The sequence below is a fragment of the Candoia aspera genome, chromosome 6 (assembly GCF_035149785.1).
Source record: "Candoia aspera isolate rCanAsp1 chromosome 6, rCanAsp1.hap2, whole genome shotgun sequence".
NCBI classification, from domain to species: Eukaryota; Metazoa; Chordata; class Lepidosauria; order Squamata; family Boidae; genus Candoia; species Candoia aspera.
Window position 1 is genome coordinate 41,818,120 of NC_086158.1, and position 261,398 is coordinate 42,079,517.

The following is a 261,398-nucleotide window of genomic DNA, read 5'->3' on the forward strand; positions in this document are numbered from 1 at the left end:
CACAATTACAATGGCAGTGTAATCTGGAAAATTCTGGAAAGTTTCCTGCTTTTTCTCTTTGAAGTCTAGTTACCTATGTTACAAAAACAATCTTAACATACAACACATTTCTATTCTTTTTGTTCTATCATGCATATTAAGTTACATAGATATGTAACCCTGAAACCAAAAAGAGGGAAGATGAGATTTTAAATCTATTTTTATTTTTATTTCCTCTATTTTAGCAGGTGAGAATTATTCAATTTCCTATTTCCTGTGAAATCTTTATCAACAAATGTCTCATCTTCAACCAAATGTCTAGCTCCCTAACAATTTTCTAGAAAAACAAAAAACTAAAGTAGAAAGGCAGGTGAAAAGGAGAATGAGAGATACCAGCCAAGGTGAAAAGAGGAACTATTGCTCTCTCTAGTGGAAAAGATGCAACATGAATATCAAAGGACCTTTTAACAAATTAAGACTTTTTTTCTTAAACTGAGGTAATCATGGCCCTCTATATATATGGACTGATGGTTGACTGATAGAATACATGACTGACATTCACGAAGTCCTGATACTTATAGTTAATCACATCTCAAGGCAAGACTGAACAAGGTTATTATATACAGAGTTCACTGTACTAATCAGTTTCATTTCTACCATTTACCACAGAGACAGGTAATGTAGAGTTCTCCAGATGTTATTTTTGGACTACGCTTCCCATTATCCCTCACAAGTGTTCATGCTGCCAAAAGATACTCGGAGTTAAACATCTGGAGACCATCTCTAGTTTATTTGGCTACCCCTAGTTTATTTAATATACATCTTATCAAGACACTGAAAAAATAAAATAATGTTTCCTATTACAGTTATTGCTTTTGTACAGCGTTTGTGAGTATAAACGAAAGAACTAGTTGTGCACACTCAGAACTCATGGCGACTGACACAAACCCTCCAAGGATTCAGACTTATGAGAAGATGGAGAGCACTGACTTTAGGCTAGGCTGTCCTGTAATAAAGACATAAGCTTCACCACTGTGCTTCAATGCAGAATCAGGAAACATTGCTGGTTCAGTCACCATACCTGACATTCTGAGGGTTAGTTAATATGGAAATAATGTCTCTGCTTGATTTATATGAAATGCCACTTCCTTTTTCACATCTCGTTTAGATGTGAAAAAGCTGTCCTACACAGAGGCAATTCAACAACAGCCACAACCCAGCAGTTTGGACCTTGAATAGGTTCAACCAGCTTACCCACGCAATGAAAAAACGTTGCAAAGTGCTTCATGAACTATACTAATCTGGACCATTCCATGTTTGTTCCCTTATGAAAAAGAAAACAGCCATTTTCAGATGAGGTTGTATGCGAAAAGAGTTATTACCTTTCAGGACGGTTACACACATTAAACTCCTGGTGAGCTCCCTTTCCACATGTAAGAATTCCTGATGTTTAAAAGCATCACACAAAAGCAACCATCCCCACTACCTTGCAGGTTCAAGCGCTGCGATCCAAGCTTGCTAAAAGGTCCAAGTGACTCTGACCTACAGACATTACTCAGTTATTCCACCATAGACCAGAAGCAGATTATCATGCTCTGGTGTTAAATCACCTCAGAAATGAGAAGATCAGGATGTGGTCCTGAAAGCAAATTTCTAAGCTGAGAACAGCAAAAAAAGTCTTTTTCTGGCTCAATTCTCCATCTGCCTTCTATTTTGCCTTTCTGTCTTCTAGTTCAGTTTTTCAAACTTGGCAACATACTGGCTGGGGAATTCTGGGAGTTGAAGTCCACCCATCTTAAAGTTGCCAAGTTTGAAAAACACTGTTCTAGCTCAACCCCACCACGAACATTTAAAATTTGACTTGGCAATTTAAACCACGGGGGGAATGGGGGGGGGATCTGAAAGAGAAGGCACAGGCCCAAGCCAGTCAAGCCTGCCTCCTCACCAATAGGAAGACACGCAACGCCCCCCCCCCCACTACCACCTTCGCCGGCGCGCCAGACAAAGCTGTCGTGGGGACAGTTCTGCGGGCCCAGAAGGAGTCAACGCGTGACTGGGCTAGAAAAACAGCCGGCGTCTGAGAGGAAGGCGGTCAATCCACTCGTTCTTTCCGCTCTCGCACACAGCAACACAATGCCCGGCCACCTTCGCTGCCCGACTACTCACGCTTATATTCCGCCATTAACCGCTTGAGCGCTGTGCCCGCCATGGCTCAAGTAGCCTCGAGGAAGCCCAGCCGCCGTTTTAAACTCCGCCGTTTTGGTTGTTTTCTCCCCAACTTGTCCGAAGAGCTACTTCCGGGCGGCCTTCACCGTAAAGAAAATGAGACCAACCACAACCGAAGCCTACTCCTTCTCGCTTCGCAACCAACATACAGAGCTAGAAAACGTGTAGAGTGACCCATAGCCTCTGATCGTCATAGACTTTAATTTTTGCTACGGCCCAGGGCCGGAATTGCGACCACCTGAGAAATATAAATGTTCTGAGTTTCACTGCAGCATTGTAGTAAATCATCTGCTCCCTTCTGTCTTGATATTTAATATAATCCGAAACCTGAAAATGTCCATCTACACAATATATTTATCTCTATAAGGCAGCAGTATGCCAGCTATTTACATAACTTTCTCTAATAGGGTGTCTAGAAAGGGTAGGAGCTTCCTATTTTTGAACGAAGTCCTCCCCGTCTCGGAATGAAACTGATTTTAGTCCTGCCCACAGAATTTAGGTGCGATGTTAGTTGTTAGTAGGTTGTTAGTTCAACCATTTCATGTATTCATTAAGGCTGTTACCCTAGACCCCAATAGTTGTGAAATATAATGATGACCCTACACCCACTGGCACTGATGAAGTTACTTAGTTGGGTAATGAAACATCTGCAAGCAAACAACCAAGCTCAGAGACCACCAAGGATTCAATAATTCAACCCTGAGCTACACATATTATTGTCTATTGGACTCTGTGTGTGTAGTTGAGGACCTCTAAAGTTTTGCTGGTGGCAATTACATTTTCTTAACTGCATTATGTCAGTTACAGGGAAAATACCTTCACTTTTCATGTGTAGTATCAAAAAAATCCCCTCTCATATATTACCTCAAACTATTACATGCATCTAGCGGTTTGAGGATTTTTATTTTAAGTGGAAACAAGAATTTCAATGCTACCTATTTCTTAGTGTTTAATGACTGAGCATTATAGGGGAGGGGGGCAGACATTCATCTAGCTCTTTAAAGGGTTGGTGAATATGTTATTTTTCTAAAGGTTCCTGTTTTACCAAACTTTTCCATCCTTCTCAAAGCTGTTATGGTGCTGCTGCTGCAAGGACCCATCTTAAATATGGGCACAAGCCACTAGATTAAAGAGAAATGCTTCAATATAAATTGTTTTCTCTTTTAGCTTTTCAAATTAAAAAAAAAAGTTTATATGCTCCTCCAACAGTGCAGTGTGTGTGTGTGTGTGTATCTACTACAACAGTAGACCTAATGAGAGGGGGTATATGAAACATATGATGGAACTATGGATGGACAGAAGACTGGCATCCACACTAACTGAGAAACAGCTAGTTACCCAACAGCTCAACATGCTGAAGAGGAAGCTGCTCTCACAACTTGAGATAGACCAACTACACATTACATCCCAGACTCAAGAAGAACTGGAAGAACAACTGGAGGTGCAGCTAACACCTGAAGCTGGAACATCACTGCCACCCCCTCCATTACAGAGTACAGCAGCTGATATGAGGCAAAAGATCATGGATAAACTAGCAACAGTCAAATCTCAAGACGGATTACCAAGGCTCAGTGGAGAAGTACCATCAGATAGTATGCTAGAAGATGCCAACAGAGCCCTCACGACAATCCCTACTACCACCATAACTCAAACCAATAGACTGGTATACCCTATAGCCTCTGTAATCCTGGAAATGCTTGGGTACATGATCAAGAAGAACAGCAGTACACACCTCCCTTGGAAAATGAGGTTGGAGGCTCAGATCAAGGCAACTCGGAGAGAGGTTAGTCAGCTGGTGGAACTACAGAAGGGTGTGGAGATTAAGGATAAGACTCGGCTACTGAAAAAATACAAAGGCCTGACTCCATCTGAAGCCCTAGAGACTGCTAAACAAAGGCTCACAGCACTGGCTACCAGGCTAAGGAGATACACTGGAGAAGCAGAGGCCAAGAAGATAAATGCCCTGTTTGCCAAAGAATCATCCAAGGTGTACTCCCAACTGCAGTGCAACAACACAGTAACAGCAGAGCCACCAACAGCAGAAACTGAACAGTTATGGAAGAATATATGGGAGAAAGAGAAGGCACATAATACCAGTGCAAAGTGGCTGCAGGACCTGAGAGCAGACCACAGAGATCTCCCAGAGCAGGGACCAGTCACCATCACAGTAGCAGACATCCAACAGCAGGTCAAGAACATGAAGAGCCCGACACACCTGGCCCAGACACGATCCACACCTACTGGCTAAAGAAACTAACAGCAGTGCATGAATGCCTAGCAGCACAGATGAACCAGCTGCTAGCAGCAGGCTCCTACCCAGACTGTCTAACACAAGGTAATACAGTGCTGATCATGAGAGATCCCAACAAGAGAACAACACCATCCAACTACCTGTTTCCCCATAACATGGAAAGTCCTATCAGGCATCATAGCTGCCAAGCAGCATGACCATATGGGCCAGTACATGAGCACAGCTCTGAAGGGCATTGGGAACAACACCAGAGGCTCAAAACACCAGTTGCTCATAGATAGAGCAGTCGCCTGAGACTCAAGGTCTAGACAGATCAATCTGAGCACAGCCTGGATTGACTACAGGAAAGCCTACAACTCAACGCCACACACATGAATCTGTGAATGCCTGGCACTATACAAAGTCAACAGGACACTCAGGACCTCCTCAAGAACTCAATGAGACTGTGGAAGACAACACTGGAAGTCAACTCAAGACAGCTCGCACAAGTGGCCATCAGGTGAGGCATATACCAAGGTGATGCACTCTCCCCACTGCTGTTCTGCATGGGCTTGAACCCCCTCAGCCAGATTATCACAAGAACTGGATATGAATACAAGTTTAAGAGTGGAACTACCATCAGCCACCTCCTCTACATGGATGATATCAAGCTGAATACAAAGAGTAAACGAGACATCAACTCACTGATCCACCTCACATGGATTTACATTAAGGACATTGGGATGTCATTCGGACTAGAGAAGTGTGGCTGGATGGTAATAAAGGGAAACTAGTTAAGAGTGAAGGGGTGGAACTACCAGCAGGCCACACAGCAGACATACAGACCAGCTACAAGTACCTTGGTACCCCACAGTCACATGCAAACCATGATGAGGGGGCAAGGAAAACAGCAACATCCAGGTACCCTGCCAGTATAGTGAGCTGGCCAAAGGAGGACATGGAGGCTGCTGATGTGAAGACCCAGAACATCCTCACAATGTGCGGAGGCTTTCACCCCAAGTCCAACACCCAGAGACTGAACGCCAGCCAGAAAGAGGGTGGGCGGGGTATGGTGAGTGTCAAAGCCACTGTCCTGGATGAGACCCAGAGCATCCAGGAGTACATCAGTAAGATGGCACCTAAAGATGAGCTGCTGAGAGAATGCCTGAAGCAGCAGCAGACATGGAAAAAAGATCAAGCAGAGGAAGTGCCATGGCAAGACAAGACCCTGCATGAGATGTACCATCGATAGATAGCTGAGGTGGCTGACCTTGGGAAATCCTACCAGTGGCTGGAAAGGGCTGGACTAAAAGACAGCACTGAGGCACTGATCATAGGAGCACAAGAACAGGCACTAAGCACCAGATCCATAGAAGCAGGGGTCTACCACACTAGACAGGACTCAAGGTGCAGACTGTGCAGAGAGGCCTCAGAGACAGTCCAACACATAGTGGCAGTGTGTAAGATGCGGGCAGGAACAGCATACACTGAATGGCACAACCAAGTAGCTGGCATTGTGTACAGGAACATCTGCACAATGTATGGGGTAGACCCTCCCAAGTCCAGATGGGAGATTCCAGAGAAGGTCATGGAGAATGACAGGGCTAAGATCCTGTGGGACTTCCAGATCCAGACAGACAGGCAGGTACTGGCCAATCAACCAGACATTGTGGTAGTAGACAAGGAATAGAAGACAGCGGTGTGATAGATGTAGCAGTGCCAAGTGACAGCAACATCAGGAAGAGGGAGTATGAGAAGCTGGAGAAATACCAGGGCCTGAAGGAGTAACTTGTCATGAGTAAGGATGGCGAGCAGGGGGCTCCCATCCAGACTGTCAAGCGCATGTGTAGCACTGAGGAATTGTTCAGCCATTCAAAGAGACACAGATCGGGACCGCCTTAACCCTTGGGGGTTATATGTCTGGGTTTTTCCCATGCTTCTTCAGTTTGTTAGGATTCCTGTTAAGTACTAGCAATAAATATTAGAGACCAGTTCATTGTCTCAGTGTGTTTCCTGGTTGTTAGGACATAACTAGAGAGAATGTGGAAAGTGAAGGCCAAAGTGGTCCCAGTGGTGGTAGGGGCACTTGGGGCTGTGACTCCTATGCTGGGAGTGTGGCTCCAACAGATCCCAGGAGCAACATCAGAGCTCTCTGTCCAGAAGAGTACAGTGCTAGGAACAGCTAAGATACTGCACAGAACCCTCTAACTCCCAGGCCTCTGGTAGAGGACCCGAGGTTGAGGAAGACACATACCACCCATAGGGGTGAGAAGGGAATTTTTTTTTTTATCATCACTATCCTCATTACTTCTGATTCTGCACCACAAGAAATGAAAATAGGAAAAGAATCTTGACCATTCTGACAAAGCATTCCTATTTCTAGTCTTGGCAAGTGGCAACACCTCCTCTTCATCTTAGCCTATGGAGATAAGATATGGTAAAATTTGGTCTAAAACTAAAGCAGGATCAGATTATAGATTTGATCATAGAAATGTAACGAAAGCAAATAAGGGTTATATACTGCCTACTAATTCATTTGTTAGGCATTTATTTATCCATAGCACATTTTACTTACACATATTTCTTTTGGAATTATTCCCCATTCTTTGTAAAATGTTACTGCCATCAGATGGGCACTGATCAATAATTCACTCAATCTTTAAGACTCACTAATGTTTTACAGAAAAGAAATGAATCTAAATTAGCTATTAACAAATTGGCACCAGTACACTAAATCCATCACAATCTGAAAACGTAATTTTTAAAATCTACAACAAATTTTTAGTTTGATGGGACACGTATCCAAGTTTCTGAGAAATATTAAAGACAGCAAGACTCCGATCTGTACTAATATTTAAAATTATTGCTTATCATATTCTACCATATTTCTAAAAACTGATGGCTTATCTCTCAGTCTCAATGGTTCCAAAATGTTATTAAAGGGGAAAACAATAGTAGGTTGGGTTCCATAAACATAAAGAGAGTCAATCCACCCCCATACAAGATAATCCAAAATCAAGACCTGAAGATAATGGCCAAATACTTCTGTATTGTTTCCAGGAAAACTGCTATGGACAGGCTTAAAACATTTAGACAAATTTATATGCTAGGTAAGGAGATTTCCCCCAGTTGAAAGGCACTCCTTTATTTGAGAAAAGCATCACATTTTCATGAGTAGAAATGATTGTGTGGCCCAACTGAAACAGTCTGACCACTGATCATGCCAGTACAGTATTGAATTAATTTTACAAGGGATACCTACAACTATAATACAATGCATCTTTGCAGAAGGGGGTGCTTCCACCTGTCTTGAAAGAGGCAGTTATACCCCCTGCTTAAGAAGCCATCAGTGGATCCAACAGATCTGGACAATTTTTGTCCAGAGTCCCAACTACCCTTTTTAGGGAAAGTTGTTGAGAAGGTGGTCAGCCTGCAGCTCCAGAGGGCCCTGGAGTAAGCAAATCACCTGGACCCCTTTCAGTCCAGATGATTTAGGCCTGGCCTTTGTACTGAGACAGCATTGATCACACTGCCAGGCTCAGGATGGGGTTAGTGCATCTGTCCTGGCCCTTATCTCTCAGGATCATGGCATCCTTCTGGGCCGGTTTAGGGGATTGGGAGGCATGGTGCTACAGTGATTCTCCTTTCTCCTGGAGATGGTTCCAGTCAGTGTTGGGGGCTGGTGGGAGGCTATTGAGCACAGGGCCCATGCTTTGTAGAGTGCCAAGGCTTTACCCTCTCCATACTCTTATTTAGCATCTACATGAAGGCACTGGGTAGTCATCAGTTAGAATGGGGTATGGTATCATCAATGATACTCAGTTATACATCTCTGTCCTTAGCTGACCAGGTGATGCTATTAAGGTTCTTTTTTCCAGTGCCTGGATGCTGGGGGGGAGGGGGGGTTGTATGGAGAACAGACTTCAGCTCAACCTTGGCAAGACTGAGCGGGTGTGGGATTTAGGACCGCTGGATCCAGAGATTTTCCATCTCTGCTGGGGGGGCACTTTTCCAGTCAGAGCTGGTGCACAAATTGAAGAGCATCCGGCAGCCATGGCTAGGAGGGCCTTTGCACAGGTTTATCTTGTACACCAATCACACCCCTAGCTGGACCACCAGTTTGGATTACTGTAATGCACTCTGCATGGGGCTACCTTGGAAGAACATTTGGAAGTTAAGTTAGTTGATTCAAAATGCAGCACCACGGGCAGTTTTTGTCATTTCTTGTTACACTCATATACTACCACAGCTCTGCAAATAGCACTGGCTTCCAAGTATGATTCAAGGTGCTGACAGTCACCTATAAAGCCCTGCACAGCGTATACCCAGACTTTTGTGGCACTGCCTATCTCCCATTGTCTCTGCTTGCTCCACCAGATCTAGCATGGCAATCACACTCCTGGTCCCTTCCATCAAACACTGTAATCTTGTTGGATCCCAGAGTTGTACCATTTTTGTAGCAGTGCCTGCCCTATTAACAGTACCCCTCCAGAGATTAGGATGGCCTCAATTCTTAGTCTTTCTTAAGACATTAGACACCTCACTGTTCCCCAGGTGTTTGAGCCATAGACAGACCTCTGCAGGCTAACGTTGGATTGCATTTGTTGCCTTGGGCATTTGGTTTTCATTGAACTGTTATTTTCAACCTTTGTATACCATCCAGTCACTTCTGGAGATGGCCACTTTATCAATAAAAATGTGAGTAGCATGAACACAAGAAATAGGTCCAGGGTTTGTTTTGCAAAGATAATTCTTTAATTGCTAATATCTATTTCAAGTAACATAAATTAAGAACTAGTGTAGTGGTTAATGGGGAAACCCAAATTTGAATCTACCCTCAACCATGGAAACCTATGGAATAACTTTGATCCAGTCACTTTCTCTGTTGGGTTAAATGAATTAGCTCCAGTGAAGGCACTTTGAGCTCCTGGAGAAAAGCGGGGTATTAATAAAATCAATCTATTTGGACATCACCAGATGGAATCAAATAGATTACTTAATACAAAACACAACATGGATATATGCAATCTAGTCACCCAAGGACACTTCCAAGTGCAAATTTTGGAACAGATAAATTATTGGCATCAAATATGAATTATATTTAGAAAACATGCCAGCAAGACTGACATGGACATATAAAACTTAAGAACGTAAGGAACAGGTTCAGTGTAATAGGCAACTGTTTCTGGAAAACTGAATATAAAATATGGCCTTGCTCTTTTAATTCACTATCAAGAGTTTCTCTGTTTTTACAGCACACATTTCTTTCTAAAATACCTAAGATTATACCAAGGTTTTAGGACAAGTAAGGAAATAACAGATGAGCATCTGCTACAAAGTAACAAATATAGAACCTTCAAGATGGACCATTATTAAAATTGTGTTTCAATGCTAAAGATACATTTATACCCTAAACATTAGGTCCACTCTCAATAAAAGATTTTTAATAAAGATGTACATATGAATAAATTGTCAGCATTTCAGTGATAACAGCTTTGAATACAGTCACATGAAATTCAGCAGCATTAAACATAAGCCGAGACAGAGTACCAAATTATGTTTACTGTATACAATAATAAAGGACAAGTATTGTACAACTGAATGAACAATGAACAGTTTTAAAGGAAAAACCCTTCCTGGACCATTTACAATTGTAAGGAGTAGATAAAGATAGGCAGTTTTCTCAACGGGGTTTCTTGCAAACCAATACTCTATGTTAAATATAGATATAAAAGGCAGAAATTTACTTTCCCAAGTAGCAATGAAAAAGCTTACAAAAAGTCAACAAAATAGTTTTAATTTAGATGCATTCAAATCACATGTGGCTAAAATTCCTTTAAACGTAAAGTATTTGGGAAACAGGACCTTTGCATTCAGTATTTTCCCAATGGTACGCTTGCGCATTTAACTTGACCACAAATACTGAAATTCCTTATTTTTAAATATAAGATTTAATTTACTCACCAGAAGACAATAAAAGAATTAAGAACTGATGGCTGAAATTTAAAGAGCCCTATGCATAAGCAGAAGACTTCACAAATATTCAGGAATGAGATACTGAATTCAGCCGCTGTGTGACTACATTGCTCTTGTACTGCATTCTGCTCCCCTGGGTTTCCCAGGCAGTGGTTGCAACGAAAGGGAAGCATAAAATCCTAATGCGTAGGCAGGATACAATACACAGCTATTTGAATCTCAGACTAGACTATGAAGCAACATGCCTATAAGGTCAGCTTTTAAGATGGTAAGAAAAAAGGTACATAGCATTTATTTTCCAATAAATCATTGGAGAAATGTTTTTTGAGAGAATTATCTGCTGAGAATTCCTCCTGCACAAGTCCCACTGAATTAACAAGAGTTGCACAGCAGAGCTTCTTAAAATATCCTGGTCAATTATTTTTAAAAAACTATCAAATACTCTGGTACTCCACCCTGGATATGTGAACTTTATAGTAAATGTGGAATATAATGTACGCAAATAGTGTAGTTGCTGACAAACTCAATGACTTCCCATTACTTTAAAAATTGATTCTATACTATTTTATTATGAAAAAGCATTGTACATTTGCATTACCTTTAACTGCCACTATAATCAGCATTCTGCAAGTATTGCTCTTTCCATATATCCTGTTAACAGTTTGAGTAATAATTGTGTTTGATAAAATTCTTCTCTTCTTTCCCATACATCTTTTGAGAAAAAATACTACTGCAAAGAAAAACTATTTCAATATTTACATTATCATAATTAAGCAGTAAAACAAAAACAACTAAAGGCAGACCTAAGTATCTTCATTTTACAGTAGGTTGGTATTTAGGTCACCATTTGAGAAGAACAGGATGACAGTAGACAACAGCCAGTATTTACTTATTTGAAAATTTAATTTTTTACTGGGCCCATTTTTATGAAGTTATTTTCCACAGATACAGCTTCAACTTGCACACGCAGTATATTCAGGGACAGGAAAAGGATTTGGGTAAGTGTCCTCAGAACATGAAAAGATTCCTGTATGATTGGCATGTTCATTTGTTTACTATTTAATAGCAAATCCAAGGACAGACGATGAAGTGGGTGACATTTTGCATTCCTCTTCTGAAATGAAAAGGACATTTAGCACATGCCACCAGTTTGCTGTTGAAACACATCAATAGTATCTTCATCTTCCATTTCCAACTGTTAAAACACAAATGACATGTTAAAAATGTTATGGTAATTTGATTTTATAACTTCTTAGAAATTAGTTGCAACAGCATATTGCATGAAATTTTAAACGCTATAGAAATTTCCCAGATATTATGGTTTCACACTCAAATATGTTTTCACAATTACAAGACAAATCCATAGCCTTCACATTTTGAGGCCATACTTATTTAAACTGTTATCTACAAGTCTGAATGCTGCATAATAATCTTTGCTTATAAGCCCACTGGATGTAAGGTAGAAGCAGATCTTCAAAATTAGAAAAAAGCTCCTTACTGTTCTTTCCTAAAAATCAATCAGCACTACATATTTGGGCAGGGGGTTCCCCAAGTATACTTATCCATTCAAGCAGGTATCTCTCAGAAAGGCAAAACAACTAACTGGTCTCTTATTTCAACATCCAACCTCTTCTGCCAGCTTATGGAATAACATAATTAGAGATGGAAAATGTCAATGACCTCTGGAGAAAAGAAAGTTGTACTGTATAGCTTTTCCTCATGTACAGGAATTATAACAAATATATATTAATACTTTTCTTATCCATTTTGTATATTGTTCAAAATAAAAATACAGTATTAGGAAATATTTCATATTTCTTTCCACATAGTTTTTCAGTGCTTGTTTTCCCATACTCCCATGCCTAAAACATGGAGTCTTGGAGAATACATTAGGCAAACTCAAAATACAGATACTCCATATAGATTTACAGGAACTTGGGGAACAATGGTTTCTGCTCATTCCCATTTGCCATTAAGTTCTCCAAAGAGGTGCAGCTGGTACTTTCAGCAACAACTCAACCCATGAGATAGAAGCTATCCCTCTTTTTTCACAAATAAATTGTGGAAGAAGGGAAGGAGTTTCTTTCTCACTGCTTTGGCTGAAAGCAACAGCAATTCACTGATGCATATTCTGCAAAACCTAGTAGATGTCCTTACAATCCTCTTTCTTCCCCAAATACTTTGTGTATGCCATTAGACTTTGGTAAAAGATTGGTTAAATCTGACCACAGGCAATTACTAGCTAATGATCTAAATCAAAATTTAAATCTATACCTATAAACACACAGAATATTAATATTATAATTATTTCTGATGCAGGACTAAATCAATATATTTCAGCCACTCTGAGACCAGCTCCTGAAATTTAATTTCTCTTAGCTTGTTTAAATCTTGTAAAATAATCTGAAATTAAAAAAAACAACAACTTAAAATAGATTAAAAGGTATTCAGCATTGGAAAGACAAACATGTGGCTCCAACTATTCAACCGTCTACAGAATTGACCAATATAGATTAGCTATGGATGACTGTAACAAGTTATGGTTTCCATTCATAGAAATGTTTACTGTACAATTTTATATATGCTTGTATATAAATATAGGTCTGTATGTTTTTGTTTCTTCTTTTTTGCTTTCTTTTTTTCTTCTTTTACAATTTTGTGTATTCTTTTTGTTTTTATATTTACTTAACACAAAAAAGTAAAAAAAGAATCATTTGTTAAAAAATAAAATAAAATTCTGGAACACACAGATATTGAAAACCAGGATTTTCCCTCAAGTTCAGATGTACCTACTTTGTTAACATACCTCACTATATCCAATTCATATATTTCTTATAGAGTAATAGTTTAAAGTCTCTTAGATGCGTTTAATTTATGCTTCCCTCCCAGCTACATATGCAGAGTTGGAAATAGTTATTACAGATTTTAATAGAATGTATTATCAAATTTCAACAATATAGAGTTGCAGCCTTACTAAGCAGCATGTTCATGTGGCATTTTCTCAACTCTCCTGAAAGTATATACACAGTGAAATACAATGGTAGTTAATACTGATTTTACATAGGTGAGAAAATCATTTTCCATGGTGGAAATTATTTCCTACAAACAAGAACATAAATATACAAATATAACAAGCACTGGATTGCATTACATCTGGGATTAACAGCTGTAAAATATGTTTATTATTTCTAATTATTATTAGGTGTATGCTATGTAAGACCCAGTTAAACCATTCATATCTATACACCAACCAGTTTTATTATACGAGTAGCCCTCGACCTACATCCATTTGTTTAGCGATGCTTCAAAGTTACGATGGTGCTGAAAAGGTGACTTGCGACCAGTCCTTGCATTTACAACCATCAGTGTTCCCACAGTCACGTGATCAAATTTCGGGCACTCAGCAACCAGCATACATTTACGATGGTTGCCACATCCTGGGGTCATGTGATCACCATTTGTGCCCTTCCTAGCCAGCTTCTGACAAGCAAAATCAATAGGGGAAGCCAGATTCGCTTAAAAAACACACGATTCACTTAACAAACACATGATTCGCTTAACGACTGCAGCAAAAAGTTATGCAATTGGGTGCAGTCATGTGATACCTCACTTAATGACTGCATCTCTTAGCAACCAAAGTTCCGGTCCCAATTGAGGTAAGTCCAGAACTACCTGTAATCAATGAAGGAGGATTATGTACCACTGCCATTTCATTACTAATATTATATGCCTGCACACAGAAACCTAAGAGGCTGCTATTTAATGCAACCTCTTAATTCCTCCTGTTCTTCTTTCCTTTCCCCACCTTATCAGAGTGGCAGAAAAACCCTAATTGTTTTAGTAATGATTGAGCCATGAACTTTACAATCTAGAAATGAAGAGAATGTCTACATCTCAGCATTTGCAGAATTCCCAAAATAAATAGCCACTAGCTCAAAGTCATCTCTATATGAAATAAGACTCTTACCTGTGCAGGTGTATCTGTTTCATTAATTGGTTGCCCATCAAATCTGAATCTAATCTGTCTCATTGACAAACCCTGAAAAATATGCAAATATAAATATTATGATGCTTTCAAAACTAAATCTGCATAAAAAATCTTAGGTCATGTCAAGGTGGATATTGCATGAAGATAGCAACTCCCAAAATTTTAAGACTAACAACTGATTGATCACCTATATGCATTTGATAAATTAAGTCAGGAACAATGTTGCTTTCATGCATGTATGTTTAATACACGTCTGTTTTACCAACCTAAGCCAGCCCATTACAAATACCAAATAATTTGCCCAGCATAAAGACAGCTCTGTGTGAGACCCCCTAAACAGTCACTACATTAACACCCACAAACCAGTAAGCTAATAAAGGATTGGATAAGGAAACGATAAGTTGGGCTCATCTAAACAGCAGCCAGTTATCCTTTTCACAGAGACAATGTGATGTAAAGTGGAAAAAAAAAAGTGACAAAACCCTGATAACAGGTCCTACAACACAGATATCCTTGGCTCCTGTTTCCCCTCTAATGTGAGAAAGGGAAGAATATGTTAATTAATTAGTTAAATGAATACAGCGTACAGCCAATATATAAATAGGTGCAATTTAAAGCTGAAAAAAGTATAACCTATTGCTGGAAATACAAGCACATCTAATTTTATATAGTGTATTTGCTATATTATAATCATTATAACCATTAGTATAATGTTTTACACCACCACTGCATTAGCACTTGGGAAATATTTGAGCATCAGATCTCTTTGGGAAAACAAAAACTTGGGAAGGTAATATATTCAGCATAAATAAGTGTTAATCTTAAAAACAATAATGTTAATTTAATTACCTGTCTCTCACAATAAGCTTTCATTAGTTTACTTAGTGGCGTGTGGCGTTTTATTTTAAACTGGACCACCGATCCATCTTGACCAGCAACTTTTAAATTGATATGATCATTTTCTGTTTTTACTCCTTCCTGCAAAACAGAGTATTAAAGTATGTATCAGTGTTTGTGAAGATAAATGTCACACAGATAATATGTATTTTCCAGTTGTTAAGATGTTTCCAGATGCTAAGAAAAGTCATACAATACACCTGACATTCTACAAATCATACCACAGCAACAATATCTTCCATGCTAACTCTTAATCCAAAAAACAAAAGAATTACCAGTGAAATCAGAGTTTAGCTCAAGAGACAGTTAATCTACAAAACTACTCTGCCTATTCCTGCTAACTTTCAGAACAATAATTTTTCCCAGTTTTGTGTTTAAAAGCATTTCTAGTTTGGTAATTAGAGAAAGCTATTGCCAGGATGTGCCCCCATACAGTGCCCAAAGTTCATGATGCACTAGTACCACTTTATCAATCATGTTACTTCAAAATGATTAAGATAAAGATAGGAAACATATGTCTAAAGCTATACTATGCTTTGGATCACTTAAGATGGCAACTATGAATAGATACTTCCCAGAGAGTTCTTAAAAATCCCATAACAAAAAATGTTGCTAATTTAAGAAACAGCAGCAAGGTATCCTGTCCAAAGATAACATAAAAGATGGTATGGCTAATTGGAATACTCAGGGTCCTGTTGCTACTCTTCCTCCAACCTCATGTCTTCAGTGTGTATACTCCAGTGCTAGAGGGGTGTGTATGTGCCCATGTGTGTACAAATTCCCTATCTTCCTGCCAGATCTCTGTGCTATCCCTTGTTTTCTTCTAACACCCCTCAAAGTGCAAACTTTAAGATGTTTTTATGTTCCATGTCTTCCTGCAGTTAATAACTATTTTATTAAATACTGCTGTATTTCAGAAAGTCCCATGAGACTTTGAAGAAACAGAATAGAAAGAATATTGAGCTTTTGAATGTTGATACTGGAGACTATTACTACTACCATGGATAGCCAAGAAAACAAACAAATGGATTATCGAACGAATCAACTCACAGTTCTCACTGGGGGCACAAATGACCAGGCTCCAGTTATTATACACTGAACACATGTAAAGACCTAGCTTTCTGGAGAAGCCTATAATGTTGAGAAAGGTGGAAGGAAAGAGAAGAAAATAATCAGCAGGAAGGTGGATGGACTCAATTATGATGGCAATGGGTGCACCATTGGAAGACCTAAAGGACCAGATATGGGACAGATGGAGAAGTTTTATCTATGTGGTTGCTAAGAGTCAACACTGACTTGATGACAAATAATCAATCAATGCATACTATGGTGGAAATATGCCCCAATGAACTAAATAAAACCTATTACCAATTAAATATATATTTGTAGCCAGCCCTTTTAAGTTTCAATGAGTTTCATGAGTTTGACTTCCTAATCAGGATTCAGAAGACTGCAACCAAGAGCTCTCTATATAATGGATTATACTCATCCCCTTCTTCAGTTAACGTGGCCTACCATATTATCTGAGGGTTGTGGTTTACAATCCAAAACATCTATGGAACAAGGTTGGAAGAGATTATCCTAATGCAACCAATTCCTTCTGAAGCAACTGAAGAGTAAAATCTCTTTGACACCTTGGTAAGGACACTGATCTACCACCACCAACTGCTCACAGAAAGACAAAAGGAGGAGGGGGAAAAGGAAATCGGGGTCGGCCCTTTAGTTAAGCGGAGAGCCCCAAGCACGTGGTGATCCCGCGCCATCTACCACACGGTCGCGAGGGGAGACCGGGAAACGTGTTGCTGTTGTCTAACCAAACGAACTCCTACCGCTACCCCGTCAGATGTCCTTTGAGCAGCTCGCAGAACACGCACGCTCTTGAAGGCATAACATAAAGCAGCATGGACCATCGAGAACAAACCACCTATTACTGGATTGCCCACAAACCGAAAGCGTCAGAGATATTAACAAAAACACGCTGCTGCGGCCTAAACACCCCTTCGATTCCTGCGAAGCTCCGCGAAGAAAGAGCGCAGGCGAGCCGCCCCTTCGCCAGTGCCCTCCTTCCGGGTGAGGCGGGTCCGGTTTCTCGCTCACAACCGGGGCGGGGAACGCCAATCCACAGGCCCAAGACGGGGAGTGAACGGAGTTTTCCTTTCCGGGGGGAGCCCACTCTCCACTCTCAAAGGCGCCGAGGGTGGCCGCGGGAGCACAGAAGCGCTAGAGCCGCTCTGAGGGGGATAGTCTGTCCGCAGAATCCGAGAGGCCTGGCCTCAATCGGGAGGCAGGACAGCCATCTAACTAAGAGCGCAACTGTGCAAAGCGAGAACGCCCTCGCTTACCTTAGGTTTCTCCTCGGACATGGCGACGCGTCAGGCAGAGACCTCTCGGGGAGCGAGTCTGCACGCGCTCTGAGCCCGTTCCTTCCTCGCTCGCCTCTCCCGCCTGCAGCAACTGCTTGCGAGAACGCGCTTCGCGCCCAGAGATCTTCTGCTCCCTGTTGGCCCTAAGCGGGTCACGTGGGGCATGCACGTTCTCGACGCGCGCTCCCGAACGATGCTTTGCTCGTCGGGAGCGCGCTTTATTGGGGTGGAGGAGGTGATGGCGCCGAAGGTGCGTCATCGTCGGCTAAAGCGGGAGTTCTCTGGCTGCTAGAGAATGTACGAGGTGGGGGCGTGGTCACTCATAGCGCGGGAGGAGGAAGAGGCGGAGCCAGTTCCCCGTTTTTTAAAAATGATACAGAACTGGGTGGGACCATAGCATAACCTTAAGGGGATCTGTATTGTTCAGTTGTAGCAAAAAGAGAAGTTAGAAAACTATATTCAGCCCATGTATCTTTTATACAACTTACTTGCATGAACAGGGTCACATTCATAAATCTACATTCAAACTGGTTTAGAATTTTAAGCTCCTGAGTTTAATGGCAATAGGCTATTTAAATTTCACCCCCCCCCTTATAAAATGGGACGTTAGTGATAAGAAAATGAACATGAATTATATTATCATGAAGTAAAAAATGAACATGAACACCACCACCACATCCATCCTTCACTATGTGCTTTTGGTGCCTGCAGGGATAGTAGCTTGGCAAAGTGTTCAAGAATATTTCTGTCTGAAAAAGTATGTCAGAATTGAAGGTCTGATGCACTGTTCTTAAAAAAAAAAAATCTATGCGCAGCACACATACATACACATTACTAAACAGACAAGTATGAGTATTTCCATTATGAAATACAATTGCTTCACAATTTTAGCTTACGCTGTGTTCATGCATGACTCTAAATCATAGATTGTGGTCTCATGATGCACTCATTATGAACCCAGCTTCAATGTGCAGAATTTTGTGTTTTGTTTTTAGTTTAGTGTTACATGAAGGGTGGCATTACAGTTAATAAATCATGGTTCATGGTTTACCATAAGGTGCAAGTCCAGTCACCGGTGGCACATGTGTGAATCTCTTAAGTCTAGTAAGTTTCAGTAGGCCTCTTGTTCTTTGAAGAGCTTTTCCTGCATATCTTAAAAAGTAGAAAATAAGATGCAGCAATAGGACTATCCTTTTATTTGTTCAGTCGCTTCCCACTCTTCATGACTTCATGGACCAGCCCACGACAGAGCTTCCTGTTGGTCATCAACACCCCCAGCTCCCCCAGGGACGAACTTGGAGCAATAAGGCTATTCCCATACGGTTCTATTCCCATGGAACTGGAACTTGCAGATTTATCCCCAAAGACTGAAAATGGAATGAGGTACAATTTAATAGGATTCTCTGGATAAATTGGCAGAGAGCATGAGCTAGGGGAATTAGTCAATCTACTAAATTACCCCTCAAAAAATTCAGAAATTATCCTTTGCTGAAAATGGGAGAAATAATGAGCCTGTGTAAGCACACATGCATTCACAGAAAATGTACTAGAGAAATAAAGACTTTGGCCATTTTCTTATTTTTATTAAATTTAATGTATTTAATTTAGTTAAATTTATGTTATAGTTAACTAAATTTAACTAAATATAAATTTAAATTTAGTTAAATTTATGTATTTAAATTTAATTTAATTTGTTAAATATATTTTTTTAAAAAAATATGTATTTAAGTTTTACAATTACCCCTTCTACTTTCTATTGTTAATTGCCAGTTTAACACTGTTCTTAGCATTCTTTGTAAATATGGTACTAAAATTGATTTTAAGAAAGCTATTTCCTAATTTAAGCACAATAGCAAGCATATTCACAGGTGAAAAAATGTTTTTGTGTTACTTGAGAAGGCATCCAAGATTCATTGAGTCAGGGTCATTGGGATCTTTGTTTTATAGTATCTGGGAAATATTTATTTTATTTATTTATTAAATTTATCCCTGCCCATCTCCCATCAGGGAACTCTGGGCAGTTAACAATAAAATAATCAATTAAAACAACAAACATACAATATAAATACAATATATAAATATATAATTACCCTTAAAATAAGTATAAAAATAAGAATAAAAATAAAAAAGCAAGAAATCAGAATTCTGAGTCACTGATTTAATACTTCTTTTAGTGGCTCACCATTATTTTCAAGTACTTGCACATTTATATCATGTTATTATTTTTATACCCTATCTCATCAGTCCAGAATTCTGATGCAGAAATACCTTTATGAAAGATAGATGTTCCTACAGTGTTATTCATATCTCAAGTATTTTAATGCATATTTGCTGTAGCTGGGGTGGTCTGGAATACCATTAAAAATAATGAACAAAAAATGCTGTGGAATTCCAATAGTAGCCACCCCACTCCAGCAGAGTGTCTCCTATAGAAAAGCCTTTTTGAGGTTTCTGGTACAAATGGAAGCATGATCAGGGTACAATTCAGGGAAGAACACAGTTTCATAGAAGGATATGGCTTGCATCTCAAAAGGCAGTGCAACCTACAATAACACAAGAGGGCACTGATGACCTCAGCAGTGAAGACAGACTCAAGGCTGATCTTTATGATCTCCAAACAACCTGATAATATTCTCAAGGATCCCTTGAAATCCATAACAGTATGAAGAACTAATTAATAATTCCAGTATTTAATATTTTGTGTCACAAGTGAGTTGTTAATGACCAGTCTCAGTAACAAACATTTATTTAGGTCAAGAAAGAAAAGGTGGGAAAAGTATGTTTCGGTTAGATAATAATGCCTTTATGAGAGTTGATCTTTTAATGCTCAACAATAAGCCAAATATGTTCCAAATGCCTTCAGGCAAAATTTCTGAATTCTTCCCTCTCTCCCCCTTTTAACTGAGAACATATGGTTAGTTGCTGTTCAGAAGTATCTGCTATATACTATGGCAACAGCTGAGGCAAAACCATCTTCTCAAAAGTTATTACATGTGTACAGCATTAACGCTGGACCCGTGTTTGAATGCCACATCCAGTCAGATTGATCAAAGAAATGATTTAGGACTTCAGCTGAATGATTTTTTCCTCCTTGATGGAAATTGAAATTTCTTCCATTTTTCTTTCAAAATATTTGGGTGTGTTATTTATTTATTTGGTAAATTTATAACTGCCTGAGTCTGTCATGACTCTGGAAGGCTTACAGTATAAAACAATTTAAAACAATGCCATATCAAACAATACAAAAACCCCAAACATTTATCTGGGCAGCTCACACCAAGAGATAAAAACATAAAAGAAACAATAAAAAACAGCATCCAAAAAATAACTGTAAAAAAGTAACACAAACTCTAATAGATTAAGATTCAGCAAGGAGAATGCCACCTACTCCAGCCCAAGGCCTGGAGGAAGAGCCTTTTCTCTGTACTGTTGTCACTACACAGAGAAGTAGCTCAGGCTTTACATTAATCCAAATTCCTGTTGCTTAAATGTAGGTATTTTCTCTACTTAGCAAAGGAATGCCTGTTTCCTTAGACTTGATTTTGAGATAGTTAAAAAACAAAACTTCTCAAAAGCCATTGTGCTTTCTACTGTGGTTTTCTTTGAGATGAAATGCTAAATGTTTGGGGAAAAGACTTCTTGACTATTAAGCAATCTAGCCTAAAGATGTCTGATCTTCTTGATCCCTGATGATATTATGGCTATTCTGGATAATTATGCAATATCATTATTAAAGCTTAGTGAAGTTGCACAGCAATATGGTTTATACTCTGGTTATACCATTAACTGGAAAAGTGTAATTTGCTTCATTTGGGATCCACCGAATCTGTAGTCTTCTGCAAGAGATGGGGATTTATAATTTGTACTGATTGTAGAATATTTAGGTTTTATCTTTCCCCAAACATGTCACAATATGTTATAAATACGTCTAAATGTATAGATGCAATTTCAACAGACATGGCTCAATGGTTAAAACTTCAATTAAATTTCTGGGGCAAGATTAATCTTATTAAGATGAATATTGCATCAAGATTAATGTATATCTTAAAAAAAGTTTTACGAGAAATTATTCATCAGGATCAATGTGGATTTTTACCAAAAAGACACCTGAAGGACAATGTAAGAGTGGTCTTGGATGTTATAGAATATCTACAATATCATAATGAATGCCAAGCAACTCTTATTTTTCTAGATGCATAAAAAGCCTTTGATAAACTCAACTGGAGTTTTATGTTTAAAGTTTTGGAAATAATGGACTTTGGAGAATATCTTATTCAAGGAATCAAGGCTATTTATACACCACAAAAGGCAAATATCATTGTAAATGATGAACTAACTGAACCATGTCAGATACAAAAAGAAACAAGACAAGGATGTCCTCTATCACTTTTGTTATTTATCTTTGTACTGGAAGTTTTAAAGAGACATTAGAAGTGACGAACGAATAAAGGGACTAAAAATTAAACAAGAAAAATTTAAATTAAGAGTGATTGCTGATGATTTAGTTTTGATATTACAGGATCCCTTGGAAATTGCAGAACATCTGATGAAGAAATTGAAAGAATTTGGATCAATGATAGGTCTTAAAGTAAATAAACAAAAAACTATAATGTTAATTAAAAATATGACCCTGTCCAATCAAGACTCATTGATGGGTAAGATGGGATTTCAGATTCAAATAAAGGTCAGATATCTGGGGGTAATTTTGTCAATTAAAAATAGTATGTTATTTCAAAATAACTATGTTAAAATTTGGAATGATGTGAAAAACGATTTGATGAGATGGGGGGAATTGCAATTGTCTTTCTTGGGAAGACTATCTGTGAATGTTTTGCCTAGGATGTTGTTTCTTTTCCAGACTCTACCAATTTTGTCAACAGATTTACCATTTAAGAATGGCAGAAAGATATTTCTAAATTTATTTGGCAAGGCAAGAAACCAAGAATTAAATATAAACTGTTACAAGATGCCAAAGAACAAGGAGGTTTGGGTCTGCCTAATTTGAAATTTTATTTTGATGCCTGTTGTTTGCTCTGGATGAAGGAATTACCTTGCAGAACAAGAAACTACTACAGCTTGAAGGACATGAATTAAGATTTGGGTGGCATGCTTATTTATGGTATGACAAAGTTAAAGTTAACAAGGATTTTAAAAATAATTTCATCAGGAATGCCATACTGAGAATTTGGAGCAAATATAAGGTAAGGTTATATCCAAATTACCTTTATGGTTGTCACCTCAGGAAGCATTTGTTAGAAAAGGTGGGAGCTATAAGTTGGTTAAAATATAAAGATCTATTAAAGTTTGAGGAGGGTGAACCAAAAATTAAAACAAGGGAAATGTTAAGATTTGGATGGATTTACATGTTATTGGTTCACCTGTATACAACTGGTAGAACATTTTAAATTGGACAAAAAGAATTATAAATTTGTTAATGAAATAATTCAGTTTGAAATGGACTTTTGTATAAATGATCACATTATTACTAAGATGTATAGGATTCTGTTACAGATGAATATGGAAGATGAACGAGTTAAAGATTGTATGACTAAGTGGGCTAAGAATTTTGGATATAATATGTTGGATCAATGGGAGAATATGCAGATGAAAGGTTTGAAATTTACACTGAATTATAATTTGAAAGAAAACTTCTATAAGATGATGTATTGTTGATATTTAACTCCTGATATGTCGTCAGAAATGTATAATGGTGTAACTAACGTCTGTTGGAAATGTTTACAGGGTGAAGGAACCTTTTACCATCTTTGGTGGACTTGTGAGAAGGCTAAAAAGTTCTGGGATCAAATATGTATTACTATTCAAAAGATTCTTAAAGTAAATATACAGAGAAAAACAACTTTTTCTTTTGAGATTGATGGAAAAGGAATTAGAGAAACAACATGGAGTGTTGCCATTATACATGATCCCGGCTGCAAGATTGTTATATGCACAACAATGGAAAGATCCACAAATACCTACGGTTGAAGATTGGATCATTAAACTAATGGACTTGGCTCAAATGGCTGAACTAACAGCTTTAATAAGAGATCATTCTGTTTCTGCATTTATATTAACTTGGTAACCACTTTTGGACTACTTGCTTGTAATAGAAAAAAATGTTTTTTTTGATTTTGGGTTTTAGAGATTAAATGGTTTGCTCTAATAGAAATAATGTTAAGATAGGTTAATTAATTGTAAGAGACTAGATTTGAAAACTTATCTATATCTGTATTGGAGAAAGTTTGAAGTCACTTTCCCTTTTTATTTATTTATTTATTTAACTATCTATCTAATTTGTCCACGCCCATCTCCTCCCATCAGGGGACTCTGGATGGTTTACAACAATCGATTAAAAACAACCATAAAATACACAGTATAAAAATACAATAATAAATAATATAAATAAAGGTAAAAATAATTTTTTGTTTTCTCTCTGACACTTTTATAGTTTGTTCTTTTTTTTTTAGTTCTGTTTTCTATCTGTTCTATATTTTCTTTTGTTTGTATCTTACCTATATCTTGAAAAATAATAAAGTTCTAAAAAAAAAGATTGTATATCTTAGAGATTCCAATGTTAACCTCTATTAGATAGGTAAGTTCATGAGAATTTTTTTATGGCAGGCTAAGGACCCTCAAATATCTTGGCCAAACTGAGGTTATCTTATGATGATGGCAGCTTTAACCTACCATGTTTTTGTCTATCTCATTGAACTTTTAATATCTACTATACATTTTTTGGAACATGACTTTTTATGAATCCCTCTAGTTCTACTTGGATAATAAGTATGTTTTATACCTTTGATATCTTTGCAGGTTTTATGGTTGCAGTATATTAAACAGGGGTCTTAGTTTCTAACCTTGAAAGCTGTCAGACACATTGGTCATTAATAGGTAAGTGGTTTTGATCCCAAGCCCCATTAGGAATTGACATTGTGGAATAACCCAAATTTGAAAATAGTGTGGAAAATGTTTTATTGAAATGCTTGGGCCAAACAAAGGATCAATACTTTAAATCAATAGTTAATAGTTCTTTTAAAGACTTGGAGACTGCATTTTGAAAACGACTTACCCACAACATTTACTTGGCAATATATACAACTGAAACAAGTATCAACTAAACAGTATGGCCCAAATGCTTTAGCAGCCTCCTAGAGCAATTTCACGGTCCTTAAGAGATCCAACATTTGAATGGAAACCCACCATCCAATGTTATAAGCAATTCAAATGTAAAATGAAAATTAGTGTTAGTTATATATCTGAATTGTGGAATGAAAAATTGGAATAACAATTTTGGAAAGTCTATGGATCCTGGCATTAAGAAACATAAATGTAATTATCAAGGTCTAAAAATGAAATTAATTCATCTGATATTATTCATGTTTATTGGTTTACTCCTCAAAGGCTGTTTAAAAAATGATGGACATTAGATTTTGTGTGCTGTCCGTGTAAGAGATCTGAAGACCGTAACTCACAAGATCTAGTCTTGTACAACTATAGCCTTGTATGGGTTTTAAAACACTGCACGTCAGCACAATAGAAATAATGTAGTTGAAGATCGTAATGTCATGTTGAATTACATTGCTAAAACATGAAAATTAGGAAGAGTTGGGGGTCTGCTGAGTCTGGGGCATGGCAAAGAGGATACTTTTACATAAATGGAATGAAACCTTATTTATAGCTGGGAGAGAATCTTATTCTGTACCTCTACCTGTTTGGATGTTTAGATAACTGGCTCCCACTTTCAAAAGCCAAACTACTTGCAGTATAGACAGATCAGGACTATAAATTCCAACCAATATGTCCAGGCCAAGAACAATACAGTTAGTGTATCTTGTTCACTAAGAACAAGAACCAATCTGCAAAGCTATCATTAACTTAAAATGTCCATTTTGTCTCCTTTACCAAGCAATAATGCTGAATCCAAATGCAAGTTCCCATTTTAAGGTGAAGAGAGTTCCAGAAAGTCAATAGGAAGAGACTTTAATGTTAAATTTATTTATTTAGTTAGCCAAATAATTTACACTTTTCACTATTTTAATGTTAATATGGCAAAAGAGCTGCATAAATATTTTTGTAATACAATGTTCTATCTTTTTGAAATTTATATATTTAAGTATGGAAAGCTCTCGAGAGAGTTCACTGTGACTTTTATAAAACAATCAACTGAAGATTAAATATATGAATGCATTTCAAAGGAATTGCAGTTAGTGTGCTATGGACAACAAAATACTCATAGGATTACAGAAGAATATTAAATATTTCAGGGCATGAGCATTTTACTTAACCCTCTTTAGATTAAGAAGTAATGCTAATGTTGTTCCATATTCTTCATGAAGTTTTGTGTTGATGTTTTGTTTTCTTTCATTCATTTCTCATGTAGGTGAAGAGTTTAAAATGTTCAGGAAAAAAATCTGTATGACTACCTTTTCTTTTCTTTTTTAAGAAGTCATCCTTCAAATGTTTTTTTTTCCCAAAATAGTTATTTCACTCTTCCAGTTAACATTAAATATTACAAAATCTGTTTTTCTTACTCTTGATATGCCGTGTCAGGGAAAAAAAAAACACATTTCACCCTCCAGTGCATAAGGCTCAGGATGTGGAATTGCCTGAAAACAGGCTATTGCATCAAACCAAAGGATTTTATCAATAAGACTTAAGGTAGATAAACTTCTATTGTAGTTATGAGGGGCATTCTTTCTGGCATTATACAATAAGTTACCATTTGGATACATAAGGGTACAATGTGATATACATCTACTAAAGGATTTGGCAAATTTATATTACAAGAATGTTAAAGTAATTCAAGGAGACTGAATATAGCTTTACAGTTTAAATGCTGGCATATGTCTGATGAGTGCCAGTATAAAAGCTATAGCTATATCATCCAGTTTAATGTCTTCTACGGTAGAAATTTTTTAAAGGCACAAAATCAGGAGGACTATACCTATTTTGCAAAGAAACATAGAATCAATTTATAAAAGTGCAAACCCTTAGAATTCCATGATTAAAAAAATTATATTGGAAGTAAGTTCTTTCTGGAATAATTTAGTCACTTTTGCCAGAGAATCTATTAAAGCTCATGATCTTTTTATACAGGAAATTCCTAGGTATATACGAGGATCTTAAACACCATGCCTTATATCTATTATTAGAATGGTTACAAACTGTTGGTCACAGAAGAAAAGGATACAGTATGTGCACCATCCTGCCCCAATTCATGAATAAATTTGTTTTAAGACTTTGCTGGCAAATGTAGAATGCACAGGAAAAGCAAATTATAGCAGCACAAGCATCTGCTTAACAGCTAGAAAAAAAATAACATGAATATATTGCAGCCTCCAGAGTTTTAGAGGTATGTTGGTTTGTTCATTAAACTCAGTCTTTGTTAACAGCTCACTGTAATTATGGTTGGCTCCATCTTGCATTAAGACCATTTTTCTATTTGCAATTAAGGCATCTAAAGTACAGATCTTTTCACAGCTGTACATTATACAGACAGAACTGCCAGATAATATTTGGACATTTCAAAAGAAATCTTAGTTATTTTCAAATTTGGCATATGGATTCTCTTCTTTAAACAAACCTGAAAGAGAAGAAATACATAGTTAGAACATTAAAAATATTAGCAGTATATGGGGAAAGACCAGAAGGAAGTGGAACAGAGGTTGGCCTTATCATGAAGTCCTTTCTGATCACCAGAGGATGAATCCCTCCCTTCCCACCCAAAGAGTGTTCACACCTCACTTCTTTTAGCTAGAAGGCAAGACTTAAGACTTCTCACTCACCTGGGCTAGGAGGTACTTTTGTATAGCTGTTATCTATGCCTTTCCTCTTCTCTTCCTTAGCTTCCAAAATGAAGTCAGGAAAATCATGGCATAAAATGAAGAGCATTAAGACTGAAGAGAGGGGTTACCTCCACGGGACAGGAAGAATTCTTAAGCTCTGCCTTCTAGCTAGAGGAAGAAGAAGAAACCTTTCCTATTTGTTCCATCCTAGGGAGGCAGCACGGAGGACTGGGGGAGCTCATGGAATAAGGGGAGTTGTGGCATACCCCACCAACTAGCTAGCAGCAGATTTTTGCCAGATGCTAGCACATGGGGCCAGCAGAGAAGACAGCAATGCATTGGTTGGAATCAACATGCAAGTGACTTTGCAGGGAAAGGAGTAAAGTATTAAGAATTTACAGCAGAAATGACCATAGAGATTAAAATACATTCAGTAGGATAGAGAAGACAGATTGAAAATTATTTGCTAAAGCATTAAATATAAATAGAAAGACAAAGAGGTAAGAAAATAAAACAAGGTTCAGAAATACAGGACTGTGAAACAGGAAACAGATTGTAACATGCAAAACAAAGTTATAACTATAGATTACAATTAAGGATGTAAAGGATAAAATAAGACCATAGCAATCAGTAGGTAGTGCATACAATAGAGCAAGAATAGAGCAATACAGCAAGAATAAGGTTGACAGAAGATAAGACAATTAAGCTGTACCTAAGCTGTAAAGTATAAGCTTGTGGTATATCATTTTATTATTGTAATAAAGAAACGTTTTTCAACTAAAATGGGACCTTGTCTTGCTTGAGTCTGAACCATCACTGAGCCTATAATAGTCAATATTTGACATTCAGGTTGCACATACATACTCGTGTAATGAAACGGTACAGTAAGAAAAAGGAAATTATTCAACACTTTCAAATAAGTTCAGTTATTTCAACAATTGTTCAACATTTATTAGTAAAGCTATCTATTTCTACTATATAAAATTGCTTTTCACAAGTATATGCATTTTTAATTGCACAGATACTACCATGTATTTTATAATTCTGAATATCAGCAAGCATGGATATGAAACAACATGATCCACATTCTATGGATAAGACACTACACAACACTTCAAAGTCCACAATATCACCATTACTGAACACAATTGCTGGAGTGATCCCTGCCAAATCTACAGTTCTCAGAGTAAAAACCACTGTGGATTCACCATTCTCGCTACGTCAAATAACAGTGCAGTTGTTTTCCTCCACCCCTTTCAAATTGAACCTTGGTGTCAGGAGTCGAGAACTATCAGTCACAAAAAGAGGAATACAGTCCTGTATTTTGGGGCTTTATAACCAGAGCCAACCACCACAGTAAGCAACATTCTTTGTAACAAAAAGACCATAACATAAGATAGTCTACCTCAATGTGTCACCCCTATACTTTGTTACAAAGAATGGCTTTACTTTACAAACAAATAAAATAGTAGCACAAATTACCGTATTTTTTCCGGATTTCATCATGTCTAGATTTCATCTCTGCTCTCCTGTATGAAATATCAAGCATGTTACTTTATGGTGAGGAGGAGGAGCAGGATCAAATAAGTTACCCTTTGTCCTGCTAAACAACAAACTATTCTATTCTATTAAAATTAAAAATATGAATTAGAACTATAAGATATTCTAGACAGTTGCCAGAAAACTTCCCCCACATGCTGATTACAGAGGGAAAAATGTCCTAATCAAGCATCAGAATAATGTAATGAAAACTACTGGGTGAATGCACATCACACAGAAATTTAGTAAAAGTCTAATTTCATCTGGTCAGCACAACTGCCCACAACTACTTTCACACAAGTCACACAAGTTTCAGTCCAGGCATGAACCATCCCACATTGCCTGTTCCATGCATGGACCATTCCATGCATTGAACATTCTGTGTATCCCTAATGCTAAATTAAATAAATAATATATCTGTATCCAAGTCACTAAAAAAAATGGAACTGAGACTGAGCTATATTTCACAAAATAGGATTAAGGTAATTTCCCTCATAAAATATGTGCTTAGAAAATGAGGTATACACAGCTTACAGCAGGTCTCATTTTAAAATTCAGGAACACTTTGAATAATACAGAGTGCCTCTGTAAAAAGAACACATTTTCAAAATTTGCATCATTCATTATTATCTAGGTGTAAATAGATCTAGGAATGGCACTGATAATTGTGGCAGATTTACAGATATGTTACCATGCACATATGCAATTAGTCAAATATGGAATGTTCCAGAAAAATCATACGTATGGGCATATGGATTTTATATTGGACTCTTACAATGAGATCTTACTTATTATACCATATTAACACATCTTTTTGGACCTATTATGGAAGACAAAGTATCAACTTCAGACCATGTATCCTACCTGTTCTCTTTTTATACTATTTCTAGTAGTCCAGGGCACAAGTCAGTGGCATGAGTTCACTATCTACTAGGTGATTTGATCAACAAAAGTTCTCTGCACATGACAAGAGTTGACTACATTGAATTAGAGTTGCTGAGCAAGTATATTTCTATTTCGCCCATGTATGGCTGGACTGAAACATTTGTGCTTGGTGTTCTAGGCAGACATATTCCAGAATGGTAAACAGTAGGATAAAGGCAAGGCAGGGCCATCAGCAGTGATGGGAAGGAAGGAGCTGTAGAGATCAGGGAAAGGGTGGTAGGTACGCTATACTTGGATTCAAGTGAGACTTGAAAGCCAGATTCAATATTCTCCATTCTGCACTACTCCAAGGCAGATACAACAAAGTCCCCATAGCTGAGCGTATCTGCCCATGAGGTGAAGAGGGAGTAGAAACCATTTTACATGTACTGCTACATGTAAATTTTATAGGGATATCAGGTCAATTTACATTTTGCCCCTAATAGAAAAACTCCCTGGGTATCCAGATAATTTTTATGTGAACTATCTACTTCAGGATTTAAAACCTTACATTATGTGCACAGTTGCTAAATTCTGTGTTGCTGCAATGAAAATAAGACACATCCAGCCAAAGAAATAACTCCCTATTTTAAAACGTACTTTTAAATTTGAAGTATTTAATTGATAAATTGTCAGGGGATATATATTTTTACTTTTATTTTATAATTTCTTACCATATAATTTCTAATGTTTTAGGCTCACCCCATAAGGTAACAAATGCAGAGTGAATGCTGTATTATTATGTGATATATTTTGTTAGTTTGTAGTTTATTATTGTATTTCTTGATTGTACTTTGTTTTTTTCTTTTAAATTTTGCTGGTCATTGACCGCAACTAATAAAAAAAAAAACCAAGTGAAACTGCAGCTAAAGGGAAGGAAGGTGCTGGGAAAATTGGCAGGCAGGCTGGTGCACAGGAGGAGTGGAGTGATGCAGTGGCAGAGAAGGGGAGCAGCCTTGCCTTTCTCAAGCCATAAGACCAGTCTGGATTCTGTTTTATCTGAAACTGTTACATGTTTTGCTTTGGTCAAATGGAACAGTTTGGACAAACATTCAGTAACAATAAGTTTGCTTCATTCACAAAGCAAAACACATTTTCTGTTTTGTGCACACCCCTATTTATCACGTCTGTGCAAAGTTTCAAGAAAACATCTAATTGTGAAGCAAGCCTTATTTCTTGATTGGCATGGAAAGACCCAAAGACTAGAAAGAACAAGCCTGACTGGCATCCATAAACTGGAAGGAACGCACCTTTCTTCTTGCCGAACTCTCCTTTGCTCTTGCTCCCTGGCAGCCTTTTCATCCTCTTTATTGGCCCTGCTGAGAATTAGATTATTGCAAACAGTTTGCAATATGTCATGATCCCCTATTATGGATTCATAAAAACCATAAAAAAATAATCAAAAATATTAGGGCTTCTGGGTGACATTCTATGGCTGACCAGACATCTCCAAAGGAGGGGGGATGGTGGCCAGTGGTGATTTCTGGCAGGCAAAGTCCTCCCAGATACAGGAGAGACTGAGATCACCCACCTGCACCCTGGACTGCTGTTCCTCATGAGGAGACTGCAGGATTGAAGTCCTGCAGCTTTTAAAGGAGACTAAGTTTGACCAAACCCTCATTTTCTTAATCACTTTTGGATACAATCAATTTACAGTTGAAAACAGGTATTTGAAAACAGCGGGACAAAGAAAACAACCTTTTAGTGAACCAGCCTTCCTTCCAAATTACAGAAAATAAAGCAAAGAGGAAAATAATAATATTTTTAAAAGACTTTAACACACAAGCAAGAGCTTAACAAGATTTTGACTAAGGAAGTTATAAATGGAGAAAGGGGACTGTACAAATTTGAAAGATTCATATTTTGGCGAAAGTGCTTCTGTTGCTATTTGGAATTAATTAAATAAATAGACCAGACCTTCGTGGGAATGTTGATTGTTTGATTTCAAAGGGCAAAGACAATTTGTGGAATTCACAAAACAAGGAGACAAGTGTAACACGAGATCGACTGTGTTAGTAAAACTACAGAAAGATAGATTGGACTAAAGCCTTATAGGAAAGGCGAAAGAGGGCAAGCTTGCCTTTTACTTTATTCTTCGTAATTGATTTACTTTTACTTCTGGATTATAAATAAAAGAATGACAGTCACCAGAAAAGCTGCAAGGCTTGGTGAGAGGAGAGGATTGTTGAAGCAACTGGCAGAAAAGTGGATTACTCCAGAAATATTACATAAGATGTTTGAAGAGATGGATAAGCAGGTATCTGAATCTGTCAAATTTGTTAAAAGTGAGCTGGTTGCTTTTGAAGTGAGAATGGAAGAAAGGTTTTTAAAGATGAAAGAAGAGATGAAAGAAGATGCTACCAAAAAAACCTGAATAATCTATAGGACAATTTATGGGAGAAGCTGACTTCCGGTTGAGAGCCATGGTAAGCTAGATGTCCCCTTTCACAGCAGGACAGTGTTACAATGGAGACTGGTGCGGGATGCAGGATCCTGGCCACCAAAATGCTCTCTGGATTAAGGAGAGATCTTTGAGACAGCACATGTGACTCCACACAGCTGCTCCTCCTGAGTAAACCACAGGAATCGTTTCATGGTTTGCCTATGAGTTAAGTGGCTGGGAGTCGAGGGAGGAACCATCTTTGCTCACAGTCATTAATGCAGCCTTTTTAAAGGACATTAAGCTCAACTGAGCCTCACTTCTTAATCACTTTGGATTTGTTTTTTTTTTCTGCTGCTTTAAAAGGATTAAGACCCTTTGGAACAGCAAGTTATACTGTATTCGCTAGGTGAGTTGCCTTCTTCTTCAAGAACGAACTTTTAAATACAATTTTTAAAAGCTTTTGAAAAATATTACTTTTTGGATTAAACAGCAAAAGAGTGCTTAGAATATGGATTTTAGAATGTTCAACAACGGATTAAGGGCTCAGATGGATTTGGAATTATAATTTTAAATTTGTGGTAGAATTCCTCCCATGGGAAATTGTCTGTTTTGAATTCATTAGAAGACATTTTCCCTTGGGAAAATGGCAATTGTTTGGGGTCTTTTTACAATGAGGGGACCTTGAAGATTGGACACTAGAGGGAGCTAGAGGATAAAGAAAATGGAACAGAAATCTATAACACAAGATTTTGAATATTTGTCTGCCAAGCTTTTTGATAAGATAAATAAATTTCTTGGTAAGATGGACAGAGCATGCTGTTATAAAGCTACAGAACAAGAATAAGTTGCAATGGACAATTTGGAAATTATTTTGAAGGGGGACTTAAATGTAATAAGCAATGAGAAGGATGTGGAGGAATATATGGGCATACAAATGGAACTGGATGACTGATGGATGACTTATTTCCTAAAGGAGATGTACAAATATTGAACCAGGAAACTGACTTGAATATTTTTTTTTACTGGATATACAAAAGAACTCTGTTAAGGCTTTGAAGGACTTTATTAGAAGTGACAAACAAAAGGACAAACTTTACTTATTCAATATACAAAAGAAATCTATTAAAGTTTAGAAGATTTTTGGCTTGAAACACAGATGAACAGAAAAATAGCTTTTGGACTCTTCCTGAAGAGGTTAAAAATGTTTTTAAAAACTCAGGGAAGGAATACAAGGTTGGCTTATTCAATCAGGGATAAAAAAGAAAAATAATTATATCTGGTTGCCCTTACTGGACTTTTGCTGACAAAGAATGACTGACAAAGCATTTGGATTTTTTTTTTTTACTTAAGTGATGAGCAATAGGGTGAAGAGAGATTATGTTTTATTTAGAGACTATAATAAGCTATTAAAAGTATCTTGCTGGGATGAAGGGGGAAATTACTCCCTTTTATTCCCTTTTCCCTTCTTTTTCTCTTTTTTTCCCATACTTTTTTCTTTTCTTTTGTATTTTTCTGTAGTTTGTATTGGCTTTTATTTTTTTCATTTATAATTCTTAATAAAATTATTTGAAAAAAACTTATGGGAGAAATTAAATTAATGACAAAGTGGAAATTTTAGAGAGTAAAACAGAAATAATAAATAGAGATGTAAAAGGGCTTAGACAATTTGGCATTACTGGGATTGAGGGACAAAGAATTTTGCTTGTCATTTAAAGCAGTTCCAGAGGATCCTGAAGAAGACACCAGAGAAAAGGTTGTTCAATCTTTAGGAAACTTTTTGGAATGGGATGAAGATGATATGGAGGCAGAAGTGGACAAAGTATAAAGAATCAACATGCGCTTTGCAAAATTAAGAAATGTTCCAAGGGATATTGTGCACTTTGTCAGGAAGAAGAGTATAGGCCATGTTTTGCAGCAGCATTTTACTTCCAGATTGAAGATTAATAATGCAGATGTGATTGTACTTAAAGAAATCCTGATCAGAATACTGAGCAATTGAAAAGAGTATTTTTTTTCCCTGACAAGCTCAAACAGAAAAAGATACCATTTCAACGGGATAAATTGGAAGGAGTGATCTTCACTTTTGAACAACAAATGTTTACGCTAAATTTGGTCTAAAAAGCAAGAGAATTCCTAGAAAAATTTAAAGGAGAATTGTAAGAAGCGCAAATGGAAATGACAGAGGGCCCCAAACAACAGCCACAACCAGAAACTAAGGAGTTGACCAGCACGTTAGGCGATACAAGTATTGACGTTTTTGGCATAAATATGGATTTTAAATGTCTAACATGGAATATAAATGGAGCAAATGCTCCTCAAAAAGGAAGAAAATTATTTCACTACTTTAAAAAATTGAAACAAGATGTAATTTGTTTACAAGAAATGCCTCTTAGAAAAAAGAATATAAAATATTTGATTTGTAAAAATTTGGGGGAAGAATTTATTTCAGTGGCACCAAAAGCAGAAATGGAGTTGTTTCGTATATAAACTGCCAATTAAAACCAGAACTAATATTATGGTAGATATATGGGGATTGAAGCTACTTTGCATGAGACCAAGACTCTGATAATGGGAATTTATGCTCCAAATGAGGACAAAGTAACATTTTACAAAGGATATATGGTAAACTAATGGACTTGCCATTCATACACTGGTGTTTAATGTAAGATTGGGATGGAGTAATTTGTCCACAAAAAGATAGAATTTCTGAGAAAAATATTAAAATGACACAAGGTAAACTACCAAAAGATTTTTTTTAAGATGGACAACTTAGAACTTGTAGGTGCATGGAGATACAAAAATGGTGATGTAACAGAATATACTTATTTTCCTGAAAGACACAGATCTTTTTCAAGGTCTGATATGTTTTGGATATCTAAGAATTTGGTTAATGGTGTTCACAGAGTGGAGATACTGCCAAAGACCTTTCAGACCACAACCCAGTGCCTTTAGCATATAAAAGGAAAATCAGTTCCTTCAGATGGAGGTTAAAAGAAACACTCTTGCGGAAAGAAACAGCAATGGAAGATTGCAAAAAGAAGCTGAAAGAAATTTTTGACAATAATCTTAATAAAGGTACAGACACAAGGATAGTTTGGGACGCAAGAAAAGCTTTTATGAGGGGACATTTTATACAACATAATAGCAGGCTCAAAAAAAAAAAACAGAGAGAGAGAGAAAACACAATCGATTTTAGATGGTAACCTTAGAGAGAGAGAGGGTAAAATATAAATGTGCTTGTAACTGCACTGCAACAGACTGGAAGCTGCTTCTTTATAACTTTTTCTCTTCTTTCTTTCTTCGCACTTTTTTTTTACTTAATTATTACTTTTTTTTGCTTACCTTACATTTCTCTTTCAAAATTGGCATTGTTTTTATTATTTTAAATATTTAATAAAAATTATATATATTAAAAATAGATTGCTATTAGAACATAAAATGTTAAAAAATAACATTCTATACTTGCTTTCTGATCTTTTTTTTCCTGCAGCAGAAACAGCAACAGGCGAAAAGTGCGATAAGGATTGTTCCTCCCACCACAGACATAGTAATGATCAGTGCCTCAAAATTCACTGAAATATTTAAACACAAAAAGTTAGCATGGAAACTAACTGCCAAAGAGTATTCATTTAGTATGGGCCCCAATTGTTTATTTAAAAAGACAAGTTCTTTCAAGCAAAGACTGAAAGCTTATATCACAGAGAACCTATACTCATTAGAGTAGTTTCATACAAATGAGTTATGAGAGGCAGATTAAATCACCTGCAGTAAAAAGGATTGAATATATTTAGTCTCAGTGGCAACTGATCCCTCCAAAAATTTTAACTGGAACTCTCATACCTATCAGCTGCATATTTTCTAGTTACCAAATGCTGCAGTCAAGCAGGGAATGATACAAAGCAATCATATCATATTTGCAACTCCTTGTGCAATCTCCACCATCTTAATATTTATACTGATTTGCAATTGATCAATTTTATGACAACTAAAAGAATATTTCTAGAACACCCTTACCCCAACATACACCCCAGCGTGCAGAGCTCAACTCGCAAAGAGAACTTGGAGGGAGGATATTCCGAACAGGATACTCCATGCATTTTTTGCTGCTGCTGCACCATAAACACTGGAAGAGAAAATTGTGGTTAAACAACACAAGCTAGAGATTGCAAAAGTCAATTAAGAAATGAATCAATACTTCATTACGCATTGCAAACTTCTTGGGGGTGCTGCTTCAGTCATGTGCCTTGAAGCAGCATACAAGCCAAGGAGTAATAAAATCAACAGTACAATAATATTATCAATACAATAATAACAAATCACAATTGTCTTAACCATAATATTGCATTCACCTCAGATACATTCTCTCTTAAAAACCAAGTTTTTACCAGCTTCCCAAGTATCAAGAGTAAGGGTCCAAATCTCATACCTGGTGGCAAGACATTCTATAATAGGGGAGCTCCAGCAGAAAATGATCATTTCTAAGTCCTCTCATGTGGGAGCGGGAACCCTCAGCAGATGCTCTCTGCTGACATGCCTTGGGTGGGAAGATTTTATTTCAAGTAAGCAGTCATAGAAATATTCAGGCCCCAAACCATGTAGAATTTTACAGATTATCACCAGCACCTTGAATTATGCTCAGAAATCAACAGGTAACCAGTGCAGCTCCCATGGAACCAATTTTATACGACAGTAACAAGTTATTCCTGCAAGTAGGTAGACTGCTATATTTGCAATAGCTGGAGCTTCCAGATGATGTTCAAGGGAAGGTCCCTGTAGCACAATTAATGATAATCTATCCATGATGTGACAAAGGATGAGTGATCTTTGTTAGTTAACAACAGTCACCCGTGGTACACTAGCTGGGCAAAGGCTCAATGTAGATGTTAAATAAAATAGGAGAGAGAATCAAGCCTTGTGGCACCTCATACTGGAATGCCCAATGGCTCAACCTCTCCTCCTCACCATCAATCCTGACTGGGAACGTCTATTCAGGAAAGAGCAGAGCCACCACTAAACAGTGCCCCCAATTCCCATCCCTTGCAGGTCCAGAAGGATGCTATTTTTGATGGTATTACAGATTGCCAAGGGATCCAGCAGGGTACGGTCATGCCCCTCATCTAGGTCCTGCCACAAGTCATCAGCAAGAGTGACCAATGCAGTTTCATTCCCATACTTTTAGAAGCATCTGTTTCCCCATGAAGAAAACAGGAAGCTATACTATATATCCGGCTGGGTGACCTCAGGCCAGTCACTCTCTCTCAACCCAACTCACCTCACAAGGTTGTTGTTGTTGTGGGGAAAAGAGGAGAAGGAGGGAGTATTTGGTATGTTCCCCACCTTGAGTTATTTATAAAAACAATAAAGGTGGGATAAAAATAAAATAAATAAATAAAATAATGCATTAAACTGATTCAACAATGCCTCTTATCAAAATACTAAATTTAGAAGGTATTATTTCAAGAGATACCAATAGGTAAAGAAACAAAAATCTAATTCAGAATGTTAAGGAAAAAACAAGCAAATAAATGGTCATTTTGAAAAAGATCGTACCTTTACTAGTATTATGAAAAAGATACAGGAATTTATAAACAAGAATATTTGTGAAGTAAAGAACTGAGAAACAAATAGGTAAAAACTTGCAAACAGCATTTAAACAGTTAGTTTGATATAATCCTTTGGATAAGCAGGATTTCTGTTAATCAGTACAAGTATTTTGTGCCCATGGGGTAGGGCAAGTCCAATTAAGTTCCAGAAATGAATAATACTTTTGTCCTAATCTGGCATCAAAGACTTTAGAAATGATTGATTTAAGAACTCTAACTTGCACACAAATAGGCAGGCTTAACTGTCAGATTAATTAATTAAAAAGTGAGCTCTGTCAGTGGCTGTTAGCTAAAATTTAAAGCAGAGCATTTCTCAACTTCTAGCAAGACTTTTCTTCAATCCTTGCCCCTTGCCTTACAAAGGTTCAGCCATGCTAGATGCCGCCCACCCTGTTTTTCAATATTCATAAAGAAAGCTTTTTCCATCTTTCATTTTCAGGTAGTTGTAAAAACTGGCCCGTTTTTTAAGGAATAATCTGTTAGCAAGCTAAACTCTCACTGTTCAAAATACACTGACTCAGAGTTACATTGTCATGAGCACTGACGGTGAGCAGGAGGGGGCCCCTAGTAATAAAGAGAATTTGAGCTGTCATTCAAAGAGACACAGAACAGACGTGCCTTGACTTTTGGGGTTTATCTGTATGGGTTTTTTCACGCTTCTTCAGTTTGGATTTTCTGTCTCCTGTAGCAGTAATAAAACACTAGAGCCTTCTTCCTCGTCTCGGCGTGGTTCCTGCTTGTCAGGACATACATATTGTTTTGTATCATGCATAGATTGCATTACCTTCCTAATAGAGCCTTAAGTATTGCCCTAATGTGTACATTAGTACATCATTTGACAATTTTCGTATTCTCATGTAAGTTTAGAGATTGTTCAGCTTTACATGTTCCTTTGCCCAAAACAGTCTATTAGTGTTGTGCTCAGTCTATAAAGCAATATAGACTATAAAATTACCATCCTTTGTAGTGACCATTACTTATCCACTTTGTCCCCATCATACATTTCAGCATCTTGATCAAATGTTTATATTTCAAATAAGTATTTAAAATGTATCAATACTGCAATGCTTAAAATAAGCAAAGCAGCTGATACATACACCAGATAAGACAACAGCAAACTCTCACTTTAATAGATCAATGAGGGGAAGGGTGTCTGTTATACTCAAATATCCTTCAGAAGGTTATTGGAATTTTTTGCATGCATAGCACCATTTTACACATGTGTAAAATAGCCAGTTGGATTCTATGCATGTGTAACATGGCAACATATTTGCTCATTGCATCTGCTAAACTTAGATCCAGTAAAGGGCTTGTTACAATGACTGCAGGAAACAACAATATTGCTGCTGAAGGTATTTTTTTTTACAGTTCTTATCCTGAGTAATACCTTGCTAGATGTTAATTTTGTACAGGAAGCTTCCCTGCTCCTAACAAATTACAAAACTATAATATTGATTCTTGGCTAGTGTGAAACTTAGTTTAAACTATTGTTAATTTTACAAATAATTTATCCATTTCAATTTCAAAAGTGTGAAAAGGCAGCTTAGCCCATAAGTTTTCCAAACAAGTAAAAACAATCCACATTTTTTCTTCTTTCCCCTAATATTTGTTTCACATAATTCTTTTTAACAAGTTGACCATCTTCATTTTGCATGTTTTTTCTTCAACCTTCCCATAAGCTAGCTTGGTACGCAGCCATCTTTTATGCCGTTTTCTTCTTCAACTAGCTTCTCTTCAAATAAAGTACTTTCTGTTCTCCTTTATAATCAGGTCTCCCTTTTACACTACTAAGATGCCACATGTCATGCATCTGACTCTTTCCCATGCTGATGTCTTGCATTTAATACATCTTTTTTTCCCACCCTTCTAACCTATCTAGGACAAAATGGTGTTTAAGATTATTCATTCTCTCAATTCTCTATTTTTACTTTGTCCTTCACACTGATGGGTAGGAATGGGTTGCCAGAGCACCAGCCACAAACAATTATGAGATTTAAACAGCAGGCTCAGAAGAGTAAGACCTTCCCAAAACACTAATCTGGCCAAATCATGCAACAAGATACCAGAAGACAATTAAAATTCAGACTACAACTTCTGTAAATCCCAACCAGATGGGAACCAAAATTCAGACCTGATGTATCCTGAGCCACAAATATTTATACCTCCTTGAATGTATACAACAGGGTTGTGAAGAATTGATGCTGTAATTCATTCTCCCTTTCAGATGGTTATCACAGAGCAGCAGCAAGAACAAGGCATGCTTCTCAAATAAGTCACAATATGCACTGGCTCTTACTCTGTTCATTTGAAAAGAAGGTAGCTTCATTAGTGCACCTGCATATCTCTGCAGATCAGAGCAGGCAGACTCTTGGGGCCCACTAGTAACTAAGAGTTCAAGTATTGAAACATTTACTGCCCAATTCTCAGAATAAAGCCTAATGGGACTGACTTCCAAGTTAGAATACACAGACCTACAATGTATATTTTTGGGCTTATTATTCAATAAGATTACTTTTGCACCATTCTGGTTTGCCTTTTAGAAAACCTTTTTAAGAAGAAAGGTAACATAAACATAAATCAAACAAATAAAACAGATGTTATTAGCTTTCTTTTGCATGACAAGCTTGTCTTTTTGACACTAGCCAATCCATTGTGCAAACAGATAAACAGAGTAGACATTTTATGGCTGAGCACATTTCACCATCTTATGCCTCACGCTACTTAAGTATCTGGAACCTCAAGGCATTCTTGGAAATGATGATGATAATGGAGGCTGGTGCTTTACAGCATGACGTTATTGTTGTTATAATAAGTATAGCAATTGTAAAAAGTCAGATGGAATAGGGAACTTGGCTGGCACCAAGGAAGGTATCTGCAAGTGCATTGGTATCCCTAGGCACCATACTGGGGATCCCACATACAAAACTGAATTATATTCATTAGTAATAGACCATTTCAGTATAAGGTAACACCTAACTTTCAAAAACAAAGAAAATGGTTGCTCCCCTCCTCACTCTTCAGCATCAGTGATTAGATTAAAAGCCTATAATTATATAATTCTGTTTCTGAACACTGACAGGAAGCTCTGGCGTGGGCTGGTCTATGAAGTCACGAAGAGTTGGAAGCGACTGAATGAATAAACAACAACAAAACAACAAACTGTTTCTAAATAGGTTCTGAATATATTTCTCTACTTAGAGCACTATAGCAGTACAAGACACTATTACCAAATGATAGGAAAGGAAAATGCAGTATTCCCTTGAAATATGCATTTAACTTTATCACATAAACAATTCTGCTTGAAAATTATTAAGACTTTTGTCTACTACGTCATCACTCCGAGTCTTAAATCAAATATATCGATATAGCCACCTGGTTCTATTTCAACAGCCTGCTACCTACACAGTCATATGATTTGTACATTAGATATCTTAATCAGGAAGCTGGGTAAATATGTACATGTATTCTATTACACAAGCAGAAATAATTTTTATGACACTAGGTGTGGTAGTTTATAACACAGGAACTTGATATGCAAATCAAAATATCTGAAAGGATCTGGATTAGGCTGCCCTTAAAAATCACAGCATGAAGTAAGCATGGATCAGGATTTCATCACAGAATAAATGTTTAGTAATTGTATTACTTACTGTGACATTTTTCAGGCATTCCTCACAAGTTTTATTTGTGTACTTCTGACACCCCACTGTGAAAATAAGAGTTAATTAATTATTAAGTTAATCTTTTCATTTTCCCAGCTTCCCTCTAGATTTTGTTTTGCAATCAGACATAAAGCTGGACTCTTTGTGATTGAGTGTCCAGAATCAAAGCTATTTGCCTGCAATAGTATGCTTCCTTCTTGTTTGGAGAGGTAACAAGATAGTCAACACCCAACATACCCAACAGGCAGCTGTTAAACTTCTTTTATACAAAAGAAGTACCTAAACCTATCACCTACAGCTTCTATCAATGATAAAGACCTATCAGTGTTCTATTTTTATATATGCATTTGCTATACTGAGCACCAACCATGATCTACTGGATCCACAAAGCCAGTAATATCATAAGACACATTAAGACTTCTTATTCTACCATGCAGCCTCCCAGCTGATTTACATATTCACATTTAGCATCAACTTTAGGGTCAAAGTCTTACACAATTCTAAACACATTATGTGTACTTCCTTCAAGTATGAGAAAGTTGTTTCAGAACTGAGGCTTTCACATAATGCTTTAGCTTTCTGGCAGTTACAGTAACCTATCAGGTCAGACATTTCATTTACAAATAGGACTGATAGGGATACATCACCATCCTACTTTGGACACATTCTGCAAAGACTTAGCCCTCTGGAAAAGGCTGTAATGCTGGGAAAGGTAGAAGAAAGGAAAGAGAAGAAGAGGATAACCAGCAGCAAGGCGGATGGACTCAGCAATGAGTGCACCGTTGGGAGACATGAAAGACCAGGTTAGGGATAGATCATCATGAAGAAAATCTATGTGGTTCCTAGGAACTGAAAACAACTTGATTCACATAATCAGTCAATCAAAGGAAGAGGAGCATGTTCACTACATGGTTCAAATGAACTGGCCAATGCAGATAGCTGAACTAACAGATGACAACAATTCAGATAAAAGAGAGCCAGTGTATTGTAGTGGTTAAGGTATGAGGTTGGCACTGCAGACACCCAGGTTCAAGTCTACCCTCAACCACATCAGGCCAGTCATTCTCTCTAAGTCCCACCTATCTCACAGGGTCGTTGTGGGGAAAAAACAGGAGGAGCAAGTACTACATTTGCCACCTTGAACTCCTGATGGAAAGGCAGGATATAAATCACACAAATAATTACGCCAATTACCCTGAAGTTCTAAGGTAAGAATACTATTGTTGGTGATTCTCCTAGAAACAATTTTTGTAGCACTAGCAATTCTAACAATGAACTCTGATTCAGGAACTAGAACCGCTCTCATCACAAGACTATAGTGAATATAAATTGGTAGTATTTACTTATATAAATTTTATTTTACCTAAGTGAAAGCTGATGTTAGAAATGCAGGAAGTTGCCTTATACCAAGTCAGACTATTTGGCCATCTAACCTGGGCAAAGGAGTGAGTATGGCCTATAGAAAAATGATTAAAACTTCAAGAAAATGCTTAGAACTCTGAAGCCACTAAAATAAAATTAAAATTAAAAAAATCCCTTAAATTGCACTGCTAAATTTCACCAATGTGATTAGGAAGTCATTTGGGGACCCAGTGTGGGAATTATTTACCCATCTGTGGTCTAACTGGTAGTAGCTCTCTGATTCTCACAATTACCTCTTTCTTCTCAAGACATCCTAAGGATTGGATGTGGTACTTTCTTGATGCAAGACATGTGCACAACTCACAGAGCTATGGTTCTTCCCTTGCCAGTCCATCCTGTTTGAACCAGATAGTTGTAGCACTATTCTATACATGCTGGCAGAATTAAATCCCATGATGGCCAACGACACTTTCTCCCTAGTGAATTTTTAGAATTGCAGTCTTAGTTGCCACATCACAAAACTTAGTAACAGCATATATGTGTTCATACGTTGCCAAATGCTATAATGAGAATAGTTTAGTTTTGGGTTAGCAAGTTATACAAACTGAAACATTGCTATCTATAAGCCAGAGTTTACTTATTAGTATGTTGCATAAATATGGCCAGTCATACTTTATTTATGATTAAACCATAACATAGCACAGTCTGTGAATCAGAATATTAAATTACTCCAGTCATGAAACAAATTCAATCCTGAAATTTCTCTATGCAATAATTCACACTTCAATCATTAGATCTCTTTAAACTAGGAATTACATAATGAAATAATTAAAAAATATTTAATTAAAAACAGCTAATCTGTATCACATGGGCTTATATCAGGTGTTCTTCTATAGCTGGTCTTCCACAATTTTTAATTCAGATAATATAATGCATTCAGCAGCTAGTTTAGAAATTAAATGTATTCAAGTCAAATGCTACAATTTGTGCCCAAGGAATGCAGACCAACAGGATTAGATGTAAATTATTATACCAGTGCTATATCCCATTTTGAGAGCCAGTTTGTTATAGTGGTTAAGGCACCAGACTAGAAACCAGGAGACCATGAGTTCTAGTCCCACCTTAGGCCTGAACCCAGCTGGGTGACTTTGGGCCAGTCACTCCCTCTCAGCCCTAGGAAGCAGGCAGCAGCAACCCACTTCTGAAAAAAAACATTCCAAGAAAACTGCAGGGACTTGTCCAGGCAGTCACCAGGAGTCAACACTGACTTGAAGGCACAATTTTTTTTAAAAAAAAATAATCCCATTTTGGATTGTCTAGAGCATAAAGCCATCTCAGACTGCAGTCCTATTCATGCTTTACTCAGAAGAAAGATCCACTGAGTTCAGGGAAGTATATAGCTTTGCAGTTTTAATTATTCAGTTAAATAGTCATGGGTGCAAAAGTTTTGAAGCAACCACATACTTTGCATCTCTTACACAATGGGGAAAGGAGGTACTGTTATTTTTGTTTAGAATGCTGCTTGTTATGGGTCACTTTCATAGGTATTTGAATTTTAAAAAATGGGGTGGGGGAAGACAATGTCAAATACAATAGAAAAATCATGAAACACCTTTTAAACTAATTCAGTAGTTATGTAACAGATTCAACATCATAGCTCTGGACTATAAATATGCAGCTTTGCGGATGCTGATAAACTGCAACTCCCATTGATTCCAAACGGTGAGGGATGCCCGGAGCTTTAGTTCAACATCTGCAGAGCCACAGTTGTCCACTCTTGAATTAGGTGGTTTCTCTTTCACCTCCTCTCTCACCCAAACACCCACATCGCAGCAAACCCAGCAGATCCGCACACCAGACGACAAGGGTGGCGCCCTATCCCCCCTTCCCCGAAGTAAGCCCAGCGCTCTCTTCCACAGCGGCGGCGCCTGTTCTGCCCTTCCATGCTAAATCGCCTTTGGGCCACTGTTCCAAGCCAGCAGCAGGGAAGAAAGAGGAGCATCAGAAGAGCTTCTCCAGTTGCTTTTTAACTCAGATTCACGGCTGGAGAGAGGAAAAGCAGAAGCGGCGGCAAATTGTACAAGGGCCTCGCAACTATTCCGACGTGTTCCCAAACAGTCCCCCGGCCCCCACGGTCGCCTCAACCGCCCACGTCCCACAGCAGATCCGGAGTCTCCTCTTACTTCCTTGCCCCGCGGTCGCCAGAGCGCCCGGGACCATGCTATTCAGAGTCGAGAGGAGCAGCGGGAGGCACAGCAGAAACAGGCGCCGAGAGAGACCCATGGCGACTAGAACAAGCAAGGAGGGCGTCCCCACTCGCTCCGCGCCTCTTCAGCGCCCTCACTCTTACTTTCCAAGACCGGAAAACAATCCCGACAGATACACGTCCGGTCCGCCCATTACCGTGCCCGCGCACTGTGTTTGACGGGAGCACGCGTTGAGTGGGACTAAAGAGCACCCGAAGAGGCGGTCCGAGAGGATGCGCGCTCCTTAAAAAGGTGGGCGTCGTCGTACTTATATTTATACTGACTAGCAGTTGGCACAACTTGATACTTCAGTTTCTCTGCTTTCAGCGGCTAGATTCTCATTCATTATTCTATTATTATTTAAAGAATGTTGAAAAACAAAGGGCGCAGGGGCTTAGCACCGTGCGCCAGCGAATATGTTCTCAGGGATAGTGTTACCAAGAGTTGAAAGCTCCAAACAGTATATGAGGGGGCTGGCATAAGGAAGCGCCTCGCCGAAGTTTCCAGACTGTAATTAAGGAGAAAACAAAACAAAAAACAGACGTTTGCCGGCAAGTTCTCTCGGGTCTCTTTCTGACTCCATCTGAGCTCAACTATCGCGCACAGCTAGGCTGGATTTGCAGACGTATTAACTGGTGTATGTTTTTGTATTTTTTTAACTGTGGTGTATTAAATTAAACCAAGTACGTGGAATTGCATAGCCTTACTGAACTATTAAAAACCATAGTCGTTTTATTTTTACTTAGCATGGTTTGTGAATTCAGCCATTATGGTTTGTAAGCCATGGTTTATAATAGTATATATTAACCAGGTTCCTATTGCTCGCTCAACAAACCTAGAATAAAATAAATTATGACATTATGATGAATGATGAATGATTCCAGGTAACTCTCTCCTACTGTTCATAATGTACAACTGGCTGCAGTGTGTTGAAGAAACAGACAACAGGTAGAGCAGGACTTCTCAACCTTGGCAACTTTCAGATGTGGGGACTTTAACTCTCAGAATTCTGGGAGGTGGTCCACACATCTGAAAGTTATCAAGGTTGAGAAACACAGATGTAGAGACTCTGGCTCTCCAGCTCAACTGCTTTTTGCTCTCAGTAGAGCAGTTCAGGTGTGGCCATTGTGTATTCACAAACCAGATTGCCTTTTTGGAAAAACATGAAAGACAGTGGGATGGAATAATTAAAGTAATTCAGGTTCAAGCCCACTCTCACTTGGAAAGTTCATTAGATGATCTGAACCTGTTCCCCAGCCTAGTTTACTTCACAGGATTGTTATGAGAAGAAATGGAGAGTGCTACAGTATGCATGTTGCCTTGATCTCTTGGAGGAAAGGTGGAATATAAAATTAACAAGTAACAAAATTAATGGGTCAGCAATGATGCTTTGCTTTTCAGTGGAGTTTCTTAAGCAAACTGGCTCCTGAATTATGTTCCTCACTTCCAGCTATCAAAATGGTATCAGCATATTAAAATTGTTGGAAAGTAACATCAACAGTGTTGATGTTTCTTCCCAATAATTATAACTGAAATTACTATTTCTTCCAGTTTAGCATTTTTTTCATTATATTGTTTGTTTATTTATAGCTCACATTTATAGGCAGTGACTCTGGATTGTATTACCATTAAAAATACACCTAATACAATATAAAAACAAGAGAATCAGGGACTAAAATAAGACATACCTAAGTAAAAATTCCCAAAGGTACATGCTCCTAATCAAATACCTAGAGAAACAGCCAAGTTTTTAAGGCCTGCTTGAAGGTTGTAGGGTGCAGGCAGCTTGAATCTCAGGAGAGATACTATTCTAGAGAGCAAGTGCCATGATAGAGAAGGCATAACACCTAGGTGCACCAAGTGGCATTGTTTTAAGAATGTGTCATGTTCACTGTTTCAATGTGCACTGTACATCATAATGTTTCACATGCCATGGCACTGACGCGCGTTTCTGTTGGGAGGGAGCTGCTGTGAAACCTTGTGCCAAGCTCTGTATCTATGTTCATTTCAATGGAATGTGTTTGGGTTATGTGCTCTGCTCAAGGACTTTTCCCGCAGACCATCAGAAGCTGTTAGGAGCACCTCGGATTGTGAGCCTGGGAAGATTCTATGGGGGGAGGGATCTCGTTTGTACCGAGGGTTTTTTAGTTTGCATTTGGCATGCTTTTTCCATTCTCAGCTTTCTTTGTGAACCTGTATCCTATTCTTTAATAAATCAGATATCTTTGTGATCCTGCTTATGAGTCTGATGGTGTTTAGAATAGGCAATCATTACATAAAGCTGAGAATCACCAAAGTTGTACTGTTAGCTCCTACCAAGATTAGTTTCTTGTGAGGGAAAACAGTTAACGATGGCCGAATCCAAACCCATGACTGGGAGACTTGAGGAGCCAACTGGCTTGATGCCCGAGTCAACGGTCAGGAGCGGAGAACTGAGCCTCACCCCAGAACCTTCAGGTTTACGGCAGGATTCAAGTTCCAGCCCTGAGGGAGAGGAATCCGAAGATGGGAGAACACCAGAGCAACCGGCACCCAGCGAATCGCCTGCAGAGTTGATCACCTGGGATGAAATGGGAGAACCCCAGCCAGGGACATCTCAGGCGTCCTGGAAGTATCGGTTCCCGCTGACCCCAAACGTAGAATCTACCACGGTATCAGAAGGGAGACAGCCTAACGCGCGAGGGAGGGAGGAATCTCAAACCCCTGAAAGGCTAAGAGTGATAGAGGCCAAATTAGAATCGATGGAGTACATGCTAAAAGCCCTGTCTCTGTAATGGGGGGGGGGGGCAGCCGAGGCGCAAAGGAGATTCCAGCTCCACACAATCATCCTCCATCCCCTCACCCGGACCACGGGCGGAGCGGGGCCGGAGACGGCGCCGGGATGAATCTCCACCCCGCAGAGTTCGTCCATCAGTGTCCCCACCCGAAGAGGGAGAACTACTGTAACCTGGGGCCCAACCACTCAAGCAGCCGCTAATTCAGCTCCAACAGGAGCGGGGGTGAAAGACTTTTCTGTCAAGTTTGATGGGGATCCAACTAAGTTGTCTTTCTTTCTCACTAATGCTAAACGTTATATGAAGCAGTTTGGACCATACTTCCCTTCTGAAGAGGCTAAAATAACTGCCATTGCCACCAAGCTGAAGGGACGAGTGGCTGACTGGTATGTTCAATTAAGTGAGGCTGACTCCCCTGAGCTTGAGGATTTTGAGGAATTCATGTGGGCGTTAAAGCTGCATTGTAATGATTGCCCAGTCCAAATACTCAGACTCACAAGAGGTTGCTAAATGAAATCTGATTTATTAGGAAACTTGTGACAAGTACAGAGAAAGCTGAGAATGACAGAAAGCGCGCCAAATACAAACTAAAAACCCTCGCTGCAAACGTAACCCCTCCTCCCGACTGGCAGCATCAACACCACCCATCCCAGGTGCTGTTAACCGTCATCCCTTCTAGCCTGGGAAAGCAACCTTGAACACATGAGATAACCCAAATACATTCCGAGCTTGCAGCCAAGAGATAAGCATTCTATTAGGAAGAACTGTCCTCCCTTCAAAGATGAAACACGCATCAGCTTAATGACATGCGAACCGTTACGATGTACTAAGCACATTGAAACTGCGAACATGACATACCGCCCCCCCAAAAAAAATTTAGGGACCCGGTTTTGCTGGGTATGAGGAATGGAAGCGTGTAACAAGGATAGGAGAAGCCACGTCATGGGCAGCTACCCACTCAGGATGAGAGAAATGTTTCCAGCGAACTAATATTGTAATGTATTGCGAATGCATCTAGAGTCTAAAATTTCTTTAACTTCAAAGTGTTGTTGTCCGTCAATCATGATGGGGGGTGGAGTTGGAGGTTGATCATGCCATCTGTCAGAACGGGTAACTGGTTTGAGCAAACTGCAATGAAAAACAGGGTGTAAGCATTTCAGGTTATGTGGCAAATCAAGTTTAAAAGTCACAGGGTTGATCTGAGCGATAATGGGGAAAGGACCCACGAACTTAGGTGCCAATTTCTTGGAAGGTTGGGAAGATTTGATAAACTTAGTAGAGAGATAGACCATGTCTCCCACTTGAAAGGCAGGGTGGGGGGCACGCTTCAGATCAGCATAGTGTTTGTAATCCGATTGTGCATCAGCCAATGCCTTCTGGATGACCGGCCAGGAGTCTGCTAGTTGCGTTGACCAATCGGTCGGCGAGGCCGGCCCGACGTAGGGCTGCGGCAAATCAGGGATGGGGACAAAGTCCCTGCCATGGACCACACGAAAAGGGGTTTGGCCAGTGCTTTGGTGAACTGCATTGTTGTAGGCCACCTCAGCAAAAGGGAGGAGGTCAACCCAGTTGTTTTGTTGATAATTCACAAAAGCCCGCAGGTATTGCTCCAACGTGGAGTTGAGCGCCTCCGTGGCTCCGTCCATCTGCGGATGCCACGCCGTGGATAGGGCTTGCTTAGTCCCTAACAGTTTGTGGAACGCCCGCCAGAATTGAGAGGTGAACTGTGTGCCCCTGTCCGAAATCAAGCGAGAGGGACATCCGTGTAGCCTGTACACGTGTACAAGGAAAAGGCGGGCTAACTGGCGGGCGGAAGGAATTGATATGCACGGAATAAAATGGGCTTGTTTAGAAAAATAGTCTTTCACAACCCAAATCACTGTTTTTCGCTGGCTAGGAGGTAACTCCACAATAAAATCCATAGACACCTCATCCCAGGGACAAGTTGGGCTGGCCACTGGTTGCAAGAGTCCCTGAGGTTTACCGACTTTACGCTTTGGCATAGCACACACAGGACAAGAGGTGACATACTTCTTTACATCTTTGCGCAAAGTGGGCCACCAAAATTGCCGCCGGACAAGGTGCAAGATTTTGACAAAACCGAAATGTCCCGCAACCTTGTCATCATGTGAACGGAGCAACACGTCTTTTCGCAAACTCTCAGGGACGTAGAGACGGTTAGATTTCCAAGCGAAACCCCGGTCAAAGGTAACATTGTCTCTATTGGCCAGCAACCAAGTATCAGTCTTTAGTTCTTTTAGAAACTTTTGTTGCAACTGAGAGGGAATTGACAAAGTGCTGAGCGGCCCCGAACTCCCGGCGGTTGGCTGCTGCGCACGGGTTTGGCTGCGTGTCACAGCTTGCATTCCCAGTTGTGGCGTTGTCCACAGCGTGCTGACCACTTCTGGAGCTGCGCAAGAGTCCTGAGGTTGCCGGGACAAGGCGTCCGCCAAGAAATTCTTTTTCCCCGGGATAAACTTCAATTGGAAATTAAAGCGATTGAAGAACTGAGCCCAACGTACTTGTTTGGGGCACAGCTTGCGGGGGGTGCTAAGGGCTTCCAGATTCTTATGGTCAGTCCACACCTCGAACGGGTGATTTGCCCCCTCCAGCAAGTGTCGCCAAGACTCTAAAGCCGCCTTCACTGTGAAAGCCTCCTTCTCCCATACATGCCAACGTCTTTCAGTCTCAGAGAATTTGCGGGACAGGTAGGCACATGGTTTTAAGCACCCTGCCCCATCAGCTTGCATCAACAATGCCCCAATGGAATAATCAGACGCATCTGCCTGAACCACAAAAGGTTTGGAGGGGTCAGGGTGTTGCAAGATTGGCTCCTGGGTAAAAGACGCTTTTAATTGATCGAACGCCGCCTGGCAAGCCGGCGTCCACCGTAGCAGGGCACCTGGATTTTTTACTCTCCGAGTATCTCCCAGTCCTTTAGTTCGAAGTAATTCAGTTAGTGGCAAGGCAATTTCAGCGAACCCCCTTATGAACAATCTGTAATAATTGCTGAACCCCAGGAAACTTTGAAGTTGCCTGCGGGTGCGGGGTCTTTCCCAGTCTACAATAGCCTGGATCTTGGCAGGATCCATTTCAATGCCCTTATCTGAAATTCTATACCCCAAATAATCAATTTGAGTTTGGTGGAAGGCACATTTAGACAGTTTGGCATACAATTCAACTTTTCTGAGTTTGTAAAGCACCTGTTTCACCAAAGATACATGTTCCTCCATAGTTTCAGTATAAATCAATACATCATCCAAATACACCAAAACCCCTTTAAACAGATGTTCATGGAGTACCTCATGGATCAATTGCATAAACACCCCAGGGGCCCCAGCCAAACCAAAAGGCAAAACCTTATACTGAAACGCCCCTAATGGGCAATTGAAAGCCATTTTTCACTCATCCCCCTCTTTGATCCTTACACGGTAATAGGCTTCTCTCAAATCAAGTTTGGAGAAGATTTTCCCCTTGGCCAGATGTGACAACATATCTTTTATCAAAGGTAAGGGATATTTATTGGATATTGAGACTGCGTTTAGCCCCCGGAATTTGGTACAGAGTCTTAATGTCCCATCCTTCTTTGGGCGGAAGAGGACCGGTGCCCCCACCGGGGAGTTGGCTGGTTCGATGAACCCACGAGCCAAGTTTTTGTCCACAAATTCCTGAAGCAAAGTTAATTCCTTTTGCGTCATTGAGTAGATTTGGGGCTTAGGTAATTGGGTGTTAGGCACCAGTTCAATGGCACAGTCTGTTTTCCGATGAGGGGGCAGTTGATCAGCTTCTTTTTCTCCAAACACATCAGCAAACATCTGGTAATCCTCCGGCAGGCCCTCCAGAGGAGGGGCCGGGTAATGCGGAGTCGCAGCTGCCGCTACCCCCACCACCTCCTCTGAGGATTCCCCTCCCTCCGGTGCTTGATAGAATCCATCCTTAAAGGTGACAGTTCGATAAACCCAGTTTATTTGAGGATTTTGCTGGACCAACCAGGGTACTCCCAAAACCACTAAGGGACCCCCCACCGGAGCCACCACAAACGACAACCCTTCCCGATGGCTACCCATTTGTAAGGCCACTAGCCCAGTGAAATGCGTGACCGGTTTGCCACCAGCCATGGACCCATCCAATTGCGTAAATGCAATGGGTCGTTGCAATGGAAAGGTGGGTAACTCCAGGGCGGCTACCACATCGGGGTGCATCAAACACCGTGAACACCCCGAGTCAATCATGGCCCACACTTCTATTGTCTTAGATCGGGAGCCCAACTTTAACTTCACTGTGAGAATGCGATAACTGCCACTCACCGACGTAGGTTCGCGCCCTTCTTCCACCACCTGCCCTGCGGCGCCCTTTAAAGCAGGTGGCTGGCATTTCCCGCCGGCTGCAAGTATTCCGGTTCTCCCTCGTCTTCGTAGAACGGTACGCTGTCCACCGCACTCTCGGCCACCGCTGCTTTCATCTTCCTCAGTAGGGAAGGAGACTTCGCTGTCAACTTCCCCTGTCGTTCCTCACCCTTCGCCCTCGGGCACGCCGCTGCATGATGGCCCTCTTTACCGCATCGCAGGCACTGTCCCTTCGCATACCGCCTCTCTTTCTCCTCTTCCCAGGATCTTTGACCGGTTCTTCCCCCGGTGCCCAGCAGGTGACTAGGTTTCCCATCTCGCCCCAATTTCGTGGTCCTCCTCTGGGCGAACACCTCATGTGCATGTTCAGCCCTCCCAGCGAGTTGGATCCACTCATATAAACTATACGGGTCATCCCTTCCCAATGACCAGTGCAGCACTTCTGTGTTCAGGCCATCCTGAAACAGCTCGATGATGGTTGCTTGAGACCAGTCATCCACTTTCCCCGCTAGCGCCTTAAACTCCAGCACATAATCAGCCACCGATCTCGATCCCTGCTTGAGTTCCCGCAAGGCACGCTTCGCCCACTCTTTCGCTAAGGGATCCTCGAAGTGCTGCCGTAGAGCCCAGAGGAACTCGGTGAATTTTTCCAATTCGGGCGCTTCCGACTGGCACATCTGTACATACCAGTCTGCCGCCCTCCCTTTTAGTTTGGTAGCAATGGTGATAATTTTCGCCTTTTCTGAGCGAAAAAGCGACCCCCACTCCTCCATGTATGCCTTGGCATTGGTTAGGAAGAACGAGAGTTTTGTCGGGTCCCCATCAAACTTGACAGGGAAGTCCCGCATTCCGCCCGCTGACGGGCTGCGCCCCCCCACCGAGCTTTCGGTGGGTCCAACCTCTCTTGCCGGCCGCCGCTCAAGGATGGGCGGCGACGCTACGGGCGGCGATGCTACTTCCACTCGGAGAGCCTGGTCCCCTTCTCTGGGTCGTGCTGCCCTTCTCCTCTCAGGGGACTGCCCATGGGACGAAGGGGTCGAATGCCGCTGGCTTGACCCCTCCCGCGTTTCCTTCAGCAAACTCAGGTCCAAACTCATCTGTTTCAGGATCAGTTCTAACGAGTCCATTTTTGACTCCAACACTCGGATACGGTCCGGAGTGGGGGAGTCCCCTTTTGGAGGCACTTGGATTACTGTTGGGGATAGCGGGTACCTCTGCCTCCAGGATGGGCCCCCCACCACCGAAACGTCCCCCCGGGTTTCATCCCAGGTGACCAGTTCGCCTGGGGTGGTTACGGTGGTCTCCGGCGCGGTTTTCATGCCTGCTGCTTCGCCCTCCGACCCAGAACTCGCCTCCTCTCGAATTGCTGAGAGTTCACCCAGTTGGGGAGGCCGGTCGGGGCGCATCACAGTCGAGTCCGGTTCCCCTTCACTCGACTCCTCACTTTCCAGTAGCAGGATGTCAGGTTCGGTCATCGCTAGCACTCTCCCTCACAGGGTCAGACAAACTTGTCTTCTCCTGGAAAGGGGCCAGCGGAATTTCGAGTTTTATGATTCTCAGCTTTATGTAATGATTGCCCAGTCCAAATACTCAGACTCACAAGAGGTTGCTAAATGAAATCTGATTTATTAGGAAACTTGTGACAAGTACAGAGAAAGCTGAGAATGACAGAAAGCGCGCCAAATACAAACTAAAAACCCTCGCTGCAAACGTAACCCCTCCTCCCGACTGGCAGCATCAACACCACCCATCCCAGGTGCTGTTAACCGTCATCCCTTCTAGCCTGGGAAAGCAACCTTGAACACATGAGATAACCCAAATACATTCCGAGCTTGCAGCCAAGAGATAAGCATTCTATTAGGAAGAACTGTCCTCCCTTCAAAGATGAAACACGCATCAGCTTAATGACATGCGAACCATTACGATGTACTAAGCACATTGAAACGGCGAACATGACATGCATTTTGAGGATCCTCTAGCCAAGGCAAGGGCTAAAAAGGCACTGAAGGATCTTACCCAGGGCCAACTGTCTGTAGCTGATTATGCCCTGGAGTTTAAGGCTTTAGCTGGGAAAATCACCGACTGGTCTCAGTCAACCTTAATAGAACGGTTTAAAGAGGGACTCAACAGGGACGTCCTGCGGTGGGCGTTGTGTAGAGACGACCCAGAGACATTGTATGAATGGATCTGTCTGGCCGGCAAAGCTGAGCATGCCCAACATACCTACATGGAAACCAAACGACCTGAAAAACAACCAGCCACCATGAGGGGACCCCGAAGTGCCACAACTGCTACCCGGCCAGGCTATAGAGCCTGGGAAGAGGAGAGAGATCGGCGCTATGCAAGGGGTCAGTGTCTCCGATGCAGAAAGGAAGGGCACTGAGCAGTTGATTGCCCAAAAGCCAAGGCTGGAGACTGAGCAGGCAAACTGCTGGCCAAATCGCCGCCCCCATCGCGGCGGATGACAGCAGCCAAGGGGGCGGCCGACGCTGAAGTAGTACCCTACTTCTTGGGAGAGGCTGAAGACGACTCTTAAGGAGCCGGCGGGAAACGCCAGCCACCTGCCATGAAAAGCGCCTGCGGGCAGGTGGAGGAGGATGGGTGCGAGGATGCTATGGTGAGTGCTGACTGTCCCACTCTAGCAGTGAAAGTAAAATTGGGCTCCTGCACAAAGACTACAGAGGTCTGGGCTTTAGTTGACTCTGGGTGTTCCCGGTGTATGATTCACCCTGATCTGGTTGCTGCTTTGGACCTGCCTAGCTTCCCCCTCCAGCAGCCTTTGATTTTCACACAGTTGGATGGTTCAACGGCGGGGGGGGGGGGGGGGGGCGGCGGCGACCCATTTCACTGGAACTGTCGCAGTGCAAATGGGCAGCCACCGTGAGACTTTAAAATTTATAGTAGCGCCTGTTGGCAACCCTTTGGTAATTCTGGGGATTCCCTGGTTGACCTATCGAAGCCCCCATATAAATTGGGAACACAGAACTCTGACTTTTAAGGATGGGTTTTACCAAGCCCCTACCGTGGAGAGGGCTTCAAACGCGGGGTTTGGAAGGGCTGCAATTGCCACGCTGCGCCCTAGTTTGGCACGTTTAGAAGGCTTGCCCGATTGATACTAAGATTTTGCAGACGTTTTTGGAGAAATGGAAGCAGATCAGCTACCCCCCCCCCCCATCGGAAAACTGATTGTGCCATAGAGTTGGTTCCTAACGCTCAATTGCCCAAGCCAAAAATTTATCCAATGACTCAGAAGGAGCTTGGGGCATTATGGGACTTTATTGACAAAAATCTGTCCAGGGGGTTTATTGAACCTGCAAATTCCCCAGTTGGGGCCCCTGTACTATTCCGGGAAAAGAAAGATGGCACGCTTAGACTCTGTACAGACTATCAGGGGTTAAATTCCATCTCAATCTGCAACAAATACCCTCTACCGCTAATGAAAGACATGTTAGCCCATTTGTCAAAGGGCAAGATTTTCTCCAAGCTCGACCTTTGTGAAGCCTATTTTCGCATCCGCATACGAGCTGGAGACGAGTGGAAAACTGCTTTTAATTGCCCATTGGGTTCATTTCAGTACAAAGTCCTCCCTTTTGGGCTAGCAGGGGCACCCGGAGTCTTCATGCAATTGGTTAATGAAGTATTACATGATCATTTGTTTAAAGGGGTCCTGGTTTATTTGGACGATGTGCTCATTTACGCTGAATCCAAGGAGGAACACGAACGCCTTCTCAAACAAGTGTTAAGTAAGCTTAGAGATGCCAAGCTTTATGCCAAGCTTTCCAAATGTGAATTTCACAAAACCCAACTTGACTATCTAGGCTATAGGGTATCTGGCAAAGGCATTGAGATGGACCCTGAAAAAATTCAGGCGATTTTAAGTTGGGTACGTCCCCGCACCCGGAGGCAATTACAAAGTTTCCTAGGGTTCAGTAATTATTATCAGCAGTTTATCCAGGGATTTGCTGAGATTGCTTTGCCCCTTACTGACTTGCTACGTACCAAGGGTTTGGGAGAGACACGCAAGGTAAAAAACCCTGGGGCAGTGCTGAATTGGACACCTGAATGCCAGGCAGCATTTGAGAAGTTAAAAACCCTCTTCACTGCCGAGCCTATTTTACAGCACCCCGATCCTGGCCTGTGGGCCAAGTTGATGCTTCTGACTCCTCAATTGGGACCATATTGTTACAGAGGGATTCTGAAAATTACTTGAAACCCTGCGCTTATTTGTCCAGAAAATTTTCTGAAACTGAGCACTGGTGGCATGTTTTGTCCTAACAGCCAGGAAACACGCTGAGACAAGGAACTGGTCTCTAATGTTTATTGCTAGTACATAACAGGAATCCTAACAAACTGAAGAAGCGTGGGAAAAACCCAGACATATAAACCCCAAAGGGTTAAGGCGGTCCCGATCTGTGTCTCTTTGAATGGCTGCCCAATTCCTCAGTGCTACGCATGCGCTTAACAGTCTGGATGGGAGCCCCCTGCTTGCCATCCTTACTCATGACATGTTTGGGAAAAAGAGGCTTTTGCTGTAAAAGCCGCTTTGGAAGCCTGGCGTCACTTCCTGGAAGGCGCTAAATGCCCTTTTGAGGTTTGGACTGATCACAGGAATTTGGAAGCCCTCCACACCCCCTGGCGTCTCAGTCCTAAACAAATTCGCTGGGCTCAATTTTTCAGTCGCTTTAACTTCCAGTTAAAATTTATTCTGGGAAAGAAAAACGTTCTGGCCGATGCTTTGTCACATTTACCTCAGGACTCTGACCACGTGGCAGATATAGTTGGGACTGTTCTCACTGAACCACAACTGGGCTTGGTTGCCATCACCTGGAGTCAGACCCATGTGCAGGCAACCCCGCCCCCAGCCCCGTCTGGGAAGCGGAAAATGCAAGTTCCTTGTCAGCTACAGAAGGACTTTCTCCAGGCGCTGAAATCTGACACTTGGTTGCTAGCTAATAGAGACAATGTTTCTTTTGAAAACGGTCTGGCGTGGGTGGAACACCACCTTTATGTGCCTGAAACTTTAAGGGCTGATGTTTTGCAGCGTTCCCATGATGACAAACTTGCTGGACACTTTGGTTTTGTCAAAACCTTGCATTTGGTTCACCGTCAATTTTGGTAGCCAACCTTAAGGCATGATGTAAAAGACTATGTTGCTTCCTGTCCTGTTTGTGCCATGTCAAAGCGTAAAGGGGGTAAACCACAGCGGCTTCTGCAGCCATTGGCCAGCCCATCCCGTCCCTGGGATGAGATTTCTATGGATTTTATTGTGGACCTACCTCCCAGTCAGAAGAAAACTGTCATTTGGGTTGTAAAAGATTTTTTCTCCAAACAAGCCCATTTCATTCCATGTGCGTCCATCCCGTCGGCCCCACAATTAGCCCACCTATTTCTCATCCACATCTACCATCTCCATGGTAGCCCCTCCTGTTTGGTCAGCGACTGCGGGACACAGTTCACTTCCCAGTTTTGGAAATCATTTTTAAAATTGATTGGCACCAAACAGGCGCTGTCCACATCGTCGCATCCTGAGACTGACGGATTTACGGAGGTTTTGAACTCTGCCCTTGAACAATTCCTTAGAGCATACATAAATTACCATCAGGACAATTGGGTGGACTCGTTGCCCTTTGCTGAGGTGGCTTACAACAATGCTGTCCATCAGAGCACCAGGCAAACCCCTTTTCGTGTGGTTTCTGGTCACAACTTTGTTCCCATCCCTGAGCTGCCACAAACCCCTCCCCAGTCCTGTTCTGCCTCTGACTGGGCTGTTAAGCCGGCTGATTCCTGGCCAGTGATTCAACAGGCTTTGGCTGATGCCCAGGCTGCTTACAAGTTTCAAGCCAATAAACGTTGTTCTTTGCAACACGATTTCAAAATTGGGGATCAGGTTTATCTTTTTACCAAATTCATCAAGTCCCCACAGCCCTCGAAAAAGTTTGCTCCCAAGTTCATTGGTCCTTTCCCTATTGTTGGTCTTATCAATCCAGTTACTGTTAAGTTGGACCTGCCTCACAATTTGAAATGCTTGCACCCTGTTTTCCATTGCAGCCTGCTCAAGCCTGTCCACCACTCTTCCCGCTGGCATCCCCAACCTCCTCCTCCTGCTCCGATCATGATTGACAGGCAACAGCACTTTGAAGTCAAGGAGGTTGTTGATTCTCGCAAGCTTCGGGGCACCCTCCAGTACCTGATCCGCTGGAAACACTTTCCTCATCCTGAATGGGTGCCTGCTCGCCACGTTAATGCTCCTGATTTAGTTAACCATTTCCATTTGGCTTACCCGTTAAAACCTTCCGCTCAGTGCTTTCTTTCTTTTGGGGGGCAGTATGTCATGTTCACTGTTTCAATGTGCAGTGTACATCATAACATTTCACATGCCATGGTGCTGACGTGCGTTTCTGTTGGGAGGGAGCTGCTGTGAAACCTTGTGCCAAGCTCTGTATCTATGTTCATTTCAATGGAATGTGTTTGGGTTATGTGCTCTGCTCAAGGACTTTTCCCGCGGACCATCAGAAGCCATTAGGAGCACCTGGGATTGTGAGCCTGGGAAGATTCTATGGGGGGAGGGATCTCGTTTGTACCGAGGGTTTTTTAGTTTGCATTTGGCGTGCTTTTTCCATTCTCAGCTTTCTTTGTGAACCTGTATCCTATTCTTTAATAAATCAGATATCTTTGTGATCCTGCTTATGAGTCTGATGGTGTTTAGAATAGGCAATCATTACAGAATGGGACCTGTACCTTTTTTTTTTAAGTTCAATAAATAAAGAAACAGTATTCAAGTTTTGAATAAATAAACTTTTCCATTTATTTATTCAATTTCTATGGTTGCCCATCTCAAACAAGTGACTCTGGGCTACAAACAATCATAAAATCAATTAAAACCAAAACATTTTGACCCATTAGTTGTTACTTATTCCATTCTAACTTGCTTCCTGGTCATCAGACAAATTATTCAATTGGCAGATGAGGCAACCAGTGCATCAATGCTGTAAGGGCCACCCACAATTTGCTGTGATCTACACAGTCAAAAACCTTTGTATATCCAATGAACTAACAATATACATGTTTTTGGAACTCCCTGGTCTTTTCTATTATCCATCAAAAGTTAGCAGTATAATCTTGGGTGTCCTTCCTCTTCTGAATCCTGCTTGTACATCTGGCAGTACTTATTCCATGTATGGTTGAGGTCTGGACTGCAAAATCTTGAGCATTAACTTACTAGCATGTGAGATGTGGTATTGTTCAGTAGTCTGATCATTCTTCCCCCTCCCCCATTGGCACTGAAATATGTTGGCTTGAGTCCTTAATGAAAGGTGGGGTATAAATCTAACAAGCAAACAAGTAGGTAAATCTTTCCCATTCCTATTGCTATGTTTTCCATACCTGTTTATAAACAAGCACTTGAACCGCATCATCTTGCAATATTTTAAACAGCTCTGCTGGTATTTCATCAACTCCTGCAGCTTTACTGTTAGCTATATTATCTAGGGACCATTTAACTTCATTTTCCAGAATGTCTGGCTCTAGTTCACTGATCAAGCCTTTTATGTATCACTGATCTGGGGATCTTTCTGTATCATTCTTCCATATAGCATGCAATCTCTCCTTCATATATTCTTTCTCCAATAAATCTTTGCCTTCCTTATGTTTTATCAAGCCCATTTTTGCATAAAAGTTTCCCCTTGATTTCTACAATTATCTTAAATCTCTTGATCTTCCTATTTGACTTTTTTATTTTCAGTGTCTTTGCATTGCTTATGTAGGTATATTTTGTTGTCTTTCTTTATCCTCTTAGGAATTGAGCATCTAGTTAGACAGATTTTCCTTTGTATATATTGCCTTTTGCTTTCCTCCTTTCTTCAGCTGTTTTCATTCTATGCAGTCATTTTGCCCGATCTTTCTCCTGCGGTTTAGCAATTGGGTTAAAAAAAGAACAGTCTAGCAAAAAGTTTCTGGTTTCTAGCCTGATGCCTTAACCACTACACCAAACTGGCTCTTGTACTATATATCACTATAGGTAAAGGTAAAGGTTTCCCTTGACGTAAAGTCCAGTCGTGTCCGACTCTAGGGGGCGGTGCTCATCTCCGTTTCAAAGCCTTGGAGCCGGCGTTGTCATAGACACATCCGGGTCATGTGGCCAGCACGACTCACGGAACGCCGTTACCTTCCCGCCGAAGCGGTACCAATTAATCTACTCACATTTGCATGTTTTCGAACTGCTTGGTGTGCAGGAGCTGGGACGAGCAACGGGCGCTCACCCCGCCGCGCGGTTTCGAACCGCCGACCTTCCGATCGACAGCTCAGCGGTTTAACCCGCAGCGCCACCGCGTCCCTTTCCATATATCACTATATCTCATGCTAAATACTGTATATCACTGCCCTCTGTAGTACTATATATACCAGAGTTAATTATGGGAAAAGTTATCATGTCCATACAACAAATGTTTCTGGGATCCTGACATAGCATCATTTCTTTAACCTGTGTGGATGTCAGTGAGTGAGTAATTTTGGTATCTCCTAACATTTGGCTCAGTGGCAACTGCTCAGTAGTGTCAATCCATAGTGCCTTTTCTTCTTGACTGAGATGAAAAACTCCAGCTTGCAATTTGCAATTGATCAAATATAGAAAGTTGCAGATGTACAGTACAGCCTAATCAGAAAGAATAGTTCCATCAGGGTATGTGGATGCTGTTTCAAAGAGAATACCAGTCAGGAAAGGAAACTTCCACTTTTGTGCAGTTTTCCTACTGAAATCATTCTTCAATTTGCCTTTGTATCCAGTGATGCAACAGCTGCTCACTGCAAACGTGCATACTAGTTCAGTGAAATTATTTTCATTCTCATGTTAGATGTCAGGTTTAATTTAATCCAAGATTCACCAGGCATTTGCCGTTGAACAGCCCTAAAGTTATTACCCTGGAATTTGAAAAGGCTACTCCTTTAACATGCGCAGAACTATTTCCATGCCACTGAGTAAATAAAACCAGCCATCCCATTCTGAAAGCCTGCCCATCTCTATCATAAAATGCCTCCCTGAGGGCAAAGCACAAGAATTAAAGTATTATACTGACTTTAAATTCAAATGTTACATCACAGATGGTTGTTATACTGTGTTCCTTTCAGCAGCTACCATAGCTTCCCTTAACTGGATTTGTTTCAGTTTCAAAGGTTTCTCTTATTATACGGGGCGTACTTCTAGTTAAGTGAATATAGTATAGGGGTGCAGTTGCAATCATGTACTTATGGAAGGTACTGGCTGAATTTAAATGTCCATTTAACTTGGGGGTGGGGGAGATGAGACCTAACGGAACACAATTTTAGCATGTGCTGTGGTTGTTGGGGGGTTAGAGAAACTTTTACTGTTTTGTTTCATTTTATCTTGTGGAATTTTAACACATTATTGCTATATGTGAACTAGTGTACTATGTCAACTATGTTACTAGCTTTCTCTATGTGAATGTTTTATTATGTAAGAAAGTGGAAAGGGTTTCCTTAACTAAAGTATGGCAAACCAATACCTAGGTTGTAAAAAAAAAAGGAGCATTAGATACGTTCCTTGAACACTCTGTGCTCTTGGGTAATGTACACAGACTGCAGAGTGCAAAATGAACCTAAGCCCGTTTTCCAAAACTGAAATCTGCTTCGCACATTCAGGAGATGAGCCTCACTGACTACAGTGAAACTCACTTCTGGGGCAATCTGCACAGAGTTGTTTTAGTTGGATTCTGGTTCCTAGTTACTATATTCACCTCCCTCATTATTTCTTGTTCCTGGATGGAGAGAAGTTTAAATAATATAAATAACGTAAGTAATAAATGACCACATGATGGTACCATAATCTTGAGCTGTTCACTGAAGCATGAAAGTAACATGAACAAGTTACTGAAGTATTCCTATTTTTTTTTAGAAAGATGTAAGATTCAAGTCATTATTGTATTCACCAAGATTTTTAGAAGTTTATTTGTGCTAAATAGTAAATAAGAGACAAACGTCCAAAGCAGAAGTATGCAACTCTGTCCATGCCAAAGGATAAACACAGCTTCTGAATGGCATGTTGTGGACTGGGTGCAGCAGAGACAAAACCTAATTTTGGTTTGATATCATTTATATTTACATTTCACTGAAATTATATATAATTGATTTAATTACTCCAGCCATGTATTAATACACCTCCTCTCCTGATTAGATTAAATACTGCAATGTGTTAAGTCTCCCTTAAGCCGCTAAAGATCCTCATGCAGCTCAAAGCCTCTAGTTGTGCAAGATGGTAGGGTGCAAACTCACAGCCAATGGAGGAACTGGAGCTTCCTTGTCAGTTTGCCTTTCAATAGATCTGTGTTTTGTGATTGGCTTTGTCTGGCAAGTCAGCTCCTTTGTAAGAGTGCCCACAACATGCTTTAAATATTCCAGAGGTATCAGTTGGTCCCAAAGCAGTTCTCCTGGGAGTGAATGATGGAGGTCCACTTAAATCTGGTTCTAGCCTGTCCTTAGCAGCAGTTCCCATAGAAAGCAGCAGCTTTAGTTAGGGGTGACTGTTATATAGTGTAGTGTTTCCCCATTTAGAAATAAACTTGGTGAATATGAATATTTAGTTGCTCCAGTCAACTTTGGAAAAGAGAGATGGTATTCTGGGATCCTGCTGGGATCCTGATCCTTACATTTGTAATCTCAGCAACACGAATGTAATGGATCTTCCTATGTCCATATCTGCATGTGTGTGTGACTGGAGTACTAGAGGATATCTTAAGAAGCACAAATATTAATAACCCATTCTTGATAATTCTGCTTGATGGCATGTTTAAAACTATCTCTGTTTTGTGCAAAATACACATGTTTCATCACAGTTCTCCATCATCAAATTTGTGTACCCATTCTATAGGCATGACAGCAGAGAAATGCACCTTTTGCTGTGCAACTTGATACGTTTGAACTGTGTTCCTTCACTGGAAGTAGGTTACCACTAGCACCAATGGGAACATTTTTCTATTAAGCAAATACCAGCTTTAAAGGATCAGAGTAAAAGAGAAAAGAGAGGAAGATGTTCAAATCCCACAAGCCAACTAGTAGATGGATTTAAAAAAACAACTGCATGTGATGCAGAGATGAATTTTATGTTATATCTAGTTTGACCCTCTATCATTGGCTAAGAACTTGATGAGAAAATGTATGTTTTTTGCATGTATGTGCATGTGTCTATACAGTTATAATCACCTTCCTGTTAAAGATGCAATCCAGCAGGTTAAAATATTAACGCATGTGGTTTCAGCTTGTCCTATTATTGCCATATTTTGGATTGAAATTTAGTGGACTGTCAACATGACATTAGAGTGACCGTTGCTTGTTATGGATGCATACTTTCTTAGCTATATCACCAACATTTGGAATTAATTAAGGAATCAAAAATACATTTTTGTGTGCTGAGAGGAACGTTGCCAAAAATTATTATAAAATATGGAAAAATAAATTTAGATTTGTTACAATGGTGACATTGTATGTGTACTGTTTGTTAACTTTTTCAATTACATTTTTTTCAACAAAGGTGCAAGGAAGAGGAGTTTTTACTAATCCAGTCCAATTAAATGCAGTTTTGTTTTGTTTTTTTACAATATACATTTCCAGGTTTTTTCTCTTTTTTAATATTTATCTCATTGTGATTATTAGGAAATATGACTAGAACATATTTGATCTGAACAAAACAATTCCAGAATGTGCATGTGTGCGCATCTTGTTTAATAACGCACATTTTAAAAAAGAAGTTTATGCACATACATGCATGTACCCACCTATGATAATTTATAACTTTTAGCTTTTACAGGAAGAACTAAAAACAATGTAACCACCTGAGTGGGGGAGAGATTATGAAGATATGGTCCAATTTATGTTTGTGAAGTTATTCAACAGACAATTTCCCACATGAGGTTCTGAACACTTATGAATGGTAAGAAACTTCTCAACCATGAGGAATGGTTTAGCCAGAAAACAAAAGGAGTCAATAGCTGATGTTGGAAGAAGTAGGAAGAAAAGTCACATCAAAAGCAGCAGCCATTCTACCTTTCCAGCAACTAAATTTCCTGACATTTTAAACTGGTATCTCTGTTGGTAAAAACTTAGTGATCAAATGTGCATTCCCAGAAACTACTGGGGATTTTGATGTAACATTTGATTAACCCAGTAACATTTTTACTGCCCAATAGCAAAAATCATTTGTATTAGGTGACATAGAAGTACAATTAAGTAATTACAACATATTCTGGAAATTGATTGGGAATGGTCACATATATGCTAATTTCAGTTACAAGTTGAAATAGAAATGAACTTTCATTGAGTGGTTTTCCCTGTAATAGTATCTACTTAATGGAAGAAACTTCTAAAACACAGGACAAGGATACGTAAGCATGGATAATAATTTGTTGTCTAAGAGCTCCATCCTTCCTTATTGTCTTGACATGAAGCGAGCTGCTGTCATGTCATAGAATATTCATAAATATTCTCATTTTTAGGGCAATGTCAATAATAGAATGTTGAAAAATTATCCCTTTGCTTCTGGAGAAATGGTAGATTGGAGTCTGGAGGTGTGATAATCCTATATATTCTTATAGGGTCATCAATATTATTGAAAGGATCTGGTATTTGCATTAAGACTTCCATATGCATTGCATATATCCTAAATTCTATTTCTAGATAAACTTAGAGAAGTGAAGCTCTTTTTAAAGATTGTTGCCACTTGCTGCAATGTATTATTCTTTTGGCATATAATTACAGAGTTTCTATGGGCCACTAACAAATACAGCTTATATCAGCACTGAACAAAACAACAGTTGTTCTCCACAAAGGGAGTATTTCAGGTTTTTTTCCTCATTTTTATCTTTCTGAAAACATCTGCTCAGGAGTCCAAAGAGGAGACCTCTCAGACATGCTTCTCTTCAAAGAACTCTGCATGTGCTCCAGCAGATAAAATATATGAAACACATTACATTTACTTTATTCATGTTTATTTGAAGTTCCCATGTCTGATTGTTGCCTGCCCTCATTTTCTCCTGTTCCCTCATTCCTATGCTTAAATTCTTTTCTCCCCAAGTAAATTCCTTTCTGAAAATTACTAAAAACATTATATTATGGGATGGCATATAAATATCTTAATAATATGCTGAAATGCTGATCAGTTTTTCTTTGCATCTCTGCTACTCAACATGCTCTGCTTTACTGATGGTGGTTTTGCATTATTGGTTGCTTTTCCTGTCCAGATCATCAGCTGCTTCTGCTGAATGTAACTTGTGGGGTCTGAACCAGAGATGGGCAACTTGCAGTTCAAGCATCACTTAGGAACTCCCAAAATTCTTTTCTTGAAGGCCCTGCATCTCAAAATAATAAAAAAAAATAGATGATACACTTTCCTACCAGTTAGAGGAAGGAGTGCACATGGACTATAGTGTAACTAGAAAGGATGAAACAAAGTTTAAAAAACAATGAAACTCCTCAAGAATGGTTGAACTTCAACTCAGCAACCTCAGCCAACATGGCTAATGATGAGGAATGATGGGAGCTGTAATTAAGCAATATTTGGAGGGCTACAAGTTTCTCACCACCCTGGCTAGGGCTCCTATGTAGGGCTCATATTTTAAAAACAAATGATGTGCTCCAAGATTGTGGAGGGGGAGGGACTAGGTCTGAACCAGGAAGATTGTCTTCCAAATATTTTGCAAGCTTTGATGCTCATAGTTTCTGCCAAATGGGAAGAAGAATGTTCTGCTAGGCCTGAATGAGTAGTAATAATGCTCTTTGCACATTTAATAGAGGATAATAATAATAATTATTGGAGTAACTGTAAGGAAAAACACTGCTCATTCCCACTAATTGTCTAGCAGTTCAGTCAGGAAGAAGCTTTCCCCATCTGTCTTGTTTATAAATGTGTTTGTTTTTCATTTCCTCTTTATTCATGAATGGTCAGCTATACTGTCCAATCTCCCTTGGTGGGGGAAGGAAAGAGATCAGGCAGGGCAGAGGCATTTGGGGCATGTCGTTCATCTAAGGAAGAACAGAAGCTGGCATAGGAAAGAGATCATCTGAAAAGTCAACCAAGCAGATTGGGTCCTAATGTAATAAACTGAGTAGATTTTGGAGATCCTAAAACAACAGACAAATCTCTGGATTCTCTGGCATTTTTTACATGTCTCACCAATCCTTTTTTATGTATACCCTGATTATATTTAAAACAAACAAACATGTTAAGGATGAAGAATATTCTCATGTTCTTTAACTACAGATCCCTGACACCACTTCTGAAACAATCTGTGCTCTTTCTGTGGTCCTTCTATATGTGTTGGGCTTCACCTCCCGGTACTCACAACTTTTGCCCATATTGGCTAAAAATTATGGCTGAAGTTCAAAGAACATTTGATTGGGAACACAGTTTTAGGGGATAATTGTGAATAGAACATGATTAGTGCTTGGATTCTTCAGCAAAGGATCGTTACCTTGTCGTGGTGCTGGAGCTTGAGCACCTCAATGATGCCATGAGCTAAACCGTGAAGGGCCACCCAAGACGGGAAGGTCATGACAGAGAGGTCAGACTAAATGCGATCCCTGGGGAAGGTAATGGCAACCCACCTCAGTATTCTTGCCGTGAAAACTAAATGGATCAGTACAACCAGAGATATGTCGGTATACCATTGGAAGATGAGACCCCCAGGTCGGAAGATGGTCAAAATGCTACTGGGGAGGAACAGAGGATGAGCTCAACTAGCCCCAGACGTGATGACGCAGCTAGCTCAAAGCCGAAAGGACGGCTAGCGGCCGACGGTGCTGGTGGTGAACGGCGAATCCGATGTTCTAAGGATCAACACACCATTGGAACCTGGAATGTAAGATCTATGAGCCAGGGCAAATTGGATGTGGTTATTGGTGAGATGTCAAGATTAAAGATAGACATTCTGGGCGTCAGTGAACTGAAATGGACTGGAATGGGCCACTTCACATCAAATGACCACCAGATCTACTACTGCGGACAAGAGGACCACAGAAGAAATGGAGTAGCCTTCATAATTAATAGTAAAGTGGCTAAAGCAGTGCTTGGATACAACCCAAAAAACGACAGAATGATCTCAATTCGAATTCAGGGCAAGCCATCTAACATCACAGTGATCCAAATATACGCCCCAACCACAAATGCTGAAGAAGCTGAAGTAGAGCAGTTCTATGAGGATCTGCAGCAACTACTGGACAACACGCCTAAAAGAGATGTTATTTTCATCACAGGAGACTGGAATGCTAAGGTGAGCAGTCAAATGACACCTCGAATTACAGGTAAGTATGGCCTGGGAGAACAAAACGAAGCAGGACACAGGCTGATAGAATTTTGCCAAGACAATTCACTCTGCATAACAAACACTCTCTTCCAACAACCTAAGAGACGGCTTTATACATGGACTTCACCAGATGGACAACACCGAAATCAGATTGATTACATCCTTTGCAGCCAAAGGTGGCGGACATCTGTACAGTCGGTAAAAACAAGGCCTGGAGCTGACTGTAGTTCAGATCACGAACTTCTTCTTGCACAATTTAGGATCAGACTAAAGAGATTAGGGAAGACCCACAGATCAGCTAGATATGAGCTCACTAATATTCCTAAGGAATATGCAGTGGAGGTGAGGAATCGATTTAAGGGACTGGACTTAGTAGATAGGGTCCCGGAAGAACTCTGGACAGAAGTTGGCAGCATTGTTCAGGAGGCGGCAACAAAATACATCCCAAAGAAAGAGAAAACCAAGAAGGCAAAATGGCTGTCTGCTGAGACACTAGAAGTAGCCCAAGAAAGAAGGAAAGCAAAAGGCAACAGTGATAGGGGGAGATATGCCCAATTAAATGCAAAATTCCAGAGGTTAGCCAGAAGAGATAAGGAATTATTTTTAAACAAGCAATGCATGGAAGTGGAAGAAGACAATAGAATAGGAAGGACAAGAGACCTCTTCCAGAAAATTAGAAACATTGGAGGTAAATTCCAGGCCAAAATGGGTATGATCAAAAACAAAGATGGCAAGGACCTAACAGAAGAAGAAGAGATCAAGAAAAGGTGGCAAGAATATACAGAAGACCTGTATAGGAAGGATAACAATATCGGGGATAGCTTTGACGGTGTGGTCGGTGAGCTAGAGCCAGACATCCTGAAGAGTGAGGTTGAGTGGGCCTTAAGAAGCATTGCTAATAACAAGGCAACAGGAGACGACGGCATCCCAGCTGAACTGTTCAAAATCTTGCAAGATGATGCTGTCAAGGTAATGCATGCTATATGCCAGCAAATTTGGAAAACACAAGAATGGCCATCAGACTGGAAAAAATCAACTTATATCCCCATACCAAAAAAGGGAAACACTAAAGAATGTTCAAACTATCGAACAGTGGCACTCATTTCACATGCCAGTAAGGTAATGCTCAAGATCCTGCAAGGTAGACTTCAGCAGTTCATGGAGCGAGAATTGCCAGATGTACAAGCTGGGTTTAGAAAAGGCAGAGGAACTAGAGACCAAATTGCCAATATCCGCTGGATAATGGAAAAAGCCAGGGAGTTTCAGAAAAACATCTATTTCTGTTTTATTGACTATTCTAAAGCCTTTGACTGTGTGGACCATAACAAATTGTGGCAAGTTCTTAGTGGTATGGGGATACCAAGTCATCTTGTATGCCTCCTGAAGAATCTGTATAATGACCAAGTAGCAACAGTAAGAACAGACCACGGAACAACGGACTGGTTTAAGATTGGGAAAGGAGTACGGCAGGGCTGTATACTCTCACCCTACCTATTCAACTTGTATGCAGAACACATCATGCGACAAGCTGGCCTTGAGGAATCCAAGGCTGGAGTTAAAATCTCTGGAAGAAACATTAACAATCTCAGATATGCAGATGATACCACTTTGATGGCTGAAAGTGAAGAGGAACTGAGGAGCCTTATGATGAAGGTGAAAGAAGAAAGTGCAAAAGCTGGTTTGCAGCTAAACCTCAAAAAAACCAAGATTATGGCAACCAGCTTGATTGATAACTGGCAAATAGAGGGAGAAAATGTAGAAGCAGTGAAAGACTTTGTATTCCTAGGTGCAAAGATTACTGCAGATGCTGACTGCAGTCAGGAAATCAGAAGACGCTTAATCCTTGGAAGAAGAGTAATGACAAATCTCGATAAAATAGTTAAGAGCAGAGACATCACACTGACAACAAAGGCCCGCATAGTTAAAGCAATGGTGTTCCCCGTAGTAACATATGGCTGCGAGAGCTGGACCATAAGGAAGGCTGAGCGAAGGAAGATCGATGCTTTTGAACTGTGGTGTTGGAGGAAAATTCTGAGAGTGCCTTGGACTGCAAGAAGATCAAACCAGTCCATCCTCCAGGAAATAAAGCCAGACTGCTCACTTGAGGGAATGATATTAAAGGCAAAACTGAAATACTTTGGCCACATAATGAGAAGACAGGACACCCTGGAGAAGATGCTGATGCTAGGGAGAGTGGAGGGCAAAAGGAAGAGGGGCCGACCAAGGGCAAGATGGATGGATGATATTCTAGAGGTGACGGACTCGTCCCTGGGGGAGCTGGGGGTGTTGACGACCGACAGGAAGCTCTGGCGTGGGCTGGTCCATGAAGTCACGAAGAGTCGGAAGCGACTAAACGAATAAACAACAAAGTGCTTGGATTGGAGACCACTAGGGAATTCCAAAGTGGAAAGTCAAAAACATCCTGAAAGAAGGCAATGGCAAACCAGTTCTGAAACATCAGTAAAATAACTAAATGGATGTGTCCTTGTGGTCAGTGGGATTTGAAATCAACCTTCAATTTTGAGAAATTCAGCAGAAAGAATGTAATAGGACATTTGGGTGAAGATGAGCCACTGACCCAAAAGCGCTCAAGATTTCATTCCAGTGGGGGAAATCAAGGGAGGAGCACAATTTCAGTTGTCATCGACAATTAACTAGTGTCAGGATGCATGCAGTTTGTGAAAAGTGGTCCTCAAGCACTGACTATTTGCATTCAGATTGACTTACATATAGGGAGAAAAGGAAATGGGGTGTGATAGGATGGGAGGGAGAAATTTTAGCATTCCCTTGAAAGCTGTGTGCTAAGCAGATAGTAAATAATTCAAACAGCCTGCAGTCCTATGTGTATTTGCAATCAGCCTCACTGAACTCAATCAGATTTGAGTTGACATACACCAGATTGCACTATAAAGTTGCATTCAGATTGAAAACAAGTTTTATTGAACTCTTGTAGAGAGTAAGGAATATGACCTTGATGGAGATATGTAATATCTGTTACCAAAGCAACAAGGGGTGAAACACATTTTAAGTCTACAGCTGACAGAAAATATGCGGAAAAAGCTCAAACTGACACCTCTGTAATTCACAGGAGTATAAGAAGGGGGAGGAGGTACAGCACAAATAGACTTGCCAGGTTCTGTTATTAGAGCCACTCTCAATAAAATGTTTTAGCCTTCCTGCAGAATTTATTTTCTTGTCTATCTGGTGGGGCTGACACCTTTGCAGCTGAGTCCACACAGCACGCTTAACCAGGTCAGCTAAAGATCTAGCAGGTGACACAGCGTGCCAAGTTGGGTTAAGCTTTTGGGGCTTGGTATCTTGGACAACCCAGACCTGTACGTTTATGGTTCAGCAGACTTGTGTATTCCTCCAAAAATGGGTTAATTCAGTTAACTAGTTTGTATGAACGCGACCAGTGTTTCAGCCTTGTGCGACCAGTGTTTCAGCTTTGTGCAACGTCAACCGGACGGTGGTCAGCTTCCAGACTGGAAAGTTTCACCCCAGCTTCCGTGCGGGTCTGGACCACAGCATAGCCCCTCCCCTTCCCCGCCCCGTTCCTGATCTGGTAAGGAATAAATCGCGCGGGCCACCGCTAGGGGGAGAGCGCGCCGAGCTGCAGCGAAGGGCTCTCGGCGCGCTTTTCCGCGGGCTGCAGTCGTCGCTGTCGCTCGCCTTATTTGCCTAGGAAGGGTATTCTCAGCCCCTCCAAGATGGCCGCGGAGTGGTTGTCAAGGCAACAGTGTGAAAGTCGTCAGTACCATGGAAACCTCTGCGTGGCCGAATAATATAAATATTTTTTCTCGAAGCAGGAGCCTGGGGATGAGTGGGCGATGTGCTATTTTCTGACGCTGCGGCGGCAGCGGGCGGGAGGGGGCTCCCCGGCGGTGGGGGAAGGGGGCCGATAAAATTAGCTCAGCATGGATGGGAGGAAGAGTCTCGGGAGCGGCGGGGCTTGCTTTTGGGATGGGAGACCGAGGAGCCGCGGGGTCTGCCTTTGCATCTTCGGGTCCCAAAGGCCACTAGCTGTGCACAGGTAAGAGGTGTTCGGGTGCTTCGGCTTGTCGTACCGCGGCTCCCGGCTCCCTCCCCATCCCCATCCGGGGCAAAAGCTGCCGCGTCCCCGTCCCCGAGAGCAGGCGCGTCGGCCGCAGCAGCAAGCGGGCCTGAGTTCAACTCCACGCAGCCCGCTCTGGCTGGGCCAGGTGGCGTGGCTACCTCTCTCAGGAGCTCCTCGGAGTCTGGTGCCGCAGTGCAAAGCGTGCTGAACGGGGAGGCAAGGCCAGGGGTGATGGGAGTTGAACAGTTTGGCGGGGACCGGTTGATGATTGCACGGGGTAATTTGTCAAGGACAGATGCCTGTCTTGCGTGTGTACAGTATTTGGGAGTACGGTGCTGTTTTATATGCAGGTAACCCATTTATGAAATCAATGCCGGGAAGAAGCCTTGGGCCAGGAGCTGTTTCCTGGAATATGTGCCCAAGCAGAAATATGGAGAAGCCTCATAGGTAGCAACCTATCTGCTAGCTGGAATGCTTATCTGTTTTGAGAGTTTTAGAACATTATGAAGGGTCCCACAATTTAACTCTGAGGTATTTGGAGACAATCATAGGTCAGCTCTACTTTCTGAGCAAATTTTGGTGAAGAATGAATCTTGTGGGCTTTTTCACACACAATTTTTTTTTTACTTTTTAAAAAAAATTGCAGTAACAACAGATACAGTTTTTCTTGTGAAAATTCCCTTGTACTTTGTTGATTAATTAATGAATATTTTGGGGAAACAGTTCCCATCTGTATAATGGGTACAGTAATGACCTAATAAAGACATGTGATAAAGACTTGAAATTATGAATTTTCACTCTGTCAATAAAACTTCAGGTAGCTGTAAAATAATATGTTGCTTATTGTGTTAACTGCATGTGTTTGGGTTTTGTTTTTTTTTGTTTTTTTGCATTATTTTGAGTGGTAACATATCAGACTGTACATCACTGGCTGAATATTTACATGCATAGTCATGTTCAAGAATTTAGACCAAGGCAATATTATATTTCTTTCAAGAGCAGTGACATGACTGTAAAACCACAATAACAGCAATCACAGTATCATTTTGTACATGTCTGCTCAGGATTAAGACCCCCTCCATGTAGATGTTTATAGATAGATCTTTGTCAAACAGCTTCGTATCCAGGCTTTACAATAAGAAAAAAATGATTTCCAACTCATCAGTTTTTACAATTGTCAATTACTCTCAGTTTTGCAGCACACTGAATAAATGTTTAAGCATACACATTGCAGAAGCCACTAGTACGATAAATGCCTATCTTCTTTTTGCCTCCTAATTTTGCCTGCTCTCACTAGTACTGGCTCTCCTGAAGTCTTTTTCCTAACCTATTTCGTGATCCTTTTTTGTTGATATCCACCTGCAAATTCCTTCCTTCCCATCCCACAACTCAATTTTTCAGAAGTGAGTCACACCAGCATCTATAAGCATCTTCAGGAGTCTAATATGATCATAGCTTTGTTTTGAATGATATATATGTGTAGGCAGGAGTGGTCCACCTGCACCCCTTAGCTTTACTTTCAAGGGCTTATTTTAAAAACCCTCTACAAGTAATTGGCTTGGACTTTTGCAAAGAGCAATGTGTTCCTATCCTGGCAGTTACACAGGCAGGGACACATGAAGAAGGAAAGAGAGAAGAAGAGATGGTCATTCATCCATTTTTGACTCCAGTACTCCCCACTACCAGAATGTGGTTTCCCAAAGATTATCTCTAGAAAGAATAAGGGCTGCCAATTACTGTGAAACAGTGCTGCATTGGTCCATCTAACTCAACCTTCCCCAACCTGGCATTCTTTAGCTGTGTTGGGACTACAACACCCAGAATTCCCAATGTTGGCTGGGAATTTTGAGAGTGGCAGTGCCAATATATCTGGCATCAGATAAGGAGGCTGATTTAACCAAATATTAGGTGACAGGCAACTGGGATCACACTTTACATGTTCTGTTTTGCGCTAGAAGCTACAGCCAATGTGGCAGTGATGCAAGAACAGGACCAAAGGGTACGGAACTGGAATTACTGGCTCTGACTGGCCCTGCCCCACCTGCCCCACCCATATTTTTTGAGATACCTATTCTTTTGCCCTTTCCCAAAGTGGAAAATTGAACTGAAACTATTTGGCAATTTGTCATCAAATTTCTGAAGCACAAGCTCAGAGAGTTTTTACAACAACAAAGACTTCCTCACACTCAGCTCCCAGGAAATAAATAAATGCATTTGCATTGTCTTCTTGGCAACAGTATAGAAGAGGTTTGCCACTGCCTTTTTTCAGGATGCTATTAAGTCTATAGCTCTGGGGTTTCCTGGTGCTCTCTCATCTGAGTGCTAAAAGGGTCCAGCCCCTGCTTAGGTTTTTTTCCCCCCAAGGTCAGCTTGGTTCCAGAGGGCAGGGGAGGGAATTGATGAATTGGGCTGGGAGGGTGCAGGTTGAATGCTCGTCCATGATTTCTTGCTGTGTAGCCTATCCATAGCAATTCTGGTCTATAAACTTGGTATTACTTTTCTCCAGCAGCTGAGCAACTCTTTTGTAGTTTTATAAATTTCCTGTTTAGAGGTAATGGCACAAATGAATTCACTTCTAACAGTTAAGTTACCCTCCACCCCCCATCCCCAATATATATTTACACTGATTACCCATGTAGGATGCTAATAGTAAAAAGTGAAATCATATGGGCTGGCCCTTAGAAATTGAGATATTCAGTAGTGGTACGGTCAACCGTTGGTATGATGAACTGTTCCCTATAGTGGAAAACCTAAAAATAAGGAAAACTCAGTGTGGGAAAATGTGAAAAGGTATGTAGATGTTATTTTTAAAGAACTCAGCACTTTTTTTGTTTTCTACTTGCAACTCTTAATGCTATTCCCAGTATGCTATAGCTGATAAGTAGATAATTTATTGAAATAATTATATTAAATATCAATAATTAATATTTTATTTTATTAAAATTTGATTTATTAAATTTATTAATAATCTAATAATTTATTAGATTAAATTATTAATAAATATTAATATATTGTTTGTTTATATTGAACTATATTGAAATCATATTAAAGAGATTTAATGATTTAATTAATTGAAATGTTGTTTCAGAAAGCATGATTAGCATACAATGGTGGTTCCTTTTTAAATTGTATGAATTTGGGGACAGGAAAGTTAACCAAAGATCCTTCTGTATAGCTAATTATGGTTCTTACCTGGGATTGACCTTTGGGCTGAAATTTTAAGTAATTCTACTTTAAAAATAAATGCCATTAAAATGTGTAGGAAACTCTTGAGAAAATATGTTAATCTTGGATTGTAAATCTGTAAATTTGTATCATAATATATGTAAGGTATTTTGTTTTATAGTTTAACGATTCTACCATACTGTTAAAAACATATTTCAATATTTATCCTGCATATGGATTTGCATGATTAAGTGATAGCTTAGACTGTTCACTGGTACTTTTGTATATGAAAAATATTCTTATTTTTCTCAAATTGTGAGGAGACATAGCCACACAATATCTCAACAATGTCATGTAAACTTATTTTACAGTGAATTGTGATAAATGGGGGAGAGTGGGTAGGCACAAGGCTTTTGTAGAAGAAAATCTATATATGGGATATTATTAACTTCTCCTTTAGGTAGAGTTTTCAAAATTTGAGCAAGTGATAGGCAAGAGAAAATCAGTGGGTGTATGTCACCAATTCATCCATTTCCCCTTAGGAAGCTCAAATACTCCCTTTCTTTCTATATTAATCATATCTGAGGGATATACTATAACTGAACTTCTATATAAATCTTACTGGGAACAGATTTGGGTTTCTTGCTCTCATAGAACCATGGCAACATGATTACTAACAGGAATGAAGTCTGGCTAACATTTATCCTGGAGGTGGAGGGATCTGACTCATTTTTTGCATATTTAAGAGGTGGCTAAGATTCTTGGCTTTTCATTTATTTTAATGGCAAAAGCACTCCATGTTGCTCAACTGTGGGGGCATTCCACAGGGGCTGCTCCGGGTTTCTAATACTTCCCAAAGTGACTCTATGGCCATTCCTCAGTATGGGAAAAGGAAAGGCAGCCCTTCAGAAGAGCTCCACATAGCTGTGAACACCTGGATAATTTCTGCTGTGAAAAAAAAAAAAATCTTGAGAACTCTAAACACCTTGTACGTTTACAGAAGTAAACCATCCCATATGCTCCTAAATGGAGCTAAAAATTTATTTCCAGTTACTGTATTAAAAATCTAGATATAAATCTGGAGCAGAGATCTGCCTAATAAGCAGAAAAAATGGATCACACATTCTTGGTACCATCTTCATAACAGTTTTTTAAATCAGAGGCACAAAAACAGATTTGAAGCAGCATGCAACCCTTGTGCCTCGGGTTGCCTAACCCTGTAATAAACTGAATATAATGAAAGAGCATGATTTGTGATCCAGCCATGGTATCAGTTGTTTGTAATAGAGGAAACCAGGCTTTCTGTGCTAACAGTGGAACTACAGCACAAGCCTTATGTTTCACAGCCTTTACTCCTGGGTCATGATTTTCCAATACTATAATTTGGTCAACTTTATCAGTGATACTGTGTGTCTTTTTATATCGGGGAAAATTGTTCATTTAAATTGTTTGGTATTCTTTTTATTGATTTAATTGTGCTATTAATATACTTCTTTTTCTAAAGTCATAATCTTTACATTCTGTCTGCCTCTTATTTTCAAGGCCCTCTTTTTTCTTCTGTGAAGCTATGACCTGTGTCAGTGCTCAAATTAAACATGTGCTTTAGATCACCTTCCACATTGGATTTTCCTCATTTCCCAAATCAGTTTTGAAAACAGTATATTTATTTATTTGTTTATTTATTTATATCATATTTTTATCACCGCCCATCTCCCCCACACGGGGGACCCTGGGGACACAATAAAAACATTCAACAATTCCCTTCTTGAATTCTTTGGTAATTTCATGTTCCATGTATTTGTTTCAAGTCCCAGTGTAAGCCATGCTCTAGAGTCTCTTTTATATTTATTTATTTTTCCTCTGTAGTTTAAACACTATTAATATATCTCACACATCCAGAAGAAATGTATCTCACAACCAACTTCCTGAGAATATAGGGGATACATGAAAAGTCACAAAGATCATATTTTTTGTAGTAAATTATCTAGTTGAAAAGTACTTTTCGAACTTTTGCATTTTCCTCAAATATTCTTCTAACGGTTCTATGGCTTTTAAGAGAGTCTCATAATTTTTGGCAACACAGATATTTTGCTAGTAAGGAAGTACTGTCTGAATAAACGCGTAGGCAAAAAGAGAAATGCAGGTTACGCCTGTAGAGACTTGGGTAGGCAGAAAGGAGTCAGTAAAATATATTATACAGTTGTTGTAAATGAAATGGGGTAAACTGTAGGGACAGGCTGAGTCCATTCCAGGTAGGTTGTCCAAGTGTACAAGTTGATGGTAAGCTCAGAATGGAAGTGTTCAGGTGGAACCAATTAAATATGGAGGAAAATGCCAGATAAAGTCTGAGACTTTATCTGAACACATCCCTGAGCACTGTGGAGCAAGAGTAGGGCTGAAGTGGTCTATAAAGAATTATTTCTGTATATACAAAGAAGAAGTGATATGGAGATTTTCAAAAGTTATAGCAAATGAAACAGAGGCAGCAGAGTGTAGAAATTAAAGAGTCCTCCCACCAGTTGCTCATCAAGCATGGTTTTGGCTGTAATTGCAGGAAGTAGGTATCAGTACTATTTACATTTGCTCATATACTAAGAACACAATCAAAACTACAACAATGAAAGCCACATTATTAAAACTATATTTATTAACAATATAGAAAAGCTTAAAAACTAAGAGCTTATCTTCACTTCAGGATTACATAACTTGTTACAAATAGTTAAAGATAACAGACGGCACATATTGAAATAACTCTTCCAGTCAGAAGCAGGAGAGATGAAACTTGAGTCTCAAAAGGGCACATCTCGAACTGTGCACGTTCATAGCACATGTCCTGATAAGAGCTTATCTGACTTACAGATTTCATCCCTGTAACACATAATAATGATGAGGCAGTGCTCATGATCAGTTTTAAAATAAAGAATATGCTTTACCTTGAACATGCACAAGAAAAGTGATCCATCTTTCTGATGAACAGTACAGGTTGCCCAAACGAAGACACCAGAAGGTTTCATTTCCCACCTAAGTTACTCTTCTAGTATGTTAGAAGAGGAAACACAGAAGTCTAAAGGAGCAAATTATAGAAAACATTAATAAAATATGAAATATATGAAAATATACAAATTACCTTTGGCTAGATAGAATATAACTTAGAAACAGAGCTAGAAATCCAAGCTTAACATACGTGGAGACTGGAAGAAATGACCTGACTCCCAAGTACAACACAAGACCTGTATGCCTTAACGGTTTGTCCTGTTTGTTACCAACAATAAGGGGAACTTTAAAAAAAAATATATAGATCCTTTAATCTAAATCAAAATACCCCAAACAGAACAGAAAACAGATATACCCCAGACCTCCAAGAACAAAAGTTAAGATCTTACACAGGAACAAAAGGTAAGGAATGAGAAACTCATAACACTGAGCAAGAAGAGGAACCAAGGAGACTGAGTATCTTTTTTCCATAAGGAGAAGCCAAAATTAAGGTGAGTAACTGATGTAGTCATATTTATAAAAAAGTGGATTGTGAGTAGGTTTCTAAGGCCAGCAAGGCTGAGATTTGTTTTCCAGCAAGAGGAAGGCTATAGAAAACAGCAGAGCCCATACAATACCCCAACTGGGGATGAGAGAGATTGGACTTTAGGAAGTTTAAGGCTAATCTCATTCCCAGGGGGATACATGTTCAGGATTCCTTGCAGCCAGTTACCATCACTATCTCCAGCTCACTTCCCCCATTAATCCAAAGCAGAACTGCAGGAAAAAGTGCTTACCCACTTCTGACAGTCACTGACAGAACTCTGGACTCTGCAAGGCAACTGGACTAACACAGCAGCTACTCTCTTGATTGGCGGTAAAGTTTTTTCTACTAGTTTGCTCCTTCCCTATCTTACTGGATGTGTACTGGCAATAGTTCGGAGCTACTATTGTAAAGCTTCTGTAGCCTCTCAAAAATACCTTCATTTCCGTTGTTGCACCTTTGCTTCTGCTTAAAAGGGTTTTGCAGGTGTTCATAGTGCATCAAAGTATACAATAGAAGAATCTAAATCTTAACACTGTCCACTAATATAAATGTTTAACCCATTAAAAAGAAAGAAGAAATTATAAAATATCCTCTCGCTTCCAACAATTGCCCTGCCATTCAGGAACATTTGTTTTAAGTTTCTTTATAAAAGAAAGTAGCTGCACCAGAATAATGTTTTACTTCAGTCTAGTTATGATCAAGATTCTGTTGATTCTTGTGGGATTCAAGAAAGTTGCTACAATTACAAAAATGTAACAAAAAAACTCCCCTGTGCCCACTGTAACTGTACTCACACATTATGATCGTGCTGTTATTACATTACTGATACTAGATTAGGGTAGTATTAGGACAGTCATATCTCTTGCTCCTCAAAATAGTGTCAAATATTCTTAGCAACTAATAAGGCTTCTAAGGAAGAATCAAGGAATCAGTTCCTTGTCTCAATTTGATCACAGGTCCTAGAGAGGAAACTTTGGGAGCACAAAGAAAATTTGCTCTTAAGAATGTAAGTAGATTCTCTCCCAGAAGCAAGACAGTGCCAACTACAGTGTACCCCACAGCTTCTCTGGTTTACTATGCAAATAAGGCCATTATGGCAAGTAGGCATTGTTAAAGACAAAAGGGCATCCAAGTACTCAAATCAAGCAGAGGCCATGTTTGTTATCCTGTATGGCTTCATTCTCATTTGGCATAATTGCTATTATTCAATGCTCAGGAAAATTAGGTTCTAAAGAAAAGTATTAATAGATTGTGGAATCTGATTAGCATTAACTACAGTAACCCTGTGCTTTATTGGAGTCAGCTGATATAATAATAAAAGAAAGGCCAGACCTTCAGAAGTGTCCGTTTTGACATTCTGAGATCCAGTAATCCTGCAGGAGGCAAAAGCAGAAAAATCATCATCATCCTGAAATCATGTTAGGTACTAGTAAGAGATACAACATTGTTTTTGTTCAGTATCTTGCTCCTTGCTGGCATTTCAATTCATGACTTATAGGTTTTAATGTTTGATTGTGGGTTGGGAGTGTTAGTGTTCTCTTTTGCATTATGCACTGGCCCAGAATCTGTGGATTAGAGTGGTATAGATACAGTATATTGTAAAATAAATTAATGGTGATAACATTGATGGATTACAGCATTTGTGACAACCATGACATACTTTCAAAAATGTGTACTTTGGACTATAAGCACTTAGCTGCTCAGTTGCCACTGTACAATTCTTAAAATGAAACTTGTACTTGCCATTTGCTACCAATAAGCAATATTACAAGTTTAAACTCTTGTTCTTGTGATGGATGAGCAGCTCAGAAGATGTAGGAGATTCAGCCATTATCAGTCTCACTCCTGATACAGTTATGTTTCAGTGAAAAGGGTAAAGAGGCCAGGCAGTTATTTTCATCTTCCTAGTTGGGGAATATATATGTGTGCGATAAAGCCACAACTGTCTTTCATTTGCATCATTATCAGGACACTCTAATGTGCATTCTGATTGCAAGTAGCCTAAACAAAACTTTTCCAATCACAAAGCTCCAGAAAAATAAAGCCTTACGGGCAGCTCCAGAGAAATAAAGCTTCTGACTCATAATGCTACTATAAGAAATTCCACTCTCAGAAATCTGTAAAAGGTAGAAACCTTCATCCAGGCCCAGCTTAAGGCATGGTGATGTCATAGACACATACATGCAGTTGCTTTGACTATAGTATGGAAGTGGTTTGCCATTGCCCCCCTTTGGAATTTGTTTAACTTCCCAGTCCAGCCTATAGCCTGGGGCATTTCCAATGCAAGGAACTCTGCTTTGCTTCTGAGCCCAGAGAAGGTCAATTTGGGTGCTGCCATCTGCTTGAGACATTTACAGCAATCCTTTCCAACATAATGCTTGCATGTTGATACTAGACCTCTCATAGACTCTAGTCAGCTTGGGGGTTATCTGGAGAGTATTAGGTTGGAGAAATCTGTCTCACTGTGCATGCACTCGTTGCTCCTGTTGATGGGTGATTTCACAGGTTTTCAGTACTTGCAAACTGAAACAATTCTCATCTCTGTGAATAACACTTCATAACCAGGAACACTAAGATGGTATATCTGATGCTCTGAGTTGGAACATAAGACTGCATCTGTTCAGAAACAGTTCTGGACCTGAATTATTCACCTTGTTGGCTCTTTCTTTTTAAGATGAACATTTCAGGAATATCTACATAAGTGAGGCACCACCTATGGACCCATGGTTGCAGATAACTCTCCCCATAAGCCTTGAATGGGGCCCCCAGGTCTTTCCAAATGTTGCTTCCAAATTGCAATTTTCAACATGACAGAAACGGAAAATTATGGGAATTAATCCTGTTCCCATGCATGGGTTTCATTCTCCAACATACAATTCAGTGAACAAATGTGTCCCTCAGCCCTGTGCACCCAACATCTTAGAGGAGAAATATAGGCTTATATTGGAATGCAAACTAATTATCTAGATAATAATTGCACCACTGTAAATAATTTGAATTGCCTCAATCATGTGTCTGTATAACTTTGCTGGAGTGTTAATGTGAACAGTGAATAGGATTCAGTTCAGTAGCAATGCTGGTAGTTGGACATGTACAAAGGGTCTTATATCAGTCTCTAGGCAACTGTAGAGAAACAGCATTTGCTCAGCATCCAATTACAAATGACACTTCAGCTGGTGCTTTAAAACACCAAGTGATAGGGAAGAAAAGGCTCACTCTCTGCTGAGATTTGAATTATTGGAGATGTTGTCTTTCAGGCCTACAGTACAAAGCTGCCACTTTTTGACAGAGCCCTATTACTGCTTTGGTCTTCCAAGAGCTCAACTCCCAGTGGGGCATCTGAAAGCACTTCACAATCAGAACTGGTACTCTCACTCAGCCTGCCGCTTTGTGTCTCTAAATGTTTTTATTTGCAGAACAATAAAGCAACATCTTTGCTATGCTTATGATCATAACAGTTCATATTCAGGGAGAACAGGACACTATAATGTCAACGTTCTCAAACCAATTGGCCATTGAATAAAACTCATCCCAGCCTTTCCCAGCAAAGTGCCCTTCAGAAATGCTGGGACCACAACTTCCAGAATTCCCAACTATAGACATGCTGACTTACAGTTGGAACCCCAGCAATGGCTTATCCATTGTTCTTCCCAAGCAGTTGCAATCATCTTTTGTTTTTCCAGGGAAGAAGATCCAGGGAATATTGTCTGAAGATAATTATACTAATACTCTTTGGTTTCTAGAATGCTTCTTAGCTGCACATCCAGGTCATTCACAAATCACTATAATCTATATACTGGAGATCCTAACTCGGTTTTGGTGGGTGGAAAAGGCCATTCTGCCCATGGATGGGAGATTCAAAGGCCAAAAAAAAAAATGGAGAGAGATGGGGGGAAGTGGCCAGTTCTCCCTTTCTCCCTTCAGAGGATAAAGGGAATCGGTGAAAACTCACACCTGTTAACTGGCTGGTGGAATGTTCCATAAGTGCCAGTAAGAGCAAACGAATGCACCCAGCACTGTTTCTCTGTGAAGTATTAAACTCCACATGTTATATATAATGTTAAAAGTCTATAGTTTATTTCCTTGCTTAAGTAGCAATTTATTTCCAGTCATTTTGGTTTGTAAACCATGATGGTCTATAGTAAATGTGAACTCTCTCAACATGTGTATTCAATAAATTACAGTTTATTGAATCATGATTTATACACTATGGTTCATAATGGGTGAACTAGCTCATGAAGGGAGAAGACCTTCTACTTCCCTTCTTGGCTTTTTATCACAAGCTAGAGTGCTCCATCAGTCTGAGCCTTCAACAACTCAAACTGGAATGCTCCTTTCTGAAATCAAATAGGGGTTAAAAGTAATGCATAGAAGGGGAAGCTTGCTTTTTCTTTTTCCCTTGTTTGAGACTCTTTTATTTTTGGATTATAATATGGCAACCACCAGAAATGTGGCAAAAATGGAGGAGAGGAGAGGATCACTAGAGCAACCTAGAGGAATTACACCAGATTTGTTTCAGAAAATGTTTGAGCAACTGGCTGGTAAGTTAGCTGAATCACTTGATATTAAATTGACAGCTTTTGAAAAAAGAATGGATGAAAGACTTGTAAAGAAGAGATGAAAGAAGTTAAGAAGATGGAAAGCTCTGCAAAACAAGTGTCTGGAGATATAAAACAAATTGATGACAAAGTGGAAATTTTGGAGAGTAAGACAGAAGTTATAGACTGTTGGAAAGAGGATTAGATAATCTGACTCTCTTAGAATTGAGAGATAAGGAATTTTGTTTGAGATTTAGAACAATCCCAGAGGATTCTGGTGAAGATATTAGAGAAAAGATTACTAAAGTTCGAGCAAATATTTTGGATTGGGATGAGGAAAATACAGAGGCAGAATTTGATAAAGTATATAGAATAAATACAAGATTTGCAAGAATGAGAAATGTTCCAAGGGATGTTTTGGTGCACTTTGTCAGGAAGAAGTCAAAGGATCAAGTTTTGCAGCGGCATTTTAATACAAGACTGAAGATTGATAATACAGATGTGATTGTTCTATGAGAATTTCTATTAGAATTTTGCATAAAAGAAACAAGTATTCTGTTTTAACCGAGAGTTTAAAGCAGAAAAAGATCCCATTTCAATGGAACAAATTGGAAGGTGTGATTTTATATTACATGCACAAAGATGGAAAGATTCAGCATTACCGAAATGGAGGAATGGTTGGTGAAGAAGGAGGAATTTGCTGAGGTGGCTAAATTGACTTCTTTGATCAGAGAAAAGACAATATTTATGTTTATTGCTGACTGGAAACCCCTTATGGACTTTTTGCGCAAAACAGAAAAAAAATGAATTTATGATTTATGGTTTTGATGATTAGACAGGAAAGAAGAGAGTTATGTTATAACCATAGAGTAACAGGTAAATTTATAATTGTACCTATAACTGCTGTAAAGAAGATTGGAAGCTACTTCTCTGTATCTTTTTTTCTTTCTTTTCTATTTTTCTTTTACTTTTTTTCCTTTCTTGCACTTTTAGTTTTCTCTTTGATTTCTTTCTTTTTCTTACTTTACAGTATATTAGTTTTTATTAGTTTTTATCTTTCTTCTTAAAAATCAATCTATCTATCTATCTATCTATCTATCTATCTATCTATCTATCTATCTATCTGCATAGACTTCAGTGGGCTTGCAGCAAGCAAATGATAGGCTGTAACTGTGCACACAAAGAAATGGTGAATACTTTAATGGCATACATTAGAAAGGAAGAATATAATGTCATATATTTAAATAAACTTTAAATATAAACTTCTTTATAGATCTCTGCAAAGGCAGAGAGAAATTTGATTTCACTCCTTGGAAAATCCCCCCTCCCCATCACCTGTGGATAGTCATAATGGAGATACAGTCCCTGCTCACAGTCACTCATGCCCTAGTCACCTTTTGTTTGGACTACTGTAATGCACTCTACAATGGCTGCCCTTGAAGACCACTCAGAAAATACAACTAGACCCAAAAAGAGATTGTGTGAGTAGTTATGGATGCACCTTGGTATACCCCTGTGGTATCTCTACTTTGCAAGTACACTGGTTACCACTTGGTTTCCAAGTACAATTCAAGGTGCTGGCTATTATTTTTGAGCCTTTTGTGGCTCAGGGCCTGGTTATTTATGGGATCAGCTTTCTCCAATTGCCTCTGCCTAGCCCCAGAATGGGCATACTCTGGATCCCACTGACTGAACAGTGCCATCTTGAGGGACTGCAGAGTTGTGCCTTGTCTGTCACTTCTCCTGACCTCTGGAATAATATTTCACCAAGGTTTGTTTGGCCCTGACCCTGCTGTCCTTTAGAAAAGAAATTAAAAACCCGGCTTTTCAAATATGCCAAAGGCTGAGGCAGTTTGTGCTTCAACCTGGTTGATGATAAGTGGTTAGAATTTTGTTTTATTTTCCCCAATGCATTACTGTTTTTGCATTTGGTTTCGTATTTTTAGGATATTTTTAATTCTGCATGCCATTCTTCCTGTCATTCCGCCCCCCGCCCCCAAAGTTGAGAGGCAGGTATGTTTGTGCAGTAAAGCACTGTCTGTTTTAAAAAGCCAGTCCTAAATGGTACCAAAAAAGTTTTCTTTCCTCTTCTCTTGCCACCCCATCCCCAGCTTGCAGGGGTGGAGAGATGGCTCTTTCCCTACCAAGTTTCTGCTTGCACAGATCAGTGGGGATCCCAGTCACTCCCAAATGTTGCATTGCCCCTTAAATTGCCAGTGGGACAGAACATGACAGGAGTGAGGCTCCATGGAAATCCACCTCTAAAAGACCTGGGACATGAAACAAATTTCACTCTCAGGGTTGGGATATATAGCAACTGTGCCTTCTCTCCTGTGAGAGAGGTCATCTTTTCTGTGTGCAAAAAAATGCATTTGGGGGTCACCACTGGCAAGGCCTAATCACTGACCATCTTAGGAGAATCATGTCATACTCACACTGAGACAACCTGGCATAGGACCTGAGACCAGGAGGCAGCATCCTGGGGAGAGGGGGATGAAGCTGGCATCTTACATTGGGAACTACCACTGGCTATATCATGCCCATAAACCAAAGCTTCCCCAACACTCGCTTAGTTTGAAGGGGTATTGAATTAAAATCCAATTTATGAAAAAGAGCCTTAAGGAGGAGAATAGGGGTGATGAAGTTGCTTGGCAGCAGATTCAGCAGGCCCTCTCCTCCTATGTGCCCCTATTCATATACATTCATGGCATTTTTGCAAACTTGGGTCCTCTTTTGTCCTCTTCATGGGTGACACATAAACAGTCAGTCTAGTTCAAAGGCAGCAGTTACTCAGGAGAAAGAGAAACAGGCTGAACTTCAACTCATGTTCCAAATTTAAGTAATGTTAAGAAGTGAGAGCAATCACTCTCCTCCAAACTAAGCAAGTGAGCAACTAACTGTTCCCCCATTTAGGATGCCCACACATTCCATTCCATGGAGTCATTGCTTTATTCATTCACAGCATCCCTCTTACAGACTGCAGCAGAGTTTCTATTCAAAACTGCCTTTTCTACATTTATTATTACCAAGTTCTGCGGGGTGCCTCTACAATGCTTTCTAGCATCAACTGCTTTATCTTTAATAAACAACCCACATTAAGAATAGACCACAGAGTAGGATTTCCAGCCTCTTTTTAACAAGCTTCAGGTTGTCTGCCCCTGACTTAAATCATTTTGGTGTTGTTTGTGCTTGCTTATAAGTCTTCTGCCACCAAGCAAGGCCATGATATCAGGCCCTGACAGATAGCCCTGCTGTAGACTACATTATGGCACAAGCAGAAAGTAGGAAATGAACCTGTAGAGGGAGGAGATCCCTTAAGAAAATGAGCTAAACCGAAGTCTTTCTCTCTTTTCATGCAAATAGAGATTTTACAATCAAATCCATAATAAAGCTATATATCTCTCTCTCTCATCCACCCTCTCCCTATATTGTTGATGCAGAAAATAAACACTGGTTTCAAGTCATGTTTCCAGAACACGGTCATGGAAAGAGCAAAACAACTTTCTCTGTCCTTAGGAAATATCACTTTTCCTGTGAAGTGGAAAGGTTCATGCTGTAATACTGATAAGGTGCAGCCTGTTCATGATGTGATGTTGCAAGAGCAAGTATATTTGTTTTATTTATGTATGTATCATCGTACTCCATAGGGACATGTGGGTGGAAAGACAAAATGTTACAAAGCAGCAGGCAAAGAAGATCCACAGAGAAATTAAAGAGAGGAAGAAGGAGGGCAGGGATCTTAGTTCAGACTGTCAGAGACTTCACACTGTCTGCCTAGTGTGTATTCATGTCTTTCTTAAATATTAGTGGTGCTAAATAGTGGTCTTTTCCTTCCCAATTCCAAGTTCCTATTTGAACTTCGTATTTTCAGTAGTCACTCCTGCATGTGTAATTCCTCATGGTGAATTATCGAAGTGTTTCTATATGTAGAACATGAGATGGGCAACCTGTTGTTGGCTGGAGGCTTCACTCAATTTTTTTGGAAGGATGAGGGTTGCAGGGGTAATCTCAGTAATGAGATTTACAGCCCTTAATCTAAAAGTTTGCTCATGGAACTAGAGGGTCTCTATAAGAACATACCCTGGCTAAGCTACATGTCAGCTAAGCTAAAAAGAATTTTATATTATTCCAAGCATGTCTGTAGATAGAGAAATCTGCTTCCTTGCTCAACCTAATACTTAATGAAGGGAAAAGCAACAGCAGAGACATTTATAAGTTTTTCATCTGTTAAATCAGCAGGTTCCATGTGCTCATCTCTTTTGAGAACATGGAATAGAAAAAAGCCGTCTCTCCAAGGCCTTTTCATGGTACATGTTGTTGGAAAAAGCTGAAGAGGGATTTCGTAAATGACCTACCCCTGCAAATTAAGTAGCCCAGGAAACTGATTTTCACAAACCTAACTGGGTTTGTTGGGTTTTATGTCTTGCCTCTTGTCTGCTACACAACTTTATTTTCCATTAAAATTAAGGAAATAATCTAATGCCTGAAAAGAAAGCCAGTTCACTGACTGTCAGAAAATGACTAGTTTTATAGGAGGCATAGACGGATAGCTATTTGTGAAAAATTTGCATGTATTCATTTATAATCATATATCTACATTAATTTGCATTTTTAAGAAGAATTTACATGAATATTCACATGTATATATCTATTTTGATTGTATTTTATCACAAAATACACAGTTGCAAATTATTTTCTTCCTTCCAAACTCCCACTGTGAATCATATTTTATCTAAAATGCATGTTCTAATACATATTTTGGTATGTAATAGATAAAAACTATTATAACAAAATTCAGGAAAAGATGAAATCCAAACCAAAACTATATTTTACTGTGTGGATTAATTTGAGTGATTCACTTTGAAACGAAATCCTAAAACATCCTTTATAAAACACCCATTTATCCAGATCCTTCTGCACAGCCGTGTGTGTTTAGCAACAGAGTTAATGAAGGGGGTGGGGTGGGGAATGTCAAGAAAGGCTATTTTTGCAAGATAGGAGTTTCCACATCATTCTGGAGCATCCTATTCCATTGGAGAGTGGGGGGAGAATGCCACAGTAGAGGAGGGATTTATATTTATATTTATTGTTTATTACAGATATAGTCAAGGGATGGGTAAAGGATGTATCGATGTATCAGAACATAGAGTCCCCAGAACACAGTTTGTCTGGAAAAGTCAAGCTGTCTGATGTGTATACAAGTCCCTGACCAATAAGCATGACATTTCACAGATCTCCACAGATCATTTGAACACAGTCAAGACTATAATTCTGTTATAAGCTCAAAGCCATATCTAGAAGTGCATTGAAAGCAAATAGGTTAGACTAGCTGGAGTCACACATATATGCAATATTTACTAACTTTACAGATGAAGAACACTGATCTTAATCCCAAAGACAATAAGTAAATCCATAGCAGAGAAATCAAAACACACGCAAAGCATAAAAATGTGAGGCATACTACAGATTACAGAGCAGGACACACAGATTACTTACATGATCACAAGATTAAAGATGTGGAAGATATTCTAGAAAATATTTTCTAGTAGGGAAATAAATGATGCAATGAATCCATAGCATAAAACCCAAATACAAACTCATGTACTTTCTCTCATTAAATGTCCTTTTTTACAACACAGACACATGGAAGCTTATGAATCACATGCATTCATACAATACATACCTTACAGCCTAGGAAAATCTTTCCACATTCAATATACTCCAGAAGGTCTATATCATGTACAGTCCCCAAAGCATACATTGTATGTGCATATTCCATAAGAAAGCAGTTTTCATGTTAATAACACCAATTAAAATGGAAATGAAATATATCTCCACTTTTAGTATATTATTTGTTGTGTTTAATATCCTCCAGGGAATCAAGAAATTCTTCTGAAGGAGGTTCACATATGGTCAGAAACAAAAGTACTCTAACTGTAGTCCTAATTATTAATGCAATTAGAAATATAATATGGAGGCATGCAGTATAGTTTCTTTGGGCACCACTGTGCCAACAGGAACACTTGGTAATTTTAAATTTTTACTTACAGTTAGCTGTGAATTACCTGTGATTTTATTTTATTTTTATACAATATTTTTGGTGACTTTCTGAAACTGCTCTAAAATGAAATATGACCCTCCAGTTAATTGATATTCCAGTTTGGTAAAGATCCTCTACCAATGATTTCCTAGCTCTCCAAATAAAATATATATCCCAGATTTCCTTGAGGGTAGTGAATCACAATTAAGGCAGAGTCAGTCCCAAGAATCACTACAGGCTATAGGAACATCTTATTCCACACAGCAGTCATGAAGTTCAGAAGCTATGCTCGAAACAAAGCTGGCTTTGCAGTTTAGAAGTTCAGAGACTGTATCACCTCCTGATTTAGCACCTGCTGCTTATTTTAGAGCAGTTCAAAGCAAATATCTAGGGAAGTTGTTTTCAGACTAGGAAACATTTCCAATATTCCTTCTCTCTCAGGACTGCTGAGTCAGCCTTGTGCCTTCAGAAAGCAAACATGCAAGGGTCACAGATGCACTTGAATCTAAATTTATTTTCAAACCAAATGTTTGCAAAAAATTGCCCATTATTTTCTCAGCCATGCTAATTAGGGAACTGTTCTGACTATGTGCTGATCGCAAAGTGTTAATTAATGTTACAGCATTACAGTGTGTTGTAAACAAATTCAGGGGAAGTACATTTGTGAGGAAGTGGTGGAAGTATTGCCAGAATTAGATGCAAGTGCTTCCATGTAACCCACACTGAGTTTCAGACTGCTGATACTACACTGCCTTTTGTAGAGATGACAAAGACAAGGGTTTGATTGACAAGCTAAACTGCATCTTAAAAATTTAGTAATATCCAACTTGACAATCAGAGATCCAATAAGCAAATCACATAAATCAAACTGTGAAACCACAGTTGAGGCAAGTTTGCAGGCCATGATTGTTTGCAAATCTGACTGCATTTGCAAACAGGAAAATGGGTGCATCCATCCTAAACAATACTGCAAAGTGCTGCCAACAACCACATTCAAAGAGAAAATGCAGGTGCATGGTGACCCAGTTAGGCCCTTTGCTTCTAAAAATATCCATCTGAACACCTATGGAACTTGGAAAACAGACTGGAATAGTGGAAGCACTCCTGTACCCTGACTCAGTTTCCAGACAAATTAATGGCTGTTTAATAATAAACTAACCATTGGTCCATGTTCACCCAGCATGGAAAGTTATAATAGACCAGATAAGACACAAGAAAGCCACAGCGACATATTGTAGTCAGATTAAAATATCATGTGGCTTCCTGAAACCCATGGCCAATTAGAATGTAACCAATTAATGTGACCCATGATTTGTAGTGTCTCAGTTTAACACTGCCCTGAAATAAACAAATGAGTTTGGTCTTGTTTGTTTTATACTATGTTCCTCTCCCAAGATAATTTCTTGTTAATAACACAAAACACCCAGAAGCACCCATCTGCATTAGCTAAAATGGCTTTGCTATTTGCTTGAAGAGACAGTAGTTCCATATAGAAGCTATTGATGAAACAGAATATGCACCTAATCATTTAAACAAAGCCCTTCCTTGCAGTTAAAGTGATTTTTAATATTTTAATTCCTGCTCAACAGATATTCAAAGAAGGCTTATTTATTATTTGATATACTGTTTTCATCCTATTGCCATTACTCAGGAACATTAATCTATAATTGCTGATGTTTCATTCTTCTGAATGCCTTAGTAAAGCTTTGAAAGTCTTCTTCAAAAGAAATCCTCTTGCATATCAGCTGCTGTTGCAATCACCACAGTGTGTTAATAATCCTTTTTAATATTATGGACACAGATGAAATCAGAGAACTTCATTATTCTCCCTGAACTACATTTTAAAACATTTTTGACATGTTACACAATGAAGCTTAGAGGTCACAGAAGAAGATGCATTTGACTTACATATCAGTCTTCAAAATGTTTCAGCCATTTATCTTGTTTCTATTGCCAAAGTGTTTATACTAGTCTTCCCCAACCTAGATAGATAACATCTATTCCAGTCCTTCCATTTTTATAAGATAGTTGCTGTATACATTAAACTCACTCTCAACTCCTTCTGTGCTGCTTTGTGACAGTGGGTTGTTTTTGGATGGGATGAGTGAAGAACACTGGGACTATATGCCAAGAGTACAGTATATAATCACAGTAGGGGCACTGAAGGCACAAAGGTCATCCCAGCTGTCCAACTAAAGTAAGCAGGTACCTATACTGTACAGCAACAAGATGGGAAGATGCTGGAGGCAGATGATCACTTTAATGACAACAACAATGGCATAATTTCATACTGCGTGGGAGGAGGCAGTGATAAACCACTCCTCTTCTCATGGATAGACAATATAAAGTGATTGATGATATGATGCCAGATGACAGGCCCAGGGTGTCCAAAGGGTATGGTTTAAAAAAAAAAGTCAAGATGGCAGCCACAGTGGTGCAACTGAAAGTCTGCCTGGTTTTAATGTTTATTGCACAGGCAATAGACACACACACATGATGCACATATGACAAATATAAAAACCAGATGGGGTTTCAAACATACCATCATGGCCACCATCTTGACTTTTTTTTTACCATGCATTCCAGACACCCCTGGATGGGCCCCTCAGGTTGTATGCACTCAACATGCTACTGAGGAAGAGCTGAGGATCTTTTGGAGTACAAATGGTGTTTATGATGTGGCTCAATTAAAGCTTTTGGGACATCTTATTGCCAATGTTGCCACGCAGAAAAAAAAAATTTGAAACTGCAACAACAGAATTACAGAGGAGCATGGAATGTAAGAAGCATAAACATGGGAAAGCTTGACACAGTGAAAGATGAAATAACTACAAATTGACATCTGAGGTATTAGCAAATTGAAATTGACTGAAATTGAACACTTCCAGTCAGCAGATCATGCTGTTTATTACTCAGATAACAAAAAACAAGGAATGGCATTGCTTTAATAATCAGGAAGGATATAATGAGAACAATACTTGGCTACAATGCAATCAATGACCAAAGACTATCAATTAGACTTTGCAGAAAACCCTTTAATATGACAATTATCCAAGTTAATCTTCCAATCACTGATGCAGAAGAAGAGATGATTGATGAGTTTTATTTGAATTTGAAATTGACAGAACGTGCAAATAATATGTGCTGCTGGTACTTGGAGTCAGAAATACTAAGGAGGACAGTGTAGTTGGACTGTACGATCTAGGAAACTGAAATGAAGCAGGAGAATGACCTGTCCATTTCTGCCAATCCAATGATTTCTTCATTGCTAATACAGTTTTCAAACAACCAAAACAACACCTATATACATGGACATCACCAGATGGAATACATGGACATCAAATTGACTATATTATTGGTAGAAGGAAAGGGAAGACTCCAGTTATGATAGCAAAAACATGGTCAGGGTCTGACTGTGGAAAAGATCACAAATAGCTCATGTGCAGGTTCCAAGTTAAGCTAAAGCAGCAGGAAAAAGCCAATCACTTTCCACAGTATATTTGACCATATCTCCACCATTTTCAAGATTATGACAGCACTGAAAAAACGACTTACAACCAGTCCTTGGAGTTATGGCTGTTGCATAATTACAGTGGTGATGGGTGCACCATTTGAAGACTTGAAAGACCAGGCTGGGAACAGATCATCCTGGAGAAAATCTATCTATGTGGTTGCTAAGAGTTGACACCCACTTGGTGGCACATAATCAGTTAACATTTTGGGGGAGATGGGCGGTAATTAAATTTGAATAATAAATAAATAAAATAAATAACCTAACATGGGAACAAATGCATCCTTGTACCCTTTCCTATTCTGAACCTGTTTTGTTTTCTAAATTCAGTTCTTACAGTGCTTCTTGTTCATTGTAAAGGTTCCTCTGAAGAATAATCAAATGTTCTGACATAGTATTAGCCTTAATAATTCTACTTTTTTGGCACATTCTACATAATCAAAAGTCTTGCTATATACAGGAAAGCAAAGGTAAACCTCCTTTTTAAATATCTTGCTCATCTCATGTTAGCTATCTTATCTCATATTACATCTGAAATCTGCCTGTTTATGTAAGGGAAACAATGTCTTATTTTTTTTTCCCAGCTTGAACTGTAACCTGAAATAAACTTTCTTTCAGTTCATCCACCTACTCATCTTCCCATACCTTTCTCCAAAACAGTGGTGATGGGAGACAATCTCTGATCATTTCTTCTCTTCCTCCACCCATTTTTCTTGGCACTTTAAATGCTGCTAGATTGGTAACCTATATATTAGGAGCCCCGGGAATTGTAATTTTACTAGGGGTCCTAATATCTATCAGATACTGTTTTCAAATTTATATTTCACAATCTTTTAGTGTTAACAGCAGTCCAAGTGTCACACAGACAACACAAAAGAAGCTTCCCATGTCAAAGTCAGCAGAACCTATACAGGCCCTAAACATGGCAAGGTTCGATAAGAATCTATTGTTCACTAGGATGAAACCATTATAAGCAGCTAATTAACCTCTATAGGGGGCAGCTTCTATTACAGTTTAAATCTGTTGCTTTTTTTTTCTGCCTTTCTCACACTTAATAGATGCTTTCTCAGACTTGGTGCAAGTGGCAGTTGACATGTGTTGTACTATTATAATATTATAATGTGAATACTCTGTCCACATTAATTTATGTACCACATTGTTGCTAGGATGGACAAAACAATACAGGGGCCTTGGAGAGAGGACAAATATATTTATTTAATTTATTTCTCAAAATAATATCTAGCTAAAGTGGCGTCCCCCCCAAAGGGTCAGACATGACTTGGTGCTTGCACAGGGGACCTTTCACCCTTCACATTGATTTGTTCATTCATTCACTCATTCATCCCAAGTTATCATTTATTTAGGTAAAGGTAAAGGTTTCCCTTGACATTAAGTCCAGTCGTGTCCAACTCTAGGGGGTGGTGCTCATCTCCGTTTCAAAGCCGAAGAGCCAGCGTTTGTCCGTAGACACTTCCATGGTCATGTGGCCAGCATGACTACACGGAACGCCATTACCTGCCCGCCAAAGCGGTACCTATTAATCTACTCACATTTGCATGTTTTCGAACTGCTAGGTTGGCAGGAGCTGGGACTAGCAACGGGAGCTCACCCCGTCACGTGGATTTGAACCGCCGACCTTCCGATCGGCAAGCTCAGCAGCTCAGCGGTTTAACCTGCAGCACCACCACGTCCCTTTTATCATTTATTTACTTATTTGCTTTTCTTTTGTTTTTAAAACTTGTATCCTTTCTTTGTGCTTCAATGTCAGGACAGCTCACATTAGAATCTGAAGTATTTATTTAGGTATTTATTGTATTTCTAATCAACCCAACAGCCAAGGTTTTCTGGGTAGATTATTAACAATTACATGCATTGATAAGTAGCATAGGAAGGAATATATATCCCAGTATATCCAAACACACAACAAAATATACAAATGCAAAGTTTAATAACAGCAGGTATAGCAGATGATGTCAGCAAAAATAACAGTGAGAGAATGGAAACAGATCAAAACTCAAAACATGCTGGGTCAAATGGTCTAATCGCCAAATGGCCAAATCCCCAAATGCCCTAATAAACAACAGCAACACATTTAATAGATAGTTGTAGTCAGTTCTGGAAACAAACTGAACCATATCCCAAGGAAGGTGACCAAGACAATAAAGAGTTTGCAAAGTCCTACAAGGAATAGTTGAACAAGCTGGTAATGTTAACCTTGGAGAACAGAAGCTTAAGAATGGCCTTAGTAGTCTAGAACAGTGCTTCTCAACCTTGGCAGCTTGAAGATGTGTGGACTTCAACTCCCAGAATTCCTCAGCTGGGTGGGGAATTCCTCATGCTGGGTGGGGAATTCTGGGAGTTGAAGTCCACACATCTTCAAGTTGCCAAGATTGAGAAACACTGGTCTAGAAATATCAACAGAATTGTTTTTTGTGTTCCAAGGGTCATGGATTAAAAGCAATGGGTAGAAAATTGAAGGGAGGCAACTTTTCACATTAGGACAAATGACCTTAAAAAGAGTTGTTCAATAATGGAATAAACAGACTTGGGAGATGGTAGGCTCCCTCAATACTTGCAGTGTGTACTGAAGATCCTGTATTGGATAGTATAGTAAACAAATGATCTCTAAGATCTCTTTCAGAGCTACAATAATATACTTTTACTTTGTTGCACACTCAGCTCTTTGTTCAGAATGCAGTGAAGCAGACTGAAAGCTATTGCGTCTTGTTTCCACCTTCCTTAGAATTCTCTAAATAAACTGAGGATGAAACAGCATCTCCTGACATTGCTGAAAGGTGTTTAATGACATATGTTCCCTCTAATTTGCCTTATCTTTTATTTTCTCAGCCCTTTACAAGAGTGACCTTTGTCACATCCCCAAGGACATGGGGAGTTTAAATTGGACTTTAATTCCACTAGAGGCACATTTCTTGTGTGCCTCATCCCTCATGAAATAATTAGCACATGCTACATCTAGCAGCTCCCTGCAGTCTGCTACAAACAATGCAGTTACCCAAAGTTGTCATTTATAGTTTTAGTCTATTTCATCATAACTAATGAGTTATGATGAAATCATATCTGTATAACCAAAAACCTTCCATCCTTTCAACTGCTTATGTACAAGTCTTTTATTTTTCTCTGAAATTATGGAAATGCCCCTTGATTTATGCCATCCCACAACGTCCACACTTCTATTGTAACACAGGAATGAGCTTCTGCCAGTCTATTTTAAGTATGCTTGATGAAAAAAGTCAACTCTGAACTCTGCCATGGCTATATTTAGCTGGAACATCTCTCTCCGGGATTCAGACTCTATTTGGAAACGTTGTAGCTTGGTGTCCAGCCAAACCATTTTTTTTTAACAGACATCCTTCAGTGAAGTTCATCCTCACTGTGTTTTATGAGCAACTACATTAACCTGACCAACTAAACAACAATGCCTTTTGCGGTGCATCTGGCTGGTGGGCAGATGTGGGGTGGGCAGCATGAAGAACCCCAAACAATCTTTCCCAATCCGGCATTACTTTTTAAACCCACCTGATTACTTTTGATGAAATGGACTGTGGTCCAACACATCACTGATCTTATTACAAAGCTAAACTTGAAATAAAATGCTGCACTAACTGAATGTTACAATCACTGCAACCAAATGAAAGAGATGGTGTACTAAGATGCATCAGTTCCATCTTAAAACGCTAACAAACATATAAAGAATTACTATTCCATACAGCTACCCAGAGGGAGTGGCCCTAATCAGCCTGTATCTATAAACAAATTGTACACACACAGTAACTCTGAATGGGGATGTACATTACTTATCTGCATCAGAAGATGCACTTTCTATTCAAATAGGGCACAAAGGAAGATCTCATCTAAATGTGCTGCACCTGAATGTGCAAGTGTATTTGTTGGACATGAGAAGTGCTAATTCTGCTTATGTATCTCTTTTGTTAGATTATGGGTAAACCTATTTATAATATTAATTTTTTATGCGTGCTTTTTACGCACTCAATACTTTTGAAGGTATGAATGTATACTGTACACAAAAATGCACACCAATAGTGAAACACTGTTTCTATCAATCTGAAGCAACGGTGTGAAGTACAAGTTTCCATATTTTAGGATCAGCGAAACCACAAGTAGATTACCTGGATGATTCAGTCGGTATCAGGAATGTGCACAAACCACGAAATAGCTTTTGTTTCAAACCCAAAACAAAGCAGCATGATTGGAAAGCTCTGCTAAACCTTTTCAAATCAGCTACAGGTCAGCAGAAACAGAACTGGGGACATTTTGGTTATTCTGGGTTTGGGCTGAAATAAAATCCAGATAAATGACACAGTGATCTGATGGGGTAAATAACAGGGCGAGTGTGATGTACATTGTCCCCCCTCCCCTCCACCTTCCCAGCACCCTCCCAGCCTCCCTCTTCCCTCTCAGACAGTGCTGCTACTCATATCTGCACATGACATCACCAAGGAAACTCCTCAGCCTTGGTCTTATCATACTTTTAACTCCTCCAAGTCACTTCTGCCTGGAATCCCATATGTATGCCCAAGCATCCAAAACACACATTTTGGTTCAGACATGGAACCAGCTGTTCTGTGCATGGAATGGTTTGTGTATGGATCTTTTTAACATCCAGAGTAGATACTGTGTTCATCCTGTAAAGCTGATAGGTACTTTAGCAATCATTGGGGAAACAAGAAGAAATAAAGATAAGAATAAAAAGATAATTCTCTCAATGGAGAGACACCACCACATTGGGACTTTTACTGTTGAACTTATTCATATACTACTTTAAATTGAACCAAGTTTGCCAAGGACATAAAATTATTCAGGGTGGCCGAGCGAGAAGGGAAGGGAAGGGAAGGTCCCCCTAAAGGCTTTTGCCAGATGGTTACCTGAATGACAATTGAAACTCAGTGAAAGCAAGCATAAGCTGAATCTCAGGTCATGGATATTAAGTTTGTTGGTGGCTATAAGTAATAAAGCCTCTGTGAAACCTCCATATTCAGGCACAGCATGGAAAACAGCAGCAGGGAACGGTTCTTGCTGTCATGTCCTCCTTGCAGCTTTCTTGGAAGCAGTTGGCTGAGAACTGGATACTGCAACAGAAGGACTTTTTGTTGAATCCAGTAGGACTCTTGTGAGTGGAACATGTTGCAGTGCAATTTGTTATCTGATAAGTTCATGAAAATTATAAATGTGCAGTTTAGTAATGGTTGGTTCATGTTACCCATCAACATAGACTTTCTTGTTACAAGAATGTGTCCACCCGCATTGCTTAGGAAGGTACTAATTGTTTTATGTGTCAGCTATTGTATGCAATGGATAATGCAATGCAAATTAAATATACCTTAATCCCATTGACTAAATCAGGCTGGAGAAGCTCTGCTTTTCCAGATGTTCCTAGAATACAATTCCCAATGCCACTTATCATTGGCCACCTGACGGGGCTGCTAGAAATTATAGCTCAACAACATCTGGATGGCTATAGGTCCCCATCCTTAGCTTACAGTAAATATATGGGACTGAACTGCATGGTAAGAAGCAACTTTACAGCTAATCACAGAGTTGCAGTATTTAAATGATATATTATTTGGAATAACTGATTAAATACTTTCAATCAACTAAAAATATGTCAGATTAAACAGGGTTTTTAAGACCAATAGTATAAAAGCATAGAAGGCTAGTCCTATCCAGGAAAAGGAATTTTGATTTTTATCATGTTCTGCTTTTGGGGTAAAAAGGCTTAAATTTCCCCAAGTGGACAGCATCTTCCCAGCCTGTACCTCCAAATGTGTTGACTTAAATTTTGCAGGCAGCCTGGACAACGCATTGAAATTAAGCATAATTAATAAAGATAAATTTTGAATACATTAAATACTTGAAACTTGCAGATGAAATAGTCAGACTGAATAGCATTTTACCTGAAGTTATGAAATACATATATTTGTTATATGTGTTTAGAAATGTTTAAACTATTTGGAAAAGATATAAGTGCTCTATTTTACTATTGACTTCCACAAAGTACACACTAAAAGAATATACATCATTCCCATACTTTCTTTCACAGTCAGAGTGATCATGATCATGGTTTCAGGTTGCAACCATTTGCTGCACCCTTAAGCTGCTCCTGACCTGTGCTCATGCCAACTTGACTCTATGCTGATTTAAGAAAATCCTGTCTAGACTAAGACCTTTGGTAGTAGCTTGCAAAAGATTCAGTCCAAATTACAGTCTATGATGATAATTTCCCTGCTGCTGTGCCCTCTCAACTTTTTATTCCTGAAAAGCAATTACCAGTTTCTGTGGGTTGGTCTTAATGGATGATGATGGTGATGATGATGATCAGGCTGAATCAATCCACTGCAGGATGAAAGCCTCTTCATTGAAGGTTATGGATCATTTCCTACCATCCTGATCTAGTGTAGGCTTTTGTTGTTGTTGTTTATTCGTTTAGTCGCTTCCGACTCTTCGTGACTTCATGGACCAGCCCACGCCAGAGCTTCCTGTCAGTCGTCAACACCCCCAGCTCCCCCAGGGATGAGTCCGTCACCTCTAGAATATCATCCATCCATCTTGCCCTTGGTCGGCCCCTCTTCCTTTTGCCTTCCACTCTCCCTAGCATCAACATCTTCTCCAGGCTGTCCTGTCTTCTCATTATGTGGCCAAAGTATTTCAGTTTTGCCTTTAATATCGTTCCCTCGAGTGAGCAGTCTGGCTTTATTTCTTGGAGGATGGACTGGTTTGATCTTCTTGCAGTCCAAGGCACTCTCAGAATTTTCCTTCAGCACCACAGTTCAAAAGCATCGATCTTCCTTCTCTCAGCCTTCCTTATGGTCCAGCTCTCGCAGCCATATGTTACTACGGGGAACACCATTGCTTTAACTATGCGGGCCTTTGTCGTCAGTGTGATGTCTCTGCTCTTAACTATTTTATCGAGATTTGTCATTGCTCTTCTTCCAAGGATTACGCGTCTTCTGATTTCCTGACTGCAGTCAGCATCTGCAGTAATCTTTGCACCTAGGAATACAAAGTCTTTCACTGCTTCTACATTTTCTCCCTCTATTTGCCAGTTATCAATCAAGCTGGTTGCCATAATCTTGGTTTTTTTGAGGTTTAGCTGCAAGCCAGCTTTTGCACTTTCTTCTTTCACCTTCATCATAAGGCTCTTCAGTTCCCCTTCGCTTTCAGCCATCAAAGTGGTATCATCTGCATATCTGAGATTGTTAATGTTTCTTCCAGAGATTTTAACTCCAGCCTTGGATTCCTCAAGGCCAGCTTGTCGCATGATGTGTTCTGCATACAAGTTGAATAGGTAGGGTGAGAGTATACAGCCCTGCCGTACTCCTTTCCCAATCTTAAACCAGTCGGTTGTTCCGTGGTCTGTTCTTACTGTTGCTACTTGGTCATTATACAGATTCTTCAGGAGGCATACAAGATGACTTGGTATCCCCATACCACTAAGAACTTGCCACAATTTGTTATGGTCCACACAGTCAAAGGCTTTAGAATAGTCAATAAAACAGAAATAGATGTTTTTCTGAAACTCCCTGGCTTTTTCCATTATCCAGCAGATATTGGCAATTTGGTCCCTAGTTCCTCTGCCTTTTCTAAACCCAGCTTGTACATCTGGCAATTCTCGCTCCATGAACTGCTGAAGTCTACCTTGCAGGATCTTGAGCATTACCTTACTGGCATGTGAAATGAGTGCCACTATTCGATACTTTGAACATTCTTTAGTGTTTCCCTTTTTTTGGTATGGGGATATAAGTTGATTTTTTCCAGTCTGATGGCCATTCTTGTGTTTTCCAAATTTGCTGGCATATAGCATGCATTACCTTGACAGCATCATCTTGCAAGATTTTGAACAGTTCAGCTGGGATGCCGTCGTCTCCTGCTGCCTTGTTATTAGCAATGCTTCTTAAGGCCCACTCAACCTCACTCTTCAGGATGTCTGGCTCTAGCTCACTGACCACACCGTCAAAGCTATCCCTGATGTTGTTATCCTTCCTATACAGGTCTTCTGTATATTCTTGCCACCTTTTCTTGATCTCTTCTTCTTCTGTTAGGTCCTTGCCATCTTTGTTTTTGATCATACCCATTTTTGCCTGGAATTTACCTCCCATGTTTCTAATTTTCTGGAAGAGGTCTTTTGTCCTTCCTATTCTATTGTCTTCTTCCACTTGCGCGCATTGCTTGTTTAAAAATAATTCCTTATCTCTTCTGGCTAACCTCTGGAATTTTGCATTTAATTGGGCATATCTCCCCCTATCACTGTTGCCTTTTGCTTTCCTTCTTTCTTGGGCTACTTCTAGTGTCTCAGCAGACAGCCACTTTGCCTTCTTGGTTTTCTCTTTCTTTGGGATGTATTTTGTTGCCGCCTCCTGAACAATGTGGCGAACTTCTGTCCAGAGTTCTTCCGGGACCCTATCTACTAAGTCCAGTCCCTTAAATCTGTTCTTCACCTCCACTGCATATTCCTTAGGAATATTAGTGAGCTCATATCTAGCTGATCTGTGGGTCTTCCCTAATCTCTTCAGTCTGATCCTAAATTGTGCAAGAAGAAGTTCGTGATCTGAACTACAGTCAGCTCCAGGTCTTGTTTTTACCGACTGTACAGATGTCCGCCACCTTTGGCTGCAAAGGATGTAGTCAATCTGATTTCGGTGTTGTCCATCTGGTGAAGTCCATGTATAAAGCTGTCTCTTAGGTTGTTGGAAGAGAGTGTTTGTTATGCAGAGTGAGTTGTCTTGGCAAAATTCTATCAGCCTATGTCCTGCTTCATTTTGTTCTCCCAGGCCATACTTACCTGTAATTCGAGGTGTCATTTGACTGCCCACCTTAGCATTCCAGTCTCCTGTGATGAAAATAACATCTCTTTTAGGCGTGTTTTCCAGTAGGTGCTGTAGATCCTCATAGAACTGCTCTACTTCAGCTTCTTCAGCATTTGTGGTTGGGGCATATATTTGGATCACTGTGATGTTAGATGGCTTGCCCTGAATTCGAATTGAGAGCATTCTATCGTTTTTTGGATTGTATCCAAGCACTGCTTTAGCCACTTTACTATTAATTATGAAGGCTACTCCATTTCTTCTGTGGTCCTCTTGTCCACAGTAGTAGATCTGGTGGTCATTTGATGTGAAGTGGCCCATTCCAGTCCATTTCAGTTCACTGACGCCCAAAATGTCTATCTTTAATCTTGACTTCTCACCAATAACCACATCCAGTTTGCCCTGGCTCATAGATCTTACATTCCAGGTTCCAATGGTGTGTTGATCCTTAGAACATCGGATTCGCCGTTCACCACCAGCACCGTCGGCCGCTAGCCATCCTTTCGGCTTTGAGCTAGCTGCGTTATCACGTCTGGGGCTAGTTGAACTCATCCTCTGTTCCTCCCCAGTAGCATTTTGACCATCTTCTGACCTGGGGGTCTCATCTTCCGATGGTATACCGACATATCTCTGGTTGTACTGATCCATTTAGTTTTCACAGCAAGAATACTGGGGTGGGTTGCCATTACCTTCCCCAGGGATCGCATTTAGTCTGACCTCTCTGTCATGACCTTCCCGTCTTGGGTGGCCCTTCACGGTTTAGCTCATGGCATCATTGAGGTGCTCAAGCTCCAGCACCACGACAAGGTAACGATCCTTTGCTGAAGAGTGTAGGCTAGTAGATACATGTTTTCAACTTCCCAGTCTAGAGCTGAAAGAGAATGACTGGCCCAAAGTCATCTAGCCAGCTTCTGTGCTTTAGGGAGGACTAGAACCTGGGTGTCCCCATTCCTAGTCTAGCACCTTAACCACTATAAGATACCAGTCTGTCTGGCTCTCCACTGGACAGACAGGTGTGTGTGTGTGTGTGTGTAATACACACAAAAAATATATGTATACAAAGTTAAATTCATAGATACAAATTTAAAGCATAAAGGTACATATATGGCACAACAGCTTGAAAATAAAAAATGCCTTTTTTGCATTATGCTGGTCTCTGACTGTAATAAAGATTTGATTTGCCTTTCTTGCATTTTCCCAGCTTGCCTGCTGCCCTTTTCTTTGTTCTCAGCAAACCCCTGCAGTTTGATTGGTTATTGCTCAGAGGCAAGAATGCCCCCTCACTTCATTTTCCAAGCTTTTCTTTAGGTCTGATGCAACTTCTGTTACAGTCCTTTCTCAGTGGCATAGTAATTAAAACACGTGCTTGATATGCAGAAGATCTCTAGAACCTGGCAGAAAAATGTTTTGGTTACCCTTTTTCCTTCCCTGAACTACCTATTTTTCCACTAGGATTTCATTGTTTTCTGCAGCATTTTGTCATTTTTCCAGCCACTCCCAAATAGCCCAAAAAACCAGGTTTCACATTCTGAATGTCAAGCAAGTGTTACAACCAGTAACCAACTGAGAAGGACATGTAACAGAGGCTGCAGTAGACCCTTCTTGAGGAAAAGCTGAGAAAATAGAGAGGGAGCATTCTTGCTTCTGAGTAGTAGACTGCAGGGGTCTGCCTAGAACAAAGCAAAGCACAGCAGGCTACCTGAACAGCAAACTTGAGCTAACACAAGCCAGGAGACACTACTTTCAACTCAGAGCAGGAAAGCATAGATGAAGGTCACATTTGGAAGAGGCTGCACAGCTGCACAATTCCTGCCTTCCAGAAATTGTTGCTGTCTCTTATTCACAATGGAGCTACCTGGAAATGTGGTTATGCCCTGTGTGTCCTAAGATATTTTTAGTACTTCCATTTATTTTTTTTCCATTATTTGCAGAAGGACATGAATACTCCGTATGATAGGGTCTTTGAGCCTGTCTTCTGGATTCCTTGGGCAGTGTAGATATACAGTATATCTGAAATCTTACCTCTTAGTGAAGACTCTTTCTTGGCACCATAGGGAAATAAGGCCCATTTTTTTTATGCTGGCAGACCAGCCCAACAAACAAATAATACAAGGCCCAACTTTTTAATGAAATATCTTAAAAGAGGAAACCAATCCAGACTGGATGAAGTGTTATAGAAAACTTTTAAAGTGTTAACTTCTAGACATGCTTAGAAAGAGAAAACAGGCGGTATGCTTTTTCAGGAACCTCAGTATTGTGCCAGTTTACAAGAAGTTTTATTGTATTATATTTAGAATTGAGGGAGCTGCCAAACCTCCAGTGTATTCCACTCACACATATGCAACCTTCATAGGGCAGTTCCATCAAATCACAGCAGCTGTGGCATCAAAATGTATAGGATAGAGTACCAATTCCATGTATGAATTTTATGCAGAGCTGGCCTTATATCCTATATTTAATTCAAGCAATATTTTGCTGGAATAGTTATTACTCAAGTAATGAGTTCTCTAGAACTGTATATCATTTCAGTCATCAAAATATCTGATTAATTCTGCTTTGAGGGTTAAAGCACTCATGTTCTCAATTCATAATAACCAGAAACAGCAATCTCACTATTTAAAAAAAACACACCAAGATGATTATAGGAATCAGCTTGTCTGTGCAGGAAGGTGTTTTGCACCTGTGATTCAACCACGGTGTCATACTTGTTTCTTGAGTCAGGAGTCTCTGATGCTTGGTACTAATTAAAACCCAATTTGATAACATATTTTAAAAGCCTGGCAAAGAACTTGGCTACCAGGCATTGAGGAATCCTGCCAAACTCTGTTATCCCAAGCAGAAGAATTTTATTAAAAGACATTTATTTATTTTATTTATTTATCAAATTTTTAACACCGTCCATCTCCCCCCACAAGGACAGACTCTGGGTGGTTATTATTAAAAGGTCTTATTAAAAGACATAAAGCTATTATCCCCACCTGACATCTCCTTGCCTATAGTTCTTTCTCCTATCAGTGCAGTATGTCCATGCCAGAAGAAAAAGTAGCTTAAGTAGAAAGGGAATCAAATACCTTATTTCAATCATCCTTCTAAGCTCAGGGTACAGCCTGCTTTCTTGCTCAGTTTAAGTTTAAATGAACTAAGCAAATTAAAGAACAATCAGCCTGACATGACCTATGCTAATGATGTCCCATTTGACTTAAAAAAATCATATCTATCTTCATGTGGACAATTTAGCAGCACTAAAAGCAGCCATGTTCTGCTGGAATGAGATGTCTTTTATTAACCCCAAGCCAGCCCTGTCTTTGAATTATCTCTGCCTGTGTAAAACTGACAAGATTCCAACCAGGGTGACCTATCCCCAATGAGCACCAATCCATTCCCCCTGTGCCTTCATGGTTATGCTTCAATGCTCTCAGGTGACCATATTAGAAAACAGCCAAGTTTCTTCCCCTTTCAAAATGCATGATTAAGTGCTTTCCAAATTTTACTGGTGATTTACTCTCACAGCTTGAAACTTCTAGACTACCAAAACATCAGAATAAAACCCCCATCCCCAAAAGCAGACCTTTGGGGGGTGGGAAATATCTGGGAAACTAGAGGGGGAAGGGAACAAAAACTAGCACTCTTATTATATTTCAATTTAATTTTTATCTATCACTCTCTTAATACTAATCTTAGTGTATTTCTTTCCTCCAAAATCATGGGTTTGTTTTTAAAATATTTTTTCTCCCCAAATAGCAAATTATATCAGAATCCTGATGCAAGATGCTCTTCACCACTAACTGAAATCTATCTTGGTATGGGATAATGATGATGATGCAGTCAGATTTAGCATCTGCTAAAATAAATTCAGAAGGCACCTGTTGTGAAAAGATGCATAGGTGCAAAGTTTCCTTAAAAGTTGGAAGGGAATAGCAAGGATGGGAAATCTTTACTTTAAAAAAATCTGGAAATGCTGTGCTGGAAAATGAAGGTTATACATTGAAATATTATTACCAACTTCATTTTGAAATAATATTCAGCAACAGATCATGAATGCAAGCTAAAAGATTTGAGGTATCTCTGTGGTTTGGAAATCCCCAGTCCAACAGCTGACAGACCTTTCCAATTAGCAATATCACCCAGGTACTTTGGATCTTTTCTGGCTGAAGGATGTCTGAAAGATCTGTGCTCCATTCATTTAACTTAGTTCACTCATTGTTAATTGCTAACATGCTTGAAAAAGTACATTATAAAGAATAGATAAGAGTAAAATGCATTTATCTTTGCCAGGGATTCCATTTGGTCTATGCCATGGGAAGCAGAGCTTGAAAATCCCAGGTATAATGAAATTAGCCATGTTATGAATTAACCAGCTGCTCAGCAGAGATTTTTTTTTTTTGTAATGCATCACTGCTTAAAATAAATGTCTGGCCTCTTTAATACCCATTTTTCTAAGATGAAGCATCCTTTTTGAGGCTTGTCCAGATTTCAGAAATTGGTTTAAAATGATAATTAGAGTAGGAATTTTAGGAGAAAGAGTTAATCTGAAAAACATAACCTTTTTCACATCAGTTAATAAATACAGGATGGAAAGGTTTCTAGACATTATGCCATTGTTAGGGCCCATCCTTACATCCCCCTAACTGTGGCATGAATGTGCTCCACTAACCATTTTTAAACAACATGTCCTCATGATATTGCCTTAGTCTCACCCCTAGCCTTCAGCACTGGTAATTTAATGTCACATTTAGCTATTCCAATTTTAAAATACCATGTTCCCTCTTTTCCTGTTACAATTGTTGCCATGGACATAATCTAGAACATTTAATGGATGAGGAGATTGATGATCTGTTGGGGTCTTTCTAGCTCTTATTGACTACTTTAAGCCGATGCAGGTGTGTTCCCTCCCCTTCCGTCCCTGAGCACTGCTATCCGTGATCACTTTGGCTGAGTTGCGGGAGAGAAAGTCACTTTGCATCTAGAAAGGCCCAAATGTTGTTGTTGTTTATTCATTTAGTCGCTTCCGACTCTTCGTGACTTCATGGACCAGCCCACGCCAGAGCTTCCTGTCCCATATAATGCCTTATAAATGCTTTCCAAAGAGTTTTCCAGGTCTTAGATGCACTACATACTTGGGTTTAGTCCTGCTTTTCAAGCTCACTAGACTTCAGTTGGTGCTGCCAACTGAACTAGATGATGCCAGCTGTGTATTGCTGTTTATGCATATATTACATGCTTTTCACTGCTTTGGTCAACAAGGAGTTTCACATGGCTATATTTTTAGTTTTCCCATTACTTTGGTTGTGGTGGTGGTACACAATTTTGCCTATCCCACAGGCTACATTCAGATGCTGCTAACCACAGCCACTCACTATCAGTACTGTGGTTCTGCAGTTCCAGTCAAGCTCCTCTGTGCCTGTTAGCCTGACTGACAAATCACAAGCATGGAGAAGGGGCATAGGGTGAAGCAGGAGGGCACACTTTTGATGGTCCTTGCAGTTCCTCCTCTGCACTGGTGACTTGTTGGTTGAGCTGCTTCTGAACACAGGTCTTGTACTCTTTTGAAAGAGCAATAAACCCATGACAGGTCACAGGAATGGAGAAGTATGAGAAGAAGGGGGAGGCAGCTCTCCCAACACATTAAACATCTTTTTGGAAAACTCCAATCTATTTGCCTTCTTATCCAGTTTTCTGTGTCTGCTTCCCACCCCTATCCCAAGAGTCGGACTTCACAGCTGTTAAGCATGCTCTAGCCTTCTATAAATCTCTGTTTTCTTAATCTTTTCCTGTCTTTCATACTATTATCTAGTGTAATGGGACCATCTAACAAATGTTGAACATTAAATAAAATCATATGTGTGGCCATAAACAATAAAAATGTAAGCTGCATTTATTTATTTTGAATGCTTTTATGACACTTCAATTGTTTGGATTCTGGGGGGCTCATGTAAGGAATTAGTAATTTTAATACAGTCCTAACTACAGACTTTTTAAATGTAATTCTGCCTTTATCTCAGAAGTTGACCTTTTGGTAGTATGCAATAAATAAATAAATATTGCAGTCAGATACATTTCATATCTGCTCCTCTGACCTCAATAGCAAACAGTGTTAAAACCAGTGCTTAGTAATCAATAAAGGGTTTATTAAAAATATCCATCTTCAGAGGGTGACTATGAGATATATATTGAGCTACTGAGTTAATAACAGGAATTGAATGTGTGATGAAAGAGAAAATAGAACAAAAATGGTTTAAGAAGAGGAATCAGTGCAATCCAAATTTGTTATTCAGTTGTTAAGTTGCGTCCGACTCTTTGTGATCCCATGGACCAGAGCAAGCCAGGCCCTCCTGTCCTCCACTGTCTCCCAGAGTTTATTCAGATTAATGTTCATTGCATCGGTGATGCTATCTAACCATCTCATCCTCTGCCATCCCCTTCTCCTTTTGCCTTCAGTCTTTCCCAGCATCAGGGTCTTTTCTAGTGAGTCCTCTCTTCGCATTAGGTGGCCAAAGTATTTGAGCTTCAGCTTCAGTATCTGTACTTCCAATGAGCAGTCAGGGTTGATTTCCTGTAGGATTGACTGATTTGACCTCCTTGCAGTCCAAGGGACTCTTAAGATTTGTCTCCAGTACCACAGTTCGAAAGCATCAATTCTTCAGTGCTCAGCCTTCCTTATGGTCTATCACAGCCAGTTTATTATTAAATTTAAATAAAATAAAATAGACAAGGGAACCACATTTTTCCTTGCTATTGACTGTCATTATTCATGAACATGTGCTCCCTGTTGAATTAAGGGTAAAATACCTTTATCAGTCATATTTTGATCTTCTGGTGTTTGGCACATCATAGTTTTAGTCCACTCTAGCATGCTGTTGCACTTTTCTGCACCTGTGCATTCTGATGGACTGTATATACTGTTGGCAGAGTGCTAGAAAGCATTTGGCCCAGGAGAGATCAGAAAAGTCACACACCAGGCATTTCTATAAAAATAAATTTATTTACAGAAAACACAAAAATATATTTACAGGCTTCTGCATTCTCACAGGCTCTCTGAGAGCTGCTTACTCTCTACAAGCCTAAAGAGAAGGAACTGAAACTAACAAGCAAACTGCCCTCACTTCAGGCTATGCAACTATTAACACCTGAAAAGAGAACAATTAAATTCAACCTCTTCACCCTGCCAAAATGATTAGTTACCATAGCAACCTTAATCTGTAGCAGAAAACAATATACCAAACATATACTTCCTTAGTCTCAATATTCGACATGTACCTTATTAACCTCATTAATCTCCATATCCATCATGATGGCTAGAAGAAGGTTATTTGTTGGGCAAATTGGTTATATGCTGTTCAAACATGAATTGTTTCTCGTTTAGTTACACCTTGGTTTCTGTATACCTAAACTACCCTTCCAGTTATAGCTTCCTCCCCAAAAGGAGCATATGTAGGACACTGTACAAATATATATTTTGTGCTTTGGGCTAGAAGTACAAAAGGGCAGGATTTTCATCATGATGTCACCATGCATATGTCATCATTTTTTAAAATCATTGTGACTATCTGCACAGCTATGGTTAATATGTATGCTTCATATCAGGAAGGCCAAGAGGATACTAGAGTGCCTGTTGAGCAGAGTTAGAGATGCTATTAAAAGCAAGAAAGCTTCCTTAAAAAAAATACAAGTCTTCCCGAATAAAAACAACAAAAAAGAACTTAAAGTATGGCAAAAAGTATGCAAGCTGTCAGAATTCTCTTGGCTAGTTAAAAAGAGACTTGCAATTACACCAAGTGTCTGATAAGTATATTTCTGGTAGCAAAGTTAATGAAGACATTACAAAAAAAAAAAAGATCCAGTGAGTGCTGTATTTATAGTGAAATCAGAGTTCAAATCCTTGCACCTCTTCCTCCCACCAGCGTGAAGTAAAAAGTTAAAAGCAATACTCTTGAGTAAGAGCTATGGTTTCTGCTTGTCTCTTATTTTGGTAACAGACTGATCTGATATCAGTGTGTTTGCTTGTGATTCTGTGAAATCTTGCTCTCACACAGCAGTTAATAAAAGATGCAAAAACAGACAGACAGACAATAGAAAGCTGACCACTGTGGCCATTGGCTTACGATGAACATTAAAAGAGGATAGGGAAGGATTCTCCTATAAGAAAATAGGGAAATATCAGAGGAAGTGAATGAATTTCTTTGCTTCCTTACTGTTAAGAATGGAAAATAGCCTGAAGTGATATTTTCAGGAGGAAAGAGAGATGAAGTTATTGAAGCCAAATTGACAAACTAAAAGTAAATAAACCCTCTGGCTCCAGATGGTATCCACTCAAGAGTTCTTAAAGGACTCAAACAGAAAGTTGCTAGTCTAGCTGATAAATCACAGATCACAGGTCACAGATTAGCTCAACTTCATAGCTTGACTTGGCTAAAAACCCACAGACAAGGTTCAACTAGATTAGACATGAATGAAGCCATACCCAGCAGTTGACTGCCCATTGCTAGTGCAAAGGTAGGAAAGACTTTTATTTTCTCAGGTGTTTAAACTCAAGTCTTCCTCATTCCGCCCTTCCAAATTAAGATACCTGGCATGGTGACCTTGCAGTTGTATACTTACAAAAGCTATCACTGCCAGAGAGTTTGTTTGTTTGTTTATTAAATTTGTCCCCACCCATCTCCTCCCATCAGGGGACTCTATTTATTACAATAAATAATCAGTTAAAACAACAAACATACAATATAAAATACAATATATAAATATATCATTACTCTTAATAAATAGATATAAAAATAAGAGTAAAAATAAAAACCAGAGTAAAATCCAAGCGGCAGAAGAATCTGATACAGTCCTTATGTGGGAGGAGTAGTCTAAGATACCAGCCATCTCCATGTGGAACTACTCTACCCTAACCCTCCCCACCCCAAGCAAGGCGGCAGAGCCAGGTCTTCAGGATCCTCTGGAAGGCCAGGAGCAATGGGGCCAGTCTCACCTCTGGGGGCAGCATGTTCCATAGGGCGGGTGCTACTGGAGAGAAGGCCTGCCTCCTGGACCCTGTGAAACAAAGTTCTCTTATGGGGAAGAGCAGTTGAGTTGCTGGCTCCTGTTTCAACCACCTCAGACCTTACACTATCCCTTCTCCATTTTTCCTTTCTCTCTGAGCCTGGAAATATTGGTTGGTTCTCTTTTGCTTTTGGGAAGTTGGAGGGGATGGGTCCCCTTCTCATCAGAGTCTGAATTGCTGGTGGGTGCAGAAACTTTATTGCCAAGCCAGTCAAACGTCTTGGGCAAACGTTGAGGTTTTGCACTAGTAGCAAGGAGACCCAGGCTGTAGTCCAGGGGAAGCTCACTGGGTGACTTTGGGCTAGTTACTCTATTAGCCCAACCTACTTACAGAGTTGTTGCTGGGAGGGAAACTAGGAGGAAGGAGCACTATTTTATTCAGATATTGGAACAAGGCAGATATTGGAACATGGTGGTCTCGAAACTAAGTGTCTGAAGTATGCTTCCATAACTGCCATCTCTGGCCTGGGAATTGCTGGTTCAATGACCAGGGAAATTATCTTGTAGTCACTCTGGACAGCTTGATGAAATACCAACCCAGGGCATGGCTGCTGCAGAACAAGGCAAAGTCTGTACTTCAAATAATAGGAAGAGAACAGAAAATAGAACTGCAGGTACTGTATAATAATGTCCTTATGGAAATATATACAGAGACCACGCTTAGAGTATTGTATATAGCACACCTTAAAAAAGGATTATATAGAGCTAGAAAAAGTGCTAAAGCTGGCTGGAGAACTCTAGGAGTTGAAGTCCACACATCTTAAAGTTCCCAAGGTTGAGAAACACTGAACTAGGGAACTGGAACAGTTCTGTTATGAGGAAAAACTACAGCAATTGGTGTTAGCTTGCAATGAAGTAGGATTAGGAGAGACAAGTTAGATGTGTAAATAAAGTCGAAAAAGAGACTTTCTCTCCCCTCCACTGCCCCCTGGAATGATAGGCAGCATGCCTTATATACTGGTTACTGAGAAGTGACAGTGGGAGACAGCTAATTGTCCTACAGTTCAGGTTTATGAGCTTCCCTTATGCATGCAGTTCATCACTGCATGACAAAGAATGCTGCCTAGTGTGGAATATGGCCTGGTTCAGTAGAATTCTTTTTCTGTTCTGCCAGTTAAAAAAGACGAAGAGTCTATTCTCATTCTGCTCATGTTTCAGATCCAAAACTTTCCCTGGAAGCAGCAGGAAGAAGTTGCAGTGCAACCCTCCTCCTCTCTTTATCTTCCTACCTTCACTGATGCAGCCTGAGTGGCTGAAATCTGTCACCTGGAGGTAGAGGCTCATCTGAGAGGTTTGCCATGGGGCCCAGACACCTCTAAATATGCCCCTGACAAAGGTAGTGGGATCCTGTATGGAAAGGATTGTATACAATAAGGATCAAAACAAGCCTCATTCTTTTGCCACATCTCATCAGCTGCCTTCACACATAATGCTAAGCCAATATTTTTAACTATTATTTATTAAACAGCTTTAATGACCTGGTCTGCATATAAAATCAAGGCAAATAGCTTAGCTTAGTGTTTGAATAGACACTGTGGTAGCCTAAGATATGAAATTTGTCGGGTGACTTTTCATTTAATATAACATACAGTTTGGCTGTCCAAAAAGATAGGTGAACAAGTGGAAATTTATTGCTTCTTATAATTTGTTTCCATTTTGTTTAGAATAAAATTAAGTCATTTTTATATACTCCTGGGTTAATACTGATTGTAGTATTAGTAGTGGCTGATTCAAACAGGAGAACCATAGTTAAAACTGGGGCTATCACCACATCTCCTATCTGATAGGGTGATAGTCACCAATTTAGACAGCTTTGAAAAGGAAATGGGCAAATCCATGGAAGATTAGATTATCAGTGGCTACTAAATTAGATAGTTACTTATTACCTCTGGATTTTCAAGTAACACACCTTAAGTACCAGGTAGACCAGAACAAAAAGTGGTCTTTTGTTCTGAGCTATTCCTTTCCTGCCTATATCTGAAAACTTTCTGAATGCATCCAATTGGCCATTGTGTGATCCAGAATGGGCTGATCCAACAGGCCTCTTTTTATGTACTTATCTTAAAAACTACTCCCTTTGGCCCATAGGATGCTTCCAACAGCAGCCTACCAAATACTTCATGATCCCACAAGCTGATAGTTAGAGTCAGCAATTAATTTTTAGGGCTAGTTATTATTTTCTTTTCCATTTACATGGCCAACGTACAATAACTAATAGTAGGGCAGATTTCACTGCAGGTTGGAAATAGGAGTCACAACTCCAAATGATCTTGGTAAACTGAACGTTGTACCTGAAAGCATGAAGAGAAATCCAGTGACAATTTAAAAACTATGAGCGATGTTAACAACAGCAGCAAAAATCCAGATGGACAAAAACAAGCAGAAGTTTATATTAGAGAACCACAAAAGAGAAGAAAACGGGAACAGTGTATCAGAATCCCAGGAAACAATGTTATATTTTAGGCGGAAAAAAAAGAGGGGGAGGGCAATAAATGCTGCTCTGGAATAGTAGTGAATGGAATAATGTAGAGATCTCATACTGAAATTCTTATGCAGCTTACATGAGGATTAGTTCCTCAGCATGAGGGCTGCAACACTGAGGTCTTTTCATACATTAATACAAAAGTCTCCGAAGTCTTGTGAATTATGTCAGAAAGATGGCTTCGTAGGATTGTATACCTACATGTCTCTCCTTCTGTAATTTTTCAGTGCTATTGCTGTCTAATAATAAGTTGTGCAGTGAGACAGCCTCTGTATCTTTCTGTGCTAACACCAGCTGAGGCCTACTGAGGATGTAATGCTGATAGAACCTGCCTGATCTGTTGATCTTGATCTTGGTATTTAACAAGATGTGAAGGGGTGTGTGTATGTGTGTAGTAGAATGGCATACATGTGCAATTTTGAACTTAAGCAGATTCAGTTACAGTTGCACAGCATGTGGTTTTCCAATAATAATGGAACTGGGCATATGGTAGATAGTTCTTACGTGGAGAACAGCTAGCAGCAGCAAAGATGCTGTGAAAATTGATTCACAGAAAGTAAACATCCTGACACTACACCAGGCCATTACCAAAACAAGCAACAGATGGGACTCTCCTACCCAAAAGATAACTGTTTCTAGCTCTTTATGTAGAGTGGGTGGGAGAAAATGAAGCAAGAAATGCGAACATTGATTATTATACATAGAATTTGTATTTGATATTCAGCAGTTGCTGGAATTCTTTCACAATGGCTTATTAGCTTTTATACAAGAATTTTCTTAACAGACGTTCCTAGACACCTACTGTATGTGGCTAGTTAATTAGTTTCAGCTCAGTCTCCAGAAGAGAAGCCCGGCAATTGTCTCCCTGCCATGCTTCAACCAGAAGTGGTCCTGCGCTGGGCTCACAAATCCCACTACTGTCATCTTATGTGGGGCCTTCTCTCCCTCTGAGGTGCTTTGGGAGGACAAGAGAGTAAGGCCATCACAGCTTGATTTTCAGCTAGAACCTGCTCACCCAGCATTGCCATGGCTCTTCCTTGTTACACCTGTAGGGTGAAAAGTCTGGTTCCATGTGCTGATGGTGAGCTGACAGACCTCAATGCAGAGCTAGAAGGGCACCCACTCCTTTGTACTATCCAATCTAAAACCATAGCAAGGAAGACTTGCTAGCCCTCAGCCTGACCCTTGACCTGCCCCACCCAGGACTGCGGATTTAAGAACCCTGCACAATGCACCTTCTTTTCAGCAAAGGAAAGATTTGCAGTCTGCTGCCCTGCTTCTGGCCATTCTCTGTCTGCGATTGAGGCATGGGCTGCACAAAATGACTTGGGAGCCACATGCAGCCTGCAGCACCTGAGTTTGGAATAAGGCATACGATAAACTTCATTATTGTGCTGGCCTCTGTATCGCTTTTACTTCAAGGATGCATTCAGTATGGAGCACTCTTACAATTGAAGAAACCTCAGAATAAGAATAAAGCTATGTAGATTCATTAGAGATTTTAAAAACGTCCCATGTGCAAGGTTGAAAATTCTGCAAAAGAACACAACCATTTTCAAGCATTTCACTACCGAGGTAAGTGGTAATTCCTCTGAACAGGAACAGATAGCAGGAGAACTGACCACAGAATAAAAAGGCAGTTCAGGAGATGGTAGAGTTTTCTGAACATTATGAATCTGTGCAGTAAGATGAATTATTAATGCAGTTTGTATGATACTATCTGATATCTATCTGTTATGTTGGATTATACAGAATTTCCAACCAACACCAGGGTGGAAAAGGCTGTTGTGGAGTTCCATCAGTAATATTTAAAACATTGCAGGGGACTTCTTAAAAAAAAATAACAGACACATCTCATCCAGATGTCTTTAACACATGACATGTCAATGCTTTCATCTAGGATAAAATCCTGGATAATAAATAGTTTACCAGCAGCTGGCTTGGCCTTAAAAAGCTGGACCTTTATGTTCAAGGTCCATGATCTTTGTCACCTAAACTTTCTTAGAAAGGAAGGGAGGCCAGCCACCAGCTTTCCGTGTGATAGCCAGATTGCAACATCCCACCACAGCTCCCTCAGCCAATATCTACTTTGATGTTTGTTCCTAGACCAAACTCTATTCCATTCTCTCACATCATCTCTCTATGATGTTCTATAAGAGGAAATAAAGTGTAATAAAAACTAGGGGGAAAAAACCCAATTCTTTCCCTGCTGGAGTCCAATCTCCCTCCCAAAGTTTATTGAAATATTGGACAACCATTTGTCCAAGATGGTATGAGGATTCCTGCCTTGGGCAGGGGGTTGGACTAGAAGACCTCTAAGGTCCCTTCCAACCCTATGATTCTATGATTTTATGACGAGGACAAAAAAGTTGATCAGTTTTAAGGAGCTTCCAAGTCCCTTTTAGGTTACTCCGTCAAAAGTAATATTACTTCCACAGGGCAGCATCTCTTTCAATCTAGGAATCAGGATAATTTTTGTGCAGAGAAGTTCCACTTAAGAATGTCTTTAGCAAGCTGGTCCTGCAAAAGAAGCTGGAAGCAGGTATTGTTTTCTGCAGGTTGTCCTCCAATGGGTTCTGGAATTACAGCTGTTGGATATGCTATCTGGGAATTCTGAGAGTTGTAGTACCACCATAGCTGGAGGTACTATATAAGAGAAGGCTGTTTATTCAGTAATAATTAAACAAGTTAATTTTTAAAATAATGTATAAAAATATGGGGATGTAGTTTTATAAGAAACAGCTCGTTAAAATGTTCTACTAACGTAATAAGAAATCATGCTGGATCCATATGAAGTTAGCCATGTGTAAGAACACAATTCTGTGCACTTTTTCTTTGATATAAATCCCACTAGATAAATGCTTAGATTGCCACAATGTATTTATACACAGTTTCTTGATATATATTTCCAAAAAAGCAAATATAGGGTTGTGCTGTATAGGAGTTCGGGCTGTCTTTGAAAACTGGCTGGAAACTTCACTTAGACCAAAATAGTGCAGTTAGAACAGGGTTTTTCAACCAGGGTTCCGTAGAACCCTGCGGTTCCAAGAAAGGTCACTAGGGGTTCCCTGGGAGATGACAATTTATTTTAAAAAATATTTCAAATTTGGGCAACTTCACATTAAAGAGGTACGTTTCATTCTTTATTTTTAGTTTAAGAACACTGTTAATGCATATATACAGGGCTACACATGAAATGAATATATTAATTTTGTAACTTCCGGCCTATATTTGAGCCTGAATGTGCAGGGGTTCCCCGAGGCCTGAAAAGTATTTCAAGGGTTCCTCCAGGGTCAAAAAGCTGAGAAAGGCTACATTAGAGGACTAATTGGGACTTACAAATATAATCCTCTCATTTATTTTGTCTATAAATCTACTTTCAGGCTTTTTTCAAACAAATGGCTATAATTTATATAAACGTAAATGGTTTGGGATCAGGATACTTGAAAAACAATCTGTTTCTCTATCTCCCTGCTTGGATTCTGTTGAAGAGAGCTGGTTTACCACAAGGGACAGAGAGGCTATTCACTTTAGCCATTTATAATAGCATCCAAGCACTCTCCATATCAGTGATATATCATTACAACAATGACTGGGTGATATTAGAAATAGCTTTTGCTTCAGCTGCAGCACCTTTTCTGGTGTTGTCCTAGTCAAAAAAGCTGGTTACTGATGTATGTTGCATTTCCTGATCCTTACATTCTTCTCCAGTAAGGAGACCTTTAAAAAACAAGCATTAAATGTGGCTGCCTCATTTAATAAGGAAAGCTGGTTACAGAACTACAGTACAGTACTAGCATACTCACTTGGCAGAAACTAATAGTCTTCATATGTGTCTTACATTTCCCATTAAACTCCAGGGAAGGTTGACAGAAAGTGGAGAGCTGCTAATGGTGTAGCCACAAGTCCAAGCAAAGCATGGAATATGCCACTGATTTGCAAAATTCTTCTTCCATCTCAGCTTTTCTGATATGACCTCATGTCTGTACCTTTCAATCTTTCAATGTGCAAGGACCCATTTGACTTTTCTGGAGTGATATGTTTCCAATAATTTTTTTTAGAAAACATCTTTGAATATGTAGGCAGTTTTGTACCCCAAATTGACCAAATATAGACTTGTTTAGTTTCAGGAAGGGATTTATAACTATGCACCCTTGGACCAGATCCCCAAATTACTGAGGTGCTGAAATCAAGTTTCCTTGGAAGCCATATAATATGGCAGAGCTAGATAACTGTTTTTTCCCAAGGGTTACACTTCTCCCTCCTCCCTGTTTTTGCCTCCAAGGGGGATAAGGAACATGGTGAGGTCATCACAGAAGAGAGGATTTAAAAATATGGGAGATCATTTTTTAAAAACATTACAAATAAAACATTTGTAATTTTCTTTTTTCTTTGTGGGGAATTTATTTAGGCAGGTGTGTTTAAATAGGTATGTTTCTTTTTAAAAGATAGAAAATGGATATACCTCTGGAAATAAGCCATAAGTTTCCCTGGCTGAACATAAGCCCTTGTGAGGCTAACTTTCTAGTAGGGGTCAGGTTTCTTCACAGTTGCCCAGCAGTAGTACTACAAGAATCCAGTCCTACATTTTTCTCTTTCTATTTGATGGTCCAGTGCCTACCTTATTGCCATTACTGAGCATATGATAATAACAGAATCTAAAAATATAATAGAGCTGCAGAGAGCATAATCAAAGCCAACAAAACAGATTCCACCCTGGCATAATGCCCCCAGTGTTCAAAGGAGTAGTAGCAGGGAGGAAGCAAAGAAAAAAGGCTTGTGTGCGAGTTGCTGCCTGCCAATCAAAGCCTGCTATTTATTTCTTGCGCATTCATAAGTAGCTTTTAGGCAGTAAGCTCTAAGCCAAGCTGTATAGTAGGTGTAGCTGAAGTGGCCATTAAATCCTCAGCAGGTATCCTACTCAGGCAATTATTTCAGGAACATTAGTACTTTCAGATCTTTGCCACCCTGTCTAAAAATCGTGACCAAAAAAGCCAATGAATACTGAGTGGGCATCAGAAACCACATAGCCTGGGTTGATGAAAAATAAGACTTTCCTTCAACTGAGCATGTTTTTCTTTTCTCTTTTTGACAGAGCTACAAAATGAATTGCTAGAGGGGATGCAACCTTGTCAGAAATATATGCCTTCACAAAGCACCCTCGCACTCTCCTCCAAGCTTCACAAACGGTGTTCTGTGTGCTAGGATGGAAAGTTTTGAAAGGGCCATGAGCTCAGTGGAGACAGGGAGAAAAATCCTAGCTCCCTTTTAAAGTGGGGATGGTGACTAGCAAGTTGTATTTCAGAATTTATTGGCTGTGTGGGCTATTTCTCTTTATGCATATATTTTTGTTCATGTGCATATTTTTGATACAAACATAAGCTGTTGATGGTTAGCTGTCAAGGCAATATATGCAATATGTATTTTGAAACTGGACCCAATCCCAATGTCTGTATAGTGTCATTGATCCTTTTTACTGGCCATCTGATAAATTGAAATAAGATGATCTACTGGTTGAACAGAAAGCCTCAAGTGCATATACAACTAGATGAGATAATGGGCTAAAACACAGGGATCTCTAACACTTCGAAATCTAACTCTGAGCTTTTAATTGGCTTTTGGCCTTATAGTTAGCTGCTCTTTAATGTGATTTGGAGAGCACAAATTCAAATGTTTGTAATGCATTTTCCCTGGCAAGGTCAACCATTTGATTGAATGAAGTTATATGGATGACTTGTGTACTGGTGTGAACAGACTGTAAAATATTAAAGACCATTGCAGTAGGTTGAGAATTTATTGAGTGTATAGATGTCTGGGAGTTTTTAAATATAGAATACAGTGATATTTTCCATGACATATTACAAAATATCTCAGCAATTACAGGTAGGTATATCAATCTGCTTGCATTGTGTTGGGCTCTGGATGCAGAAATATGCCATCCATCCATCATGGAGAAGAGGCTTTCTGGTGCAATATTTGTTCAGACTACAGAACATGTTAAAGATGAATTGTAAAATAAAATAATCATATGTCATGAATGTGTGAAGATAAACATTTTTTTTAAAAAAGTAAACAGTAACTCAGCAAAGTATTTAACTGTAGCAGCTGTTGTCTTTAGCTCCACTGGGGTTTATGCCACTGGCCATTGTGGCCAAAAGATTAGTCACCTGCAAAACTTCCTACTGTGAAGACATGTGATAGGAACATATGTGCTTGTTAAAAGATGGTCAACCTAGTGATACAGTGCCTTAGTAGAGACCTTTATCAAACCACTTCAGATGGGCATTGTTTCAAGGCAATACATTGGATGTAACAGCAAAAACCCTTGCAATGCATGGGAATTGCCCTGAGATAGTCAAAACTGATCAAGAGCTATTAATTGTGGAGATTTATTCAGTATAGCATGGGTTGAAGACCAAATGCAGAATATTGTTGTCATGGAAGCAGGCTACTCTAATGGAACTCTGTCTCCCTAAATTGAAATAATAATGTGATTAGTTATTATATACAGTTCAAGAATGAAGGGAAACCAAATGCCTGTGCAGTTTAATATTTAACCACGCATTGAATCAGTGGTGCCTGATCTTTTGGGGCCAGTTGACACATGTGGAATTTTGAGAGGATGTTGTGGGTACTCTCACAAAACGGCTATGCTAGACATGACTACTCATCAATATATCAGGATAGACCCACCACCCCCACAGACTCCCATGATGCTTTCTTTGGACCTGTGAGTACACTTCCAAACAAGGTATAGGGTTACAGCTCTCAATCATTCCTCCAAGGAAATAAAAATAATGCTTCAGGCTGGTGCTTTGCTGCATATTAGCTTTCTGTTTTATTTTTTGTGATTAAAAGATTCTTTTAAAAAATGAGGGACATGGACCCTGACAGGCATCAAGGGATGTACCAGTGAAGATCATGTTGGGGATCTAGGCATGAAGCCATGTATCCGGCTCTGTTTGGCACATAGCAACAGAAAAATATATGTTACATTGTGGCCATGGAAAGGATTCTACAACTTAAAGTTATAACAACCTTCACAAATCTGGAACTGTCCAGATCTGATGCCCTTCTAAACAAGAATTCTGAGAGCTGCAATCTTGTACATCTGGTGGGCACCAGCTTTGGAAAGACTTTATTATAGGATAAGGCATACCATTTTTGAGTATTTCTATGACTTAAGAATTACAGCAAACTCAAAATAAAAAACACAAAATTTAATAGGTCAAAGATCAAAGTCTTTAGCTTAGTCATTTAGCCTGCTGCACAATTTTCTGTTTGCAAGTTGTCATAGATATGAGCTAGAATTCAAAACTTATCATGTAGCTTAAACATGAAAATTTCAGCTTTCTATTTTCTTATTCTGCTGCATATGTTAATCGAGTTCTTCATCCTGGCCACAGCTATATGACAGAATTCATCTCTAGACTTGCTGTATGTGTGCTGCAAAAATCCAGATGCCCAAGAAGTGCCAGCCAAGAGATACAGAAACTCTAATTCTGTAGTGGTCTTTCTGCAGCCCAGATATAGTATACCTAGAATTCTCTTCCTCACTAGGCAGATTGAAGCTGGGTTCACACAGTGTATAGAGTTGGGCCCCAAAAATCCAGATGACCTCTAGAGCAAAGCAAAGAGTTAGTGTTTTTTGTATTTCTTGGCTGCCATTTCTTGGGCATTTGGATTTATCCAGCTCAGCTCTGATAGCCCTAATTAAACTATGATTTGCTTAAGCACAGAGTATTGACTAAACCATAATTGATTGGGTTCACAGAAATTGCGATTTTCAAACCACAATTCCTGGGATTGTACAACATATGAAGCCAAAACCAAGGAGACCACATTTTGACCTATGTACCTCTCATGAAGATAAAATTAACCCAGAAATAGAATGGTCATAAGTATGGAATCATTAGTTAACTTTGCAGTTCAACTGTTGCTATTTATCAATTCTTTATTACTTGTCTAACAGGATGAGGCTTGATATATATTGGAATACTGGCTGTGTGACCATAGTTTATTAGGTTAGCATAACATGCTAAGCCATAAACCATGATTTACAGATTACAATGGCTGGGTTCAAACAACATACTAAGTCAAAGGCAAACAAACAATATTATGACCTGATTTGTATATTTCATTACATTTAATCATAGTTTATTGAATAAATCACAGTAGGATGGGTTCATACAACATACTAATTCAAAGCCAAACAAACCACATTATGGCTTATTATGAATTGTGAACCAGCTCCATGCTTTTCTTATTACTTGAGCTAGGAAGAGGCTGTCAGGGCTTCTCTTGCCATCCCATCAATTACAAGACTATTTTGGGATATGACAGTACTATCAGTGGAAAGGTACACAGTCAGCCTCTTTTATATAAAGTGTGCATGGTGTTATGCACAACTTCTTTGCATTAGCAGAATAAAACAGCCCCTCCAAATAATATCCTCACAAACATAGATGGACCATATCTACATTAGGTCAAAAAGTTTATTACTGCAGCTGTACATTTTAGCAAATGTATATTTTTGTCATAGAGAGCTGTCTGTTAGCTAGTGAAAGAATTATTCATTCCTTAATAGTACTTTAAAAAGTACTTTAAAAAGATGGGAACTATTAATTAAACCCAGGGAAGGAAGCTTAACTAGCTAATTGTAATTGGACAATCTCCACAATTCTTGCAACATGGCCTTTGGGCAGCCAATATGGATTTTCTGCTGCTAATAAAAACAAATTAGTAACATCATCAATGGAATTTCTCTCTACTAGAGTTCCATGCTTCCACTGGCATGCACAGGGCTTTCAAGAAGCAGCAAAGCTATGGTGCACAGTGGGTGGGCTGGCAGTACCATTAGTCAAATGAAGCAGCTGTCTCAGAAGCCATCTGCGAATGGGTGGAGGAAATAGCCCCCGCTGCAACCTTTCCTTCTGAGCTCCTTCGTTGTTTCCAGCTTCTTCAGCTATTGGCCAGAGCGTAGCAATATTCACTTATTGTTAGATAAATTCCTTGCCGTCTGTCATATGTAATCACCTTCTCCCAGATATTTCCATTGGGAAAGATCCCTAAGAAACCTAGACCCAGTTTTTCAGCAGACACTGATCACACACAGTACAGTACTTGCATCAGTAATCTAACTTGATCCATGCTAGCAGCATCTATAATGAACAAATGCCAGGTGCAGGGGTGATAAAGCAGTATTGTGGCCTGTGCAAACAGGGCCACCCCAAGGTGTTCTGCCATCTGGGACAAAGGACAAGAGGCTGCTCATCCCCAGTTCATACAGAGGATCTGGCAGTGGGAATGTGTCCTCTACTACCCTTGACACAGAAGACAAGTTGTAGAGTGTACATAACTCTGTCTTCCAATAAAATGGAACAGCTGGTGAGTCCAGCAGTTTGCAGCTACAACCCCAAACATCTGTGGCAATTCAACATTCAACTGTATACTAAGTTAACTAAATCATCAACTTCCCATTGGCTTGAGTCTGCTGTCCTTTAGCTGTTTTGGACTATATCTCCCATGTTCTCCAGTCAGCATAGTGCTCAGCTGTGACTGTTGCTTCCTTGCTCTTTGAAGTGTACATATGAGAAAAAGGACAGGCATATATTTCTAAAATGAATATAGTGCAGTATGATTAAACATAAATAATACAACGTGCCTGAAATAGTGTTGCCTTTCAACATTAATGTCTGCGCGTCATGGAAAAAAGAGGGGAGGTTTTTTATCTATTTTGGCATATTTTGTTTGCAATGGTTGTTTTGTTCCTTAGGAAAATTCAACCTTTGCCATGGAGGAAAATGATCAGAGTCTTCCTTTGTTTTTCTAAAGAAATTTGACAGAAGGATAAGAGCAAAAGAGGAAACCTCTGACTGGAGAACTTTTACAACACCCTTGTGGGCTGTCCCACTATGCCAGAACCTCCTCATCCAGAGTCAAAACACAGTAACGTTAGATGCCATTAGTTCATGCACATTGGAGGCATCTTGGACTAGGAAAGATGGGATTTTTGTATTGGCCTTTTGATTTTCTCCACAAATCCAATCTCTTGAGTGGATTAGATAGGCAGTGTCTGGTTTTGTACATCACACTGACGTTGTTCATTTTAACCTTGGTTTATTAAGTAAGCCACAATATCCCACTAAGCCCACAAACTGGTTTACAAACCAGGTTCACACCACATGCTAAGACAAAAAAAAAGGTAAAGATTCCCACTTAGTCGTGTCTAATGACATACTAGGGGGTGGTGCTCATCTCCATTTCCATGGCCGAAGAGCCAGCATTGTCTAAGGACACTTCTGCATCATGTGGCCAGCATGACAATTACGGAAACGCTTTTACCTTCCTGCTGAAGTGGTACCTATTTATCTACCTGCATTTGCATGCTTTTGAATTGCTGGGGCGAGTGTGGAGGCTCATTTTGCTGCGCAGCACTTGGGTCTCAAACTGCCGAACTTGCAACCTTCCAGTCAACAAGCCTGGCATCTTAAACACTGAGCCACCAGTGTCAAATCAGACAAAGTCCTTTTTAGACTTGCCTTCCTTCTCTTGCAATATAAAATTCATTTTTACAGATTTGAAGAAGAATCTTCCCAGCACTGGGTGTGTGTGTGTGTGGATTCAGTATACAAAGTGGAAACATTTGTCATATTGTTCTGTCACCCCATTTTTCCTCTCCTGCCCTGATGTCCTGCAACCAATCATATATTCCTACACAATGATATAAGTCAAATAAGGGGAATGGGCATATTTCGTATTTCCTTCTAGTCTCATAAAGTCTATACTATGGAAAAATGGGTACCAAGCAACACTATTGCCATTAGGTCTCTTCTGAAATCAGATGCTTTCCTGAAGAAATATAAAATTACTAGTTCTTTTATAACTTTTTAAAAGGGATCCCTCTTTCTCTTTGTATACATCATATATATGGTACTTAATATAAATACCTCATAGATACCTACACAGGATAAAATACATAGAATAGCTGTATGTCCTTCTTCCCAAAGATACTCCTCTGTTTGAAAGGCTATCATAAAACTATCCTCGGTTTAGTTTTATCCTGGTTGATAGTATCCTCTGTCAGAAGGGTTGTCCAGCCCAAAGCCAATCTAACACTGAAAAGAAAGAAACAAGAGAGCCTTGATATAGCCCATCAACAGTTACTGCTTGGCTGGCAGTCTAAGCAAGCACACAATCATCTGGTCACATTTCAGGAGTATTTAGTATTTAGGAGCAACCCTCGATCAGTCTTTAACTTATAGGGAACACCTAAGAAAAACCACAGATAAAATAAAAACTAGGAACAATATTCTACACAAACTTTCTGGCACCAGCTGGGGAGCAACTGCCACAGTTCTTAGGACATCAGCTCTTGCTCTGGTATATTTGGCGGCTGAGTATTGTCGTCCTGTATGGTTAAACAGTCCTCCTATAAGAGCAGTGGACACCCAGCCTAACTACACTATGAGGCTAATATTAGGAACCATTAAACTGACACCTTCTGAATGGCTACCGGTACTATCCAACATATCACCCCCACATCTTAGAAGACAACTTGCCTTAAAAAGGGAGGGGCAGAAATGCGAGGCAAATTGATTATTATCTATACACGAAGATTGCCACAATCAAATATTTAGACTCAAACCTCAGAACCCACCATGGAAACTTGGACAGCAATTAGTCAGAGAAGACTTTGACATTGAGACAGCGTGGCGCCAGGAGTGGGCAACTTCTAACCCAGATCTGTTTAATTTAGTGTCTGATCCAGCACAATGCCATTGTGGCTTTGATCTCCCAAGGAAAAACTGGACTGTGCTTAATCGGATTCGAACTAATCATGGCAGGTGCCAATATTGGAAACATAAATGGGGGCTGGTTGATAATCCTAACTGTGACTGTGGGAAGGTCCCGCAAACTTTACATCACATCGCAATGGAATGTCCCCTCAGAAGGTTCTCTGGCTCCCTGCAAGAACTACATCATCTCGAGGGTACTGCTGTCCAATGGCTAAACGATCTAGATATCCGGCCATAGGCTGAGTTACTTTAGTAATACATAACTTAATTTATTCATCATTTTATTCATCATTTGTATTGCATATTTTAAAATTAATTTATTGTCCCAGTGTCCTATATTTTATACACTTTTATATTTTTGTGATTTTTATGCAACAATGCTGCATTCTGCTATGCCATATGAAATAAATAAAACCTGGTCACATTCTTTCCCACTGTGGCAAAATGTATTTCAATTGAAATCATAGTAGTTACTGCTAAATGTGTCTCTATACTTTAAAATTTCACGCAAATGGGCATCCACTCTTACGTTCTTTTCCAGTGATACATCAGAAAGGATGTTTTCTTTCCTTACCTTACTTATAAACATTTATCTCACTTTACATTCAAAACAATTGCAAAGTAGAATACATAAAAGCAAACACTTTGCAATAAATTAAAAACAAAATTCAGTTTAAAAAAACTTTAAAATGTTTAAAATCTGAAAACACTTAAAAACCTCTCAGACATCAGACAGTGTAATATTGGTCCAGAACAGAAATGGATAGCTGGAGCATTTTAATCAAAAATTAGTGAACTTACATGACTTACATTGATGTTGAATGCTTAACAGGTCTTGGTGCCGCCTGTAATTTTACTCAGAGGAAATGTAGGATAGTCCTCACTAAGCAAAGCCTTCCAGTATTTTAGCAAGTATTCTCTGCTTATTTCAGGCATTGTCTATGTTGTAGGTATTCATATTGTATTGTGTTATGTGTAGTACTGAACATTGGTGTTCTGTCTTGTGCATTTACTTTTTGCCATCTTTTCCCACATATGCACTAGTACATCTAAAGCATATTTCCATGCACCCACTAAATTCAAACTTAATAATTAAATTGCTTCTCAGAGAGTGTGGATGGGTGCTGTTTGCCTTCTTCCTTGGTGCATTACCCAATGTAGCTCCAGATCTACACAGAAAATTCCCTGTTTGCACAAAACCCTTCCACTGTAGGAGGACCCAGACAGCATCTGGCATGATGGAAAGCACCTGATGCCATTGACTAATCAGTATGGGACTCAATTTGCTTTCGAAATGAATTTGAAGCCATGTCTGGTAATCTCCTTCATTGTAAAGAACAAGGGACCTCCAACCATGGACTATGGTTGCATTATCCATCCCAGGATAATTCAGCTCATTGGTTCCAGACAGTGACTAGTGGCAAGAGATTGGTGGAACTGTAGGGAAAACCATCTGGAGAACCCCAAGTTGCCTACTTCTAGAACAAAGTTCTTAGGCACAACATGTAGTATAAAGGCCATCTTTGCATAATTATGTAGTTTGCAATAGATGTAGAAATCTTTTTTGTTTTTTGCTATTGTCCCAAAGAGAATGTCACTCCCATAGCCTTTCGGGAAACCCTCCTTTAACAGGAATGCCTATAAATCATGGTTAACTATAAAGTGGTGATGGAAGATCTAATCTTGTTTCCAAATGCTCTTTATATCCAGTTGATCAAGCAGGAGAGGGGAGCAAAGTCATCATAACCACCTACTGTGTGCTATTTCCCTTTAAACAAGGTGCAGTTCTAGAAGATTCCTTGGGAATAGCTAATAATGGGTCTAAATATGCAACTTTTCATCCATTTGTTATTACAGCATACCATGCTGAAGCAGCAAGATCTTCACACCAGTACAATTTGCACCACTATGAATAAGGTTAACTCATATCACCAGATGATTTCTTAAGACTAATAGACCATAACACTGTGATCTGGTAAAGATATGCCCCTGATTAATTAGCAGGACTTCATGTTTAATATAAAAAAGTACACAAAATGGCATGTGTCTACCTTAACTCTTTGAGATAAAGAGTTGCATGTTGCTGAAAGACAGAAACTATGTTTCTCTCATAAAATAATTTTTTCATATGCAAATCTTTGCAGTTTTACTTAACTAAGATTTCTTTATTTGAATAACAGCTCTAGAGGAAAATGTAGAGCACATGTGTAATCCATGTGCCTCAAAAAGCATCTGGTATTCAGTACAGGAGATGCTTTGCTGCTTCTTTGCTAGTATCTGTTAAATAGGAGTATAAAAGTCTTGTGCTGTGTCAAAAAGGACCACCAATAGGCTGTAATCTCATGCAGGTCTATGTCCTAACTCTAGCGGGGTGTTACCTATTTCCAGAAGATAAAAGCCTCTTAGCAGAGGTCAGATAACCATGTGACATGTTAACAATCTGTGGACACACAGAAAACAAGCCAAGCATCAAATACTAATTCATATTTTCCATTCTTCAAATCCAGACTAGAATTGGGAAGAGACAGATGACTTAATCATGAACAGCATATTGAGTCTCAAGGTGGGTCTAAGTTTTTCTTTGAGGTTGGTTCATTCATAAGGAACCTTTTGCTCTTACTGGCCTAGGGCAACAGAATTCACTGGAAGTACCTGGAAGAAAAGCCAAGTATTTCCTTTATTCACTCCAAAAAGAAAGAAGCTAATCACGGAAACTGCTCTAACACTTTTCTGACACCATATCTTTTAAGCCATGGGAAGCTGTTCATCTTAATGCTCCCTTGCATCTAGGACTATTTTACATATCACAAAGAAGCACTGATGAAAAGTCTGCAAACTCTTTCCAAGGTACCAAGTATTAAACAAAAACAAATGTTGAACCTCTCCCTCACCAGGATATGTACAAATTATATGGATATTGGGAGATCAAAATCTTTAAAATATACATTTTAAAGAAACATAGGTTCTATTAACTTGCTTTAGAACCAATTTTGACCCAGTTTGGAATGCACTACTTTTTGCAAAGAATCCTGGAAAGTAAAACTGCTGACTCTCTTGCTTGCTTGAAAAAAATCCTCAAGAAAATAGTTTCCACAGTTTTACAATAGAGTATCAGAATATTTAGCAAAAATTTAAACTGGTTTAATTAAAAAAAAAATGCCATCCAGAAGTATTCTCCATGTTTACATGAGTTAGGGTTGATGAAATTACACCTTAAACACATTAAAGAGGAAAGTTATTATCCAAACCAATTTATGGGAGCTTAGTTTGGGCTGAATCCTTGATGACAAGTTGGTCTTGAAATATCAGCCTGAGGTTTCAGCCACTTAAGGTTTACAAGTCCAGATTGAAATCTAATAACAAATGGATGTGAATTGACTGGAAACTGGGAGGGTGATTCACTTTTGTGTAATGAATTTAAGGAAGTGCTGGGAGGTAAGCATAACACCAGGCTGAGCCAGTACTCTGGTTTCTCCTCAGATGGTGTAAATCTTTCCCCCAATTCAAGGGATTGGCGTGGGTGTCTAAATAGGACTCTTGCAGAGGGTAAACAGACCCATGCCCTTTCTCCGCATTAATGCATGAGACGTTTCAGCATACATGTAGTCACAAAAATTCGGGAGGGGAGGATTAAAAAAATGACTGTTTCCCCATCTCTTGCTCTACAGCCATCTCCCCGTTTATCCTCCAAGACAGACTCAGCATAGGCGGAACCACCCAGGTACAGCTAGATTTCCGCCTATTTTTAAGCAGGAGGAAAATTTTGCAGCTGGCGGTTACGAGCCACCTTAACAGCCGTCAGACCGAGCTGTCAGGCCGAGTGGGAAAGCGCTCGGACCGAGGAGACAGCCGCTGCCAGCGAAGACGAGCTAAGCGAGCAGTCTTCAGGGAGGCTCCTCAAAGCGCCGCTCGCGTTTGCTGACCCCCCGAAGCTCGCCGGCTACGCCTCCTGGATGCCCAACTGGAGCTAAAACTCCTGAGGTCAGTCTTGGGTTTCCAAAGCCGTCTCCTGGGCTGGTATTTCTCTGTCCTCGATACAAGGAAGGAAGGGAGGGGAAGGAAGCGAGCGAGCGCCTGGCAACTTGGCTGGTGAGACTAAAGCTTCCCGCACAGACGCCAATTGCCAGTGTAGCGGCACGTGTGTTTTTGTGTCTGTGCGCTTGGGCTCGAAACTGCTGCCTGTTTATTTCATTGGCGCTCATATTGCAGACAAACCGAGCAGCTCCGGATGGTGGCTTCTTGTGGGGAGTTGGTCTGCAGTGGACCTGAAGGAAGGATGTAGCTGAAAGACTGCCGCAGGATCTTTGGGAGGTTCGTCTTTAATTTAACTGCAATTTAGTTTAATGGTGCGTCGGATTCTTTCCAGTGCATTGTGGAAAAGACACCTGATGCTGTTAACATGAATGCCCGTTGCCCCGCGTCGGAGTCTTCCAGGACAGAAACAAGCGCTGGAAAGATGTTGTGGAAGAATGGGGGGGGGGGGGGGGGGGACGAAAATAGACCCTTAAAGGGTGTTCTAGTCTAGAGAGCCAGCAGCGGAGAAGGCTTCCCTCTATGCGGGGTTGATTATTATTCTTTAATGGGAAAACCCGATTGTTCTTCGCTGACCCGCTAGATCCCGCGGTTTCACCGGCTCGCTCTGGAGGCTAAAGTTTTTCCGCCGCTGTTTCTGCAATGTAGAAGTACCACCTCCCGAGTCAGATGAAAATCCTATCCGATTTCGTTTAGGAAGGTCACACGTGCTAAACGGGCTTTTGTTAGAGGTAGTCTGTGGATTTGGTTACGGAAAAAGAATCCGTCTACCCAGGAATCAGCGAACATAAATCCAGCCCACTTTGCTAATGCTTACAATATCTGCGGCAGAAAATGTGGAGCAGGTGAACAAGGTCAGGTGGATTACGCAAGTTCGGTAGTCATCCCAATACATCAGGTGTGTGTTTAAATGGAAACGTGAAACATCCCTTAAAGGGCAACTTACAGAACCCACCGGTGTATCGAACTGAGCAAATCCAGACTACGTTCAGCATATAGGTACAATATTGCTTTATTCTGCACCCAGTTCATGGCTTTAAGCTGTATCTCAGTTTATTTTCAGTTACTTCATGATAAAGGTGCCTTTCAGTCCAAACTATGCCCGTGACTTCTTCATTCATATGAAGCAACTAAAAATCATACAATAGACTAAATTATAATGTGGATTGTTTGGGTTAAGCTTAGTGTTTTGTGGATTATTCAGTAACTCATGGTTATGGAAGCCATGTTTTAATTATATATGAACCTAATTATTTCTTATCTTTTCCTGTGAATAAGCCCTTAATGTCAGGTTATTACAATTAGAGATTTAGACTTCAAAATAAAGATAAAAGCACAGATTCCTGGAGAAGTACAGATAGGTTTTGCTGAAATAAATGAATTCATATATGAAATTACCTCAATAATTTGGCTGATTCAATCTATGTAGCCCGGCAGTGTCTATTCTGACAGGCAAGCACAAGGTTTTCTTAGCCTTTGCTTTGCACTTTATCAAATAAACTCAAATAGATTGATGAGCTGTGGCATCTCTGAAGAGCTGAGAAGCAGACATAGGCCTATAGTTTAGATTCAGGAATTGCCCCATGAACGGTTTTTCAATATTATTTTTCCTCAACTTGCTGTATTAAGTTTGGGCTAGCCATGGCACAAACCAAGCTTTGTTTGATGGTTATATATTTTCATCTGGGTAGGCAGTCCATAAATGGCACTTTTAGAAAACAGAACGAATGGAGGTCTGTTTTAATAGCCCATCTCCAAGCTGTCTGATAAATCTGCATGTTACTTTTGGTCAAGAATAGATATAAAGTGATGTGAACTCTTTCTATCTCACAAAATTAACAGAAGCCAAATATACCTTTTCTGTATAAAGAAGATGGCAAACTATCATATTATATTCATCTACATCTACACAGGAGTTAGTTCCATTGAGTTTAGTGGGATTTGCAGCAAAGTGAGTATATATGGGATTGTAGTCCTAAAATCTGAACAAATAACACCTACTAAAATGAGTTCTTGGAAAATATAATTATTATGCAAAATACTTCATAAATACCATGGAATGGCTTTATAAAGGAGGTTTAAGGTTTCATGTTTGCCCAGCTTGGGATATGGTACTTCTATATTGCAAAAACAGTGGTGGAAAAACTTGAGCCTCTGGGGCAAGCAGGTGGAACCGATTCCAACATACCTGGCAGTATGCACAGTTGAAGCTAACTAGAATTCCATGTAGACATAGTCATTTGTTTTTTTAGTTGCTGTGATTACTCTTGAACAGAGAAATGAAAATTTTATTTTAAACACAGTCACTAGTGTAGTGCAGTCCATCCTGGTAATATTTCTGTTCCTAATTTTTTAAGAGACTTTATGGAACAAAACATGGGAAGCCTGTTTTGTATGCTTTGCTTATGTACACCAATGCCAACACTGACAGAAGTACCATTTTTGTTCCTATAAATGAAATCTTACAGTATACTTAAATTCAAAAATGCTTCCCAAATGATGGAATGAAACAGCTTAATCATTTTCATCCAGTGCCCTATTTGTGGTTTCTCATGGGTTCAGCAATTCCAGATTAAGCCACTAAGAAAAGGGAGGAATCTAGTTGTTTGGGGCAAGAAAGTAGGATTCTAGTCATCAACACTGTAGTCCTACTTTCTAAGATTAAGTTCAGTTTTGGTCAAGCTATTTATTTATGTGCTTTTCAGGTTTCTATCGCCACCCATCTCCCCCAAAAAGGGGGACTCTGGGCGGTTTACAATAAATAAACCTCAATATTTGAGTGAAAGAAGATCATAAATTTTGCAGTTCATAGAAAAAAAGAGTTCAATTCGTATTTTGGATCTCTTGCTATCAAAACTCACTCAGCTTGATTGTTTTAGAGTTTGGAGGCTTAATTTCTGGTCTTAATGTTGGTGTGGTAGCCAAACTGGCTTTTTCTCCTTCTGTAATTAACCAAAAGAAAACAAAAACACAAGTCCTGCAATAGGGCATGTTTTTGTTACATTAATTTTTTAAAAGCAAACTAGGAGTTTGATTTTTAAAAGAATTGTTTATTAACGTGCATACCTTGCCTTTCTTCAGTGAACTGAAGACTATATATATGGTCTTATCACCTTTAATGCTCACATACCCACCCTGGGTTAGGCTCAAAAGTAGCAGATGGCTAAGGGTCACCCAGTGAACCTAGCTTCTCAAATCCTAGTCTACCACTCTGCAACTGTTTGTAAATAGAAATGTGGGTTCAGAGTGTGAATAATTCTTAGGTAATCAGAGCACTGGCTGATAGTTTTCAATCAAGGGCAGCAGGTAAATGAAGGTGCAAAATGCTTATTAGGCTGTCTTATGAACAGTAGGTTTTCTTTCTAGCATGTACATGTTTCTTTACAGTAATATAGAAAAGATTATAAATACCAATGCAGTCTGAATTACAGTGTTACGGAGTGCTACGCTATGAGCAGTTTGGAATAAGGACAGATGTTACTATAGTAGTTCATTGCCAGCAGCCTAAAGCATGGCAAATTCAAGAGAATATTCAGTTGTTGCATTAATGAGATAGGAAAACATTCCAATGCCTCACAATAGATACACACTGTATCTCTTTCTTTTAGAAATATCAAATGGCATCAATGTAAAGATCTTAACTTATATTTCAAATTATAACAAAGGCTTAATGAAATGTCGTTTGGGAAAGATTCAGGGACTGGAATCTTTCTCCCCCCAACTAACTATCCAGTGTGGAAAAGGGCTTGCTAGGGCAGGTGGAATTTATACTGCAAGTACCTGGAGGGTTCCATGAGAAGGACTTCTGTGGTTCATCATCCTTCTTTCTTTGGGCTAAGAAAATAATAAATTGTTGAAAAGAAATAGCTGTAACATGTATTTTGACTCTTCGGAGTAATTTTTGAGAGCTTAAGCCTGCAAAAAATGCATTTAGCTCAACATGTGTCACTTAGGGCAGCTGCACAGGAAACCTGAGAGATAACTGTATAATCTGTTTCATCCATTTATATTATGCTACAGAGTCTCTGTAGAGATGTTCCTGTAGCAGATATATGGAATAGAACAAACCAAGAGGATGGATGTACCTTTCAGGGGGATTCCCTGAAGGGAGACCATGCCCTTTGCCCGAGCCTCTATTTTGTGCTGGGCTACCAAGCCAACCGATGTTGGTCAGATTCCTGCAAGCACCAAATCAACAAAGCACATTCACTGTGGTTGTGACACCCTAGGATTCACATGCTGTATGAAGGGGTGTTTTTGGACACCAGTTACTGGAATGAAGCCTGCACTGCCCTCTATTCCAGGATATTGACATGATTAAAAGGTCTAATAATCTTGTGGAACAGAAATAGGCAAGTGAAAGAGGGGTCTCCATTACAAGAAACTGAAGTAAATCCTAATAATTGTTTATCATCCAGTAATCCAGACAGAGGGTCTCCAATAGATTCAGTAGCTATTAAATATATTAGTGAGTTTTCTCTGGGAAAGAGGGATAAAGGTGATTCTTACGCAAAAAAGTATATGCTGATGAATGTATTGCATTGCTATCTCTTTTTTTAATACCAGTGAGATTTGATTGCCAAGAATACATTATAGCTTAATGCTAAGAGAAAAAAAAAAATTGCCAAATATGGCTTGTGCTTTAAAACGGGCATGGAGAGCCCACTTCCACTATCACATGCATTACCTTTAGCTCTCCAGAAGTGCTGGCAGTTGACTTTCATCAGAGTGGATGAGGATGAATGTATATTAAATAAGCCTCTCTTGGATCTAATGATAGGCTACCAATTTGGGGTGTGTGTGTGAATGGGAATAGCAGTTGTATATGCCATGTGATAATAGCCTTATGAATGAATATCAGAAGAAGTTGTCAGTTAGATGTATGTTTCTCTCCAAGCACTGATGTTATTAACATCTGCATTCATTAAATGTTTTAAAATAAAATTATCCTGTAATTGCTGTGGATATTTTGAGCAAGAATTTATTGGGCTCTCTGTTTGCTTAAGTTTTGAGCCTGGGCTTTTCCCTCTTAACACTTTCCTTCCTTGCCTCAGAGAATTATCTGAAGCCAGCTATGTGCACAGTCTATTGTAACTTTTGAGACTGGCCTGAGGTTCTCTTCTATGTAGACAGCAGGATTGTAGATGGGGCTTACACCAAGGTTCACCATGGTTAGGCACCTATCAAGGGTAATTCTTTGTAAGAGGAGCCTACTGCAAAAGCCCTCATAGCTTTCCTCCTTTTCAGCATTGCTTGTACCTCCTTTAACATCCACCACTTGTGGTAGTAATTAGGAAAACTAATAGCTGCCACAACTAGCTTGTTCAGGGACCTTTACTTGGCCAGCAAGCAAGTGGTAGAAATGTTTGGGAAGAGGAATAGCTAGTAACAGCAGCTGGAAACCATGGCAAACATACTGGTGGGCAACTTGAGACCCTAAAGCTGCATGTGGCCCTGAATCCCCTTTTTGCACTCCCCAGTACCACTTCTGACCACAGCTGCTGAAGTGCCATTGTTTCCTGGCCTTTTGAGATGGGAAATACTAGAAAACTATAATGCCAGTTTTGGTATTGCAGGGAGGGAAAGAATAAAGAGAATCACCAAACTCCTCCCAAAAGCCTATAAAAGCCTGATCCCAATTTGTTCACTGTGGCCTTTGGCCACACAAGCAATATTACATGGAGTCCCAGTCATCAAAATGTTGTCCAATCTAGATTTAAGAATCAGGAACAAATAGCATTCCCTGACAAACTACATCATGCTAGATCAAAGTGACATCAAGTAGATGTCAAAAATGTAGATGAGTGGATCAAGGAAAATTCAATTGGTTTTACTGGTGTTAACAGGGCAGTGTTCTCCTCTGGCAGGTTTTATAGATTTTAAAAATCTCTAGGAAAATGTTCCAGTAATGTCCCCTAAGACTGGCAACATTATACATCTTCTCCCAGTTATATAACTGTTAACATAAACTCACTGAAAAAAAATTAAAACATGCAATTTACCCTGTTGTCATTCTTTGCCATACATTTCCCTTCCTGGTAGTCTTTTTTAATGTAAATTCAGGCAGTCTAAACCCTTTTTAAGGTAATTACAACTGCACATAAGCAACTATCGATGGCAGTTTCATATTTTAAAGATACTTTAGTTTTGATTGTGTGTATGTGTGTGTACATTTCTGTCCAGGAAATTGCAAGAATATTTGAGTGAAGTCTGCTGGGAGCAGAATGCTCATATTCACTCAGGATCCTTAATTGTGGAAAAAATAAACTTAACGAACAAAATGGAGGCTGCATCCCTTCCCCCCTTCTTTTAGGTATGACCAGGGTTCAACCCAGTTCCTCTCTTTGCTTTATCCCATCAGATCCAAATTGACCCTCCCTGTCCCAGACAAGGCCCTCCTGCAATCCCACTGAACCAAAGAATAGAAGCCTCCTCACCAGATCACAGTACAGCACAAGGGCAGCCCTAACAAGGGACTTACAACATAGAGAAACCCCAACCTTCCATCCTCCATCAGCTGATGACCTCAGCATTCTATCTCCTTAACTATCAACTTCCCCAGCTCTGCTACTCCCCTGAAAGGCCCATTTTGCCTAACAATAGAACTCATCCCAGGTGATATAAAGCTCAACTGTTTAGCCATGCAGGTTTAAGTATGGTCACTAAACATTTAACAGAATCTGAATCCTGGCAGGGATGGGGTGACAGAAAAAACTTGGTTTCCATGGAAACTAGAAACTTAGCACATCTCTACTATTCTTCTGATATAACATGCTAGAGAGTGACTTCAAGAGACAGAAATCACAAGAAAATAGGACAGAAGATGTTGCAGAGGGATCAGACAAAAAATGCTGAGTTAAAAACTGAATTGCCAAAGGACTGGAAGATGGGAAATAAATTGCTTTATTTCATAGACTTGTTTTAAGTAGAAAAAAAAGTTCAGACAGATATATCAGTTTTGTTATTGTCATAGCCTATTTTTTATATATAGCTAATGGTAAAACTGTTCTGAAAACTATTATTTTCTATATATTTTCTTTACAACTGTTTAACTGCTGACTTTTAAAATGTTTACTAGACACTAAATTGTGACCTTTTTTAACCTTTGTCAGCTTTCTAATTGGCTTCCCACTGTGTCTAGAATGCTGAGCTGGATGGGGACATAAGGAAGCTTGAAAAAGCCAACAGAATTACAAAGGAGAAAGGAATATTTTAGTGGAGGCAGCCAAGAAAAATTGTATAGGCTTCATGGCAATTCTGAAAAAGTTATATACGTGTTTTCCTATCACTGGATTACTACTGTTACAATTTAGGATAAGAAGAACAAAAATGGAATGGCATAGAAAGGATAGTACTTACATTCAATGCAGTCAGTGACTGAATAGTATCAATTAGATTTCACAGACAACCCTTTAATAGGATGGATATCCAAGCTTATGCTCAAATCACTGATACAGAAAGAGTAGGTTGATGAGTTTTATGGTCAAGCCTGAAACCAACTAACATGCAGGCATGATGTGTTGCTTGCGGTTGGAAACTGGAATGACAAAGTTGGAAATAGCAAGGAAGAAAACGTAGCTGGGCTGCATGATCTAGGAAACAAAAATGAAGCAGGAGAATGACTTATCCATTTCTGCCAATCCAATTATTTCTTCATTGCTAATACAGTCTTCAAACAACCAAAATGACATCTATATACATGGACATTACCAGATGGAGTACAGATAAATCAAGCAGACTATATTGTTGCTAGGAAGTGGAAGAGGTCAGATAATGACAAAAGCATGGCCAGAGGTTGACTTTGGAACATATCATGCATTGCTCATGGGCAAGTTACCCAATCAGTTTCCACAATACAATCTTGAGCATATACCCACCATTTTCAAGAAGAACATTAGGAATTGCTTTTAAGTCCTGAACCTCATTGATTGGGATCCAGACAACTGTGGAATGAACATAAATTGTAAGGATGACTGTGAAAAGAGACTGCCAAATATCAAAAAAGCAGAGGAAGGCAAACTAGATGTCAGATCAAATTATGGAAATTGTCAAGAATTGAAGAGAAACCAAAGCCAAGAAAGACAAAAATCTCAGAAAGGATCTTAATAAAGAGTTTCAGAGAGATGTTAGAAGAGAAAAGAAACAGTATTACAACATCTGTAAAGACACTGAAGATGGAAACAGACCAGAAAAACAAGCAAAGTCTTCCAAAAGGTATCTGAACTCAGAAGGTTCCAACCTCAAATGGGTATGCTAATGGACACCAATAGACAGATAGTAACCAATTCAAAGAAGATCAAAGAAAGATAGGCGTATTCTGAAATTCTGTATAGTAGAGATGCCAATATCCAAGATACCTTATAAGATAGTCCCAACTTACAAGATCATCCAGTACTAGAAAATGAAGTTAAATCAGAACTCCAGTCATTACCATATCAGAAGGGTAAGGAATTGATGGAATACCTACAGAAATATGGCAAGTAACAGAAGATTTGTACAGTTTCTGACAAAACTATACCAGCAGATCTGGAAAATGATACAATGGCCAACAGATTGGAAGAGAGAAGAGAGCAATCTACATACCAATACCCAAGAAAGGAGACATAATGGAATGTGCAAACTATCTTACGATATCCTTATAAAATTATGCTAGAATTATTCTAGAAATAAAATAATGCTAGAAAAATAATGCTTAGGATCATCCAACACAGATTAGAGCCCTACATGGAAAGAGAGATGCCAGATGTCCAAGCTGACTTTAGAAAAAGCTGAGGAAGAAGAGATGTTATTGCTGATAGGTAAAGGTTTCCCTTGACATTAAGTCCAGTCGTGTCCAACTCTAGGGGGTGGTGCTCATCTCCGTTTCAAAGCCGAAGAGCCGGCGTTTGTCCATAGACAGTTCCGTGATCATGTGGCTGGCATGACTACACAGAACGCCATTACCTGCCCGCCAAAGTGGTACCTATTAATCTACTCACATTTGCATGTTTTCAAACTGCTAGGTTGGCAGGAGCTGGGACTAGCAACGGGAGCTCACCCCGTCACGGGGATTCGAACCATCGACCTTCCGATCAGCAAGCTCAGCGGTTTAACCCACAGCGCCATTGCTGATACATGCTGGATAATTGAGAAAGCCAAAGAATACCAAAAAGAAGTCAGTATGTGCTTCATTAATTATAGAAAGGCCTTTGTGTCAGTTATGTCAAGCTGCAGAATGACCTTAGGAAAATGGGAATCTCAGAACATCCCACTGTCTTCATGAGAAACCTATACACCAGCCAGGAAGCCACAGAATGGACAGAACATGGTGAAACAAACTGGCTTCAAGTATACTCTCCCCTTATGTATTCAATCTGTGTGCTGAATATATATTGAGAGAAACTAGATTGAAAGAAAAGGTATTCTGTTGACCAACTCTAAAGACTTCTGAAGGCAAGAGAAGTTTAAAGAAAATAAAAGGAAAAAAAATGAAGGACAGTCAGCTCAGGGACAAATCTTCTAACTATAGCAGTCAAAAACAAACAGGGTTCAATGGAAGCTATGTCTAGTCACATAACTTATGTTGGGGATTGAGTTCCAATCAAACAATTCAGTAAGATTCCAATTCTGGAAGATTCCAAATAATGCTTATGCTGACACATAACCCATTTGTGAATTATGTTCATGATTAAGAATAGAAATATTCAGAAAATTATATCTATAATATATCAGTGTTATTATGGCATATAAACCTAGGAGAGGAAAGGTTTCATTACTTAATTCATTGTTTAATTCACTAAAAGTTCTAATTTAACCTTTATTATAATCCACCTTCCAAATATATAAGAAACAATGGTACATAATTAATCACTACAACTTCCATCATCTTTAGCCATCATGATCAATATTCTGAGACGTTGGGAGATGTCCAAGAGTATCTGGAGACTCAAGGTTAGGAATGGCAGCTTTCTAGAGCCAAAAATATGCTGAATGTATCCTTTCTTGTTGATTAGAATGTCAATAGGAATCCCAGATCTTGTGTAATTGAGAGAATGATAGAACCTGGCAGAGGAATTCTCCATTTAAGCAGAGAGAGATGAATAGCAGGATGGAGCTTGAGGACTAGGGCACCTTGTAGTGAATAGTAATGTAAGTGTTAAGTCCATGCAGAGATAGGGAATGAGTAATGTAATGACTGGGTTTCCCATTACAGCTATCATATTGTGGTTTCAAAACCCTCTTTGTTTTTACCTAGTAATCATTTAGAGCTTCACAGCTCATATATGAGAGTCCTATTCACAAATTTTGTTAAGACATAAAGTTTGGTTGGTTAGTTTTGTGTGTTGTTTATATGCAGCAATTGTTCATAAACCATCATTTATGATTCAGTGTTATATAAAGCTAGTCTAATTTTTAAAAGGGTTACGTAAAACAAACATTAACACAATATCAACCAGATCCTAATATATTTAATCTAGAAAAGAAGCATGGAGTCTTTAGGCAAATTATTGTTGTTGTTGTTAGAAGGTCCTACAAACTAAGTCTGCATATTGTGCTAAGTCATAGTCTGCTTAACAATACTGAATAATTAAGGTTGGTTTTTGGTTTTTGGTTTTGTTTTTTTGCTGCAATAAACTTATACAATTGGTCTCGGCCTTTAAAAACAACTGGGGACAAAGATTAGTCATGAGGTAGTATGTGTAGGTAGCACAGTAAGACAAATATTACCAGATACTGAAGAAGAGGGGATGCCAGAAAATGGAGCGGGTTTTTTTGAATCCCAAGATATTCTGCAAATATAGAGCTACAACGTAAACATATTAACTGATATATAAATATTATGCTTTTAAAACTTTTTAATAATGACTGTTTTTTTACATGCTTATTGTTTTATATCTTTGTTGTACGCTGCCCAGAGTCACTTCCTGTGAGTTGGGACAACAGTTGGGACAACAACCAAAGTGGCTTTCCCATTTGACCAGGGCCCTGTGATTGTGTGCTGCCAGTGCATGGGGGTTATTTTCTGTAGGGTAGCAGTAATTGATCAGCCAGGTCATCCAAATCTAGTCAGGGAGCTGTAAACTCACAACACTGTAGACTAAAAAGGTTGATTTGTGGCTCAATGTATTGTGAAAACACAGCTGCAGAATTAAATAATCCTGAGCATAGGGATTTGAATGCCAAGAACAAAATGGAGCCTCCAATCTTCCATATAAAAGTCCATTGCTTTTTACCCTGAGCTATTTTCAATTCTGCAGCATCATTTAGAATAGCTGGAGTATCATTTTATTACTGCATTACAAATCTTTGATGACCAACTCATCTTGAGAACTACTAGGAGATTCAGACTTATCTTCTGCCCACTCACCTGGTCAGAGACAAAGTTTTATGAAGTCCTATTAATCTCATGTTCTGAAGCCAGAACTAAAACATTTCCAAAATAGCCTAGTCTCAGGGGCTTTCCTTCTGTTTATTCATCCTCTGAAAGGCTGCCTTCTGTGTTACATCATAAGTGTCTATGAAGAATTCTGGCAGCAAACATGGAGCTTATCAAGGGAAAATACTTTCTAGTAGTTAGAGCTTCTGCTTCTGGTCTCTGTGAAAAAAAATCACTTTGTGGCTGGGCCAACAATAAGTTTTCAAGAACACACAAGCAAATTATATGCCACAATAAAATATGATGGGAAACCATTATATCTATTAACCACAGTTACAATAAAAAAGAAATGAGTGGATTTTTGCAGAAGCTGAGTTTAGTGGAAGGTAAGTAAGTATCATAGAAGGTGGTACTACAGAAAATCTTTCAAATTAATTATTGATATCTTGCTAAAAGCAAAGCTAGCGTTAACACATAAGCTGTATTTCTACCACTCATTGAACCATAAAAGTGGTTCACAAACTAGAATGGCTAAGTCAAAGCTAAATAAATCACATGAACTTATTGTGTAAACTGAGCCATCATGTTAAACCATAATGTGGAGTGTTTGTTCACCTTTGCATATTATGGAATCCAGCCATTGTGATTTATTAAGGTTTATGATTTAGTATGTAGGCTGGATTCACAGACCACAAACCACAGCATGGTTTTAGCCACAGTATGTTGAATAAACCACAAGACTGGGTTCATATGATATGCTAAACCAGAAAGCCCAGTTAACTAGCATGTGTATACCACCATCTTATCCTCATAATCTTTTGTGTTTGCCAGTGTCTTGGGCTTACCATGCAGTTTCAACCAGCAGAACCTATTATCTGGGATGATGGGAACTGAAATTTGTAGCCAGGGTTAGCCATAGGTTATATATACTAGTTTTCATAATCCCAGAATTGAGTTTGGTAGCCCTTTGACTGTGCTAAGCCTTATGTAAGCCTCTGACTCTGGTTGATGAGCCACATACAACAGGGGGTTAAATGGTGGCATGTGTATCCTCATTAATACTTGATTTGTAAATTGTGGTTTATTATTTTGTCCTACCCTGCTTGTTCAGTAAGCCATGGTTAAGCAATCAAATTGTGTGAACATAGCCAGTATGAAGTATAGCCATATCACTAAACAACTACAACTGATGAATCACAATATACATCAACCAGAATGTATTTCTGCCATTTACATATGTGGCTTGGGTGTGGGAAACTGATGAGTACTAAGGCAATAGAGATTTTCTGAGATGTTCTTTTAAGACTAGGTCTCAGGTCTACTGGATGCTATTTTCAGTTACAGTACTTCAGAGTAACACTATAGCAAGTGCTATAAAGCACTGTATGAAATGTAAAACAGTAGTTTCTTGATTACTCACTCCACTGATAAATAAGCTAATGGAGGACCTGCTGACAAAAGAGTAGTTTCACCAGCTGATACTTAGTCAGGGGCTACCTTAATCCAGAAACCAACTTGTTTTTAAGCCTAGAATATGTAAAGTAGAATGGTTTGGTGTGTGTTTTATAATCAGATTCTCCAAAACAAATCAACTTATCGTACAAAGTTTCTTTACTGGTCTCTGGTAGGGCATATACTTGGTGGAATAAATCATAGGCAAGTGATGTTAACTCCAGATCTTGAAACCAAGCCTTTAAAACAAGTAACCTTGAAAAGGTCCATCTTTTCAGCTGTAATAGTTGGGCACACTGTTGTGTGGCACAGAGTGGTAGGCAGCAGTATTGCAACTGAAACTCTCCCCATGACCCGAGTTCGATCCCAGCAGAAGCTGGATTCTCGGGTAGCTGGCTCAGGTCGATTCAGCCTTCCACCCTTCTGAGGTTGGTAAAATGAGTACCCAGCTTGCTGGGGAAGGTGACGACTGGGGAAGGCAATGGCAAACCACCCCGTTATAGTCTGCCAAGAAAATGTCGCAAAAGCAGCATCCTCCCAAAGGGTCAGATGTGACTCGGTGCTTGCACAGGGGGCCTTTCACCTTTCACCTTATTTTTCACCGTCTAGGAGCTTTAGTATTTTTATTTCACTGATATGTCCTTCAGATGTAGAAAACATGTGGCTTAAACAATTGTCATCTTGGTTTCTCAGAAGTTGTATTTTCAGTTAAACATGGATAAGTATGTAATGTGAACCCAGCTTTAAAAAAGGGGCTTCCCTTGAAGATCATCTGGAAGCTTCAGCTGGTCCAGGATTCAGCAGTTTAGGCAGTTTGGGGGAACCTCCATATGCCATTGGTATCTCTCTGCTCTGCAAGCTGTGCTGGCACCCAGTGTGCTTCCAGGTACAATTCAAGGCACTGGTGGTTATCTATAAAGCACTTCATGGGTTATTTGTAGAACTGCCTTTCTCCAATTGTTTCTACCTGCCCTATTAGACCAACAGAAGGGGCATGCTCCAGATCCTCTGTATCAAGGAATGTCATCTGGCACGACTTAGGAAGAGGCTTTTTCTGTTACAGGCCCTCTGGACCATCATAGCCCCCAAGATCCAGCTGGCACTGACTCTGCTGGCTTTCCAGAAAGCCTTAAAAACATGGCATGGGGCTTGGGAGGTTAAGGAGGCCTGTGAGACAGATGTTGTTGCCGTTGGCTGCTATCCTATTTATTATTGTTGTTTTTTGCAGTTGTTATTGTTAGTGGCTTGTTTTTAAATTGACTTTTAAATTTTATTAGCCATCCAGAATCACTGTCATGAGATGAGCAGCCATATAAATTAAATAAAGGCAAAGACTGGAGAGAAATTTAGAGCAGGATAGGAAGGTCTATGGATTTGTTCCTGGAAAGTTTGCTATTGGTGTAAAAAAGAAAAAGAAGCATTTTTCTCTTTCCCTCCTCTCATATTTAGTTTTTGCAAGTATGAGGTTATGTTATGAAAGTAGCAAAAATGGGAAATTCGCATCAACAGCTTAATTTTTAAAGCATCTTGTCCAGGAACTATAGTACTATCAGAATATTAACTAGAATTGGATTTCATCTGTTGATCTACTTTTATTTTTGAATCTATCAGAACAGTATATACTGTTTGGGCCATCTTCCGTTAAGCTCTCAGAGCAGACAGATAGGAGTATTATACTCTGCCATGCCCCCGCCTATGGGTTTTTGCATGACATCTACCTCACCTCACCTCCTTTGGGCATATCTAATCATAGTTGTTAGTCACCCTGATAGTATTCAACTTAGGAGTGAAATGTTCATCTTCTTATAATAAAGAGAAATGACTTTGAAGTGCTTTTTAAAATCTAGATCCCTCCATCAATCAATTTAAATTCCTTTTGCAGGGCTCTCCAGCAAAACTTTTCTCACTCTTCTGTTTTTACTTGACTGTTCTGAGAGAAGCTGAGTTTTCCCAAGTACTTATTATCTGCTGGGCCCTGTCTTCTATCACCTCTACCTTACCTGTTTTATACAGACTCATTAAATTCATTAAATCCTCTGAATAGGATTTCATATGTTCAGTTCAGCTTCTTAAATGCTGTAGGTACTTAATTATATGTTGAAGAGTAGCAGCAGTGTCATTAATGTCCTTTCTGAGAGCAGCAGTTATGAGGAAACTCCAGCTTAGGCAGCAAAATGTCAGGTTACTAATACCATTTTATATAGTATCTGTAGAGTGTTCAAAGCATCTCCGATTCAATATATTTAGTAATCCCTTTCAAGAGTTCTGTAAGGAGGATGAGTTTTATTTTCCTTTTCTAACACAGATGAGAAGTTGGCCTGTTTAAGATTTAGTCACCTAGTAAGTGCAGGTTAAAGCAAAATTTGCACCCCAGCTCTTATAGCTTCTTATCCAAGGGCTTAGGCTGCACATCATTAGTATCAACCTAGCATTTCCCAGACCTCTTTTGTTATAGCAAAAGTCCTTTCCGTATAACAGAAGCAGCTGTTGGCAGAAACGTCCATGATTTAAAACTGATACATAGCTAGTCTTTAATTTTATTTTGCTCAAGACATTTGCTAAGGTACATGAATCCAATTGATGGCATTTTTTTATTAGTTAACAGCTACCTTTCAGAGAAGATGAATCTCAAATAATTGTTCTTCTATGGCTTCTCTGTTTTGTACGTGCATGCAAATCCTAGAGACATAAAGCACTATTCTGCAACTACAAAATCCACAGATGGTCTGGGATGCAGGGGGTCATGCCAGTACTCTGCAACAATAGCAGAGATCTGAATCAATGAGACAAACAATTCATGGTGATAGTATCAGGCAGCCTGTACAGGTCCAGAGTTCAACCTTGCAGGATCATGGACAGATCACTAGGTGTTAGAAACTTGTTTCAGTAGTGCCATAGTACTTAAGGATGCCTTCTAGCAGCCTACTGTAATTTGGTGCCCTTCAAATGTGCTGGAGAACAATTCAAACTATTTATCCCACCCAGCATCCTATATGATGTCTGAGACAATATGAAGCTAGGGCACTAGGTATCCAGGTCCTTGCTACTCTTTCCCAATGTCCAGCCTAATGGCTGAAGTATTGAAAATCCTTACCTGAACCATCTTCAGGACTGAACCTTAATGCCTTCATATTTTTTTCTTTGTTTCCCACCTGGTGTGGCCTCTAAACCAGTGAGCAGACACTGAGAACAAGTCTGGCATGATGGGACTTTTTCCCTCAGATAGAAAAAGTTCTGTAGGATCTGGTTCAGGAGTCTTGAGGTCCTGGCCCCCAGTCATAGGTTTGAAATCAGGAACTAACTCTTTGTCTGATAAGGAATGTGGATGAGAGGATGCAACTAGCTCAACTGTATCCAAACTTTTGCTATAATTGAGGACTTGCTTATGAAACAAAATCTGTAGAGATGATTATCCCCATAAGGTACTGAACATGTAGAGAGTGGTGTTAAGATCATGATAGTAGATCATATTCCAGTATTATACTGTACATCCCACTGACCCTGCTGAATTCCATACACTAAATACAGTATCTAAAAAGGGAGTCTATGTAGTACTGTATATTCTTAGATTCTCATGGGATTGGGAATCCAAATCATTCTGTATTTCCTATTGTACAGAGATCCTGTGCATGTTCAGATTAGAATTTTTTTTTTAAATTGTGAATGAAAATGTCTCTGAAAGTGTCTTATAGATTTTTCTCAAAGAACCTCATTCTACCAATTTAAAAATTAACATACTTTCTGGTCTGGAATGCATAGTATTGAATCAAATTTGCTGAAAGAAGATTCACACTTACTGAAAGAGTAAAATCTCACATCTTACCTCAAGGTAATTGTCCACAATAGGCCCTGAATGCTTGGGACACCCCTTACAGTATATCATCCATTTTTAGAAACTATGTCTAAAGACCAAAGATTTGGATTTGGCAGAAGGCAGTTAAAGAAAATTTTAAAACTCTCTTGGAACTGCTGTTTTAGGGATTTAGGATGAGGTTTAGAGCAGCACAGTGGCACTGTGGGAATCCACCAATCCTGTACATGCTATTCTGCAACTTAAATTCGCCTCCAGAAATCTATTGTCTGTACTTTGCCTGTGGCAATGCGTTTGCAGCATTTTCTCACCATGTATTGCTGCACAATAGAATTATCCATCCTTCTCTGCCTTTAGAAGCTTTATATCTGAGTAGGTGATAAAAACATCTTTACTCTAGTGTATAATATACAAAAATGCAGAAGCATAATCACAAGGAGCATAATGCCTTTGACTCAGAGATCTAGTTGCTGGAGAATAATGGCAAGAGGGGAGCTATTAGAAATAAGAGTTCATATTTGATTAGGACAAAGATCATTAGATTTTACAGAGTTCTGCTAATGCTGCCTTCTAATTCAATCTTTCATCATGATGTAACAATAATGACTAGCTGTCTAAAATTAATTTCTCTCTTACAGGATAGTGGTTCATCCTGGTCTCCTAACTATCAGAGAGAGAATGTAACTGAATGGAGACAGGGAGAGGCAAGATTTGCCAGGAGCTTTTAAAACAATTTTTGTTTAACACGGAAAAGCAGTAAACAGTCTCTGTCCTCGATCTGTGCATTTATGCCTGATTACTGTCATGTGTCACTACAAATCAAAAAGCCAGGTAAATGCAAGTTTGAAATGCTTTGTTGGCATCTCTTAATAATAGCCAGGAATCAGAGAGCACTTAAGACACAGAAGGTTCAAAGGCATAGAAAATTTGAGTCATAACAATCTGCTAGCAAAAGTAAAGCCACAGAAGTTGTCTGTAACAGTCTAGAGCAGTGTTTCTCAACCTTGGCAACTGGAAGACTTGTGGACGTCAACTCCCAGAATTCCCCAGCCAGCAATTCCGGGGGTTGAAGTCCACAGACCTTCAAGCTGCCAAGGTTGAGAACAACTGGTCTGGAGTTTGAACACCAGAGAATTCCAGAAGCCAGTCTGAATATCAAACCTAGGTTGTGAATGGAGGACAAGGAACAAGAGTAATAGGAATATGGGTCTGCAGTTGGAGAGAAAGAGCCTGGAGGCTGCTCTTATATAGCCCCAGCTGATGGCATGGCTTGATCAGGGGTCTTGCAGCCCTCTCCTGTCTAGGGGGTGTGCTGATGGCCTGTGCTCAGCCCTTTGTAGTTGCCAGTGGGTTCTGGTCTAGCTGCCTGCCAGCACGGGGTGCCTTCTTATCTGAATTGCTTTCACTTGCTCAGGCTCATTGTCTCTTGAAGCTGCTGGAGCTGCCTGATTGCCTGCTAGCTCTGCAGGCTGAGTGTCTGGTTTGCTCTTTAACCTCAGATCCAGCAGATGACCATAACCCTTACAATTCAAATTAAGGAAAATTCCTTCTTTGTGTGGACTCTCCTTTTGCCTTGTTTGGATCCATGCAAATTGCTGTTTCGTATAAAATGAGTTATCCTGACATGAAATGGAGGGATACTCACACATGCCTTCAACCCCACAGTTTATTTTGGGATAATATGTTGCATTTGTAGGGTGGAGAGTGGATTGGATCAGTTGAAATGGCTTTAATTTCAAAATTGTAAGTAGGCCCTAAGGCCCTACATCACTCCCAGGGTTTTATATGAATGGCTTCCTCTCCTGTCCCTCCAAAGAGAAGTTAATGGCTTTGCTAGTATTATATGTTATATTAGATCAAGGGAAGATTAGCGGGTGCATGTGTACAACCAACGTAATTAAATGTAATTTTCTGCCTCAGTCAAATTGTTTACTGGGTTAGGGTTTAACTATTCCTTCTTGACTCTAAGATGGAAAAAAGTCATTGAGAGGACTTCTAGGAACATCAGCTCTATCCCCTCTTTACTTTGCTTTCCTACATGGGAACCCAGGGTAGAAAAGGTACAGAAAGGATTGATGGTAGGTACAGTCCCACCCAACTCTGTGCATAGTGGCACTGCTGTCAACAGCATTATGGTGGGTGTTTTAGTTTTTTACTCAGGTGAAAATTAAATGTAAATAAATAAATAAAGGAAGTGACAGCCTCACAGCCTTTTTTGCAGCAGCTCAAGGGACATTGAAAATTGCTGCTTCTTGGTTGACTGGGTCACTGGAAATTGCTGCTGATGGAGGGTGTGATTTAATAACCTGCAGGAACAGCTGTCTCAGCTGTCTCTGCTGTGAGTCAAATGGCAAACATTAGCATTATTAAATACAGGGCAGGCAGGGGGAAGGGAATTCTGTTTGATGTAATTGCCCACTTTTGCTAGAATAGACCAAGAACAAAAAACAAAACAACTAAACCCACCAAACCCATCTTATATAAAGTTCACTGATAATTTACTATACTATCCATATGTAGGAAGAAGTTCTCAAAAACTTTCTGGGTAACTTTTTTCTCTGGAAGAATCATGTCCTTTCCTCTCAGTCTCACACTAGCCATGTTGCTTTATATTTATTGGCCTCTTCACACAACATGCCTAACTGAGCCAAGTGGTTTAATATTCTGCAAACAAAGACACTGTGTTTGATTGATAATATGCTTTTACTTGTATTGAATACAGGGAGGGGGAAAGAAAGAATAGACTTTTCTCAATTCAGTACCCTCCAGAGATTGGATTATAATTCCCATAATTCAGGCAAGCAGAGCCATGGCCATTCTGCTGGGACACGATGGAACTCATTTAATAGTATATCTGGAGAGCTTCAATTTGGAGAAGTCTATTATAAATGAACAATAATTTTCTGTATTTAATAAAAATAGAGCAACTGTTCCTTGTTGCTCAGGAGTAGTTTTGCTGTGGGAGTAATATGCTTCAGCCCTGGAGATAAGTAATATTCAGCTTCTCAACAGGAGGAAAGAAAAAATGCTGGAAAAATATTTTTGGAATGACAAAATATTAAGAATAGTTGAAGTATGCAGCAGATGAATTCATCTCTGCCAAATACATAGTCAGGTTGTGGTACTTTGGTCACAGATGCAAAGCTGCTATTGTGATGGCATGGACACAAATGATACTCAAACTTCCCACAAGAACTGTCTGCAAACAACTCCTTTTGAGTTTTTGTAAGATAGAAATGTTTAATTGGAAAACATGATGTAAGTAGGCTTTCTCAGTGTGGTTTCCTCCATTTTGGACTATAACTTCCATCACCCCCAAACAGCACGGTGAGCACATCTGGATGATTTAGATAGGGAAGACATCATATAAAGAAAATTTGCGGTAGCTATGCTTGCTCATAACAAATGTTCTTTTGGAGAGACCATCATATACTACATACTACACCCATATTTTAGGAAAACCCTCTGATTTATATTATAAGGGCAGAGAACTGAAGTTGTGTAAAATTTAGAATGTCTGAGATGTAGAAAATTCTAGGAAAGTACAAAAGGGTTTAGGTCAAGAGAGAATTGTGTGATTTAAATATTTAACAACATATCCTTATACATAGCTAGTCATTTCTACAAGGTGCTACATGACTTGTAAGGCATAATGCCAAATGGCATTCCTCAGACTAACAAGCATTCATGTTGTACAGAAATGGATGTCTCCCTCTACAGAACAGGCAACCTTTATTTCAGAATTTTCATGTATTTTGTAAGATGTAATTTCCTTTGATTCAGTGGAGCCAAGCTAAATGCCTGCATTGAAGCCACTTGCATAGTTCAACTGAGTTCATGGTTGAGACAGTCTCTCATTTCTTTAAGATACTTTTATATCAGTCACACAGTCTATCCTACCTGGCTGAATTTTTTTTAAACTTTACCATAAAATTATCCCATCTTTTCTCTAAGGAACTTAGGGTTGCATATATAGTTCTCCCAGCCCTCACATCTTTTTCTTCACACAAATTCTAGGAGATAAGAGATGGTAATCTCCCAAAGGTAGTCCAGAGAACATCATCAATAAGCAAGAATTTTTACCTGATCCTCTGGTTCTAACCATATACCACATTGGAATTAGCCTGTTTCATTAGAAGTGTTTTTATATTTGTAAAACTTCTAACTAAAATGTTGAATAAGTTCATTTCTATCTTGATTTTCTTGCAAGCCTTCAGCAGGAAGCATCTTGGAAAAGTGCATGTAATTGTATAACTTACAGTTCTTTTAATTCTAGGTTTGAATACACTGGCATTCTCCATGAGGTATTTTTCTGATGGCAGTCCTAAGTAAACTAGCTCTGAAGGAACTGGGCATATGAGCATTCCTGATGAATGTGATTTGAGTTCTGTGGTAGACATCAATTGATAACAATAATAGTACAGAAACTGTGACCACCTGAAGATCCAAACTGGAGCTATGACCCAGAAGAATTCCTAGATCTAGATGTGCATCTTCTCCATGGACATTAACTAGAGGTGACACAGCCTCCTCACAACTCAACTTGAAAGATGAGTGATGGGGCATGGATCATGCTTAGTCCAGCAGAGTTTGCTCAGCTGCAGCAGTATTCTGAATGTAAGTACTTTACCTCAGCCAAATGTCTATCATTCTCATGATGATTATTTATGTTAGTAATAACATTCAACAGATTGACCTCAGGGATCGGTGGCGCTGCGGGTTAAACCGCTGAGCTGTCGATCGGAAGGTCAGCGGTTCGAAACCGCGCGGCGGGGTGAGCTCCCGTTGTTAATCCCAGCTCCTGCTCACCTAGCAGTTCGAAAACATGCAAATGTGAGTAGATCAATAGGTACCGCTTCGGCGGGAAGGTAACGGCATTCCGTGAGTCATGCTGGCCACATGACCTGGAAGTGTCCCTAGGGACAATGCCAGCTCCATGGCTTAGAAACGGAGATGAGCACCGCCCCCTAGAGTCGGACACGACTGGACTTTACGTCAAGGGAAACCTTTACCTTTACCTTTACTTTTACCTACTGATGGTCTGGCCAGCCCTCTATGTATTATCTTTGAGAAATCCCAGAGAATGGGTAAAGTATCAGATCATACTGAAGTATCAGATGTCCATATCTTCAAATATAGAGAAAAAGAGAATCCAAGGAATTACAGTCCAGTCACTCTGACATCAATAACCTGGTAGACTTCTAGAGCAGACCATAAAGCAATTGATTTGTAATTACCTTGAAAACAACATTGTAAATATGAGGAATCAGTGTGGATTTCTCAAAAACAAGTCTTGCCAGACTAATTTTACCTCATGTTTTGATTGGGTAACATTAGTAAATTATGGGAATGCTATAGATATAATATATGTTTATTTCAGGACTGGTGAGCTAGTTAAATGTGGGGGGGGGATGTTATGACAATTAAGATGATACACTGCTGATTTGAAAATCATCAAAATGCAGGAAGTGTTAGGTGGGGTGTCAAAAGGTTCAGTCCTGGGCTCTGTACCCTTCAACGTTTTTATTAATGACTTGGATTGAAGTGATGGAGAGTATGCTTATCAGATTTGCAGATGAAGCAAAAATGGTGATATACGTCATCTCCTAGAAGAGGGAAATAAAATTAAAAACAATATAGGTTAGAAAAATGCTCTGAAAATAATATAACAAAATTTAAAAGTGAGAATGCAAAGCTATTTACTTAAGAAACAACACTCAGATTCACAAATACAAGATAGAGGATACTTGGCTTGGCAGTAGTGCTTGAAAAAAGGTCTTGGAATAACAGTTGATTACAAATTAATGTAGATGAACTGGCTGTTAAAGAAGGAAATGCAGTTCGTAGGATTTAGCACTGGAAAGTACATTTTAATTATGAAAATTGTTCCATTTTATTCTGCTTGGGTCAAACTCTATTTTGAGTACTGTGTTCATTTCTGAGCACCACACTAAGAAGAGAAATTCTAGAGAAATGTATAGAAATTAAAAAAGGTCCAGAGAAGGGCAACTTAGAAACTAACTCTTCTACAGAGACAGATTGAAAGAACTGAGAATCTTTAGCCCTGAGAAGAAAAGACTGAGAGGAAGCAGTCTTCATATACCTGAAAGAATGTCAACAGATAAAAGACCTAGCCTGTCATCATCTCGGAATGCAGGACTCAGAATAATTGATTTAATTATCAATTGATTGATCTGAAAAATCTTAATAGTAAAGACAATTTGTCAGCAGAACCCATTATTCAGAGTGGCAATAGGCTGTTCTTCACAGGAGGTGTCTAAGCCATCTATCATGATTGCTTTAGTTTGGGTTCCTGCACTGAGCAAGTGGTTGAATTCAGTGGCTTAGATGCCCCCTTAAAACTATATAATTCTAAACAATTCTATAAAACTGGGGAAGTAAACATAAGCTCTCACTGCATGGGGCAGAAGTGTCTAGGAAGTAGCCATATCTTCTCTAATAGAGCAGGGACTTGACACAGAACTATGGAAGTCCGAGAAGAGTGGAGGACAGAAGGTACCTTGATTACCAATGCTTACTCAGAGTCAAGGCAGAATGGAGAAAATGATGTAACTTATAGTGCACCACTCATTTCATCCTTGTTCAATTATGGATGGTGATGTCATTGGCTGTGCAAGAAACTTATTAAATTCTGGCTCATTCCCTTAGTAGAAGCAAGAATCTGGGCTGCTGTTGTTGGTCTAAGGGAAGAAAAGCAATTGCACTTGGCCAGTGCCTAAGGACAAAGCTGTCAGCAATGTAAGTGGAAGAAGAAACATCATTCAGAGGACAGATTAAGAGCAGATTCTCTATCAAAAAGATTAGCAGTGTGGAAGAAGAGAAGGAGAGTTGTTAAGGAATATTTGCTGGTCTAAAGCTGATGGAACGCACTAAGGCAACTCTTCTATATGTCCATACAAGTAGCAGTTTTTCCTGTTTATACATTCATAGACAAATTTTACATGGAACTACATATGATAACCTTCCCCAGCTTTGTGCTCTGCAGATGCATTAGGCTTCACCTCCATCCAGTAGAGCTGAAATTGGATCCCACACTCCCATCTGGGAAGGCCAGTGTGAAGTTTAAGTGCTGAGAATATACAGAAAAGAATGTTCCCACTGACTTATCACCATGAATTTAATCTTTCATAGACTCTAGCCTAAACATCACAAAATTCATTACTCCTGAAGAAATGGGATCTTGAGCAATCCCTATATTTTATATATGGAAACTTCTTTAGACATCTCAAAACAGGCTCTTCCTTTTAATCATTTTCCTGTAGTTTTTCAGTCTATATTTTGATCCTTTGGGACCAGTTTCTTAATCCAGGGCAGCTGAACTGTGAGACTGCTGGGACATTTCAATTCCTGGAGTTCTGAGAGCTCAATAAGGAAGCTTAAGACGCAGAGAACAATGGCTTCCATTAAGACACATTATGGAAGAACTCTTCTCAAATACTGCTGATAGAAATTAAAAGAGATACTATCATACCCTGTTATATTACTTCTATAACATATAATACCAAGCTATGACTTCACTTGTTCAATGACTTCAGGTGGCATCGTTTACTCATAGTGTTATGTTATAATGGGTGGATTCATATATCACGCTAAGCCAAAAGCAAACCAGCCACATAACGGCTTGTGAATTAGCCCATACAAGAAGTTCAATTTATTGTCACACTACAAAACCAGGCTATAATCCTTGCAGATAGAAAGTGGGCATGACAGCAGGTGTTAAGACTATGAAAGGAGTAGAAGGTAAGCTGAATCAATAATGTCTGAGCCCTAGCATGTGGAAGAGATGTGGTATTTAAATACTCTGTCATTTTGGCTACCAAAAGCAAAGCTGCCTCCATTCTGCATCTTTCACCAATCAATAACATCTGCTCTGAAATTTGGTTTTCAGTAGCAGTAGCAGGAGAGGTAAGGAAATAGATTCCAGAATACTATACTGTGCAGTTTTTCTAGAAATGTGCCATCTTCAAACCAGATTTTTAAAATTCTTTTATTGTTTTATTTGCTGTAAGTAAAAAAGCACATTAAGAAGAAAAAGATTTATTTATTTATTTATCACATTTATATGATCACCCTCTCACACAAAGTAACTCTGGGTGGCATACAACAATTGAATAAAACAGCAAATAAATTAAAAAAAACAATACTTACAAAAGATAAAAAGTAATTAAGATAAAAATACTATCAAAATTTTTAAAATATACATACCCCATGGAGAGAGCAAGAACATCAATCACAGTGGTGCCATCTAAGAGTGTCTCTGGTTCCCAAAGATCCCCAGGCCTGATGACTTAACCAGGTCTATATATCTGAGAAAAAAGAAAAATCTCTTCCTCTTTCTATTTTTTATAAAGAATGGTATCATTATAAAGACACTCATTTTTTAAACAGTTGATTAAACCTTGATCAGCCAGAATTATATTAGTCCTTTCATTGCAACAACAAAGGGCCAGTTCAAGGTTGAAAACACATTTCTTTGGTCTAAGATTCTACATTTGGGATAATTCTTTTTCCCCAGAAGTATACTATTACATTTGCAACACCCCAAGTCTAATATAGCCAAGGTTCCTCATAAATCCACAAATTCCTTATTAATAAAAATACAGATATTGAGCTAAAACAAGACAACAAAAGTAGGTCTAAATCATATGTGTTAAGATGCTTCAAATCTGTTACATCTTCAGTGTAAAAAATGGAATCCAGCCTTTTTTTAATATGCGCTGTGGTGTCCCTTCCTGAAAAAAATATGAACTTAGTTTAAAATAGACCAGTCATCTAGAGAAGGCCTGTTGAAAGTCCTCCCTCCATTGCAAAGTACATGTGGCATGGACAAGATGACAGCCCTTCTCTGTGGTGACCCCCACACTCTGAAATACTCTCTTCTGATAAGTACATGTGTCCCCTAGTTTGTCGATGTTCCAGAAATTAGTTAAACCTGTCTTATTTCAGAAAGCCTTTGGCCCCAACTAATTGAAGTTGTCTATTTGGCTTTTATTAGGGATTTTATTCCTATGTTGTATTTCAACATAGGAATAAAATCCCTAGGAATTTAACAGGGAACCCTTGTTTGTTTTCCTTTTTACTGCATGTTGCCCAGAGTCTTTTGGGACTGGGGCAGATTATAAATTCTGAAATGCAAATAAATAAGTAGATGTTCTATGTCTTTTGATCATTTCCTTCTTATATATTAAGTTAAATTAATCAGGATGCCAGTAATGCTAGCTCCAAGGCATTCTTGGCTTCAGGGTATCAGTAGCCAAGGACAGCTGAATCATTAGGTAGAGTACTTTCTCAGGCAACACATTTGTAAAAGGGCAGCAAATTGAGGTGCTTGTGGATTTTTAAATTATTTATTTATTTAAAACATTTGTATAGCCGGCTATCATAAAGTCAAACTCTGGACAGTTTACAACCCAATTTTTCCATCTCGTGCACTAGATTAACTTGGCTATCTTAAATAGTACACCCCATGACTTGGGTTGGCGAAAAGTCCTATTTCCAGTTTTGCCTCAGTCTGCATAATATCTTGGATTTAGGCCAGAATCTTTTTCCTCCACCTTTTCCTGTAGGGAGTAGAAGACATGAAAAGCATGATCTGACATTGTGCATCCTGAGGATTACTCACTCAACAGAGGTCCTCTTTCCTCATGTTATGTAATTAATACTTTGTAGTCCCCTCTGCTTGTCTGCCTTTCAACCATTCTAAATATCCTATGCAAAGATGGTGCTTCTTCACAGTGTTTTACATCAGAGAGAGGAAGGGAAGGCAGAGCTTTCAATCCCTATTTATCCTCACAGCAACTCTATAAGTAGGCTGAAATATATTAGTCCAAGATCATCCAGTCAGCATTCAATGGCTAGATGGGGGTGGGCACTTGCCTCTCCTTACTTTTATTCTAATGCTGTATCAAGCTGATAATCCCCATGGAAATCATTATGTGGTTCGCATGGAAGACTTTCTCTTTTTCCCCCCACCCTATTTGGAAATACTTTCTGCAGAGAAAATTGTGGTGGTTCCAACCACTAGATTTTAGTGGTTGTAAGGCTGGCATATCTCATAAAGAAGGCAGGTTTTTTACCCTGCACACAATAACATGGTCAATCATTTGAATTTGCAATGTGGAGTATCTATTACTTACAAGATAGTTCTAGGATTTAACAAAGTAGTTCTCACATTTATTAGTACAATTTAAGCCATTTAAAGGAAAGCAGATCTTCATATTATAGAAATATCGATAGCTTTTACTATTTTGATTCAAAATGTTGCTATTATTCTGTATAATCTTTCCTTGACTTGACCGGTTACGAACATCTTTGTAAATAGGCTGCTCTTAATCTTATTGGCCTGTATTTCACTTTCTAGATTCTACCAAGAAATTGAGAGATGTTTTGGAAGAGTTCCATGGGGATGGTATTCTGTCAAAATATAATCCAGAACAAGTAAGAAAATTTGCATTAACTATATTCTTAAATGTCTATTAACAAAATCAACTAGCTGTGTGGATTTGTTTGTACATAATTCCTGGAGGATCTTAATAGTTTTTTAGGATAAAATTGTTTTCACTGTAGAATATGTAAGCTTTTTAATTACATATTAAAACCAATCAAACCAAATGTTTCTCTAAATATGCCTTTTATCTGCCACATCCATTTTTAAAACAGTTGTGAGTAGCTAAGGTGATTTTCATTAGCACCATAATACAAAAGAAGAAGAGTTTTTCTTGTGAGATTAATAGTAACTTCTGGGAAGGCAATTTTTCTGGAACTGCTGAAGGGGGAAGGGAGAGATAAAATCTCCTCTCTCTGCACCAGGAGCCTGAGTGCAAGTGTCCACCTGTGCCTGCCCTTAAGTTCTTTTTAATAACAAGCTATTTGCTAAGGGATGATACATTTAGCATCATGTCTAGGGTGGCAGTGAGAGAGGGAAAGGCAATTCACTTCTATATGAAAACTTTCTCACAATGCTAATGAAAATGAAAAGCCAGGATTGGACTGGCATCCACCCTGTTGATTTCCCAGAAAGCCATAAAAAGGTGCTTATTCTGGAGGATCTTGGGAGAAGGATTTGTAGTAAGTGGCAAGCCCCTCCTTTTCTGGTCATATGTATATACTGTGATGCTGTTTGTCTGCTATTGGGGTTATTCTAATCATAATATAATAGGGATATTGTGTTGATTTGTTTTGTTTTAATCTTCTTATGCAGAGGGGAAATGTAAGCTGCTCAGAGGCCCTGTGGAGTACAGCAGCATAGAAGTCCTAGGAATAAATAAATAAATAATGGTTTCTGAAGATCTGCAGAGCATCTCTGCTTAGATAGAAATTAGCTCCACTGGATTTAGTGGGAAGCAACTAGTCTTCTGCTATTGGTTGATGCAACAGAGCTTTAACTGCTGTACTTGGAAATTGGAAGCCAGGTAGCTGCCTTATAGTACGCTGATTTTTAAAGGAACATTTAGTCTTTTTTAATTGTTACTGACTCTTAAATGGTCAGGGAGGAGTAGCCTATGCATTACAGGAAATATATTTCATAAAATCATCTGGTCAAAATGCATGTTGTTTACAACACTGTAAAAATTATTCTCACTGTTCTCTAAGATATAAAACTCAATGAGAAAATATTAAATTTGAGAATTGAATCATCAGTTGATATCAAATAGATGTCTAAGTTTATTATTACTGAACAAAGGTAATAAAATAAATATATTGTATACAATTGCTGTGATTTTTAATTTAAAATTAAAACTATTTAGCTTTAAAATATGTGTATTTAAAGACACTCTTGTGCATTTTAATTGGGTTGAAGTGGGCAGTATTATTTTTTCCTTTTTGTTTGATTTTGCATTTCTCCCCACCCAAACGAGGAACCTTCTTTTCTACCTCTAAAAGTCCTCCCTCATTATATTTGACATATTAAAGTATTATCATTTACTTCCTCAAAATAGCACTTTGGACTTAACTTGAAGTGGTCAGAGTAGAAGTTGAGAAAAGCACAAGGATGATTCTATCAAGTTGCTATCCTTACTGAGAGTTTAAAAAAGGGGCACTAAACATGACAAAACGGAATATACGTTCACTGTGTAGGAAAAGGGAATTAGCAAGAACAATAGTAAGCTGTTCCCAGGTAAGAAAAGGAAGAAAGATGCGGAAATATTCATGAACACAAATGAGCCCAGCACTGGAGACTATTAAATTAGATGGGAAATTAGCACAAATAATTTATGGGGAAATGTTTGACTCCCAGAGTAATTACAAAGACAAGTCAACAAAAAAGCAGCAGAAATTGCAACCACATTCCTATTTAGAAGAATACTTGTTAGGCACTTGGAAGCAAGCAGGACAATTATTGTTTGTGGGTGGCTGGAAGTGGGCAGTGGTGCTTTCCACCAAGAGCGCATGCTGTGGTTTGTATCCTGCAATAGAGTTATTACTTACTGTGGGGTATTGCACTAAGCAACCGAGGTAGGTATACTTCATTACTACCCACTTGGAAAAATTATTGCATTTGCCATTGGGTATAATGACTAATTGCCTTTAAAATCCTTTGAAGACTGGATTTGCTTTCCAAGAGAGGATGTGGAGGAAGCTGACCAAAAAGGAGTATATGGTGAGGGGGAGGTATTTCCATGGAGTCCTTTTGTAACGTATACTTTTCATTTGTTTAATCACCCTCTCATCACTATCCCCTTAGTAATAACTTATAGGGCAAGGGAGGCATAATCCATTGCTCAGAATTATATTGCTTCAGCCCACTTTCCTTTTTCATTTAAGAAAAGCCAAAATAGGATAGTTTTTTTGAGGGGATAGCCATCATTGTTGACAGGCAAGTAAGAACATTTCAGGTGGCAGGTTACCGATAACAATCATCACATTGTGGCTGCCTCTGAAGCAGAACTGATTGCAAGCTTGTGCAAAATGTGCAAAATGAGGATCTAACCAGTATTCTCTTTCTTCTCTAATATCCTGGACCAAATTGCAAAAACCTTTTAACTTTTCTTAGGCATTCATCTCATCCCATTTCAGATGGAATCTATTGTCCTATTTTCAAGTGCCTCTAACACAATTCTGGTGTTAACTTTTTGTTTGATTTTGGTGATTGTTTATTGGTATATATTTGTACTTTTATGTGCTTTTTCTTGCTGAATTTTCAAAAAGCTTAGCTCACTCAGTATAAATCTGTTATCCTTGATTTTGAGCCAGCTTGAGGAAAGTAACTTGCAGAACAAAATGATTTAAATAACTAAAACCCCCGAAGTTAAAAAGGCAACTAAAATCTAAAATATTCACCAGAATGCTAAGTCATACAACAAGAAATATTGAAGAGCCAAAACAATAAATAGCAACAAAAATCATATGCAAGTACCAGGCAAAATAAAAATATTCTTAACTACCTGTTCCAACCTGCTTTTAGATCATGACAGGGAAAGTACAGCTCCCAGCAAATTACGTTGGCTATAACTGCTCAGTGAGTTTCATTTCAGCAATATCTGAACTCTGTAACTGTTCTAGATTAAACTGAAGTCAGGGAAGTGAAGGAGAAGGAGCAGTTATAATCCTCATTTTTCTTCCTGAGGCCATAATCAGTTATGCAGGTGCAGAAAGGAATGTCTTAAAAGTCCATACCAGAAAAATCACACATCAACTGGGAATAGCTGCAAAGGGAATCAAATATTTAAGTCGGTCAACTCAAAAGTATTAAGACAGTTCTGTAATTTGTGTTGAATAGTTTTTGTATAAGTGCTAAGGTTCCTACTCCCCATCAATGGAATATTTATTTTAAGAATATCATGTGGTAATAGAAACTAACAGTAAACTATTCAAATCTACATCAGTCAATATTATCTGTTCTAAAAAGATCCCTAGATCCAAGAATAAATTGCTGGAATCAGTATATCTGACAGAAAAATTGCTTCATTTTGATAAAAGTAACTTTTCAATATAATTTAGTGAAATATTGCTTAAATTCTTCCTTGTTGTACTTAATTACTTAAAGCAAAGGTATTCTACCACATGCTGAATTTGGAGATAGTTCTACCAATAACACAACTCCCAATATATGCATAACAATATGTTAGTGTGGTATGCTGGGCCATTCAAGAATTTGACCAAAGTCTCCTAAGTTATAAAATTCTGCTGTAACATTCATTTAGATTGCAATCCTGGGAACGAGCATCACTGAAAGTCCCACAGGACTTCCTTCTGAATAAGCACGTAAAAGATTTCACTGTTTGGTGCAGATCCAGCCCTATTATAGGCAGAGTGAGAATGTCGCCTTGGGTGGCAAATGATGAGGGGCAGGAAACAATGGCAAGGTGTTCAAACGATTAAATGAAATACATACAACCTGCCTTCCACCACATAAGTTAGTCTGCTGCTCTTGGTTCTGGTAAAGATTCTGTCCTCTCACCTCACGGTGTTGGCAGATCCAGGTGTTAGTCTGGAATTAAGAGAGGCACCATGTTGTTTTTTGCCTCATCAGAAAATCAGTCTTAAGCAGCATACTCACTTTCCAACCCTAATTAAACTCAGAAGGTTGTTATGAGAATAAACAGAGATAATCTTCTATAATCTTGGCAGAAGTCCCAGATACAAATATGGCATGTGTGTGCTTGCACACACACACACACAAACACACACATATATACAGTATATTAGTATTTCATTAAATTCTTTGAACAGAAAGCATTTCCTTGGAGAACTTTTTTGCTACCTATCAGCTAAATGCAAAGTTCCCCAAGCCAGAGATCTCATCCAGAAATCTTCTGCCTAAAACATGTCTTTCCATCCATTGGTGAAGTTTGAAATAGGGATACTTTAGAACAATTTATCCTCCCAAGTACCTTCTATGGTGATACATTCGGGGAAGAACTATAGTCTACCCTGGATGCTTGAATGGCCGTTGTCCAATGGAGTAGCTACTTGTTCAATGTTCCTTCACTGAACTTTGCTTTGTCTTTCTCTGCTCTTTATTCCCTCAGAAGCAAGACACTTTGAACCAAGTAAGACTTGTTTTTCCAGCCCAGGCTCTCATTTGTTGTGTTATTTGTTGCTTTGTATGGTTGCTTTGGCATAAACTAAGATTCCCCCCAAATTATCTAAGTTTATACTTATGACATGAAGTTTAAATCTGCACACTATTGAAACAAAAAAACAAAAAAACAGAGCTTATCCTGGAGAGCAATAAATCTTTAGGAGAAAAAAAACAATACTTAAAGTTCAAAATAGCCCAATAAGAATGAACCTATAGTGGTCATAAAATACTGCAGAGAAAAGAAACAGAAAATTGCCTATTTGAAGGAGAATGGAATGTCATGGGGAAAGGCATGGCTGGCTGGGATGCTCCAAGCCGTATTCCACGTACCATGGCATTGGGCCTGACTTGTTCTTCTCTATTCACCCAAGCCACAGACAACAGAAGAGAAGATCTATTTTTTTAATGATTTATCAGAAAACCTTTCATGAGGAAATTAATTGACAAGCAAGATAAAGAGTCAGTGGCATCTTTTTACAGTGTTATATGATATCATGTCATATAACATATCAGCCCAGTTATTTCGGCAACTGCATAGAATACTGACAGCAATGCTAGTTAACTGTTGCTAATCACTTAGATTAAATATTGCAGGGAGTATAATAGGTTTGCTGCAGAACTATGAATTATTGCTAACAATTCACAGAATGCAAAACCAAGAGCTGGCAAAAGCATGTTTTTGGCAACTCTGTTGTTACCTTTGATCTCTTCTGCTTCCCCACTTATGGCTGCACCACATGTTTTTAAAGTAACCTTTCATAGTAAGGTTACTATGAAAATTGTGAGCTTCCTGTTAACTACTGCCTGTCTACCAGCTATCTCAAAGTTCAGCATAGTGGAAAGCTCTCAAGAATCCCACCAACTAGATGTGGGCAAGGTATCCATGTTTGCCAGATTGCAAGCAGGACAATGAACAGAAGTGTTCGTGTGTGTGTGTGTTTGTGTGAGTGTCCTTCTGGACTATGATCAAATATTTCTTCAGCCAAGCCCATTCTACCAATGTCACCAAGAAGATTCCAATAAATTTATATATCAGAAGTACTTCCAAAAGCTTGTGCTGAATGCTTTGCCTTTTGTGGTGATGTCTATTGAGGTTGTCTGTTGTCTACTGAGGTTCTGCCTTCACTGCTGCTACTGTTGTTCTACATATATGCATGCAACCCTGCTTTCAATATGCATGTCAGAAATGCATTGCCATGCTTCCTTGTGGCATACTTAGGTATACTTTTTATTCCTGAAATATAATGCTGATTCAGCACATGGGAAAGAGATTTCTAGGTGCATATTAGTGTACAGGTAAGCTGCAGTGTGTCTCTAATGAATATCTGTAGATGAATGTGTTCATGGTCCATGCACTTTCCTCAAAAAATACCTCAGTGCATACCTGTTCTGTGCATAAAATTATTTTTCATCTTTGTTCTTGGAATTTAAATGCATACTTGTTTTCTTTCTAACAATCTTTTCTTCAGAGATATGAAACTCAAAGTGCACAAAGCACACCACAAGCCAGTCTTCTATCTAGTTTGTATCTAGCATAGCCCAACCATACCTGATACCTTCCAAGTAGATTGGGCTTTAACCTGCACAAGTCCCAGGCAACACAGCCACTGGCTGTGCTAGTTACAACATGTGGGAATTAAATATTTCAGATCTCTGGAGGGTACCAAGTTGGGGAAGAATTGTTTATTTTGCCTTATTTGCTTTACCAGGTTCATGGATCCCCTCATCCTTCCTGCCACTGTCCTACCTGTTGAAAGTTCATAGCTGAATAATACGCCTGCACCCATCTCTTTGGCAGCCTTGATAACAATGATGTGCTGACAGATCTGGAGCAGCACTGCACTATGTTTTCTAAGATGATAATTCAAGCACAGTGTTATTCAATCCTCCACCTTCTAACTTAAAATTTTCCCCTTTCCTACAAGTGTGGCTAAGTTTTATTGGTTTATTTCACCTTATATATTGTGTATTTTAAATGGCCCATTGATCCATAAGATTGAGACAACAACAGCATCTGCATGTCTTTTCAAACAACAAGGGGGATAACCTTTTCTCCACTCCAAGATAACCCCAAAATCATAGGAGATGAAAAATTGGGTTGATCAAGCATAATTCAGTCCTTTATTCCAGATACCTTTCCCAACAGCTTATTAACCCGCCTACATGGTCCTAATGACAAAATTCTTGGTCTATTTTCACAATGTGGAAATCACTACCTTGACAGTTGTATTTATGTTCTCCTTTATTTTTTTTTCCTTCTACCCTTCCTTCATATAGCTCCAACAGTCTCAATTTCAAATGGGAAGGAAATGTAATTGATAAGATTTCTTATGTTTAAAATATTATTTTTAAAAAATATTTGTGTCTTTTACTTTCCTCCTTCCTGTTAGCCTATTGACTATGAAGGGTTCCAGCTCTTTATGAGAACATATCTGGAGGTGGATATTCCAGAAGAGCTCTGTCAGCACCTCTTCATGTCCTTCAAACAAAAAGTCAGCCAATATTCTCCGGAGAGCCAGCAGCAAAGTGCCAGTATTCCACAGCTCAACAACCCTGGTAAGCAACGTGCCTTCTTTGCTGCTTCAGTTCTCATTAGCCATGGCTGAAATGGCTGAAACTGAAGTATTTTGAGGTGTCTTTCTGGGCAAGTTTGTTTTCCTAGAAGAATAGAGGAGGGCTGCCACTAAATGATGCAGTGTAGTATCTTCTGCCTAGGGTTCTGTTATGCCCTTTTCTAGGATATTCTGTTCCATTTACTTTCTTTGAATTTGCAGTTCCACTTATGAAATGGCATTCTATGGCCACTTAATCCTCATTGGGCTGGGTTTCTCCCCCCATAAATCTTTCCATAGATAGCATGCACATTCAGCATCCATGGACTGTCTTCTCTGAAGCTGTGTAATGGCAAGTTAAATTAATGTGATTTGAGTTATGAACTGAACAAATCATTTTTATCACATTCTAGGTTCAGATGCAGGGACTTAATCTGAGAGCCACATATCTTTCATTTTGCTTAATTAAACCTTTTTGAGTGCTCATATAAACGGAAAAAAGGGTGTGTGTGTGTTCATTCATTCATTCCATGTGTTTCTCTAAATATGTCTTTTATCAACCAGATCAGTTTTTAAAATAGCAACAGGTGTAGGAGCGGGGAAGGTAGTTTGTATCAGCACTGTAGCACAAAAGGAGATAAATTTTTCCTGCGCAGTTAATAGTTTCTGTTGGGAAGGAGAGCTTCATTGGTCTCCTGAAGGGAGAAGACAAGGATAAAACCTCCTCTTCCTGCACACTGGAGCCTGAATGCAAATGACCACCTTAAGCGCTTTCAAACTACAGTAGCGGCTCATCCACACAGCCCGGCTGATGTTGGTATTAAAATGGCTGCCTCAGCATTTCTTTTACTGCACCTCAGCAATAAGGCTGGTGGTGTTGTCATGCACAGGGAAAGTGTGCTATGCCCATGGCAAGCTACTTTCTGGTAGGGAGACAACTGGAAAACTTGAGGAATCCCTGAATCAAGCTGAGGAGGTTGACAGGAACAAGGGAGGGGAGTCAAAACAGTAACAGAAAAAAGCAGCCATCTGTCCCTCTTTTCCCACCCCACTTTTCTCTACATGTAGAATCTCCAGCTCTATCAGGAGTTATGGAGAGGAGTAGGTCCCACATGTGAACCCCTTTGCCCTGACAAAGCTCATACACCCATCTCCATCTTCCCCTTCCCAAATGCCCCTGCTGCCATTCCCATGATGGGGCCAAGCCAGTCACAATGGAACCTCCTTTTAAGGTACCTGTCCCTCCCCATAGCTGCTATGCCGAGCTAAGGAGCAAGCAGCAGTGTTCATCCTTACCTTGTAATGCGCTGAGTGATGCTTCCCCACAGCTGGTTGGGGTGAAACAGTTTCTGCAGCAGTGTTTTTAAGGGTGAACCAAAATAATAGATACATGCAGTTCTGTATTCTGCCTAAATATTTGTGGGCCTTTCATGGAATAAAAGTAAAAAGTGTGATTGCTAATGTAACAATTTGCAATGAATACTGATCAGTTGATGGCAAGTGCCCATTGCTAAAGTATGTGTATATTCTTCTGATTCTTTCATGTATTCAGAATGCAAGACTCTTGATACAGGCATCTCCATCCAGACAGAAGTTGCTTGTGCTCCTGTTACAGGTATCAAATATAAATGCTTTAAGAGCTGCACAATCTGTCTTGCACATTTAATAAGGAGCTCTGCAGGCACCAACAGGCTAAGTTCAACATTAGTTCCAACTCTTTATTGTCACTTTCTGTAAAAACAAATGCAAAGCTAGGGACTACGCTGTCTCTGGAATCCTGCACAGAAACATACAGCAGCAGCTAAGTAAACATGTCAAGCAAATAATGCTTGGGTGCCAAGAGATCTCCCATTATTCCAGGGAGGTCGGCTCTTCTCATCTTTATGCCTTGCCAGGAAACAGTTGCTATGTGGGGATGTCCTTTTTTCAGTGTTGTGTTTCTGATTTTGTGGTATTTCCTCTACCATTCTAGTTAGATGCAGAAGATGATCAGAGGGAACATATAGTAATCACAAAGCCAGAGATTAGTATTATTAAATATATATGTAATCTAATTTGCAATCTAGACTGAATCAATATTAGTAACATAAACTTTACAAAGATGAAATTGAGCTTTTTCTGTACATCCCACTTACAGCAAGATACTTAGTGCACCATTTAGGGAAGAGCAAATTAGGGAAGAGGCTATAAAGGGTTGAAAAGTTATCAGCCTCCCTGCCCAGGTGGATTAACAGCTTTGTTTCATAAAGAAGTTATGTGGTATGTTGAGCCCTAGAGTTAAATCTACATAATCCGGATATGAAGATATCTCAGTGTACTTAGTGAGAAGGCTGAATACCTTTATAGCACAATATGTAATTTCTGGGTTTATGTTGCCCCCCCTCATTTTTTTTTTCAGTTGGCTAACCATTATTCTGTTAAGCCTTTCGTGGGTAGAGGGTGATATACTGAGACTGTCATCCATGCCAATTTTTAATTGTGTGGTTGTATTGCTTGGTTTTGTTTTGGGGGTTTTGGGGGAAGGGGTTGCTTGTTTGTTGGGGGGTAGTTAATTGTGGATTTGGATAATGTGTTTGCAAATCACCAAAGTCTTTGGATTGGGGTGGCATACAAATTTGAGTAAGCAAATGAATAAATAAATATAACTAAGGAAACTAACTTATTACTTGCACTCAAACTGACATAGGAAAATGATTTTCAGAAAGCCATTAAAGAAAGAATGGAGTAAAACATGAGAATGGAAACTAGTGTTTTCTTCTTCAGCTACAAGTAAGAAAAATGAAACATCCTCTATGGGTGATATGTGACTCCCCACCACCACTTCAAGTTAGCACACCTAAAAGAACAGCAGTGACCCCTCTGTTGAAAGGATGTGGGTCAAGAGAAACATATTTTGACCCATGGTGGACTTATCTCCAAGTTTCTTCCTTTTGGCTGGAAATCTTTTCAGAAATGAGTAAGGTCACAAAATAAGTTCTAAATTCACACTTAGCTTTGTTTTAAAAAATCTGAGTTCAGGTGGGCTTTGACATCTAAGGACTTCGTTATTCATGTGCCAGCTGTTGCTAGAATATTTATAGCCAAATACTGGAAAAATAAAACAATGACCCTTGATATCAGCATTGATATGTGGGGCACATTGCATAGCAGAAAAACTACTTCATATTGTTCAGCCATGACAAGGCTAAGCCAAACACCACACTTTTTTTATCAGATGGCATGATTTTACTTTCTATACAAATCAAAAACATTTTGGCTGAGGTCCCCTATACTTGCTTGTATACATGGTAAAAGGGTCAAGGAGGTTTGTGAGGAAACTTAGTTTTGTTGATACTTTTATAACATATTGTAGACCTTTCTTCTTTTCTGTTTAACCAGAAACTAAAGGACCATATAGGAATACCATGTCAGAATTTTCTTTATATTTTTGCTATTTTTAATTATATTTTTATATTTTAAGTTTAGATTTAATATGTACAATTTGAAATTTTAAGAAAATCTATTATTTTACATTATTTAAAAAAACGCACAATGGATCTTCTCTATTACATTACCAGATTAAAATGGACATGTTGGTGGGGAATGATAGGAGAATCTGGTGGGCAATAGGGTAAGAAAGGCTGGCAGAATTATTACCAAGAAGAGCTTTTTCAAGTGCAGTACAGAAAATGGCAAGATTTTAGGTAAGTTCCTTAGAAAAATAAATTCAGAAGCTGTCTGAAAGATCATCAATTTTTTGTTCTCAGCTTCCTCTGACAAAATGAATAATTTATTATCTTTTTAACTGTTTTAGAAGAGGCTTCTTTTCATCCATTAAAGATAGTAATCCTAATTGGCTAAAATCTGATGCTCTCTGTTGAGCATTCCCAAACATCCTTGAAAAGTTTTTCATGTAATATGTGTATGAAATATTACATGAATAATTTAAGCAAATCTAAATTAAGAAATATTTTTTTTGTAGCCTCATTACTAGGAGGCTTCTCTTTTGATGACTGGGGCTGCCCACACTTAGCATTTGTTGGTGGCTGAGGATCCCAGAACATGCGATAATGATGCAAAGCAGACAGAATCATGATTTATTGGGTGGGGGGATTTGTGGAGTTCTCTTTGTCTTATAAATTATGTAAAATCTATTTTAAAATATATATAATTGTTTTTGTGCTTCCACCCTGAAAACTGAAAGAAACCACAGCAGCTCTATAGACTTCAGAAAAGAATTTCAGGAATCTTGTATAGTCCTGGTGTCTTAGGTTATTCACCTCCCAGCCTTTACTAGAAAATCCTATTTGTGTGAAAATCTCTTGGATAAAATAAGGTCCAATTTTATACAGGGCAGCGAGGGAGTGTGCACAGCCACTCTGAGAGAGGAGGAAAAGAAGGGCGATGCAAAGGTAGAGTGTTCTGGGCCATGCTGGCTAGGATGATGTGGCTGGAAATTACAGTCTAACATGAAGCTGAGAAACTTAATATAAAACATCAATTGCTTCTCAGCCTTTTGGCTAAGATCAAGTGTAGTGTAATCCAAAATATCATGTTTCATTAAGAAGTCTGATTCCTCACTTTATTTTCAATTATAGGGATTAATGGGAAAACTCTTCTAAGTGCCATGGGAAGGCATACACCTGAATCTAAAAGCCCCCAGACAAATCTAGCAGAGCCACATTCAGCATCTCTCAGTCCTGTCCCAACAGCCAACATCAATGCCCTTGGGAATGCCTCACCTAGCTGGTCCAGATCATCATCACAGAAATCCACTGCCGGTAACCCTTCTGCTCACAACTCCTCAGGGTCCTCCAAGATTTCCTCAGGGTCTCTGCTTACTCCACAATCCCCAGGTGAGACCTGCCTTTCTTTTCTTGAGGACTCCCTATATATTTTCCAGCCTCACCCACACATAGCTATGAAATTCATTTCAGAGGTCAAAACCCTAGCATGGGGTACACATCTCTTAGAGGAGCCTGAAATGGGAGGTAGAGCTGAGGAGATGCATTTTTGGCCTCTGTGAGGGTATAAGAAGCAGAAACATCAGACTGAGAGAGTGATTTCAAAAGCAAATTTGCACCATTGGCCAGTAAATTACTTCCAATGTCCTCCCTACTTCAAAGGCCCAGTTGCATTTCTGTGCTACGTGGATCAATCAGTTTGAGGGACTCTTCAGCCACTAATCTAACCGGGATGATGTTATCAGCTGCTTGAGTTTAGCTAGGTACTGTACTTCTATTCCAAGCATTCTGAATTCAGCAGTTTTTGATGTTTTGGATGTTTGTATGGCTGGTAAGAGAGGTGGAGTGGGAGAGTTGTTTCCTTCTGAGTTGTTTCAGCCAATTTTTTTATTATGTGGTAAAAGCAGCTGGGATGGGGAGGCCACTGAGTGACCCAATGTTTCCAGAGTACTAGTTTATGCCAGGAAGCAAAGGGTAAATGGACAAGGTTGCAAACATTCTACAGTAGTTTAGAATTTATTTGTGTACTGATTTCTTCACCCACACCTTACTCTGGTTATTTCTTCCAAAACACATCTTCCTCCTCAGGTACGATATGCATTCACATTCATACACATTCTCCTTTTTGCTCCATTGCATACCATGTCAGCCTTGCCGATATAGAAGCTCCTGAAAGCAGGTTTCTTGTCATATCATGAGGAGGAACTTGTGGGTACAGCCATTTTGTTTATCTGTCAAGAGCAGACATTCCTGAGTTGGAAGCACCCCTTCTTACAGAAAAGATTCCAGAGGATTGCTCACATTAGTCTATTGCAGAGGAAGCCACAGTTACAGGACAACGTAAAATCTAATACATGTATTAATTAGCTCCAGTCCACAAAATCATGTGCTGTAACAAAATGTTAATTTACCACAAGACAATAATTTTCCTCCCCCCGCTTCCATACAGACATCCTTTTCCCTAGCCTGCCTTCCTCATTCCATTTCCCTCTGCTGCTTCTCTTCCCAGCCCCACCACCACTTTCTTCCCACTACCTTACAGTCTTTCTCAGCCAAACTTCCCCACTGAGCTACCATGCTTTCTTATTCACTGGTGTTTTAGGTTTGGATTTTTAAAAACAGCTATTGCCACAATAACTGTGTAACAATAAATACAAAAGAAAATTTTACAAAGTGGGCCACAACCTCACCCATATGTTAATTCTTGATTTGCCATGCAAAGTCTAGTGCAGCCTTTAGCTCACAGAAATTACTTTTGATCTAAGATCAGTGTTATAGCTCTAAATCAATCTCTCCTAACAGTCACCCTGTACCTATTTTGGACTATAATCTAAAGCAGCTTGGAACGGTTATTCTAAAGCAACATGGTCCTTTTTCTCTTCCTTCTAGGTTCCAGAAGTTTGGACAAGAAACTGCCCTTCAGCCTCCGAAAGAGTCACATCTCCCTGAAAACAGCCAGTCCACACCCACCAGCCCCTTTGGCTCAGGTAGTCTACCTGAAGGACATTGTCTGCTACCTGTCACTGCTGGAAAGGGGACGGGCGGAGGATAAGCTGGAGTGTAAGTGCTTGGGTGACAGGAAGAACATATGTAGCCCTTGAGTACCAAGTGCAAAGCTATGGGTACCTTGGTTGCAGCTGGCAGGGGTGGAAGGAATGTGGGACGGTTGTGGTTTTAGAGGCAACCATAAGAGCTTTGAGGTTTATAAGGGGGCAAATGCTTAGTTTCATGTGGATGTGAATTGCGAATGAAGCAGACAATAAATTGTTCATTCATTCTTTTCCAGTTAAACAGGAATAGGAACCAATGGGTTTCCATATGTTGTTGGACTCTCTCATCAGCTCCAATATGGCCAGTGGTTGTAGCTGGAAACAGCTATGGCCCACAACAAGTAGCTCATTACGGGCAGATAGACTAGTTAAACAGCTTTTGCTTAATATTTATTGATGGGAGGCTGCTACATTGGCCCATAGGTCATATTTCTATGGCCCTTTCCCTTTTTTGGGGTCCCTTTTTCAGGGAGTCAAAAACAGAGTTTGTGGATGATTTTCAAATATTTTCCAATATGAAATGTTCAAGTTTCAATGGTCCTCCATTTCTCCTGCAGTAACTCCCATTCCTCCTTGCTTTCTAAAAACAACAGCCCACTGGCCACCACAAAAAATAAATGGAGCAGTCCCCAAGCATAGATACCATGTTTATTGGTTAACATGTTTGGGGGTTGCATTATTAATCCAAAATGTTTCCTGTGTCCTTCCTGATGGATGGCTTTTAGTGTGACTAATCAAAAGGCATTTGTAGTATAGTGTTGCTCTTCTCTAGCTGTTTTTTTAATAGAAAGGAAAGAAGTTAAGAGGCAACCGTGTACTATAAAAGATTTGTCTGGAAGCATTCTCAGGGCATGTACTCCAGTGCTAACCCTCAATTCTGCAGGTGAGGAATCCATGTATCAGTCATCAACTCTGATGAAATACCAGCTCAGTGATATGATTTCAAATTCCTCAGTTAGGACTTACCAGCTTCCTTATCATAGGAGGTGGAGTTTTTTCCTCAAATATATAGCTGTGAATTGGGGAGTGGGGTGGGCGGAACATATGGGTACAAAGAGCTACAAGTATTGCTGAAAACTAGATACCTTTTAAATTAGCTCCTTGGAAGATTAACCTTGACAGTAATTTGGAAGGGCAGATCATCTGACGAATTTTAACCCTTTTTGTAAAGCCTTTTTCTCTTTTCTTTACAATTACCTTTTCCCCACATATTATCTCTCTCTTCGGTTTTGTTCTCCTCTTTTTCCATATTTCTTTTCCCCTTTCTCACCCCATTTTCAGCCTTATTTTGGAGCGTGGCTACTGGTGATTGGTGTATGAGTGTGTATATAAACGTGTGTATATAAGCATGTATGTGTGGTGTTGTGTGAATCCTTTTATTGCGGAAGGGACTCTCTAGGATAGATTTCAGCTGGAGTTGGCAGTCCTAGGTGGACATAATGGGGAAGCTGTGCAACAGGATTGGTTTCCTGTTTATAACCCTTTTTCATCTTATTCCTCCTTTATGCTAAACTCTGAGTCATTTGCCATTTGAAACTCCTAGTTTTATAAGCCAATCTCTGTTAATACTGCAGAGGACCGATTAATTATGAGATATCACTGGGAAGAAAACATTTAGCACTGTTCTCCCAGGATCAGTCTATGATCCATTCTGGTATAGCATTTCAAGGTGAATTACTCAGTAGAATCTTTTCAGAATGTCATAGTAGGAGTAGAAATGTGGTGTTGGAGCTACCCTTTAGGTTTAATGGAACATTCCTAGCCTGTAGACAGGCCTCTCTTGACTGGCTATGGGGATAAACAGGGATATTGCTTTTCCTATTTGAAGTGATATTGAACAAATGTTTCTTCCTTTGTAAATGGGTTTGTATCCTAGGACAAAGTTACTCATCTCTTTTGGCCTGCTTGGTTTTCTTGTTACACCTCATTTATCTTATGAACTGATTCTTGGATACATAGCAGAAAAAGGAGAAAAATAGCTTTAAAATGAAATTTGTTATCTATTTGCTGCTTTTTTGCAAAATATAAACTCCAAACCTTAAGAAATAGTGTACACTTTTGTTTCATTAGCATTCCTGAAATATGTAGAAGGCTGCCCTCTAGTGCTGTTCGTTAGTTTTCCATTAAAGATTAAGAATTTTTTATTTGTTTGTACATAGCATTAAAAATTATTTAAATATAGTACTATGTACAAACAAATAAAAAATCTTTAATCTTGAAGGATTTGTCTGAAGCCTACATAAAGAGTGACCCTAGAGGTAGTTTCTTCCAAAAGATCAGCTACATATTTTACATTGAGAATGAATTAAGTAGAGCATAATTATAAGCAATTAGACACATATATGGAGAATATTGAGAACAATAAATTTGGCACGCACACAGATTGAGGAAATCTGTCTTATGCTTCATGGACTATAATTTTAATTTTTGTATGTTGTTTCTAAGATTGTAGAATAGTCCGTGAAGCATAAGACAGATTTCTTCAATCTTCATTTGAGTTGGATGACATAATATCTGACCACCTGGCTGAGCTTGATAGACACTGGAGCCAAATACATCATCTGCTTCAATGTGGATTACATTGGCTTTAAGATGACATGGGCGTTGCCATTCACATTATAAATTCACTGGTATTGCTGATCTACTGATTTGGGTATTCCATTTACTTAAAATGTATATTAAATCAACTGTTAAGCATGTTCAGTGCTGATTATAGTACTTGAAGCCCCATATATCTGAACAACACCATGTTGGGGAAAGCTGGGCTGATTTATTTCTAACTGAAAATGTAAAAGAAAAAAACAGCCCCTCCAATTTTCAGAAATCATGTCCAGACTGGGCTCCAACTGCCATAAAAAACAGGGCTGGAGACAACTCTGATTTACTGAATACAATTAATACTGATTCTAAGCAGTATAGATGGATGTACTGTATACTGCAATTGCAAAAAGTGAATTTCCTGACCTCTGGTCAGTCAGGAAATAAAACTGCAGACGTTGTGAAGCTAGACTGCCTCCAAAGTATTCCAAAATGCCAGCTACATGCTGGGCAGGCTTTTTAAATAGGCATTCATTCATGTAGTTTTAAATTCACATAACAAGGGGCAGATGCATGCTCTGGCTCACATCTGCAGGTAGCTTAGCTCCAAATCCCTTCCTTTCCACTACACCAGTGTTTCTTAATCTTGGAAACTTTAAGATGTTTGGATTTCAACTCCCAGAATTCCCCAGCCAAAAACCCTGCACTAGACAGAAAAGATCTTTTATCTTGAAACTAAAAGTTGGGAACTGCAGAGGGAAAAGGCAGCCTTACTGTAGTAACTGCCTGGCTGGAATCCTCAGGATCACCTGGAGGAGAGACCTGAAAATAATTGAGACAGAGGTGAATCTTTTTGAATCATTAATCACCTCAGGAAGGATAAGTAAAAATGTCTAGCTGGCTATATTACGTAAGATTAATTTTTATTTCTCTTTCTTTAAATTAAATCTAGTTTATTGTCTCTGATGTTTACGGTATCTGTGCAAGCTGTCCCTGTATGCTTGATGCCTCTTAAGATCTCTGAGAGGTAGAGTGATCCACCTCTGTCCCAAGCTTATAGACTCCTTTAAAGGATTCCTTTAAGGTGCTGATTGATTTTACCAGCACTTTATTTTCATTTCATCCACCACTTAATGATTTTACATGTGACTCCCTAAAGTTAAAAAAGATGTTTTTACATTTTTTCCTTTTTAAAAAATAATGTTCATTTAAAGTTAGACCTTGTAAGATGGATCTACTTCCTAAGAGGGAGACTGAATTCCCAAGTCATATGCGGTACCTCCAAGCTACAAGAGCAGGAAATGGTGCTATAAATTTTATTTCATGTTTATGTTTTGTCTCCTTCTGTTTGCCAGTGAGGCACATAGGCTGTGGGGGTCCTTCTCTTTCAGGCTTCTGGGTTCAGGGGGAGGACAGTAGGTAAAGGCATCCCCCCAGAAGATAAGTGGTGGCAGCAGTAACTACCAAACAGCTACACTAAAGCAGGAAGGCAGGCCAGGTCATGTACATCCAGAAGGCATCCCAGAGAAGAGGTTTGAGACCTCCAACATTTTGCCTACAGGCTCAGTCCTGCCACTACAACAGACAGCTTATTTGGCATCATATTTCTGCTCCTTATGCATATGAAGATGAGCAGCTACATGCATTTCATTGTTGCTGATGCACCATGAATCCCATTGCAGTTGTAGAGAAAAAGCTGGTGAAGATATGCAAGAACTGTTAACAGATAAAAAAGACAGGAAAGGAGGGAGTGTAAGAAGCTCAAATAACCCTGTCTTGATTCTCTTTGGTATAAGGGTATCTGCCCTTCAAGTTAGGCCAGGTCAGGAAACAGACACTGCAAAGACTATTGGAACTCTACTTTATTGTTGTTGGGTATACAAGTAGTCCTCGACTTACGACAGCAATTGGGATCAGGATTTCTGTTGTTAAACAATGCGGTCATAAAGCGGGACTGCATCACTTAGCAACAGCAATCCCTTCAGACCGGTTACCGTTAACTGAATCCCACAGTTGTTAGGCAAGGCACCTAGAGAGCCAGTCTGGTCTAGTGGTTAAGGCAATGGGCTAGAAACCAGGAGGCTGTGAGTTCTAGTCCTGCCTTAGGCATGAAAGCCAGATGGGTGACCTTGGGCCAGTCACACACACACAGCCCAACTCACCTCACAGGATTGCTGTTGTTGTGGACAAAATAGGAGGAGGAAGGAGTATTTGGTATGTTCACCACCTTGAGTTATTTATAAAAATAATAAAGGCAGGATAGAAAATAAACAAACAAACCAACTTCCTGCCAGCTTCCCACAACCAAGTCAGTGGGGAAGCTGGTAGGAAGTTGCAAGTCCTGGAAGGCTTGCAAGCAGGCTGGTAGGCAGATAAATGGTTGCTGCCGGGTGAGGGAGGGCACAAGGATGTCTGTGAGAGTGTGAGGGAGGCATGGCAAGGCTCAGGGAAGGTGCGCAACAGTGCGAGTCAGGTGTGAGGGTCGGGGGGGTGCATAGGGGTGCATGGGGGTGCATGAGTGGCAGGAGAGGTGCGGCAAATCTTGGGGAGGGTGCACAAGTGGCCGGTACAAGCGCAGAGGGGCTGGGGGAGGGTGCACGGGTGGGAGAGACTTACCCTTGCAACTTGCGACCTTCCCTGCTTCCCCATTGACTTTCTGGAGAAGCCGGCAAGGAAGGTCACAAATGGCGATCACGTGATCATGGGTTGCTGCACCTGGTTATAAGTGCGAGCTGGTTGCCAAGTGCCCAGATTGCGATCACATGACCATGGGGTGCTGGGACAGATGGAACTCTGAGTACCAGTGGTAACTACCACTCATTCAGCACCATCGTAACTTTGCATGGTCACTGAATGAACGATCGTAAATAGTAACAGAATCTTGGAAGCCTGTCAGAGTTTCCCTCTGCTTTCTGTTATACCAAAGAGAATCAGTGAGGTAATCTTGAGTTTCTTCCTCATCCCCTCCTCAGGGTTCAGCTAATGTTTACTTACTTGCTTTTGAATTCCTTTTTTTAATGTTTGTGCATTTATTTTGATGTGAATTATCAAATACAAAAGGTTAACTGGAGGCAGAGACTGTGGTCAGCTCATACCTTGAAATTAAGGCAGTGATAGACTGTAAAGGCTGGCTCATGAGCCCTTTTGTGATGGGAGCGTACATTTATTACATATCTTTGCACATTTGTGTTTTCTTGCAGTTATGTTTCGCCTCTATGACACAGATGGCAATGGCTTCCTGGACAGTTCGGTAAGCTATCATTCAAAGTAGTCCGTTTCTTAAAAAAAGGATGAGAAGTAGACTTTTTTTCTAAAAGCATTGGGGCTTTCCTACTGCAATATTACTACAAAGCACATAGAACTAGGGATACATCAGCTATCTCTGGAAAAAGTTGCTAGGTCTCTTCAGCTAGGCTACAGCTTGGAAACAAGACCATTCCAAGTTGAGGGATTCTTCATAAAGGGCCCTCATGGGTCCTTTTCAAAGTTGACAGACTCTGGTAAATTTACCTGGTTAATAGCAGCAACAGAGCTTGGTCTGGCCCTTTAAATTTTCCAAAATGGTTTTGATGTTCAATTACTTTGTGGAAAATTTAAATGGCAGGTAATGATATGGGTATGTCTGTATTGCATAATAGTACCCTACTGCAAACTCTTTAAAGGGTTTATTCTTAAAAGAGAGAGAAACCCGACAGTTGTATTAAAGAGGCTCATCTTCATAAAGCTGTTAACCAATTTTTTCCTTGCATGCTGATATGTAATTGCAACATCCAAACGGTGTATTACTCACATTGTTTTAAAAACATCTACCTTCTTCATCTTGTTTCTAAATTCAGGAGCTGGATCGTATTATCAATCAAATGGTACATGTAGCAGAATATCTGGAATGGGACTCCACAGAATTAAGGCCAGTAAGTTATTTTTCCATGTAACATCAGAATTAATTTTTTTAAAAGTGCTTTGTTCTATTTTTGAGCATCACTTTATTCCTCTGAGGGCTAAGTCATACACAATATTCAATACATAGTATATAACTACCTTTCTCTTCACACCAATGTAAGCATAGCAGTGGATCAATACTGATTAAGATCACCATGTGCAAAGAATGAGATCACCATGTGCAAAGAATGAGATCACCATGTGCAAAAGGTTACACATTCATCCTAGAAACTTGCTTAGCAATATATGCCCTCCCCCATGTGGAAATTTTTATTTCTTTTTCTTTCTCTTTTACTCTTTTGGTAATCCCCTATATGGAACAATGGCATTTTTGCATGGCAAATGGGAGGAAGGTTTAAGCTTCTTTTCTCCATGGCTCAGTTAGGATTGCTCTGACAAGCACTTTAAAAAAAAATCTGGAAAAGCATCTGCATGTTATTTATATTAAATTATTATGTAGATTAGCTCTGAATTACTAGGATTGAACTATAGGTACCATGATGATTCCTATTTTTATTTCCAGAAGAGTTACTATCTTGGTCTGTTGCAGCAAAAACAGAATCTGGTGGCATCTTAAAATTAACTGTTGTCCACAAAAACTTAAGCCACAATTAGCCTTTAAGATGCTACAACTTTTTGTTGTTGTTGTTGTTGTTCTTTTTATTGATTCCTTGAGTCATCAGCTTATCAATTAATTATCAATAGCCAGTTTGAACCTGTCTAACATATTGTGATAATCAAGTCACAAAAAGGATAATTCCATGAAATGGGTAACAAAAAAGATTGTTTTCGAATTTTTTTACAGCATTTCTAAGCCCCCTACCCACCCACTCACAGCTTATCTTTTCCTTAAAGCATCTTTTATGGATAATTATGGTTTCACAGAAAGAGAAGTTGCAGACTCAAAAAATCTGATTTGGAGAATGTGTGACAGAAGAACTGCAAAAAGAAACAAACAACACCCCCGCCCCCAAACTAGTTTTATCGAGCTCTAAGTTAGTCTTGGGACTGATTATCAGCCAATTCTGCTGCAAACAAACAAGGATTTAAAAAAAGCTAAAGAAGCAAAGACAAGCTGATGGGTAGATTTAAGAAGTCAAAGCAATGTGATAAAACCCAAAGTTCAAACTGACAAGCTGACTTGGATGGAAATATTATATGATACCTTCTATGTCTCAGTTGATTAATGGAATCAACTGACAGTATTATGTCTGTGAGATCAGCTGATTATATTCAGACTGAAAGTGCAGCCTAAAAGTTGTCTCCTAAGTCTGTTGAACACTGTGCTACAATAGCTTTGTACTGCAAAGTCTAGCTCCTAGACTCTGTTATTCACAATGCAAACACCATTGCCCTTGACTTTTTAACTTAAGGTTGCAATCTGTTTTGTTTTCCGTGCTGGTGTTCAACGCCTACAGTATATTTCCTATCATCAGAATATTTGCAACTAAAAAAGAATATGATGTTCATAATTGGATTTTGCTTTCTACAGATTTTGAAAGAGATGATGGAAGAAATAGACTATGATCATGATGGAACTGTGACACTTGAAGAATGGATTCGGGGTGGCATGACCACCATCCCTCTGCTGGTTCTCCTAGGCATGGAAACAGTGAGTAGCAGGCCTGACTTCAACAACAATAAGCCAAGCTTCCCCAGCCTGGTGTGTTTCTAGAGTAACAATACCTTTGCTAAGATAGGAGGGGGGGAGTTGCTATATCCTTTCTTTCTACTCAGTTATGCAATGTGACTAACAATAATTAAAATGCAGAACATAAGATAGAAATTTAAAAAAAACATAAATTGAAATCAAAGTAAACATTAATTAATAGTCAAAAACCTGGCAAAAGATATGCCTTCAGCTGCTTTTTTCAAGACAAAAAATAAATGTACTTATAACTACTGTTAAGACTGGAAGTCACTTCTTTATTATTTTTTCTTTTTTTCTTCTACATTCTTTTCTACTTTTTCTATATTTCTTTTTCACTTTTCTATTACTTTTCTCCATTTCTCCATTCCTCTAACTCAAAATTTGCATTGTTTTTACTCTGTGGAAAAACTTCTTTAAATAAATAAATATTATATAAAGAGTAGAAGCCAAATGCAATTCCAAAGGTGGACATTCCACAACTGGGAGCAATGCAGCTGAGATCTTCTCCTGCATACTGAATGAATGGGCTTTTGTAAGCAAGTCATCTTCTGAAGGGCCTCTTATGTAGAACTTCGCATCTAGAAAAGTTTGTAATAGGGGAGGAAATCTCTCAGATAATCAGACTTCAGGCGGTTTGTAGTCTTAAAAAGTTAGCACCAATACCTGAAACTGGGCCCAGGAAGCACTTATGGGAATTAAGTTGAGGAAAGGCGCTATAGAGAATGGGACTTTCTGAAGGAAATTAGGTATGATCAATCTGAAGCTGCTTACAAGAAAGTAGAGAAAAATATAACTTTTACCAATAATCTAATTGTAGTTTACCATTATGTGTAATTATTTTTATTAACATTTGTATTGCTTGATGGAATATGAGGAAAGGACTAAAGAGATGTTGTACATTGCAAGGCAGTCATTTATTTATTTATTTATTTATTTATTTATTCGACTTTTACTCTCAGGGACAGAAAATTTTAACATACTGCTTTTGATGTCAAATATATAACAAATAATATGCATGTTTGGGATGGGTCTCCCTTTAAGGGGTAAAGCACACTGCTGCATAGTACAGTGGGAAGGGAAAGGGCCTCCAATGAACATTCATTTGAATACACACACCCTCTTAGAACCTTTAAAGTGTCTGGCCACCTGAGGGTGCCAGCATCCCAAAATCCTGATTCTCAGCTTCCTTTTTAACCATACACACTAAGAAAATCTTTACTGCCTGCACAGTGTTCAAGGATTGTATTAACAGTTATCCAAACTTGCACCAAAAATGTGAAGAAAGCCAATATAGATATCTTTGATTAGATTCAAATTAAATCTAATGACATAATATTAAGTGTGAATTGTTTGTCGTTATATTATGGTGCTACAGAACTGGAGTCCATTTCAGCAAGGGTGACAATCCCCTCCATCTGCCCTTGATTCTTTAGACATACAGTACAAGCAACCTTCCTAATTCCTGGGACAAACATTGCCTGGTACACTGACAGCAGGAGCCATTTTCTCGGTTCCAGTTCTGTAATCTTATGATTAAGGAATCCCAACTTTAGCAGCTGAAGGTAGCGTGGTCACTTGATGGATTTTGAGAGGTTATCTGATGTTCTTGTCTTCTTGAGTAATCAGATAGAAAACAGAATAGGACAGGACAGATTGAAATACACATAGGAAAATATATTTTGTAATTCCAACCCTACAACTCTTGAAAAATAAGGGAATTAGTGATTGTCCTTGGTAATTATAGCTATGTAGAACCAGAGGCAATATGCCTCTGAATGTCAGTTGCTGAGGAACATGAGTAGGTGGATGTTGATGTGCTCAAGTTCTCTTTGTGAGTTTTCTGTAAGCATTATTCACTATTGTGGGACAATAATTTTAGACTACAGTATGTAAGGGAAGGCCTTTTTTCTGATCCAGTATATTACGTCTCAGAAGATAAGCAGCATCTTTTGGTATACAGCAGCAAACCTGGTATAATATTCCTGTATAAGGTTTTGTGCATTTCAGACATGGTGAATTCTATATTTCATAAATTTCCCACTCATGATATGCTGGGTGGTTTCTGCTTTCTTTTCTTTCAACACTTCGGTAGCATGCCACTTCCTACCTTACCTGGCCACGTGGGGCTTGTCTCATTAGAAGCCTCTAAAAGGCCATTTGTTCCTTTGGAAACAACTGACTGATTCAATGTCTACGGTCCCCTATGCTTGTCTCTTTGACTGGAATCAGTGGATTCTACCTAATTTTATAACTTTCTGGACTAACTCTCATGAGTCCCAACTAGAAGGCTTTGCTTTAATTGTCCTTAGGGAGTATTGTTTGTGGACTTTTTGTAAATGAGTGAAAAAATAAAATAAAATAAGAAATGTGAAAAGGAAAAATAAAAGGAAAAAGAAACTGGAGATTGTGTAATGCAGTTACTGAAAGCCACCTCCATGAAGCTTGCTGATACAACTTTGGCTCTTGCCTGACAAGGTTTATCTGGCACAGAGTGGGAATCCCTAAGCTAAATGTTTAGAAAAAAATATATCAAGATGCATTCCACAGTAGAGAAATGCTAATGTTTTATGTCTCTGCAAGAGACTGTAGATAAGAGATTAGATCTCCCATGCATATCATTATATCCCAGATGGAGATGTTAGCCACCATAATCATACAAAAGAGAATATTTGAAATCATATAATACATATGATCATCAATACTCTGGAGTGCTTTTGACTATAATGGCATTCATGGAATCATATTGACTTACTCTCCTCCAAATCAGGCACTTGCTTTTTCAATAGTTATGATAAAGGTGCTACTGCTCATAGGATACACATTCATTTTTTGTATCTGTCAGAGACTGCAGGAACACCCCCTCTCCTAAAAAAAAGAAAGCCTAGCATCCATTGCAGATAATTATATTATACCAGTTGCTGAGAGAAAAAAAACATATTTACAGTTTTAGAAACCCGAGTTATAATTCCATTAGATTATTCAAGGAATCTTTGTCTTTCTTATGACTGCATGATATTACATAAATGGTTTAGGCCAGTTTATCCAAAGTGGTAGCCAAAAGTGTTGGGTTATGGCTGTTTTGATTGATTGATTTATCCACTGTAATCAGATTGAATCTCCAGTCAGAATAGTTATTGTTTGGAGATGATAGAAGTATACTGTTAACACATCAGGAGAAAATCAAGCTGAGACAGGCTAATTTAGAGTCTAGATAATTATTTACCATGAATCTTAGATTATTTTCTTGCATGGTAGTAAAAGTTTAATTTTTAAAAATTCTGTAGCTACTTCTTCAAAAAATGATGGGAAGCTACCAAGACTATAACATAGGTTAATTCAGACAATCATTTACAGATGGTTGACATGCCAATTAAGTTCATCAAGAGTGCAAAATGTCTGTGTGAGGAAAGCTGATGAATGTTTTCCATAGTTCTGATTAGGGCCTAGTTCATATTATGATGAGATAATATTAATAACTGTGTGAAATGCATATTTCTGTGATTTTACCCAGGTGGGTCAATGGACACCCATCATACTGATTCTTCTCTGCTGAGTTTAAGTGAGCTTGTTTTTTTTAATCCTTACAGAATGTAAAGGATGATGGGCAGCATGCTTGGAGGCTGAAACATTTCAAGAAGCCTGCCTACTGCAACTTTTGCCGCACTATGCTACTGGGGGTTAGGAAGCAAGGCTTGTGCTGTTCCTGTAAGTCCCTGCAGAGGCATCATAAATGTGGCTAGTAAGGTTACTTACATGTCAGTTGGGAAGAGTCATATCAAAATCTCCCACAGAGATGGGGAAAGGGTTTCCTGATTTAGTTGTTGTTTAATCTTAAAACAGAGATAGTAAGGCCTCAATATTTCTAGTAGGTTCCTCATTCAAAGGAAGCTTGAGGTTTTTCTAATTGTACACCATTTGTATTGGAGAACCAGATGATCCGCTTTCAAGACAACCAAAGTAATAACTCAGAGAGAATACTATTTTCTAGGATTTGGATGGATCTACCTAAAAAGCTGAACATCATGTACTCTAAGAGCTTCCTATTCCCACAGCTGTTCCTATGCATTGAAGAAATTCATCAGTATTGTGTTGATGGTGCTGAACAGTCCCAAAGACTAAAACAAGCTGATTTTTAAAAACAAAGATATTATAAAAGGCAATCAAACAACAGTCTGATACTGAAATAGATTATTATTTTACAAATGCCTAGGTGAAGAGGCATGTCCTCCGTTGCCATCTAAACAAAGACCTCCTGGAGGGACAAAACCCTTGGGACAAAATTTTAAAATGTTAAGATCCTATAGATGTCTACTGAGAAGTAAGACCACTAGATTCAATAGGACATAACTTAGAGTAGTTGAATAAAGATAGCAACTGTTAATACATCACTTTCAAAATTTAACTTATGGGAAAATGAGGTTCAGAAGATAACATGGGCAAAGTGTCAGTGAGTTTATTGCTCAGGTGGGTGTTAAATCTTTAGGCTGAACAATTAATTTATTTGTTTCTTTAAATAATTTATATGTCTGCCCAGCTTAACCTAATAACTCTGGGCGGCTAACAAATACATACAATGACACAGTATAAAAGCCATAAGGCAAGACATAATGAAAAGGCTTCTCACAAAAGAAACACACAAATTGGGCTCTACTAACATCTGGGCCCCAGTGCTTCAAGGTCTTCCAGAAGGTCAACAGGTTCAGGGCCACATGGATAGATCTTGTGGGGAGGCTGTACTAAAGGGCAGGTGCTGCGACTTAGAAAACACACCTCCTGAGTCCCACTAGTTGACAGAAGGGACATAGAACATGCCCACCCTGCAGATCTGGTGGGATAGGCAGAAGCAATTGGAAATGAGCAGTCCCACAAGTAACCTGTCATATGCCATACAGGGATTGAAAGATGACAACAAGACCTTGAATTGCACTAGGAAGCCTACTAGGAGCCAGTAGGGCTCACACAGCAGTTGTGTTATGTGAATGTATCTTGGTGTGCCCAAACTGAATGCACCGCTCCCTTCTGGACCAGCTTCTGAATGTTTTTTCAAGGGTGGCCTCATGTAGAGTGTGTTACAGTAGTCCAACCAAGAAGTGACTAAGACATGAATGACCATGAGCAGAGCATCCTGATGCAGGTACAGGTGCAACTGGTGTACAACATGGATTTATCCAAAGGCCCTCCTGGCCATGGCTGCCAAGTCCAGGAGGACCCCCAAATTGCACACTAATTCTGTCTGTCTTCAACTACAGTTATGGAAAGTCTCCAGATCTTAGGGGAGGTGCTGAAATCTACAGCCACTTGATCTTTATAGGGTTACGTTCTTTCTCATCCAGACCCTCACAGCCTCCAAGCATTGGGAAAGAACCTTGATGGCATCAGTTGAATGGCTCAGGGCAGAGGTGTATAACTAAGTATATCAGCATATTGATTGTAAGCCCCATGCTGACAAATGACTTCACCCAACAACACCATGTAGATGCTAAACAAGAGTGTTAAGAGAATCAAGCCCTGAGGCAAGCCCCAAGACAGAGGTCTAGGGCTCAACCTCTTGCTCTGAAATTAGCCTTGAAGGAAGGAGGAAGGAGGAGAACCACTATAGCACCACTTCCAACCCCCTAAGCCAGTCCAGAATGATATCATAATTGATGGTATTGAAAGCTGCTGAATGTTCAAGGAGGGCTAGGACAGGTGCACCAACACTGTCCCTAGCTGGCCAGAGGTCATCCACAAGCTTGATCAATGCCATCTCAATACTGAGTGTCCTAAGATGAATCTACTATCATGGATTAAGACAACAGCTTACTCATTTGGGATTTTTTCCAGAAATTGTATATACAGTTGCATACATAGAATATATATATTTTAACAGCCAGTCTCTAGAAGAAACTGGAAACTGTTTGTCCTGAATACAGGGTGAATTTAGAATGACTCTCTCTTTTTCTTTCTTCTCCACAGTTTGTAAATACACTGTCCATGAAAGATGTGTGTCCAAAGATATTGCTCCTTGCATCAGTACTTATGTAAAATCCAAGAGAAATACAAATGTAAGTGAGGCATATTTGGGAGATCAGTGCTACGTGTTCACTAACTGATTATCTACCATGAGTTCTAAGACATCTGTATGTAGAACATGCAATCCACACAGTCATAGTAATGCTGTTTTAAATGCTGTTTTAGTAAAAGAGATTTCCGTTTTGCAGGCAGCCAATTCACTACGATGCTTTTGATATAATACATAAATATCAGTCTCAAATGGCGGACTCTACATTTTGGGCAGAATTTGCAGATATAGAATTAATTTTTATTTGCCAAGTGATAATGTTCCTTTTAACTCATTTTAGTCCTTGTTGCCTTAAATATTTTGTCTAGTGAAAATCAATATATGCATTTAATATAAAGTAGGTCCACAAATCTACTGTCTTCCAGATCTTCTCATCTCCAGAGTAAGCTATGCAAGCAGATGCCCAGCAGCAAAACATCACAGGGTCAATCCCTTGCAGGAAATTTCTGTATTTTTAAAACTGAAATCTGAATTATCGCATCTTTCTCCATCAACTACATCAGTTACAACATCAACTAAACTCCATTTACTACATCAACAATTTTAATAGGTACACTAGATAAACATCAACAGTATTAATTGGTACAACTAGATAAATTAAAACCTGTGCTGAAATTGTAACTGCGTTAAAATTCAAACAGTATGCTCTCCATTGCTGAGAAAAAAAAATCAGAGTTGCAATTAGTACAGGAGACAAACTGAAACCTGGGTTTTGAATCAAACACTGAGGCCATAGGTTAGAAACAGGCAGTGAGAGAGGCAGTTACTTATGATGTGTGCATATGGGTATACAATACTGCTCAAAACCTGCTTTCAGAGGTATGCACATTATAAGTTAAGCTACTTGCATACTTGCATAAATGTACAGAAATACCTGGCAATCAGACAAAACTGTTGCTTAAACTGAAGACAGCTGTACATAGGAACTTCCCTAAATTTGCACAATTCTCCATTTCTACCAGGCTTCCAAAATTATTTTGAACTATTTGAACTGATAAAGATTCTGATGGATATTCTGGATTCTTCATTTTCTCTCTCTCTTTTCCTCACAGTCTCATTTAGCACCCGAGTTTATTTTTAAGCATATATTATGCATTTCTAGGTTATGCAGCACACATGGATTGAGGGCAATTCCCCAGCCAAGTGTGATCGATGTCATAAAAGCATCAAATGCTACCAGGGAATTACCGGACTACATTGTGTATGGTGCCAAATCACAGTGAGTACGTGAAGAGAATGTGGTCTTATTTTTTTACCAAAGATTATGGAAAGCTGCCTATTCAAGACAGGTTGTTACATGTCTTGGCAAGTGACATCACATTTAATTGAGTAATTTTTGTGGCATATCTGTAAGAAATAAAGGTTCATCTTCCATTCTTAGTTTTCTCTCCCAGTCACAAAAATGGCCATTATTCAGTAAAGTATGGAGAAACCATAAATGCCGAAAATATTGCAGTTTGGCAATCATGCCATTATCTAACCTCTTTTATGACACTGATTCTGACATATATGGAGTAAATATTTGTGAAAAGGAAGGTCCACAATGTATCTTCAGGAGGTTTCAGAGGCAAAACTGGCTTTCTCAAGGAACGCATCCAGGATTTGATGATTATTATACTACCCACATTGCAACTATTGTGATTGGCCTCTCATAAGCACCACTGTAGAACAAAAATAAAGCATGTAGGATGTATTTTTTTTATATTTGTAGACATTTTATTATCATCATGTGTGGTAAATGGTACTACATGCCCCTCAAGTGCAATCACAAGTAGAGAAGTTTGTCAGACAAAACTGTTGCTTAAACTGAAGATAGCTGTACATAGGAACTTGTACTTCAATTATATTAAAGCAGGAAAAACAGAGCTGTTTAAAAACATGATTTATTGATTTTACTGTTGTTTTCCAAAGAGCAGTTCTTTGAAGAAAAAGCAACAATTTCACAGCCCAAGCTGTTTACAGCAGAAGAGCATAACCTGATATAGCCGCTCCCCAACTCCCTGAACATTAACCCCATAGCTTCTCCCAAAAGTTTCCAGCAAATTGTAATCTTTAATGTGATAGAGGAGGGAATCGTTAAACACATGGGAAATAGTCATGTTAACTATAATTGATGTACAGAGTAAGGAAGATGATTTTGATGGAGATATGTAGGAACTGTTACCTAGTCAAAAGGGGCTGAATCATTTTTAAAGTCCAGAACAATGAGATAACATTTGGAAGTAACTCAGACAGACACCCCCCTAATTCACTGAACTATGAGGAGATACAGCACAATCCAACTTGCAAGATTCTGTTGTTATAGCCTACCTCAATAAAAGTAGTTTTAGCCTTAACATGGATTTGATTTCCTCATCTGGTCTATCTAATGGGGGTGACATCAATTTGCCATCATTTAAAAATTTCAACTTAATTAAATCAAGTTCTATCCCAGAACTGGGTAAAAAGCCAGGTCTTGATGGCCTTCCAAAAGGCTGAAAGGGTGGGGGCTTGCCAAATCACCAGGGGGAAGGTTTCCATAAGGTAGTGGCAGCCACAGAAAAGGCATGCTTCCTGAAGCCAATTTAGTGGCCTGCTAGAACCACTGAAATGGAGCAGCTTATAACACAGCTGAGAAGCTGGCACAGAAAAAATAATATTTTCTTAGATAGCTTCAGTGAGCATGTCAGAGAAACACAGGTTATTGACCTTACACATTCAGCCCTCCCAGGCATAAAGAATTACACGCTTAGACAGATTAGGTTAAGATAAATAAAATAATTCTTACTGACTTTATTGTTGCTTCTGTTACATCCATCCTGGTGAAAAAGATGAAGTTCCTTTGTTCTTCTTTTCTTTCTAAATACTTAGCTTGCCCTAAACTCACAGCCCTACAGCTGCCAAGAGCTGTGTGGAATTCTTCATCAAGGCCCGAGCACATGGCCCTGATGAATGGAGAGCAGAGCAGCATGCTTGCCTCTCCCTGGGTGGAAGAAGGAAGAAAGAGAGAGAGAGGAAGTGGGAGTGGCACCAAACAACTTCCTCAGAGTTGCATTGTGGGACAACTCAATTTACATACTAATTCACATGCTAATGAGGCATGCTGGATTTGCCAGGACTTCCAACACTTCCGAGGTCCCACTAAGTGGCAGGATTTCAGGGAAGGGATCTGAAGCATGTCTACCCTATCTGATCTGGTGGGATGGGCAGATATTCTTAGGGAGAGAAAGTCTCACAGATAAACAGGTCCTATGCCATGTAGGACTTTAAAGGTGCTAACCAGCACCTTGAATTGCACCTGGAAGAAAACTGGGAGCCAGTGCAGCTCACGCAACAGAGGTGTAATGTGGGCAAACCTAGGAACACCCAATACTGTGCGCACCACTGCATGCTGGACCAGTTGCAGCTTCTGGGTGGTCTTCAAGGGCAGCTGCATGTAAAGTGTATTGCAGTAATCCACAAGGGAAATGACTGAGGCATGAGTGACCGTGAGCAAGGCCTCCCAGTCCAGGAAAGGGTGCAATTGGTGCACAAGATGGATCTGTGCAAAGATCCCCCCTAGCCATGGCTGCCAGTTGCTCATTGAGCAGGAGCCATGAGTCCAGGAGGACCCCAAAATTGTGCACCAGCTCAATCCAGGGAAGTGCAGCCCTGTCCAGAGTCAATTATGACAAATCACTAGACCTGGGGGGTGGGGGGTGGGGGGGTGGGCAAAAGCCCAGAGCTGCTCTGCCTTGCCAGGTGTCATGCGCTGCCTACCGCTGAGTAAAACACAGACGCTGATTCAGAGAAGAGCAGGTTCAGGTTTATTCAAACGTAGAGTTGCGCGAAAAAAGCTGAGAGTGAAGGGAGCGCGCCGGTCAGCGCCCCCTCACCTTGGGTTGCGTCATCCCCCCTTTGTCCTGCATGCTTTCGTGCCGGTAGGTGAAGGGTTGCGGGGCCCCAGCTGGTGCCCCGGGATTGCCCATAATCGGTTTCCTCCTTCAGCCGGTGATTGCTGTCAGCTGGGCGATCTCCGTTGCGCTTTTGCTAACAGCTTGGGTGTGCCTCGTGATCCGCCTTGTCTTTGTCTTTCCTTCTTCCTCTCTTGTGTCCTGATGGCTGAATCATCCGGCCGGGGTCTGTGTCTGTTGTTGTGCGTGCTATGCTTATCTTAAGTCCCTTCCTCTGCTTCCTCGTTATTGTCATGTGTGCCGTTGTGCTGATGTCTTCAGCTCAACGGCACTCATGACACCAGGGTTGAGTCAAAGTCAGTTCCTCCCCATCCAGACCCTCAGCCTCCAAGCATTTGGTCACCACAACATCACCTGTCTAGCCAGGGGTGGAAAGGTATAACTGGGTATCATCAGCATACTGATGATACCGCACCCTGTGCTGTTGGATGGCCTTATCCAGCGTTTTCATGTAGATGTTAAAGAGGAGAGGGGAGAGACCCAAGCCCTGAGGCACCTCACACTACACCCCACTTAGAGCTCAACCTCTCCTCAGCCACCAACACCAACTGAAACCAGCCACAGAGAAAGGAGGATAGCCACCACAAAATGGTGCCTCCCACTTCCAACCTCCAGAGCCAGTCCAGAAGCATACCATAGTCAATGGTATCGAAAGCCACTGAGAGATCCAGGAGAGCCAGGACAGTTGCACCACCCCATCCCGAGCCCTCCATGGGTCATCAAGCATGACTAATGTCATCTCAGTGCTATACCCTGGTCTGAACCCTGACTGAAAAGGATCCATATAATCTGCTTCATCCAGGGCCCTCTGGAGGTGCATGCCAACCACTCTCTCAACAACCTTTCCTAAAAAGGGAAGGTTGGAGACTGGACGAAAGTTGTCTAACATGGCTGGGTCCAAGGATGGCCTCGTTGTTTGCAATAAAGAGACTAATCCAAGACATATAGGCCAACCTCTCAATAAAGGTTAGGCATCTGGAGAGGTAAGATTTACAGCCAACCAAAGTGAGAAAACTAACACCTGGTTTTGCCTACTCCTATTCTCATCATCACTGTGGGAGGAGGGACTTCCCCAGAGACCAAGGATTAAGCAAGATCTTCTGGCAACTCCATTAACTATCAATGAATTCACCATTATCTTGCTCCAGTATCAGAACCAAGTAGCAACCCAGATGGATTGGTTAGCCCATACAGTTAACCAACTAGCCCAGCAGGTGGGACAGAATTTATCACAAACTGGTTGTCCCTGTACCAGTCCAGTCCCAAGCCCTGGAGACATAGCTGGAGCAGTTACAGCAGTCACAGTTCTCCAGCACTGTGTACCTGCTTCTTCAGGTAACAAATATGATGGGATGCCAAGTAATTTACTGTATTTTTTGCTCAATGTGTATTAAATATCTCCCTGAAATCTGATGACTTTCCCACCAGCCAAACCTTTAGAGAATTTCTAGTTGACCTAATGACTGAAGGAGTTATAAAATGAGCAACCCCCTTTTGATTTAGAACAAACCTGACTTGGACTTTAATTGGAGGCACACCGGGGAGCTAACTGAGGATCTGGTTAAGCAAATGACTTACCAACTATGAAATGTGTTGCCTATAACAGGGTAAACATTTGATATGGGAATATATTGCTGAATTTCAGCTGTTAATTTAGAATGTGACTGGAATGAAAGAAGCTTAACTGGCCAGTTGAAAGGGAGTATCAGATAAAATATGTGATGAACTCATTCATCAAAGCACTTCTAAGACCATAGCAGCATTAATCCAGGTTTGTTTAGGTACTGATGGGAGACTCAAGGAATTATGGCAAAGTATGGTTGGGAAGGGAAGATGTGACTATTTTTTCTTTCCCTCCTTCCCCCTCCTCCTGTCAAGCTGGTTTGCTGGGATAGGCAGGTACAAATTTGATAAATTACTAAATCTGAGACTTTGAAAAATGAACCAAATTTAAAATTGTTGGAGAGTTATTTTGGTCTGGGCAGACATATGGTTTTTAGTTCTGTTTTTAACATATGTTCTGGAGTTATTGCACACCACCCAGAGTCATCTTGGAGTTGGGCAGCCTTAACAAATCCAACAAAATAAATAAACAAATATATCCATGGACCTGGACTAGCAGAGTTTCACTATCTGCTCAAGAACATTTGTGCCAAAATACACCAGGCCTATGCCTATATTGTGGAGAACTGCCCCTTTGCATGTGAATATCTTGTAAAGACCCCCCTTCCCACTTCTGAAGTATCAACCAAATGTTCTACTTTGGGAGAAGGGCAGGGGGACCATCTGTAAGCAGATGCCATAAATATTCCAAATCTGTCTTTTTCAAAAGTGAGGTGGTTCCAGTCTCCAAAGGCTCAGAGACTGGAGCACCAGAAAAAAAAGGGGAATCCAGATATGTGGGACTATGCATTGCCATTTAGTAATTCTTACAGACTCAGGCTGGCCCTGAAATACAACTGCAAGCCTTAGTAAAAGTGTCATGGGCAAATTTACTGAATCCTTTATTGCACACAAATATGATCTGCCTATCAACTTGTCAAACCCCATATTTGAGTTGAGACTATTGATGTCCAGTTCATAAAAGTGAAGTGAGCCTCTATAACTCATCAGTGGCAACCATCAGGAATATCTACAACTTTCTTCCAATAATTTTGGGACTGGCTACAAATTCATAATCCACAAGTTAACATCACCTTTGATTCTCGGAGCATGCCACTGTCTAATATCAGCTTGTCAAAGAAATTTATCAACAAGAAGTTTTAAAAAGGCTTTATCCACCCCTCCTCCTCTCCTGGCAGTGCTCCTATTTTTTGGATCAAGAAGAATGATGTCTCATTATTAACAGCTCCTGAATTCTTGAGCCATTGCAATCATTTCTCTTTTCCCCTCATTTCTGAACTCTTAGAGGCAGAAGGCATACATTTCTCCCAATGTTATCAGAAGGCTTCCAATTTGATTTGTATGAAAGAGGGGCACACATACTTAACTGCCTTTGGTATTTGTTACGGGAAGTTTGACCCTTTGGTGAAGCCATTTGGCTTAGCATGTACTTGCAACACCTCAGTCTTTTAAAGATTTATGAAATATGTTTTGCATGATTTTGGGACACATTTTGGTTGTGTATATAGATGATTTGCTGATATACTCTGAGAATCCTATTCTCCACACTGATTAGGTTCAAACAGTTCACCTTTATGGCTACAGCCTCTATGCTAAGACAGAGAAATGCACGTTTGATTTGCCTGTGTTAGGCTATTTAAGTTACCATATTTCTTTGAAAAAATTCAGATGGCTCCAGCTAAAGTAGAATCCATTCTGTCTTGGGAGCCCTACCCCTCCAAATGAGGAACATATGGCGTTTTCTTGGCTTGGCCCATTTGCACCATACATTTGCTGATACTCTTCTTATGAAGAAGGGGGTTTTGGAATATTGGGGGAGTTCCTAATGTAAAAGTAGAAGAGGGAAATGTTTCTTCCCTGCTATCTGATGTCAGGAGGAGGAAGAGGTAGAGAAGCCCAAAAGAGGAGAAGTATCACCAGCTTCAGCTGAAAAAGAATTGGAAATTTCACCCTTCCTGGAGAAAAGTGTGATGGCGAGGCCAAAAGAGGAGAGATCTTGTCAGCTCCAACTATCAAATAAATGGAAATGAAGGGGAAACACCATGATGTCTAGTCACCTATGACCAAAAGAAAGGAGAGGGGAAAGCATCTAAGATCTCCAAACTCAAGTGAGAATGGGGAAGGAGAAAATAGGAGGTAGCATAAGAAATGAAATTGTCAAGGTAGGAACCAGCAGTTCCCAGGCTAGAGAGAACTGTTATGTCAACATAAATCAGGTGCCTCCCAAGACTATCAAAAGAACATCCAGGTTTTTGTTATGAAGAAAAAGCCTAAAAGTTGAATGCTGGTGTATAGACGTACATAAAGGTGTCAACTTCTGCGTGCTGCAGTGGGCAAATCTTCTGCATGTACATGGCCTTATTCTTGTCTGCAATAAATGGGCTAATGAAGCTGAATCACATCTGTTAGCCTTCTGCTGAATAAACCAATTCATGAATTAAGGGTTTAGTGTCTGGGGAGACAATATTTACAGCTGAGCCTGGTGAGAAGCCGGAATCCTTCATTTCTGCAAGTCCACTGATACTTCTGCAGTCTCTCCTCTTCATTCTGGCACAAAGAGAATCACAATTTACTTTCGCTTCTCGTGAGCTCTCTCCTTAAGGAATTAACTCTCCTAATAGAAAGCAATAGCTTTTCTGCAACACTGGAGACTAAAAGCCATCTTATCAAAGAAACTGCATGTTTTGCTAATCTGATTTCACAATTTTCTTGATCACAAGTAAAGGAAAAATGTAGAGGATTAAGCGGATACTAGATAGGGATAGAGGTGGGAAGGTAAACATTGGTGCATGCTCAGACCATGTTTTCTTTCTTTTTGAAGCTTCACAACAAATGTGCCTCTCATGTGAAACCTGAATGTGATGGTGGGCATCTCAAAGACCACATCTTGCTGCCTTCCCAGATCTGCCCAGTTGTTCTGGTAAATAAGTCTGCTTGGCACATACCAAATTGGCTTAATGAATGGTATTTTCTTCTTGGTTCTGTCCACTTAAGGCAACTGGATAATGCAGTTTCATGATTCAAATGGCTTAATATAAACTGATTTAGCTAATTAAATTAGCCATTCCAAACCTGGTACTCCCCTATATATTGGACCATAATTACCAGCATCCTTGCCCACCATGGTCTCAAGCTGGGAAAAGGGCACTAAAGTCCTCATTTGCTAATAACTAGGAAGATATAGGTGGATGTCACAAATATGGATGGCAGTGTGGGGGATGTTATGGATTATTCTTTGCTTTTTAAATGAAATAATTAAATCTATGTTAAGGCTTTTATTAGTTTTCATCTATTTTCTAGGCCCAAATTGCTGTATAAGGGAACTGACACTTTTTGGGAATTAAAGTCATAGGAGACCTGAGGGGCCCATGTGGCCCTGAAATTGCAATTTGCCCATCCCTAAGAAATAAAACTAACTAGATGAGTCACTGCTTGCATTTGGTAACTTGATCGCATATTCAATATTTAAAAAAATAGCACTTGCTAACTAAAATCCACTATTGTGCAAATGAAGCTTCAGAAAAAATCAAGTTCATGGGCAGTTCCAGATGCCCAATTTTTCCATCCCTCAATTCTTCTGATTCCACTTTAAAATGCAAATGGGGTTGATCAGAGCTGTTTGAGTGGTTGTGGCCATCAAGATGCTATGAGCATGGGCATGTTGGTGAGTATATAGAACTTGTAGAAAGCCAGCAGCTAATCAGACCTTTCCATTCCAGGTCAATAATTGAGCACAGAGCACATCATACAATCAATAATAGCCTTATTCTGCCCCCTCAGTCTTATCCCTAAACATACTGTATATCCCTTCTCCCTTTTAACACAATTAAAAGGTTAAATTACTGACATTTCTGTGCTTGCCAGAATAAAATTCTTAAATGCTTTAAATAAAAGTTATTACATATCAAATAACATATAGACATCAGAACTTAAATATAAAAAAAAATGAGAAAACTCTTGGCTATATCAAACCATGCAGTATACATTCAACAATATTTTTTACAAAGGGTGCCTCCTTTTGTGGGGGGACTCTACTTACAGTATATAAATCAATATGGAACATTTTATGCACATCATATAAAAGAACAGAGAAATGTTTCCTCTGAAGCAGAGGGTTTACAGGTGTAGAATAAGGCTAACCATGGCCCACAACCCTTCTTTGGTGTTCTCTCTGCACATTGGGAAATGTTAACATCAATGTTAAGAAAAGGAAAACCAAAATGAATGAAGAGCTGAAGCAATTCTCTTCATTTTGAAATAGTAATAAAAAGTCCAGTAAAAGGGAACATGATGTACAGAATGATGCATGCTATAAAGAAAATGGATAAAAAGGTTAGATAATTCAATGGAAGTCTTTCAGTAACTACTAATCATGATGGCTTTATGCTATCTCCAAGATCAGAGGCATTATGCCTCAATTAATAACTGGTTTGTGAGTATTTTGTGGCTATTGCTATACAGAAGCTACTTTTGAGGTGATCTTTTCAGGATTTAATTATGATTTGTAGAAAAATTGATAGGTTATCCAAGATCATTTGAACTTTATAAAATGCATGTGGTCCTTTACCAAGTGATAAGTTTTGTGCTGTTTGATAGACAGCATTTTAGTACCCATATGTTATTCAATATCCTTAGTCTTTTGTGATCTTATTATATATTTTTATACTTAGCATTTTACCATTTTCTCTCTTTATGTCATTAGTACTTCTTCGCTAACTATATTTAAATGTCCATATGCATCCTTCCCTCTTCCAAAGGATAGGCAATCCCACTCACGAAGATCAGACAGTGAATCACCATCCAGCACCACCCCTGAGGATACAAACATGACCTTCAGATACAATACCACCACAGTGGATGGACATGGACTGCAGGTAGGTAGCTGACAGCTTATTTTCTCCCATGTACATGTATAGTTGGGTGTACCTATGGAGAAGGATTTTCATCATTGTGACCAAATAGTGGACCACTTTTGGAGAAAGATATACCAGAAAAGCAGTAGCAATCTGTACTTTAGGCTGCTTATAAAATCAGTATGAGAACAGATAGTCCCAAGGCATTTTATGGCCAGAAAAAAATAACAAGCCATCATCCTCTTCTCCAATTCAATATACTAAGTCAAATGGACTGGCAGTTGCATCTTTCTTCATATTAACACTAGGACAGTATTCTTTGTGTTCCTAAAGTCAATTTGATAGTTTAAGGCTGTGTTTCTCAACCACAGCATCTAAGATGAGTGAACTTCAACTCCCAGAATTCCCCACCCAGCATGCTAGGGAATTCTGGGATTTGAAGCCCACACATCTTAAAGTTGTTGAGGTTGAGAAACACTGGTTTAAGTGTCCAACACCCAGTTTGTGGCCCAATGTAGAGCAAGACAATATGCAGAAAAGGCTCAAACAATAGCATAGGTCGGGGGATCCCAGTGTTTCTCCTTGGCACTAAATCCTATTTACCTAACAGTTTTCTAGTTACTTGTTTTGTTTCACCTGTTGCTCTGCCACATGACTTATTTCTCCCCCCTTCTGCATGAATGATGTTTTGTATGTTGTGCAAGGAGTCTGCTTGTTTGATACCCACTTTCGTTTTCAGATCACGCCTAAGCCAGGAACACACCCATTGTTGGTATTTGTGAACCCCAAGAGTGGAGGAAGGCAAGGAGAAAGGTATGTTTCCCCTTCTTTTAGAAAATTGAACATTCCCAAGATTCAAGTTTTGATGCAGTAAATGCACCATTAAATTGTTGTAGAGAAATGAATCTCCTTCAAGCAAATGTTTTTATAGCAGATTTTCCCTTATATTCAAGTAGTAATATTTGTTGCTTATAAAATACACTTGTGATTCCGGGTATTTTTATCACTGATTTTACAAGGGTAACATAAGCTTCTGAGAATGTCCTGAGGCAGGAAACTGCTATAGCTCAACACCAGAATGTCAGCTTTGAATGCAGAAGGTTCCAGGTTAAATACCTTGTATCCTCAGATAATGGTAAGACAGACTCCAGACTGGAACTCTGGAAGGCTGCTGCCAGTCAGTGAAGAAAGTAGGTAAAGAATTGATGGCCCCCTAGATGGTCCTATTCTGTAGCTCCTACTATTCCTCACCATTGGCCATGCTGGCTCAGATTCCTGGAAGTTGTAGTTCAACATCATCTGGAACTATAGAATTGTAGAATTGGAAGGAGCCATTGAGTGCAATCCCCTGCTCAGATGAAAATGGAAGTATCCAAAATAAGTGGCTGCCAAGCCATTACCTGAACAAATCAAGCAAAGGGGGCATACTATCTTCCTTGCTTTTACATTGTCAATCTGCCCTTCCTGTTATAAAGTTTTTCTTAACACTCAAGTGAAGTGTTAATTCAATTGCTTTCCTATAATTGAAGGCTATGTTTTCCTGTTGTGTACTTCTTCTGTACATCTGAAAGCATTATTGCCCATTGCCCCCATTCATGTTCTGTCAAGTCTCTCAAGCCCACCTCCCTCAGCCTCTTCTCCTAGGACTTCACAGCCTCCTTTCTTAACCTAGCTGATTCTGATCTTAGCTTTTCTGATGCCATCTCTATAAATCAGAGTTACTGACATATATTCTTCCTTGGTGACTGTCCCCCTTTTTCCCTTTATGTGGTTCTTTTATTTTCAGATTTTCACTAAGGTTGTTTTTTTTGTTGTTTATTTGTTTGTGCAGCCAGATTGGCTTCTTTTGCTGTCTTCTACTTTTTTTTTTCCTTTTTTTGGGGGGGATTCTGCTTTTAGTGCCTCCTGTTTTAGGAATTCCCACCCAATCTTGGCATAAGTTTCTCTTTAGCTTTTCCTGCCATGGAATCCTACTTTTCATTGCTCTGAGTTTATTAAAATTCACTTTAGTTTCCATTAAAATCAAGAATACCTCCATTACATAGTCACTTTTTCCCAATGTTCTTGCTCAATTCCTTTCTCAACTAAATTCTTATTGTTAGTCTCAGATTAAATATAGCTGATGCTCTGGTGTTTTCCTCCATGATTGGGAAAAAAATGGTCAGGAATAACAAGACAGGAATTTTCTGGAAGAACCATGCTGGACAGAGTTTGTCTAACCAAAAATGTTGAGTTAATGAAGTCCAATGTATGGTTGCATTCGGTTTTGATTTATTTTAATATCAAGACTTCCATCATATGGTAATCTTCCTACACAATTTCTATGACTTCCACTTTATCTACTAAGTCTTCACTATTCAGTATGATCAAATCAAGGATGGCTGATCTCCTTGGGCCTTCTTTTATCTTCTGATGAAGGAGGAAATTGTCAGATGGGCCACAAAGTCTGTACCTCTGGTTTAGATTGTATTAATTTAGATGACAATGATTTACTTATTGTAAGGTAGTTTTCCTTGAAATGCCTGTCAGTGCCTGTGAAATCACCAGTCCTTTGCTTAGTAAGTATGACTGTAATTTATTTATGAAGCAAATAAAGCAAGAACATGGAAAGGACTTCAAGGAATCCTGAGGGCTGATGAAGATAAAGTATTTGTCATGTAGTGTTCTTGGACAGCTATTTCACTCCAAAATAGGTGGTATGGAATATCCGAACTTTTCTCCATTTGCACCCCCCAAGGGCACAAATATTCCCAGGCCAGTATGATGTACTAGTTAGGTGTTGGACTAACGGTGGGAATACCCAGATTCAAGTCCACTCTCAGCCAGAAGGGCTCATTGAGTGACTTAGTGGCCCATTTGCTCTCTGTTAGCCCACCCTATCTGACCATGTTGCTGTTATTAGGATGGCAGGAAATGGAGGCAGGAATATTATGTATTCCACCTTGAGCTCCTGCAGAAAAATGGAATATAAATCCAATTAATAAGTAAATTTTCCCTGCAATTTCCTTATGACATTGCCATCTTGTCCCAGCTCTTCAATTAGACAGTTTTAAGTTGCCCATAGCTGTACCAATATTATTGTAGTATTTTTTTTTCTCTTATTCAAACATCCCTCAAGGACAGCCTCGAAGTGTCTTTTAGGTTTTCTCACCTTGAAGGTAAGTCAGATAATTGTAGTAACTGGGAAAGGAGGCATATAGAGGCAAAGTAGAGATCAGCAAGAGGGACTGTAAATTTCATGCCAATTTAGTTTTCTGCTGATTCAAGTCAAAGAGGAAAGCACTTCAACTCAGCAGTGGAGAAAGGCCTGTAGACTCTGATATGAGAGTGTGTTTTAATATTTTGCCATGCCACAAAGAAAGGGATACATCTATATTCCATAACAGGACAAAGTTCCCATTGGCACAGATGGGAATTTTTCCCTTTGCAACTGGTAATCATGGGATGATCTAGTCATGATGGGGACAAGGAGATGCCAAAAATCTCAGCCCATCCATGACACTTCATCTCAGGTGCATCCAGTGTGGTAAAGAAACATGAGCTATAACAGGACAAAACTGTATGTCAATTTTTTTATATAGTTCAATCCTCATTTTCTGAATATTTTGAATATGCTGCTAAGGGCTTCCAGAGTCTCACCTTATGTCTGTACTTAAAACATTAGGGAAGGTTTCACTTGACTTTGGAAAAATTATAGTGGCAATCAAAGAGGTTTCTGCTCTTGGCAAACAGCATTTGTGATGCTTTAGATGCTGCAAAGAGTAAGGCAGAGAGAATGAGGAAAGCTGATTGAGAATAAAAATAATAATCTGCCCTGACTCTCTTTTTTACAGCTGTCAACTCTTATTTTTCTTTCTTTTAGGGTACATCGGAAATTCCATTATCTACTCAACCCCAGACAAGTGTACAACCTGGATCGAGGGGGACCTACTCCTGGGTATTGAAGTTCATTGAAATCCAGAATGTGGCCCATTTCACATATCCTTTGGCCTTCCTTCGTGCTATTACTTCCTTTCTTTTGTGTTGTCTCTGATCTATTCTCCTCATCTCTACTTCACTTTCTTCATTTTCCCCTTTGCTGTCTTTCATAGTTCAGTTTCCCTTTTTCCCTCTTCCTTCCCTACACAAAAGTTTGTTAATATGCCTTACATTGAGAATCTCAGCTGGCTGTTGGTTCTTTAAAGTATGTATATGCTGGGTTGTATTATATTTGCCATATTTGTGTTACTGAGTCAATTGGGTCTCTGTCAATTCATGGAAGAACACACGTGGACATTTCATTGTGATACAAAGGATCAACACAACAGATGTTATTTGCAGCTGAAGCTCACTGCATTGCTGTTAGTGGAATTATGTCTAAAATTTGCACAGATATTAGAAAATTGTTTTGAACAGGAGTAGGCAGAAATCAGATCTCCTCCATGCAGTGTAGATTGGAATCTGCATGGTTTCCTTGGGCACTAAATTGCACTTATCTTTAATCATTCCCCTGTTCACTTGAGAATTAGCAAAATATTACCTTATTTTTTAATCCTGGAGATCTGCACAACTAACATGCTTTTCTGTATGTTCACTTTTGTATGCTATTATAGAATTTGTAAAGCAATCATCTAAGTAGACTTCCTCAGTCTGATGCCTTCCAGATATTTCAGAGTACAAATTCCCTGCTTGAATACACTTGGAAAGTTGGGGGAGAATATGGCATTTTTCCTATTGTATAATAAGCAACCATTTCTAAATTACTTCCTTTTTTATGCCTTCTATTTTTTCTTAGATTAAATTTTTTCCGTGATGCCCCAGACTTTCGTATTTTGGCTTGTGGAGGAGATGGGACAGTTGGATGGATCCTAGACTGCATAGGTAAATTAGGATTTAGAGGCACTTGATAAATGAAATTGTATTAGAAGCATGGGTCAAGTCTAGGGTTACTGCTAAGAGAAGGGGAGAAAGAGAGGCTGAGTCTCTTCCTTCTCACCAATACACATACTTCTGTCCTATATAACCAAAAAAAATGTGAATTATGAGACTCTAACAAGAAATCAGAGGCAGATACTTAGCCTCACTCACAGTTTGCAGCCTTATTATTATCATCCCCTTCTTCATAGTTGTTAAGGAGTTTCTGATGAGCTACAATTGTACAGATTGAAAACATCAACAAGCACATCTTAGATAAAAACTTGGAAAAGTAATCCTATGCATTGACCTTCCTTGGTTGTACTAGCTTGACATTTTATTTATATAGTTATCTATTCAATTTATATAGTCACTCATCTCACATTTGTGGCTCTGGGCGGATCACATAATTAAAACCAACCAATAACACAACCAATCAACAAAATACAAAAAACAGTAGAAAAACACAATAACCTCCTTTAAAAACCATATTAAAGACCCAGTTAAAAACCAAAATTAGTTGACTCAGGCTGCCACTATCGTGGTATAAATACATTTTTTTCTCCCTGTAAGCTCAAGGTTTGGTTGATTTGGCCCAAATCTTAAAACCAGTCACAATTCATGCCACACTCTCCAGATCTGTGAAAGCAGAGAAAGTGGCAATCTATGTGGCTTGTGGTCAATTATATTACCATCCATAATTGACAGTTTAATTTGTGGCATACCACCTATGCAGTAGTTTCTCTTCCCCTCCCCTCCTCTCCCAAGCTTTCCCCTGCTCTTTCTGTCTAATGGAAAGAAGATGGATATGGCTGTACATTCTGGCCACTGCATCACACTAGGAGAAGGCTCAGGAACGACATGTGGAAAGTAGCTTAGCTACTGTTTTGCTTTTGACCACTCACTGTAAGATTTATCCCCTTCTCTCAGAGATTCTAAAATTTTGAAATATGTCATGTCATGGCAGTCTTTGTACCTATCTAGTATCAAAAAATGTACTCCCTTACAGATGGGGAGAAATCAAATAACCTTTCAGAACAGAGGTGTGATGGATTGGTAGAATCCACTGAAGCTCCTGACTAGGGGATTCGAGTGAAGTTCCTGCATGGATGAATGTCATGCTAATTGCATTACATTAAACTATAGGGTTTTTTTAGATCCAAATAGTTTTTTTTAGATGCAGATTGGAGGTAAGGTTCATCATAATCATCAAGGACTCCACTATAGTAATACCCTGCTCCCCCCCCCTTTCTTTCACCAATAGTGGATTCCCATCCAGTGCATATATCACATTCAGGCCATGTCTCCTACCTAGCTTGCTTTGTATACATGGTATACTCTCCCTGGCTGTTACTTTTTATTTTAGTGGATGACCACAGTGCAAATGAATTCTATCCCTTTGGAAGTTATTAAGCTTTACTACTCCTGTTAGCTGTCTCCTGGCAGATGATGCAAAAGAGGGACATCACACCCAGTTGCTTGTCAGTGGACCTCTGATGGTTGCTCCTTTCTTTGCAGATAAGATGAACTTAGCAAAGCACCCTCCTGTGGCTATCCTGCCATTGGGAACAGGGAATGATCTTGCCCGCTGCCTCCGTTGGGGAGGAGGTAAGTCTCTCAAGTCAGCCCAATGCTTCAGTTCATTCACTATGACCTCACACCATGACTTGCCAGTGATTCCTCCTGACAGCTCTTCCATGTGTTGTTGAAACCTGTCAGCTGCTTCTAATGTGACCTGCCATTTTCCATGCTCTGCCCCTGTTGTGAATATGGGGAAATTTCATGGAAAGGGTTAAAGGAAAGTTAGCTTCACTTCACCATCCAGGTGACAGGTGGAGAAAATTAAACATGTTCCCACAATTGAACACCAAGGAGCTAATTAGGAGGTTGGGTTTCCCCTGTCAGATGGGTATTTAAACAGAGGAGAGGGCAAGCTCCCCTTTGTTTTTATTTTTTGTGTTTCTCCTGTGATGTGGGCTAAATGCAAAGGAAGGGGAAAGTTCCAGCCTTGGCAGCTACAGGACTGGAACTAGTGAATCTGGACAAAAAGCTAGACCAGTGAAGCTGGTTGTGGTATAGGTCTGTTCCATTTTGTGGATTGAGACGGGCTGTGTAAACTTGTTCTGGTGTACATATGTGTGATTTCCTGGAGTTTAGAGAACATCTACTTCCTGGGTCAGTGGGAACTGAGATCAACTTATTTAGGAGGTATTTGTTCATTTTTTTTCTTTTCCATTTGCAACTGTCTTATAAGTCTCTGATCTTGTTTTATACAATAAAGATTTAAATTCTTAATGAACCAGTAGCACTGATTCTGGGAAAGCAATCTATCCTTTGCATACATTTTCCTGTCAGTTCAAGCTACTGAAGGAAGAGGGTGGCCATTTACCTCCTTCCTTGTAAAGCAGTGGCAGAGAGGGTTTTTAAAGTGGCTGGTTCAGTAGTGTGCTGGAGCCAGCTAGTACTGGCTCACAAGAGCCAATTGTTAAATTTTCTAGAATTTTATGAGCCAGTTGAAAGCAGAGATGAGCCACAATGCCTAGCATGCCAATCAGCTGTTTGGCAGCTAGCTGTGCAGTGCAGTGGCAGCAGTGGAGCCGGCAGAGATGGTTGTTATACATTTATCAGCACACCATGGGCTGGAAGCAGCATACCTAGTTGGCTTCCTCCAGGAATGGCTGGGAGAATGCCACAAAGTTGTGAGACAAGAATTTGGAGACCCTGGTAGAAATGAGTGAGTGCCTAGGCCACCATATCCCATGTATTGCACGCCCTATTAAAGTGCCATTGGAAGTTCATGATAACTCTTGATCTCCATGATGTGGATGCATTCCGTTTTAAAGTACGTATGTGGGGAATCCTCTAATATCCACCATGCAGCTAGCAGCCATATCCAATAAATAACTGTACTACCCACAAAGTACTGCATCATAGGGACAGTCTGAACCTAGATTTAACATTCTTACTGGGTCTGGGATTTTAAATGGTCCCTATTTGGAATGCACATTGTTTTGCTGGCCCAGAGACTGATGCCGGAGTTTTTGCCACTAGCAGTTAATTGAGAGTTGGGAGTGGAGTACGAGGCCTCAGACTTCAACCCCAAATCCAGTTGTTGTTGGAGGGCTTATACCACATCAGGCTGATTTCTGCTTCCACTTCAGATCACCTGCCTTTCTTTTCTGGCTATATATTCTGGTCAGCCAGTCACTGCCTGACCTTCTTGTACGCTATTGCCCCATTAATGCTTGGCAAGTTCCACCAATGACATTCTGTTCCTCATTACCTGTTAATTTTTTCTATTCCAAGGTTATGAAGGAGGCAACTTAATAAAAATACTTAAGGATATTGAGCACAGTACTGAAGTAATGCTGGACCGATGGCAAATTGATGTCATTCCCAATGACAAAGAGGAGAATGGAGATCCTGTCCCATACAGCATCATCAACAACTATTTCTCCATAGGAGTAGTAAGCAATCTGTATTATCTTGTTCATATGGCTTTCCAAATATTTAGGACTACAATCCTATCATCTTTTTCCGCAAGTCATGCTGAGAAATTTTAAGTCTCAAATATTTTACATTTTTTTCTTCATACTGTTCCCACTGCATTGGAATATCAAGGTCATTACTAAGAACTTCATTGATTATAGAGGGACTGAACGTAGAGGATTGTTTTAGGGAGCAGGAGGTGGTATAATAGAAGCATCATTTCCCATCATGTATGTATTTCAGAAGTCCATGGCATGGCATTCTGTCTGTTTGTTTATGACTATTTTTCACCAAAATCACCCCCTCCCCCAGTATAAAATCATAAAACAAATAATAAATCCATACAGAGTAATACAAGTTAAAGCCATCAAACCTAATGTAACATCACTGACAGCAACACACAGCAACACACAGCAGGAATGTTCATCCAAACCTCTAGATAAACAGTTTGGTCTTTAGCTGAATTCCATAACTGAGCTACTTAAGGCCAAATGTCTGATAAATGCAGATTCTTCAAAAGGGCTTCCCTACTTGATGTTACATACAGAAAAGATACCAATAAGATATCTAGGACCCAAGCCATGTAGGGGGTTTTGTCAGTACAAGTAGCTTGCACTTTTCTTGGTAGCATGGAAGCTGCCAGTGCAGATCCTTCAAAACTGGTATAATGTTTCTATGATAGGTTGTCCCTAGAGGTGTGCAGTATTCAGATCTGAAGCAGGCAAAGGTACTTCAGCTCCAGCATGTTCCCCCACTCTGTATTTGTCAGCAACTCCTTAAAGAAACCATACTGTTTCCTGGATTCACAGGGTAGCTTTGCAGGCTCAGGAAAATACCTGATGAAGTTCAGGTGATGGTCTGGAGTGGAAGTGGTGACAGTACAACCACAGGAAGATACTTGCTTTGGTTCAGAAGACATTATGAAGCTGTCATAACTTTGAACAGCCGCTGAACGAATGGTCATTAACTGAAGACTACCTGTAGTTGCACAATTATGGCATGGCCTACCTTCTTTTTCTCTGGTGCTGATTCTGCCCTGGTGTCTTCCCATATGTTTCTTGTTTAACATTATTTGAACCTGAGAGATGCCAAAATGAATTGTGGGAAGAGAAGCAGACAAACCAGCCTAGATATAAGCCCAAGGAGAATTCTGAAATCAGAACATCTCCATTTTCTTGTAATGTCTTGATTAGTGGATGCTTTTCCTGATGACTGGTGAAATGCTGAAAGGGCACTGCAGCCAGGGCAGAAGAGAAAGCCTATACCACACATTTACTATTGTTATAGTGAGAAACATGGCACTGCAAGGAGGTAATATCATTTTCTCAAGAAAATAGACACACTGATATAAAGAGGATCTATGACTCAAAATATCAGTAAATGCTAGTGAGATAGACACAGACAGACAGACAGACAGTTTATCTAGTGTTAGCCTTGAGTGAATGAGGCCAAAATCACTTCCAACTTTTGAGGCTTGCTAAAATAAAAACTAAAAAGAATAAGGTCCTGAAAAAAGTCTGAAGAGCCATTTCTGACCTTGTGTCAAATATACACAATATATTCAAATAGCTCCATTGGAATACAGGACAACTCCACATTGGTCACATCCAGAAGACTCTCACAGGCATTTCCATATTGTCTGAGTCAACAACAATAGCAGGAGAACAAGAAGAGGAACAGGACTTCACATTTCAGGGTTTCTTCCTTTAGTGCTGCTGAAAATGAATCTTTGACCACTGCCAACCTCTTTATAGACTAGCAGCAATCAGAAAGAAGAAATACTCCAAATCAAAAGTACTCCTCCTGATGTATGTTTTTACTCATTTCCATGAAACTAGGGCAGACTGTGAAGGTGCATGCCTTCAGTTATGTGCTATTTTCTGGCTCTGTTAGCAAGAGCATGTCTGTCCAGTTGAATATGCTTTCCTGCTATATTAGTAGCCTTATATAATTGCATTTATAGCCTTTTATAATTATCCTTTTATATAATTGTATTCTAACTACCTTGCCTTACCTTAATTACCTTAATTACCTTACCTTAATTTTGTCCAATTAAGAATTCTGTGTAACTTCATGGTCGATATTCATTTTCACTGATAGAATTTGGTCAAGTACAGTAAATATTAGTTTACCCGTGTTGTAGAGTTGCTAGGAAGCCCCTCACAACAGCTGAATAGTTTAATGTTCTGGTATGGTAGGAGAAACAGCTGATGGAAAGGGGGGAAAAACACTGAAGCATTTGTTTAAAAATGTTCTTGTGTTATAGTAAGGCTCCATTTATAAATGATTGATGATTGCCATAAATGTGTTACAGACATAAGCAGTGTGTCTTACAAATGGCTGTAATTGATGTGCTGACCTTTTAGGATCAATAACACATGATTAATATTACATTAAATTATTTTTCATGCTCTGCAGATCTTTACAAAAATTGACTTTGGTGTCTTATCTACCACCGTATCTATAGATCCATTGTATCAGTCATTATAATCACTGACTTACAGGGTATTGAAGAACAAGAGAAGTATATAAACAGGCTGTGTTGTTCTGGAATCTCAGCACTAACAAGATGCTTTTAAATACTACCACTCATGATGATAACAAGCTGTTTGTGAGCCTAGGCTGCCACATGCTGCTTCCCATCTTCTCTCCCTTTATTTTTGGACTGTGAGAAATGTGGGCCAGTAACTATATCACTAACAGGAAGTTTTGGATTACAAATAGATCAGGTCCTGGACTTGCAAAGTCCCTTCCTAGTGACACTTCAATACTCCATCACCAAGAGAGGGATGGTAGAGTTTGCTAATCCCTGGATGGAGTAGGGTACATTCCACAGGCAATCCAAACCTAGAGACTGAAATAAGGGTCTTTGCATTGCTATTTGTGATTAGAAAAGAGTTTAAATTTAATGCTTACCTAAATAGAGTAAGCATAAAAACACAATTGTCAGCAAAGCAAAGAATGGCCAAGGTTACCTAATGGGAAACTATTTTGTTCATGATGCTTAAGGATACGTTTTTTTAAGCTAGATGTTTTGCCTTCTGCATTCTATGAGTACAAAGCAGATTACCATAATATACATTAGCCTTCCCCAACTAGACCAATGTATTTTAAAGGGCATGATATGCTGAGAAATCATTATACTAGGAGAAATGGTTCCTTTTTCACTGAAAGGTGTTCAAGCTAAGGGCTTGCTGCCATTTTATACTGGTATTGTAAAATGGTAGAAAACACAAGAATGCATACACTCAAGTAGGACACCTCCACACAAGGATTCTGCATATGTTCAAACCTAGTGCTGAATTTCTGTGATCCCACAACATTGGCAGTGGTTGATAGCTGAGTCAATTTACTTCCAGCTGTGCTTCGGTGTGAAAATACTCATAACACAAGTTTCTTTTTGCTTGACTGGAACTCTGGGGAGCTTGTGGGCAGGCTGGTTTCTCATGGGGGATACACTTGCATCACCCCATCTCTCAGCTCAACACATCCTCTCCTTCTTCCCCACAGAAGATCAGCTACCAAGTACCTTGCCAAGGTTCTCTTTAAAAAGCCACAAAAGGATAATTCTTTGGCAGATTGCATTCCCTCCCCACAGATATATCACTTTAAATTTTTGAGAAATTACAGGCAAGTGCAACTGCCCCTGAGATCTGGATGGCCCCAATCCTGTTGGCCTTCTGGGAGGCCTTGGCTTTTCCTTCAGGCACTATATCATTTTATGCGCATTTTTGTTGGTACCCCGCACAATTTGATTAACATAGGTGGTGATATAAGTTATTTAAATAAATGAAGATGAAAATGGGGGCAGGAATTGCAAGTGCAAATTATGGTAGTGTGAAAGTGCTTGAGAATAGATATTATTCTAGTATAATAACTTTGAGAACCTTGTGGAGAAATGTAACATCAACACTAGTTATAATAATTGTGGGAAGGCACAATTTAAGGGGTAAAGTACAAAATCTGCAAGTTCTAGTATTCAGAATTCTGGAAAGCTGGCTGTACTTTGTAAAATGTTTCATCTGCTTCCCTTTCTCTTTTTATAGGATGCATCCATTGCACATAGATTCCACTTGATGAGGGAAAAGCATCCTGAAAAATTCAATAGCAGGTAAATATCAGCCCTCCCCTCCCCCAATTCTTTTTACTTTTGTACTAGTTATAAGATGCTATAGTTGGGACCAAATCACTTGCTCAAGCCTTCCCTAGTCTGGGACTCTCTATCTACATGTGTGGGTTTCAATTCCCAGATTCCTAAGTTCTCAGCTGAGAAGTCTGGGGATTGGTCCACATGTTTTGATAAAAAATGAAAGCTGATTATGAGTGCTATTCTTTCCTCTACAACCATGAAATGTTCCTAAAACAGCTGAAAAAGCAACCTAGATGTCATTAGTTCTCAGTCTGCATGAGTCTTCTCCATGCTGCCATCTGGAACTGCTTTGATCATTGGATCTTCCATTAGGGCAAACAATTGAGATCGGGGCTGCTGCTCCCATACCCATCCCATTTCCAGTCCCCCCACATATTAACAGCCTCTCATCCCCCACATAACTGCTAAGCACAAAGCCCTTAAAATTTGATACTTTCCAATGTTTATGATTCCTGATCAGGATGGAACACTCTTTAGTAGGAATTATTGTCTGATGGTGTAAAATATCTGATACTCTGGCCATTTTGTTTAGTATATCTCCACTGGGCCACTGCTGAGCTATATTTGAGCTTAGGTGGGCAGGCTCCTACTTTTAAAAAATCCTATACTCTAAAGAATGGCTTGGCAGGAAGAAATAAATAAGGGAAATGGTGCATGGCATAGAAATAGCAATTTCTGTCATGTTGTCCACCTGTTAAGAAACAGCCCACACATAGGCCGAGGCTTGCCTACGTACATGTTTCATTTATTTTTACAATTCACAAGGATAAAAGTGTAGAAACTCCAGCTTCTATTGTTGCGTAAAGGGAAGGGTGATATTGGTTCTCTTGAGTTATTTATTTATTTTTATTTATTTATTTTTCAAATTTCTATCACTACCCATCTCCCCTAAAAGGGGACTCTTTCATACCTTACTGTCCGGCACAGGGACAGATCTCTTAGAAAAAAATTTGGGTGATCTGAAATAGAATGACAAGGGTTGCTGACTCCTAACTATATGACAATTGTAATGAATAAATAAAAAGATTTCTTTCCCCAGTCTCAGAGGAAAATGTAGCAGTAGATGTTTTTCTGACAAGACTTGTAAGCTTGGTTTCAACACTGATCACAACTCTTAGCACAGATCCACATTTTCTGCTTGGTCCAGTGCTAGTATGGGCCACTCACTCCTTCCTGAGGGCAGAAACAGATGACTTTGGCTTCCTCCTACTCCCAGCCCACTGCAAATGTACCTCACACCCATGTTTTCCAGCTTCAGTTCAAAACTGTTGTTTTGCAACCTGAGCCACATTAAGCTCGTCAGAGGAGATGGTCTCCAGTGATTTCTTCCATTCTAGTAGCAGACCCAGTTGAGATTGGCTGTAGTACCTGGCACATCTCCTCCCTTCTAGGGGCTGGTCTCTGCCCTGAATGGCCATATTGTCCTGGGTTGCCAGGCTGCTATGTTTTTTGCTGGTCAACAGATGCTGTTCTTTTTACAATCTTGTGATTGATCCAGAAATGGCCCATTAAGTCAGTGAACTATCCTCAACCTTAGAAGCTCATGCTCCATTCAACCTTTCTTTCTTCCAGTGGGCATCCTTTTGGTGTCTGCCCAGCCTTAGTGAAGCATCCTTCTCTTGCTTTCCCACCCCCTGCCCTCAATTTTGCAAAGCTTTCCTCTTTTTTTCTTTTTACATATTTAAGTTGCAATGTAAGAAAAATTCTACTTTGTTTCTATAAATCTGAACTATCAGTTTCTCCTTGCTATCAAATTTTCCATGGACCTACAGAGGAATGGAAGGACAACCTATTTCTATTGAGTTGATTGTTTGATTATTGTAGAATTGGAGCTATGATACCATAAGAGGGGGAAAGGAAAAAGAAAGGGTCTGTATTTCTGTCAAAGGAGATATGTGGAAAAGGGGTATGAAGGCATCCATATGTATAATCATCTGGAGAGAACATCCCTAAAAGGAAAAGGCAGACCCTGGTAGGCTGGTCTACACAGCCTAGACTGAACATCAGCCTGAACCCCTTATCAATACACTGCAATCCAGACTGGAATTTCTGAATTTGGCTTAAGAATTGGCCAGGAGCTGCATGGATGGCAAGTAGCTTAGGCTGCAGTATAGAATTGCTCTAAGGCTAAGTGTGCACTCAGAGACACCTTGTTTCTTATTGTATGTTTGTCCATTTGAGATATTGTTTTCCTTCTGACCTTGTGGTTTTACTCAGAATCAAAATGGATCAATAGTCAATGAGAGATAATGTCATGGCACTTGTCTTTAAGATAAAAATATTACTGAAAGAAACTTATTTTCTTTGTATATCACAGAAAATCCTGGAGCAAAATGGTCTCAAAGAATATGTACTGTTCTAAGATTTGTAACTATAACATTTTGCAATTCTTGGTATTTTAGTTTTTGCCTGGAAAGCTGCTAAAATTTGGCTGCAGACCCAATTCCATTCATTCACACTTCATAATTATGTATAAATTCCAGAACCAGCAGAAACAGGCAATCAAGGCAAAACAGAACTTCAGGTTGGAACTAGCTCACATTTCACATGCAGATTCATAAGAAATGGTCCTGGCTTGCTTTCATTAAAAAAAACCCACTTCCTAACGTCTATAAGGAGACATTCAGGAAAACTTTACAAAAATTATTGTATTCAAACACTCCTTAAAAAATTAGCAGACCTCCAGCAAACTTTGGCCTTCCTTCTAAAGTCAACATCCTCTAATGTATCTTAAGGACAGGATAGGTAATATAGAATGAATACCGCAAAGGTAATCCAATGCTTTAACTGTGCAAAGTGAGTAACTTTTGGCCTTTCAGATGTTGGTTTGTAGATCTCATAAACCAAGACCATAGACCATGCTGGCTGGAGCTAATGGGAGGTGCAATCTTAAATATGCAGAGTTCTACAGGATTTCCACTGGTATTAATATATGCAGGTTTTCATCATTCCCACAACTGCTTTACATGTCTTAATGAGCAACATTCTTTTGCTCAAATTTTAATGGATATACAGCAAACAGTTTGAATCGGCTGGCACGTGCACAAATATGTGATGCATATATTCACAAATCAGCCTAATATGAGTTGAGATAATGTCATAACCTGTTTGCCAGAACTATGCACTGTGGTCTTTATTGGAGAGAGAGCTAATTAGCTTCTCTCGCTCTGCATATAGCTATTTCACAGATTTAAAAATAAAGATTTTCTACCTGTGATAGTCCTGGTAGGTTTACGTATTTATAATCCAGAGTAATTGAATTAATGCACTCAGAAGCATTTTCAGGTATATAGAAAGTAGGCAGCAAAAATAGTTCATATGGATAAGAAAATGTGAAAGGAAATAAAAGTATCTGGAAATCCAGTGTAATGTGGTGTTTACAATGTTGGACTTGGGCTGGAAAGACCCAGGTTCAAAAACGTACTTGTTCATAATGCTCATTGAGTGACTTTGGACTAGTCATTCCCTCCCAGGCCAAACTCCCTTACAAGACTGTTGTTGTGGAATAAAATTCATGTGAGCAACTTCAGCTATCAGAAGAAAGGTAAACACAAATGCAATAAATAAATAATACAATAAATAAATGTTTAGCCTGTTGAAAATTGGGGGTATTGTAGCACTCTTGTAGCACTCTAGGCTGACATATAGAGTTGGACAGGATAAGATACAATGGGATTAATATTTAATGGGAGGGTGTATTTTAGCATTTGGAATATAGCTACCAGACCTCTTGGAAGTATTATGGACTAAAATAGCAATTAACAAGTTATTCACCTAAGTGTTTTTTATCACATTCTCTACAAAATTCTTGGACTTCATCCAGTTTTCTGACCTCTTAAGAAGCCCTTCTCATTCAGTTCTACCCAATTCAAATATTTACCTTGTTACGCCTTCCCACCACTTACTTGTGGTGTACACTGGTTAACCATGGACTTCTCTCCAGAATCCATGAACGTGTATGTACAGTTTTGGTCCAACAGTAATCTAAGAACTTACATAGCAACTTCTAAGAAGAATAAAGCATGTGGAATAACCAGAGGGATGGAGAAGATTGTCCTACTCATTTATTTTCCAAAGTTGGAAACCCTAGAGTTCTTTGGAAGATTTTCAAGGGATCCTTAGTGTGGAAGCATTACCCATGCAAAGGATTCCAGATGGCATCACTGAGAAGAGAAAAAGGCCTGTGCACAATCAAGTAACTAGAGTAGAGTAGATGGACTCTCAGATGCATAGTCTGGCTTCTGTATGATCAGTAAGAAGATCATATATCAACAATTTCAAATGCCTTGAAAAACTGAAAAATAATGCCTCTGTACAAACATATTCTGAGAGTTTCTGGAAGGGAGCCATTTAGTCCACTGAGCAAAAGCACCAAGCTGTTTTGTGTCATCTTTTGTGTTTCAAAATTCCTGGTGTTTAATCTGGCATATATTTCATTAGGTGGGATGAACACTGACTTTTTTTCCTCACAGAGCTCAAAGCAGGCTATCCTTCTAAAAAAAACAAGTGGGCTTGTCACCTTGCTATTCAAGGAAGTGTGTTCCAATAGGGCACAGTACAGTCAGATGCACAATACCTCAAGACTTCCCTATTTAGTTCTGGAGATGATTTTACACCTACAGGTGGCTAGGAGCCGAGCAGCTGCTGTTCCTGTCTTTATAGCATTACGCCAGTCTTTAAACCTTTGGATGGTTTCTGAGGATCTGGTTGAAAATTTTTCATACAAGGAATAGAGCACAGAAGTAGAGGTACTTCCTGTAAACAAACTCTATTAGATTACCATGTTCCTTAGGACAGCAGTGAAGTCATCTTAGGCCAAAGAGGGGCCCTCAAATGTGTATTAGAAAAAGGGGGCGGGTGCAGACATATTTCTGTCCTAAATTACGAAGGGTCAATAAAAGCATACTGCTCTCTCAAACTGAAGTAAAAAAAATGGTTTTCCTTCTAAATTTTGTGCTACTCACCATTTACTCCTGATTTTACCACCAAAATCATAAAATAACCATGAGTTACAAACACTGAATTGAGAAAGAACCCACCTCCCTCACCTGCCCTTATAAAGCTCAGTTTCAGTGTACATTTTTTTTAATCTCTCTCTGTGGAAAGATGCTTCCTCTGAATTATTTTAAACTGGAACTTGAATGAGGCAGCCTAGCTGACTTTACTGTGAAGGCTTAATGGACCATGACTAGACAAGTAAGGGGAAGAGGAAGCTTCCTCAGAATTATGTTAGAAAACATTAGTGTAGAAGATTGGTATAGTCAAGAAGTAGGCCTTTGCAGGAAACAAAAGCAGGATTTTATGGATTTAGGTCAGTGGTTCTCATACTATGGGTTGTCCCCTTCCCCTGGGGGGTTCATGAGCAAGCTTGTGGAGGCTTACAATTTCTGGGTGCCCAGAAGGATTGAAAGGTGGGCAAGCATGGAACATAGCATTTACAGAGCTCTGATTCCTGTGAAAGGCAAAAGGGAGGAGCCTGTGTGAATGGAGGACTGTATGAGCAGAATGCAAGCAGGCAAAGCACACTACTTCATGGGGGCAGTCTGACCAGCTACCGTGCATCAGAGGCTGGTTGGCTTTTCCAGGGGCAAGGCTGCAACAGCAGCTTTCCCACCAGTCACCTTGCTTCCAAGTATGAGAAGAAACTCAGTTCCCATCATCAACCTCCAGCTGACTGGGAATAATGGGAGTTGGCTGACTGATGTATGGTGTTGCACTGCCTATTCTGAAATTAGCTTTAGACTGATTTGTGAGGTATTGGGGAATGGAAACTTGTGGAGGCAACCTTATTCTTATTGACTTTCTATAAGCCCTTTGGACTGCTAAAATCTGGGGTAAATCCTCTGATACAAACAATCTGCAGGACTGTGACATGCATCAGTGTATCACCACTGACTGGCGCAGAATAATATGGCTTCTCAACCTGAATTGAAGTTTGGTTCTGAAGATAGCAACTGTTCTATTAAGAAAAGATATTTCTATCTTCAGAGTTGACAGAACAAAGTAACAACCTTTATGCAAACAACATTTTCAAAAATTTAACAAAGCAATTTTTGAATCCCTGATGACACCACTGATGTCAGAATCAAGCACTTGGCCAGGTGGGATTAAATAATTCTTGATGTGTAAATCCATCTGCCTTTTCTTTCTTGACTGAACAGAGGCAAATTTCTTATTCATTCATTTCCTCTTTGTTTTTTCCAGTTTCTGATAATGCCTGTGAGAATCTGGCCATCCTTACCTGTTTAGCTAGATTAGTTGCCAAACAGGAGACTTTTACATTTCGTTAAACTTGTATCTGCAGGTGGAGAATTTCTCCTAAACAAATTTCACTGAAAAGAATGAAAAGTATATGAAATTCAATTGTTGTGCCTATTTATTTATTTATAGATACCTTATTTTTTCTGTTAAAATATCCTCAAGGCAGCCTACAGCAATATATAAATTCATTAAAATTCTATGACTAGTAAGTGCAAAGGTTACTGTAAGCATTCCAGTTTCTCCTCAAGAGACATTCCCAATCTATTTTGTCCCTGGGATAAGAACTAAACCCATCCTTAAATGGATACAATGTCCAAAAATGCTTACTATTGATCTCATCAGTAGCTGTTTCAGGTGGAGTTTGAAGTGAATCAGTAATTATATAAATATTTTTAATACTTAAAACAACTTCCCCCAAGCTTTCCAGGTGTCTCTCCTAATGGCTATGCTGGCTGGAAATGATGGAAGGTGCAAAATAATACATGTGGAGGACACCTGCTTGGGGAGAGCTTCCCTCAAGTTTTATCAGGCTTCTCAAACTTGATTGGAAGCCTCACAGGAAGGAGATTCCACAGCCTGAATGCCTGATCATTGCTAAATCATTGAAAATATGCAAAGCAACTCAATAATTGAATAACTGAAGCATGAACAAACTAAAATACTTGGTGAATTGAAATATTCCAACACACTGTGGTGTTGTGATACAATCTCATAACTTCCCTAATTTTTTAGGAAGGTTTTTTTTCTCTATCATTTTCATACAATGGTAGCTCTTGCCATATGTAGACTGCAAACTTTGTGAACGCTAGCAAGGCAGCATGTGTAGATAAAGCATCATGTGAATATATCACTCCAGAATGCTTTCCCTTTTTTGGTTTTCTATGCCAGAATGAAGAATAAATTGTGGTATTTTGAATTCGGCACAACAGAAACATTTGCAGCCACTTGCAAGAAGCTTCACGACTATGTAGAGATTGAGGTGAGTCTCCCCAAACCCTTGAAGTCTTGATTTTCTGTAGGAGGTGTGTTATGATTATGCCAGTAGTGTTTTTGAATTGTGTTCATGAATCGCATTAAAACATTAAACTTAGTTTATTGAACAAACTAGAAAAGTCAGGGTCAAAGTTGCAGAGAAAAAGTTTCTATGGTTTATTGGAAAATTATTCCTGGCAAATTTCTGGTTTGTTTTTCCCTCCTCCTTCTATAACTTCACCTTTATTCCATCTCTGGGGTCATTAAAGCTTTAGTCAAAAAACTAGCTCTGTGCTGCTTACAAGGTAGAGTAAAAAATCATTAAAAAGGCATTAAAACATAACAGATAGAAATTCAAAAGCTCAAGCATAGTGTTAAGTGAATATATTTTATTCGTGAGTAGACATGCCAAGTGTTGTGGTAGTAATTGACTCAAAAGGTATCTCTGAGCATTGGTCTGGTCTTTATGTGACCAAAATAGCACCATCCATGAAGCCCCAAACTGTGGGTGGAGGGGGCTGGGGCTGGACTTGTTTTCCTGAGTTTACCCTGATGGGGCTATAGGGGATTGCTGAACATCACCCAGCCACATCCTTCATGACAATTCAGTATCTATGGAAGCATTCCATTCTTTCAGGAACTATTTTCACCAATACAAGATATTAATTCCCCCCAGTTCAAAAACTTTGGTATCTTCTCAGCTGAAACAGAGTATTTTTTAAAGCTTACTTGGATCACACATAGTAGATAAATCACAAATACACCTTTATGGAAATCTCATTTACTGACTTTAGAACAGCACAGTGGGTGGCTGCTCACCTCCTAATTTGTCCAAAAGGAGGAGGAGGACGAAGAGGTGGGGACAGGCAAAGCAAAGGACACCCTATTTGCCTTTCTAGTGCAGGTTGCCGGTTGAAGAGAAAGAGCCTCTGTGCTCTCCCAACTGCCCCTGTGCTGCTGGGTGTAAGGGAGAGGGAGAAATAAGAGGATGAGGGTGCATTGGCCATTTCTTCCAATCAGTGGTTGGCAGAATCCACAGTGCAGGAGGGAGGCAGGAGAAAGCTTCTCAGCAAAAGCCTTGCCTGATGGGACAATGCCAGAGAGCGCTTTATTTTTTCTCTCAAGGTTCATAGCCTTCATTAACACAATAATCCTCTCTCTACTTTTTAGTGCTGGCTCATGACCTTGATTCTGGCCCACAATGATAGGATCGAACAACATTTTAGATTTCACGCATCTGAATGCTTTCCAATTAGCAATATATCTCCTGTGGCTCCCGCATCGTTAGTGTGTCAACAGAAGTTTTTTTCCCACAAACAGCTGGCAGCTGCAGCTGAGCTTTTAGTGACATCTCCATCCCTTGAAACATTGTGAGATGTTTTGCAAGGAAAGAGTTGGTAGATTTATAGTAGAGAAAGCTTCTGTTTGCATACAGATACCTAAAACACAGTTCAGTAGAAAAAAAAAACCTGCCATAGATATGGAGCAGCATTTAAAAAATGTATATTCCTGTTTTATGGATTCCCTTTAAGTATATTTGTTGGCATGGGCATCTATGTATTCATCATCTTTGAAGCCAGTTTTGGGATGACAGAATTATGCCCTTACAGCTATACTTGAGGGCTTGACTGGAATTAAGTTTGTTGTGAAGGTTTGTAAATTCTGTGACTGCCTACCACCACCTTCTAGATACATGGAAACAGCCTTTAATTAGGGAAGGGAAAATGTGTGGTTCACCAGCAGTTACTAAGAAGTCAGTCATTTCATAGTTTGTACTTGGGATTTTGTGCTGTGTGTATTTTCTATAAACCATTTCCACTCCCTAACCTCATCCAAGCTGTCCTTCTTTTAATTCCCCATGCTGGCTGGGGAATTCTGGGAGATGAAGTCCACCTATCTTAAAGTTGCCAAGGTTGAGAAACACTGGGCTAGCACCACAAATGTAATTATTTACTAAAACTAGTATATGGAATTGTCAGTCAAAGCACACACTTTACCATTGTATTTCATGCTTCTTCAGTCTGCTCTGATCACCTCCCCTCAGTTACTCATGACAAGTGGAGATAGGCATCCTTACTCACGGGCTGACCCAGGGTCAGGTCCCATCAGTTGTCATTCTCCAAGAAATCATTTCAGAAGGTCCTGGGCTCAACGGCTTCTGTGATTGCTTCCCTAGTTGTGTAAGCGATCCTGGTCATGCTGTCTCTGCTATGACTCCAGTTTTGCATGCAGAGAAGTAAATGCCAGTCTGACCTCAAATCTGGGTATGGATGACTTTGAGGAATACAGTGCATTTCCATACCACACCAAAAAGATGCTACGTGGACATACCACTCTAGAACCCACTTGTCCTAACAGTGAGAATCACAATGAGACGAGGAGTAGTTCTCTAGTGTTTATTACTGCTACATAACAGAATCCTAACAAACTGAATAAGCATGGGAAAAACCCAGACATATTGTCCTTACTCATGACACATATAAACCCCAAAAGCTAAGGTGGGCCTGATCTGTGTCTCTTTGAATGGCTGCTTAATTCCTCAGTACTACGCATGGGTTTTCCACCCTGGATGGGAGCCCCTTCCTGCTCACCATCGTTACTCATGACACCACTGCTGGTTTCTCCATGCATCTCTTTCCATTCCCCGCTCCTATTTCCTTTTTCACAGTATCTTTTAAAGGTGCCAGTGAAAGAGATATAAGGCCATCCACTCCAGCCTGCTCTTTTTCCTTGTGTTCATTTAATATGACCAAAGCTTGCTGATCTGGTAATTATTTCAAATTCTTTGTAGACTACCATTATGCTCAAAAGGATTCTCTCTTTACCCTGTACAGATGCTGATGTGTGCTTAAGCCATCCACTTTTATTTTCTAGGGCTACACACACTCATGGCCTTCTGATCATACTGCAGACAGCACCTTCAGGGGCTAATAATAGCCAGGAAGGAGAGAGGAGCTTTTTAGAGGAAATTGGAACTCATCCAAACCCAGATCAGGAATAAGGTTCAGTTTGATTGCTGTCAAAAACAGTAAATGACATAACATATACTGCTCCTCAGCTGTCTCGAATGTTTTAGCTGGCTACATCCCTTGCTCATTCATCACTCCCAGCTTTCTTCCTTCCAATACTAGTCTAGCCTATCCCTTTGGGTACAGGATGTTTAAATAAAAAAGAACCAGCAAGGAAGGACATTCTTGGTATCTTTGAAGATTTTTTTCCATTGTCCAGCTATTCTTAAAATATGAGAAGGGTTGTGTTTAGTTTAGTATGGTATTTAAGTGAACACTACTATTACCTCCCACGTCCTGCTCACCTAGTACATCTATAAAATAGATGCAGACTAAAATGGTATTTGGCATTTTTCCCCTAGTCATCAATTGCTGAGATTGTATTTAGTCTGTAAATCAGTGCAACTCCTAAATCCTTCCCTATATGGATTCAGGCCTAAGAGGCTGAAATCAGACATGGAATATACAAATAGCACATTTTGCCAGAAACATTTCAGACAATCTGAGTAAGCAAATGATTAGTGCTTGGGTTCATAACAGCTTAGTACCACACATGTCTTCAGTTTGTAATTTAGTCATGCAGCAAATGAAATATTGAAATAAAAGTGAATGTCTTTTTTTCACACTAATAAACAGTACCACCCTTTATATATCTAGGTTGAGCAGGGAGGGCTTCAAAGCTAGCCTGAAAACTACATAGTGTAAAGAAAGGGAAGATTGCTAAAACTGTGGAGTACTAATTAAAACTGTGGGATTCACTTCTTCAAGATGTGGAAATGGCTCCCAACATGGACAGTTTTAACAGGAAATCAGATACATTTATAGAGGATAAAGCTGCGGCAGCAAGTAGTCCTGACAGTGATATATTGCTTCCAATATCAGTAGGCCCCTGAGTATCAGTTGCCAAGAACACAACCCATGAGCGTTATTGAATTTCAGTCTGCTTGTGGGCTTTCCAAAGGTACTTTGTTGGGAACAGAATGCTACATGCGAAAGGGTTTTACATTGATCCACCATTGCTTTAATTGTACTTGTTTTGAGTTTAGCACTGATAGTGAGGCCATTGATGAGATGGGGAAAAAATACTTTAGCTGTGTTTGTTCAACCTTTGACAGATTCCACACTGTACAACAATTCATCTATTATACCCCCCCCCAAAAAAGTGCATCTCCTCCTGGTATTGGCTGAAAAATACGACCCAAGTTTCTCAGCCCAGGATATTTCTGCAAATGTATGTTCAGGAGATTGCAGTCTGAGGGCTGGAAAGTGTTAATCTGACAGCATTTTAAGATGAAAGCAACAGTTTGCCCTCCTTTTGGCTCCAGGCATCTGTCATGAACACAGGAGAAATGGCAGTTTTGTTTTGGAAATTGGCATCAGTTACAGTTGTAGTCGCCTAGAAATAAAGTTGTTTTTTTCCCCAGCTGCAAATGTCTACTTCCAGTCTTCCTGCCAACAGCCCATCAGCTGCCCCTTCTCAAAGAGGTCATTGTACCACATTGGCACAGAGACAAAGCAGGGTTAAAGAGGAAAGCACACTTGCTAGCTGTTAGATGCTCATTCCTCTGCTGGGGGAATATATGGAGTCCATATCACCTTCTGCAGCCCGCCAGAATTTTGCTACCCGGACAGCACAGGGGAGGTTTGTTTCCAATGTCCCCAAGCAAAACAGCAGAGCATAACTGAGCACAGACCAAAGAACAGCACTTGCAGTCCTTTGATATTTATCTGACTTGTGTGCAGACCCAAATCATTGTTTTTCAATTATAGCTTTTGCCAAACATGTTATTACGCTGCTTTAGGTTGCTCCTTTAAAAAAAAAGACTATTTACACCTTGTTTCCAATAATCTCTAGTGTCAGTTGGAGGGGGAGGGGACAACCACACAGCTAAAAGGAGTCAAGTATGAAGTTTGATAGTTTTTAAGTGTGCTATAAATAAATACTACTTCTGTGTTCACCTGACCTATTAGTAAACATTTTGCTTCTGCCACGTACAATTGCTTGTAAAATGATCACATTATTCATAATCTTCATTCCCTGCTTTAAACATTCCTTCTATTGTCAGGAAATAATATGCAATATTCAGCACCAATAGGTGATAAAGGCTCACAAAATCAACAGGATCTTAAAATGATCTTGAATACAATAGGCTTTGCCTTGGGTGCACATAACCATGTTGGCTGGGGATCATGGATGTTGTTATTCATCAAGAAGGTCACCAGACTGGGAAAGACTGGTCAACCATACTGAATCTTAAAGTAATTTTTACTGGATTACTTACAATTTACTCAAGTCACTCCTGATAATATTTATACCACGCTTTAAAAGGCTTCAGAACATTTAGTTGTGTAGGCCCCATTTTCATGGATCAAATGTTTCATTCACATCTACTGAATTGTTCAGACTTGGGTATGAGAGAAGCAAGGAATATAGTGCAAGGGTTCTGCTTCAAAAAAAAAAGTTCCCTGTGGATTTTTAAACTGCACATATTGTGGTACATTTAGACTCTGTTTAAAGTGGTCTGAAGCAGGTAAGACATTGTTTAGATGGTGCTGAGTATAAGACAGTTCTGTTTGGTGTTCCTCCTGCTTATTCTGCTGTATGGGGTCCTAGCCATCTACCCTGAACTGATAGCATCACGGCTGATCGTTCGTTGTTGCCTTGATGAATTGTGGATCTTGATCATTTTGTTTTATTGTTTTTATGACAATTAGAAGTTACTTGGACATTTAGAAAGGTGGAATAGAAATATTTAAATATTTCATGATACAGTGCTTAATAGATAATTCTGGATAAATTGCATAAAACCACACTTTTATCTTTTTCTTCCTCTGTATCAGTGTGATGGAACAGTTTTGGACCTGACTAGCACTTCATTGGAAGGTATTGCAGTCCTCAACATTCCCAGCATGTATGGTGGCTCCAATCTCTGGGGGGAAACCAAGAAGCAGCGCAGCTACAACCGCATGAGCAAGAAGATACCTGAAAAGTTGCAATCCTCAGTGGTTATTGATGCCAAGGAGCTCAAGTTTTGTGTGCAAGGTGAGGAGACTTAGAATTTTGAGTGCGGTAAAAGTAGCATATGGGAAGTTGCAGATATCTAGGAGTTGGCCTTGCATGTCTACAATGGCCACAAAAAAAGAGTATCTCCTGCATTCAGTGCCTGACAAGTTTGAAGAACCAAAAAAAAGGTTTCTTAGGGGCATGCAGTTTAATGAAAGATAACAACCTACTTCATCTGTGAAAATGAAGGCCGTATACGTGCATAGGTTGAGTTTGCTACATAGTAAAGCAATCAGTTCAAACCAAAGAATAACAGCAATGTAAGCTGTCACATTTACTAGAACATTATCATGGGAGATAATTTTATTTTTGTAATACAAAACCTACATAAGTAAGTCACTATCTCCACCACCCTGTTCTTCCCAGTAAAAGAAGTGGGTACTGTGCCAAGAGTCAGGATTCATGTGCTCATCGTAATAGAATTAAGGAATTGAAAGAGGCCATTGAATCCAACCCCTTGCTCCGTACCAGAGCCTATTCAAATTCAAGCATATCTCAGATACAGCTTAGCTTTTGCTGGTACACACCAGGTGAAGGGGAATCCACCAATTCTCTGGATATTTGGCTCAAATGTTAAGAATTCTTTTTCTAAACATTCAGTCTTGAATCTGTTTTCATGATTCCAGGCAATGTCCTCTGTGATAGTAGCAAACAGATCTTGGTCTTCTTCTGTGTAACATCTCCCACAGTTTTCTCAAGGCCAAACATTCCCAATTCCTTCAATCTTCCTTAACAGGAGTGAATTTCCAGACCCCTAGCCATCCTTGGAGACTTCTGAACCTGTTGCAGTTTGACTGAATCTTTCCTAAAGTACAACGTCTAGAACTGGCCACGATTCTTGAGGTGGGATATGTAAAGCCATTTAGTGGCCTGCTAGACCACTGAAATGGAGCAGAGCTTAACACAGCTGTGAAGCTGTATGCAGAAAAAGAATATTATCTTAAAATAGCTTTAATAAGCACATCCGAGAAACACAGGTTATTGATCTTACACACTTAGCCCTCCCAAGCATAAAGAATTATACACTTAGACAGAGTAGGTTAAGAAGTAAAAAGAATATCTTACTGACTTTATTCTTGGTTCGGTTACATCCATGTTTGGTGGAAAAGATGAAATCTTTGTTCTTCTTTTGTCCCTAAACTCAATTCACCCTTAGCCCTACAGCTGCTAAGTGCTGCATGGAAGAAAGGGGCAGAATTCTTCATCAAGGCCCGAGCACATGGCCCTGATGAAGAAAGCATGTACAGTCGGTGGAAGGAGAAAGAGAGAGAGAGGAAGTGGGAGTGGCAACAAACAGTTTCCTCAGAGTTGCATCATGGGACGAACTCTAATGCACATGCTAATGAGGCATGCTGGATTTGCCATGACCTCCAACAATATGATCAACACAAAATTAAGTGATTTCCTGTGATTTGGAAACAATACTTCTGCTGAATCAGCATAAAATTGCATTTGGCTTCTTTGAAAGCCACATCACACTGCTGACTCATATTCAATTTGTGATCAGCTACAGTTCCAAAATCTCTTTCACAAATGCTTCTGCCAAGTCAGGTACACATGTGCAGCTGATGTCTGCTTGCTAAGTGTAAAATCCTGCATGTGTTCCTGTTAAATTTCATCCTGTTATTTTAGGCACATTTCTCTAACATAAAAATAATTTTGAAAGTTATTTATATAATCTTTGGGGTATAAGCTATCCCACCTGACATTGTAATACTTGCAGATTTGATAAATATTCCATCCAAGCTCATGGGGTGACTTTGGACCAGTAGCTCTCAGCCCAACCTACCACAAGGCTTTTTTGTGGGAAAGAAATGCTGTAAATACTGCCTTGAGCACCTAAATGAAAGGTGGGATAGAAATCAAATATATAAATAAATACCTCTTGCCCTGGATATTTGAATTCATTCAGAGTAAACAGGTATTCCCTGAATATTTTTTTATCATTCTCAAATTTCAAACCTGTTCCTTAATCCTGCTTTTCACAATTATCTGGTGGAAAACACACCCTTACTTTGAGAAAACTGATCGAAATAGAAGCTGAAAAGCTTCCACTTTTCTTTGTTACCTGCTAGCACTTTGCTATCATTATTAAGAAGCTGGGTCTTTGCAAAATAGGATCATCTGAATTTTATTATCTCTGCCTTGAGCAAGAACTCTGGATTGATTTCTTTGTTTTCTTGGCTATCCGTGGTACTCTCAAGAGTCTTCTCTCACAACAGATTTAAAAGTATTCTATCCCACTTCTTTAAAGTCCAACTTTCACATCCATAGAGTATCACAGGAAAAACCACTGCCTGCACGATTCTAATCTTTGTAGGTATAACATGTCAGAGTATCTGAATATTTTTTTCAAGGCATTCTTACCTACTGTTCCAAGTACTAGTTTTTGTTGTTTTTATTGACTGTTGGTGCTATTGATAGGTAAAGGTAAAGGTTTCCCTTGACGTAAAGTCCAGTCGTGTCCGACTCTAGGGGGCGGTGCTCATCTCCGTTTCTAAGCCTTAGAGCCGGCGTTGTCCATAGGACACTTCCGGGTCATGTGGCCAGCATGACGACACGGAACGCCGTTACCTTCCCGCCGAAGCGGTACCTATTGATCTACTCACATTTGCATGTTTTCGAACTGCTAGGTGAGCAGGAGCTGGGACTAACAACGGGAGCTCACCCCGCCGCGCGGTTTCGAACCGCCGACCTTCCGATCGGCAGCTCAGCGGTTTAACCCGCAGCGCCACCGCGTCCCTTTAAAAAGGCAGAAGCTATTCAGTATCTTCATTGTCTGTTCTTAGACTGCTTGCTGTACATGTCATCACTAGTTTGGCCTTCTTTGCATTTAACTGTAGTCTCATTTTGTAGTCTCATTTTGTATTTAATTGTAGTCTCTTTTTTTTTCACTGTGCTCCTTGACTTTCATTACTAGACTTTCAGACCATTTGCATTTTCATCTATGGGATGTGTGACATCAGCCTAACACAGGTTACTGATGTTTTTTCCTCCATTTTTAAAGCCCTGCTCATTTTCCTCCAATACAGCCTCCCTCAATATATGTTCACAGATAGGTTAAATAAGGAACGAGTATAGAGCCTTGTCTCATTTCTTTGCCAACCTGGGGTTAGCCTGTTTTGCAATGTTGCATCTGGACTGTGGCTTCCTGTCCTGTATATAAGTTCTGCATGAGAACAATGTAATGTTCTGGGATTCCCATTTTCTTAAGGACATTCTATGGCTTAACAAGGTCAACTCAATTGAAGGCCTTTCTATAATAAATGAAGCACATTTATAATTTGGTAGTCTTTGGCTTTCTCAATTATCAAGCACATACCAGCAATAATGTCTCTTGTTCCCCAGCCTTTTCTAAAACTAGCTAACACATGTGGCCAGGCCCGCAACTAGGGTCTGTGTCACCTGGGACAAATGTGGATTCTGCACTCCCCCACCCCCATTCAGTATACAAATACTATTTTGTCATGTTGGTGCCCCCCCCCCCAGCGCAGTGCCCAGGGCAGATGCCCTGCTTGCCCCACCCACTCCCCAGCTAGTTGTGGCCCTGCATGTGGCATTTCCCTTTTCATGTAAATCTGCATTATATAATCCTAAACAATAGTTTGATGCTATGTAAAATTAAGGATTTTATGTTATAGTTTGCACATTCCATTAAGCCTTTCTTTGGTATTATTATGTTGACAGACCTCTTCCAATCTGTTGGCCATTGTGTCATTCTCCAGCTAGGCTGGCAGAGTTTGGTTAAAAACTTTATTGATTTTTCCTCTGTTGCTTGCCATATTTCTGAAGATATTCCATCAATTTCTGTAGCCTTCTGACATGGTAATGACTGGAGTGCTGATCTAACTTCATCTTCTAGTACTAGAGATTCTTGGAAATGGGGAATATATTTTAAGATACCTTGAATGTTAACACCTCTGCTGTACAGAATTTCAGTATACTCCTTCCATCTTTGTTTCATCTTCTTGGAATCAGGTAATATCTGTCCAATGGCATACCCATTTGAGGTTGGAACTTCCTTCTGAGTTCAGATATCTTTTGGAAAACTTTGCTTGTTTTTCTGTGTCTGTTTCCATCATCAGTGTCCTTACAGATGTAATTCTAATACTGCTTCTCGTCTCTTCTAACAGCTTTCTGAAATTCTTTGTTAAGTTCCTTCCAGAGATCTTTGTCTTTCTTGGCTTTGACCTCTCTTTTCTTAGCAATTCCCATCACCTGTTTGTCATCCAATTAAGCTTCTCTATTTCTCGGTCTTTGACAATCTCTTCACGTTTATTCTTAGCAACTTCTTTAATTTACTTACACAGTTCCTCTGGTTCCTTAGCAATGAGGTTCAGGACTTCAAAGTAATTTATCTATTTATTTACAGGACTTATATGGCGGCCTATCTCATACAATGATTCTAGGCAGCTCACAACAATCCCTAAAAACAAACATAAAAACAGAACTACCTTTCCCCCCAGGTGCCATACCAAACAGCCTTCCAGCTCAACTCTCATCCTAGCCCAAATGCTTGGGGGAAAAGCCACCCTAACCCTCTGGAAGGCTAAAAGGGTAAGGATCCCTCAGATCTCAGGTGAGAGGCTATTCCAAAAGTCTGGGATGGCCACCAAGAAGAAACACTTCCGAGGTCCCACCAGCTGATAACATTTAAGGGAGGGGGCCTGGAACACACCTACCCTATCTAACCTAGTAGGAAGGGCAGATACTCTCAGAGAAAGGTGGTCCTGCAAATAATCTAGCCCTGTGCCATGTAGGGCTTTAAAGGTGATAACCAGCTCCTTGAATTGTACCTGGAAAGCAACTGGGAGCCAGTGCAGCTCACACAACAGTGGTGTTACTCAGGTGAAACATTGGGCACCCAAAATTGTGTGTGCTGCTGCATTTTGGACCAGTTGTAGCTTCCAGATAGTCTTTGAGGGCAGTCCCATGTAGAGTGTATTGCAGTAATCCAAACAGGAGGTGACTAAGGCATGAATGACTGTGAGCAAGGCCTCCTAGTCCAGGAATGGGTGCAATTGATGCACAAGATGAATTCGTGCAAAAGCCCCCTGCCCATGGCTGCCACCTGCTCTTCCAGGTGGATCCCCAAATTTTGAGTCTGGGAGGATCCCCAAATTGTGTACCAGATCTCTCCAGGGGAGTGATATCCCATTCAGAGTCAGAGAGGTCAACTTTCCTGACTCCAGGAGGTCCAAAGACCCACAACTACTCCATCATGCTACAGTTAAGCCACAGCCAGTTTCTCCCCATCCAGGCCCTTACAGCCTCAAGGCACTGAACAGCATCACTTGCCTAGTATGGGATAGAGATGTATAATTGGGTATCATCAACATACTGGTGATACCAGACACCATGCTGACAAATACCTCTCCTAGGGGCTTCATATAGATGTTATGTAGGAGGGGAGGGAGACCCAAGCCCTGAGGCACCCACATATCAAGGGCCTAATGCTAGACCTCTCCTCCCCCACTAGCACTGACTGGTACCAGCCATGGAGAAGAACCATCCCAAAACACTACCCCCCACTCCCAATCCCAAGAGCCAGTCTGGTAAGATACCATGGTTGACGGTTGTCAGGCTCTGCCTGCTACCCAGTAAAAACACAGATGCTAGTGTAGGCTTAGGTTCTGGTTTTATTTGAGTAACAGTATGCGTGCCCTTAAGAAAAGCTGAGAGTGAGTGGAGCGCGCCGGAACGGGATTTAAATAGCCCGCGCCGGTCAGCGCTCCACCCCTTCTTACTCCGGGTGCGCCCCGAGCCCCGTTGGTTCCATTGCCAGTAGGTGAGGGGTCGTGGAGCCCCTCCTGTGCTCCGGGCGTTTCCTTGATTGCTTCCCTGGCCGGTGATGGTTCATTGCCAGGAGATCAGGTTCGTAATCTCTTTGACAGCTCGGGCGTGCCTCTTGGTCTGGTCTTGTCAATTCCTTCTTTGCAACATTGTATCTCTCTCTTCCACACCTCCAGCTAGAGTTGATACTTTGTTGCCAGCACCTGTTGCTCTCTTTTGTTAGCTAGTTGCCTTTTCCCTTAATCCGCCTGGTACCCATTTCCCTGCATTGTCATGCGAGCCGTTGCGATGTCACAAGCATCGCAACGGTGATCATGACAACGGTATTGAAAGCCACCAAGAGATCCAGAAGGGCCAGGATGGACAAACCACCCCCATCCTAAGCCCTCCAAAGGTCACCCACAAGTGCAACCAATGTCATGTTGCTACTATAGCCCAGCCTGAATCCTGACTGGAAAGGGTCCAGATAATCCTGATGTTCTCCTTGAAAATATTGGACATATGCTCAAGTTCATATCTTGGAATCTGGTTGACTTTGTTCTGCTTTAGCTTGAGTTGGAACTTGCACATGAGCAGTTCATGATCTATTCTACAGTGAGCCCCTGGTCACATTTTTGTTGTTATAATTGAGCTCTTTCAGCTTCTTGTACCAGTAATATAGTGAAACTGATTTATGTATGCTCCATCTGGTGATGCCCATGTATATAGGTATCGTTTTCGATTTGAAGAATGTGTTAGCAATGAAGAAATTATTGAATTGGAAGAAACTGATAAATCATTCTCCTGCTTCATTTCTGTTTCTTAGGCCAGTCAGTCCACCTATGTTTTCCTCCTTACTATTTCTGACTGTGGCATTCCAGTTTCCAACCACAAACAGTACATCTTACTTGCATATTCTGACAATTTCAGATTAACCTAGACCATAAATGTCCACCCTCCACCTTTTCCTCCACAGCCGTCACCTGAAATCCTTCTTTCCTTCAAGACCTAATACTGAAGTTCGCTCAAGTTCTTTTTTAAAAAAAAAATTACAGGAGGAACTGTGTTAGTAAACTCATCATGGAGTAATATTTTCCCACTCACATCCCTTCAGTGCTTTAAAAAGTACTTTCTCCACTTTAGGCATGATGTTACCACTAAATAGTTACTCAGAGACTAGGGCCTATGGCAGAGATGGACAATTCAGGGGGCTGCATCTTCCACAGTTTCTGTGAAGAACAACCACATTGTAAGGGGCAATGAGATTATTGGGGGTGAAGCTGGTGGGAGAAATTTTTAAAACATATATCCCCAAGAACTCTTCTTTAACATTTAAATATCCAAGAACTCTTCCTATTCAACTGGGGGGGTGGGGAAAAATGGTAAAATACTAAGCCACAATTTGTTTATTTCTTTATGAACTTTATAAGCCAGCCAACTCCATCACAACTCTGGGAAACATAGAAGTATAAATTTTAAGTAGTGTAATACAAACTCCAGAAAAGGCTTCTTTGTAACCACATCTTCCAGGGCAGGAGGTTCCACCCCTTTTCTCAATGAAGCAGATTCTATTATGCCATCCCCTGAGCAGCCTTCTCTAGCCAGGAGGGGCCTGGACCCAAAGGTTGGGTTGACAGCCCCAATGACCCTGTTCACTTCTTCAGGAGTTATTAGCTCAAACTCACACCAGGTCTTGCATAGGATTTTGCATCTGTCACTTTGATAGGACCTGCCCAGTCAGAGTCCAATTCTGAGCAAATCCAAATAGCTTTATCCACCAGTTGCCTGGAATAGTCTTCACAGCAGTCATCCAGGTGATCCTATAGTTCATCCCTCCCCAGCAAGGAACAAATTGCTTTAAAGAGGGCTGCTGTTTGGCTATCTGCAGATGCAATCAGAGTGGAAAAATAACTATGTTTTGACACACTTATCACTACTATGAAATCCCTAATATAGGCTCTTATTTGAGCTCAGGGGGATACACTCCTCATCTTCCTCCAGTGGCTCTTTAGGGATCTGTAATGATGTTTCATCTCCTGTTTGTCAGAGAACCAAAGAGGCCCTCAGAATCAATGCACAATGAGAGGCAAATAGGAGCAACCCAATCCAAGGGCCCTGTCACATGTCACATGCCACATTCTAGGCAGCATCCAAGGTCTCAGTCAAATCAGCCATCAGATCCTCAAGAAAATCTCTGAGTTCCCTCTGAAATCCCATAGGGACTACTAATTGCCTGGGGTGGACTGATGACTTCCTTGCAGGGGGGAGAGGCAGCACTGCCAACTCCAAAAAGGGATCTGAGAATGATCTGATCATGAAAAAGGACTGATAGTGATATCCTCCACTCCCATATCAAGCCAAAAAACAGGTCTAATGTGTGACCCCACCCCACACAATGTGTGTCAGGCTCTCAATAACTTGGGTCAGGTCTGTGGCTGCCATGGTGGCCTTCAACTCCTAGGTTGACTCAGACTCCATGCCACCTGGAGGCAAGTTTGCTACTAATATTTGGCAGCATATAGCACCTCCAAATTTTGGCACAGTAATATTGATGGAGCAGCAGGGGTTGAGTGTTGCTTACCTGTGAACTATATACAGCATATAGCTCTGGCCTAATTTTTCAGGCAGAGATGCTTTATAGCAACTTTTACCAACCTTGTATTCACAGGATTTCAAAGGTAAAGAAAAGAATCCATGTGACTTTTTCCAATAACTGTTCAGATATGGATTGCATCATTCAAAAAGACAAGCTGACCATCATGACTGACTGGGGATTTGGGAAAATATGTCCCAAGCCATCTGCGGGGCACCAAGTTGTGAGAAGGCTAGTAAAGGAGATGGCTCAGGCAGGCAGAAGCTGAAGGAGTGGCATGAGGCCAAGCAGGACACACCCTGACAATCAGCCAGCTCTCCTAGTGACAGACTGACACACAATTTCCAGAGAGACTTAATTCACAATTCTAAATCATCTCTTAATGCAGCCAACATTGCTGGCTTCCAGCTGTGCATGTAAGGAAAGGATTCCCAGAATAAAGGCCACCTACTTTTTCCCTAGACAACAAGCTTGTGCTGTAAGAAGTCCAAGTTTATGACTACCAGATTTTTTTAAATTGTTTTAATTCATTTCTGCTAAAGAAGCTGCTATGTACAGCCTGCTTTCAATTTAGTCTACTTGTCCTACTCAAAACTTTCCTTCAGGATCCTTGTCTGTTGCTTATAGTACAAAGTACTCAAGCCTTTCCAAGTGGGCCCTGGGTTGAAGGGGACAGTGCCCTTTGACTTGGCTCATCTCTGACATTCTATATTGTTTTTAGTAATCCCTCCAGACCCTCAAAATGAATGCACTGATTTCAGGATATGGCGGTAACTTATGCTATGCTCCAAAGGAGCATTTTGCATGTAGCAGTTATTTCCAAGTTTATCATTAATGTTAGCTTCATTAGGGGTTGCCTACTTAACTCTTCTCAATGCCGTGCCCCCCTCGCACAACTCCTTGCCAGCCTCCAGTGAGTCTGAAGCTTTACAGAAAATAGATCTTGTAAGTTAATTAAATATTAAAGGTCTTAAGCTAATCACAGTGTTGGCACAGCAGTGCCGAGCTACTGGAAACAAAAGGTACATTCTCTGTCATGGAGAATCATGGATCACCTTCTGAGATTTTTCTGAAATGCTCTTCTGATGAGAGCACCTTCCTGAAAATAAGAAAATTCTAAGAATATCATGTGGGAGAGTATGGGGAGGATTGGAAAGGAGCTTGGAATAGCAGGTGTTACTTAGGCAGAACAGAATGAGTAATTAAGAGGATGCTTTAATGCCGCTGCAGGCTACAGCACAAACAGGAAAAAGAAAGCTGCTGGGGTGGTGAAACAGCACTCTCTCCAGAAAATTCCATTCTGACTAATGCAAGAGAGACTCTGAGTGGAGAGGCCTGAGGCAGGATGAATGCTGCAGCAAGGTCTGCAGGCATTTACAGCACAACCCTCAAAAAGAGCCTTTGGGCATGATCTTCACTTGGAACAATGCAGGCACATTTTGAAAAACCTTTTCAACAACAGCTGCCTGAGTTACAATGGTAGCTCTCTAAGGACTGCAACTTTAAAGCAATAAACTGGAAGTTGCCAATATCTGATCTGTGGACTATATCTACCCCACCTCCACCCTGCACAGTTCCCATCCTATAAATGTTCCCTTTCACCTGATTTTCCTGTGGAATGATTACTTCACAAATGGGTTCACGCGTAGCAGCAATGTCAGCTTACAGGCTACCTTTATAACACACACACAGATGATAATGGATAACCAGCTTGAAAACTAATAATCAAGTATGTCAGGACAAGGTTTGTAGGGAGGAGCAGTTTCTTAGTACTATCAATTATTACTTTTTGGAGTGGCTACTTCTGTAGGACAACACAAACAGGGATTATTTAAAAACTAATCTTGAGTCACGTGGAAGATTTAGCACTACAATTTTACATGATCCATCACTAACCTAATCTTCAGAACAACACGTCTTGTTGTTCCCCAAATAAGCATGTTACAGCAGTGCTCTGCAAGATTTGAGATACAAGTAGATCTGAACCCCAATTTTATTTTCTATCTTTTGGGAAAGAAAAAGAATTGTACTAGAGAACACATTCCAGGTTCATCCTCACCAATGGCATAAAGACACCTCACAAATAATTTTTAGACCATGTGTCTGTATGATGCAGCTTTTGATTATCCCCAGCCTACCATGAAGGCACCCTGAACTGGTCCTTAGCTGGTATTAAATCCTTAGCTGTTACAGTTTTAAAGTAGTGTTTTCTATCTTTTTCCAACACATCTTGACTTAAGAAGAATCTGCGATGGTTCATTCATAAATCTGGCGATGATGCAGTCAGGAGCTGGCATCTGCAGAGCTCCTATTGGCCAATTAAGGTTGCCACAGGCTTGCTTCTTCACCTACCCTACATGGCCACCTTGCTTTGGGCTGCAGGAAAAACATAACACTTGGTTTCTGTAGAGGCATCTGCCCATGTAATATCCGACTCATGTTTCACAAAGCATAACACAGCTTCCTTATATACACTGGTATACCAGTCTTCTTGTAGACCACAAGATCTATCCTGTTATTAAATACTTGTTCAGAGGTTTTCCAAAGATCAGTAAGCCTGTCTGTAAATAAAAATGGGAACTGCTAATTGTTTAAACTGGGGAAGGTATATATTGCTGATTCTGCCTGAGTTCACTGAAGCTTTCTGCTGCTTCTGCTGACAAGGGTTTTGCATGGCTGTGCTTTCTTCTGCTTTTATTACTTTGGGAGCGAGGCAGTGTTATTTTGCCTACTCTAATGCCATTTTGCATACTCCATAGGATACTTCTGGATGCTGCTAACTGTGTCCATTCACTGCTAGCACTGCCTTCCCTTGTAGGTCTTTTTGATTTGGGAGTTGGAGGGAAATTGACAAGAGTTCTTCCAGTTTCCTCTTCTATCCCAAGGGACAGGAAGGTGGTAAATCCCTCTACAAGCTTACCAGACTTCTGGAAGACTGGCAAGCTTTTGTTCAAAAATAGCCCAGGTGACAAGCTGCGGATGGACCAAGATAAGACAGAAGGGCACTGTCTCAATGCACTGGGTAAGCTGCCTCTCCAGTCCAGCAGCCTGTTGACCTGTATTCCGAAATAGCCCAAGTGACCTGTCACTCAGAGAACTTGAGTAGATCTGAACCCCAATTTTAGGCACCTGCTTGCCCAACCTGCTCCATCACACTTTCAGGAGAGTGATTGGTGGTGGTTTTTCTGACTAGTTACTGATGCTGGGAGGTAAGAGAAACAACACCAAAGAAATCTTCTAAATCCTGCCTTTAACTTGTCTCATAATAAGACTGTAAAGACAGAAGCACTGGCAAGCATTCTTGCTGATGCAGACTACAGCTCAACCATCAGGGCAGCACATATTACACTGGCTTGTTTTTCTGCTAACTCAGGGACTGGAGGAATACACACAAATGTGGAAGGGACCTCTGGCCCCAATCTTTAAAGACTACACCCAAGCCTCAGAGATGAAATCTATTATTCCAAAGATTTTCCAGGAGTAGAAGAAAGAATAATTTGAGGCCACCAGGGCTTATTTTTTAAGTCTTGCAGGCAGGACTTAGTTTGGGGAGATTAAATATGCTGGTTTGGGGTGCTGCAGAAGAAGAAATGACTCCAGCTTTAGCACTGCAGTTTCACCTTGGCATAGGCCAAACATTTCAAGAGACAAAAGCCTCCAGCTTGCTTTGTTTTCACATTTCTTTCTCCTCACCTGTCATTCATTTTTAATCCATGCTACACTTTTCCCCTTGCACAGCAAAGGCAACCACAAGGAAACCATGCATGTACACAGGAGGGTTTGCCAAATGAAGAACCCAAAGAGATGAAGCAAAGCCTATTTATTTATCCTTAGCTGCATCATCATTCCGAGTGCTAAAAAAAGTGTTATCCTTGACTCAAATAGTGTCTTTTTAAGGGAAGACATTTGTTCAAAACCGCAAATTGGTAACATCTGTTCATTTGGTAATACTCTTGGATGGCACCAAACACCAAGTGCACAAATCCTTCTTGAAATGAGTAGAATCTGCACAAAAAGTGCTGCCAAATGCAGAAGTATTGCCCCTGTTACTTTGTTTCTGATCTGGACACCTTTCCTCCAAGGAAGTTCTTCCCTTACAACGTAATTATTTTCCCAATAAAGCCATTTTTAATGGAATTCTATTTGGAACACAGTTGAGCATCAAAAACACCCATAGGCAGTGCACATGGCGTCACTGGATAACAAGTGGCAGAGCTTCCTACAGTGCCTGTGATTTAATACCGGTGGTCAGCCTTGTAGGAAAAAATTGAAGTAAGAGCTGAAGCCAATTCATTCCAAAGCAAAATGTGGAGAAGGTCCATAATAATTTAGCCCAAGCACTAAATTAATACTCCTGAGTTAACCAAAACTTCCATTGTAAGGTGAGCAAATAAAACTACCTGTCATGTTCCCCGTTGCAAGGCATAAGTGCATCACAACGGGGAACATGCACATCAGGAAAGAGGAAGGGATAACCATTATCCTTTAAACACACACATCATCCCTTAAGCACCCAAACCCATAAATAAATCAACAGGACAAATGAACCGCACCTAGGACAGGATCTGGAAACCATTAACAGATCGGGAGAACTTCCACCCATTACCCCGGGGGACGCACCTGCACCGGACAAAGACAAGGAGACAAAGGGAAACATCGGAGATCGCCCGAATCGCCCATCGTCAGACCCATACCCCCGCTAATCACCCATCTGGACCTGGCTTGGGGGACAATAGGGGGTGGAGGAGAACAAGGTCCGCCGCCGGGGTATAAACGGGAGACCCCGATACCACACCCGCATTCCCATCTTTTTCTCCTCATGCATTCTGTTCCAATAAACCCGGAAATCCTTAAACCCTTTAAGTGAGTCCGTGTGTTATTTGGAGCAAGGCTGCCCTGACATAAAGCCGGGAATCGAAAAAAAAAATTTTCCACTAGCACCAATCCAGATCCAATCTGTGAGGGAACCAAGCTAGTCATGGAAGATTGCATCTCATGGCGAGGCGGCTACCCGGCGACCGGCAACGGAACGCCCATCCCCACGAACGGAAGGTGCCCGAGGCCCCGACGGCGTGAGGACCAGGTGAGCTCGGGATCGAGTTCGAAGGGGGAAGCAACGCCGAACACCACCCGTGAGTCCCGTGGCACATGGGCCACCATCGACAAGATGGGGGGATCCTCACCCGGATCGCCTGGAACCCCGGAGGAACCGCGGGACGTCCCATCATCCACGGCATCAAGAACCGAAAGAGAGTGGAGGGGCGACCACACCAAGAAGGGCTCGCAAACGGCGGCAAGGCTGAGCACAGCTGAGGAGAAGCTGGAGGCGATGCAGCAGCTGCTCCAGAGGTTAGCAGAGGCGTACAAATGCCACAGCCAGGGCGCGGAAGGACCAGGCACCAAATGCCTGACACCCCTTACCCCCCCCCTCAGAGACGCACCAGCCAGAGAGACGGAGGAGAGGTCCAGAGGACGATGCAGCGCCGGGCAGAGTCCACTTCCAGGAACCCGCCAGATGGGCTGCACCCCACCCTCCCACCCCGATGGTGAGACGACCAGAACGAAGCGGGAGCCAGCAAGAGACGGCACCAACACCACCCGATGCCCGATGGAGGGAATCCCCACAGCAAGATCACGGAGCCCCGACTGCCCGAAGCACACCTCGACGCCCAGATGCAGCTTGGAGCCCACCAAGAGCGGCGATCAAGGACTTCAGCGTGAAGTTCGATGGAGACCCCACAAAACTCTCCTTTTTCCTCACCAATGCGAGGAACTATATGGAGGAATGGGGCCCCTACTTCCAAACAGAGAAAGGCAAGATAAATGCCTTAGCAATTAAATTAAAAGGACGGGCCGCCGACTGGTATGTCCTGTTGTGCCAGGCAGGTGCCCCGGAATTAGAGGATTGCAACGAATTCCTCTGGGCAGTGGAACTGCACTTCAGGGACCCCCTGGAAAGGGAGAGGGCAAAAAGAGCCCTGAAAACCCTCAAACAAGGACAGCACGCTGTGGCAGATTATGCCATGGAGTTCCAAGCCCTGGCCGGTAAGGTTGAAGTATGGTCCCAGTCCACCCTCATTGAGCGGTTCAAGGAGGGTCTCAACCTGAACGTGCTCAGGTGGGCACTGTGCAGAAATAACCCCGACACTCTGGTGGAGTGGATCCGGCTGGCAGGAGAGGAAGAGGATGCCCAGGACACTTTCCTCCAAATAAAAAGGGAAGCGCAGCAAGCAGAGGTGGCGAGAGGACCCTGCACAGCTGCAGGACCGGCGAAGCCAAGACCCCAACCTTGGAAGGAGGAAAGAGACCGACGGTTCGCAAAGGGTCAGTGCCTCAGGTGCGGGAAGGAGGATCACAAGGCGGCGGCTTGCCTGAAAGCGAAGGCGAGGGACAGCTCGAGGAGGGCACCAACCAAGCCAACCCCAGCACCCAGGAAAATGCCAGTCGCGATGGGCGAAACCACGGCAAAGGACTTCCCCTACTGCACCGAAGGCGAGGAAAGCGACACCGACGAGCCGGCAGAAAACGCCAGCCACCTGCCCTAAGGAGCGCCAGAGGACAGATGGAAGAAAACAAGAGGCGCAACGACTTTGGGGTGAGTGATAATTGTCCCACCCTATATGTGAAAGTCACCCTAACCCACGGTGAAAAGACGGAAAACGTTTGGGCACTAATTGACTCTGGCTGCTCGAAGTGCCTTATGCACCCAGACCTGGCGGCCGCGCTAAACTTCCGCTGCTATCCACTTCAGAACCATATTGTTTTTACACAGTTGGATGCTTCAGCAGCGGGGGGGGGGGGGGCGGTCACCCAATACACGGACAAAGTCACGCTGCGGCTTGGCAGCCACAAGGAAAAACTGCCCTTCATTGTGGCACCAGTGGGCCAACCCTAATCATCCTAGGGATCCCATGGCTAGTGCAACACAACCCACAAATAAACTGGGCAACCAGAGAAATCAAGTTTTCGGATGGGCGCTATCAAGCATCCACAGGGGATCGGGTTCCCCGTGCTGCAATGGGGAGGGCAGCGACTACCTCGATGCGTCTGGAGGCAGCGAACCTGGAGGGTCTGCCAGCCAGATATGCAGAGTTTGCCGATGTGTTTGGTGAAAAGGAGGCTGACAAACTCCCACCCCATAGAAAAACAGACTGCACCATAGAGCTGGTCCCTGGCGCACCCCTACCAAAGCCCAAAATATATGCAATGACCCAGCAGGAGCTGGCAGCATTAAGGGAGTTCGTCGATAAAAATTTAGTGCGGGGTTTTATTGAGCCCGCAAACTCACCAGTCGGAGCCCCCGTCCTCTTTCGGGAAAAGAAGGACGGGTCACTGAGGCTCTGTACCGACTACCGCGGGCTGAATGCCGCATCAATATCAAATAAATACCCCCTGCCCATAATAAAGGACATTCTTGCCCACCTGGCAAAGGGCAAGATATTCTCAAAACTGGACCTGAGGGAAGCCTACTTCCAAATACGAATACGGGAGGGGGACGAATGGAAGACAGCGTTCAACTGCCCGCTGGGGTCTTTTCAATATAAAGTTTTACCATTTGGGTTGGCGGGGGCACCGGGAGTGTTTATGCAGCTAATTAATGAGGTCCTGCACAACCACTTATTTAAGGGGGTGCTTGTGTATCTTGACGATGTTTTAATATATCCAGAGACCAAAAAAGAGCACGAACACTTAGTAAAGCAAGTGCTCAGGAAACTCCAGAAGGCAGAGCTATACGCCAAGCTCTCCAAGTGTGAGTTTCACAAGGACCAAATTGACTACCTGGGCTATAGAATCTCGGCAAGGGGGATCGAAATGGACCCAAGCAAGGTCCAAGCCATACTGGCGTGGGAGCGCCCACGCACGAGGAGGCAACTCCAAAGTTTCCTTGGTTTCACAAATTTCTATAGGGGTTTCATCCAGGGGCTGGCAGAAATTGTGCTGCCTCTAACTGACCTACTCCGGACAAAGGGCCTGGGAGACACACATAAATCAAGGAACCCGGGGGCGCTCCTGAACTGGACAGCTGATTGTCAAAGGGCTTTCGAATGCCTCAAAAGCCTCTTTACGGCGGAGCCAGTACGTGCAAGTTGACGCATCCGACTTCTCCATCGGAGCACTCCTGCTTCAGCAAGATTTTGACAATCAGCTGAAGCCCTGCGCATACCTTTCCCACAAGTTCTCTGAAACGGAATGGAGATGGCACGTTTGGGAAAAGGAGGCTTCACAGTCAAGGCAGCCCTAGAGACATGGAGGCACCTCCTAGAAGGGATCTCCTGCCCCTTCGAGGTCTGGACAGACCACAAGAACCTAGAGGCTCTCAGCACTCCAAAACACCTCAGCCCAAAGCAAGTACGCTGGGTGCAATTCTTCAGCTGGTTTAACTTTAAATTAAAGTTCATACCGGAGAGGAAGAATTTCCTAGCAGATGCTCTTTCCCGACGGCCTCAGGATGCCAGCCAGGCATCGGACATTGTGGGTACTGTGTGGACCGACACACAGCTGGGCTGCCCTGCGGTCACGCACAGCCAAACAGGAACCCAACGCACCCCAGCATGAACACCCGTGAACGGAGGGAGCCGCAGGTCAATTTCACCAAACTGGCAACAACGACTCGTTCAAGCCCTCGAGACAGTTACATGGTTGCAAACCAACAAACACCATGTATCTGTTACGAACGGTCTAGCCTGGAGACAGAAGAACCTGTACGTGCCAGAGACATTGTGAGCGGAAGTTTTAAACCACTCCCATGATGACAAGACGGCCAGACACTTTGGGTTCGTCAAAACATTACATTTAATCAGGCGACAATTCTGGTGGCCTACTCTCAGAAAGGACGTTAAAGAATATGTCGCTGCTTGCCCCACATGTGCCATGTCAAAACGAAAGGGGAGGAAGCCCCAGGGACTGCTGCAGAAAGTAGCAAGCCCCTCCCGCCCCTGGGAGGAAATTTCCATGGACTTCATTGTAGACCTACCACCCAGCCAAAGAAAAACGGTCATCTGGGTGGTAAAAGACTATTTTTCCAAGCAGGCACACTTCATACCCTGCGCGTCCATTCCCTCCGTGCAACAGCTGTCACGCCTATTCCTTACCCATATCTATAAACTCCATGGCGCCCCCTCCCATTTGGTGACCGATAGGGGCACACAATTTACATCTAGGTTCTGGAAAGAATTTTTAAAATTTATTGGGACCAAGCAGGCACTGTCCACGGCCTGGCACCCCCACACAGACGGCTCTATGGAGATTCTCAACTCCACCCTGGAGCAATTTCTCCGATCCTTCATTAACTATCAACAGGACAATTGGGTGGACCTGCTTCCTTTTGCAGAGGTAGCCTACAACAACGCAGTGCACCAGAGCACAGGTCACACCCCATTCAAAGTGGTTTTCCTGTCTTTTTCTCCGCATGCATTCTGTTCCAATAAACCCGGAAATCCTTAAACCCTTTAAGTGAGTCTGCATGTTATTTGGAGCAAGGCTGCCCTGACACTACCTTTTATTGACTCAGACTATTGACACATTTAGCATGCTTCTTATACTATCCCCATACTACCTTTTTTCCCCCAGGGAACTCAAAACAGCATATAAGTAGGTACATGTAGCATCCCATCCTGTCACTGACCTGTGTAGCTTCCACGTACTTTCCAAAGACAGGTGTTTTTGTAGACCTGCTATCTGAGTATTTTAAATGACCTTGGAAACTTCTGCCAATAAAAGATGAGGTTGGCAAGAGCTGCTCCAAACATTGCCTTCAAACACTTGTTTCCAATCTTTTCATGACAGTGGATTCATTTGGAAATGTAGGAGTGTGTGATTGACATATGAGCAGAATGACAGTCAAGCAAAGGAGCTCTTACCCATTCGTGAAATGGATACCATCCTGGTGGGGGTTAAATGCCCATTTCCCAAAATGCAGACAGATGCAGTAAAATTCAACAAACAGAAGTAAGATGTGAACCCTCAAGCTAAGTCACATTTTCTTCACTAATCACAAGAAAGTTCCCATTTCAGAAGGTAAACTGGTGAAGCCAGGTAAAACATTAGTTCAGATGCACATACACAAGTAGGCAAAACTTGCATGCAACTCACCATCTCCTCTAGCCTTTCTGGATACTTACTATTACCACCTCCAGTTATGAGAGAGAGAGAGAGAGACCCCTATCATACCAACTTTTCCATTAAAACAATTTTAATTTAAAACATAATCAGGAGATCTTAGAACCATGCAAATGAATACACTGATGTCTATGGGCACTACATGAAGAACTGCAGTATAACCAACCTTCAACTTTGCATTAAACACAATATATGGATCACCCTTTTCTTTGTTTAATAATATATCTGTATTTCTTGCATTAGATCTTAGTGATCAGCTCCTGGAAGTTGTTGGTCTTGAAGGGGCAATGGAAATGGGACAGATCTATACTGGATTGAAAAGTGCTGGAAAGAGATTGGCCCAGTGTTCCTCTGTTGCTATCAGGTACCTACTTTGGGGCTTTGGTTGTAATATGAATTTTTGCCCCAATTTGGCAAGCTATTATATTAAGAGACAAGAAAGCATCATAGCACTTTCTGATATCCCTTTCTTCTGTGTGCTAATATTCTAATACCCTGCTCTAAAGCCCAAATCTATGTTTTCTGTGGTTTGCCTTGACCTGAAAAACTAAAACTAAAATAAAGCACTTTGCTTAGAAGGCATTATGTTCTATATATATCTAGAACTTCAGCAAGTTCTAGAAAGAGACAAAAGGAGATGAGAGAATGAGATGAGGAACAAAGTGGGCCATTGAAGAAGAGGAGAAATTTTGACTTATTACAAAGGCAAATAAGGTGCCTACCCTTACATTAAGAAATAGGAAAAGCATATATTTTTACAGAACCCAGACTCATTACACCTCAAGACTATGCTGAATAAAACACAGTTGCCTCTAATTGCAATTGTACATATGATAGATTCACAAATGTGTTAAGCAAAGAATAATAAAAGTATGGGATTAACACATGCAAATTGACCATGCCTCTTGTGCCCCTATGCTATTGCTTCTGTGGTTGCCTAGAAATCCTAACCACACTAACAAGAACTGTGCTCTTAGAACACACTGATCTACAAATTAGCCAATTAGTTTTATCATAGTATGTGAACCATCCTGTGTAGTTAATTTATGATTCATTGTATCATGCAAACTCTCAATATTAGGTTAATTCCATAAATCACAATTCAGTGAATACAACTAGTGTCAGCTAACATCATCTTGTATATCTCACTCTTTGGCACAAATTCCATTACTGGCAGCTTAGAGCAGGACAGAAGTCAGTTCTGGCTTGTTTTCCTTCTTACAAGATTGTTTGTGTGTTGCAGGACAACCAAACTGTTACCCATGCAAGTGGATGGAGAGCCTTGGATGCAACCACCTTGTACAGTGAGTAGTTGAAACATAGAAAAGTCTGAATGATATTAAAAGGGTTCACTTACTAGGATAAGAAGCTCTAGGAAGTTTATCTTTAGATGAGATCCAAATTTTAGTAACAGAACCTGGGAAAGGGTTGTTTTAAAAAGAATAATGCTTCTATCCTAAATGGAAACAAGCAAACAAAACCAGCCATAGTATCCCAGGAAAGAAAGACCTTACAGTTTTCTGGAGATAGATTCTTCTGATCTCTTTGATGTCATATTATCAAGCTTTTTCACAGCAATGACAATCACATTTGTATTCCTAATGGAAAATCAAAGAAAAGTTAAAGGGAGACAGATCTCTGGCTGTTGCTCCTCTCGGTAGTATTCTGGAGATGGCTAAAGATGCAATTAGTGTACCTTCAGCCTATCCAGAGCATCAAAGGAAGATGTGTTAGACCTGTTAGAAGAACGTGTGTGTGTGCGCGCGCGCGTGCGCACATGATCTTTCAAGTCAGTGTTGACTCCTGGAGACTGCAAGTCCCTGCAGTTTTCTTGGCAAGATTTCAAAAGTGGTTTGTCATTGCCTGCTTCCTAGGGCTGAGAGAGAGTGACTGGCCAAGGTCACCCAGCTGGCTTTGGGCCTAAGGCGGAACTAGAACTCACAGTCTCCTGGTTTCTAGCCTGATGCCTTGACCACTACACCAAATTGGCTCTCAGAAGAAGAGTATGGGATACAAATTGCCCTCTCTGATCTGCAAATGAGTACTGTAGAACAAGATCTTGCAGAAAAGCATTCAAGCTGAAAAGATGGCTCTTTGGACTCCTTATTCCCCCTCATTCAGCACCATCACAAGTTTGAATGGTCGCTGAACAAGCAGTTGTCAAATGAGGACCACCTGTATACATTTGTTACTAGTAGTAAAAAATAGTTCTAGAAACACTCTTTTTTCTCATTTGCCATGCAAATATGCATATGGGGCTTTTTTGTTTCTGTGGCAGAATTAACAGCTGTCCAGTTCAAAGAGTTAATAGAATGCTCTGATTACATTTGAGCTGTGTAAACATTTAGGTAAACATTTTCTTAAAACAAATTTTGCCAAGAATCTGGAGATATCTAGGGTTTGGATTTCTGTCTCTGAATCACGTTGGATGCTGGTTCCCAACCTTCACATTGCTTTGAGGATCTCATCTTATGACAGTTGACTGGCCAGGCAAGAAATGCCAGATGTGCCTTTCTGAAGAGCCTGCTACCCTTCTTGAGTCATCCTGGGCTGTGGTGGAGAAGGTGACCCGTTCCTCTGCTGCCTCCACAGCCACTCATAAGGCTTAATAGTTGAACATTCTCAGTGCTATCTCCAGTTCAGTCTGATAAGAGACTCTCCTTATTTGCCATAGAAAACCAGACAGACTTGTCCTCTCTTTCCCTGAAGCCACAGGAGTGGGGGTGGATCTGTGAACAAGATCCTGCTTGGTAGGGGTTTCCTTTGGTCACAGGAGAAAGGCCTTTAGATGAGGAACAGCAGGGTACCTGACAGGTTTGTGCTATTTTTAGGTGTGTATATAGGAAAATATTGGTATTCTCCCTAGCTGCAAAACAGTTGCTTCAAGTGCTCTAGGGAGATGTTACATTGCCACCTGAACAGAGATTATAAAAGTCCTAATGCAATATCCTGGGGTCATCAGATTGGGAAACTCTGCAACAAAATGATGAAATCATATGAAAGCAAGGTTACCATGCCCTAAATGGTAGAGTAGTAGAGGCACATTCAGCAGATACCACTTTCCTCCCTCTGCAAATAAATGACATGTGTGAAATAATTATTTTCACTTAGCTCTTCCAAGCAGCTTGCCCTCTGTTGGAACCAGTCCTTGTAACAGCAATAAACTGGCATAAAAAGACATTGACAATGGGGAAATGTTAATGGTTATCTCATTTAACAGAAAATCCCTGCCCTTTCCATAGTCCCTTGAAATAGTTGCTGTCTAAAAAGAGCAATCATCTAATCATAATATAATGAGGATTGGTTGAAAAGGTTGGATACATTCAGCCTGAAGAAAATGCAAAGGAGAAATGTGATGCCATCTTCAAATGTGAAGAACTGAGAACCAGATGAAGAAGCAGGCTTGCTCTCTGTTTTCCAGATTGCAAGACAAAGCAATGAGTCAAAGTTAAGGGGAAGCAGTTTTCAGCTAAATAGGAGGAGAAACATCTAAAAATAAAGGTGAAAAGTGGAACAGACTGCCTTAGAACATGGTGGGCTCTTCTTTGCTGGAGATGTTTTGAGCTAAGATGGACAGGCACCTATCCGAGTTATTATTATTGCCTCCTGCATTGTAATTCCTGTATGGAACAGAGGTTTGTACTAAATGATCTCCAAAGGCATTTCCATTTCTATGATTTTGTGACATTGGTTTCCACCCTTTTGCTTCCAGATTAAAATAACCCACAAAAGCCAAGTACCAATGTTGTTAGGACCTCCCCAAAAGAGCAGCTTTTTCTTCCTGAGGAGGAGAAACCGAACTCGAGACTAATTTTCAGCCAAGCAAAGAACAACCTTCAGAAGCAGCAATTCTCCATTCCAGTGGCAACCACCCAGGGGAGGCCTGCAGGAAAAAAATCTTAATCCCTTCAGATTTCCTGGCTTCTGAATCTGCTTTGGAAACATCAGTCTGGAGGCAGCATTGTGAACTCTTAGTAGAAAATAACAGGGTTGACATTCAGCAGTAAAACTGAAATAGCAGTGTGGGTTCGTATATACATGCACACATAGCCACTTTCTCTAAATATTGTTGGCAGGGATAGCACTAACACTGAGGATTTTGCCCTCCATAATGCCACAGGCCAAGGAGGGGAAGCTCTCAACTGCTCTGGTTGGCCTGTGGTAAAATCTGGGACTCTTCTGAAGAGAACTGTTCTGGGCAACCATGAATTATACAGCTCTGTCAGAAAGCAAACAAGAGGCATGGAAACAGCATGTCTGACGTTGCCCTCCAGATGGGATGCAGGAGCATTTTCATTTCGTTGGAACTCTTTAGAACCCCCAAAATAACTGTTGAAGTATCAAATTTGGTGAGGAACCAAGCTTAGCTTATTTATTTTTAAGAAATTCTGTCAGCAGACAAGTGTTATTTCACCCTGCTACTGTTTGGGTCACCAAACTGTACACTCGATTAGACATGCTATTTATTTATTTTTCAAGGTTTAGAAAACACAGGGGGAGATGAAACGGGAAAGGAAGGGAGATGTTATTTTTTTCAACTCTAAAACAACAGGGCCCCTTGCTAGCTCCAGTCATAATTTTTAGTTTTAAAATAAAGTGGAAATTGGTTAGCTGTTCCCTTTCAGAGGCACAGGAACACACAAAAATATTGCCACAAAGAAGCTAGATACATTAGAGGAAAGGTCAAGATAAAAAGTGAGAACTTTTTTTGGAAGGAAAAGAAAAACTCAGGGTATATTAAATGTATGAGTAATCCTTCACCATTTGGTATGTTGATAACCTTAACAAATTTAGGGATACCTTCAGGTGTGATACTGATTTTCCTGTCCAGTTAGTGTTTTTATATTTTCTTTTCACATACGGGAAGTTACTACTACTTCTGTCCAGGCATATTTTATACACATATTTTAAAATTTTTCCACGGCAGCTTCAGTTAAGATAGGGTTCCTCTTAAATCCTATCTCAATATGGGGCTGATTAGCTGTTCCCTTTCAGAGGCACAGGAGCACACAAAAATATTGCCACAAAGAAGATACTGGATATGGTACAATAGCCTGAATACATGACAAGGATTTAATGCAGAGCTGAATGCAAATTCTATGGTGGACATTTATATGCCACTGATATTATGATGAAATGTAAGCAAACTCAGAGGTCAAACTAATCAATTAATTTTCATCCCATGCATTGGCTTTTGCAACAGAAAACTACCCAACCAGCAATCCTATATACTTTCATTTGGGATTAAGTCCCACTGACCTCAATAGGCTTTAATTTTGTAGAGGCACATATTAGATTGCAATGCATGTAGTTCACAGATGCAAAAGACTAAAAAGGTGTACTTTAGTTAGGAAATGAATACCTCATATTCTCTAGCTTTTCTTTAACATTTTTCAATCAAATGTTGAATTGATAACAGTATAATGTGACAGGCAATGTCAGGCCATGCTTTATTCTTTTTAGATTTCAATGTACATGATGCTTTCTATATAACTGAAAGGTGCCAGGTTGTGGGAAACTGTTTAGATCACAATTGCCAATATGTGTGATCACCAGTTTATTTTTCAAGAGAAGCTGAGAGATAAAAATAGTGAAAGGTTTGATTTACTTGCAACAGTACCATTCTTCAAAATAGATAAATTGCTAGCAAATGGATATGCACACTTATTATAACATCAGAGGGGATGTGTTAATTTAAGAGCCGCAGTTAATGTAAGCTTCTACAAGTGGTAGCTTTTCAGGATTTTGAATTGGTAATTCTTGCTTCTAGCTTAAGAACACTGGCTCATTCACCTTTAAACACAGATGAAGCAAATTGTACTCACTGATTCTCCTTGTTGCATGGAAGGTTCTTTTACATTAATCCAGGACAAAGGAATGTCATCTCTGAGTTAGAAGTCTGGAAAGAGCAAATGGCAGAAATCCATTTATTTACTTAACTGCTCAAATAAGGAGGATGTATGCTTTCTGTTAAAGTAGGTCTTTCTAGATGAAGTCATTTGATTTTACTTAGAGCTTGTCTAAACCAGGAAATCTGGTGGAGACTTTGGCATCTATGACAACATAAATGTATTTCATAGACATCCTGTATTGCAGTTATGATACCTACGGTTTTGGAAATGTTTCACCTGGGACCCATTCAGATGTCTGACAGCACCCTGAAGGTTCTGCAAGAGGTACAATGTAGAACAAATATTGGATAGATTTGTTCTTACATTTGGAAATTTAGTCTCAGGAATTTTTGAACCCTACTTACTGAGTTTCATCAGTGGGAACCATCCTAGAGAGGCACAATTCTATAGATCATATAAGCATGTACTATTTATTATTACTGGATCAGAGAATACCTCATTGGCTGGTGTTCATAATTCTGCCTTCTTCATTGCCTGCCTTTCCATAGCTCCACTTCCTTCCTGCTCTGCTTACCTGTTTCCAAGCATCTTTGCTTCCAAGGATCTTCATCTCTTATGTTTTGCTTGTTTCAATTTTGGTTCTTAACCAGCATGATCAAAATAACCATGACGCAAGTACAGCTCGTACACTTTTCTTAAATATACTTTTCTTCTGCCACTGATTTGCTCTTTGGTTTTGGTTCATTTTAATGAATGTACAGTAGAGAACAAATAAGGAGAATTTCTTCAGAAGCTGTCTTTGCCAGAAGTTCCAGACTAGAGCTTTGCCAAGTAAAAAAATAGCACAGCAGGAATTTTGTGTCTCTTGAGAATTTCAAATCTGTTGTAGCCAGATGTATAATGAGAAAGCAAAAAAGATGTCGGTTTTAGATATTAGACATTTCAGAAAAATACAGACAATTGTTATGAATTTATTATAGATAAAAACATAATACTGAACAAAGCTAGAGCCAGGGAAGCAGATTTCAGTCCATAGATATACCACAAGACATGCCTATCCCACAAATATAAACTGGTTTACTAGTAATTCCCTTCTGAGGGAATTTGGAGAACCTTTGTTCTATGAAGTGGGTTAGAATTATGTTAGACCATATACTGATGCCATAACTGCCATTTTTATTGCAGGAAAATTAAACTGGTCTAAACTAATAAACCTGAGTTTTAAATATACAGTACCTTAAATGGTGTAATTTAAGAATAAAAAGCAAGCATATTAAGAACTCATCCTCATTTCCCGCTAATCATGGCATGAACATTCCATGGAAAATATTCTTGTATGTTGACTTCATCGCAACCCTGGCCCATACTAAGGCAGTCATCTGTAGCTGTTCCAGCGTGAAAGTGGTCTCTCTCTTCTCCACACACCTTTTTTGCTGTGGACATCTAACACACTTTATCAATGTTGTAGTTGATCATGCAGTCAGGAGGTGAGACCTGCTATTTTAGACTGCTCTACAGATGTCGCCTCCCCTCCAGTTGCTGGGCACTGCCCTCCATGAACATTTCCCCTTGAGCTGCAGGAAAGACCAGACATGAGGCATCTACAGGAGCATCTGCCCATGTAATGCCTGACTGATGCTATCCAAAGTGTATATAATGGATTCTGTACAAGGATTTAACACTCTTCTAAAAGAATACTAGTCCTGCTGTTTAAACATGTGCTATACAGAAGGTTGACTTAGACCAGGAAAGAGAGCCGGGTTCTGCCAACTGTGTGTTGCTGATTCTGTCACCAGTTACTGCATTGCAGATTTCCCACTATTTCTGCCAACAGGACTGTTCTTTTTATTGTTTTATCATGGAGGGGATGCCATTTTGAATACACCATGGGCTATTTCTGAGTGTTGCTGGTTTGGCTATTTGCTGCCAGCAATTCCCTTGCAATGTTAGTAGACGAGAGAGCTCACTCATTACTCCATACCCCTCTTCTGTGCTTCTCAGCCTATGTGCCAGGTCACTGGTATAGGTGAAGAGGGAAGGCCTATAGCCTGTCAGTAAGGTTTTTTCTGAGCATAGATCTAGCCCTCCTTAGAAAAAGTCCAGTTGGGAGACCTCTCTCCTGCTTTACTTATGCTCCTCCTCTGTACCTGTGACCTATCAGCCAACCTTTTTTTGGACACAGGTTAAGTCCTCCTTGGAAATATCCCTAGTGGCAGGTCCCAGCTGATAGCATCTTCATGTCAGCAATCTCTGACAGTAGTTGAACATCGTGCCAGGTAGCTAAACACTTGCATCAGTCACCCAGCCCCACATCACCACATATTAAGAAGAGCAATTGTTGATGGTTTTTCCTACCAGCAGATTATGTTTGATGGGAGGAGAAACAAACCCAGGGGAATCCACCAATCCCTTTTGTTAATTAGTCTCACATTAGCACTATAAAATCAGCACTAGTAACCAGCCTCATTACTGAGGAAGAATAGGGCTTGGCTGTTGGGACCTGTTTTGTGCTAGAATATTTTTCTGCCAGCTCAAAGATTGGTGTATTGTACTTTAAGTCCTAGGGCACAACCAGGTGGCTACATTAAAGATTATGTTGCTTATATGACACTATCTTTAATTAACTTACTCTGGTTTAATCATAAGTAAAGGGTAATATCCAATTATATCTATCTACCTGCGGAACAGATTGTGCTGGCCAAACAGATTTCTTCTCTATTGCATCTTCTTGGATGACCTTCCAGACAAGATTTGGCGAAGTGCAGTTGTTTAGAGGAGGGGGAAGAAAGGGAAGCCCTGTCAAGCAAGCAGAGGACCATTTGTGTGAAATTGAATGTCTGCTTCTCCCTGTATCGAAGCCAAACTTTAAGTGAAAATATTAGCCTAAAGTAAGGGAGAGAGATAGATGATTTTTTTTGTTATCAAGTTCAATTAACCTTATTTTTGAATGTGTTTAATGTACAATTATATTTCTTTAATTTAATTAACCTTAAACCATGGTCACACATTGCATGACCAGTTCACTGGGTAGGTTCACTTATAGTAAACAAAACAGTGCAAGACTTAGTATTTTTGTGTTAGCTCTGTAATACTCAAGAGCAGTTCTTAATAGCAGTGATTAGTCTCTGCAATCAGCTTTCATATACAGTGTGCTTGTATGGTAGCTAGTTGTCATCTCCTTCAAAAGAAATGTAAATAAACCAAAAAAAAATCTGATCAGGTTTTATTGAAAGTAAGCCACAGTGAAATCAATGGCACTAATTCCAAACTATCTTTGGATTCAATGACAGTTCCTAATAAGCCACAACAGCTGGATTCATGCACTGCCATAAGTCATGATGTAATTTGATTTTAACAATGTATTATATGAAGCCATTGTGGTTTGTACATCATGGTTTACAGCTTAATGCAATAAACAGATGTGGTTTATTCAATAAAACAAACTATGGGTTAACAGAAATATGGAACTGTAGCCCAAAAGGTGTTAATGAACTGTAAATTGCAGCATTTTTCAACTTTAACTTGCTTTAGCAGATTTTGGATGCAATGAGCAAAATCTGTCCATATCCAGTATGCTTCTATGTGTGCATAAAATGCTATCTGCCATTTTACAGATGCATAAAATACATAAAACATATATAAATCCCATACTTATTTAACAGATGTTCTATTTTAATGAACACCCATTTCCCCCTTATTAATCAAGTAATAGTATGATTTACTGTATGTAAAATCATATTAGAAACAGAAAGTAGTCTCCAGAATCCACTCACCATCCATCCCTCAACAACAGTGCTGAGAAACAGATTCCTTTTTAATTCAAAACTAAACTTGAAAGCTCTTATTTAATTTTTTTAAAAAAATATATTCTTTGGTAATCCTATAGGTGAATTGTTCATATAAGTCTGGATGCAGATTCATGGTTAATGAATGTAAACTGCATGGCTCTTCTAATGCCATGCTACATTTTACTAAGAAACTTTTTCCCAGATAAGTAGTCATAGTCCATATGGTGCTGCAGCTTAGTAAAACTAGGTTCACACAATACACTAAGCCATAATGTCTGTGGCTTTGTGCATTCTATGTCCCCTACTATTTAGTAATCCATAGTTAAACAAACCATGGCCTAAACAAACCATGATCTTGTTGAAAAACAGCCTAAATCATAAAGATGTTATTTTTGTAAGCACAGCTTTGGACAGTTCATATGTGGGCTACCTCATTCAGATCAAGAAAACAGTCATATAACATTTTCCAGTGCAGCAGGAAATGTATTTAGTCCATGCTGCCCATTTCTTTCCCTGATCTCTGTTTGACATACCTAGCAGTTTGATCACACCAAACCATAAAATTGTTTGTTTGGTTTAGAGTTTAATAGATTGTTTGAACCCACACTAGGTATGGCGTATGGCTTTGTTCTATGTGACAAAGCAGATTGATTAAACTATGGTTTAGTATAAAGTGTAAACACAGCAGAGTGGAATGAATGTAGGACAGAAGACCCAGGGAGGAACAGGCAGGAGCAAGACTGTCTCCTTGCTCTGGAAGATTTAAAGGAATGTAGTTCTCCAGCTTTGTATCTGGCTGGCTTGATTTGAATAATCCCTTCTCTCTGGTTAGATGCATCTGATTTCCCCATTTCTTGCTAAGCAGGCACACACCAAATTCATAAGCTAGTTTTCTCCTTGCTTTATTTTTTGCTTCACCAAGGTTAATTTAATATGCCAAGAGTCATCCATGAGCTCACAAGTGTTGGTATGCAAAAGCTTGGAGCTTGCTTCCTATGTGACAGTTTCAAATTTATTATAAGTACAGTTTATTTCAGACTGACTCCCACATGAAAGCACCTGTATCAGAACAGGAGCTGGGGCAATAGCGATGCTTGTAGCTTAGCTATGCCTTTTTTCTGAAGTGTCATCTTGGGTCTTTATCCTTTACACAGAAAGGAAAAATTAACCAGTGGTTTACATCATTGCATCTACATGCTGGAGAAGATTGTACCTGTTGAATTTCTGCTTCTCACACAGTTGCTAAAAACAAATTAGGAAGAATGAGGTGGGGTGGAAGAGCAACTTCTCCAGTTCCTTGTGTAGACCCAACATGGCTCAGAAAGAACAAGCAGGGCTCTGATTTTGCCTTTGTGCTGTCAAGAAAGCAACTGATCTGAATTCCAACTGTGAAGTTTTTATTCCAGGTGATGACTCATTAGTCCAGCTTCATCTCCAGCCCAGGCAGAATACATAGGCAGACAAAGCAGCATTTATTTGTGAATGCTGCAAATACCTTGTGCATCAGCCCCAGTCCAATTCATAGGGGCTCCCCTACGGCTATTCATAAAAGAAGGTGATATTGTTTCTCCGGTGAGGATGTCATCACATTGGTTTCACACAGCTGGCAATCTGCAGATTTAGCCCTTTATAGAAAATAGGCCATATTCTCTGCACAGTTTTGCAGAATTTTGGCCAAGAAGTATAAGGACTGTCACAGAGTATTTCACAGAACACAAAAAACAGACAGTTTGAAGATGTAACTTTTTGGTAGTAGTTCCAAGAGAACATGGCAATCTTGTAGCTACTAAACCACACCTGCTTCTTCCTGTTTCTCATTTTGTTGTGCAGACTGTTGGCCATCACTTCAGTTCATTTTCTCCTTCAGTATATCTCTAGTCATCTACTATAAGCTGTTCTCCCCAAATCATTTTGTCCTCCCTCCAGTGCTCCAGTGTGTATGCTGGAATATAGCTTACCCAAAACAGATGCCTGAGGATTTACCTTGACAAATGGCCATCTAGGACAAACACTGCCAATAAATCCATTTGGCACTCTCTGTAGGAAACTGCCAGTTTCGTTTTGGTTTTGGTTTTTTTAATGGACAGCTCCCTTAGGATTTTTGTGTAAAATGTCAACAGTGTACCCTTTGGAATTATTGAATTGCCCTGCATATGAATGACTCACGAGCCAGGGCAGACTCATAATCATAGGGAGAGCATTTGCATCTTACAATATCAGCCCAAACAAAATATTTTCCAGTAGAAACATTTTGTACATTCAGCAAAGTCACCAAGTGCTGGATGATAAGAAATTGCATAATATGCCTAATGTGTGTACCCGTAAAAAAGTATAATATACAGAGGCAGTTCCACCAGTGTTATGGGGAGGTGCTATTAATGCCAATCCCAAGAATTCTCAGCTTCCAAGAATCTATTCCATTCCCATACTGCTTACATTGCTTGTTGCTGAGGCCCATATAGACTAAAGTCACAGGAAGCTGTTTATACTTGGTCACACTGCTGGCCCATCTAGCCCAATATATTTACTAGACGTGGTCCTGGATTTTATGTGGAAAGTCTTTCCAAGATGTATCTGGAGATGCCAGAGACTGAACTGCAACTTCCTGCTTACAAAGTACATGTTCTCTCCACCGAGCTGCGCGCCTTTCCCACAAAGCAATTTGCCCTTGTTCTGTCATTCTCACTCATTAGTGAGTGGGACTTCTTCTGTCCCACTTCAGTTTATGCTCAGAAACGTGGAAAAAAAAGTTTTACAATATATATTTTCATCACATGAATATAACACAAGAAACAAAACTCCAGATAGCAAAGGCAGTATGCACAAAACGTTCCTTTGTTGCAGAAGCTATCACACTCAACTACCCTTCCCAAGCATCTCCCAAAGTCATAAGGGAATCTTTATGCACCTAAACAGAGGGACTGATATGTACACAAGCAAAATACACCTTTCTCGGTTTAGGCTGTAATGGATGTACACTTCCCTTCCTAGTGTACTGTGTGAATACAGGCAGCCAGAGTGATTCTCTTCATTTTATGTACTGTATATCCTCTTGAGCATGGACTGCTCATCCTCCTTTCTCATTGATCCTGTAGTTCCCTGCATGGAATTGTGTGAAATTGTTGCATAGCTCATGGTTCTATGTAAATCCTATCTGATGTAGTTTTACATCAAATAAAATTACAATGAAACAGTGGCTGACTGCAAGGACTTTGAATTAGTAACAGTTGCAATAATATCACTTACAATGTTCGGCGTGATAGCATTCCACTCTGAGGTCAATACGTCAAAATGAACACCCCTAGATATAGCATAGGAGTGTCCCAAGAGTCATTTTATTAAGGAAATTATGTCATCCCTTACAAAATATAAACCTGGATAAGTACAAGGGGTGATAGAAAAAGTAGAGTCTATCATTCCAATTCTAAAAGTAGGTCCTATACAATTTTTATAAAATGGGTTTCAAGCCAAGATGCAGCCTTCTCCAAAACTCTGGAAGATTTGACAGCAGCTGACGTAATTCTAAAGCTCTGAGGTTTGGGCTGTGTCTGCTAGGAATTACAGAAGTTGTAGCCCAACGTATCGAAAAACCACTCAGCTGAGGAAGGGTGCTCTATCATCAATGGGCCTACATTTAATTTAGCACAAGATTAAGCCTTTCTTGGTGTTGCTTAGTAAATTATTGGCAATGTAATATTAAAAGAGGGTTATACTGCATAATTGCCAGGTAAGCATAAGTCAGCCTGGCTACATGAGTAAAACAATACATTTCCAGAGCAAGAATTTCTTAAAAATAACTAATAACACTGCCTCAGTTTTTTCCCTACAGATGATGACGACGACAATGATGATTATATGACTGTTCATGCATTTAAGCATTCATTCACATGCTTGCTTCTTTATTTCTAAATGGAAACAATTGTTTGGGATGTTTTGATGGAAATGTACTACAGGAGTGGAAGAGAGGTTTCCTGATGGCATGAAAAGATGTCAGTCTACTGGTACAATGTACAGCTGGCATCTGCTGCAAACGAAGCAGGTGTTTCTGCTTCAGAAATAGTTTTTAATTGATTTTACCAATATTGCTCCATATTCAAAGTATACCAAGAGCAGACCATCAACCTAACTTCCTGTTTTGTATTGCATATGGGTCACTTTTTTTGCATAAGAGGACCCAATAGGAATAAATAATTATCTTCAAACTATCATAGTATCACCTCTATTAAGAAAATAAATACATGATAATTCATTAGAGTAATGAAGCCTGAAATCTGTTGCAGCAATAAATATCAGCCCTCCCCCCACAAAAAATAAACCCAATCTGAGGTTTTCCTCAGTTAACTGACAAAATACAATCCCATTAAGAGTAGATTTTCTTCACCTCTTTAGCTGGTTCATTGCTGCAAGGATAGAAAAATTCTATGTGAAATTAAACACAGACTATACAATGCCGGTTCATAGGAAGCTGTAATTTTGACCTTGTTCACACATTGCACTAAACCATAATGTGGTTTGTTTATACTTAACATTATATGTGAACCCACCCAGTATATTTTAAGTGTTATGTGTGAAATGGATTGTTATGGCTTATGCAAAAACTGGGCTTTAAAAAATGGTTTATTTATGGGTGTATTCCTTGAGTCATATCACTGGTCCACATAGGTCAGTATTGTGTCATCTGACTGATACTGATTCTCCAGAATTTTAGGACAAAGATATTTTCCAGATCTATCCAGAGATGTCAGGAATTGAACCCAGGACGTTCTGCATGCAAGCAACATGCTCTGTCACTGAGTTAAGGCGTTTCCTCCTTGTTTAGGAGAAAAGTACAAGGAAGGGATTTGCTTATTCCGACTCTCACATCAGACAGAATTCCAGGTACAAAGTGTCTCCGGAACAGGTCCAAATCACTTAGTATAATCTTTTCATGTAGTTGTTATAAGACTGGTATAGTTTAGTTCCATACAAGAAAGACTTTTATACATGAACAAAAGAAGACTATGATGTATTGGTGGATACATTGCATGAAATTATAATACCTTCTGTTTGGTTCTGGCTTATTATGTTGTGTGAACCCTGCCAGCTATGTTTACCCAGTAAATTATAGTTAATAAACCATAACAGGTTAATGTGTGAGCCAGGTCATATATTTTTTGCACCAAAAACAAACAAACAAACAAATAAAATAAAATAAAATCAGCCAATACTAGCAATATCTGTAAAATAAGTCAGATGTGGCTAAGTTTGGGTTTGCTTAGATTGCTCGCTTGCTCAATTTATTCTGGTACCTTTATATTTTTAGTTGGGCAATTCCAGGTAGCTTACAGGTTTAATAAAACATATAACACATTCAAAATAAACCAGAATGCAATCTATAAAATCATAAACATTCATTCCAATTAATTTCATAAAATCATTATAAAAGTACCAGGTACATAGCATACCAGGATACCAGAATAATGGAAAAGGCTGCTGGACCAGTTCAAGAATCCGTTTAATCCAGTAACAACCAGGTGCTTTTAGAGTCCAACTTTGATCAAACCCAGTCACATGACTGTGAAAGCTGTAATCCAACACTTAGAAGCCTACTGGTTGGAGGTTACTGGTTTAGTCCACTAATCTGTTTCCAACCGCAATTACCCAGACCCTCTAGAAAGCCTCTAATCCAGACATGGAAGCCTTCCCTCCTGTAGTTCTCCAGCAGCTGGCATGTAGAGGCATATCTGGAATTTGGAATTTCATATAGGTTGCATTTCTATATTTTCCAAAGAAAATGTTACCGTTCTTTATGCTGTTCTCCCTTAACCACCACAAACCCAAAGCAGCCTTTTCTACTTCCTACAGCCATTACTTTCTTGACCTGCTATCTTCAAAATTCAATATATTCTTTTGGAACCAAAGAAAGGACTTTGGGGTACCTTAAAAATCAATAAAGTTATATGGCCTAAATTTCTGTAATGCATGAAAGAAGTGTTACTGCCCTATAAACATGCTAGATTTTAACCACATTCACATGTCATGAGTAGTTAACCTGGATGTAAGTGCCACTACCTGATCCCTGCCTCTCACTACTACTGTCAATGGATGTCCTATATCATGCTGGTGTGAAGCCATCTCCATTACTAGTTAACACCAACCAGAATCTGAAACTAAGGGCAAGTGTTGGTTTCAAATTCCAATTAGTGCTAACTGGAAATGACAGCTGTTCCAAGTCTGGACAATGTTTTAAACTATTAGAAAACCATGATCTGTGACTAAGAACTATGAGGAGTGGATCATAAGATGACCATGCAATATTCACAATAACCAGTCATACAAATGCACCTTTTGATAATTTGCTGCAACAAATGTATATGGCTAATTCTGGAAAGTACACAGTTTTATGGTAGTTACACCTACATGTAATACTGTACATATAATGCATTTCCACTTAAACTCTAGTTTCACTTTAAAGCAAAAGATGAGCTTATCATAATTATACTCATCAGAATATGAGTGAGCTGTATAGGTGTGTATAAGGTAAATATATACACGCACCTATACAGTATGTACAATCTTAGATGCAATCTACCTTAGCTGTAGCTTCATGTAGATTTTTTAAAATATTTACATGTATTTTAAAGTATTTTTAATACCTGTAATGATTATTCTGGCTAGAGCTGAAATCCAATGAAAGGTCATGGGCCAAGCAAATCAAATTCAGTGTTGATGTCATTCTGGCAAGAGCTATGAACTTTTCCTTTTCATGTTTTAGGAACATTTCATTTTAAAAATCTGGTTTAAGTCATTGTAGGCTGTATAAATCAGAGTTTCTGATTTAAAAATAAGCTGTGCCTTCTCTCATTCCAGGAGAACAAAAATAAAAGGCAGCAGCAAGCAAGCTCACGTGTCACAAAAACCAAAGGAAGAAAATCCATGTGAAAAGTATTGTGTTAAATTTAGAGCCATTTTTAAAGAGGCACTATATTTAGTCAAGTTTTCCCCCTCCCTCTGAAAGAAGTCTTGCAAAGCTTCAGTAAAAAAGCATAATATGAAGGGGAAAGAACTGCTTGCTTGCTTGCTTGCATCTATCTAGCTAACAAACCAGGCTTAGGCAGGGCTGGGTATGCATTCCATTGGTCTACCACACATCTGGATACTCATGTGCTGCAAAGAAGTTTATATTCTGAAAATTCCACCAACTGGCCAGAATTTATGGGCCCAGCCAGAAGATTATCTTCTTGGCCAATGGCCAGAATCTGTTGGAACAGAGCCAAGAAAATAATTCAGAAGAACTCATCTGTTGGTCTGCTAGTGTGAGGAAGTATAACACCACATGTGCCTTAAGAAGGATCAGAAATCTACTGGATCCTCATACATGGCAATCTATCACTTAACACATGATGCATGAGCAATCTGACTTTGGGGGAACCCTACAGAAGGATGGCATAGATGAGGATTTGCCTCATATTACTGCCAGGCAGATGATTCAGCCTGCCAAAACATAGACTGAAACTTATCATAGGCCTTCTCATTTCAGGTTGCATCTCAGCTATCCCACAGAGCACTCAACCATAATGTGGTCTGCTTGGTTTTAAGTTAGCCTGTTGTATAAATGGCATAGAATCATAGGGTTGGAAGGGACCTTGGGGGTCTTCTAGTCCAACCCCCTACCTAAGCCCCTGCCTAAACCCACATCTGGCTAGTGTGCTGTGCAAATTCACCAAATTGTGGTTTATTCAATAAACAATGGTGGGACAAACTATGGGTAAATGATGTAAGAACCAAGTCATGAAATCCAAGTGACTCCCTCAGTTTAGGCCATTATCTGTAGCCATGGCTCCACGCTGCTACTGTGGCTGGAAGTGGGAAGGGAAATGGGAGATAACTTCTAAACAGGCAGGATCCAGGGATGCCATCTAAAATGCAGCCAAGTTTAGTCTAGGCTGTTTTGACTAGTTGCAGATCCTTGCAACTCTAGGCAGGCAGGCAACACAAATTGTCATGAGTTGTCTGTTTCCCTCTTCTCTTCTACAGCAAACCAGCCATCATGCAGTACACCAGGCTGCTTGGGTATCTGCCTTGAAAGAGATGCCTCACTTGCGCTTCGGAGGCAGAAAGAGACAGTGTTCCCATCAACAGCATTGCAAACAAAATGAAACAAAAGAAGCTAACTCATCTCATAAAATCAATGAACATCCTCTGATCAAACAAGCCTGGAGCCAATTTTGAACTGGTACAAAGTCCTTGTTCAGTGGTGCCTGCAGTCCTAATACATCTGGAGGCTAGTAGGCTGAAGGAGGCTACTGTAACTTCAGTGTCTCTCCCCAATTCCTATGGTTTGCTTTTTCTTTCTGTTCTTTAATTTTTAAGGCTAAGAGTCAGTTGTCAGAGGAGCACAAAAAATAAGTCACTGCCTATTATGGGTCCTGCCAGAAAAATGAATTGAGACTATTATGATTTCTGAAACTATAGTGCAGAGTTCCCAACTTGGCATCTTCCAGATGTGCTAGACTACAACTCCCATAATTTCCAGATAGCATGCAAGAAGCACATTAGCAAAGGGTTATGGAAATACCTGGTCAGTGCTAAGTTGGGAAAGAATGCTAGAGAAGAAAGGGTAGCTATTAGTGATATGCACTAGTTTCCCCACATAGGAAGATACATCAGGAGATACTCATGTTCTTTAATCAAGCTTTGTACATATTGTACAAAAATATTTTTTAGACCCAAGATTCCATTAAAAAATAAGCTTCCAGTGAGAGAGAGAGATGGTAAGCAAGCAAGTTCTCCTCAATCTTGGCAAGCAGCTACTCTGCTTCCTCTTGTAACTAGCTTGTCTGCCTGAACATCAGCTGACGCCAAAAATATGAATTAGAACTGGCCCCAATTCAAGTTCTGCTACAGTTTAACTATCCTGCTTCCACCTGAACTGCTTATGTGAGTGTCTTAAGCTGAGCTGATCTCGTCAAATTTTGTAAAGCAGAAATGAAATAGTTGTCATGTGGGGAAACATGCAGAGACATGGACTTGAGTTGAAAGGTAAATCATTCAGAGGCAGACCCACTTCATTTTCCCTGATGGTTTTGTTATTTCCTTTCTTCTGTGACTTACTCAGGCCTACCCTTTGGGGCTCTTTGCTTCTACTTTCTCTTTTCTGAAATCTGCAAGTTTAGTCCCCTCCTGCCAACTTAAGACCTATGCTACCACCCATCTCTTCTTCGATTACACTTTCTTTTTCTGTAGGCTCCAAAACTCATCTTTTCTTCTTGTGCCTTTTCTTTCCTGTGTCACCATTTTGTCACATGAAAGGGGCACCCACAGTGAGTTGTTCAGCAATGATACTTTCACATTGTCTTTCCAATGTGATTGCAGTTGTGAAAGTGATTCCTTTTTCATTCCAGTTGAGAAAGCTGATATTCAAACCATCCAGTTGCTTCACGATCTATTGATTCAGCAGACATGCAACTTCTGCCTGAAGCTGCAGTCTTGCAATCTGATACAAGGATATGCTTGGTGAATTACTGATGAGGGTGCAAAGCATGACATCTGATCCATATTCCTATGTCTTTTGGCACAGCACTTCTACTTGGTGACAGCATTTTAAACAGTGTTTTTTTCTCAGATATGAATGTGAATTCACACACTGTCCCCAAACCTGCCATTAGTAGTTTTTGATTCTGGATTAATTTACAGCTCACACAAACTGAAACACAAGCTAAAATCCTGTTTTGTTTCTAGTGTGTTCTTTACATTCACATAGTGCTGGCTACATTAAAAGCACTGATACATAAACCCCCTTTAAATCTATCCAGAGGATTAAATGCATGAATGAAGAGTGGAACATGCCTCGTCTCCTATTCCAGGGCCAAGCTCCATCTCACCGCTAGTTATCAAGACATTAAGTGCACCATGAAGGTCTCCATTCACCTGGAATGCTGCACCATTGTGATTCTCAGCCTCATAGAAGTCAACCTATTTTCATTTCAGCTTTTGCATATGTATGGCTTATGCAATATCAAGGGTGAAGCTAGGAGATACAGTCTCACTGCCTAGCCAGACATTTCTGAAGACACCTTTATCTTGCTGTAACTGAAGAGATGATTCAGATCTCACACTGAACTGTGGTGTCATCAGTCCTCCAGAAGAGAACAAGATTAGAGTTATCCAAATTGTTTTTCTTTGACCATGTTTTATTCAAAAAAGCACAACTGGGTGTGTTCACTCAATACACTAAGCCATAAATCATTATTTACAAACCCAAATGTCTGGATTGAAATAACATACTAAGCTACTAAAGAGATTACATTATAACTTAGCATGTACTTGGGAACCCAGCCTGCATCTGCAGTGTATTCAGTCTATGCTCCAGGGCAACTTTTTTGTAGAAAGGGTCAGTTCCATGCATCACAAATACAGTGCAACCTCTATATGCCTAATCTCCATTTGCACCACACCTCTTCTGAGCTAATCTTGAAATGGCTGTGAGTTGGCAACAGTTGCTTGCTCAGAGTTAGGTCTGGAATAGAAGGGGTTGATCTCATGGTTGCATGAATAAAAAGAGAGAACTGAAAAATGTATAGGGTAGTAGAGTTCACCATCATTTTTAAAAACTATAAAGCAGCATTTCCCAAACTAGTATCTCCAGGCATGTAAGAGTTCAAAGCCCATAATTCCTAGACAGCATAATTGAGGGTTCAATTATAGGATGCCAAATTAGGGAAGAATAGTATAAACCTCAGTCCACACTCAGGATCTCTTCTGAGGGCATCTCAACATTAGAACATTGCACCAATTCAAAAACAGCTTTGGATCCATGCAAGTTTATACTGTAATGTTGGCCAGTTCTGAGAAAAAACACACACACACACACACATGCCTTACCATCATAGCAACCTGGGTGGGGAGAATGCTACCATTTTTCTTTTTAACTATTTTTGTATAGAATAAAGGAAGGGGATTTTTGCAACTCTGTGAGTCAGGGTGGCTCCAGTGCAATAATCAATTGCCATTCTTTTCACTCCATTGGTTAGCTAGACAGTTAACTGAGTGGCTTAGACATGTTTGCAGGTGAAAAAGTTTGCAGGTTAGCTTCAAACCATCTTTGTGGTTCATGTACGATTGGGAATGAGAAATAGAAAAGCTGTGGTGGGGAAGAGACCATAAATCATTTTGCTTAAACACTTAAAATTACATCTACTGTAATAACGCCAAGTCCATCTAGCTCACCATTCTATTGCCCATACTGAATGGCTGGATGCTTCCAGGAAACTCACAAAAGGACTACATGTTGATATTCATCCTCTTATTTGCTTCCATAATCTCATAATATGAAATATATGCCTTTGAACATAGACGTTTTTGTGTCTGACTATATGGCTAATATCCCTAAACAGATGTCTAATCATGTATGTTGCCATCAAAGACCATAAGAATCAGACAAATTCAAACTTGCAGGAGGTGTTTTGGTTTTTGGTAGAACTCAACTTATCCATCAAAGCCTGGTACAAAAGACATGTACTTAGCATTTATTTTTCAGTACCAGAACTGATCAGAAAACATAGGCCTTTCATTAAATGTCAACCTTTGATTACTCACTATTTTTTCTTCCCAGAGGAATACTGCAGGGGTGGGAGGATTTTAAATAACATTAGCACAATAAAACCAACAATGCTTTAAAATAACAAAGATAAACATTAAAAACAAGGTTCCTTTTAAAAAACAGAAAAGTGAAATAAAGACCAGAAAGAGTCTGGTCATTGAACAATTATCTCTTAAATGGGGCTGCCTCAATCTTTCAACATTTCAGCTGTAGACTTGGAGGTGAGGTCAGCAGAATTGTTTGTTGCTATGACTAAATGGATGTAAGAAATTTGAATTATAATTCTCATCACTCGCTTTATTAGCCTTGTTGGCTAGGGCATATAAGTTACAGACCAAGATATTTGGAGTCCACATTGCCAACAGTGATCTTGACTACTTCTGTGTTGCCCCAAATCAGTGAGACCTTCCTGAGTATTACCTTCAAGATGGAAGCACTCTTTCAAATAAGTCTCTTTGCAGTAAATGTTCATTCAAATATAGAAAGAGAGGTCAGATCCTCAGACCACTGTATAATTGACAGAGAATGAGTTTCCTTTCAGTATTGTAGTATATCAATCTTTCTGTGACCATGAAACCACAATATTCATTTCCCTTGTCCATCTGTAAATTTCCAAACCATCTGTATATAATTTAAGAGAATTTAAGCATCTGCAAAAACCAATGAAATCTTTCAAAACAGAATATGTAAACCTGTAAACCTCTGTCCCAAAAGGAGCCATTATAATATATAACCACTTCATATAGACAGTGCTGCGTTTTAATTGTCATGATGTCAACTATTAGCTAAACTCTATAATTTCTTCCTAAACAGGCAAGTGTCCAGTACACTCAAAACAATTTTTGTTGGCTTCACCATAAGTTTAAATATAAATCTATGGAACTCTGCTGGCTGACTGCCATCTTTATGTCCCCCTCTGCACTATGATTTATAAGTTAGGTATCTTTGTGGCATTTTTCTATTCCAGACAAACCATTTCCCAAACTGATAAAATCTGCAGCAGCCTTATGGTGGCAAACACGAACTTTGAGCACAAGTTAGAGTACAATTTAAAGACAGCATCAGGCAGTCAACATCCCAGGAGAGCAGCATTCACCAACTGGCTGTTCAGATTTATCTATCTATCTATCTAATTTGTCCCAGCCCATCTCCTCCCATCGGGGATACTGTACAACATCCCCCCAAAGCCTGTTGCTGTGTTCTGCCTGGTGCCTGGAAGGGAAATGTAAAAATGGAGCTGAGTGAATTCCTCTGGGGAAAGCATCTGGGGGCCGCAGCATGGAAGGTCCTGCTGTATGTCTGGGAACAGAAATAATGACCTGACTAGGCAGAGGCACCGTCCACTCGAACGCCCACCCAAAACGTTGTGCTTCATCGTTTAGGCTCGGCCCTGCACCCATTTCCAAATGCCAGGACTCAACCCAGAGAGCTGGGACGTATCCACGAGCAAGTGAAAAGTGACTTAAATCCAGGACCGCTGAGCGGCTTCCGAAAGTCCCCACCAATAGGCAAAACCGTGCGGTGAAACAAGCAAGGGATTTCAAATTCTGCCTGTGTTCTTTTCAGACAGACTCGAGACTGTTCAGGCGGTAAAATAAAGATCGTAAAGCATAATATATGCTTCCTCGCAAATAGATCTTTAAATAGATGCCTGCCGATCTGTGGCAAATTCACATTTAACTCCTGCGGATTTGGACGACACCTGCCATCCAACATAAGCGTGCTTCCAGTATGGCAGCCCAGCATGGCGCAGTCCACGGATTTAGCGGGACAGAGGGCGGGACGACTGGGGGTTGAAGGAGCGGAATATTCGCGGTTTGCAGCGTCGTCCCGAAAACCCGAGCGTATTAGAAATGCCAAATCCCAAAGCAGCAGGGAACAGCAGCCCCGATTTTGAGGTGGGCTTTTCCTCTAAGCGTTTTCAGAGAATGCAGAC

At 39.9% G+C, this 261,398-nt stretch overlaps 4 protein-coding genes and 1 pseudogene across 4 annotated transcripts in view; 2 read left to right on the forward strand and 3 right to left on the reverse strand.

Annotated features, from left to right (window-relative positions):
• The window catches only part of UBE2G2 (ubiquitin conjugating enzyme E2 G2), a 20,962-nt gene extending 18,613 nt beyond the window's left edge, over window positions 1-2,349 (reverse strand). Inside the window, exon 1 of the mRNA XM_063306832.1 lies at window positions 2,146-2,349. Coding sequence (XP_063162902.1) covers window positions 2,146-2,188 — 43 coding nt within the window. The 5' untranslated portion in view covers window positions 2,189-2,349. The remainder of the gene's footprint in view (window positions 1-2,145) is intronic.
• A 6,818-nt stretch (window positions 2,350-9,167) lies between these two features.
• Window positions 9,168-17,870, reverse strand: LOC134499929 (small ubiquitin-related modifier 3). Its single transcript, XM_063306834.1, has 4 exons — window positions 17,639-17,870; window positions 15,249-15,377; window positions 14,379-14,450; window positions 9,168-11,606 (listed from the first exon to the last, which is right to left on the reverse strand). The coding sequence occupies exons 1-4, from the start codon at window positions 17,657-17,659 to the stop codon at window positions 11,544-11,546; spliced, it is 285 nt and encodes a 94-aa protein (XP_063162904.1). The 5' UTR covers window positions 17,660-17,870; the 3' UTR covers window positions 9,168-11,543.
• A 7,771-nt stretch (window positions 17,871-25,641) lies between these two features.
• On the reverse strand, window positions 25,642-45,261 carry PTTG1IP (PTTG1 interacting protein). The gene is made up of 7 exons (XM_063306836.1): window positions 45,101-45,261; window positions 41,544-41,599; window positions 36,305-36,413; window positions 35,757-35,862; window positions 31,158-31,223; window positions 28,927-28,973; window positions 25,642-27,242 (listed from the first exon to the last, which is right to left on the reverse strand). Exons 1-7 carry the CDS (start codon window positions 45,198-45,200, stop codon window positions 27,196-27,198), a joined length of 531 nt encoding a protein of 176 aa, XP_063162906.1. The 5' UTR covers window positions 45,201-45,261; the 3' UTR covers window positions 25,642-27,195.
• A 26,260-nt stretch (window positions 45,262-71,521) lies between these two features.
• Window positions 71,522-243,214, forward strand: DGKG (diacylglycerol kinase gamma). Its single transcript, XM_063306837.1, has 27 exons — window positions 71,522-71,621; window positions 149,509-149,849; window positions 155,614-155,690; window positions 160,226-160,246; window positions 162,669-162,834; window positions 164,383-164,445; window positions 167,408-167,665; window positions 169,163-169,333; window positions 175,062-175,111; window positions 175,698-175,772; window positions 177,293-177,412; window positions 181,039-181,156; window positions 183,407-183,495; window positions 184,615-184,731; window positions 191,889-191,987; window positions 193,825-193,941; window positions 194,660-194,733; window positions 197,783-197,857; window positions 198,695-198,780; window positions 200,332-200,421; window positions 202,120-202,280; window positions 206,349-206,413; window positions 213,602-213,692; window positions 219,535-219,736; window positions 238,485-238,605; window positions 239,485-239,545; window positions 241,954-243,214. Exons 2-27 carry the CDS (start codon window positions 149,783-149,785, stop codon window positions 242,050-242,052), a joined length of 2,733 nt encoding a protein of 910 aa, XP_063162907.1. The 5' UTR covers window positions 71,522-71,621; window positions 149,509-149,782; the 3' UTR covers window positions 242,053-243,214.
• LOC134500591 (U2 spliceosomal RNA) lies at window positions 167,310-167,427 on the forward strand (annotated as a pseudogene).
• Window positions 243,215-261,398: the final 18,184 nt, after the last annotated feature.

Bases quoted from the DNA above. Each gene is read 5' to 3' on its own strand.
- DGKG (XM_063306837.1), top strand. From the start codon at position 149,783: ATGAGTGATGGGGCATGGATCATGCTTAGTCCAGCAGAGTTTGCTCAG. The intron at 167,666-169,162 runs GTGAGACCTGCC...TCTTCCTTCTAG, and splicing joins GCTTACTCCACAATCCCCAG to GTTCCAGAAGTTTGGACAAG. The intron at 191,988-193,824 runs GTAAATAAGTCT...CCTCTTCCAAAG, and splicing joins AGATCTGCCCAGTTGTTCTG to GATAGGCAATCCCACTCACG.
- PTTG1IP (XM_063306836.1), bottom strand. From the start codon at position 45,200: ATGGGTCTCTCTCGGCGCCTGTTTCTGCTGTGCCTCCCGCTGCTCCTC. The intron at 35,863-36,304 runs GTAAGGGTGTTC...TAAATATTTCAG, and splicing joins ACGCTGGGGTGTATGTTGGG to TGAATTTTGAGGCACTGATC. The intron at 31,224-35,756 runs GCAAGTATAGAA...AATTCTCAGCAG, and splicing joins AGGAAAAAAAAGATCAGAAA to GGCCAATAAAGAGGATGAAA.
- LOC134499929 (XM_063306834.1), bottom strand. From the start codon at position 17,659: ATGTCCGAGGAGAAACCTAAG. The intron at 14,451-15,248 runs GTAATTAAATTA...CATATTTTTCAG, and splicing joins AAGCTTATTGTGAGAGACAG to GGTTTGTCAATGAGACAGAT. The intron at 11,607-14,378 runs GTAAGAGTCTTA...GTGTTTTAACAG, and splicing joins AAACAGATACACCTGCACAG to TTGGAAATGGAAGATGAAGA.